This window comes from Macaca fascicularis, chromosome 1 (genome assembly GCF_037993035.2).
Source record: "Macaca fascicularis isolate 582-1 chromosome 1, T2T-MFA8v1.1".
NCBI lineage: Eukaryota > Metazoa > Chordata > Mammalia > Primates > Cercopithecidae > Macaca > Macaca fascicularis.
Genome location: NC_088375.1, coordinates 212,202,261 through 212,487,821, shown reverse-complemented (window position 1 = coordinate 212,487,821; position 285,561 = coordinate 212,202,261). Strand labels below are relative to the sequence as shown.

The 285,561-nt window shown below is 51.6% G+C and overlaps 3 protein-coding genes and 1 long non-coding RNA gene across 13 annotated transcripts; 3 read left to right on the top strand and 1 right to left on the bottom strand.

Moving 5' to 3' along the window:
* Positions 1–743: 743 nt before the first annotated feature.
* Positions 744–5,190, top strand: C1QC (complement C1q C chain). Of its 4 annotated transcripts, none has more exons than XM_015441083.4 (3): positions 744–825; positions 1,110–1,303; positions 4,304–5,190. In XM_015441083.4, exons 2-3 carry the CDS (start codon positions 1,123–1,125, stop codon positions 4,858–4,860), a joined length of 738 nt encoding a protein of 245 aa, XP_015296569.1. In that variant the 5' UTR covers positions 744–825; positions 1,110–1,122; the 3' UTR covers positions 4,861–5,190. The 4 variants fall into 4 exon arrangements, with proteins under 4 accessions (XP_015296569.1, XP_015296576.1, XP_015296579.1 ...); XM_015441090.4 differs by having other exon boundaries at positions 744–848; XM_015441093.4 differs by having other exon boundaries at positions 744–985.
* Positions 5,191–10,599: 5,409 nt separating this feature from the next.
* Positions 10,600–18,571, top strand: C1QB (complement C1q B chain). Its single transcript, XM_005544500.4, has 3 exons — positions 10,600–10,683; positions 16,479–16,682; positions 17,851–18,571. Exons 2-3 carry the CDS (start codon positions 16,496–16,498, stop codon positions 18,423–18,425), a joined length of 762 nt encoding a protein of 253 aa, XP_005544557.2. The 5' UTR covers positions 10,600–10,683; positions 16,479–16,495; the 3' UTR covers positions 18,426–18,571.
* Positions 18,572–46,870: 28,299 nt separating this feature from the next.
* LOC123572786 (uncharacterized) lies at positions 46,871–64,107 on the bottom strand. The gene is made up of 4 exons (XR_006697309.2): positions 63,878–64,107; positions 49,480–49,593; positions 47,416–47,492; positions 46,871–47,311 (listed from the first exon to the last, which is right to left on the bottom strand). It is a non-coding gene; the product is annotated as an uncharacterized lncRNA (long non-coding RNA).
* Positions 64,108–67,094: 2,987 nt separating this feature from the next.
* EPHB2 (EPH receptor B2) lies at positions 67,095–272,643 on the top strand. 7 transcript variants are annotated; one of them, XM_045378461.3, is made up of 17 exons: positions 67,095–67,299; positions 138,158–138,222; positions 141,152–141,836; positions 219,806–219,961; positions 221,679–222,014; positions 240,472–240,596; positions 251,150–251,219; positions 253,194–253,217; positions 253,657–253,765; positions 254,585–254,652; positions 263,891–264,013; positions 264,420–264,667; positions 265,653–265,868; positions 266,735–266,884; positions 268,107–268,300; positions 270,415–270,570; positions 271,439–272,643. In XM_045378461.3, exons 1-17 carry the CDS (start codon positions 67,239–67,241, stop codon positions 271,545–271,547), a joined length of 2,895 nt encoding a protein of 964 aa, XP_045234396.1. In that variant the 5' UTR covers positions 67,095–67,238; the 3' UTR covers positions 271,548–272,643. The 7 variants fall into 7 exon arrangements, with proteins under 7 accessions (XP_045234396.1, XP_045234375.1, XP_045234372.1 ...); XM_045378440.3 differs by having other exon boundaries at positions 251,057–251,219; positions 254,588–254,652; XM_045378437.3 differs by having other exon boundaries at positions 251,057–251,219.
* Positions 272,644–285,561: the final 12,918 nt, after the last annotated feature.

Below are 285,561 nucleotides of genomic sequence, written 5' to 3'. Positions count from 1 at the left end.
AGGGAGGCCAGAGGGACCTGTGATCTGCTGAAGGCATCTGGTCCATGGAGTGACAGGGCTGGAAGGAGAAGCCAGGGCCCTGACTCTGTCGCTGGGGCAGCCCGTGCACCATAACAGCTGCCTGCCGCCAAAGCATCCATCCTGGGGGTCCACCTCCAAGTGTGGCCACTGGGATGGGGCACATGGAAGTTTCTAGAACAAGGCTTGCAACTTGACAAGTGCATGTGAGGCTTGTTTCTGGAGGCAGCTGAGCAGAGGGGTCAGAGCAAGGCTTTGGGCCCCAAGAGACCACTGAGTGTGTGACTTTGGGCAATGGTGTATGTCCTCCTGAGCCTCAGTTTCCTCATCTGTAAAGGGGGATAATAACTTCCTCCTAGGGATTCTGGGAAAACTGAGTCTCAGGCACAGCAAATGCTAACATTGGTCATTAGATGGGATGAACCTGACGCTAGGGGACGTCTGTGCCCTGGCGGCTTGTGTTTACACACACACACACACACACACACACACACACACACACGCCCTCAGCCAGATGCTGGGGCAGGGGACAGTTCCTCATTTCGGACACTGACTGCCGGTAGGGGATGTGGGCAGGGGTATTGCTGTGGTCAGTCTGGCTCAGCACCCAAAAGAAAGTGTCAAGTCAGGGAAAATTCTGGGAAAGGGGATGTGGGATTGGGGGAGGGCACGAGAAGGGGAGGGGGCCCAGCCCTGCTTTGGGCAATCCTTGCTCTGACCACTCTGACACCGTGTCCTCTTGTCTGGGAGAGGGGAAGCAGATCTGAGGACAGCTCTGTGACCAGGCCAGAAACCGCTCACCCACAGGTGAGGCCCGGACCCCTGCCCAGGTATGGGCAGATGGCCATTTCCCCCACCTTCTGCCACCTTCCTGAAACGTGGTGCCAGGGGCAACTTGGTGTGTGAGGGGAAGGAAGCCTGGGCCCCGGGGCCTGGGCTGAAGAAGAGGCCCCACCATCCATCCATGGTGAGGCTCCTGGGGGAGGCAGGAAAGCGAGCTCCTGAGGGTTGAGGAGGACGGGTCCTGGGGAATGAGAGGGTTGGGGGCAGGTGAGGGGCTGGCGGGGACAGCTCAGCTCTCTCCCTCCCAGTTCCTTCTCCAGGATGGACGTGGGGCCCAGCTCCCTGCCCCACCTTGGGCTGAAGCTGCTGCTGCTCCTGCTGCTGCTGCCCCTCAGGGGCCAAGCCAACACAGGCTGCTACGGGATCCCAGGGATGCCCGGCCTGCCCGGGGCACCAGGGAAGGATGGGCACGATGGACTTCCAGGGCCTAAGGGGGAGCCAGGTGAGTCTGCTGGCCTGGTTTAGGGGTTTGGGTCTGGGGCAGGGATCAGAGTGTCTGTCTGGGGCTGACCAGGGGGCAGGGGACAGCAGGAAGTGCATTCCCTTGCTGCTACGTCTGCCCCAGGGCAGAGTCGGACTCTCACGGTGGGTCTGGCTCCTCTATCCTCAGAGCCCAGGCTTCAGGCCTCCCCAGAGGTGACCTTGGGCCCGGCGCACCTCCGTGCTCCTCCTCCTCCTCACCCAATTATAGGGAGGGATTAAGTGCCTGCCCCAAAGGTGGCCAGGAGGCTCACAGGACACGGTGCAGGGAAAGTTTTCTTGCCCTGCAACATGGGCACCTGGGGAAGCTGGGGCCCACACAGTGAACATATCCAATGCCAGGGTTCAAATCCCAGCCCCACTGATTCCGTCTATGTGAACCCGCACAAGTTACTTAACCTCGCAGTGCCTCAGTTTCCTCATCTGTAAAACGAGGAGATGGTAGCACCTGCTTCACAGGGTTGCTGTGAGGATTAAGTTAACTTAAATATAAAACAGCCCTGAGCACCGGGGAGGTCTATACAGGTGTAGGCTATTGTATCATTGGTTTTATCAGAGATCTGTGCTCACTTCCCTCCTTAGGATTCTGGAGAGTTGGAGGGGTGGGGAGCGAGAGGTCGGAATTGCAGCCAGAGAAACCTCTGTTGGAGGTCCACAGTCAATCCTTGGCATAAGAGAAGGGGGCTGAGGCTATGAATGGGTGACTGGGGCTGGGGCTGGGGCTGGAGCCCTGGGGAGTGTGAGTGCCTTGTCTGTGAGTGAGCTGGGCACGTCTGGGATGCTGGGCATGCCTGGAGCTGGCCTGGAGTGACACCGAGCAGAGGTGATGGGGTGACAGACACGGTGGAAGGGAGGGAGGCCAGCTGAGAGGAATGTCCTTCGGAGTGGTCCCACCATCATCTTCCCTCCTGGATAGATGGAATGACACCAACTTTCCAGAAGGAATTTTCCAATTTAGGGTGAACTTAGGGTGAGCTCAATGAGGTCTCCAGGTCTGCCATCTTCCAGGAGCTTGTACTTCACAGCTGCCTCTGGCCATCTCCCTGCCCAGGGTAGCTGATGGCCACCAATGATTGAGCCCCCAAGTCCCAGGTGTGGTCTCAGTTTTAGGAATGATAAAACCGAGGCCACAATCCCTTGAAGAAGTGATTGACCCTCATTTTGCGAATGTCAAAGCTGGGGTTCAGAGAGATTGAGCAACTTGTCCAAAGTCACACAGTGGGATCCCGTCCAGCTCCCAAGTCCACATTCTCCACCACTGCCCTCGGCTGCCTCTCAAGCCCCCTCTCTATTGCTGTTTCCTGGCCTCCTCTCAATTGGTGGTTTGAAGACATCACGAAGGATGAGACGCTGCTCTGCTCAGCATCCCTGGAGCCATCATGAGGACCAGACACTCCAGGGCACGCCTCCTGCAGTGTGCCTGGCACTGTGCCTTCTTCCACTCCACCCTTTCAGGGACTCCCTCTTCTATTAGGCCTGTATCTCAACTGAGCAAACACAGGCTCAGGGAGGGAGGTCACCCTCCCAGGGTCACAGGTGGGAAGGCCAGGTCGGCTGGGTCCTGACCCCAATGCTGAGGCCTAACAAGTTCATAAGTCATAGAGGATCTGTCATAAATGGGTCTGCACAGACTCCCAGCCCGATGGAAGTCAGAGGAGGGAAGGAAACATGAGGGCTGATGGGGGTGGTCAAGGAGGGCTTCCTGGAAGAGGAAACTGGAGTCAGACCTTTAAAGATGGGTATGATTTAGATAAGGGGAGAAAAATCTCACAGAGGCTCAGATCATCGGGGCTGGAACAGAGTGAGACCCTGGGATTCTCTACACTTGAGTTAGAGACCTGACTGCACCTCAAACTGGCTGCATGGCCTTGGGCAAGTCTCTGACTCGGCTTCCTCATCGGTAACATGAGGGAAATTGAACCAGGCCAGCTGTCATGGGGGCTGACGTGGGCTGAATGGGGCTGGGGTGAGCTGGAGAGAGCAGGCCCTGTAGTGGGGCGGCTTCAATTTGGCTCCATCCAGGGGTTCCCATGTGCTAACCTGGGGAGTCCATCTCAGGAGTGGATATAGGTTTTGTGGGACTCTGAAGCTTATAAAATGTTGAGAGTCCTCTTTGTGAAAAATAATACAAACTGACAGATACACTTGATTGCAGAGGTGAGAGTGGTCACAAAAATTTACACGTGACAAAATTATATTGGAACCACACACACACACAAAGTGTATATAAAACTGGTGAGGTCTAGATAAGCTCTGTCAACTTCCTGGTTTTGACATTATACTTTAGTTATGCAAGTTGTGGCATTGGGGAAAACTGGGTGAAGAGTCCCTGTTCTTTTGTTTGTTTGTTTTTTTTCAACTTTCTTTGTCTCTATAAATATTTCAAAATAAAAAAGTTGAAAAAAATTAGAAATACAAAATCAGGCAAAAGGTCTTGAAGGGGCTGATGCAAGTGGACAGAAGCTGAAACTTAAGCTGCCTCTGACCAACCTTCTGATTTTTTGTCAAGGAGCTCTGAGAATTTCAATTTCAAATGAGTTCTGAATTTGTACATGTTGGGCTCCAATTAAAAATTGTAAAAAACATTGTGCAGGCCCAGCAAGATACGTGTGGCCACATGCCATCTGTCCGTGGGCTGACGTTCATGGCATCTGAGATCCCGCCCAGCTCTGAGCTCCCTACTTGCTCCATCACAAATGTGGAAACTGAGGCCAAGAGACAGGGAAGTGCCTTAGACAAGGTCAGAGGGCGGGTTGGTGGAGAAGCAGGACTTGAACCAGACTCTCTCTCTCCCTCCAGCCAAAGCCTGACTCCCTGCACCCGGCTCCTAGGGAGACAGCCCATCTATGGGAATGAGATTCTAGAGACCAAACGCCAGCGCTGTGTTCCCTGGAAGACACCCTCAGGGTCCCTCCTCCCTGTCCCCCACCCTACCCTTTCTCTCTGCCTTCTCCATCTCCAGGAATCCCAGCCATTCCCGGGACCCGAGGACCCAAAGGGCAGAAGGGAGAACCCGGCACACCTGGCCATCCTGGGAAAAATGGCCCCATGGGACCCCCTGGGATGCCAGGGGTGCCCGGCCCCATGGGCATCCCTGGAGAGCCAGGCGAGGAGGGCAGATACAAGCAGAAGTACCAGTCAGTGTTCACGGTCGCTCGGCAGACCCACCAGCCCCCTGCACCCAACAGCCTGATCAGATTCAATGCGGTCCTCACCAACCCGCAGGGAGATTATGACACTAGCACTGGCAAGTTCACCTGCAAAGTCCCCGGCCTCTACTACTTTGTCTACCACGCGTCGCATACAGCCAACCTGTGCGTGCTGCTGTACCGCGGCGGCGTCAAGGTGGTCACTTTCTGTGGCCACACGTCCCAAGCCAATCAGGTCAACTCGGGCGGTGTGCTGCTGAGGTTGCAGGTGGGCGAGGAGGTGTGGCTGGGTGTCAATGACTACTACGACATGGTGGGCATCCAGGGCTCCGACAGCGTCTTCTCCGGCTTCCTGCTCTTCCCCGACTAGGGCGGGCAGAGGGGCTCGAGCCATCCACCTCCCTCAGCTTCCTGCATGGACCCACCTTACCGGCCAGTCTGCATCCTTGCCTAGACCATTCTCCCCGCCGGATGGACTCCTCCTCCAGGGAGCCCACCCTGGCTCACCCACCCCCAACCCACTCCACCCCACCACATGGGTTCTTTCCTTCCTCTGAACTTCTTTAGGAGTCACTGCTTGTGTGGTTCCTGTGACACGTAACCAATGCCTTCTGGTACTGCCATTCTTTTTTTGTTTTGTTTTGTTTTCAAGTATTGGAAGGGGTGGGAAGATATATAAATAAATCATGAAATCAATACATATGCCTGGCCCAGATTCCTCATTGCTGATTCTTTGAACTTCAGATCTTCGACTTTGCATCAGCCATAGCGGTCCATGGGCTCTGGGCTCAAGGTATCTGGTTGGTGCTCAGGAAAGCTTGGCTGCCAGTGTTGGGACTCAGCGCCATTTGGCCTGGTGGGAGAGAGATGTTCTAAGTGTGGTTACACGCTGCCAGAGGTCCCCAAGGGGTCATCCACTCTCACTTTTTTTTTGGTGGGAGAGGCACTGCCATTATTAAAGGTATCCAAGGTCACAGGTAAATGGGAATCAGTTTGACTTCCCGGGCCTGTGCTAAACTTCAGGAGCATTTACCATGGGAGGGAACTGGGCTTGGGTAAGCCCAGTACAGACAAAGACAAGATGTGTGCAATGAATTTGTGCTGAATGAATAAGAAATTGGTGTGAATGAATGAATGCATAAGTGGGTAAGTGAACAACTAAAAGCAGAGTAAATGAATGAACGAATAAAATCATAATAACTAACATTTACTGAGCACCTAGTATATGCCAGTCATTACTCTAAGCACTTTACACATATTAACTCATTTAATATTCATAATCATGCTCTGAGATGGGCATGGGGGGGGAGAGAGAGAGAGAGAATTGGCCCCCCAGATGTTTGAATTACCCCAAATAACTCACAGACTCTGGGACTCCCGGGAGATCTCAAGCCACTGCTGCCCACCAGCCATCAAGTTTGGACTGTGAGGTTGTTGGTGGTTGGACCCAGCCACCATGGTCCTTCTTGGAGGATGATGGAAGCCCACAATTTGATGTTTCAGGTACAAAAAGATCAAAAGTCTAACTTTCCTATGCAGACTGCTGGTCCAATTCTCAGCACCCAGTCAGACTCGAGGCTCACTCTAGCCTGGGAGAACCTGGCCTGTCCTGGCTGTGATCACAGCTTGGTTCCACAAAGCCCCACGGAGTCATGGAAGCACCAGCCAACTGAGGCATGGGCTGTGAAGAGCAGTGGCTCAAGCTGAGTTCTACAACCACCTCCATTCACTTTGGCTCCTCTGTTTGGGAAAGGGGCTGTGTCACAACTCCCTGCCTTTGCCCATGAAGTCCCTCCCACTCCTGCAAATCATCCATCCACCTGGATAATATTCACTCAACTGTCAGGAGTCAACACAAACATCACCTCCTCCACGAAGCCTTCTCCGATTTACCCCTTGGGTCCCCACAGTGCCCTCCACAAATTTGGGCACAAATTCATGACTCCTTAGAGCCCAGGTTCCCAAATCAGGTGGTGAATAAAATTAACCTAAAGACTTACTTAAAACAAAATAAAACAAGCAAAACCAGATTTCTCAACTCCGGGCTGTGTTATAAAGGTCTGGGGAAGACCAGGCTGTAAATGAGTTGGCGGTTTGCAGGGGAATCTGATGCACACAGCCAACCAACTGGCTTTTGTGCACTTAGTCCCTTACAGGTCTGCCTCCCCTCTAGACTGTAAGAATCATGGGGGATGGCCCCTTCCATACACACCTGGCACATGACAGGAGCATGAAAAGTGTGTAAGATGGGAAGCAGGGAGAGAAAGACACACACACACATGCACACACACATATATGCATATATACACATGCATATAAAGACACATGTACAGACATACACACATATGCATACACACAAACCATACAAACACATACATACATACACATATATGCATACAAACACATACACACAAACACATATATACACATACAAATTACACACATATGCAAACATACACACATATGTACATACATACACACATATATAGGCACATGCACAGACATACACACATATATGCATACACATACACATATTTATACACATATATACACAGACACATGCACAGACATCCACACATATACACATATAAAAATACACCTATATACACAGATATACACATACATACATGTATACACATACACACACACATACACATATATACACATACACACACATATACATGCATACACTATCCACGCAACACATAGATATATGCATACACACAGAAACACACATACACATATACGCATATACATGCACATACATACACACATGCATATACATGCACACACACTGACACACACACATAGACATCCACACATAGACATCCACACATCCACACACATTCACAGACACACACAGAGACACACATACACACATAGACACTCATGCACATGTACACACAGATATACACACAGATGCATACACACATACATACACACATATACATGCACACATATACACACACATACACATACAGAAATACACAGAGGGAGAGCAGCAGGCAGGCACGGAGGAACCCGGGCGGTTCACTGAGTCCAGTGCCCCTGGCGGGGATGGCGTAAAGGCCACGGCCACGGCATCCACTGTTCTCCTCCACCAACCTCTGAGCCATCCGCCGGGCGAAGCCGTAAGTGATACATCTTTCTTCTCATTTCTCTTTTGTTTAAAAAATCAATACACCGTTTATGTAGGTCACAGTGTCAGATCAGAAACCTGTACTTTGGAAATGACAATTTTTGTGCCATTTTTATTTTCCATAATTGTTTCCTTGTTGTTCTCTCTTCGTCAGGGGAGGCAAGCCTTTGAAAATGCCAGCTTGTCTGCTTTGCCAAGAGGAGGCGGGGGAGAGTTTTCAGTGGGGCAGGCAAGGAGGGGTGGACATGGGGCAGGAGCCAGGACAAGACACCCCAAGCTGCAAGGAACCCCTTTCCAACCACAGGCAGGTGAGGGGTATAGGTTTCTTTTTCTAGTCTTTGCAGAGATCAGGGATTTTCCACTCTCAATCAGAGAGGCAAGTCCAAAATTTTGTGGGTACAGAGACCAGCTGACTCCCATCAGTGGGCCCCTCAGCTCCTGATCCCCAAGTCCAGGCCTCCTCTTAATCCAGGCCTGGCTTCTTTGCTCCTGGGTTCCAAGAATTCCATCTTCTCTTCATATAAGTAATACCGTTCCCACGTTTGCAGTGGGTGCCCACCAAGGGCTGGGCACTCAGCTGGCCCTGGACATGGCAGGGTGACCTCGCTGGCCCCCAAAACAGCCCCAGGAGATAGGCGTTCATGCCTCCCATTTCTACACGAGGAAACCGAGGCCAGCAAACATTCCTGAGGCCACATAGTTAGCAAGACACAGAGCTGGGATTCAAACTGCCCAAGTCCATGCTCCTAACCCACCTCTGCTGCTTCCTGTTCTTAGCCTCACTGCTTCTACCCGAAATTCACATCCATCTTTTCCCATTGCCATTAGCCACCTAAGAATTAGACGCCCAGAGGCCGGGCACAGTGGCTCAGGCCTATAATCTCAACACTTTGGGAGGCCGAGGCAGGCAGATCACTTGAGGTCAGGAGTTTGAGACCAGCCTGACCAACATGGTGAAACCCTGTCTCTACTTTAAAAAATACAAAAATTAGCTGCGCGTGGTGGCATGCACCTGTAGTCCCAGCTACTTGGGAGGCTGAGGCAGGAGAATTGCTTGAATTCGGGAGGCAGGGGCTCCAGTGAGCCGAGATCACACCACTGCACTCCAGTCTGAGCAACAGACTGAGACTCCATCTCAAGGAAAAAAAAAAAAGAGAGAGAGAGAGAATTAGAGGCCCAGGGCCACTCGGCTTTGGGAATGCTCAGAACTCCTCAACTTGCAACCTACTAACTCGTTTCTCCCTTTGTGGAGAAGCTGCTTCTTCTCTTCACCCTAGCCTGGGTCCTTTTGGGACTATAGTTGACTGAGCTCAGAGACCTTTTGGTTTTGTCAAACTTACCTTTCCCTCCTGTTCACCCACCGCAGTTAACACTTAATTTCCACCAAGCCACACCCACGAGCCCAGTGAATTTCCGTCTCCAAGCACAGTTGTCAAGAGGGCCCTCCAGCTCCTGGTGCTTGCTGGTCATCACGGCGTCTGAGAGGCAGCCACAGGGAGAGACTGATAACCTAGTGCCAGGGATGCGGCTTCCAGGCCTGTATCTGCCACTTCCATGAGGTGTCGGCCCCAGCAGTCACTCTTTCTGTGACATTTATCACAGAAGCAATGAAGCCTCATGTCATTCCATGTTTAATACCGGTCTCCCCCCCGTAGAAGGGAAGCCCCATGGGGACAGGGACCATGGCTGATTTGCTAAGCGCTCTCTCTTCAGTGCCTAGCACATGGAGGCGAACACTAAATATTCATTAAATGATGGCTCTCCCTTCTGAGCCTCAGTTTCCCCGCATATAAAATGAGGAGGACGAGCCGAGTGACCTCAGCCCCTCTCCGGCCCTAACTTGGTGTGACTCCAGGACTGAGAAGAAGCGACAGGCTCCTGCCTGGGCCTATTATTGTCATCAGCTTCAAGCCCTGCTGGAAGCAGAGGGAGGGGTATCAATAAATAATGAACACATTGAAAATTCATTATGAGGCCGGGCGCGGTGGCTCAAGCCTGTAATTCCAGCACTTTGGGAGGCCGAGGTGGGCGGATCACAAGGTCAGGAGATCGAGACCACAGTGAAACCCCGTCTCTACTAAAAATACAAAAAATTAGCCGGGCGCGGTGGCGGGCGCCTATAGTCCCAGCTACTCAGGAGGCTGAGGCAGGAGAATGGCGGGAACCCGGGAGGCGGAGCTTGCAGTGAGCCGAGATCGCGCCACTGCACTCCAGCCTGGGCAAGAGCGTGAGACTCCGTCTCAAAAAAAAAAAAAAATTAAAAAAAAATAATAAAATAAAATAAAATTCATTATGAGATTATTTTCTGAGAACAGGGAAAGAGCAGGGGCACAGAATGGGAAGGAAGCAGAAGAGATGAGCCCAGAAAGGGGAAGCCTGGGACATGAAGTGATATTAACAATGAACATGTGCACAGCCCTTTACAGTTTACCCCCGGACAGTTCCTTCCCCATCATTTCCTTCATTATCCTCCCAGCAGCCTGTGAGATCTGTATCTGTAGAGCAGGTATGATTATGGTCCCATCCTATAGCAGAGAAAATTGGGGCTCCCTTGGGGCTCCCTTGACTGAGAACACGTAAGCTGGCAAGTGGCAGAGCCGAGATGGGAATCAAAGTCTCTGATTCTAAGCCAGCGCTCAGGCACCGGGCCAGCCACATGATGGTCACTGAGGAACACCCCTGCCCAGTGAAGAAGAAGATCACGAGGTCAGAGAGCCTGGTAGGGTGAGCTTCGGACGTTCCCCCAGGACGGCGTGTTCTCCCCACAGATGCTGAGTCGGCAAAGCCAAACTTGCCACCCACCCATCTCATTTACAGTAAATCCGGTGGGTTGCAGAAATGGGACCTGAAACTGCCTGAGGGCAGCAGGGTGGGGGGACAGTGGGGGGATGGGAAAGGGGCCAGCCTGCTGGGCCGTGGGAGGGGACCGTCAGGGGAAAGCCCTTCCCTCATCTGGGGAAGGGAACTTCCGCTTCGGACCGAGGGCAGCAGGCTCCCGGCTCCTGGTCCCACTGCTGCTCAGCCCAGCGGCATCACAGGACGCCGGCTTCCCAGGTGAGGACGGGGCTTGGCACCTGGGGGAGGCTGGCAGGGCCAATATGGCGGAAAGTGGTGATTCCGTAAGTGTGAACTTTGCGTTGCCTGCCTTGGAGCCAGCTGGGCTGTTTAACAGTGCAGGTCACTGGGCCCAATCCCAGACCTATGGGATCCAGCTCTCTGGGGTGAGCTGGGGAGTCTGCTGCTACCCAGGGCCCAGCGGATGGGCAGGCCGTCTAAAGTGGGAGCCTGGCACATAAGGGCTTTGGCATCACAGAGACTGGCTCTGCATCTTATGCGTTGGTCATCTTGGGCAAGTCACCTAACCTCTGTCAGCCCGCCCCTCTGTGGAGAACACAACCTCTCAGGGCTGCTGTGCCCTATAGGAGATCAAGCTTGCAAAAGCTTAGTGCATGCCCTGGCTCAAAATGTATCAGTAAACCGGAGGCAGGAGTGGGATTAGAACCCAGTCGCTCCTGCCCAGCCCAACATTTCCCCAACACCTTGCTTATCTCCTTATACTCTGCCGAGAAAACTCAGCTTGACTCTTGCAAATAAATAAGGGGACGTGCACGTAGAGTTACGATGAGTTCTCAGCTAGTACTGAGTGAGCGCAATGTTTGTGCAGTGGGGGAGTGGGATGTGGCACTGCACGGGGCGGGGGCACCTTATTTCTTCTAAGCGCCTTCTCCTGTCATCCTTCCGGCAGCCCTGTCAGGTTGAAATCAGCGTTGCCAAGAGACTCAGAGAGGTTAAGGCACTTGCCTGAGGTTATGCAGCCGGTAGCAGATGGGGCTTTAAAGTCAAGTGGGCCTGACTCCACGTTGGGGAAAGGGACTGCGGGGACCGAAGGAGATGGAAAGGTCAGAGCCTGGGGGGAAGACAGGAGAAACCAGGCTGGTAATGATCATGGGCTGGCACAGGCAGGAGGCAGTTAAACCAGGTGAGTTGTAAGCCCTAACCCAAGCCTGAAACTCGGTGGCATTTGAAATGGACTAGAACCAGCACTTTCCCACTTCCCCTGCCCCTGGCTTCCCCAAGAAGCCCAAGTCCCGTCAGTACCCTGCTCTCCACCCTTCCCCCCACCAGCTGGTCACAGCTCTCCACCCCTGGCTGCCTCCAACTGACAGAGCCCCTCCCTCTAAGCCCAGTCTCTCAAAGGGATTGTCTTTTTTTACTTCTCCAACCATCTTCCCTTTTGTTCAACCACTCAGGAATTCTTGGATGACAGTGATAATAATAAAATAGCTAATATTCATTAAGCATTTCCAACATGCCAGGATCTGTCGGAAGCTGTAACTCATGTCCTCTCACATACCCTATGAGGGATAGAGTAGCATTATCCCCACTTTATAGGAGGGTAAACTGTGACCAGAGAGGAGTGATTTCCCAAGTCCCTTAGCTAAGAAGCAGTAGAGACCTTACGTGAATGCTGAGTGTTGCTTTCCTTATGACACTCTAGGCTCCCACCACCAGGTGAATGTGTACTGCCTAACAAGAGCCGCAAGCATCGTGGTGGTAAAAAGCCACTTTCACCGAATACTGACCGTGTGCCTACCACTACTCTTAGCGTGCCCCATGCGTTAGTCCTTTTATCAGGCTGTCTGGCCTCAAAGTTTATGTTTTAACCACCAGGTACAGTGACCTCTTAACATAACATTGAGTTTTAAGATCCAGTGGATGTGGGTTTGACTCCCAGCCACACAGGAGCTGTGTGACTTTTATCAAGGTGCTTGCCCTCTCTGATCCCGTTTCCTTATCTGTAAAATGAGAAAGCAAGAGTGCATTCTCAGGGGCTGAGCATCAAATTACATGAGATAATGGCATGTAAACCAGCTGGCTCACAGCCTGGCCCATAAGTACCCAACTTATTAAAGTTATCAAATTGTAAAACCTTTAGAAGAGCAAGAGTGAGAGCTGATGCTTGTTCGGGGACAAGCAGGACCATGCCCCTGAGCCACCCTCTCTTCAGAGCATAGAGCCTGACAGAACCTAAAGCTGTCACCAGCAGACCCTGGCCATGCTCATCTTTACAGCTTCCTTTCCTTGGTGCACAGAGTCCGCCATAACTCAGGGCTTTGAGCAAGAAATTGATCAGGACCTGGCTGAGGGGCTGAGGCTGATTTGCCGAGCATAGGAGCCAAATATCAGCTGGCTTTTTCTGGTCCCAGGGGGCCCTCCACATGCCAGACTCTGAGGTTGGTACAGCCAGCATGAGGCAGAGAGGGCAGGGGTTTGGCGACAACCCTACTGTTAAATAATTTGCTGGGTGATTTGGGGTAGGTTGTTTTCTGAGTTCTGATCCTCAGTTTCTTCATCTGCAAGATGGGAAATTCACCACAACCCACTTCCCCAGGGTGTTGTGAGGATCAGAGAACAGCAGCAGCAGTAGCAGCCACAAGTCCCAATAAGAGCTTGGGGCTCAGGGCTTTGTGACTCTTTCCCATCCGGGGTCTCGCCTGGGTCCCTTTGGCCGCTCTGGGAGGTGGGCAGAGACCACTTTGCTCCCCCATTTTAAGAAAGGATACAGTTCAGCCTCTGAGGAAAGGTTTCCCAGAGGAAGAAGGCTTTGACCCAAGCCTTGAATGATGAAAAATATTTGGATCTGGGCAAAGGTGGAATGGGCTGCCTCAAGAGGTAACGAGCTGCCCATCACTGAAATGGTGCAAACCGTGGATGGAAGAGCCCTTGGCAGAGAGGTCATTTCCTCACACTCTGCTGAGAAAGTTCAGCTTGACTCTTCCAAGGAAATAATGTGATGTGCAGCTACAGTTGTGATTAATTCTTAGGACTGAGTGAACACAACGTGTGTGCAGCAGGGGAGTGTGATGAGGCACCACACGGGGACCTTGGCAGAGGTGTCATTGAGGAAACTTAAGAATAGGCTGACGGGTCCTCAGGAACGTAAACATGGAATTGCCATAAGCGGTAATTCCTCTTCTAGTTATAAACTCCAAAGAATTACAAACAGATACTCAAGTCCTGGTTCACAAATGTTCATAGCAGCACTCTTCACAGTAGCCAAAAGGTGGAAACTTCCCAAATGTCCACCAATGATGAGTGGATAAACAAATAGTCAAGCGAGATGGTGCATGCCTGTAATCCCAGCTACTCAGGAGGCTGAGGCAGGAGGATCGCTTGAGTTCCAGAGTTCGAGACCAGCCTGGTCAACACAGTGAGACCCCAACTCAAAAAAAACCAAAAATCCAAAAACCAAATTGTAGTCTAGTCGATAAGTGGAAAGACACAGACTGTATTTTCCTCTGCTCTCACACCATGACAGTCAACCCAGAAGACTTCTGAGACCAAGTGTGGGGGGTTTCTCCCCATACACCAGCAAGCAATCAAATCTGCTGGCTGTCTTTCCGCTCAGTTCTGATACTGTCTAGAAATAGCATCAGTCCCCACAGGCTGAGAGCTCGGTCCCACAAGACTGCTCCCCCTCAGACACCAGTTGCAAGTCCAGGATCCCAGAACTTCTGACCAATCAGCTTCAAGTTGGGGTTCTCACAACCCCCTCCTTGGGTTTGGTTTCTTTGCTAGAGTGCCCCACAGAACTCAGGGAAACACGGTTAGCAGTTTATCATAAAGAATGCTATAAAGGATGCAGATGAGGAGATGCCCAGGGTGAGGTATGAGGGAAGGGGCGTGCCACTGTCATGCCCAGGTCCCTGGGCACGCCGCCCCCAAGGAACCTTCTCATGTTCAGCTATTTGGAAGTTCTCTAAACCTAGTTCTTTGGGATTTTTATGGAGGCTTTATTATGTAGGCATGATTGATCAAACCACTGACCATTGGTAATCAACTTAACCTTCAGCCCCACTCCCCTCCCCAGAGGTTGGGGGGTGGGGCTGAGAGCAGACCCTCTAAGCCTGCCTTGGTCTTCCTGGTGACCAGCCCCATCCTGAAGCTACCTAGGGCCTGCCAGCCATCAATCAATCATTAGCATACAGAAAGACATCACTTTGGAAATTTTACGGATTTTAGGAGTTCTCTGCCAGGAAAGAGGTAGAAGACCAAATATATACTTTGCAATATCACATGTATCCACACAATGGAGTATTATTCAGCTATAAAAAGGAATGAAGTACTGATACATGCCACAACATGGATGAACCTTGAAAACATTACACTAAATGAAATAAGTCAGACACAAAAGGTCACATGTTGTATAATTCCATTTATATGAAATAATAGGAATAGGTAAATCCATAGGGACAGAAAGCAGATTCGTGGTTGTCAGGGGCTGGGGGAAAGAGGATTGAGAAGAAACTGCTTAACGGGCATAGAGTTTTATTTTGGGGTGATGAAAAGTCTTGGAACTAGGTGGAAGTGAGGATTACACAAGACTGTGAATATATTCAACACTACTAAAATGCTTGCTTTAAACTGGTTAATTTTATGTTGTAGGAATGTTGCCTCAATTAAAAATATATAGGCTAAGGGTTAAACTAGATGAACTTTAAGGCCACTCTGTCCTGAGATTTAATGGCATGGAACACAGGCCATGCTGACCTGTTTGAGACAGCCCACCAGCTTCTTCCTAGTTCTTTGGGATTAAAAAGGAGCTATCACTGCCCTCTTGCCAGAGTCACAGCTCTGAGAATATTCCACCAGCAGAAACAGCCTGGTATGCTGGCAGGGACATCGGCTTCATTCCTTCCTGTATGACTTTGAACAAGTGACTTGGCCTCCCTGAGCCTCAGTGTCCTGTTTGGTGTAGGAATCACAGTAGATGCAGGGATGCTCTAAGCATGCAAGGTGGCCTCTCCATAAGCAGCATCATACCCTGAATTCAGAAGCTCTACTGAATAAGAGCTTTGGGGGAATAAAACCCTCAAACTCACAGTAGCCTAGTTGCCTCTCCAGTCTTGCTTCCTGTCACTTGAACCCTCGCTCCCCTCTGCCATACTGGCCTCCTGATGATCCTCAACATCCCAACCTCTGTCCTACTTCTGGGCCATCTCCATACTTTTCTGTCCTCCTGGAACATTCTTGCCCCCACTTTTCTGGACCTTCAGGTCTCAGCCTAACCATCAGTTCCAAGAGTGGCTTCCCCTTGGAGAAGACTTTCCTGGTGGGAGGACTTTCCTCACAAAATCCATCACCTCCCACCTCCAGCCCAGTTACTCCGCCTCCCAGCATCCTTCCCTTTCTTTCAGAGCACCAATCACAGTCTATCGCTATTTCTATTTACTTGTATGCTGACCTGTTTATATCTACCTGTTTGTATCTGTCCCCACTAGGGGCACAAGACCATGAGGGCAGGGACCGTATCTGTCTTGTTCTTCACTGAATCCCCACCACCTTCACAGGGTCTGGTAGATAGGGGACAATCAGTGAACATGTGGATGGAGGAATGGATGGATGGAAGGACAGATAGAGGAATAGAGGGATGGATGGATGAATGAATAGATGGATAGATGGACAGAGGGATGGAGGGATGCAGGGGCAGAAGGATGGATGGATGGATGGACAGAGGGATGCAGGGATGGAAGGATGGAGGGATGGATGGATGGACAGCGGGATGGAGGGAGGGACGGATGGGTGGTTGGATGGATGAATGGACAGATGGATGCAGGGATGGAGGGATAGAGAGATGGATGGATGGATGGATGGATGGATGATGGATGGGTGGATGCAGGGATGGGCAGAGGGATAGATGGATGGATGGATGGATGCAGGGATGGAGGGATAGAGAGATGGATGGATGGATGGATGGATGGATGGATGGATGGATGGATGGATGGATAGAAGGATGGATGATAGGATCACCATGGTGGTAGCCTCTCACATTGTGTTCTCCTCCACAGGAGACATCTGACATAGTATGATGATGAAGATCCTGTGGGGCAGCATCCCAGTACTGATGTTGCTCCTGCTCCTGGGTCTGCTTGATGTCTCCTGGGCCCAGGGCAGCTGCACCGGGCCCCCAGCCATCCCTGGCACTCCGGGTATCCCTGGGACACCTGGCTCCGATGGCCAACCTGGGACCCCAGGGATAAAAGGAGAGAAAGGTACCATGGGATTTAGAGGCACATTGGTAATACTGACCAAGTTTCCCGTCTTCTGCCTCCCAAGTCACAGTTGCCTGCCTTTGAGACTGCAGAAGCACTGGCAAATCCAACAGCTTGCTTAACCCTTGCAGTAACTTTGTAAGGAGGGAATTCTGATTCCCATTTTACAGACAGGAAAGCAAGCATTTAGAAAGGCTACTGACTTACTCAAGGTAGCCCAGTAAATGTTGAGGCTAAGACCAGACCACAGGTCTCTTGCATTAAATTCAGGTGGAGAGAGAGTGCCGCTGTGGCCACAGAGTTCTGTGTTTAAACTTACCTCCTGGGCAAGTGACTTCTCCTCTCTGAATTGCTACTTCCTCACCTGTAAGATGGGGGCAATGATACTTTTGTGGGGTTGTCATGGGGTTCAGATGAGACTCCCCACTGTGAAAACCCCTCTGTAAAATGTGGCTTATTCATTCATTTAACTTATGGTTATAGAGCAACCCTCTGTGCCAGTCACTCTCCTCACTTAATCTCATGTAATCCTCACAATCCCACAAAATACCTTCATCCCCATTTGACAGGTGAGGAGGCTGAGCCTCAGGAAATGTGACTCAGTCAAGGTGACACCACTACTAATGGCAGATGTGACACATGAAGCACATCTCTCTGTCCCCAGATCCCATCTTCTCAGGCCCTATTCTCTGCCACCCTACAGGAAAATCAGTTTTATCTTGTGTTGTGCCAAACCAAGGGGTAGTGGCTGCTTGGGGGTGGAGTGAGAAGGAGTCTAAAGTCCATTTCCAGGAGCAGCAAGAGTGAAAGTCATGGTTGGTTAGGGATGTCTGCCAGGGGTGAGGGATAGAGGGGGACAGCACTCATTATCCCTGCTCTAGCCTGAACAAGGACCCCCACACAAGCTGAGGAGGAGGGCCGGCCTAGCACCTTCCTTAGCAAGGAGCCGTTCTCTTCCCCACGGGCAGCAGCTCCCATGAAAGTCAAGCATATCATAGGCTCAGGAAGCTGGGCTGGAGGGAGACCCAGAGCCCCTGTCTGACACTGCCTCCTTTGTTTTACAGATGGGAGGCTGAGGCTGAGAGAGAGGCGGGGTCCTGCCCAACGTCCCAGCACAGGCCTCCTTTTGGTCTCAATGATCTCATTTCTTTGGTCTCTGCTTTTCCAGGGCTTCCAGGGCTGGCTGGAGACCATGGTGAGTTCGGAGAGAAGGGAGACCCAGGGATTCCTGGGAATCCAGGAAAAGTCGGCCCCAAGGGCCCCATGGGCCCTAAAGGCGGCCCAGGAGCCCCTGGAGCCCCAGGCCCCAAAGGTGAATCGGGAGACTACAAGGCCACCCAGAAAATCGCCTTCTCTGCCACAAGAACCATCAACACCCCCCTGCGCCGGGACCAGACCATCCGCTTCGACCACGTGATCACCAACATGAACAACAACTACGAGCCCCGCAGTGGCAAGTTCACCTGCAGGGTGCCTGGCCTCTACTACTTCACCTACCACGCCAGCTCTCGAGGGAACCTGTGTGTGAAGCTCATGCGTGGCCGGGAGCGCCCACAGAAGGTGGTCACCTTCTGCGACTACGCCTACAACACCTTCCAGGTCACCACCGGCGGCATGGTCCTCAAGCTGGAGCAGGGGGAGAACGTCTTCCTGCAGGCCACTGACAAGAACTCACTACTGGGCATGGAGGGTGCCAACAGCATCTTCTCCGGATTCCTGCTCTTTCCAGATGTGGAGGCCTGACCTGTGGGCTGCTTCACACCCACCCTGGCTCCCCCTTCCAGCAACGCTCACTCTACCCCCAACACTACCCCTTGCCCAGCCAATGCACACAGTGGGGCTTGGTGAATGTTGCTGAGTGAATGAGTAAATAAACTCTTCAAGGCCAAGGGACAGTGGTGTAATTCAACTCTGTGTCCAAGCACCTGGCACACCAGAAATGCCATGCTCAGAAGTGTTGGTTACATGAATGAATGAACCATGAATGAATGAAGTCTCTGTCCGTGTGCTGCTCTGTGCCAGCCACACAGTGGGAGGCGGGGATCCAACACCAACTATGCTCCCAGCAGTAGCCTATACCTTTTCCTGATTCTCTCATTAATCCTCACACTCCTCCTGGGGGAGACGGCGCATCATGCCCAGCTTACAGAAGAGCAAACTGAGGATCAGAAGGGATGAAGGGATTGTCCACAATCTCACAGCAGGGCTGGGATTCAAGGGCAGGCTTGCCCACTGATGGCCTGAGACCTTTTTTAAAGGCAACATGTCTAGGCCAGCCCCTAGAGGGGCTCTGTGCTTGTCCCTTCCCCTTACCCCCACCAACGATCAAGAGGTCCTCCTCCAAGGCTTTAACTGACCTTGGAGTAGGAACCTTTCCCTTTTTATTCTCCCCACATGCCCTTCCTCCCAGTGTCTTCCCAGCCTAGGACAAGCTCAGTCATCCAGTTAGAGCAAATGTCACTCCCCTGCTCAAAAACCTTCAGTGGCTCCCCACTGCCCACCAGATACAGTCCCAGCCCATGAACCTGGCCTTCCAGCCTCACTCTACTGGGCCTTTCTGTCTTCTAAACAAGCCCCCCTCAGTGCTTTTCCTCGCCCTGTTCCCCTGCCTAGAAGCCTTCCAATCTGCCCATCTACCCATCCTCATTCAAGCCACACCTCCTCCCTGAAGCAGGAACACCCTAGCTCTCGCACGCTCACTCTTATGGCCTCCTCTAACCCAGGAGCATGCACAGCCAGCATCTGGCTCCTCACCCTGTCTCCCCAGCTAGGCTGTAGCTCCACACCCTGCTCATCTCTGAGCCAGCACAGAGCCCATGATAGACAGCAGCCACTCAGTAAAGATTCACTGCCTGATTGACTGAGACCACAGGACTAGGACTCCAGAGTCCCGCCCAGCTCTGCACCTGCTCTCCTCAGCCTCTCCTACTAGCCCCACCATCAAGACCCTCAACCAATCCTGACCTAAGATGGGAGGGATTTAAGATATTCCCACCTGTGTCACCAATCCAGCCTCCTATTTGGCTGGCCCGTCTCTCAGGACTCCATTCATTGGGTGCAGCTTCTGCTCTATCTCCTGGACCTGGGGCCTGGCCTTGATGACCTGCCCTAACCCCAGGCTGTCCAACCGAGACCTAGAATCTTTTCTCCGGGAGCCGGCCCTTCTTTCTACTGCTCAACCCTTTCAGTGCAAACTGCCTGGCCTTTGACTCTAATACTAATAGTTACGATAGTAATGGTCACACCACAATTGAATTACTGTGTATCTAGTGTTTTGTGCACATCAGCTCATTTAATCCCCAACCACAACCCCTAGGAGGAACACAGTATCATCCTCATGTGGCTACATGACAAAAAATATAAAACTCAGAGAGGACAAGCAATTTGCCCAGGGTCACACAGCTGACAGCTACACAGCCAGTTTTGGAGCCTGCTTCTGTTTGCCTCAAAGCTCATCACCTCCTTGCCACCCACATCTGTTGAAACCCCTTCTGCAGCAACTCCCCTCTGCAGCCCCATGACCTCTCACCTGAACCCATCTGACCTCAGGAGTTCACATTCTCCAACCTCTGCAGTTGGGTCCATCCATGCTAGACTACACCGCACCCAGAGGCAGAGCTGGCTGCTGGTGTTGAGCATGCGCAGAGCACGCCATCCTGCTGCACAGACCCAGGCAGAGCCAGGCTTGTCTGAGAAGTCAGAGCTTCATGCTCCTGCCTGCTTGTCTCAGGAGCTGCCGTCAGGCCGCCTGGCTCTTTTGCAGGACCAACCCTCCTCTGACCCCTGACCTGTAAATGCTGACCCTGCCCCCTGTCCTCCACCAGACCCCCCAGTCAGGACACTCACAACAGTGCCCTTGTTGGGCCCTCCCAGGAGCTTCCAAACCTGCCAGAAATCCAGGCTCTGACTGTGTGTCTAGCCATGACCATCACAATCCAAGAGCCCTTGCTCTACACAGACGTGCATGCATCTCGACTCTTCACATTTATTTATTTATATTTATTTTTGAGACAGGGTCTTGCTCTATTGCCCAGGATGCAGTGCAGTGGCGTGATCATGGCTCACTGCAGCCTCGATCTCCACAGCCCAAGCAATCCTCCCACTTCAGCCTCTCAAGTAGCTAGGACTACAGGTGTGCACCACCACACCCAGCTAATTTTTGCATTTTTTTTTTGTAGAGATGGGGTTTCGCCATCTTGCCCAGGTTGGCCTCGAACTCCTGGGCTCGAGCAATCTACCCGCCTCAGCCTCCCAAGGTGCTGGGATTATGGATGTGAGCCACTGCGCTCAGCGTTCACCTTTATCGTGGCTCTTTTCCAACCGGTCGGGATAGGGTTGCCCCTACAGCTCTCTGGAGAGATGGGTGAGGTTTCATTACAAGAACCTGGACCAAGAACAGTGTGGGAACCCAGAGGTGATCTGAGATGAGTCCTGGTAGCTCATCCATTTTATCACTGCCCAGACACCTTCCTTTTCCCCTTGGTCCCCTTCTCAGAGGGAGTGGGACTCAAATCTTCTGCCTGGACTAGCAGTTGGGCGCGGAAAGGAAGGGAAGTGGTTCTCCTCAAGCTTATGACCCTTGACCCTCATGCACCCCCTTGATCCTGACCCCCATCCCTCAACACGCCAGAGCCCTTTTACTTGCGAGTAACAGAAATCCCTTCAAACCAACTTAGGAGAAAAAAGGGAGTAATCAGCAGAACCCAGGAGCAGGCGGTTGCTCAGTATCAGTGGACACAGGGTTGAGACCTGGGTGCCCCCAGACCCGGACTGTAATCTTGCTCTGAGATCTCTATTCTCTGCATCTCTTACTACAGAACTGCCCTCTCAACTGTGAAGGCAAGTGGATGCCCCCAAATGACTTCTGGACCCCCAAGTTAGCCCGTCTTTCATGGAAGTGACACACAGTCTAACATCTCCACTCCCCAGTTCCCAGGAGAGGAGATGCAATTGCCCCTGTTTAGAATCAGGATACTCCTAGCCCAATCAGCTGAGAAGTAGATAATTCTAATCCGGTACTTCTCAAACTTCAGCAAGCATCACAGTCACAAGAAGGGCTTACTAGAATTTGCATTTTCTAACAGTTCCCATAGGGCGCTGTTGCTTCTGGATTTGTTTGTTTGTTTGTTTTTAATAGAGATGGGGTCTTGCCATATTGCCCAAGCTGGTCTCAAACTCCTGGGCTCAAGTATTCCTCCTGCCTCGGTCTCCCAGAGTGCTGAGATTACAGGCATGAACCACCTCGCCCGGCTTGTTGCTTCTGTTTTGGAGACAACCTGTTGAGAACCACTGCCCTCATTATATTGCTCCCATTCTGTAGATAAGAACATTGAGACTCAGGGAGAGATGTTATTTGCCCATGTCACGCAGAGGATCTGGGATTTCGATCCAGGTCTATTTAATTCATGTGTTGAAGGCCTGTGCACTGTGGCCAGACTATAGGCAACCCCTCCTTTGTTTCAGGCTTTGTTCTTTATAAGTCTTACCTCGTTTAATCCGCCGTGGGCAGGTACTATTGCTATGCCCATTTCACAGATATGGAAACTGAGGTACAGGGAGCCCAATGGGTGGAGGCAGGTCTCAGAACAGCGTCGGCAGGCCCTGTTAAATATGTCACCTTCTGACTATAGTGCTGAGTCTTGGCTTCTTCACCTGCTGTTGATCCTGACAAACACGCCCCTCCCAGTGACACACAATGCTTTGAGTCAGTTAAGAGAGGAAAGGAGCGGAAAGGGCAAAGAAGCAGGAAGGTGGGGGCTTAATAAGCAGTGGTAACCACAGCTCACACCATGGACGGCTCTATGTACTTCAGGTTAACCTGTGTAACCTTTACAATCATGTTTCCCTTTTACAGATGAGAACACGGAGGCAGAGCGGTTCAATGACTTTCCCAGAATTCTGCAATCAGTTAAGTAACAGAATCAGGTTCAACGCCCAGCAAGTTCTGGAGCTGCTGCTCTATCACTGCAGACAGGAGGATCCCCAAAGGGTGGTGCAGGTGGCAGTTGAACTGAGGGCACTGGCTCTTGACTTAGACCTGAGTTCAAACCCTGCCTGGGTTTCTTACTAGCTGTGTGGCTTCCGTCAAGTGACTGCCCTGGTCTCCTGTTTAACCCCCATACAAATAAACAATGCACCTGTGATGTCCTGGCATGGATCCTTGATTCTTTTCTTGGATTAAACCCCTAGAAGTGGACTCCCCGGGTGAAAGGATATGCACCATTGAAGGCTTTGAAATGTGTTTCCAAATGGAGGGATGGGCTGTCAAGGCTGAACATGCCAGGCCTGTTCCAGGCTTGCTGCCACCAGAGGGGAGCAGACACCAAGACAAGGACTGCCTGGAAAAGGAATGGGTGGTTACGCAGGACCGTGGAAACTCCTCCCTCCCTGCTCTTTTCTCCCCCAGGCCTTCCCACTCTCCGGGTGGGCTATGAACTTCCAGGGTGGTGCTGAGGTCAGCTTTGAAGACGCAGGTTCCTTCTAAACTGGTGTCCTCAAAGTGGTCCACCATCAGCATTGTCTGGAAACTTGTCAGAAATGCAAATTCTCTGGCCCCATCTCAGTCTGGCTGAATCAGAAAATTGGAGGGAGGAGCCCAGCAGTCACCTGCCCAGGTAATTTTGATGCAGCCAAGCTTGAGAATCACTGCTCTAGACCAGGGGTTGCCTCCTTTTTCTGTAAGCAACCAGGAAATATTTTAGGCCTTGCAGGCCATATGGCGTCTATTGCAAGTACTCAGCCCTCTTTTTGTAACATGAAAACAGCCATGAGCAATATATAAATAAGTGAGCATGGCTACGTTCCAATAAATCTTTATGAACAGTAAAATTTGAATTTTACATAATATTCACGTGTCACAAAATATTTTCCTTTTGTTTTTTTTCAACCATTTAAAAATGTAAAAACCGTTCTTAGCTAGCAGGCTGCACACAACAGGCTGTGGGCCGGATTTAGCCTGTGGGTTATAGTTTGCCAACCTGCTCTAGACCCAAATATGGCTCTAACCTTGGAAAAGAGGAGCAGGAAGTTGAGCCCAGCACTGCCTGACTCCCAAGCCAGTGCTCCTTCCTGTAAGTTCGTCTGCCAGATCCCAACCTTGGGACATTGGCAGAAAAACTCTCTGGGTCTCACTGCCTTTTACAGTAAAATGAGCATTGCAATTCTGTGCAATCGGAGGCACTGGGTCTCCAATTTTACTGGGCAATGAGATCCCCTGGAAACTTGCTAGCATGCAGTCACCATCCCAGAGGTGCTGATGGTTCTGATTCCATCAGATTAGACAAGATCTGGAGGGGCCTGGAAATCTGCACTTCTCTCAAATACGCTGCATTGATTTCAAGGTGGCCCTCCACCTCCAGCCAGGGGCTGGGCTAATGAACACGAAAGCTTGAATAGCAGTAGATGCAGCTTCTTCCCCCAGGAATCTGGTGGCTATATGGGGAGAGAAAATGGGAAGAAGACTTTTTGTCTGTCAGCACCTACACAAGATGAGAAATGCAGTGAAGAAGAAAAGCCCAGGGGGCTCTGAGAGGCTGGGTTCAAATCTCACCTCTACCACTTACAAGCTGTGTGTTCTCAAGCTAATTACTTAACCTCTCTGGGTCACAGTTTCTTCACATGGGAGCAATAATCAGACCTACTCCAGAAAGCTGACGAGGATTAAATGGGATCCTGTGTGCAAAGCCCCTGGCACACAGCAAGTTCCCCACAAGTAGTAGCTGTCGTTATGGTGATGGGTGCTATGGTGGTGCAAGGGTTCCCCAAATTTTCATGTACACAGAAATCACCTGGGGTCTTGTCAAAATGCAGATTCGAATTCAGTAGATCTGGGATAGAGGCCTGAGAATTTGCTTTTCTAATAAGTTGCTGGGAGACATTGATGCTGCTGAGCTGGAACCGCAGTTTAGGTAGCCAGGGTTAGGACTGGTGGTTCAGCATTTTGATTTGCTATGAAGGTGAATTCTGTCATCCACAGGCACTGGTTAGCCTAGGGGCTGGCAGACAGCAAGTGCTCTGTAATTAACATGTTACCAGTATTGTTGCTATTGTGCTCATTGTGATGATGTTCTGACGGTGAGGATGCGGGAGTTCAAGGTCAGGCAGAGGAAAGGACAAAGGGTGGATCATCCATTTCCCCAACGCTGAGCATTGTGGTCTCCCTCCTGTTTCTCCTCCATGCCCTCGACTTTCTAGTCTCCTGCTGACAATGGGGCACCAGGTGCCCTGCCTTAAACCACCCCCCTACCCAACACACACACACACAAACATGCCATCCTTTCAGAGCAAGCTGCAAGCTGCATTGATTTTTGTGCATAGCCAGGAGGCATTCTCATAGACAACCCTGTTGACCAGATGCAGGAGAAAAGGGGTGTTTGTTCGAGAAAACCGGCAGCCCACCCAGGGAGGGACACCCGCAGCAAGGGGACCTGGCAGAGCAGGAGGCACCCTGGATGGGAAGTAAAGAGCTCCCAGCTTTAGGCTGGTCTTGGGACCTGACTTACTGTGCAACTTCAGACAAGTTGCCACCCCTCTCTAAGCCTCGGACTATCCCACAGAAAGAAGGGTTTGCATCAGACTCACCAGGGGAGCTTGTGATAATCTCGAGCCCACCCCAAGCCTATTGATTAGGAACTGGGGAAGCTTGGTGATGCCCTCAAGAAAAGGGCAGTGAATGATGACAAGGTCACCGACCAGTGAGAAAGCAGTAACCCAGTCTCTCGATTACACCCCACTTACCCAGAATCCTCAGCTACGCAGAACAAAGGAGGCCGAAACTGACATCTCACAGCCCACAGAGCCTGGAAGATTCATGTTTATCAAATGAATGCATGAAAGCATGGCTATATTAGTTAATTAATTAATTGACAGATCGACTCCAGAGAGTATAGGGCCTGGAGACAGATATACATAATATATGCTCAGTGAATAGCTGCCAAACAGAATGAAGAAAGGCAAGATGGAAGGACTGTCAAAATTATGTCCTGCCTGGAAAGATAGGGCCTATAATAATAATGTTTCCTAAGCCCTTGGGATAATTTTCAGGGGAAGGCTTGGCATCTGGAAGGAAAGGAAAGCAGGCAGGGAGAAGCCAAACTGACCCTCATGTGTGCCCGTTGTACAAACATTAGCCCATGTCACCCTCACAGCAGCCCCTGAGGTGGGCGTCACTACCACTGTTCAGAGGCAAGGACCCAATGGACGACTGAGGCCCGAGAACCTCCAGAGAGACCCACCAGGGCTCAGAGAGTATGCAGGGCTTTAGGGACCATACGTTCTCTCTCTCTCTCTCTCTCTCTCTCTCTCTCTCTCTCTCTCTCCCTCTCTCTCTATCTCTCTCTCTTTTTTGAAACAGAGTCTTGCTGTGACTCCCAGGCTGGAGTGCAGTGGTGCGATCTTGGCTCACTGCAACCTCCACCTCCCAGGCTCAAGCAATTCACCTGCCTCAGCCTTCCAAGTCGCTGGGATTACAGGCACGCACCATCACACCTGGCTAATTTTTGTATTTTTAGTAGAGACAGGGTTTCACCATGTTGGCCAGGCTGGTCTCGAACTCCTGAGCTCAAGTGATCTGCCCACGGCATTCTCCCAAAGTGCTGGGATTATAGGCATGAGGCACCATGCCTGGCCCATAATTTCTTTGTAGCCTCCACCCTCATTTCTGCCTATGTCTTCCTGCCTTACGCACCACATTTTCCTATTGCTTTTGCAGATTCTTCTCATTTATGTCTTTTTTTTTTTTTGAGACAGGGTCTTGCTCTTTTGCCCAGGATGGGGTGCAGTGATGTGATCATGACTCACTGCAGCCTCAACCTCCCAGGCTCAAGTGATCTTCCCACCTCAGCCTCCCAAGTAGCTAGGACCACAGGTGCACACTACCATGCTCGGCTAATTTTTGCATTTTTCGTAGAGACGAGATTTGGCCATGTTGCCCAGGCTGGTCTCAAACTCCTGGGCTCAAGCAATCTGCCCTCCTCAGCTTCCCAAAGTGCTGAGACTACAGGTGTGAGGCACGGCACCCCGCCTCATCACATATTTCTCCCTATAATCTGCCTTACAGCATCTGTGGAGCAAGAGAGGACGTAAACAAGCCAACCAGCAAAAAGAAGGCAAAGGAAGCAAAGCATGATGCACCAAGCAACTCCGACGTGACAGGCGCTGTGCCAGATGCATTGTGCAGGTTCCCTCATTGGCTTCTTGCTTGTGCCCCACCAGGTTCATTCCTGCTTTGCCACTTTGTAGCTGGATGACCTTGACAAGCAAGTCGCCTCGACTCTGAGCTTTTATATCCTTGGCTGCAAAATGGAACCCTATTGGCTACTATTATTATGAGCATTCCATGAGCTAGTGCATGTAAAGCACCTGCCTGGCACATAGTAGGCACAAAATAAAATCTGGCTGTTATAAAGAAACACAAGGCTGGGCACGGTGGCTCACGCCTGTAATTCCAGCACTTCGGGAGGCTGAGGCAAGTGCATCACTTGAGCCCAGCAATTTGAGACCGGCCTGGGCAACATAATGGGACTCTGTATTTACAAAACGTAAGAAAATTAGCTGGGTGTGATGGCGCACACCTGTAGTCCCAGCTACTCGGGAGGCTGAGTTGAGAAACTCTGCTGAGCCCAGGAAGTAGAGGCTACAGTGAGCCATGATCACACCACTGCACTCCAGCCTGGGCAACAGACCAAGACCCTGTCTTAAAACAAAACAAAAGAACCACACCCCACCCCCACCCCAGATACATACTAGGCCCTCAACAACTGTTAGCATCCGCACCTGTGAAATGTGACTATCGGTTGTTGTGAGGTTCAGGTGAGCCACAAGAGGCAAAAATCCTGTGCCCACCTCAGGACACATTTTTCCTTCTCCCTCCAGCCCGGATTTCAGCCACTCCAACAAGCCCCCACCTCTGCAGGGCTTGCGGAAGCGGCACGTGAGCCACGCCACAGGGTGGGCCTGTCTGCAGGCTCCAGGCCTGAGTTAGCACATCTCGGGGCGGGCTCCCCATGCCAGCACAGGTATCCGCAGGAGAGACAGCTGGGCCCTCGTTAACAAGGTGTCTCCAGACCTTGTTTGGAATACGTCAGCTACTGTGATTAAAGACAGTACATAAATGTCAGCCTTGCCGGGCTCCAGCCCCAGCTGGTTTCCGGGGAAGGAGACCTGAAAAATATGTCTTCATTCCTTCTGTTTTACAGCTTAGGCCATGATGGCTTTGTACAGAGTGAGTTCACCATGGTGGAAGCCCGCACAGGTCCTGCCAGGCGTGGGGAGTGGGAGAACAGTTTCCCAGTGAGCCCCTAGCCAGGCCAGGCCTGATTATCGTGTGACCTGCAGTCACTTCTCCCCTTCAGAGCCTCGGTTCCCTCATCTATAAAATGGGGAGAATAATAGATGTGCCCATGGGTTCTTAAGAAATAAAGATCACCTTTGTAAGCTGCCCAGGGTAGTCCCTCTCCCAGAGAAGGCCCTCACTGCAACCAGGAAAACACAAAAAGAGCACACTAGGGAATGGAGCTGCCCACTTTGCAGACACAGGTGCTCAATGAATGGCCCTTTCCTTGGACCCAAGTGGGGAGAGATTTTGACATTCTCAGTGAAACGACATTGAAAGTAGGTATTTGGGGGCAAAGTGAGGTGCAGGAGCACTGCTCCCAGAGCCACTGACTCACTGTGTGACCTCGGATAACTGAATCCAGTCTCTGGGACTGGCTTTCCTCATCCGTAAAATCCCTGGCCTGGCCGGGCTCTTCCTTTTGGAGCACTGTGATGAGGCCAACCCCTGCCCTCAGTTTCGCAGTCTGTAAAATGAGGGGACTGGACCAGATGATCTCTGGCTCATCTCAGCTCAGGCACATGGAATTTCTCCCAGGAAGTGAAACAATGGTCAGGACTAGGCTGTGTGCAAAAGGGAGGTTTCATGATTAATGAAGGGGCAGAATCCCATAGTAGGAGAAGCCATTCTGGAGACTGGGGTTTTGTACCTGAGGTCACACAGTGCATAGATGACTCTGAGACCACTGCTCTTGCCATTCCTATGGCAGGAGAAGCCCTTGATGCTGTTGGAGTCCCTCAGGGAGGCAGAAAGACAAACCCAGGGCAGGGAGAGAGCTCACCATGCTGCAACCCTAGCCCCAGACAAAGATGAGGGCATGGGAGGGGACTGGAGATGCCTTTTCACAAATTGCTTCTGAACCTCAGAAGAAGAGAATAGCCTGGCACCAACTGTGCTCCTCTTTGTTCCAGGTTTTGTTCCAAACCCTTTATATACATCTTCACTCATTTAATCCCCATGAGGCAGGCGTGATTGTTATGCCCATTTCACAGATATGGAAACTGAGGTACAGGGAGGTAATTTGGCCAAGTCCTCACAGCTAGTCCACAGCAGAGCTGGGGTATAGACTAAGACAGTCTGGCACTGAAGCCACTCTCTTGAAGTATCAATGATGAAGAGCACCATTTCATGAACACCTACTATGTAACAGGCACTGTGCTGGCTTCCTTACAGAATTATCTTCATTAACTGGGACTGCATTCTTACAAGGACGGCACTTTGTTACTCACATTTCACAGAGGAAGAAATGGAGGCCCAGAGAAGTGAAGCACCCGGCATTGGTCACAGAGCCGGAATGTGGCTGAGCTGGGATTCCGACCCGGGGCCCAGGCTCCTTCCATGCCACCAGGCTGGACAGGACCCCCTCTGCAGAAACTCTGAGTAGAGGCTAAAGCAAATGTAAGGAGACGCGACATAGCTATGGCTTGTGTAGAATGGCATGAAAGTCCATCAGGTGGTCCAGGGACAAGAAAAGGCATCCAGGAAACATAGCTGGGTGGTGGGGAGATCCCTATGAAGGATGTCTGGGGGCTTTGAGGGGCTCTGGGGGGCTTCAAGGAGTTCTGGCAAGCTTCACACAGCATCAGAGTCAAGAGGCAGGTCCTCTGATCGAGGGCCTGCTGTGTCCTGGACACTGTATTAAGTGCTTTGTATTCATTATTGCTCAATTCTTACCGTGGTAGGAACGGCATAGATATCATTATTGTCATCCCCACCTCATGCATAAGGAACTGAGGCTCACACAGGTGGAGTCCCTAGTCCAGGGTCACATAGCTAGCAAGAGCCGAACTCAGGTCCCCCCATTTCAAAGCCAGTGCCTTTCCAACGGGGCCACTCCTTCCTTCCCGGGTTCAAAGTGCTCAAGCCATCCAAACCGCATGGCTCAGGATCTGGCGCACGGCAGGTCCACGGCCTCGCCCCTTCCTAGCTCCATCCCAGGACCCTGAAAGGGTTAACTCCCCTGTGGCCCCAGGTCCGTCCCTGTCAGCCCACCACCCCTGCCCCTGCATTATGAGGACCAGATCAGCTCTCGCTCTGGGCAGCTGACCAGTTCTCTGCTCAGTGGTTCGCGCTCCAGATATTAAATTACTCATAAAATATTTGGCCTGTCCCCAAAGTGGCTGCTACCTCCTCCCTGTGCCCACTGCTCACTTCACAACAGAAGGTCACACTCTTCCATGGGGGAGGGGCCCTTGGAAAATGAACCCAACTTCATCTTGGGGGATCTAGAAGCCCAGGAAGGGGTAGGCTCTGGTGAGGCTGGGATGTTCCAAGGGCGAGGATTCTGTCCCCCATTCTGGGGCCCCCCGGCCTGGCCTGAGCAGAGGACTATGCCCCCAAATCTCCATGCTGCAGGGTACAAAGGGCCCAGAACTGCTGACTGCCCTGAGTCCCTCAGGATAAGGCCAAGGGTGACCTGGAATAGGTTCCCATTGTCTGAGGGATGAGTGGTCTCTCCTCTCCTCCTCCCTCCCTTCCTCAGTTGCCATGGCAACCACAGTGGGGGGTGGGAGGCTGGACCGCTCAGCTCCTGGCCGGGCTACCCAGCATGCTCTGCTTTCACCCAGTTTTCTCCCTCACTGCCCCTTGGCAGGCAGGGGGTGGGGCAGACCCAGCCCTTTCACCACTCAGCAGAGGGTTTGCAGCCAACGAGCGTCACCTATGGTCCCCTGTCTTCAGGCAGGAGGTTTTCCGGCATGGCTCCCAGGAATGGGACTTTTCTGAGTATGGTTTATCAGAGAATGATTTTGGGGAGGGGTCTCTCTCAAGCCCCCTGGAGTTAATGAAGTCAGTTAAGCCCTGGGATTAGAAGGTCGGGGTCATGGGTACAGCCCATGTTTGCAGAGTAACACCCCACCCCACCCCTAGCTCCCACCAGCTGTTTCAGAAATGCCTAGTGCTGGTCGTCTAGGGAACTAGTGAGAGGGTCTGGACAGGACATGGCAACCTCATCCTGAGTCCCCACAATCACAGTCCCTCAGAGTATATACCCCGCAGCCTCCTCTCTTTCTTCCTGCCCCCTCGTAGAGGACACCTTTTTCATAATAGTAGTGTATATATTACTAGTAAGTTCTTATCACCCTGGCCTGGAGTTTCATAAATGTAATACTGAAAGAAACTGGGTTTAGCCTTTGTCGTGGCGCTACTTGGGGTACACTGCCACCAGGTGGCAGTAGTCACTTTCCAACTATTCCCTGAGATTCCAGAAGATGATATTCCACTTTTACATTCCACCACCACAACCTACAAAATGCCATTGCTTTTTTACTTTTATATTAAGATTACAGGACTTTATAAATAGCCAAAATTAAGCAGACTTTAAACAAACTCTGCGTTTTGGTAGTACAGCACAGCAGACAGCACAAACTGTAAGCCAAACTGCCTGAGTTCAAATCCTGGCTCAGCCACTTGCTAGCTGTTTAACCTTGGACAAGTTGCTTCTCTGTGCTTCAGCTTCTTTATCTGCAAAATGGAGATGATGGAAAGCACCTCCCTCAAGGCATCGTTTTAAAGACTCAATGAGTGAATGTACATGAAGCATTAGGAACAGTGCCTGGCACAGAGCATTAAGCTCTTTAGAAATGTTGGTTATCAATATTTAAAGATGAGCATAAGGGCAAAGTTTCAAAAACAATTCGTATTGAGACCCACAGACATCTTTCTCTGCTCGGTCTTTTATCTGGTGTTTCTAATCTGGTGATTCACTTCAGGGATCCCCTGCTAGACACCCATCATCTGCCCAGATGCCTCCTCCAGCTCCCTCAACCCCACATTCAAGCCCATATCCTAACGCCTTCATCTCCCGGGTGTCTGTGGGATCGTCCCCTGCACGCCCTGTGCACGGCCACCCTGATCTCATTCTTGAACCACTGCAAATGTCCCCCTGCCTCTTGCCTGCTCCCCTCCAACCATCTTCTCACCGCAGCCACAGTGATTTTTCTAAAACAAAAATATGCTTCCACTCAAATGCTCTCCATAGCTCCCCAGTGACTCAGTATCCAGTCCAGGCTCTTCAGCTAGGTCCCTCTTCCCATCTCCCACTCCAGCCTCATGTCCCCATCTCCACTGTCAGAATGTTATGCCCCGGTTCCAGCTGCCTCCTTGCAGTTCCCCCAAAGCCTTGGGCTCCCAGGCTCTGCCGCCTGGGCAGGGGCTGCCTCCTCTGCCTGCATCTCTTCCTTCCTTCTCCTGCCTGCCCATCTCCTGCCTGCTCAGGCTCAAGATGTAGCCCCCGTCTCCCCTTCCCTGGGAAGCACTTCATGATCCCTCCACGGCCTCCGGACTGGGTGCAGACCTTTCTCGGCATGCCCTGAGCCTCTGCATGCTGGAAAAGGGCTATCTCGGTTCGTTGGTATCACCAGAGATGCCCGGCACACAGCAGGCCCTCAGAGTATCTCCAGAAAATGAATTCAGAATGTCCATTTTGCTCATTCGGCCTACAATGTCCTCTTTCCCATCTTCTCTGTCCCAGCATCTCCTTCTAGGCCTGGCTCAAATGTCACCTCTTCAGGAGCCTCCCGGTAACCCTCACCCCTATGTCATCCCTGCATTAATTATTTCACTTTCTCCTCAAAGAGGCAAATGCAACAGGCATGAACTTGACATGTGCTGAATGAATGAACAAATGACCAGGATTATGGTCTAGACCAATGTTTCTCAACCGGGGTTGGCCTCCCCCAGGGGACATTTGACAATGTCTGGAGACCTTTTGGGGGTCACAGGGGTGCTGCTGAGATCTGGTGGTGGGGGCCAAGGATGCTGTAACACCTCCTGCAATGCACAGGACAGTCCCCAACCAGGAGTTATCTGCCCCAAATGTCACTTTCTCAAGGCTGAGAAACTGGGCTAGAGCCTGTTGCCTACAAATCTGTCTTCCTAGTGCACAGAGGGCCCCAAGCACTGAGCCGGATCTGATTTCTCTGATTTTCTCAGTTCCCACCACAGAGCAGGCACGCAACAATTTTTTTTTTACACGGAGTCTCGCTCTGTCACCCAGGTTGGAGTGCAGTGGCGTGATCTCCACTCACTGCAACCTCTGCCTCCCGGGTTCAAGCAATTCCCCTGCCTCAGCCTCCTGAGTAGCTGGGATTACAGGTGCAGGCCGCCACATCCGGCTAATTTGTCTGCATTTTTAGTAGAGACGGGGTTTCACCATGTTGGCCAGACTGGTCACAAACTCCTGACCTCAGGCGATCCACCTGCCTCAGTCTCCCAAAGTGCTAGAATTACAGGCATGAACCACCGCGCCCAGCCAACAGTTTTTTAAAATAAGCTCATGGGTGACATATTTCTTGCCCTTTTCCTCTCCCCCGCTTCCATCTCTCGCTAGGAGCTTGGCCTCAAACTACTGTCAGATGCCCCTTCGGGGGCTATTCTTGGGTCCTCAGGCTTCAGCTTGCTAAGTCCCTCCAGTTTCTGCTGCCCCCAGCCTTCCCTTTCTCAGATTTGCCTGGTCCCCACAGCCAGGTGGAGTAAACAGGCAGGAAAGGGAGACCATATTTCCAAGATGGCGGGGAGCTTTGCTGGGTGCTGGGGACCCTAGGAGTGAGTCCTGGTTAGTGACTAACTTGCTGTGTGACTTGGCTGAGTCACAGACCTGTCTGGGCCTGGAGCTCTCAGTGAGGTGATGGGGGCGTGTAGACAGACCCTCTCTGGGCCTGCCCCCTCTAAAGGACAGGGCAGTCCCCCACCATTCCCAGCACCTCTCCCCTGCATGCAAGAGTGCTCCCTGGGAAATCCTGGGAGGTGCAGAGGAGACAAGGATTCCTCCGTCTTTCCCCAGCCTGGGTGCTCCAGGTGCTCCGGGCTCTGCCACTCACTGGGGTGCCACCGTCTCCAAGGGCGCCGCTGTCAGCTGTGACCCCTGCGCCCCCAGAGGCGACCAAACAAGCGGCCTTTGTGGTCTGTGCGTCGGCGGCCCTCGGGGAGCGTCACAAAGGGAGGGAAGAAAGGCCGCCAATCCTCTTAGGGCCAGCCGCCGGCTTTCCCACTGTGGCCCATCTGCTCCTGGGGAGCGGGCATAACCGCCGCCCGGCCCCACGGCGCGCAAAGCAAGCAAAAGCTGCTCGGGAATGAAAGGCAGGGGCCCGGGCCAGCCCAGATCCCCACGGCAAACACAGGCCTGGCCAGGGGCCTGGGAGGGGGCAGGGCTGATCCCCGGGGGAGACCATGGTTAAAAGCGCCGCCCCAGGAGGGGGACCCAGGGCTAATCCCCTCCTGCCCCACGCCTTCCCTTCCCACACCCCTACAAGGAGAAGGGGAGAGGCAGGGAGGGGCTGGGATCAAAGGTCCTTCCTCCTGTGCCAGGCGCTCAGTGGGGTCCTTTCTACACACCCCTGTCCTTTCCTTGAAGCACCCTATTTTATAAAGGGACTCAGTAAGGCTAAGTCAGTTGCCCAGGGTCACCCAGCTGCGATGTGGCAGAGCTGGGATCTCAGCTGGAGGCTGAATCTGAATTCTTTCATCCACGTAGCTGAAGTTTGCTGAGCCACTCCGTGCCAGGGGCTCTACAACCATCTCCATTTCTTACTGCAACTCTTTTAACAGATGGGGAAACTGAAGTCTATAGGCTGGTGGTGACTGCCCAAGAGCACAGACCAGATCAAGTCCTGGCTCTACCACTCCCCTGCATTCTGGTCCCAACCCCTATCACTCATGTGCAACCTTGGGCCCTGCCAGCCCCTAGCATGGGCCCTCAGGCCGGTCACTTCACCCCCCGGAGCCTCGATTTCCTCCTATGGAAAGTGGGGATCTGTGAAGGGCGTAGTTCTGAGGGTTTGATGAGATGATCTGCTAAAGACTTTAGCTCAGGCCCGGCACACAGTAGGCACCCAATAATGGCTGCTACTATTGGTATTACTTGGCCCAGAGCAGGATGGATCCCAGACCAGGAAGAGAAGGAAACAAAGAATTTCCGCCCACTAATGGCTGGCCCCAAACACTTCTTTTTTCCATGGTTGGGATTGGTTTGGCAGAGTAAGGAAGGAGCTGGAGAAAGGGGGAGGGAGGCAATGGATGCGTGGGAGGCCGCAGCTGGGGCCCAGGCTGAATCCACCCAGGGAGGGAGCTATCAACCAGCTGCCCCACCTCCCACCCACGAGCGGCCCACTGCCCAGGCGTGGTGGCATCCAGAACATCAGAGCCCAAATGCTGCCTCCTACACACACACACACACACACACACGTACACACACACATATATTTGCACATGCGCACACTCACACATGTGTGCACACACAAATATACACATACATATGCACACATACACACATAACCACACACATGCACGCACACATATACTCCCCACATACACACACGTGCACATAACCACACATGCACACACACACCCCACCCAGACACACATGCACATACATACACAGATGTCACTGTCACACACATTCACACACATCTCACTTACCACAAATACACACATGCACACATACACATACACACATGGACATACATATGCACACATACACTCACACGCACACTCATACACACATACACTCTCACACACACAACCACATGCACACACACATATCCCCCCACAGAGACACACATACACACATGCACACACACATACAGACATACACACTCTCACATACACATAGACACACCACAAATACAAACACACATGCACACACACATGCACATACATATACACACACACACACATACACACACGCTCACACACATACACACATAACCACATACACATCCCTCCAGAGACACATATACACATGCACACACATACACACACACAAACCACACACACCACACACAAATACATACACACATACATATACACACTCACACACACACAGACATATACTCACACACAGATACACATAACCACATACACACATATCTCCCCAGAGACACACACATACACACATGCACACACACATATATACACACAGATATACACACCCTCAAACACACACATAACCACAACACACTCACACGCACCACACAAATACATACACACATGCACACACACATGCACATATATACACACACATGCACACATACACTCTCTCTCACATAACCACACACACCACACATAAATACACACATGCACACATGCACTTACATATACACACATATATCCACACACACACGCCCCCACAGAGACACACACATACACACATGCGCACACCCATACACACACACACACGCAACCCCAGCTCTGACTGTTTTGCAGATTTGGAACCTGAGGCTCGGGAGAGTGGCTGTGGCTCACTGAAGATCACTCAGCTCTTGAGCATGGCCCAGGCCCCCCAGTCACCCTCTCCCATCCCTCAGTGGGATCTGGCCCTGAATCCCACCAGCCTTGCTCCATGCCTTGTCCACCAAGGAGCCATGCAGGGGACAAGGGGACAAGAAGGCGATGGTCCCTATGCTGCCATCGAGCCGGCTGAGTTAGCCACTCTGCCCTTGGCATTCCCCTAGATCTGGAAATGGGTTCTGCTCAGAAAATGGAAATGAATCCATTATTCATTCTCTCTCTCTTTTCTCTTCCCTTCCTCCCTCTCCACCCCTCCTCCCTCCTTCCTTCCATCTTTTCCCCCTGCTTGCCCTCTCTTTGTCTCTTTTTTTCTCTTCATGTCTCTTTTAATCTCTCTCACATCACCGTCTTTCCGCTTCCAGCTGCTCCTCCCTCCCCCAACTCTTGCCCATGACACTGTTCCCAGGGAACCTGACTGTGTGGCTTTGAGCCTGTTTCTGCTCCCTTCTATGTACCAGGGGGTTGCTGGGAGCGTCCCCCACTGACAGGCCCCCTCTGGGGTATGGGGGTGCAGTTAGTGCAAGACAGGCCATGGTTTGGGGTCAGTTCCAGCCCTGTCACCAACCTTATGCAACTCCTTTTCTCCTCCAAGTCTCGTCTCTTCCTCTGTGTGTGGAGTGGGCACCCATGAAGAACATGGCCTCCACAAATGCCCTGCCCCTCAGAACCAGAGCCACGGAACCCTTTGAGGGATGCATAAGAACTGTATTCACCTTTGAAAATGGTCCCCCCTCCAAATCCTACTGCCTGACCTCCTGCCCAAAGCTCTCAGACTGTCCCCCTCCCAGAATAGAGCAGAGCAGAGCAGGCCTAGGGATGTCCTGACTTGGACTGACTCCAAAATGTCACCAGTGGACCAAAGCATTCCCAGTTAACCTTGGCCTTGTAGGGTGAGAGGTCACAGAAATAAGCGAGACCAGGAGTCAGACAACCTAGGTCCTAATCCCCGCTCTACTTCATGCCTCACTGAGGGTGTTGGAGAAGTCCCTTTACCTCTCCTGGCCTCATTATCCCTCATCAGGGAACTGGAGCTAATTGCTGATTTGTGCTTGAAATTAAAGAAAGGGAGGTTACCACAGAAACTGGCGCTAAGGTGGTATTTTGCTGAATTCATGGATCGGCTAATTTATGGACCACAGACTGTCTGCCCCACCCAGGCCCTTTCTACTTAGGGGGAAACTGAGGCTGGGAGAAGGGAGGCAACCTGCCCAGGGTTGGCGGCGAGTGGCAGCAATGCCCAGACTTGAATTCCAGCCCGACGTTTAAGTTCCTCAATGCAGGCTATCAAAGACAGCCGATTCCAGAAGGGAGATCAAAGGCCTGCTTCCTTATTTACAAAGAGAAGTCCTCATTAAAACATGGCCAACGGCTGAGGCGGCTATGGAGATAGGCCACGTGTGCGCCAACAGAGAATTCACCGTCCCAGACTGTGCTGAGCAGCAGGGGAGCTGTTCAGTGAGTCTGTGCTAGGGAGAGCCGGCCCGAGGGTGGGGTTAGTCAGGGAGGGCTTCCTGCAGGAGGACTGGGTTCGGGTCAGCCTCACAGGGAAGATGGGACATCCAAGGAGAGTTGACCACAGCTACCTTTTTTGTTGTTGTTTTTTTAAGTTGGAGTCTTGCTGTGTTGCCCAAGCTGCAGTGCAGTAGTGCTATCCTGGCTCACTGCAACCTCTGCGTCCCAGGTTCAAGTGATTCTCCAGCCTCAGCCTCTTGAGTAACTTGGAGTACAGCATGTACCACTATGCCCGGCTAATTTTTGTATTTTTAGTAGAGACGGGTTTTCTCCATGTAGGCCAGGCTGGTCTTGAACTCCTGGCCTCAAGTGATCTACCTGCCTCGGGCTCCCAAAGTGCTGGGATTCCAGGAATGAGCCACTACACTGGGCCCACAGCTACCATGATTGAGCACCTACTGGCAGGCACTGACAGTAACTCTGAGAGGCTGGGATCCTGTCCCTGTTTTCCAGGGGAGGAAAGAGAGGCACAGGGACCTGCTGGGGGATCGCCACAGGGCAAGCCAGACACCACTGAACCTGGCTCTGGGGTCCCCGTACCTCCAAGCTTGTCGCTACTGGGCTGCGCTGCCTCTTCAAGGATAACATGAGCCATTGTGTGTATCTGGGTGGTGGGAACATGGTCTGTCACCAGAGTCATTTGTCAAAAGCAAAATGTGTGGGAAGTGGGATGGAGGGGCCCGAGGAGGGCCTGGCTGGAAAGCAGGTTGGGGCTGGACTAGACAGATCCTTCCAGCATGCAGAGTCCAGGGTTCTTTGATTCAACGGAATCCTTCATGAGCATCTCCTATGCAACAGGTACTGTTCCAGACATGAGGGACACAGCAGCGACAAAACCAGATGGCATCTGGCCTTACGGAGCAGATCCCTTGAGAAGGATGAAGAATAAATCCATAAATAAATACGATCATGTCTCATTTCAGATGGTTATCAGTCTTCCAGAGCTGCCGCAATAAGATAACACAAACCAGGTGCTCAAAACAACACGCATGGATTGTCTCGCAGTTGCGGAGGCTGAACGTCTGGAATCGAGGCATGGGGAGGCCTGCTTCCTCTGAAGACTTGGGGAAGAATCCTTCCTTGTCTTTTCCAGCTTCCGGTGGCCCTGGCGTTCCTTGGCTGGTGGTGGAATCGTTCATATCTCTGCCTCTGTCTTCACATGGCCTCTTCCCTGTGTCTGATGACATCACTTGAGAACCTGGATCCAGCCACACCTGAAGTTCACTTCTGGTCATTTCAATGATGTGCATCCATAAACTCCATTTATTCACTCTAGCCAACTTGGTGTCCTGACTTACACTATTTTCTTATCTGGAAAACTCCAAGGAAGGCAGTGTGAGCCACCCTCAGATGACAAGTACACAACTTCTTGCCCTCCCCACCTTCCCTGCTGGACCAATAACCTTCATGCCCATCCCAGGCATCATTAGCCAATAATAATGGTAAGGAAGACTGTGCTCTTCAGGCCGGGCACGGTGGCTCACGCCTGTAATCCCAGCATTCTGGGAGACCAAGGTGGGCAGATCACCTGAGGTCAGGAGTTTGAGACCAGCCTGGCCAGCGTGGTGAAACCCTGTCTTTACTAAAAGTGCAAAAATTAGTTGGGCATAGTGGCATGCGCCTGTAATCCCAGCTACTCGGAAGGCTGAGGTAGGAGACAGAGGTGGCAGTGAGCCGAGATCACGCCACTGCACTCCAGCCTGGGCGACAAAGTGAGACTCCATCTCAAAAAAAAAAAAAAAAAGAAAAAGAAAAAACGCTCTTCTTTCCCTGATTCTCTGCCTAGTAAACTCCTATTCATCCTTCAAGATACAGCAGAGAATGTCACCTGTATTGTAAAGAAATTCCCTGAAAGTTTGCTGCTCCCTCCTCTGCCTTCTTCTAGCTCCCCCTGCCATGCTGTTCTCCCTGGTGGCAGGGAGTGGGGAACCTCATAGCAGTCTGTATTGTAAGGTCTGTCTTGGAGCTTCTGAGCTCCTTTGGATCAGGCATCATGCCTCATTCATTCATTCACTCATTCACTCATTCATTCATTCACTCATTCACTCATTCACTCATTCATTCATTCAACAAGCATTACTCAGAGCTCTGAGTCTCTGCTAAGCACACGGCTCAGTGCTGCGTGCTGGGGGAGAGACAGACTTTCCTTTCATGCAGCTTTCCATTGATCTAGAGAAACTGATGAGAAAATAGTTAACATCATGTGTGACATGATGATGGGGAAGTCAGTAGAGGGACTATTGAAATGCAGGAGCCAAAGGGTGGGGCTGTACACGGGCTGCTGGGGAGAGAGGGGCCAGGGGACTTCCAGGCAGAGTGTGCAAAGGCTGAGAGCCAACAAGTGCACAGCACGTCCATGAAACCAAAAAAAAATTCAGATGGCCTGGATTAGAGAGGGTGGGTGAGGCAGGAAGGGCCAGACCGGGCCAAGGAGCTCAGATTCATCCTGCGAGCCTTGGACAGCCGCTGAAGGTTGTGAATAGCAGAGAGATGTGGTGGAGACCACGTTAGTCCCCATGTGGAGATGGGCAGCCCAAACCTGAGCAAAATGCAGCTGGAGCCGCAGCAGGGCCCAGGCAGCTTGGACTTCCGGGTGGCAGAGGGTGGAAAGAGTGGAGTGGCAGGAGCTGGCAACTGGTTGAAAAGAGTAGCGTAGGGAAGGGGAAGGCGCCAGGGTGATATCTGGGTTTCCATCTTTTGCAAGCAGGAGGTTGGTGGGACATCCCTGAGAGGGAGGACACGGGGTATAAGCAGGGCGGGGGCCAGGGAAGGGGATGGCTTCGGTTTGGGGATGTGGGGTTTGAGGAGCCTGCAGCACCTCCAGATGCAGATGTGGATCCATCTCTGTGTTCATACCTTTCCAAGCCTGGATGCCTGACCCTTCGTGCCGGTACAGTCCCACCCACTCAGCAGCGTCCTTGCTCTCCCTTGGCCCCTCGCCTTTCCATGCCACAGGGCACCCCTCTGCAGCTCTTTGAAGAAGCCACGTTCTCCCCAACCTTCTCATGGCCTTTGCATATGCTGTTTCCTCTATGCTTCCTGCTTCGACCCCCTTTGCCTGGCTAATTATTTGTTATATGGCATCCCCTCCAGGAAGCCTTCCTGACGTCCCCCAGTTGGGAGAATGCACTCCTCAGATCTCCCCCAGCCCTTTCTGTGGCTGCCACCATAGGGCTTCCTAGTGCGGTATGGCACTCCTGAGTCACACTGGCAGTGGACAGTGGGTAAGTGTCATGCTCTGGGGACAGGCTGTCTGCGTTCAAACCCTGAGAAAGCCAGTTGACCTCTCTGTCTCTCAGTTCCTTACCCTTAGAATGGGGATAACAATAGTTCTTACCACTCAGGATTTGCTGTGAGAACTAATTGAATTAGTCCTCTTAAGGAACAGTAAGGTGCGTAGTAAGTATTCACTATTAGCTACTGTCATGGGTCCCTGCTTATCTCACCCAAGTGTCTTGGGGGTCCTTGTGGGCCAGTTCTTCCCCAGCAAACAGCGTGGGGCTAGCACACGGGCAGAACCCGCCCAATTGCCTGGGGAAGGATCAGGGCATTCTGGGATTGGCTTTCTTCCACTCAAATCCAACAAAAGAGACTGCATAGAACAGTATCGGCACAGAGGGCCAGGCCCATGTCTTGATGCTGGGAGGACACACATTGCGATCGTCTGACCTAGCACCTGCCTCTGGGGAGGCGCTGGCAAGGCGTCTGAATTCTCAAAACACACCAGCGACTCAAAGATGGAGAGAACCCCTCCGGTTGCTTTCTCGCTGAGACCCTGGATGCTTCTCCCATGAGTATTTCCCACCCCGTCTGGGTCCGTCGCACACCTCCAGCATCATCTCCTAGCCCCGGGGCCTCCAGCCCGTTCCTCCTTCCCTGTCCCCAGTTCCCCTTCAGGCTGAGCCCTGGCAGGGCCCCTCCTTGGCTGCTCCTCCTGGAAACTGGCTTGGATTATGCAGCATTTTTGCTCAGCAAGGCTGGGAGGAGACAGACCCTCCCATTCTCCCACAGCAGCCCCTGCCTGGCTGGCGCACAGCCCCCAGGCCACACTCTCCTTCCCATCCCCCTTGAAGCCCTTTCATTCCTGGTCCTGACAGCTCTGTCCTCAGCGACACTCTCCCTCCTACACAAACTCATTCCCTCCTCGGCCAGGCCTGTCTCTGGGCACTGTATGTGGGAGTCCACAGACACTTCAAACCCAGTGCATTCCCGTTTATCATCTCCTCCCCAGACCTGCTCCCCGACTGCGACTGCGGCCCTGTCTTGGCAGCCAGCAACAGGCACCCAGGCCCTGCCTCCCAGCCCACTGCCTTCTCTCAAACCTGCCCCTGCTCTCCTGTGCCCTAGCTCCCATCCCATCCCTAAAAGCTGCCCCTTCACCAGTCTCACCGTCTCCCAGATTTCCCCTCATCCAATTCATCTTCCTCAGAGTGTGACCCGGGATCCCCAAGACCTTTACGGGGAATTTTCAAGGTCAAACTTTTTTCAAAATCATAAGCCAGACATAAAAGAGATGTGGAAAAATGTGAAACAGTGGTATTATGTCCACTAAATACTTTTATTTGGGAAAATAGTTATTTTTCATAAAATATATTATTCACTTAAACATGGAATGGGTTTGTTATTATTATTTGGAAATGAATTTATAGATAAAAATGTTCACATTTCCTCAGTCTTAATTTTCTTTTTTCTTTTCCTTTTTTTTTTTTTTTTTTGAGATGGAGTCTTGCTCTGTTGTCCAGGCTGGAGTGCAGTGGCGCAATCTTGGCTCACTACAATCTCCATCTCCTGGGTTCAAGCGATTCTACTGTCTCGGTCTCCCGAGTGGCTGGGACTACAGGCGCCCACCACAATGCCTGGCTAATTTTTGTATTTTTAGTAGAGACAAGGTTTCACCATGTTGGCCAAGATGGTCTCGAACTCCTGACCTTGTGATCCGCCTGCCTTGGCCTCCCAAAGTGCTGGGATTACAGGCGTGAGCCACAGTACATGGCCCGTCTTAATTTTCAATACACGTAAATATCATGTCCATGGATTGTATCAATAAACCATATAAGTGACGGCTCTTCCTCAAAAAGTTTTGAAGAGTATAGAAGGATACTGACAGCAAAAAGTTTGAGAATCACGGTTCTAGAATTGATTGTCAGAGGCGTAGGTTGTGAGGACAAGGGTCTTATCTGTCTTACTCTCAATCAGGGCCTGGCGCTGTGCCTGGCATTCAGCGTAGTAGGCTCTGGCACTCAACATATGCTTACTGAACAAATAAATGAAGATGTCCCCCTCCCCACCCAGACCCTTCCTTGACTCCTCACTGCCCACTGGATTTAGTCCAAGCCCCATGGCTTTTTTAAAGTTGCCCGAAGGTGCTGTTCCCTCTTTGTCTCCAATTCTCTGCCCACTCTGTCCCTCTGCCCCAAATACCTTCCTTGTCCTTCTTCACCTGACTATTGCCTAATTCCCTCTTCAAGATGAGAGTCAGGCATCACCTCTTCCAGGAAGCCTGCCCAGATGCCTCTCATCTGAGCTGGATGCCCCTCTCTGCTCCTATCATTCTCACACTGCCCTCTGTCAAAGCATTTCAGAGCACCCGTCACCCTCTGTTGAAATGGTCTGTTTTGGTGTGTCTTCCCCAGAAGACTGAAGCCCCATGCTGGTCTCTGCATCCCCATCCCTGGCATAGAGCCTAGCATAGAGTAGTTGCTCAGTGAATCCTGGAGCTGAATGAGTAGCCTGTGACAGGTGGACAAATAGTGGTGGGTCCAGAATTTCTATATATAGGAGCTTCAAGGCAGCTATCTTGCTAGAAGGCCTGTTGCGGGATGGCTGAGGAATTCACTGAAGTCGTAGTGACTCAGATAGGTTAAGCCATTTGAACTCTCTGAGCCTCAGTTTGCTTACTTGTGAGATGGGGTTAACGACAATACCTCTCCTCCCTGCTTCACAGAAATGTTTTGCAAACTGTAAAGTACTGTACACATGCAAGATGTTCATTGTAACTATTAGAGCTCGGAAGGGACCTGGAGATGGCATCATAGCCTTAATCTCAGCGCTGAATAAGACCTGAACAATCAGCCGGGTGTGGTGGCTCATGCCTGTAATCCTGCCATTTTGGGAGGCCAAGGCAGGTGGATCACGAGGTCAGGAGTTCAAGACCAGCCTGGCCAACATGGTGAAACCCTGTCTCTACTAAAAATACAAAAAATTAGCCATGCGTGGTGGCATGCGCCTGTAATCCCAGCTACTCGGGAGGCTGAGGCAGGAGAATTGCTCGAATCTGGGAGGCACAGGTTGCAGTGAGCTGAGATGGTGCCACTGCACTCCAGCCTGGGTAACAGAGCAAGACTCTGTCTTAAAAAAAAAAAAAAAAAAAAAAAGACCTGAGCAATCGATTTCATCCAGCCTTCTCATTTTACAGGTGAGAAGTCTGAGGCTCAGAGAGAAGGAGTCTGAAGTCACTTGTCTAATGTCACACAACGACAGGGAACACTGAAGGGGTGTTTTCCATTCTCAGTTTATAATCTTATCTCCCTCTATCAACTTGGGGGGCCCCAGAATCATGGAGAAACATCCCCCTCACCTGGACATCAGAAAACCTGGTTTCCATTCTGATCTATCCCTAACCTGCTTGAAGAAGCAGCTCCTCACCTCTGTGCCTGTTTTCACATTTGTCAAAATAAAAAGCTGGATGATAAGTTCCAAAATCTGTTTCAGTATAATTGACCAATAAGCATAAGGAAAACACGTCCGTGACATCCCCAAAGGAAATACAAATTAAAACAACAATTAAATAAAAAGTGATAATACCCAATGTTGGCAGGCATGAGCTGAAATGGACACTCCTGATGTTTTTGATGGCAGTGTTAATCAATACTGTCAAATCCTGTAGCCAAAGTCTTTTAAATATGGTATGCATATCCCTTGGCTTAGAGACTTCACCTCTAGGATTTTATCCTATGGAAATAATGAAGAAATTGAATACAGGAATGTTATTTATTATTCAAAATAGTGAGAAAGAGAAAGAGAGAGAGAGAGGACACTGGTCCTGCCAAACATATACACAAGGGAATACTCTGCAGCCACTCATACTGATGATGTAGCAGCACATTTATAGATGTAGAAAAATATTCATGGTTGGATGGAAAAAGCAGGTTAGAAACAGTAGAAGCAACACATTCTTGTTAACGTTGTCTTAAAAGTGTATGGAAGAAAACAAGCAAGATACAGGTTGAACATCCCTTGTCTGAAATACTTAGGACCAGAAGTATTTTGGATTTTGGATTTTCAGCTTTGAGATCTGGGATGCTCAACCAGTATTTACTAAAATATTAAAGGTAGTTATGGCTCACGCCTGTAATCCCAGCACTTTGGGAGGCCAAGGCCAGCAGGTTGCTTGAGGTCAGGAGTTGGAGACCAGCTGGACAACGTGGTAAAACCCAGTCTCTACTAAAAACACAAAAATCAGCTGGGCATGGCAGCAGGCACCTGCAGTCTGAGCTACTCAGGAGGCTGAGTAGAGAATCACTTGAACCCAGGAGGCGGAGGTGGCAGTCAGCTGAGATAGAACCACTGCACTCCAGCCTGGGCAACAGAATGAGACTCTGTCTCAAAAAACAAACCGCAAATAAATAAATAAAGGTAGTTATCATTAGATGCTTGGATTGTAGGAGACAGAGAGATCTTTTGGAGTTGTTTGGCAGTAAATGTGCATCACTGTGAAATAAGAGAAAAAATAGAATCAAGCCCTCAGCTCTGAAATTCTGGAATGTGGGACCCTCGCTTGGTTGCATCCTCGTCAACATCAACTCATCTCTTTCAGCCCCGTGTGACTCATGGAAAACAGGAGTGACGGTCAAGCAGAGAGGAATGTGAACCTAGTGGGTAATGCCATAAACCTTTGGCCAGGACGTAAGCAGTGGAAGCAGCCTGCGTGTGTCATCCATGAGAAGGCCCCGCTGTGACTGCAGAGGCAGGAAACCAGGTGTCAGTGGAGACAATGGAGTCCTCGGCGCGTGAAATGGGACTTGGAGCAGGGCCCACCGGGAGGGGACAGAGGGTGGCTGCCCAGCCAGACAGTCCTAACTCGGTGAATTCAGTGACCAGAGCATCCCCGGGTGACATGGCTGTGAGGCCTTCAGAGGGCCACCATTTGGTCACCCCTTTTTACACTGGGGAAAACTGAGGCTCAGGGAAGTAAAGCAGAAATGCCTTTAGACCTGGGCAAGAGGGGTCCTGTCCTAGGCCCTGCATTTTGGGAGCAGTGCTTCTCAAACTACCTAAGGCAAAGGACCATTTTGGTTTTTAAACCTCTAATCTGTCTCAGACTGATACTTTAATAAGAGACAATAAAAATGAATCTGCTCGGCACGGTGGCTCACGCCTGTAATCCCAACACTTTGGGAGGCTGATGTGGGCGGATCACCTGAAGTCGGGAGCTCGAGACCAGCCTGATCAACATAGAGAAACCCCATCTCTACTAAAAATACAAAATTAGCTGGGTGTGGTGGCGCATGCCTGTAATGCCAGCTACTCGGGAGGCTGAGGCAGGAGAATCGCTTGAACCCGGGAGGCAGGGGTTGCAGTGAGCTGAGATTGCACCACTGCACTCTAGCCTGGGCAACAAGAGTGAAACTCCATCTCAAAAAAAAAAAAAAGAATCCATAATGAGGTATCTGAAGTCAGTCCAATTTATAGAAACAGATAGTAGAATGATGGTTACCAGGGGCGGGGAGGAGGGGGAGAGGGGAGTTGTTTAAAGGGTACTGAGTTTTCATCTTTTTGTAAAGATGACAAAGTCTTAGAGATCTATTTCACAATATCGTGAATAGACTTAGCACCACGGAACTGTACACTTAAACAGTGCTAAGATGGTAAATTTTATGTGATGTGTTTTTTTTCACCACAACGAAAAAAAAATAGCTTTATAACTTGCAACGATAGAGATGCCAATATACAATGTGTGCTATTTTGAAACGACAGTCAATACATCCTAAAGCAATGGTAATAAAATTTCAGGAAATGAGAGAAACATGTTCTGACTGTCTTTGAACATTTTATAAAATAATTACTTAAAAATGAACTACTAGAAAAGTGAACATGAGCTTGGATGTAGCAATAATGCTACGAGTGTTTTAAAATACTTATTCTTGGTTTCTGAGTAGTTCATGCACCAGCCACAGTCCTCAGGCCTAGACCACACATGAGTAGCACAGGGACCCCCAGATCACAAACACACACAATTTATTAAAGGATACATGGAGTCTTGGTCACTTGGCCCAGCACACCCCATGTAACTCTCAACATCCACTTTCGTGACTGACACTGCTCAGGCCCCAGGAGGCAGAAGGGATTCACTTCTCTTTTCTTGCTCTATGTCCTTGACACAAAGGATGACTGCATCCAAATGCCACAAAGGCTGTGTGTTGTGCGGCTGCTGACAGTGCAGATGGACGCTGCTTTGGGGCACAGGGAGGCTCTGAGCAGTGTAAGAAAAGCTTTCGCTCTTAGGTAAGAAAAAAGACAAATTAATTAACTTGCTAAATCCTTCCTCTAAGAGAGCACAAATGCAGTAAATTCCCACTAGAACCAAACATCTATTTTCCTTACTTCTTGTTATGTTCCAGGTCCTGGTTCTGGAGGTGCTCAAAAAAGAGCATGGCATCTGCAAGACCTGCACAGGGAAGCTGAAGAACACTTTGCAATATTAAATCTTTGATATTACTCTTAAATTTGTGTATACGTAGGTCCAGCTGTAACATGCTTAAAATGTGACGTCAATTACTTACATGGCTGTTAGATCTCGATATTGCCTTGAGAGACAGTAAAAAATCATGATATATATGATATGATTTACACGAAGAACTTACAGCTTGTAACATTTTCCATAATAATCATAATTTATCATATGCAACCCCATTATAATGTTTGAGCTTACTACATAAAATTCATGGCTCATTTCCTAATCTAAATATTGCTTTAAGAATTTTATTGACAATTTGTTGCTACATCCTCAACAGAGCAAGTGTTTCCAACTTGAAATTAATTAAAAACTAGCTAAGAAATACAATGACTTGCGAAAGGTTGTCTAATTTCACATTGCCATCAACAGAACAGAAATTACATGAGAATCTTGATTATGACCACACAATTACTATTTTGTTGAAAGAAAGGCAAGAAAGACAAAACTGATGGAACAAATAATAATTTATGAATCATGTAGGTTTTTGTTTTATTGCTTATTCAAATATGATCAGCCTATCAAGAGACTACCCAGACATATGCAATATTATATTCAGTCACCTTTGATACCTTGCTGACTTTTAGCCATATAAAAACTGCAGCTTTACGCATATTTTCTATTTTGTTATAATAAAGGTATAGTTGCCATATTTTATTTAACTGTTTATTAAATTTGATTTATAACTTTTATTTTATTTCATTTTTTGAGACAAGGTCTTAGTCTCTTCACCCAGGCTGGAATGCAGTGACATGATCAGGGCTCACTGCAGCCTTGACTTCCTGAGCTCAGGTGATCCTCCCACTTCAGCCTCCTAAATTGCTGGGACTACGAGTATGTGCCACCATGCCCAGCTATATGTATGTGTGTGTGTGTGTATATATATGTGTATATATGTGTATATATGTATATATGTGTGTATATATACACACACACACATATATATGTACATACACACACATATAAGTTACATATGTTTAACTCCTGGCCTCAAGTGATCTACCTGCCTCAGCTTCCCAAGGTGCTGAGATTACAGGCATGAGCCACTGCACCCGGCCTGATTTATAACTTTTAAATATTAGATACAAACTCCATTTGTATCTTGTCCTAAACCCCACAAATGTTTGGATGGACTTGGCCCGGGAACCAGCCCAGGACCACACAGGATTCAAACATCTCTCATTCAAACCTGCATTTAATGAGCCCCTACTAGTTGCTAGGCATTGGGAATTGGGTCAAGATGTGTGGTTTACAGCCCCTGTTCTTGGGAGGGCACCAGCTCATAGTGGAGCCCAGACAAATCTAGATTCAGCCATCAGGACCCCTCTAGGAGGCTCATGCCTATAATCCTAGCACTTTGGGAGGCAAAGGCGAGCAGATCAGTTGAGGCCAGGAGTTCAAGACATGTGACTTAGTGGCTATCCTACTGGACTGTGCAGAATGGGACAGTTTCATCATCGTGGAAAGCTCTATCAGACATTGCTGGTCCAGAGCCGCACTATGCAACCAAAATAGAAGGCAGCCACATGTGGAATTTTAAATTAGAAAATTTAGCGATGTTCATAAAAGTAAAACAAAACAGGTGGAATTAATTTTAATAACATATTTTACTTAATCCAGTATCTTCCATATATTATTTCAACAGTATCTGTTGATGGGCTGAGTCTGGCCAACATGACCAAACCCTGTCTCTACTAAAAATACAAAAAAATTAGCCGGGCATGGTGGTGCACACCTGTAGTTCCAGCTACTCAGGAGGCTGAGGCACGAGAATCACATGAACTTGGGACGCAGAGGTTGCAGTGAGCCAAAATCATGGCACTGCCCTCCAGCCTGGGTCCTGGGTGACAGAGAGAGACTCTGTCTCAAAAACAAAAAAAACAGGAAAAAAAAAAAAAGAATCCCGCTAGGAGGTGATATGTCAGAGCACTTACATACATATCATCAGGTTTTCATTCAGATGGGCCTGGACTGAGGTCTTGAGTCCATCACATCTTTACTGAGTGGACTTAGGCAAGTGTCTTCTCTTTGAGCCTTGGTTTTTCCCTCTGTAAAATGGGGGTAACAACAGTATCTACATCAGATTATGAGAATTCAATGAGATCATGCATGTGTTTTTACTATTACTGTATAACAAATTCTCCCCAAAATGTAGTGGTTTAAAAACAACAAACATTTAGTAAACCACAGTTTCTGTGGGTCAGGAATTCAGGAGTGGCTTTGGCCCTGGGTGAAGGTCTTTCATGAGGTTACAGTCAGAATGTCAGCAGGGCCTGTGGTCATCTGAAGTTCTGCCTGAGGCTGAAGGGCCCGCGTAGCCGGTGGCTCACTCCCAGGGCTCTTGGCAAGAGGCCTCAGTTTCTTGCTAGACACTTGCAGGAGGCCTTGTTTCTCACCACCTGGGCCTCCCAATATGTGTCCAAGGGTCCACAAGATGTGGCAGCTAACATCCCCCAACACGAGACAGCAAGAGGAGCAAGCCACGGTGCCTTTTTATGACTTAGTCTCCAAAGTCACACGCCATCATCCCTTCTACTTTGTTCCATTAGTTACAAGCAAACCACGAAGTCCAGGCCACCCTCAAGGGGAGGGAATTAGACTCCACCTTCCGAAAGGAGGAGGATTTAAGAATTTGGGGACACAATTCAAAGTCACTACAGTATGAGGTTAGCATGAGGGTAACACCAAGGAGGGTGTCTGGCCCACAGTAAGTACCATAATGATTTCCCATGCTTGCATTTCATTTGACAGTTAACAGGGTACATTACATCCTTAGCTGCATTTAATGTTCATCAGAGCCCTACGCTATCATTATGTCCATTTTACAGATGAGGAAACTGAGAGTTGGAGAGAAGTGACTTGCCCATAGTCACACAAACAGTTGTTGGCAGCTCTGGGGTTGGAGCCCTGGCCATCCTCAGCCTAGTAGGGGAGCAGTGAGCCAGGCTGCTCCTGATATTGCTTCCACACGAGATGGGAGTTCAAGTTCTGCATTTTAAAGTACGTGGGGCCAGGCGTGGTGGCTCACGCCTGTAATCCTAGTATACTGGGAGGCTGAGGTGGGTGGATCACGTGGTCAGAAGTTCGAGACCAGCCTAATCAACATGACGAGACCCTGTCTCTCCTAAAAATACAAAATTTAGCCGAGCATGGTAGTGCATTCCTGTAATCCCAGCTACTTGGGAGGCTGAGGCAGGAGAATTCTTGAACCTGGGAGGTGGAGGTTGCAGTGAGCCAAGATCGTGCCACCACACTCCAGCCTGGGCAACAGAGTAAGACTTCATCTCAGAAAAATAAAAATATTATTAATAATAAAGTACCTGGGAAGCCCGGAAGCCATGGAAAAGTAGCAGACCACAGGCAGGAGCCGTCACTCTTCCCAGAGCAGAGGATGGGACAGGATGCGAGGGGCCTGGAGAGCACGTAGGAGGGGTGGGTTGAGACAGGGTGTAGCCAGTGCAGAGAGGCCCATTCAGGCATGAAGTGCTGAGGGATGAGGGCGGGGAGGGTGGCAGTATCTGAGCACAGACTGAGGCAAGTCGGCAGGTCACCTCAGCCTGGAAAGGGGTTCCAGCAGGGTGCCCAGGAGGCGGGGTGCTCTGGGGTGGAGTGGTACAGGCCAGTGGTAGACTTGGAGGGGTTCTTTGGAGACGCCCTCCCACCCCACAGAGGAGGCAGCAAACCTTGAGAACAAGCCCAGGGCTTGGAGGGAGGCTCACCTGGGGCCAACCCCTGACTCTGCCACCTCCCAGCTGTGTGCCCTTGAGTAATCCTTAACCTCTCTGAGTCCTGTTCACAGACCTCCTCTTTGTGTCCCCCACACCCTGTACAAACACATCTATCGGGACACCCAGAACACACTGTGGCACTTGTTTGTCTTCACAAGGCAGAAAAGCCCGCCCCTCTGGAGCTGTGCTGTATGATACAGTAGCCACGAGGCATGTTTGGTCACTTCAACTCCAATTTAAATTAATTACGGTGAATTAGAATTAAAACTGCACTTGCTCAGTCGCCCTAGTCATATTTCAAGTTCTTAATAGCCACATGTGACTCACTGACTACCCTGCTGGACCCTGCAGAATGGAACAGTTTCATCATCACAGAAAGTTCTCAGACAGCGCTGGTCCAGAGCCACACTGTGCAACCAAAATATAAGGCAGCCGCATGTGGAATTTCAAATTAGGAAATTTAGCGATGTTAATAAAAGTAAAACGAGGCCAGACGCGGTGGCTCACACCTGTAATCCCAGCACTTTGGGAGGCCAAGGCGGGTGGATTGACTGAGGTCAAGATTTCAAAACCAGCCTGGCCAACATGGTGAAACCCCGTCTCTACGAAAAATACAAAAATTAGCCGGGTGTGGTGGCGGGCGCCTGTACTACCAGCTACTCGGGAGGCTGAGGCAGGAGAGTCACTTGGACCTGGGAGGCGGAGGTTTTATTGAGCCGAGATGGTGCCACTGCACTCCAGCCTGGGTAACACAGCAAGACTCTGTCTCAAAAAAAAAAAAGTAAAACGAAACAGGTGAAATTAATTTTAATACATTTTATGTAATCCAGTATCTTCCAAATATTATTTCAACATTTCACCAATATTAAGAAAAAAACACTTCAGCCAGGCATAGTGGCTCATGCTTGTAATCCCAGCACTTTGGGAGGCTGAGGCAGGAGGACTGTTTGAGGCCAGGAATCTGAGACCAGCCTGGGCAACCTACAAGATCCCCATCTCTAGTTTCTGAAAACAAAAACAAAAACAAAACTCTCTTAATGAGATATTTTACATTCTTTTTTTTTCCTTAGCCTTTGAAATCCCATGTATATTTTACATTTACTGCATATCTCAATTTAGACTAGCCACATTTCAGGTGCTTGATAGCCACATGTGGCCAGTGGCCACTCTGTTAGACAGAGGAGTGCTCAGGTCCCTGAGCACAGGCCCAGGTAGGTACCTGCAGAACTGGGTGTGAATTCTGCCTCCCTCATGTGCTGCAGTGCTGTGTGATCCTGGACAAGTTATTTAGTCTCTCTCAGTCTCAATGTCCTTATCTGTAAAAGGGCAGTGATATTCTACATGCGACATTATTATATATGTGATACTGTTAAATTCTATATGTGATATTATATTATTATTTATTATATCACTAACTAACTGATACATTATTATAATATCACCAGCCAGTGATGATTATGAAGATCAATGAAGAGTATGAGTATAAAGCCTGTTGCACAATGTATGCTACAAGGTCACCCTTCTTTTGAGACAGGATCTTGCTCTGTTGTCCAGGCTGTTGTGCAGTGCCTCCATCACAGCTCACTGCAGCCTCGGCTTCCTGGGCTCAAGTGATCCTCCTACTTCAGCCTCCTGAGTAGCTGGGAGTACAGAGGTACACCACCACTCCTGGCTACTTCTTGTGTTTTGTTTTATTTTAGTTTAGTTTAGTCTTTATTTATCTATTTTTTTGAGACGGAATTTTGCTCTTGTTGCCCAGGCTGGAGTACAATGGCACGATCTCAGATCACTGCAGCCTCTGCCTCCCGGGTTCAAGCGATTCTCCTGCCTCATCCTCCTGAGTAGCTGGAATTACAAGCATGCGCCACCACGCCCGGCTAATGTTGTATTTTTAGTAGAGACAGAATTTCACCATGTTGGTCAGTCTGGTCTCAAACTCCTGACCTCAGGTGACCCACCCGCCTTGGCCTCCACCACCGCGCCTGGCCTATTTTTTTACTTTTGAGACGGAGTCTCATTCTGTCACCCAGGCTGGAGTGCAGTGGTATGATCTCAGCTCACTGCAACCTCGCCTCCCGGGCTCAAGTGATTCTCCTGCCTCCGCCTCCTGGGTAGCTGGAATTACAGGCATGCATCACCGCTCCAAGCTAATTTTTGTATTTTTAGTAGAGACAGGGTTTCACCATGTTGACCAGGCTGGCCTTGAACTCCTGACCTCAAGTGATCCGCCCACCTCAGCCTCCCAAAGTGCTGGGATTATAGGAGTGAATCACTGCACCTAGCCTAATTCTTGTTTCTTTCTCTCTCTCTCTCTCTCTTTTTTTTTTTTTAAAGAGACGGGGTCCCACTGTGTTGCCCAGGCTGGTCTCAAACTCCTGGGTTCAAGTGATCCATCTGCCTCAGCCTCCCAAAGTGTTGGGATTTCAGGTGTGAACCACCGTGCCCGGCCACAAGACCACTCTTGATAAATGCTACTTGTGGTGGTCTACTTATGCTACCAATTAGAGGTCTGACTACCCACCAGACTGTGAGTTCTCAAAGGGCAGGGACCAGGGTCTCTTCATCATCTCTGCCCCTTCTTGTCCATACCCTTTCCCCACTCCCCTTCCGCAGCACCTCATCAAGAGCTCCGCTCTTTGGCTTCCGTCTGAGGTCAGACGGGTGCAAAGTTGTTCAGCTTTGGTGCCGCCCACCCCCAGGGCCTAGCTCAGGCTAGGCCAACTCAGGCTTAGCAAACATTTTCAGCCCATGAGGCAGTTGGTGGTTCAGCAATCAATCGCCCCAGGGTGGGTGGGAGTGGGAAGAGAACCAAGTTCTGGGCTGGGAGACAGGAGACCTGCTGCTAACTCCATCTGCTATGGTGACTGGGTTACTTTCCCTCTCTAGGCCTCAGTATCCCAACTGTAAAATAGGCAGGTCAAACCTGATAAACATCAGGGCCCTTCTATAGTGTCTATACCGCTGGGGAGATGAGGGCCCCTGACCAGCCAGGATCTGCTCAGAGGTGGGAGGACAACAGACACACCCCTCCTGTACACACACACTCAGGCATGAAATGGGTGCATTCGTATTTGCCTCTATCGTGGGGTTGTTGTAAGCCCTCAGTGAGCTAATAAAAGGCTCGGAACAGTTCCCAGCTGCTGCTGTAGGTCCTCTCTAAGAATTCGCTGTCATATTACTTTTTGCTGTTATCGTGTGTGTATATATATAATTTGCTGCTATATTGTGCATACAAAAAATATTATTACATTACATGAATTATTGTTGTATTTATTCCATATGGAGCAAGTGGATGAAGAGGCAAGCATTGGTATGACTGAGCTGAGTCCCAGGCCCTTAACAGACTTTACGTCATTCAATCCTCTCATCAACACTATGAGGGTACAATCATTGTCCCCCAAGCCACAGATGAGGAGATTGAGGCTCAGAGGGGTAAAATGACTCACCCAAGGTCACACAGCCACCAAGTGGCAGAGCAGGGATTTGAACCCAGTTCTGACTCCAAAACCCTCGCCCTTTCTCCTATGCCTCACTGTCTTCTTGGAGAAGAATTGAGCTCTGCCTCCCGTGCTGGATTCTCTTCAGGGTGACCAGTCTAATCTCCCCTCTGTTGGTAAAACCTACCCCTAGACTCCCTCTAGAAGTTCTAGTCCCAGGCACACAACAGATGCTGGGGAGGATGTGGAGAAATAGGAACGCTTTTACACTGTTGGTGGGAGTGTAGATTAGTTCAACCATTGTGGAAGACAGTGTGGCAATTCCTCAAGGACATAAAACCAGAAATATCATTTGACCTAGCAATCCCATTACTGGGTATATACCCAAAGGATTATAAATCATTCTACTATAAGGACACATGCACACGTATGTTTACTGCAGCACTATTTACAATAGCAAAGACTTGGAACCAACCCAAATGCCCATCAATGATAGACTGGATAAAGAAAATGTGGCACATATACACCATGGAATACTATGCAGCCATAAAAAAGAATGAGTTCATGTCCTTTGCAAGGATGTGGATGAAGCTGGAAACCATCATTCTCAGCAAACTAACACAGGAAGAGAAAACCAAACACCACATCTTCTCGCTCATAAATGGGAGCTGAACAATGAGAACACATGGACACAGGGAGGGGAACATCACACACCAGGGCCTGTCGGGGGGTGCGGGGAAAGGGGAGGGAGAGCATTAGGACAAATACATAATGCATGAGGAGCTTAAAACCTAGATGACGTTTTGATAGGTGCAGGAAACCACCACAGCCCATGTATACCTATGAAGCAAACCTGTATGTTCAGCACATGTATCCCAGACCTTAAAATAAAATAATAAATTAATAAATAAGAAGTTCTAGTCCCAGGCTGCACCCTGTTAAGTCAGGATTCTTCCAACTGCCACACCCTGGCCCTAGACTCAAGAAAGGACACAGTCCCAGCTGTGGCCTTGGTCGAGGTTTTCTGGAAAAGGACAGGTTTTTAAAACGACTAGAACAGCCAGGAGCTCAGAAATCTCCCCGCTCCCCTCCGCCCCCCTCCCGGCCCCCCGCCACCGTCCACAGCCTCATTTGCATAATCCCCACAATCCAATGCAGACCCAGCTTCCCTTTGTGATATTAATTAAGTGGAGGAAAATGTCGTGGACAAGAACTGGCTCCCGTTTTTCAACCATTGTCCCTTCATGCCACCCCCCACTGCTTCATCCCTCCCAAATGTGTCATGGGCATGGTGCAGAATCGGAATTCAGGAACAAAAGGTTTGACCCTCTACCCATATGCCCCCCCGTTCCTGTGTTCCCCAGGGGCTGCCTGGGCCCCTGAAGCCAATGGAAGAAGGCCTGCCCCTGCTCAGAGGCCATGGACCGATGGGTGCTGAATGCTCAAATGTGTGATAAAACAGGCCATTTGCATTTAAATATTAATCCTAGAGGAAAATAATAGACTATTAGTTAATAGATGGAATTGACAAGCTGGCTGCATTCCAATTCCATCTCAGACAGTTGCAGTGCTGAGCTTGGCCCCAGCCGTTGAGATGGTCCTAGAAAAACGGAAACCACCCACCTTATCTCCTTGGACTCTGCTTGGGCTCCTTGTCCCAGACTTCCAGTTGGAAATCTTAAGCCAACTGCCAATTCCACTCCATGAGCTGGAGAACATCTCACCACCGTTGCCTACTAACTTGCTGTGTGACCTTGAGTTAGTTACTTTCCTTCTATGAGAACCAGTTTCTTCATTCATAAAATGAGAGGGATGGAGAAGCTGATTCCAGATTGGCTCTTCCAAATCGAAAGATTCTAGGGTTCTGGCCATACACAGTGGCTCACGCCTGTAATCCCAGCACTTTGGGAGGACGAGGTGGGTGGATCATCTGGGGTCAGGAGTTCAAGACCAGCCTGGCCAACATGGTCAAACCCTGTCTCTACTAAAAATACCAAAGTTAGCTGGGCATGGTGGCAGGCACCTGTAATCTCAGCTACTTGGGAGGCTGAGGCAGGAGAATTGCTTAAACCCGGGAGGCAGAGGTCGCAGTGAGCCAAGATCGTGCCACTGCACTACAGCCTGGATGACAAGACTAAAACTCCTTTAAAAAAAAAAATAGATGATAGCATTCTGTCATCATCAATATCAAGGACATGGGTTGAAAACTGGCTATAGGCACAGTTCACCTCAACATCTTGAGGCCTATTTCCTGGGAACAGAGTCTATCCAAGGAACACCTGTGAAGGCTAAGAAGTTTAGGCTCACTACCCTCAAAGCTCCTTCTCCTTCTTTTATCTCAGCTCCTCTCCTGGACCCCAAATGCCTGTTCCCATCTGAATGCAGAGATATAAAAGCCCTGGGACATTGAGTTCTACTCCTGACACTGCTCCAACCCACCATGAGACCCTGGGCAGGACTGTTCTCTCTCTTAGGAGACCGAAAGTCAATAGGGCTTTGGACTGGCCAGGGGCCCAGGTGGTACTCCACCCACACTGGGCTGACGTGCTGACTGGGCCGATCCCAGTCTCTCCTGAATGGCACAGAAAGAGTCAGGCAGACAAGGTGGGTACTAAGAGGGAGCAACCTGCCAAGAGAAGGAAGGTACAGAGTCTTTGTCAAGCATCCTAAGAGAATTTGGGACAGTGAATAAGACGATGTTTGTAAAATGCTCAGCACTGCCCCTGGCACCAACTTTTTGTTTGTTTGTTTTGTTTTGTTTTTTGTTTTTGTTTCAAGACAGGGTCTTGCTCTGTTGCCCAGGCTGGAGTGTAGTGGTGCAAACATAACTCACTGCAGCCTCAACCTCCTGGGCTCAAGGGATTCTCTCACCTCAGCCTCCCAAGTAGCTAGAACTACAGGTGTGCACCACCATGCCCCACTAATTTTTTTATTTTTATTTTTGTAGAGACAGGATCTTGCTATGTTGCCCAGACTCGTTTTGAACTCCTGAGCTCAAGTGATCCTCCCACCTTGGCCTCCCAAAGTGTTGGGATTACAGGTGTGAGCTACCACACCCAGCCAGTCATTGTTATTATCATTATCTCAGTGGTTACAGATGCCTTTGGTTCTCAATAACTACAAGTCCTGTTCAGGCCCCCTAAGGCTTTTGCTGGGTTCCAATAAGTCCTGATCACAAAGTAGACATTCCTGGTTTTTGATTGCCATATGTGTCCTTTCAAAAACTCCTTAGTCAATTTCTTGCAATCCAGAGAATCATCATGGCTCACATGTCACTACCTCCTAGAAGCCTGCCTGCTTATCGTCATGTCCTCTGCTCTCCATCCATTCAGCCAACCAACCATCCATCCATCCATCCACTAGTCCATTTGGCAAACACTTCCAGAACATCTTCTTTGCCTGGTCCTGTTGAAATGTGAATCAGCCAAAACTTTCCTGGAGAGCTTAGCTACACCCATACCCAGTTCTATGACTTTTCTTTTTCACGTCCAGGGTCCTTAAAAAATGGGACCTGTGCCTCACCCTTCTGTATGTGTCCCCAACCCCAATGCCCAGCCTAGTCTGGATCTTTTCTGTGATTATACCTGGATAGGGGACAGCTGTCCTGGCCTTCAGAGCCTCCACACCCAGCTCACTCCCCCACCCTGCTGCACCTCTGTTACCAGGAACCCATCAAAACAGCATTATCAAACTCCGGGAGAGAGGCAGATTGGGAAACGGTCGGCCAGGGGAATAGCCATAAAATTCTGTGTACTCCTGTGGGGCGCAAAGATCAAAGTATCCCATATCAGGCTCAGTATATAACCGTAACAACCTTTAACCTGGATACGGCACTCCACAGTTGACAGAGGTGTTCCCCATCTCCTGTCTTCTTTTAGCTTCCAACAGGGCCCCTGGCTACAAGGAAACCGAGGTTCAAGAAGTTACACAACCACCCAAAGCCACGCAGAAATTAAAGGGCTGAGTTGGGATTGCAACTCGTTTCTCCTGACATTAAATCCAGTGCCTTTGCAACCACATCACAGCCACAAACTTCGAAAGGGCCTTAATCTGGGGAATCGGGAGACCTGGCTCCCAGCCCAGCATTCAGGAGTCTGTTGGGCAACCTTGGCTAAGTCACTTCCTCTCCTGACTGCAGTTTCCTCCACTGTAAGGTGACAGGGCTGTCAGGCTCACAAGGTGGTTGCAAGGATCAAAGCAGACGATGGGTGGGAACAGACTGTGGAGACAGGCTACCCACTACAAGCTAGACGCCCACCCACCCACCAGGAGCCTCACCTACAAGCTGGACAAGCCAGGCCCTCCCAGCTCCCAGGAGGAAGTGAGTCTTTGGCTCCACATGGTAATGGAGCGACTGGGAGCTACATGGCTCATAGCTACTGGGTAGCATTTTACCACTTGTTTCCTACACCAACACAGTTCTTTCTACTGGTGGGAGAGAAGTTTCCATTCATTCTCTCAAGCAATGAGTCAGTGCGCATGTGTCAGGCCCTTTGTTGGACTTGGATTCAGGGGTGAACAGAATGTAGACTTCCCCAGGGCAGCTTCCTGTATGGATGAGGCATGAACTCGCAGGGAAAGGAAACTGACATTTCACAGGTATTCTCTAATGCCAGGTGTTTTCTGTGTGTCGTCCCATGCTACGCTTATCATGAACCTATAAGGATCTGGTCCATTTGACAAATAAAGAAATCTAAGGGCTGGGTGCAGTGGCTCATGCCTGTAATTCCAGCATTTTGGAAGGCTGAGGTGGGAGGATCGTTTGAGCCCTGAAGTTTGAGGCTGCAATGAGCTATGGTCACGCCTCTGTACTCCAGCCTGTGCAACAGAGCGAGACCTATCTCTAAAATAAAAAAAGAAAGAAAAATACTGAGGCTTAGACGAGGTTGAGTATTCTCCCTGCTCAAGATCACACATGATTCCAACACATTCCCTCCCCTAACTCCAAAGGCCACACTGTTTCTGCTCCACAAGGCTACTTTGCAAGAATATAGGATGAAGGAAATTGAGGTGTGTGTCATCAGCAGGCTGGGGAAGTTGCCAGAAGAGGTGTGGGTCTGTGGAAGGATTCCTGAGGAGCTGGTCTGTGATGAGGTCTTTGGAGGATAAGCAGAATTCTAGAAGACAGGATGGGGAGAAATATGGTCTAGCGTGAAGCTGAGCATGAGGACAGCATGGAGGTGAGATAGTGGAGGAGTTCCTGGAGAGCTGAGGACAACAGTTTGGCTGGGGCAGAGGGTACCTGGAGGTGAACAGTGAGACAAGACTGGGAAGGTGGCTGGGTCCCGTCCTTGAGGGTCCTTGAATGCCAGGCTAGGGAGTTTATATTTATTGCAGGGGGGAATAAGGGGCATTCAAGACTTGTGAGCAGGAAAGTGGCTCCATCAAAGGGGTTTAAGGGTTAAGAGCAGAGAACCAGAGAAAGAGGATGAGATTTAATAAGATTCATCCTTGTACTTTGCATTTAATTTCCCTCTGACATTAAATAATTTAAAACACTGAACATGTACCGTGGACAAGGCCCCGTGCTTGTCCACATGGATTATCTCACTTCAGCCTCACAGCTCTAGGGGATAGGCACTATTATTAGTCCATGTTACAGATCAGGAGACTGAGACAGAAACGTAGACTGGCCTGAGGACACCGCGCTCGTAAGAGGTGGTGCTGGATTTGCACCCAGGCAGTCCTCTCCCCAGGCTATGACCCTTTAAAATGACAGCAGGAGGGAACCCCTTCTCCAGAATGAAAACTCAGATGACCCCTTCCACAGAAGGCTGGTCATGAAGTGGGGTGCGGGGCCAGGGGTCAAAAGTGGAAACCCAGGATCCCAGCACCTTCTGCCTCTGGCCACCTCCCTGATGGTTCTCCTAGAGGATGCATTCACTTCCAGGGCCACCAGGTGGCAGTCAAGAGACTGGCTAATTGGCGCTGCAGCCCAGCCCAGCCTCCTCCAGCCCTAAGTCACAAAGACTCAGGACTGACAGTGAGGAGTCAGGCAGAGCGTGGCTTTCAGGGAACTCTCCCCTCCTGGTTGCTTCTCTCCACTCTCCCTGCAGCCTCAGAGGGGCGTCCAAAGTGGAGCTAGGTTCTCAGGTACCTCCAGGAGAAGTGGGAAAGCAGGAGAGTTTCTGGCTTCATGGCCCATCACCTCCCTGGAATAGTACGCAGTGGTTAGCAATGACGTTTCCAGAGGGTTTTTTTTTAACAACCCAAGGGAATGCTCACTCCACAGTGCTAGGTGGGAAAAAACAGGACACAGCACTGTACAAAGAGCAAGATTAGTTACATGCAAAATACTTGTGCCTTAAAAAAAAAAATACCTGGATGGAAACAGATCAAAATAGTAGTAGTGGCTCTCAGGCTGGGGAGATTAGAGGTGGGTTTTGTTTTCTTTCTTATCTCTTCTATATCTTCTTCATTTTTAACACTAAGTGTGTATTTCTTTTATCATAAGGTAGAAAGAAAAGTTTTCTTGAAAGTGGGAAGAGGATTAGCTATCAAGGTAATTTTTTATCTTTTAAATGTAACCTCCTCCAGGAAGCCTTCTCCCCTTCTCTAAGCAGAAGTAGTGACTCCCTCCTCTGTGCCCACAGAAGGCTTGGACAACCTCTATTAAAGAGCACTTTGAGTTCCTTAGGATAACTATTGCTGTCAGTGTCTGCATCTATGCTATCAAATACGGTAGTCACTAGCCACCAGCCACACGTGTCTATTGAATACTTGAAATGTGGCTAGTGCAAATTGAGCTATGCTGAAATACAAAATGCATGCTACATGGTAAAGGCTTCATATGAAAAAAGCATGTAAAATGGTTTATTCATTACGTGCTGAAATGATAATATTTTGGATATATTGGGTTAATAAATATATTAAAATTAACTCCACCTATTTCTTTTTTTTAATATGGCTACTAGAAATGTTTTAATTATATATGGGGCTTAAATCATAAATTTATTGGACAGTACTGGTTCATGAGCTTCATGAGGGTAGATCTGGGGCTCTCAGCTCAGGCCCAGAAAGGGGAAGAGCCCTGTCTGAGGTCACACAGCCAACTGGTGGCAGAACTAGAACTTGAGCCATGTCTCTATACATTTATGCAGCCAACAGACACATGAAAGAATGCTCATCATCACTGGCCATCAGAGAAATGCAAATCAAAACTACAGTGAGATACCATCTCACACCAGTTAGAATGGTGATCATTAAAAAGTCAGGAAACAACAGGTGCTGGAGAGGACGTGGAGAAATAGGAACACTTTTACACTGTTGGTGGGACTGTAAACTACTTCAACCATTGTGGAAGACAGTGTGACGATTCCTCAAGGATCTAGAACTAGAAATACCATTTGACCCAGCAATCCCATTACTAGGTATATACCCAAAGGATTATAAATCATGCTGCTATAAAGACACATGCATACGTATGTTTACTGAAGCACTATTCACAATAGCAAAGACTTGGAACCAACCCAAATATCCATCAATGATAGAGTGGATTAAGAAAATGTGGCACATATACACCATGGAATACTATGCAGCCTTAAAAAAGGATGAGTTCGGCCGGGTGCGGTGGCTCAAGCCTGTAATCCCAGCACTTTGGGAGGCCGAGACGGGCGGGTCACGAGGTCAGGAGATCGAGACCATCCTGGCTAGTGAAACCCCGTCTCTCCTAAAAAATGCAAAAAACTAGCCGGGTGAGGTGGCGGACGCCTGTAGTCCCAGCTACTCAGGAGGCTGAGGCAGGAGAATGGCGTGAACCCGGGAGGCGGAGCTTGCAGTGAGCTGAGATCCAGCCACTGCACTCCAGCCTGGGGACAGAGCGAGACCCCGTCTCAAAAAAAAAAAAAAAAAAAGGATGAGTTCATGTCCTTTGTAGGGACATGGATGCAGCTGGAAACCATCATTCTGAGCAAACTATTGCAAGGACAGAAAACCAAACACCGCATGTTCTCACTCACAGGTGGGAATTGAACAATGAGAACACTTGGACACAGGGTGGGGAACATTCCACACCGGGGACTGTTGTGGGGTGGGGGGAGTGGGGAGGGATAGCATTAGGAGATATACCTAACGTAAATGACGAGTTAATAGGTGCAGTACACCAGCATGGCACATGTATACATATGTAACAAACCTGCAGGTTGTGCACATGTACCCTAGAACTTAAAAGTATAGTAAAATATATATATATTTTAAAAAAAAAGAAATTTCCTGTGGCCTGGCACTGGCTATAGGGATAGTTTGACCCACAAATGGCCATGCGACCCCATCAATCCCGCATCAGTCAGCAAAGCCACTGGGATGGGAGTCAGAGACTTGGTTACACCGAGAGGGGATGTCTATTCTATGTTTTCTCTGGGCTCTGCCACTCAGTGTAACACGTTGCCCCCCTTCAGGAGCCCCACTACCTTTCCCTTCAGGAAGAAGGAGTCTCAGGGAAAGCAAAGGGAGCCTATAGAGCTCGTTGGCATCCTCTGGTATGGCTGAGATCCTCACCAAGGTCCTGTTGCCCCCACTGAATCCACGACAACGAGAGGGCTGAAAGTGGCCTCAGAGAAACCACCTTGGCCAATGCCCTCATTTGGCATTTGTGGCAAGTGGGGCCCAGAGACGATGAGTGCCCTGCCCAAGGTCACACAGTAAGTGAAGGGAGGGCTGGGGAGTGGAGTTAAGGGAGTCAAGTTAAGAGAAGCAAGTCAAGAGAACCCCTGGTGTCTCCATCTAGGAGCTCTAGAGGCCAGCCCAGCTCCATAGACCAGGAGGATGGTGGCATGGGTTAACACATGGGGTCCACCAGGCCCTGCTCGGCCGAGTTCATGATATTTCCTCCACCTCCAATCTATCCAGTCTCAACTTACAATCCTCCATGACCCCCCATTGCACTTAAGCTACAATCCATATTTTCCCTTCCCGACATAACCTCCTCCACGCCCCAGTTGATTGCCGTACTTCAGCTCCTATTCCCAGAGGGTACCCAGTGTGTTCCCACCTCAGGGCCTTTGCCTCCGCAGTTTCTTCCACCTGGAGCTCTCTTCCCACATGTTGGCATGGTGGACTCCTCGCTGTCCAGCTTTCAGCTGTCATGTTGCCTAAGAGGCCTTCCCTGATTCCCCTGCCCTCCGTCAATGCTGCCCCATTACCCTGATCATTATCTTTCTTGCACTTACCGTTATCGTTATGAGCTTGTCCATATATGGGTCTCTCTGCAGCAGAATGGAGGCTCCCAGAGAGCAGGGCCTTGTCTGGCAGATCCACAGCTGCGTCCTTGCCTCCCCAGTGCCTGGTATTCAGGAGGTGCCCAACTAATGTTTGTCAATCAACTCTGATGGAAAGAGACATAGACAAGATGGGTCACTGAAGCCTCACTCCAGCTGCACCAAAAACAAACAAACAAAAAACCCCAAACCTTCCACGTGTCTTTGGGCAAGTGGCCCCTCTTTGGGTCCCAATTTCCCCTTCTGAAAAATGGCGTTCCCTGGCTGCCAGGCTGGCTCGCAGGATAGGCTGGTTGAATTAGCATGAGTCGAGTTGATGGGTGTGAACGCTGCTTTGTAAACTGTTAAAGCGTGATTGCAAATTCGAGTAGCTGTTGTCATTAGACAAATGAAGCTTAAACCGCCTCCTCCTCTGCTGAGGAGGGGATTGGGTCAGATGCTCCCTGGGGGCCTCCTGCCCTGGCAGTGTACAGTATAGTTTTGCATCCAGGCACTGCCCTCATGGAGCTCACAGTCGGCTGGAGTTGTAGAGATAACATGCAAATCAGAAACAATCCATCAGAGAAACCAGCAATGGACCATGTGGAGCTGATTATCTTTCAGGGAACAGATAATAGGCAAATAGGTTGGTCAGAGAGGGGCGAGGCAATGTCAGTTAAGCTCTTGATGGCGGCCGGAGTGAGGCTAAATCCAAGTCTTTAAAGCCAAGAAGGCAACCAGGTGGAGTGCACAGCTAGGACAAAAGCACAGCTAAAGGCGGTTGCCAAGAAATCAGGGAGGAAGAGCCTGGCCGGACTGCAGAACCCAGCCACCCCATAGGATCCCAAATGGGGAATAAAATACTGTTTAGAGAGAAAAGGATGGGAGAGAAGGGGAACTTAATTATGATCACTAATTTTCTATTTTTGCCAGGTAAAGGTCCTGGATAGATGTCTATTTCATCAGATAACATTGGGTGAGTCACTTTCCTCTTTAGGCCTCAGTTTCCTTATCTGTGAAATAGGTTGTGGGAAGAGCCCTGAGCTCTGTGCTTCTGTGAAAGGTACAAGGAGATCAGCACTGGGGTTGGACAGACCTGGGGTTGGATCCTAGCTCTGATTTGCCGTGTAACTTTGAACGAATTACTTATCTGGTCCTCAGTTTCATCATATGAAAAGATCAGCACCTGCTGCACAGAGTAGGAAAGATTAAGGGGGACAAGAAATTAAGCTCAGCCTAGCGCCTGGTACCAGGTCCTCAATAGAGCAGAGTCACTGGTATGCCTATTTTGAAGCAAAAAGGGAAGTAACCACTGGCCGTGGGTAGGTGGAGTCAAGGGCCCCAGGAAATAGAAACAGCAAAAAATCTGAACCTGTGCAGTACATAATAGGTGCTCAATAATGACTTCTTGAATTTGGAAGTGTCTAGCACCTGGATGCACTGGACGGGGGCAGAGCTTAAAGCTGCTCTGTCCAGAAGAGGGAGGATTGCCTCAAGATGGGCCAAGCTTGGGGTCCCTCAAACCCTGGGTCTCCTGGAAGGCCTGACAGGCAGGAACTGAAAATAAAGGCCTGCCCCACGCCAGTGAATCTTGACCCTGGTGAGTGGTCTGTAGGCTTAAAAGGGGAAATCTTTTGTTTCTCCTCTCCCCCTGCTCACTCAAATAGGAACAGTAGTGGCTCTGCCAGCCCCATCCCACTGGCTCTTGACCCTGGTGAGGGGTCTGTAGGATTAATAGGGGGAAATCTGTTTCTCCTCTCTCCCTGCTCACTCCTATTCTGTCTCCCTCCCAGGCTGCCTCCTCCTGGTGGCCTTCCAGGATGAGACCCATTTCAACTGAACTCTTGAAGCTTCAAGAGACGACCCAATTTTCCAAACCTTAGATGGATTCCCAAAGCCTGTGATACCTCATTTTCTTGGTATGGACTGAAGGAAAGGGATTGCTGGGACATTTTGATAGTATGTGGGACAAAGAGACACAGGAGATGTGGGTAGCATAGACTTAAACTGCCTTCGACTTAAACCACCTGCTCCTCCACTCACTCCACAGAGTTCCAAGCTCCTGATGAAGCCTCCTTAGTCAGGAGTGGGCTCCCAACCGCCAGGGGTTCAGCCTGGGTGATTGCCGCAGGCCCCCTGCAGCCGCCCACCATCCAGACCTCAGTAAAGTCTGTTAATGATGATGGTGATGAAGGCTGTCAGAGCAGGGCAGGGCCCACAGGGTTGGGACTCGGGTTGTGTTCTCCCTGAAGGGACGGCCATGCACAAAACCACGGCTGCACAGACAGGTCCATTCCACAGCGTGGGGGTGGCTGGGGCTTTCCCCAGCTTCACCCATGGACTTCCTTCTCCCCATCCCCAAACTGCATTGGAAGCAAGATCAACAGAGAAGGAGAAATCTAATGTATAGACGAGTATGCAGGGAGGGGCTCGCGGGCCCGCTCAGAACAACGGGGCAGGGAGGGGTGGCCTGGGGTCTGCCTGCCAGGACCCAGCCCACCAGTGCCGAGTGACCACCCGCCCCCCCGCGCAACCCTACCCCGGGCCCTCGGGTAGCACCAAGGCCCAATCTCCCACTCGGAGGCCCCAGCCCAGCCCCAGTGCCTGGGAAAGCCGCCTGTTTTGTTCCCAGATGCCCCCCCACCCCCCCTTTTTTTTTTTTCCATTCATAGCAGTTCGGTCCCTTTCGAAGCCGCAGGGACCCGGGTGGCAGGGCTGAGGCGAGGGGGTGGGACTCCCTGCCCTGACAGGTAGTGCCGGCCCCGCTTTGGGAAGCCCCTTCCCCCGCCCTCCCCCGCCCCCCCGTCCGCTCTCCCTGCCCCTGTCAGCCGCGCCAGACGCTCTCCGGCTTTGCAGCATTCAATAAAAATTGAGAAACATTTGGGCTGAAATCGCTGCTTTATCTGGAGGAGCCACAGCGCCGGGAGAGACCACTGCTGCGCGGGGGGAGCCCGGGGTCTCAGTGGCTCGGGCGAGAGGGGTCGCCGCGCTCCAGCGCCCGCGCTGCCCCCGGGTGACCCTGAGATCGTGGTGTGGGGACCGGGGCTCGCGGCGGCGCGCGGCCGCCGGGGGCTGGGGCGCGCGCGGGGGACGGCGGCCCGGCCAGGCTCCCCCCGCGCCAGCGGCTCAGGTGGGCCGTGCCCAGCGCTGGCGGAGCCCGGGTCCCCGTTCTGCCCGGGCTGGATGGCTCATTCTGCTGGCTGCGCGGTGGCGGCGGTTGTGTGTGCGCCGCGCCTTGCCGCCCCCCCCGGCCCCCCGAGCCTGGGGCGCGCGCTCCCGCCCGGGCCGTACGGGCCCCGCGGCGCCGCGGCCCGAGGCCCCGGGAAGCGCAGCCATGGCCCTGCGGAGGCTGGGGGCCGCGCTGCTGCTGCTGCCGCTGCTCGCCGCCGTGGAAGGTGAGCGGGCGGGCGGGCGATGGGGGCGGGGAGCGGCCGGGCACGGGCGGCCGCCGGCGCCCACCTCCGCTCTGCGGCCCGCAAAGTTTGCCCGGGGGCCGGCGCCGGGCGCAGGTGGCCGCGGGGAGGTGTGTCCGGCCGCGCCGGGAGGAGCGGGCCCCGCGGGCGCCCGGGGAGCGGCGGGTGCTGATTGACTGTGCCAGGAGGAGGCGAAGGGACCATCTTGCCGAGGCTTTGTAGCCAGCCCAGCGAGCGCCGCCCAGGGCTGGGGGCTGCCCACGCGCGCTCGCCGCCCCCGGCCCGGGCAGCCGCCTCGCGCCGGCCTGGTCTTGCTCGGCACGGGGTGGAGGGGCGCAGGTCCGGCCTTAGGGTGGCGGGGGCGGGGGGGAGGCCGGCGCGCGGTCGGGGCTGGAAAGTTTGGCAGGGAGCAGAGGGTGGGAGGCACCGCGGTTGGCCGGGGTGGGGGGCTCCCGGCCCGCGCCCCCGAGATGGGGCCCGGCGCCCCGGAGAGCGGGGACTGGCAGAGTGGAAGGGAGCGCGCCAGCCCCCGCGTCGGTGCCTGCCCATCGCCTGCGGCGTACAATGGGGTCCCCTCCCCGAGAGGACTGCGCGGGGGATGGGTCTGTGGGCATCTCTCCGCCGCGCGGGGTCTCCGGGCACCCCCGCCGGCCACCGCCCCGCGGCCGCAGCGCTCAGCGTGGCGGCTGGAGCCCCGGGAACTCTCCAGCTGCCGCCAGGGCCGGACCAGATGCTCTTGCCATGTGTTGGCCTTGGCCAGGGTCGCCGGGCCCTCTCCCCGTGGCTTCGTGTATTGGTACCACCCGACCCCCAGGGGGGCAGGGGTAACTGCTAGGTCTCCCGAGCCAGCTTGCTCTGGAGGGAAAGTTAGTGCGGTCTGGGTGTGTCCACCAGGAATGGCCGAGCTTGCAGGGTAAGAAGCGAACATGAATAATGGTTCTCACGTGTACTGCACTTTACAGTTTTCAAACCACTTTACAGTTTATGAAGTACTTCGCACTATACGCAGCTCTCTGTGGTTTACAACGTGCTGCACAGTTGACAAGGTACTTTAAGCTTTACGAAGTGCTTTCCCGCCCACAATTGTGTTGGATACCTCAAAATACACCTTCTAGGGAAGCCAGGTAGGTATGATTCCTACTTCTCTTTAACAGATACGGAAACTGAGGCCCTGGAAAGTCCAATGTCTCACCCAGGGCCGTTGGGTGACAAAAATAGAACCCAGGTCTGTGGTCTTTCTTTGAAACCAGCACTCACTTAGCTGAGTTTTGTTGCCCCTAAACTGCGTGAGCCCTTCCAGGGTTCTGCTCCCGTGGGCTGAGGGATGATGTCTGTGTGCACTTCTCAGGCCACTTTGGGGTTGTGGGAAGCCCCTTCCCTTCTTGCAGCCTAAGAAAACATATCAGACCAGGCGTGGGGGCTGCAGCCTCTGGGAAAGGCGTTGTGGGGGACCCTGTGCTACAACTTCAGTTTCTCTTTCGGTAATGAGCACTTTAGTGACCGCAGTCAGGGAGTTGGGGGGGTGGTGTCCCTGGATGGCAGCCACAGTTTCTGGCACTGAGGCAGCTGTCCTCCGGCTCCTGGGGGATTTGGCGGCTGCCTGCGGTTTCCCGGAGTGGGGCCACTGGGGCACCGAGGGTGCCACGGGCCCTGGGTGTGGAGGGCAGCCCTGGGGCCCGGCTGCTGGCGGGAGCTCTGTGGAATATGACTGAGGTACCACTTATTAACTCTGGCTTTGGGGAAATGACTCATGTGTTGGCCCGCTATACATTGGGATGTTTACAGTATTATGGGGAGCTTGGCATAAATATTGCTATTTAGGTTGCAGTCAGCAGTGCTGGAGGGGAAGAAAATTGGCCCCTCTTTCGTTGGAAGAGGCCTGGGTGTGTTTTTAATTACTCCGGGGTAGATGGAAGGGCCACGTCTGTCCAGCCATTGCCCTGGCAGGGACTGGTTGGAATCTGGTGAGCTGTGGCCAGTCTGGACCCTGGCCCTGGACACAGGGCTGGTGGGCGCTGATGTCACAGAAGGGTATGGCTACTTGGACTGCCACTTGGGGGCAGGGTGGGGAAAGGAAGCCACAGCAGGGTGGGAGGAGGGCTGCAGCAGGCACCCCAATGCTTGCCTCAGGCTCTTCTTCCCTTTGCCCCCTGGACGCTAGGAAGTTAGTCCATCAGCGGTTAATAAGGAGCTGGCCGAATGGATGGGGAGATGGTGCGAGGTGGAGGTCAGAGGGCCTGCTTCTCATTTACTATGGGACCCTGGACCAGGTCCTTTCCCTATAGGGACCTCAGTTTCTTTGGGTGTAAAATGGCCTGGCTAAATCTCTTGTAGAGTCCATCGTCTACACCCTACTTCCGCTCTTTGAGCCTCATTTTCCTCCTCCGTCCAATGAGGGTGATGACAGCACCTGTCCTGCCTGTCTCCTGGGGTGTTTGTGAGAATCAGAACAGATGACGGATGGGAGAAGTCCCCCCTTCGAAGCCAGGGATGGACGGTGCTGCCTGTGCACATTTGGGAGACACCAGGGTCCTCCTGAGAGTAACACAGTCTGTAGAGACAGGACTGGGCCATGGAGCAGTAGGAGGGGGGCCCCTCTGGCTCCCAGAACCCAGAGCCACATGGTCACCACTTCCTTCCCTTCCTCCTTCCTTGTCTCCTCAGCCCGTAAAGGGCTGTCCTGCCGGTTAAGGCCCCAGGAAATCCCCATCTCCAACCTTCGGAATGGGAGAGAGGAGAGAGTGTGTGTGTATACGGGGGGCTTCTAGGTTAGGATGGTAAGCTTAGCATCTCCCCTAAACTGTGAGACTGCCCCTGCCACCAAGGGAAAGAAAGCATGGAGCATGTGAAGTGGGGGCTTAGAGCAGGATGGAAGAGCACTGGGGAAGCATCCAACAGGACAGGAGGCCAGTGGCAGACCCGCCACTAGATGGAATCCAAAGGTCGAGGTCTCGAGAAAATCAGCCTCCTTACATCTGCTCATTTGCTCTCCAAATATCGATGGACTTTCTTCTCTGGCTGGCAGGGTGGTGGACTCCAGGACAGGCAAGGAGATAGGATAAGCTGACAGGGAAAAGAGTGGGCGAGACAGAGTGTGATATGGGGTCCAACGTGCTTCCCAGAGGAGGCTGTGAACTCCCCGGGGCGGCAGGGGCAGTTGAGGACAGAACAGGGTTATTTCATCTTTTATGCCGTTATGCTTTGCCTCATTTTCTCACCACCCATTTTCCCTGCTATGAAACTTTCTTAGCCACCTGTCATGCTAACGAACTGTGTTCTCAAGAGTTAAAGAGGTTGACTTTGGAACTTAGAGGATGTGGAGAATTTTACCTAAAAAAGGAAATAGCATGTCTCTATGTCCATAGAAAGACATGGAGGCAGGATGATCAGGTGCTTGCTTTGATGTGTCTGAAGAGGGTGGGGTGTTGAGGGCAGCAGTGCGGGTTGAGACTGAGAATGGGAGTGGGGCGGTCAGGTCCTGAAGGGCTATAGAATGGAAGGCTGGGGAGTTTGGATCAGATGCTGAGGGCAGCAAGGAGTCCTTGAAGGTTCTTGAGCTATCAAGGGACCTGGCCAGATTCATGCTTGGAAAGATCACTGACTTGCAATGTGTGATGACGTTCAGATGAGCCAGATCTGGTCCTGGACAGTCCCAGTAAAGCCAGCTTGTCGATTCCCCGCTAGACTGTGAGCTCCCTGAAGGCAGAGACCCATCTGCCTCATTTTTGTGTCCACAGTTCTGGTCTGAAGAGCTGTGTTCAAATTCCACCTCCCCAGAGGCCTTCCCTGATTCTCTCTTCTAAAACAGACCCAGTTCTGTTGCTTTCCATCCCACCTGCTTTGTTTTGCTCCATAAAACCCATCGCCACCTGAAGAAGCATCAAAGACTTGTTTGGCATCTGCCTTGCCCACTACACTATAAACTCCAGGACTTCATGTGCCATGTTGGCTATGACATCTCCGGTGCCTAGAACTGTGCCCAGCCATGCAGGTGCTCAGTAATGGAATGACATTGTCAGCTGAGGAACGTGGAATGAATTGAATGTTGAGTGAACAGACAGATGAATATATGATACTGTGTTATGTGATAAGTATTGGGAGAATGATGTGGAGATGGAGGAAGGTCCATCTGGCAGAGGAAATCAAGGAGGTCTTCCTGGAGGGAGATACCAAGGGAATGGCTTGAGTAGAGATGCAAGAAGGGGCTTGGGTATAATGAATAGACCAGTTCAGCTGGAGCAGAGCATTCAGATGGGCCAGCAGCCACTGTGTGCTAGGTAGACAAGTCTACTTCTGATGGGGGGTGGGGGAAACGTGCCTCCTTCCCTCCCCTAACTCGACTCTCCCACCCCCATCCCCACCTCCACCCTACTGGGCCCACCTCTGGGGCATTACCTGTCTAAGACCCAGCGACCTTCCATGGGATTAATTTGGAATTGGTTTTCCTTTTACATCTGTTTCTTTTGCTTCTCATTTTTAAAGGAGGCTGCTTTCATGTATTTGTCTTAGCCAGGAAATCAGGGCTTAGATTTAAAACCTAAATGTTGTAGAATTTGAAAGCCAGTTAACTTATTCACTCATTCATTTCTCCATCCATCCATATATTTTTAAAGAGTCACCAGGCACCTAGTTCATGTCAGGGGCTGGTCGGGAGAAGGGATTCTGCCTGCGGTGGGGAACAGGGCCAGCTGACTTCACAGGCAGTGTGTGGTAGAGAAAAGGCATAGCCTTCAGGGGCAAACCGACGTGAGTTCAAATCCCAGCTGTGTGCTCTGGGGCGAGGAGCGCAGACTCCCTGCACTTCAGTTGCCTCCTGGGTTCCTGTGTCAGACACTCATTGAGTGCTGTGGACATTAAATGCTGGTCTCAACCCCTCTGAAGTTCTTCCCTCAGTGATGGCGATGTGGCCCCCTTTTTGGCATTTAGTTTGTCCAGGCACCAGATCAACCTTCAGTGTCTCCCCCTAACCCACCCCACAAGCTCCCAACTTCCCCCAGACTTGGGATGGCAACCCCCCAAGTGTGGACAGACTCAGACTCCATCCCTGCCTCTTTCTCCAGAGCCCCGTCGGGGGAAAATACTCATATTCCTAGTCCAGGGGGGCTCTCGTCTGGGGTCCCTAAGCCTCCTAAGTCCTGGGGATCTGTAATCACCCTGAAATTGTCATAGAACATTGGATGGGCCCCCTCCCTCCTGTGGGATTGTCCTAGGCACCCTTGGCCCTACTTCCTCAAGGTTCTGCATCAGTGCCAAAGTGAAGACAGGTTTTTTGTTTTTTTGGGTTTTTTTTAGATAGTCTCACTTTGTCACCCAGGCTGGAGTGCAGTGGTGCGATCTCGGTTCACTGCAACCTCCGCCTCCTGGGTTCAAGTCATCTTCCCACCTCAGCCTCCCAAGTAGCTGGTACTACAGGCATGTGCCACTACACCCGGCTAATTTTTTTACATTTTTAGTAGAGACGGGAATTCACCATGTTGGCCAGGCTGGTCTCAAACTTCTGACCTCAAGTGACCCACCCACCTCGACCTCCCAAAGTGCTGGGATTACAGGCATGAGCCACTGCACCCTGCCTGGGACAGATTCTATGGGCCAGTTTGCTGGGCATTCAGCCTGTGGTAGCCTCTGGTCAACTCTGGCTGCCCAGAACTCACCAGTGAGTTTAGACTGGAGACTGGATCTCTGCACACAGAAAGGCCTCTAACAGGAAGGGGCAGATGGAGCCCGCTGGGTGACAGGATGCCTGGGCTGGGCAAGGCGGGGGACCCCTGCTCCCACTGAGGGTGGAGGAGATGCAGAGCAGGGTGGGCCTCCTGGCAGAGGAGGATCTGCCACACCTCTGACAAGGACCCGTCTCCTGACCTGGCACCTGCATGCCTGACTTAGCTGGAGATTTGGGAGATGGGGAACAAGGTTGGGGAGTCTGTATTTTTAACACACTCTCCAGGTCTTTCCATTAGGCAGGTAAATTTGCCCCCCAGCGGCCTATGATAAAGCACAGGACTCCTGGGAAAGAGGAAGAGAAACCTCAGCAGGAAACTGGAAAAGACTGAAATGAAGTGAAATCAATCAGAGTTAGCACCCACCAGCCCTGGCTGCCACTGGCTCGTGCATAAAAAGAGGGTTAGCTGGGGGAAGGCAGGGAAGGAAAGAATGTTTGCACAGCTCCCAGGGGTGGGGCAGCGGGCGGGCAGTTGTTGATTGTGGCAGCACCTGGAGGCTCCCTGATTGGGATCAGCTCAGGCCCTCTGATAAGGCTGCCTTGAAAGCATTTTAGGGCCTTTTAAAGCAGCTGCCTTCCGGAGGGTGCAGGAGGGGGACACCTGTCTCCCCAGTACCCCCGTGTCATTTGGGGGCTTTCCTAGGACACCCTCACTAGGTGAGCTTCCTGGAGCCATCTGCTGCCCTGCTGTAGCCCCTGCGGGGAGGGGGGGAGTGTCCTCAGAAGAGGGGACCTTGCCTGCTGTGTGGCCTTGACCAAGTGATCCACTCTCTGAGCCTCAGCTTCCTCATCTGGAAACTGGAGGTACCGCGCATGTGTCAGAGGCTCATGGCAAGGATTAAATGAGATGCTGTGTACTGTGACTGGCAGAACCGCCTGGCACTCAGCTGTGCCCATTCTTTATTAGTTTCCATAACCATTAAATGTCAGCAGCACCCTCGTGCCCCCGGCCAGAATGACTTGCCCCTTTCTCTGAAGTCCCACAGAGCCTTTGCTTAGCCGTGATCACTTTCTCTCTTGTTCTATAAACAGCAGAGCCTGGGGGGTTACAGGAAGAGTGTGTGGAGTCAGACTGCTCCGTACTGTGTGTCCTCTGGCTTGTGTCTTCACATCTCTGAGCCTTGGTTTCCTCATCTTTAAAATGGGGGTAATCGTTGTTCCTAGCTCTTGAGATGCTTGTGAGCGATGGATGTGTTAATCTGAGGAAGACTAAGCTGAGTGTGTGCCTCAGATGTGCTAAGCTTGCAATAAATGTTAATGGTTGCCATCCTTGCTTTCTACCAATGGGAAGCTCAATTCACATTAGGGGAATAAGGGGCCAGTGTACCAGGTTTTCCATCTCCAGCTCTCCCCCACCCACTCTGTTCTGAGCCTTAGAGGGCAAGGGTCTGACTGGCTTGCTAAGTGGCTGAGAGGCCCCTCTAGCCTGCCCACTCAGAGTTCCATCCAGGTTTTCTCAAAGGCCCCCTCCTCACTCCAGTTCAGCCTCCCTAATCTGGGAAAGGCGTAGACTCCTTCATGGCCGTGCCCTCCTTCTTGGCTCAGTGCCTGCCCGGCACCACCTTCCCTGCCATGATCATGGGAATGGCTGTCAATTCTTTTTTTTTTTTTTTTTTTTGAGACAGAGTTTCGCTCTTGTTGCCCAGGCTGGAGTGCAATGGCGCAATCTCGGCTCACTGCAACCTCCGCCTCCCATGTTCAAGAGATTCTTCTGCCTCAGTCTCCCTGAGTAGCTGGGGTTACAGGTGCCTACCACCACGCCCAGCTAATTTTTTGTATATTTTAGTACAGATGGGGTTTCACTATGTTGGCCAGGCTGGTCTTGAACTCTGACCTCAGGCAATCCACCTGCCTTGGCCTCCCAAAGTGCTGGAATTACAGGTGTGAGCCACCACGTCCAGCAGCTGTCAATTCTTGTGTCAGTCATTGTACTAACAGCATTATGTGTGTTGCCTTGTGCAGTTGCCCCAAGAGCCCCACAGGTCATTTGTATTATTATGCTCATTTTACGGATGAGAAAACCAAAGCTCTGAGAGGAGTGACTGGCCCAAGGACACCTAGGGAGTGGTGAGGCAGGGATTCAAACCCAAGTCTGGTGACTCCAGAGCTCATGCTCTTTTCCACTTCTGGAATGTGCCTCCCTGCTCAGAGGAAAGGCTTGGCTCTGATGAGGGTCTCTAAGGCAGCTGTCCAGCCTCCAACTCCATCAACATCCTGAGATAATGCAAGTGGGAGGGTCCTGGAACTCACAAACCTGCCATAAAAATGCAATCTCTGTCATAATGGTCAGAATAATGTTGTTCTAACTTAGACAAATCGGGTGTTAACTCATTATGTTGTAAGGGGCGCTTCCACAGAGAACGGAGACTATGGAACCGTCACAGGGCCATTTGCAGCTTGTACTTCCAAATACAATAGCTCATCAGGACTTCACAGCCATCCTGAAAGGGGCAGGAGCCACGGGGCCCACTTTAGAGATGAGAAAACTGAGGTCTGGGAGACAATGTGACTTGCCCAAAGCCAGCAGCTGGACCAAGCTTGAAGCCCAGGGCCAATCTTAATAGCTCATCCATCCAGTTCGAATTCTTAGCCAACGTTCGAAAATCAAGAGATTTTACAGAAAAGTCCTGTTTCTGGCATCTCTGAAAAGTCAGACAATGTGATTTTGCTGGGCCCACATTCCCACATGGCCACAGTTGGCTGCAGCTGAATAGTGACTGCCTCTTAAGACAGAATGTATGAGCACCAGGGGTACCTCTCTACTGACTTGCAACATACATTTGTATTGGTGTGTTGCAAGTCAGTGGAGAGGTACCCTTGGTGTTCAGTCCTGTAAGACTTGAGTTTGCCTCCTGGATCTACCTCTGTTACCCTGTGTGACCTGGAGTTAATTGTGTGACCTCCTGAGCCTCAGCTATCTCTTCTATAAAATGACAGGGGTGAGACTCCGTGGTTTTGGAGGCCTCTTCCAGCTCCAGGATTCAGTGGCCAGTGCCAGGGTTCAGGCAAGGGAAGGGAGAGCTACAAAAAGTACAAGACTCCACTCCTGAAAAGCATATCACTAATCTTTAGCAAGCCACCACAAAATCTACTGGCTTAAAACAATAATGATTTCTTAGTTGTCCTGATTCAGTGGATTGGCTGGGCTCAGCTGGGCGCTTATTCTGTTCACCAGGTTGTCAGCCGGGATCACTCAGGAGGCTGCACTCAGCTAGGTTGGGCTGGAAGTTCCATCATGGCTTCACATACATCTTTGAGGCCCTCATAGAGAAGGCTGGAAGACTGGTCCGCTCATGCTCCTCTCTATCTCCCATCCTTTGCTAGTCTAGACTGCGCCTCTATCCATGCTAAGTAGCTCGCAAGATGGTGAAATGGAAACTGCAAGACTTCTTAAGGACTGGGCTCTAATGTCACAAAGTGTCCCCCCCTGCAGCCTTCTGTTGGTCAAAGCCAGTCACAGCGCCAGCTCAGATTCATCCTAGGCTTCCTCATCAGATTCAAGGAAAAGGAAATTATACTGGGCTTGATTTTTTTGTTTTATCCTTGAAGAGAAGTCCCATTTCTTGCTCAACTGTTTAGCACAGAAAATTTAATGGTGGGTTGTTGTCCAGCATCCCACTCAACATGTCCTGATCCACTCCACCCTGTTCTTTTCCATGTTTCTTGGGCCAACCCGTGGTCCAAACTTGAATCTAGACCCCCCTTACTGGGAGGAGTGGCTTCGTGTTTAGGAGTGGGAGGAATTGTTGGCAGCCATATTTGTAGACAGCCTCTCACAGGTAGTTTATTGTCCAGTCCAGGGATGGGGGTGGGGAGGTAACAGGAAGCCAGAAACCTCATTCCCTCCCACCCCACCCCCAGCACTTACCCCCTGAATTGTCTTCAGTGTTATCTGCCTCTTCTGAGAAGGCAGGGACTTTCCACTTCACCATGTACAGCACAAAGCTTGGCTCCTGACAGATATTAGATAGATGTTTACACAATAAATGCACCTAAAATTCATGAAAAATGGTAGCCTGGAGTTGTAGATATTCAAGACCTAGTGTGAGGTGTAAGGCCAGAGAAAGAGGCCTTGGGCTGGTGGGATTTAACTGAAAGGATGGGTCCCAGGTGCTCCTGTGGCCTGGGGCAAGTCACTTCACCCCTCTAGGCCTCATTTTCCTTGTCAGTGAAAGGGGCATCGTAATTTCAGGCACCACAGAAGGCTGTGCCGAGGAGCAACTGTGTTCTTCATTCTACTATGAAAGACCCGGTAAAGGGGTGACTGTGGTTGTCACTCCCACCTTGGCCAGAGGTCATCTCAGGAGTGGGGAAGCATTAGAGGAAAAGAAAAATTTCTAAAGGCATGGGCCAGTTGTCAAATTAAGTTTGGACCACAGGTTGGCCCAGAGCACATGAAAATGTGGACAGACAGTGAAGTGAGTGGGTCAGATCACTGAGCTCTGAGCGTCACTTCCAAAGATAGTTGAGGGGGACCTGAGCAACACATAGTCAAAGTTGATACATTAAACCATGGAGCAAGAAATTGGGCTTCTGTTTGCTGACTGACCGGGAAATCTGGCCTAACGTAATACAGGGAATAAATCACAAGAGTCTTGCTCAGAGACCCCAGACTTGTGAGCTGGCCCGCGTTGTGACTTGACTGTTGAAAGTATAACAGTGCCCCAGGAAGAGCACACGTCCAGTCTAAAGGAGGCAGGTGCTACCCACTCCTGACCATGTTGTCACACAGGAATCTGTGTTCGGTTTTGCCAGATCTTCCGATTTGCAAAGTTCTTTTTTTTTCCTCTCTCTTTTTTCTTAGACAGGGTCTCACTCTGTCTCATAGGCTGGAGTGCAATGACGCAATCGCAGCTCACTTGCAGCCTTGACCTCCCGGGCTCAAGCAGTTCTCCCACCTCAGCCTCCCAAGTAGCTGGATCCATAGGTACCTGCCACTGCATCCAGCATTTTTTTTTTTTTTTTTGGTAGAGACAGAGTATTTCACCATGTTTCCCAGGCTGGTCTCGAGCTTGTGAACTCAAGCGATTCTCCTTCTTCAGCCTCCCAAAAAATCCCATGTCTGGGAATACAGACATGAGCCATTGCACCCACCCTGATTTGCAAAGTTCTGATGCTTATGGGAAAACTGGTTTTTGTTTTGTTTTGTTTTGAGTCTCGCTCTGTTGCCTAAGCTGGAGTGCAGTGATGCTATCTTGGCTCACTGCAACCTCTGCCTCCCAGGTTCAAGCAATTCTTGGGCCTTTGCCTCCTGAGTAGCTAGGACTACAGTGCCACCATGCCTGGCTAATTTTTGTATTTTTAGTAAAGACAGGCACCTGCCACCATTCCCAGCATTTTTTTTTTTTTCTTTTTGGTAGAGATGGAGTCTTGCCATGTTGGCCAGGTTGGTCTCAAACTCCTGGCCTCAAGTGATCCACCCGCCTCAGCCTCCCAAATTGTTGGGATTACAGACATGAGCCACCATGCCTGGTCTGAAAACTGGTTTTTGAATGTTTACTCATTTTATTCTAAAATACAGTTCTGGCCAAACCAAGCCATGTTTGCTGGCTGGATTTGACTCCCTGTCTGGCAGTTTACAACCTCTGGTTTAGGTATTTGGGGTAAAGAAATAGCAAGGGTATTGTTGGCACCGTTGTACAAATGGGGAAGTTGAGGTTCAAGGACTTACTTAAGGTCACATAGCTGGTAGGCACTGGGAGGTGTTCAAACATGCCTCCTCACCTTGAAATGGGGAGTCTCTTTCCCTGTAACTTCCCTGCATGGCCCCTGTTTTCCACCCTCCAGAACAATCCGGGAACATAAGATCCATCTTGCAGGCATCTGCTGTGTTCGAAGGCAGAAAGCATGTCTTCCCTTGGTTTCTTCTTGAGGGAGGTAGAGTTGGCAGAATGAATGAAAAGCAGCTGGTCTTAGAATAGAACCATGCTAGATTGGACCTCTGGCTCTGACAGTTAACAGTGTGACCTTGGCCCTCTTCGGTCTTTGAGCCTCAGCTTCTTGAACTATACAATGAGGTTAGACAAGGCATCCTAGAAGAGGCGACTTCTAAGATGATTCTTAAGGAAGAGCCAGGTGAAGAAGCAGCGAGGCAGCCATTCCAGGCAACAGGAACAGCATCTGCAAAGATCCGGATAGGAGGCCCGTGAGTGTGTGATGTATTTGGGGAGCTGGAAGGAGTCCTGTATGACTGAAAACAGGGCATGCCAAGCACTGGGGCGGGGTGCAAGCTGCCTGGCCCCAGCAGGGAGAGAGCGTGGGGTCAACATTCCCATTATGGCGACGACATATGTCCACGGCACCAACTTGTCACTTGGCCTGAGTCCATGGGAAGCCGGAAGGACAAAAAGCATCTGAAACGTGTAAGTGGGGAGAAAGCGGCTTAGCGCACAGTGGGATGCGTCCCGCCTGAATGGGGCTTCTCCGCCTCTCACGGGGAGGCAGAGCCTGGGAACAGCCTCATCCAGAGCCCGCAGGGCCTTTTTGGAACCCACGAAAGGCCATGGCCCAGGGAGTCTGTTCGAGTCAGGGCCCTGGCCGGTACATCCTCTTGCCTGTCTCCATCAGCGTCAGCTGTCACTCCCCACGGCCTTGGATGGCAGCTCCCGCAGCTCTCGGGAGAACAGTGGAAAAGGGCTCCTGAGCTGCCAAGGAGCCCCTGACACTGGGTGCCCCTGGCTGGCCCGGAAGCACAGCCATGCCAGCAAAGCTCAAGACTCCCTCTGACCAGCCCCTTTTGGAGTTGAAAGGGTGATGAGGCTGGGCCTCTTGGCCTGAGTCCAGGAGAGGGAGGACATATTGGGGGAAAGAGCCTGAACTTTGGAGACAGACAGAGCTGTGTTCAAATCCTAGTCTTTCCACTCACCGGCGGTCTTAGTTTCTCATCTGTAAAGTGAGGATACTGTCACCTACCCCATGGTGTTGTTTGAGGAATTAAAAGAGCTCATGTATTTAAAAAAAAAAAAAAAAACCAGGTGTTTTACCAAGCCTCTCTCATCCTCAGTGTCTCAGCCACTCAAAGACAATAATAATAGTAGTAATAATAACAACAGCAACTAGCATGTATTAAGGACTTGCTAAGGACCAGGCACTGGGCTTAGGTATTATTGTTAGCTGAATCCTACAGATGAAAAAATTAAGGCTTAGAGAAGGCATTCATGTACCCATGGCCATTCTGCCAGTAATGGTGGAGCTAGGATCCAAGCTTAGGCAGTCTTGCTCCAAGGTAGATGGAGAAAGAGCTGATTTCTTATCTTTTTCACATTTCAAACATACAGAGAGGTTGAAAGCAGAGTAAAACACCTGTCTAGCCTTCACCTAGATTCAACAATTATCAACATGTTTGCCACATTTGCTCTCCTGTATGTTCTCACTCTCTCTGGCCCTCTTTCCCCCTTGCACATGTGTGTGGGTGTGTGTGTGTATAATGTAGATGTATTTTTTCCTGAACCATTTGTACATAATTTGCATACATGGACAGAGAACTAATATTTACTGAGAATTGACTCCTGTTGTCTAAGGCCGGCTGTCTAACCCCTGTTTTAGATCACTTTGCCTGGCACACAGTAGGACTTGAGTATTGGCAGCAACCAGGAAAAGTAACTAGTATTTCCCACAGCTTACCAGGTACTCCCTCTGTATTAGCTGGTTCCGTCCTCACAATGGCCTAGCATAGAGCTCTCGGTGTTTTCTTCATTTTCAGAAGAGGGCGAAGAAAAACTCAGAAGTTAAATAACTTGTCACAAAATAAGAAGTTGGGATTTATACCTGGGTTCGCTTGGTAGCAAAGCCTGTTTCACAAAATCTTAGGGCACCCACTTTTCCCTCCCTCCTGGGTTTAACCCTGTTGTAGCCATCAGAGCACAGCCCAGGGCAGCAGATGGCAGCTTCCCACCCAGCTGCCACAGGACGTGGCCCTTTCTCTCTAGGAATCAAGAGGGAATTATAGAGTCTGGTGGACTTGGAAAAACTGGGGACCGGCCCAGGGCCCACAGCTAACCAAGTAGTTTTGAGGACTCAAGGCTTTGGGCTCCTAGAATCTACCATGCTGTTTTATGTTGCTCTTCCCTCTCCTCCTCACCTGGGTACCCTTTTCACTCTCTCTCCCTGGTCAATTCTTGCTGTCTGTTAAGATGAAGCTTGAGCATCTCTTCCTGTGTGAAGCCTGCTCTGATCTCTCTTACTGGCCCCTCCCCCTTCTGCTCTTTGTGGCCTCTGTGTCCTTGGTGGCACCTTATATGCACCCCTTTTATATTGCCTAGGTTATGCCATACCATGTATATAGGTTTCTCCCCAATCATACTGGGAGATTCTCATCCATGCTGGTTGGGTAGTGTACAGTTAGTTGGGTGAGCAGCTCAGCAGTTGGATGAGTAGATGAGTGATTGATGGTTAGATGGATAAGTGGCTGGATAGATAGAAGATAAGTGCATGGATTGGATGGTTGGGTTGATGGTGAGGTAGATTGTTGGGTGGTTGATGGCTGGCTAGTTGGCTGGATAGATGGAGAGGTAGATAGATAGATAACAGGATGGTTTCATGAGTGAAGGGACAATGGCAGGATAAGGTTGCCTGTTTTGGATAGTCGGATGGATAAATCAATGAAATTGATGGATAAATAAACAAACACCAAAAACCAGAGTGCATTTCTCCCCGAGACTCCCTTTTGTATCTGGACTGTGACATTTCCTCATTTTCCAGTTTCTGGCCCTGGAAAGAGCTAGCAAACAGCACACTCCCCAGGTTTGGAGAAACCTTCTGAGCCATTGACTATGGATTTGCCAAGGTTTTTGCACTGCAGAGTTCTGGAGAAGTTGGCCCCCAAAGTGAATTTCTGTAAAGTAAATCCTATTTTCCCATTGACTTGGCCCACACTTTTGGAGATATGTTCCTGCTGTCAGAGGCTGGTGACAGGTGGGGGAAGAGCTGGAACTCCCCTGGGTGTCAGCTGCCCTGAGCTTCTACTCACTCCACCTTGAGAGCAGACCGATGCTGGCCAGGAGCACAGGAGCTTAGAGCCAGGAGGAGATGCAACAGCAGGGGAGCAGATTTGGCATCTGGTCCCAGAAGCCTCTGCTGCCAGTGGGATGCTCTGCTGCTAGGCTTCTGGGATAGCACACTCCATCTCCTCCAGACTGATCTGTTTCTGCTCATCTGTCCGTACATCCTTCCTTCTCACAATCCCACCCTCCCTCCTTCATCCATCCATCTGTCCATCCATTCAACAATCATTTTTGAAAGACTCTAGGATGCTAGGGGACATAGAGGGAAATTAAAGAGAATCAACGTTCCGATGGCAAAGAATTATATCCCAGTAGAGGTGATAGGCAAGGCCTCCTTCCTCCTCTTTCTCCTTCTCCTACTCCATCGCTTTTTCCTCTTCCTCTTCCTCTACCTCTTCTTTCTTTTCTCCTCTTTTTCTTCTTCTTTTCTTTTTCCCTCGTTGATGATCACAGCAGCCTCTACCGTTGAGTCCCCACTAAGTGCCAGGCACCATCATAGGTGAGGTTCTGACATGCTGTAATGTATTCCCCCAACAATCCTGCATAAGAGTTTTTTTTTTCTTTTTTTTTTTTTTTTTGAAATGGAGTCTTACTCTGTTGCCCAGGCTGGAGTGCAGTGGCATGATCTTGGCTCACTGCAACCTCTGCCTCCCGGGTTCAAGCGATTCTCCTGCCTCAGCCTCCCGAATAGCTGGGATTATAGGCACGCACCACCACACCCAGCTAATTTTTTGTATTTTTAGTAGAGACGGGGTTTCACCACGTTGGGCAGGCTGGTCTCGAACTCCTGATCTCAAGTGATCTGCCTGCCTTGGCCTCCCAAAGTGCTGGGATTACAGGCGTGAGCCACCACACCTGGCCCATAATAGTTAATAACACTCATTTTGCAGGTAAAAAAGCAGGCTCTGAGATGTTCAGTGATATACCCAAGGTCACACTTTTTAGTACATACTTGTGTATGAGATGGCATATGTTGAGTGCAGAGGGGAAAGTCCTTCAACCTTTGCTGTCAGGATGGCATTATTTGATAGGTAGGATTTTGATACATAGTGGATGGAAAGAAGGGCATTCTTAGCAGGGGGAACAGCCTAGGCAAAGGCCTGGAGGCTGGAAAGGGGCAGGTTTGTAGGAGCCATGGTGAAGCAAAGTGTGAGAAAGAAATGGCAGGAGAGGTTTGAGTCTGTTAAGAGAAGCCTTGAGTGATGAGCTCTGGCTGACACTGGAAGCAGTAGGGAGCCACTGAAAGAAATCAAAAGGAGGGAAAGGTTCAGGAAGATGGTCATGAAGCCTGGCATGGGAGGAGGATCCAGAGCAGGGAGAGGCAAGCTGGAGGCCAGGAGGGGCTATAGGGGCCTAGACTCCATTAAGCCAGACCCCGGATGTGGCTACTGCTGCCCAGCCAGCTACTCCAGCAGTGGGAGAGGCCAGGATGTAGCTCACATCCTTGGGGGATGGGCCACAATGGCAGGGAAGAGGGCAGAGTGAATGAGTTAGGGCAGAGCAGCTGCCAGCCTGCCTTCTCCCCTCACTGAAGCCCCACAGCTCCCAGGGAGCTCCTCTGCATCCTGTCCCACCCTGCCCACTTCACTCCTTGAGCCAGGGAAGGGTTACCAGCACCTTGCTGGGCCTCAGCTCTTCCATCGAGCCTGGACAATCCAGGCAGCACCCTGAGAACCATCCCAGAATGCAGAATGTCAGAGCTGGACATATGGGAAGCTGAGGCCCAGAAAGGGACAGCTAGTTGCCTGAGGACACACAGAGACAGTGGCGGGGCTGGAACTTGGGGCTAGATCTATAGCCTAAAACTCGTTCCAAGGGAGATAAGTTGGTGGCTCCCTTTTCTAGCGGTGGAGGCTTGGACATACTTTTCTTTTCTTTTTTCCTCTCCTGTCTTTGCCTACTTTTTCTTTTCTTTTTTTAAAAAACTTAAAAAAAAAAAAAACAAACAGAGACGAGGTCTGCTCTATATTGCCCAGGCTGGTCTCGAACTCCTGGGCTCAAGCAATTCTCCTGCCCCAGCCTCCCAAAATGCTGGGATTACAGGTATGAGCCACTGCGCCTGGCTGAGACTCAGACATATTATTTAACATCTGCCTCTAGCCCTCTTGAGAGTAAGGTGGAATAAAAATAAATAGTGAGCCTTTTAAAAAAGTCTTAATCACTCTGAACTTCAGTTTACCCTGCTGTAAAATGGGGATAATAATAATAAAACATTATTTAGTCATCATTTTTCCTATTACCTCCCTGTAAGAATGCGAACTTCACAAAGGTAGGGATTTTTTTTTTTATCTCTTTTGTTTACAAATGCTCAGCATGGCACCTAGGACTTAGCAGATGCTCGGTAAAAAATTACTGAATGAATGAATGAATAAGGAATCCATACGATTTATGGGTTCCTCACAGTGTGCCTGGTGCTGCAGGAAATGCTTTCCATGTGGAATCCTGTTTAATCCTCAAAACAATCCTGAGGTGTGGAATTGGTTTGATTATCTCCACTTTGCAGAGGAGGAAACTGAGCCTCAGAGAGATTACACGTGACTTACTCGTGCTCATACCGTTCCTGGGTGATGGAACTGGGATAGAAGCCCTGTTCTGTGGGGCCTCACAGGCTGCAGGGCTGCACGGCTGGCGCAGAGCTGGGAGAGTGCTTCTGGGAACAATTGTGGGGCCTGGCACAAAGTAGGTGCTGGATAGACCCTGTCTCTTGTCCTAATCCCTGCATTCCCCTTTTCTGGACTTCAGCTTTCCCCCCTGGAAAGCTCCAGGGCTGGACTCTGACCTTTTCACCGTCCTCCCACATGGACTGATCACGCTAGGGATGATCTTCCCACGCCTGACAACTCTAAGGCCAGTTGTACTGCCTGATGATGAGCCTCAATCCCGAAGGGAAAAGGCGTCTGGAGGTGTCTCAATGCTCACTTCCCCTCTGGGACCCCAGCACCTCTGTGGTCTCGTCACTTGCTTCCTTAGGGGCCTTGAATTGGCCTCCATGCAGATCCGCCTGCATGACAGCTCCCAGTGGCCTGCGGGAGTTGTGTTTTCTCGGCTCCCTGACGGCATCCGTCCCAAGGTGCGAGGCTCCAGCTGCACGCGGCGGGCCAGGCTGCCGTTCTGTCTGGAGCGCTGCGTGGAGAAACAAACACAGCTGTGTTTATTCCAGAAATTACACATCCTGATAATCTGCTCACTCGGGGTAATGCCTCCCAGTTAGGATCACAGGGGGAGCTGCACCAAGGTTCCTGAACTTCTGGGTGGGTTTTAATTCTCTGCGACATCTGTGCTGTTGGGCAGACCTTGGGCAGCAAGTAGACCTCGGCCAGCGGGTACCCAGACAGCTTTGGAATGCCCCGTCCTGAGGGGGGTGGACATTCTCACCTGGGCATGAGATGCTGCAAGGCGATGACCTTTTGTCTTGAAATCTCCAGATTAGGATTTCAGGCCTGACACCCTGGCCCATAGCCACACTGGGAGACAGAAACCCACAGACCTATATTAGGAGAACGTGACCCAGGATTGGATCGTGAATCTAGTCATGTTGTTGCTCTAGAGCATTTCCACGACTCCCTGTTGCTTCTGGGTCACTCTTCCTTGGCCCATAGGCCCTGTGCAGTCTGCTTCCTGCCCACTCTGCCTAATTTCCATCACCCACCTCGGTCTAGGGGTTCTACCCACTCTGGCCTTTCAGTTCCTTGCAACTCCTAGACTTCCCACCACAGGGCCTTTGCACTGCTTGGTCCCTCTAGCTGGAATGCTGTTCCCTTATCACCGGGATAACTCTCACCCATCCTCCACGTTTTCAAGGAAGTCTTCCCAGAGCCCTGCATGGCTCCATGGGCCAATCTTTTGCTGCATTTATCAACATCATAGTTTTAAAATAATTAGTGTGTTTCTTTGAACATCTCTACCTCTCCTACCAGACCGCCAACTTTACAAGGGCAGGGACCATGATCCAATAGCTTCATCACTTAGATTCCCTGGGCCTAGCATAGCGCCTGGCCCCTAGTAAGTGCTCAACTGATATATATTGATGGGGAGAATGAATGAATGAATGCACGGCCCTCAGATGAGTGAAAGGAGGATATGCTTCTGTTTGTTCTTTTGGGTGACAGTTGGCAGAGTGCTGTGACATCCGTCATCTCCCTTTAATTGAACGGAGTGGGATTGAAGTCTGCAGGGGCTTGGCACAGGGCCAGGCCCCAGGGTGGGGGTGTGGGATCCGAGGTGAATTAGGCATCGTGGGCCTGGCCTTGGGGAGCTCACACGCTGGCTGTGCAGAGCCCCGTGGGAGGAAGGTCCCACTGGTATTGTTCTCCTGTGTGGACAGATGAGGCTCCTAATACTCAGAGCCAGGGACGGAGGTGGGGGTGGCTTGATGAGGCCACACAGCTAGTGAGCAGGACAGACATGCACTCAGATCCGATGGATATCAAGCCAGGTGGCCCTTCCCCCACTTCTTGCGGGCACTTGGGTGGGAGGTGTCAGGGCTCCCTGGCCTTTGGGGGTCTTGACATCCCAAACTCTTGCCAGCCATGTGGCTGTGGACAATTTACAGGGGGCAGCATGGATTGTCCTGCCCTATGGAGGTTTTATTCTAATGGACAGGACTGATGCCAGATGTCTAGTGAGTAGCTTAAGTAGGGATGGTGCTAAGAAGAAAACTGCAGCAGAGATGGGAGGGCCGGCAGGAGGAGGGATCAGGAAGGCCTTTCTGAGGAGGTGATGTTTGAGCAAAGGCCAGACGGAAGCAAGAGAGGGGGCTCGGGGATACCTGGAGGAGGGTGTTTCAGGCAGTGGGGAGAGCTGGGCAAAGACCCTGTGACAAGGATGTGCAAGGCAGCCAGTGTGGCTGCAGCGGGAGGGCCAGGGGAGAATTGGAGTGGGTGACACAGAGGGACCGGCCATGGCAGGACTTTGGCTTCTACCTGGAGTGAGATGGGAGCGGTGCAGGGTTTTGAGGAGGAGACAGGATCTAACCTGGGTTCAGAAAGCACCACTCTGACTGTCATAAGAGGTCAGAGAGTGGGGGACAGGGGCAAAGCAGGGGACAGGAAGAACCATCACAGAGTCCAGGCGGGAGACGGTGGTGGCTGGACCAAGGGGGCAGTGGTGGAGAGTTGTCAGTAAGTGGCCCTTGTTTTGCTCCCCAGGCTGCCTCACATGGTTTGGGGGATCCACAGGGGGCAGAGAGAAAATGAACCTTAAATGTCTTCTCCCTCTGGCCTGCCCCCACTCACCCCAGGAGGCTCTGTTGGCATTTTTGGCGTGGAAGCATATGTCACTTTCTTTCTAATGTAAATTGATAATGTATTGACAATGTGATCTCCTGGCAGCCAGGTTGGTGACTCTGGCATGTGCTAGATCATTCTGGGGGGAATGGAGGGCAGAGGGGCAGACAAGAGCCTGGTCTGGGCCCAAATCCACCCCTGTCAGGACTTGCTGAGCGACTGTGTACAAGGCCCTTTCCCTCTTTTGAGCTGGGGGCTGCACTGGGGGATTAGCGGACCACCAAGGGGCTCTGCAGTCACACCAGCTGGGTTCATGTCCTGGTGCCAGCTCTTATTAGGTGTGACTATGGACAAGTTGCCTTACTTCTTGGAACCTCCGTTTCCTTATCTGTCAAATGGAGATGGTAATAGTCCTTACCTTAGTAGGTGGCTGAGACATAGTAAGTGCTCAATAAATAACCATCGTTGGCTAGGTGCAGTGGCTCACGCCTGTAATCCCAGCACTTTGGGAGGCCGAGGTGGGCGGATCACGAGGTCAGGAGTTCAAGACCAGCCTGGCCAACTTGGTCAAACCCCATCTCTACTTAAAATATAAAAATTAGCCAGGCGTGGTGGCGTGCGTCTGTAATCCCAGCTACTCTGGAGGCTGAGGCAGGAGAATCGCTTGAACCCGGGAGGTGGAGGTTGCAGTGAGCCAAGATCACGCCACTGCACCCCAGGCTGGGCAGCAGAGCAAGATTCCATCTCAAAAACAAAAACAAAACAAAACAACAAAAAAAATCACTGTGTAGAAGCCAGAGCAGAAAAGCCAGGGCCGGAATGCTTTTGTCCGGCCTGTGCCCCAGTCTTTGTCCCACCTGAGAGGAATTTGCTTGGTCCTTGGTTTGAGCAGTCCTAAGGATCTCTTGGGTCTCAGGACTTGCAGAACTTCAGCAGCAGCTGCCCTGGAAGGCGGCCCCCTCTAGCGGAGGAGATTCGGCTCCAGGCTGTACAGACCATTTACAGGCTGTGTGACCTCAGCCTGGGAGCACAACCTTCCTGAGCTCCAGAGGTGATGAGCTCCCCTTATCTGTGCAATGGGAAGTAGAGGGCCTGCCTCCCAGAGTGAGGATGACATACGAACCCACTTGGAAAGGGCTTAGAGGGTGGGGCTCTGTGAATTCTGGCTCCCTTCTGCCCAGATGTGTGGGCCAACTGGCTCCCAGGAGTGGGAGCCGAGAGCTGCAGGGGCCTGGGAAAGGTGAGGGGGCCAGAGAAGACGGGGGTGGAAGCCTGGAGGCGGAGGCAGCAGGGTTTGGGGAAGCGCGTGGGGGGCCGGAGGGCGGCTCTAACTCTTCTCTCTAATTTTTGAGAAAATCTTTTCCCCATCTTCATATAATTAAGAGTATTTTTAAAATGCCTTGTTGAAATAAAAATAGTCCATTTCCATATGACCTCATTTCATTCCACACCCTCAGTGCGCGTGTGCACACAGATACACACACGCACACAAATGTCTCGATTTTTAAAGCTGCCTTTTGTGCCTCTACTGAAGGGGTTCTTATTTTTGCCTAGCAGGTAAATATTTAGGGACCACCCCCAAACCCGCTTTATTTTCTGATTTGCAATTGGAGGCCCTCTAGGGTCCATTAGCAGCAGGTGACACTGTGCGGCTCTGCAGCTTACAAGGTGCATTCACATTGCTATCTCCATTGCTCCTGGGAGGGGCTGTCCCCATGACCCATCACTTAGAGGTAGGACCATCTTTTTACCAGCAGCATCTAGTCCAGATCTGGCCCATCACACACAAAAAATCAGCTATTGTCTTGAATACAGATGAAGAATGAGACGCATAACACAGATGAAGTAACTGAGGCTCAAAGAGATTAAAGGATTTGCCCAAGTGGATTTTTCCTGAGTTTTAATCCAGGACTGTCCAGACTCTCTGTATGTTATGTTCCCCCTCCTAGGCTGCCTTTTTTTTTTTTTTTTTTTTTTTTTTGAGTTTTATTCTTGTTGCCCAGACTGGAGTGCAATGGTGTAATCTTGGCTCACTACAACCTTTGCCTCCCAGGTTCAAGCGATTCTCCTGCCTCAGCCTCCCGAGTAGCTGGGATTACAGGTGCCTAGCCACCATGCTTGGCTGATTTTTGAATTTTTAGTAGAGACAGAGTTTCATCCTGTTGGCCAGGCTGGTCTCAAACTCCTGACCTCAGGTGATTCGCCCACCTCAGCCTCCCAAAGTGCTGGGATTGTAGGTGTGAACCACCACCCCTGGCCCAGGCTGCCTTTCTAACCAGCCTCTTTATTTTCAGATGGGGAAACCAAGACCGAAAGAGGATAAGGACCTGTGCAAAGTCACAGAGTGATGAGTGATGATATGAATGATGAAAATATTAGCGTTATACAATTTTAACATTCATGATAACAGTCATTTGAAAGGATTGGTTTTACAGAGCAGTTTTGCACGGTGGAAATCAGCATATATCATGGCCTTATTATGTGCCATGTTGCCATGCTGAATCCACCACTGTGAGGCAGGACTATTATTATTTTTGTTTTAGAGAGAAGAAAACTGAATCTGTGAGAGGTTCAGTAAATTGCCCAAGGCCACATAGCCTGTAAGTGGCGTAACTGGGATTTGAACCCACAGTTCTCTAAGTCCAAAGCCCATGCTCATGACACGCTACTACATCAGGCTGGTATGATTTGGTGGGGACAGAGCTAGAAGTTGAACCTGGGACTGGATTCTTGGCCTCTTGATCCCCCAAAACAAAACCCCAGCCCAGAGGCCACAGGGGTGGCCCTGTCAGGAGCTTCTCAGTCAAGAAAGACAGAGCTCTGCCCTGGGCCTCCCACCCAGGGCCAGCCTGGGCTGGGGCAGGGGCCCGTGTCTCTATCAGGCCTCTCTGTGAGGGGGCTTTGGAGCAGCTGCCTCTGTGGCCCAGCCTGCAGACAGCTGGCCCTGGCTGCCTCTTTAGCAGAAGCAGGATAAATCTGCCGCCCCCCTGGATAGCCCACTGTAGTTCACAGCATCCTTTCCCCTCCACAGTCTCACCTGAGCCTCGCAACGTCCTTGTGAGACAGTTAGGGTAGGGCTCCCCAGTCTTCAAGTGGAGAAACCGAAGCCCAGAGGTATATACACTCAATAAAGTACCACCAGAACTTCAATATTCTTTTTTTTTTTTTGAGACTGAGTTTCGCTCTATTGCCCAGGCTGAAGTGCAGTGGCGCAATCTCTGCTCACTGCCACCTCTGCCTCCTGGGTTCAAGCGATTCTTGTGCCTCAGCCTATTGAATAGCTGGGATTACAGGTGTGCACCACCACGCCTGACTAATTTTTGTATTTTTATTAGAGATGGGGTTTCACCATATTGGCCAGGCTGACTGGTCTCTAACTCCTGATCTCAGGGGATCCGCCTGCCTCGGCCTTCCAAAGTGCTGGGATTCACAGGCATGAGCTACTGCTCCCGGCCTGAACGTCAATATTATTTTGCTGTGATTCTTAACTTCTTTGGGGTCATGAAGAGCCTTGAGAAGCTGCCACAGGCTATGAACTGCCCCCCTCCTAGAAAGTTGGAGACACACAGATACTTTTATGCACAAATTCGGGGGACTGACAGATTATAAGCCTCTGTTGTGTTGCTCTGCGGTGCTGCTGATGATGATAATGAATACAACTTTGTTTTATTGAGCCTCTGCTTTCTGCTGGGCAGGGTATTTGATGCTTTACATACATTATCTCAGAATACCCCTGCAGGGTAGGGAAACTGAGGCTCAAGAGAGGGTGACACTAAGGCGGCACAGCAGGGATATGAACCTGCTCTACCGACTCCTGTGGCCTGCGGGGCGTGGTGTGGGAGCATCTCCCTGAGGCTGTGTTAAGAACCAGGACCTTTGCTGAGTACAGTGGCTCACACCTATAATCCCAGCACACTTTGGGAGGGTGAGGCAGGAGGATTGCTTGAGGCCAGGAGTTCGAGACCAGCTTGGGCAACATAGAAGAATCCATCTGTACTAATTTTTTGTTGTTGTTGTTGTTGTTGTTTTAAATTAGCCAGCCATGATGGCGTGTGCCTATAGTCCCAGCTACTTGGGAGGCTGAGGTGTGACGATCGCTTGAGCCCAGGAGGTCAAGGCTATAGTGAGTCATGGTCATGCCACTGCACTCCAGCCTAAGCAACAGAGTGAAACCCTGTATCAAAAGAAAAAGAAGAAGAAGAAGAAAAAGGACCAGGGCCTCTTAAGGAAGTTTAGAGTCCATATTTTCTGCCTTTGGAAAAGACTGCTGGCTTACCCCAGCCCTGAGAGCAGGAAGAGCTACTGAGGACAGGGTTTCTAGCAACCTCTGAACTCCCAGCAGGGAGCCTCCTTCTCCCACTTCCCAGGGGTCTGATTTGACGGCCCTGGGTAGAGCCTGTCTCTCAGCTCTATATGATGGGAAAGTCTGCAATTCAAGCTGGACTCATTTGGCTTAACTCATGGGAATTTGCCTTCCTTGAAATCGTCTTCCCACCACAGGACAGCCTAATGATTCCTGTAGGGCACTCGGGACTCCCTTGGCAATGAGTCTGCCCGAGAGCAGGACTGAGGGAGAGGGCTGGGAGGTCGGTAGGGCTGGGAGGTCACTAGACTTAGGGCAGAGCCCCTGCCTATGTACCCCTCAGGACTGGAGCAGCCTCAGGTATCTTGTATGGTGGATAAGAGTGTGGGCTCTGAGGGACCTGGGTTCAAATCCTGGCTTACACCTACACACTCTGTGGCTTTCAATAGGCTGCTTTCCCTCTCTGAGCCTCAGTTCCTCATTAGTAAAATGAGGATGATAAACAGCACTAAGAGACCTGGCCCTGGCCCTGGCCCTGGCCCAAACGAAGTGCTCGGTAAAGATAATCATAGTGGTCACCATTGTTGCTGTCGTAAGCAGAGTGGGGGGGCTGTGGAAGAGAGCACATCGCACACACGGGGGTCTACAGGAGGATGCTCAGGAGGAGACCTCCCTTTCCTCTTTGGCAAGACTGTACCTGGAAGAGGATTGGGCGAGGAGTGATCAGGCTGGCATGGGGGAACGTTGGGGGACAAGGAGGCCCCTCTTGCCTGGTTGGTGTAGGGAATGAGGCCTGGTGCTGGGCCCAGAGGCACAAAAGCCTCTCCCCTTCAACTTTCCTCCCAAATAATTCTGGAGGCCGGACAAAGAGTTCCATGGGGCCCCCCTTCCCAATGCATGAGCCGAGGCTCTGTTTAGCAGCCCCCACCCCACAGACCTGCCTCAGTCACTGTGTTGGCCAAAGCGTGGTTCCCTGGGGGGTGGGAAGGAGCCTGGGAGCCTCGGTGGGGCCTGCAGGCCGCGGTCTGGTTCCCAGAGGCCCTGGAGGGGGCCCCTTCACAGCTTCAGCACGAGGCCCTTTGGGGGTGGGGGCAGTCTCCGCGGCGCGGCATGTTTGCGCCGCTGACACTCTGGCAGGGTCACTGTGGATAAAGGCACTGCCCAGACCCCGGGCACAGCCTGCAATGGGGCTTTCTTGTCAGAGAGGAGCCTTTCTTCCCAGCGCACTGTGGGGCGGCGGCAGGGGGTCACCCTGCCTAGGAGGATAATGGAGCTTTGGGCCAATGGAGACGCAGGACTCAGCTGGCCCCCTCCCTGTCGGAGCTGGGGAGGAGGGGAGACGGGGAGACTGATTGGCTTGGATCAGCCGCTACCTTGGCCATGGCACTCTGGGTGGATTCAGAAGGGAAGACACAGGGGAGAACCTGGGACTCCCCCAGGCCTCCAGGTGTCTGCGAATCCAGCCATCAGCCTGACGAGGAATCTTGAAGGGCCAGTCGTCCACTGCTTCCGTTTCCTAATCTGGCTGCCTTGTGGTTCTCAGGAGAGACCACCAGGGCCAGAGCTAGCATGGCCCTTTTCAGCTGTGCCTCGCTCTCACCCTGGCCCTTCAGCTACTGCCTGCTTCTCTGTTCCTACAGCTACCACCTGACCTCAAGTCTTCCCCCGCCCCACCTGGACCATCTGACGTCTGAACCCCAAAGCATCACCACTGAGTCTTCGAAACTGCAGTTGAGACCACATTACCCTCCTGCTCTGACCTTGGGCTCCTTATCTTAAAAAATCAAGGTCAAACAGCTGCTCATTGACCTGGTCCCTGAGGCCTTCTCTGCCTGTCCTTATCATCCCACAAACTCTAGTTGGATGTCATTCTCATCCACAAACTCTAGGTTTCATACATACATGTTATAAACTCCCGTGCCCCCAGATCTTTGTTCAGGCCCCAGCTGCTGCCTAGAAGGAATGCCCTTCTCACTTCTGTCTAGTGAACTCCTACTCATCCTTCAAGGCCCAACTCAAATGTCCCCTCCTTGGTATATCCTTCTTTGTACTTACCCTCAGCCCTTGATTAACAATTCTTATAACACCAAAGTATGGCTAATTTTGTCTACATCACCCTCCCCCATTAAACGAGTGTAGAGACTTTCTTGTGTTATTCATCGGTGGGCCTCCAGTGCCTAGCACAGAGTCTGTTACCAACAGGCTCTTGGGTTGATGTTTTATGAATGAGGGAATGAATGAATACATTGTCTGCCCATGAAAATAACTTCCTCCTCTATCCTAGAGGCTTTTACAACTCAGCATGCCACTCCCACAAGACCTTGGAAGTAGGAGGAAATAATCATGATGCACAGGCTGTTCAGATGCCTCTGAAACTAGTAGAACCTGGAATGAGACTGGATCTGGGTCTCAGGCCAGAACAAGGTAGCTCTTATATCAACCTAGCCTTGCAGAGGTCTTGGAGTTCATGCTCTACCTTGAGGCAAGACCTGGTCAAACCGTTTAAAGATTAAAAAAAAAAAAAATACTAACTCATCGCAGAGTTGAGAATTCTCTACTTAGGGGCTGGATGGATTCTTAGGGGCTACCTGTCCCAACCCCCTCTTTGGGGATGATTTATACAGAAGCACAGATGCCTTTGTTCGCTTGGGATCCTCGTCTTAGTTTCTCTTCCTCTTTTTCCTTTGGCATGTTCTTGTTCCTTAGTATTCCTGGCTCTGTGCTTACCTGTGTTGATGATCTTTCCAAAGCCAGGAGTGCCCAAATGTTCTAGCTCCCCAAACCCTTAAGCATGTAGTGATGATGGTCATGAGAATAACAGTTGCTATCTCTGAGCACGCCTGCGTGTCAGGTCCTATGCCAAGCTCTGCTGGTACCGTAACCATAGGAGCTTCCTAACGACCCCCCGTGGTAGGTACTACCATTAAACCCCACGTTGCAGATGAGAAAACCAAGCCTCACAGAAGCAAAGTAATTTCCCAGAAGTCATCCAGGTAGTAAACGGCAGAGCCAGGATTCAGATCTACACAGGAGTTCCGTGTGCTTTCCTGTTCTAGGGCCATACTGCAATTCAATCATTCATTATCGAGCCATTCGTTCAGTAGCCACTCACGCGAAGCTCACGTGCTGTCATTAGTCATTGTAGCCATTTACTCCTCCCTTGCATTCAGCAGTTGTTTACTGAGGACCAACTATGTGCCAGGACTCTGCTGCAGAAACTGCTAGGGGAGGTGAGACCTTGAGGTTGGCATTGGCAGAGAGAAGGAATAGAGGCATTCTCAAGCCGTGATGCAGGAACCTCTAGACCAAGGTGCCCCCACAGTCCTTGAACGGTTTGGACCTGCGGCCCTGGGTCCTGTAGAGTAGCAGGCTGGGGAGGACACCAGTAGTGAGTAAGTGTTCTCAGTCCCAAGTCTCCCCTGGCACAGTAAAGCATGCTCAGGGTTGCTTTTTTAAATCTATTTTTTATTTTATTTTTTTAAAAAAATTGTATTGTGTACTTTTTTTAGCTACAGGGTTTTGCTTTGTCACCCAGGCTGGAATCCAGTGGCACAATCATAGCTCACTGCAGCCTCAAACTCCTGGGCTCAAGCAATCCTCCTACCTTGGCCTCCCCGAGTAGATGGGATTACAGGCATGTGCCACCATGTCCAGCTAATTTTTTTTTTTTTTTTTTTTGAGACGAAGTCTCACTCTGTCACCTAGGCTGGAGTGCAGTGGCATGATCTCGGCTCACTGCGACCCCCGCCTCCCAGGTTCAAGCGATTCTCGTGCCTCAGCCTCCCAAGTAATAGGGACCGCAGGCGCACGCTAGCACGCCTGGCTAAAGTAGAGATGGGGCCAGTCTTGTCTCAAATTCCTGACCTCAAGTGATCCACCCGCCTTGGCCTCCCAAAGTGTTGGGATTATAGGCATGAGCCATTGTGCTCAGCCTGTTTAGGGTTTTGGCTTCTAGACTTAGCTCTGCCGCCTTTTCCATTTCACCACATCACCCCATCTCGGAGCACATTTCTGAAGTGAGCTACCCAGACCTTAGCTCACCTGGGCAATCCACAGCCTCAAGGAATTCATCTGTGTAAAGGATCTGGCACGGATGATCAGACCCAACCCAGTCTGGGCATTTCTGGGGTCCCAGGCAGGTGCCCCTTGGGGAGTCAGGGTCAGGAGAAGCTGGTCCGAGCCTGCGCAGCAGCCCAGAAACTGGGAGTAGAAGGAAGCTGCCCTCCCCCACGTGCCCGGCCTGGCCTGGAATCGTTCTCAGATTTGATGAGTGATTCATAACCTGACGCTGCAGAAAGTTGTGCCGGGACGTAGAAGGGCTGCCCGGGGTTTGTGGTTTTGAACACAGAGAATTCCCTCGTCGGCTCAGACTAGGATAACTTACTTGTTGAGAGAGACATTTTCACAAAATAAATCCTTAGAGAAACCAGGCGCTGAGGCAGGGAGGCCTGGTGAGGGATTATCCAAATAAACCGGTTTTGAAGCTTCGGGTCCAAACGATTTCCCTGAGCCCTTTGTTGCTTCCTTGTACTCAACCCAAGGTCCCCAGTGACCCTGAGACCTTTTTCAGTGGTACCAACGCAGCCAGGCCCTCTCCACCTGGGTGATGTCCCCATCACGTGGCATCACTGAAACGCTCTTCAACGGCGGTCGCTGGGATAGATTGTTCTTTTGGGAAGTGTGTCATGATCAGTCTAATCTACTATTTTTTTCTAAACAAGGTTACTATTCACATTTTGGGTAGGACAGTTCTTCCTTTTGTGGGACTGTCCTACCCAGTCAAGGTATTTTCCACCCCTGGCTCCAGCCCATGAAATGCCAGTGGTACCCAGTATGGTCATTGTGCCCTCACAGTCCTTAAAAGGTGGGACTCGTGGCCCTGAGGTCCTGCGGTCTGGTGGGCTTGGGATGGTACCTCTGTGGCATCAGCGTTGAGCAAGCGTGCCCTCAAGCCTCACTCGTCACTACAACAACCACAGCTGCATTTCTGAGTGCCACCTGGGGGACACCATGCATAGCAAGACCCACTGGTCTCACCAGAGCCTCGTGTCCCACCACCCTGAGTGTCTTGCCATGCCTGGAACTCACCTGACCCTTTCAAACCTCGCTGCCTTTACTCCCACTGTTCCCTCTGCCTGGCAGGCCCTGCCCCGCCCCTCTCATCTCTCCCAGAGCCCCGCCCTCCTTCGGCCCCAGACCCCTCACCATCATACCGGCCCCTCCCTGCTTCCTGATGTGGGTGGCCTTGTACTCATTTCTTCAGCTTTCGGAGTGTCATTTTCCTTACCGGTAAAATAGGGAGCAGAATAGAACCTTCCTCCCCTGGCTGAGGGGTGGTCCGTGTAAAGTTCTTAACTTGGTGTCCAGTGGTGAGCGTGAGCCGTCCCTGCGAGGCCAAGCCTTTCCTTGCTGACGGCAGGGATTGGCGCCCCAGCTCATGTGCCCTGCTCCCCTCTGCTTCCCCTTCTCCCTGTCCCCAGGTCTCCCCTGTGGTGGGGGATGCAGGTCCCATTTTCCTAGGGGGCACTGGCTTTGGAGACCACCCCTCCGACCCCATCCTCTGATTCTATCTAAGTGCCTAATCTCTCCCAGCAGCAGCCCTGGGAGACATCTCCTGTCTCGCTGTGGGGCCGCTGGGACCTGTCTTCCCAACCCGACACTTCACAAGTCTATTCCCTGTACTTTATCCTCCCCCTAAGTAAAACTCCTTCAAACCGCGTTCCTGGAGCCGTCTGTTTTCCCTCCCCTGACGACACCTGGCTGCCTCCCTCCAGCCTGCGCCCCCTAGTCTCCCTCTTATCTAAATCCCAAGCCCTTCTGTCTCTCTTTGGGAGATAAGGGGTTCCCTGCAGATTACTGTACTTACATCCTAGGTGCTCACTGCCTGATGCATAGAATCACTCCTGGCGCATAGTAGGCACTTAAATATCTGTTGAATGAGTGAAAGGACCTTGTAGCCCATCTGTTCTTCCTGTTTGGAGGTTTGGAATGAGGTCTAAACGCTCAGGGAAGGCAGGATATATTTGCTTTGACAGCCTGGTTTTCTTCCCAGCAAAAAAAACAAAAAAACAAACAAAAAAACCCCTCAGTTTCTCATGTTGGCTCTGACTCTGTGCAATAACAAAAACAAGGGCAATAATAGTTCACCTGCGTGGAAGCCCCAAATCTCCACACACTGGGCTTGTTGTCTTACATGCCTGTCTCGGGGATGGGCTTTATTTTCCTCGCTGTTTCAGAGATGAGAAGGCTGGGGTTCAGTGTAGTTAAGGCACCTGCCCCCAGTGGGGAAGTGGTAGAGTCGGGACTTGAACTAGTTCTGTGTCTCCAATGCCCATGTACTTCATTGGTACCCCACACCTCCTCTGCACCGTTTTATTTTACTCACAAACTCATCCTGCTACAGATGGGAAATCTGAGGCTCAGAGAGAACAGCTTGCCCGAGGTCCCCTGGGTGAGTGGGTGGGTGGGTGGGCAGGGTCCAAGCCGGCGTCTGACCCAGGCCCCTGCTCTTAGGGTCCATCCACATCACCCTCCTGGCCCATATGAGCCCATAGGCTGTGTTGCTGTGCAAAGCTCCGGGCTCGTGGTATGGACAAGCCATAGGGTTATTGACATGAGGACCGCCCCGCCCCGGCTAATGTAGAAGGATGCCCAGAATGAGACAGGTTTGAGATAGAGAACCCTCTCTTCTGCATTCAGGGTGGGCCTGGGAACAGTCAGGAATGATGGAGCAATATTGGTAGAAAGGGTGGGGACAGGGGCAAAGCTGAGAGCCGGAGGTCTGTCCAGGTTCCCAGCTCCTGGACCTCACTCAGATCAAAAGGAAAATGGGGTGAATCGACTAACTGACTTTCCAGCCTCCCTCCCTCCCTCCCTTCCTCCCTTCCTTTTCCTTTCTCTCTTTCTTCTGAGAGAGGGTCTCACTGTGCTGCTTAGGCTGGAGTGGAGTGCAATGGCTATTCACAGAAGCAATCATAGTTCACTGCTGCAGCGTTGACCTCCTGGGCTCAAGCGATCCTCCCACCTCAGCCTCCTGAGTAGTTGGGACTACAGGCTTGCACCACCATGCCCAGCTAATTTTTAAATTTTTAGTAGAGATGGAGTCTCACTATGTTGCCCAGGCTGGTCTTGAACTCCTGGGCTCAAACAATCCTTCCACCTCAGCCTCCTGAATTTCTGGAGTTACAAGCATAAGCTCCTACACCCGGCCTAAACAAGCCTTTTTGAGCGCCAACTCTGTACTAGGCATCATGCTCTCTGGAATGTATTGGCTATTAATGGTCACAGCAACCCAGGGCTTGGTGATGCCACCCCTACACCTGAAGGGCTGCTGACCTCCAGCGCCAGCTTACCAGGATCAGCTTACTTCTTTGAGACTCAGGCTGAGGCACTTCACCTCTCTGAGCTTCAGTTTCCTCCTCTGTAAAATGGGATGGTCATCACTGCTTCATAATACATTTGGGAGGATTTCTTTAAATTTAATTTTATTTTTTAGTATTATTTTTTTGAGACAGGGTCTCACTCTCTTGCCTAGGCTGGAGTGCAACGGGGTGATCTTGGCTCACTGCAACCTCCACCTCCCGGGTTCAAGTGATTCTCGTGCCTCAGCCTCCCCAAGTAGCTGGGATTATAGACACACACCACCACACCCAGCTAATTTTTGTATTCTTTTGCAGAGATGGGGTTTCGCCATGTTGGCCAGGCTGGTCTCAAACTCCTGGCCTCAAGTGATCTGCTCACTTTGGCCTCCCTAAGTGCTGGGATTATAGGCGTGAACCACTGTGCCCGGCCCGGGAGGATTAAAGTAGATCATAGCCCCAAAGCTCTGAGTACGGTGCCTGGCACATAGTAGGCCTCCTCGGCCACCTCTACAAATGGTAATGTCATCTGCTTCTAGACTGGGCCCCCAAGCTCTGCGTCAGGAAGCTTGACATGGCATCCGGGGCATGTTCTTGTCTGAACCCCCAAATTACAACATAGGAGTTCTGACAAAGAGTTTATAATTGATGTGCCGATTTGTTTCTAATGGAACTCACTCAGTAGCACTAAAAAGAATCAGATCACATTTCATTGTTAACACAATGAATCACCTTACTCAAAATAACAAAATCACCCCAAATCATGATTTCCCTAAGAAACAGACTGGGGCAAGGATATGAATAAAATCAGGCACATAACCCCCTTGGAAAACAGTTGAGCTGTTTCTAATAAAATAGAGCACACGCCCACCTCATAGCCCGGTAATTCCCCTCCTTATTTAGTACATTTGATCCTTGAACAATGTGGGGTAGGGTGCTGACCCCCCACACTGTTGAAAATCCACATATAACATTTGACTCACCAAAAACTTAACTACTAATAGCCTACTGTTGACCAGTAGCCTTATTGATAACAGAGTCAACTAACACATATTTTGTATGTTATGTATATAAAATATGTTATATATTTTGTATGTTATATGTTATATATAATATATAATATAATGTATATAATATACTGTATTCTTACAATAAAGTAAACTAGAGAAAAAAGATTAAGAAAATTATAAGCTGGGCATGGTGGTGTGTGCCTGTACTCCAAATACTTGAGAGGCTCAGGCAGGAGGATCACTTGAGCCCAGGAGTTTGAGGCTACAGTGAGTTATGATCGCCCAGTGAGCCTGGGCGACAGAGTGAGACTTTGTCTCAAAAAAAAAAGAAAAAGAAAAAGAAAATCATAGGCCAGGCATGGTGGCATACACCTATAGTCTCAGCTATTTGGGAGGCAGAGACAGGAGGATCGCTTGAGGCCAGTTCAAGGCTGCAGTGAGCTATGATCATGCCACAGCCCTCCAGACTGGTTGACAGAGTGAGACCATGTCTCAAAAAAAAAAAAAAAAAAAAAAAAAAAAAAAAGGAAAATCACAAGGAAGAGAAAATATATTCACTGTTCATTCAGTGGAAGTAGATTGTCATAAAGGTCATCCTCATCGTCTTCACGTTGAGCAGGCTGAGGAGGAGGGGTTGGTCTTGCTGTCTCGAGGGTGGCAGAGGCAGAAGAAAGTCCAAGCATAAGTGGACCTGCTGCGTTCAAACTGGTGTTACCCAAGGGTCAGCTGTATATACCTAAATGAGATGAATGCACATGTTCGCTGAAAGACAGGGACTAGAGCACAGTGTTCATAGCAGCTTTGCCTGTCACAGTTCCAGACTGGAAACAACCCAAATATCCATCAACAAAGAACGGGCAAATACATTATGGGGTATTCATTCACACGATGGAATATGACGCAAGAATAAAAAAGAACAACAAACTGCCGATAACACACAGATCATGGATAAATCTCAAGATCATTACACCTCACAAAAGAAGCCAGACACCAAACAATACATACCCGACTGGTTTCACTCATAGGAACTTCAAAACCGGCAAAACGAATCAATGGCAATTAAATCAGGATCGCAATTGCCTATGGTGAGGGAAGGATATTGATGAGGAAGGGACACGAGGAACTTTTTGAGTGGTAGTTACACGGGCATATGCATTTGAGACATTCATCAAGCTGTACACTTAAGATCTGCGTGCTTTATTGTATATGAGCTATACCTCGATTAAAAAAAACTGCAAACATCCCTCTCCACTTTCTAATGGCTTGGCTTTGGGCAAGTGACCTGTCTGAGCCTCAGTTTCCTTTATCTCTGAAAGGGGGTGGTCACAGGGGTTGAGAGGACATACTGAGATAATTATAATCCATGCAGCAGTCTAGCTCACGGTGGGTGCTTGGCAATGGGGGGCTTTGTTGATGTCATTCAGCAAGGCTCAGGCTGGGCCTCAGATGATTGGCAGCTGTGAGTGCAGGGGGGGCCTGACGTCTGCCCACAGATGTGGCTGGTGTGTCTAGCTGACGCTGCCCTGGATTCTGTGACAATCTGCAGCTTATCTTCCAAAGCCTATCTCCCCACCCGTTTCCATACCTCAGCAGTCAGCCTGCACAGTGGGGATGCAGCAGGATCAGGATGTTTAGCTTCTCTATATGCCAGCACGGTTTGGTGAGAAAGACGTCCAAACACATAGTGATCAACTCTGCTCTGATCGAAATCCAGTAATGACTGAGTCCGTGCCCTGGGCCAGGCATTTTGCCAGGGAAGGAGGTGAGTGCAGCCGTGGAAAGATAGCACCAGACACCTGCCCTGTGGACCTTACAACCTCTGGCAACAGATCAGACAGTTTTCGAAGAATGAGCCCACAGACATGGGGCAACTGCATCTTTCACAACTGCCAAAAAAGGCTGTAATGATTGGGTCTGGTAGGGAGGCCAGGGAAGACTTCCTGGAGGAAGTGACACAGAAGTATGGCCTGAAAGATGAGCGGGAGTTGACCTGGCTAAAAGGGAAGGGAGGGTGCACCAAGCTGGGGAAACATCTTGGGCAAAGGCCCAGCAGGAGTGTGAGTTATTGGTGGCCAGAAGGATCCAGAGTGGCTGGAACTGAGAGCTCGATGGGGAGAGGGGCAGGGTGAGGCCAGGGAGGCCTCTGGGCTCCTCGAGCCACACCCTGTGTGTCTTCACACTTGGAGCAACAGGAAGTCATTGCAGTGTTTCCTGCACGGGGGAGAGGAGATGGTGAAATTAGCCTTTTACAAAGAATAACTAAACTTCCATGATCGACCACCTACTGTGGACCGTGGACCATGGACCGTGTTAGGCCCTCCAGTACACACCTCTAAATACTGACCTCCTCCTGCATGGGAGGCCTCACCCCCACCTTTCAGGGTGCAGAAGTCAGGTCACGAGGGTATGAAGTGTGTTTTCTTCATGACCTTCCCACGAGGGTGTGGGAGAGCTGGGATTCAGACCCCGCTCTGTCTGAAGCCACATCCACACGCTTCCCTCTGCACCCTCCTGACCTGTGACCCCCTCGGGGTGCAAATCTCTTAGGTTAACCTTGCTTTCCTCATTCCTGGAAGGGGGTTAGGAGCAGCCCTGCCTCCCTCCTAGGGAGTGTTTTAAAGTCAGATGAAATAAAGGAAGAAGTGACAGGTGGTCAGAGCAGGAGAGTCCCTCAGTCCAAGCCTTTTCTTTTACAGAGGGAGAAACTAAGGCCCAGAGAGGGAGATTGGCTGGCCCCAGATCACACAGCCAAACTCGGGTTCTGCATCAGCTGCTGCTTACCAGAAACCCAGGCAAACAGGGAGAACTGCCTTCTGCTCAGGCTTCAGTCACCGGGCTGAGGGCCTGAGCGAGGCAGACTCACGTCCTCTGTTCACTGTGGTCAGAGCCGCTGTGGGCCACAGATAGCCCAGGCAAGGTTACTTGTATTAATAATGGCTGAAATTTATTAAGCACTTTCTCTGTGCCAAAGCACTGATAAGCGCTTTTACTGAATTATATTTTTCTAATTATATTACTTAATCCTTGACATTGCCCCCAGGTGGTGAAGTAGCTTGCCCAAGGTCCGACTCAAAATCAAGGTCTGTGGATGCCAGACCGACCAGGCTGTTCCAGAGATTCTTTGTCATCCTAGTAGAGCAAATCGAGAGGGGCTTGAGATTCTTCAAATCCCAGCTGCCAAAGCCCTTGCACAGTCACAGGCAAGGGAGGGGGGCTCTGAGATGACTCACCCACCCAGCTGAGCAAAGCAAACACCTTGGGGTGGCATGTGGTCTGTGAGCTGGCATTGCCAGACCCCCAGTCATCAGGGACCTCTGCCAGCAGGGGCGGCCTGCAGGAGAGCAGGCAAGCTAGCTGTCGGGATTCCTCTGCCGTTCGGGGACTCAGGTGTGACCTGTCTCTTCACCTGGAATGAACCTATTTGCTTCCTTTGGTTGGTGGCTTGAACTCTAGAACCCATCGTGCTGTGGAGTGGAGCCGGTCTGCTTGGGGAAAAGGACAAGGAAGTTGGGCGGCCCCACTCAGCCACTGATGAGCTGTGTGACTTTGGGCAAGTTACTTCACCTCTCTGTGCCTCAGTAACTTCATTCAGCACTGGAAGATAATAACACCCACCTGGTAGAGCTGTATGAAGCCAGTAAAAAATCGCATGTAAGGGCCTGGCAGAATAGCATGGTAGCTGAGAACAAGTATGGCTCTAGAACCGAATTTCCTAGTTCACTTCCTGGCTCAACTACTTGCTAGCCACTTGTGCAAGTTATTTAATCCTCTCTGGCCTTAGTTTCCCCATCTGAAAAATGGAGCAAATAATCTTCCCAATTTTACTGGGTTACTGTGAACATTCAATGTGTTTCCACAAGTGAAGCTCTTAATGCCTGGCACAGAGTAAGCACTCAGTAAGTTTGGCTGTTGTTCTTAATATTCCTTCATTGTACCCTCCCAGCTTGCTTTCTTTCTCACTTTGGCTGCTGGGAAGCTCAGAGCAAACATTGTTTCCTAATTAGGTTCATGGAAGAATTATCTTTCCCTTACCTCAAGGGGCTTTCTGGGTCCTCTTTTTTGTTTGTTTTGTTTTGTTTTGTTTTGTTTTTGAGATGGAGTCTTGCTCTGTCACCCAGGCTGAAGTGCAGTGGCGTGATCTCAGCTCACTGCAAGCTCCGCCTCCCGGGTTCACGCCATTTTCCTGCCTCAGCCTCCTGAGTAGCTGGGATTACAGGTGCGCACCACCATGCCCAGCAAATTTTTTTATTTTTAGTAGAGACAGGGTTTCACCATGTTGGTCAGGCTGGTCTCAAACTCCTGACCTTGTGATCTGCCCACCTCGGCCTCCCAAAGTGCTGAGATTACAGGCATGAGCCACTGTACCCGGCTCTGGGTCCTCTTTTTACATAAATTTGATTCTAATGTCCTGAGATACATATACATACATAAACACACACACACATATATATAGTATTAAAGTAAAATAAATTACATAATTTATCTTAAAGTTTTCCTCCAATTCTTTCTAGAAATAGTATTAGGTTGGTGCAAAAGTAATTGTGGTTTTTGCCTTTGAAAGTAATGGCAAAAACCAGAATTACTTTTGCACCAATCTAGTAGAATGTATCGCGTTTTATGAAAACCAACAAGGTAGGCGACACATGTCATGGGGCTTCTTGTCTGTGAGCTGCTGGTCATCAGGGCCTGTCCCATTCTTTCCTTTTTACTTTGTGGCTTTTTTTTTTTTTTTCCTTTTGAGATGGAGTTTCACTCTGTTGCCCAGGCTGGAGTGCAGTGGTGGGATCTCGCCTCACTGCAACCTCCGCCTCCTGGGTTCGAGTGATTCTCATGCCTCACCCTCCCTAGTAGCTGGGACTACAGGCAGGTGCCACCACGCCCAGCTAATTTTTATATTTTTAGTAGAGGCAGCGTTTCGCCATGTTGGCCAGGCTGGTCTCAAACTCCTGACCTCGAGCGATCTGCCCACCTTGGCCTCCTGAAGTACTGGGATTAGGGTGTGAGCCACCACGCCCAGCCTCATTTTTACTTTGTGGCTTTGCTTGTTGCCAGCATGTTGGTGCCCTGGAAAAAAGAGGAATGCAGGGCAGGGACTGGGATGTACATTTCTTCTAGAACTCTCTACCCCCCACACTGCCTCGCCCAGGTCCAGGCACATGATAAAGATCAAACAGAAACCTGGAGGTGAATTGAAGGATTCAGACTAAGGTGTTTGGTTCTGTGAGTGACAACAGGTGTTTCTTGGTTGTCTTGTGTCACAGATCCTATGTGACATCAGCTCCCATTGCCAAGGGAGCGGTCCCTCCTGGCTCCTCTTTGAGGGAAGGGGAAAGGAAGGTGAAGGTTTCGGGCCCAGGATGGAGAGGGGAAGGGTGCTATCTCCTCCCCATCCACAGGGTGGCTTGGGTCTACCGGAGCCACTCATTCATTCATTCATTCATTCATTCATTCATTTACTCAGCTGGACCTCCACTGGGTACCAGACCCTATACTGGGGGCTGAGGATACTGAGATGAGTCAGCTGGCCCCTGCCCTCATGGAACACCTAGAAAGACATACGGACAAAAGGATGGAGATGAGGAAGGGATGCATGAAGATACCCCAATCAAGACACGTGGTTTGACAAAGGACTTTCTTCTCAAATTTTGAATTTATTTATAACAACAACTGACATTCATTGAGTGCCAACTGTGCACTCAGAGCTGTGCAAAGACCTTAACCTGCATTATCTTATTAATAAGCCCCCAAGGCCCCCTGAAGAAGGCTGTTATATTCTTATTTGGCAGATAAGGAAACAGACCAGAGCAGGGATGTGACTTGCCCAAGGTCACATGGCAAGCAAGTGTCAGATGTGGAATTTAAAGTTCAGAATCCTTATCTCAACTTCTCCCATGTCCCACCTCTCCAGGAAAAGAAAGGCAGTGGGGTAGTTTACATTGGGGCAACCCGAGAATCCAGGGAAGGTAGTAGCCAGGGCAGTAGAAGGATTTTCAGCAGGCAAGGGGCAGGGAAGCAGGGGAGATGGGCTGGGCTGGGTGCTGAGGCCCGGACCTTTCTGTGGCATCAGAGCTTTGCTCTCTTCTCTTTCTGGAGTTGTGGGTCACCAGAGCCAGACTTCTGATGTGCTGTAGTCCTGTGTTTACATGACAGTCAGACGGAGCAGGCTCCAGGGGAACACGGAAATGGCATTAAATAACGCTGAATCACACGGTAAGAAAGTTCCCCTTCCCTTCTCCTCTGTGCCTGCTGATTACTCACGGAGAAAGTCTCTGTTTCCTGCCAGCACGTCTCTAACACCTCTCTGACAGCCCCTAATCTCCGTTTTCAATTGGGAAAAGCAGACTTCAAGCTCAGACCCTGCTAGGGAGCCGGAACGCCAGGACATCATCTTGTTTTCATCGTGAATAGTTTAACTTATACATACATGGCACTTTCTAAGTACTTTGCACATATTACAAATATTTCATCCCATTATGACTTTATGAGATAGGTGCTATTATCCACCTTCCAGATGAGTAAGCTGATACACAGAGAGATTGAGTAACCTGCCCAGGTACACCTCCAGAATGTCAGAGCAAGGACTAGGAATCCAGGCAGCGGGCCCCAGAACCCATGCTCTTAAGCATCTCCCCAAACTGCCTCTGATTCTCAGAATTGGTGCTGCCTTTCTTCTAGTTCCAGCAGTAGCCTGATTTTTCCTTTACTGATGAATTCATTTCCGTGAAAATATTAAAAGTAAAGTGGAGTTCAAGTGGTTGTGTGGAAATAGCCAAAGCCCTAACAGTAGTTGAAGGGCTACTGAAGTTTGAAGAACACTCGTCAGTCCAAGCCCTTCATTTGCTGGGGAGGATGCTCCAAAGAACAGAGGGGGTATGGGACCTAACAGAGGTCACACAGTGAGTGAGCCTGGAGGCTGCCAGGACAGATGGGAGCTCTCACCTGCCACCCACACCCGTCTGCTTCCTGCACGCAGGACTGATGGGGCGCCAGGTGGCAGGAGCGCAGAGGTGTGCTCACCTGCCCAGAAGTGTCCCGGTGCTGTAACAGGACCCCTGTTATCTCTGCTGTTCCGGGAACAGGCAGATCTGAGCCTCGAGGCCCAAGCCCAAGTCAGCATTTTGGCCACCGCTGAGCTGACTTTTGTTGTATGTCTTTACCTTGTCTTCCAAGTCTCAACAGAACCTGAGTGGGGAGCTCTGTCCTCAGCCTGCTGGTCAGGGCTCACTTTCTCTACCTTTACGCCTTTCCAGAAGCTTCCATAGCCTCCGCCTTGGGAGATGTGAGCTGACCCTGGATTCAAATCCTGGTTCTGCCACATACCCACCATGTGGCTTTCTTTCAGATGCTTAGCCCCTGTAAGCTGTGCCGTCCTCATGTAGGAAGTGGGGATGCACAAGATCAAAGACAGTGGGCCGGGAGGATCACCGCCACACAGAAAGGCAGGAATGATGTCAGCTCCTTCTGGAGTCACCTTGCTGCAGGGCCACCTCCTTTGTCATGAAGGCCACCGGCTTTCTCCATGAGGGTCCTGGGAAGTGGAGAATGAATTAGGGCCATTGTTCCCATCATAGAGATGAGAATACCCCAAGTTGGGGTCTGGCTTCTTTAAAAATCGGGCTTTGGTCTGGAGTTCCACCCTGTGCACAGTGACACCAGTCACAGGCTTTGGATTTGGGCGTTCACTGGTTCCCTGTGGCCTTGGGTGGGTCATTTCTCCGCTCCCAGCCTCAGTTTCTTCATCTGTCCAGTGAAACCATGCAGGGTTATTGTGAAACTTAAACATGATGAATGTTCTTGGAAATGTCTGATGTACTTCACAGGTGTTATTTATGATGGTTTTTATTCCTTGTATAGGCAGAAGAATAAGTGTGCAACACTCTAAAATTACTAGGTGGGGTGTGGTAGCTCACACCCCTAATCCCAGCACTTTGGGGGCCAAGGCAAGCAGATCTCTTGAGCCCAGGAGTTCAAGACCAATCTGGGAAACACCGCGAAAACCTGTCTCTGCAAAGACACAAAAATTAGCTGGGCGTAGTGGTGTGCACCTGTTATCCCAGCTACTTGGGAAGCTGAGGTGGGAGGATGGCTTAAGCCCAGGAGGTCGAGGTTGCAGTGAACCCTGATTGCGCCACTACACTCCAGCCTGGGTTACAGAGTGAGACCCTGTCTCAAAGAAAGAATAATAATAAAATTACCATGTAGTCAGGACATACAAGGGAATTAAAACCCACTTTTTAGTAAGAGCCTCTGAAGAAGGCCTGAGCAGAGTTGGATCCAGGCTGATCTATATATTTGCATATAAAAATATATTTATATGCACGTAAATACATTTTTAATATTTTAATATTTTCATGTAGCTTAATATTTATAAAGTAAATATATATGTATATTTACACACATGTACACACACACACACGCACACACACACACACATGTATTTTGAGTTGGGGTCTTGCTCTGTCGCCCAGGCTGGAGTGCAATGGTGTAGTCATTGTAGTCATGACTCACTTCTGCATCAGATTACTGGGCCCAAGCAATCCTCCTGCCTCAGCCTCCTGATTAGCTAGGACTACAGGTGCATGCCATCATGCTGGGCTATATATATATATATATATATTTTTTTTTTTTTTTGAGACAGGATCTCACTATGTTGCCCAGGCTGCTCTTGAACTTCTGGGCTCAATCGATCCTCCTGTCTTGGCCTACCAAAGTGCTGGGACTACAGGAATGAGCCAGTACACCTGGCCCCAGGCTGATATTTTGTTTCCCATCTGTTCTTCCAGTCAACAGTCTTTTTCACCCACTGCCGGGTTAGACATCGTGGTATGGAAGAAAGAGCGTGAGCCCTCGAGTTGGGCAACCCTGGATCTATAGCCCAGTCTCCCAAATCCTGGCTGTGTGACCTTGGGCAAGTTGCTTTAACTCTCTGACCTTCAGGTTCTTCATCTGTAAAATGGGGGTCCCTCGCCAGATTGTCGTGTGGATTAAATGAGTCACTGCACATAAAATACTCGGCACACATCCTGGCCTGTGGTGGACACTTAAATGATGGCTCCTCTTGTTGTCACATGATCACGAGGCACTGGGTCCTGCACTGGGCTGTCATGGTCCAGTCAGGTGGCTTTGGTGGACATCCAAAGTCAGTCAGTTCCCTGCCCTGATGGAGGAAATGCAGGCATCAAGCCCAGTCTGAGTGGTCAGGGAAGGCTCCCGTGAGCCAAGTCGGAGGGGAAGGCAAGGGCTGGCTAGGTGCAGAGACCAGCACAGGCCCGAGCGTGGAGGCCGGAGTGGGAGGGGCCCTCTCCTTTGGCTGCGCCCAGGCTTCGTGTGGGGGAGAGGCAGGAGATGAGGCTGCTGAGTGGACGGGCCTCCTGGGGACAGTTTGTCGGGGAGCTTGACAAGGTTAAGGATCTTCCTTGGACATCCTTTCACTTTCCCTCAATAACCTGGTGCGGATCTATCATCCCAGTATTTATCTAAACCCTTGCTGGACCCATTTATATCCTCCGCCTCTCCAGCTTCTCGGCATAATGAGCTCCAGATGTGGTGAAGGGGCCTTCCCCAAATCTCTACCTCAAGCCGGGAGGGTGCTGGGATTGCGGGGATGAGTCCTCGTTCACCAAGAGATAGGAAGGCCTTAGAGCCTGCAACTCAGCCTTGGCTTCACCCTTACATGGGCCCAAGACACTCCGATTCGTGATCCCCTGGGGTTCCAGGCCGCTGTAGGGACCCCAAATCCTGGGCCTGAGTGCTCTGTGGGCTCCTTAAGGGGCACCCCAGAGACGTTGGACCCCCTGTGGCCACCCCAGGAGTGAGTCAGGCAGCCAGTAAGCTTTCAACCCATGGAGATAGCAGAAATGTCCCCAGAGCAAACCAAAATGGTGGCTCGAAGGTGCTCAGAAACCTCCCGTCCTGTGGCTCCCAGCGGTCAGTCTCAACTTCTACTATCTCAAGCCATGTTCTCACTGTTGTTCTACAAATGACTCACTTTTCTATTTAATGTATGAAGATGGAAAGTCCATATCCTGCCATAAATAAAACACCAGCATCTCTTGACACACACAGAAGTTAACTGTAACCATAAATACAGCAGAGGCAGGACAGGGTGACCATGTCCGGCTCCAGCCTTGTGCTCACTCCTTGGCTGGGCTTCTGCAGAAGGGAGGGCGCCTGAGACCAGGGCTCAGGGGGCCAGAGAGGGACCCAGGGAGGCAAGCAAAGGTGGCGCAAGGTGTGTAGTGGAGCTGACCACTGCTGTGGGCAGCTGGGGCTCGATCCCCCAGGCCTGGCACGAGGCCATGGAGAGCATACCTCAGAACTGCCGCCTGCCCTCTCTTGTCAAGGCTGTTCATGGGGAGTTGCCTCCCCTACATGTTCCTGTGTGCCGTGTGTCAGGAGGCAGAGGCTCTTGAAGACACTGGGCATCTTTGTGGCCCCAGAGCAGAAAAGAGAGGTCGATAGGGGAGGTGAGGGGCAGGGGAGGGGAGGTGAGGGGCAGGGGAGGGGAGGGGAGGGGAGGTGAGGGGCAGGGGAGGTGAATGAGGGGCAGGGGAGGTGAGGTGAGGGGCAGGGGAGGTGAGGTGCGGGGCAGGGGAGGTGAGGGGCAGGAGAGGTTAGGTGAGATGAGGGGCAGGGGAGGGGAGGTGAGGGGCAGGGGAGGTGAGGGGCAGGGGAGGTGAGGTGAGGGGCAGGGGAGGTGAGGGGCAGGAGAGGTGAGGTGAGATGAGGAGCAGGGGAGGTAAGGTGAGGGGCAGGGGAGGTGAGGTGAGGGGCAGGGGAGGTGAGGTGAGGGGCAGGAGAGGTGAGGTGAGATGAGGGGCAGGGGAGGTGAGGGGCAGGGGAGGTGAGGTGAGCAGGTGAGATGAGGCGAGGGGCAGGGGAGGTGAGGTGAGGGGCAGGTGAGGTGAGATGAGGGGCAGGGGAGGGGAGGAGAAGGGCAGGTGAGGTGAGATGAGGGGCAGGGGAAGTGAGGTGAGGGGCAGGTGAGGTGAGGAGCAGGGGAAGTGAGGTGAGGGGCAGGTGAGGTGAGGGGCAGGGGAGGTGAGGTGAGGAGCAGGTGAGGTGAGATGGGCAGGGGAGGTGAGGGGCAGGGGAGGTGAGATGAGGGGCAGGGGAGGTAAGGTGAGGGGCAGGGGAGGTGAGATGAGGGGCAGGGAAAGTGAGGTGAGGGGCAGGTGAGGTGAGGTGAGGGGCAGGGGAAGTGAGGTGAGGGGCAGGTGAGGTGAGGGGCAGGGGAGGTGAGATGGGCAGGGGAGGTGAGGGGCAGAGGAGGTGAAATGAGGGGCAGGGGAGGTGAGGTGAGGAGCAGGGGAAGTGAGGTAAGGAGCAGGTGAGGTGAGATGAGGGGCAGGGGAGGTGAGGTGAGGGGCAGGAGAGGTGAACCGAGGGGCCTGTGCACTAGAGACAGCTCCGTACGAGACCCTGAGCCCAAGGCCCCCCCTCCTGCTCTTTGTTGCAAAAGGCCAGTGTGTTTCAGAGAGGTGGAGAGGTGTTAACGTCTCAGCAGCCCCAGTGGAGACTTTCTCTTTGAGGGATCAGGGGATTGAAGAGAATTGAAAAAGGGAAAATGTTCCCAGTTTATGGCATCCTAGAATGCAGTGTCAGGTGCCACTAAATCCTCTTGCAGATGGCCCCGGTGAGAAAACTGAGGTCCAGAGCCAGGAAGGGACTTGGCCAGGGCATGGACACGCCAGAAAGATGGCCTCTCCTGTCAATGCACCGACTTGCTGTCCCTGAATCTGTTTATGCTCACTGTTACTATTTTTAAAAACAAAGACCAAAACAAACAAACAAAAAAAACATTTTTAGATGGATGCAGGGGAGAGGATGCCCCAAATCAAATGGGCAGGAGGCCAACTTCAGCCACGCTTAGGTCTAGAGAAAGAAGCCTCAGAGAGGCCCATCCATCCCACTGGCCTACCCACCTCCTCCCTGCCCTTCTGGCCCATGCGCCCAGGGTGAGCTCAGAACTCTTGATAGTAGACGGATGGTAAGGACAGAGAGGGGAGCCATCTCACTAGGAGGGGCTTCTGGGGGAGCTAGATGCACTGGGTTTGAATCCTTGCTTTGCCCTAAAATGGCCACGTGACCTTGGGCAATTACTTCACTGCAAAGTGCCTCGGTTTCCTCATCTGTAAAATGGGAATAATACAGTACCTATGTCAAAGGAACATTTAGGATATTAAATATTCATAAATTACTACATGTAAATGCTTCCAACTGTGCCTGGCGTAAACACTGTGTTTGCCAGTGGTACTATTATTATTATTATTAGGCACAGGGAAGAAAGGAAGGAAACTAACCTGTATTTAGTCTTTATGAATGGCCAAGCACTGTGCCTGCAATTTAAGCAGCTCATCTTATATAATTTCACAACTCTAGAAAGGTAGTTCTTTGTCTGAGACCGTCATTGACGAACCCAGGGTCCCGTCATTGTGGGGATGCAGCCACATTCTGACTCTGGGCATACAGATGTTCACTACATGGACTCAGAACAAGTGGGGAGGTGGAAACGCAGGGAGAGGGGCCGACAGCTGAGCTGAGGGCTTCTGAGGCGGGGATGGGCTGGGGGTCCATCAGGCTGGAAGGGATGGCTGGGGCTAGCTCAGGAATTCCGTGGGAAGAAGCTTGCACTTTCTCCCACAGGCCCTGGGGAGCCACGGGCAGGCCACGAGTAGGGAGTGACATGATAAAGGGGGTGTTCGGGAAAGGTCTGTGTGGCTGTGGTTTCAGGATGGATGGGGGCGGCGGAAGGGTCCGGAGGGGAGGCAGGAAGCTCCGCTGGGCGGCTGGCCTGGGACAGTCCCCTGGGAGAGGCACAGGGAGCCTTCAATCAGACTGACCGCCAGGACCTCATGGTCCTGGGCCCTGACCCGGCCCTGACCCTGAGTCCCGCCTGAGATGCGGACTGGGCCCCAGTCCTTCCCTTCGCCCGTGGGCGGCTTTATCTGGGAGTCTCCGGAGGGCGTCGCGTCTGGGTTGAGCCCGCCTGGCCGCCTGCAGATTTATGAGGTGTAGGGGAAGTGGCGGGGGCAGCGGGCGTGTGAGGCAGCCCTGGTGGGAGAGGGGAGAGCTGGAGGACGCTCTCCAGCCCACGGACCTGTGCTGACCCCACTTCCACCCCGAACTAACCCCGCCCCATGTCACTGGGCCAGCCCCAGAACAAGGCGGCACCTGCTGCCTCAGTTTCTCCTCACAGACACCTCGAGGGGTGAGTAGAGAGAGGCTACATGCAAGAACCTTAGACATGAGGGGGCTGTAGACAGAACGTGCTAGAAGCTTCTGTACCCGGGTCGGAAGATGTCTATGATACGAAAGCAGGTTACTAACAGTATGCTGGGTACAATTCCATTTGCAACTTTGAAAGGAATAAATATGCATCTGTGCCTCTATAAATACATTTTATGTGCAGTAAAATGCCTAAATGGTGTTTAATTGTGACTTCTTCTAGGGAAAGAGCTTCGACTTTCAGTTTATACCCATCTATATTGTTTCAATATCTTGTAAGCATATACTTTTTTCACTTACAAACTTTTTTAAAAACAGAGTAATGGTAGGAGGTGATGTTGGGTGGTGGAGGGCCTTTGTGTTTATGGGTGATAGGGGGTTGCTGTCGTGGGGGCCTGAGGGTGCTCAGGGTTGGGTGGTTCTGGAATACTTGGGTCATTCTCTGCTGAGAGTCCCACCCTCTGAGAGACCCCAGCCTCACTGGGTAGACCCCACATGGATGAGCTCCCAGGATAAGGCAGGCCCAGACCGGTTCCAGGGAGGGGGCTAGAGACAGTCAGGGAGGTTTCGAAAAGGTGGTGGCCATTGAAAGGTAAGACAATTAGATTAGATGGGAAGGACAGCCTCGGGCATTCTGGAAGGGAAGCTAAGAGCAGACTCTGGAGTCAGAGAGGTGTGAATCCACGTCCTTGCTCTTTTCCTTACCAGTCATGGGACTCTGAGCAAATTTTGTCATCCCTGAACCTCAGTTTTCTCATCTGTGTAACGTTTACCCTAATGATGTTAAAAATTGACCAGGCGTGGTGCCTCATGCCTGTAATCCCAACACTTTGGGAGGCTGAGACAGATGGATCGCTTGAAGCCGGGAGTTTGTTTTATTTTATTATTATACTTTATGTTCTAGGGTACATGTGCACAACGTGCAGGTTTGTTACATATGTATACATGTGCCATGTTGCTTTGCTGCACCCATTAACTCGTCATTTACATTAGGTATATCTCCTAATGCTATCCCTCCCCTCTCCCCCCACTCTATGACAAGCCCCGGTGTGTGATGTTCCCCTTCCCATGTCCAAGTGTTCTCGTTGTTCAATTCCCACCTATGAGTGAGAACATGCGGTGTTTGGTTTTTTATCCTTGCAATAGTTTGCTGAGAATGATGGTTTCCAGCTTCATCCATGTCCCTACAAAGGACATGAACTCATCCTTTTTTATGGCTGCATAGTATTCCATGGTATGTATGTGCCACATTTTCTTAATCCAGTCTATCATTGATGGACATTTAGGTTGGTTCCAAGTCTTTGCTATTGTGAATAGTGCCGCAATAAACATACGTGTGCATGTGTCTTTATAGCAGCATGATTTATAATCCTTTGGGTATATACCCAGTAATGGGATGGCTGGGTCATATGATACTTCTAGTTCTAGATCCTTGAGGAATTGCCACACTGTTTTCCACAATGGTTGAACTAGTTTACAGTCCCACCAACAGTGTAAAAGTGTTCCTGTTTCTCCACATCCTCTCCAGCACCTGTTGTTTCCTGACTTTTTAATGATTGCCATTCTAACTGGTGTGAGATGGTATCTCATTGTGGTTTTGATTTGCATTTCTCTGATGGCCAGTGATGATGAGCATTTTTTCATGTGTCTGTTGGCTGCATGAATGTCTTCTTTTGAGAAGTGTCTGTTCATATCCTTCGCCCACTTTTTGATGGGGTTGTTTGTTTGTTTCTTGTAAATTTGTTTGAGTTCTTTGTAGATTCTGGATATTAGCCCTTTGTCAGATGAGTAGATTGCAAAATTTGTCTCCCATTCTGTAGGTTGCCTGTTCACTCTGATGGTAGTTTCTTTTGCTGTGCAGAAGCTCTTTAGTTTAATTAGATCCCATTTGTCAATTTTGGAAGCCGGGAGTTTAAGACCAGCCTGGGCAACATGGCAAGACCCTGTCTCTACAAAAAATAAAAATAAATTAGCCAGGCATGTTGGTGCACACCTGTAGTCCCAGCTACTTGGGAGCTGAAGTGGGAGGATCACTTATGCCTGGGGGGTTGACGCTGCAGCAAACCATGATTGTGCCACTGCACTCCAGCCTGGGTGACACGGTGAGACCCTTTCCCCCCCCAAAAAAACCACACCATGCTCACTATGTGTAAGCTATGTTTTTAGGTGTAGGGATCCCAAAAGCTGGGGGATAGCCCCTGATAATTTGAAGGTACCCTGCCAGATGTCCAGGACCCCAGCCTGAAAAGGCCTAGGGTCAGGAAGGGTCATATAGAGGGAGAGGGACCCTCCTAGGAAAGAACAGCTTCTCCTAGGAGAGGGCTTCCTAGGCAGTTGGATGATACTAGCAGCACGTCATAAGGGCACCAGGCAATGCTTAGGTCAAGGTCCATCCTGGTCCGGGTATCCAGTGGCAGCTGGCATTCATTTGCATGAGCACTGCCTCCCTGGGGCTCCCAGGGCAGCCTCAAAGCAGAACACCATGCTGTCCTTGTGCCACACCTGAGCTGTGATCCAAAGCCAGGGCGGGATTCTGGCTGCCCTCCAGAGACTGAGACTCAAGTCCCAGTGCCACCTCTCACTCATGGTCTTTCCCTGCATGATCAGGTCACCTTTCTAAGCCTCAGTTTCCCTCTCTGCGAGATAGTGGTATAAGGGGGCAAGCTGGACCTCTTTCTGAGGGCCACTCAAGATTTTATAGTCTGTGAGGTTGCAGCTAGTTGTCAGAACCAGTTCATATCCTCATCTCCTAGCACAGAGCCTGGTACCTATTGGGGGCCCAGCCAGGTCCTGGTGGATGGACAATGGATGGATGGATGGATGGATGGATGGATGGATGGAGCATGGAGCGTGAACGGATGAATGGATAGATGTGTGGATGGATGATGGGTGATGGGTGGGTGGGTGGATGAATGGATGGATGGATGATGGATGAATGGATGGATGGATGGATGGATGGGTAGATGAATGATGAATGGATGGTGGATGGATGGATGGATGGATGGATGGATGGATGGAGCATGGAGCATGGATGGATGAATGGATAGATGTGTGGATGGATGATGGGTGATGGGTGGGTGGGTGGATGAATGGATGGATGGATGATGGATGAATGGATGGATGGTTGGGTAGATGAATGATGAATGGATGGTGGATGGATGGATGGATGGATGGGTGGGTAGATGAATGATGGATGGATGGATGATGGGTGATGGGTGGGTGGATGGATGGTTATCTAGTTAACTCATGAACACACCAGAAAATGACAGAATTGGATAATGAATGCTCCCTCCTCAGGCCTTTGCACTTGGTCCTTCCTCTCGGAACATTATTCCCAGCTATTTTCCTGTCTAGCTTCCTCACCTGCCATGAAGCATCCTGAAAGGAAACTTAATCACCATGGGCTTTGAGCAAAACCCTTGGCCTCACCGAACCCTAGTTACCTCATCTGTAAAATGGGGACACGGAGGCTTACCTGTTTCCTTTATACTGCTCGGGTGCTCCCTGTGTACTTCTCAATTGCAGTACCTGTTACCCTTTATTGCACTTAATGGTGGTCCATTTGCCCCAGGCCATTCCTGCCACCTGGCCCCCATTATCTGCCTTGCCCTGAGGGATGGTGGGATCTCATTCCTTTTGGAGTCGGCTGAGCTCAGCACAACCCTGCAGTATGCCCTCAGGGAGGCTCTGATGAGTGTCTGAGTGTCTGAGTTTCCCTGACAGTGATGGGAAGGGGCCTTGCAAACTGTTTAGCACTGTGCTGTTGCCTTTCAGGAAGCTCAGCTGTGCCTCGGTCTATACCAACACCTCTGCCCAGTCACCTCCCTCACCAGGTGGCTCCGAGCCTTTGGGCAGAGAATTCAAAGCCCTTTCTACCACCCCACCCCCATCCCCTTGAGTTCTGTGACACACTTTAGAGGAGGTGTCATCCTCACAAGGGGGACAATTAGCAGCTCACCTTCCTTGATGACTGTAGCACCCTCTGGAGGGATTCTCTCACCACAGCCACACCCACTGCTTCAAAGCCAAATTTTGGGCCTAACAGCAGGCCTGCGTGTGTGTCAGGGGAGGGGTAGAGAGGCTCAAGAACCTGCCCCAGATCCCACCAATGCAACATTCTCACTGCCTATCAACCTGAGGCTTGTGCACGCTATGGGTTCAAGAGGCACCTGCATCCTCTAATTTGCTATAGATGCCAAACCTCTGAGGCATGGCAGATGGATAACACAAGTCACCCATTTTACAGCTGAGAAAACTTAGACTTAAAGAAGTTCATGCTTGACTTATTCAGACAGAGCATAACCTGACTCAGTCTTGCCCTCCAAGACCCCACAGTTGGGTGGAGGTGGAGCATTCAGAAACAATGATCTCCCAGCGTAGAGGACGGGGTGGAGGCTCACAGAAAGTGGGGCCGAGGGAACCCAAAAATGACCTTGTAGCCAGGTCCTGAAAGCTGAGCAGAATTTTGGCAAACAGGGTGGGCTGGGGAAGACTGTGGGCTCAGGTCAATTCCATGCTTGGTAGTGGGGGCCTGGGTTTTTTAAGACAGGGACAATTCTGTCCCCTGTCTGCAGAGGCAGTCTTGATGACATCTATTTTGGTTTTGCTTCTAAAAGCACCTCCTGCCCCACCTGTGCCCTCTTCCCCAGCTTCAGGTGTTGTTGATTCTGTCCTCAAGGAGCAGCTCTCCAGCCTTCGCAAAGCTGAGCCCCTCAGAGTCTCGGGTGGATATAAGAGCCTGTTTGGCCTTTTTCTCTCATCCTCCCCACAAGCCTGCAAAGGAGGGTCCCATGAGTCCAGATAAGGAAACTGTAGCTCAGAGAGGTGAATGCATGCGACCAAGGCCACACAGCCCAGCCCCAGGTTGACCCAGGTGATGCCAGCTGTCTCCAGAGCCAGTGGTCTTGCCAAGTACACGTCTGTAGGCTTCCTAGGCTAGCAGCATCAGCATCACCTGGGAGGCTTGTGGAAAATACAGATTCCCAGCTACCAATTACGAGCCTGCCCCCATGATTCTCTTCTGGTTTTATGGGCATCAGGGAATGCCAGGACTGATGTTTTTAAAACTTGCCCAAGTCCGTTGTGATGCACAGCCAGCCACTACCCTGTGCCACCACCAAATGATGTTCAAAGTGTAACAGATTATGAGAAGCAAAAAAACAAAGAGTAGCACGAACACACCAAAATGTTGGCAGTGGTCATGGAGAGGGGGAGGGATAGTGGGGGGAGATAATTATTATTTTGTACTTTATACTTCCATCTGACTTTTCTGTGTTTTCCAAATTGTCTCTAATGAGCATGTATTGCTTTTATAGTGAAAAAATAAGTAACAGAGCATCTGGCTGGGAACCATTTGGAGAGGGGTGAGAATGAGCATTGGAGCCATGTCCACACAGACCCAGGTCAGCCACCCGCTCTTGGGCAGGGCACTTGACACTGAGCACTGAGCCTCCATTCCCTCCTCTGTAAAATGGGGATGGAAATTCTCAAAGTACAGCTAGGAAATAATTCCCTAGAGCTAACAATTCTCCTTCTTTCTTCCCTCTCCTGGACCTCTCTCTCCCTGGCAACCCTTCCCTGGACGCCCTTCCCTGCCAATGCCCAGTTGAAGCAGTTGAAGCCTCCTCCCCAGCTCACCCAGACCCTCATGGAGTGTGCAGTCTGCCAGGGGCTTTCAGGGCTGCCTCAGCAAAGCCCATTTTGCAGATGGGGAAACCAAGGCCCCGGGCAGCTGAGGGACTTGGTTGCCAGCTCTGGCTCCCCAGCAGAGGGAGGGGGGCGTACACGTGTCTGCTGCGCATCTCTGCCTGTCGTTGCCTTGCTCAGTGTGTGTGAGGGGGCAGCAAGTCACCATCTGTGTTTTCCAATAAAAGAAAATGAAAATTGAAGCACATTAAAAATAGCTCAATTGGGATTCCGAGCGGGGCTCTGAGGCCTGCTGTGGCAGACGCCCAGCCTGCCTCCCCCTCCTCCCAGCCTGGCACCGACATCACCCGGAGTCATCTGAGGCAAACGTCTCCTGGTGGCGTATGGGAAGGGACCAGGGTGCAAGCAGTGTCCCTGATGGCACCAGGGGCCACTGGGGACCCCTGATTCCAGTTTCCCAGCTCCCAGCAGCTGGTGTCCCACCAGAGACAGGAGAAAATGGAATCGGGGCCATATGCTGGGCAGACTTCAGACACCCTCCACTCCTCCCAGGGCTGCAGGACCCTCAGCTGGAACCTCTACCCCCCAAGAGAGGCTCAGGGACACCCTGTGGCAGAAAGGAAGGCAGCCTCTTCTGGGGGCCTGGAAACCAGGTTCCCAGGCCACCTTTTCACTGAACCCCTGTGCTTTGAGCAAGCCAGGAACCCCTGGGGGCCTACTTCCTCCTCTGTCCAATGAGGGTCTTGGTAGGGGCCAAGGGGTGGTGTGTGAGTGGGCTTCTGAGGCTCCTGTCTCCAGCAAGGCTCCTTCCTGGCTTCATGACCTGGGGAAGCCCCTTCCCCTCACTGAATCCCAGTGACCTAGTTGGAAATGAGGATGATTTAGGAGTTTCCTGTAGGGGATGTGTCAGAGGACAAAAGGAGACATCAGTAAGCACTTAGCTTGGTGCCTGGCATGGACAGGGACTTGACCAATGGCCACTATTGTAATCCTTCTCATTATCCTGATTTTCTGTGAAATGGGAGCGTGGTGACCCCACACCATAGAAAGCCTGGGTGAGCTCTGCGCTGGCTGCAGTGGCTTATCACGAGGAAGGCTGGCATTCACCCAGGAGTGCTGGTGCCCAGTGATTCCCAGCATCTCTTCCTCCCCCGTGGGTCCTGCTCTCTGCAGCAGCATCCGGTGCCTATGGCCAGCCACTGTGCAGACCCTCAGTGAGGCAGACAAGGGGGCACGATTCCTACCTCGAGGCCTAGAGAGTGCTGGGCAGAGAGCAGCCCTGGACCCACATAGCTAGGCCCACGCAGGGGTTAGCTGCCAGGATCTGAGTGATCTGGGAGTGGACAGGGCATCCATGGAGGACCTGAGCTGCCTGAGTCTGGGCCTGTGCAAGCAGAACCCAGGCTACATCCTGCAGGATGGCCTTGGGCAGGTTGCTTCACTTCTCTGGGCCTCAATTTCTTCATCTCTAAAATGGGGTTGATAATAGTTCCTGCCTCATAGGGCTTTGGGAAGACGAGTCCTGGGCAGGGTTTGGCAGGTGGAAAACACTACATCCATGGCACCCCTGAGAGCACCAGCACACCCCCACCTGCAATCCCATCCCTCCAGGACGGAAACTGTTGCTGGGCCCACCAGGGACCAATCACACAGGACCAGCACCTGCCCCGCCTCAGCTCCAAGCCTCTCCTGGACGGGCACACAGTGGAGGTGGGGTGGCTCCCCTCAACCATAGATGTCAACTAAAGTGGCCAGACCGCTCCCCCCACCACTTCAAATGCCCTTCAGCGGAGGGTCTGGGTGGTTTCTCAACGGCAAGGAGTGAGTGTGTGGGGTTCACGGATCCCGCCATCACGGAGTGTGAGAGATGACCACTTTCTTGACTGAGGATGGTCTGTTAGTTTCTTGTTGCTGCTATGACAAATTACCAAAGTCTTCATGGTTTAAAACAAGATGCATTTATTGTTTTACAGCCCTGGAGGTTAGACGTCTGAAAAGGATTTCACTGGGCTGAAATGGCCGGGGGCGGTGGAGGGCACACTACCTCCAGAAGCTCAGGAGGAGGATCCTTGCCCTTTCTAGAGCGTTCTAGAGGCTGCCTGCATCCCAGAGCTTGTGGCTCCTTCATCCCCAAAGTGTGTCACTCCCACCTGGCTTCTGACATCACATCTCCTCTCTAATGCTAACCCTCCCACCCCCTCTTACAAGGACACTTATGATTATATTAGACCGACTTGGTTAATCCAGGATAATCCCCCCATCTCATGATTCCTAATCTCATCTCATTTGCAAAGTCACTGTTGCTACATAAGGCAACATTCCCAGATTCTGGGGATTAGGAACATGGGCATCTCCTCAGGGACATTATTCTGTCTCTCATAAAAGAGAAAGCAAGTCTGCTCAGCCTTGCCCAGAGGGTGCTGGCTGATGTTGATAATAACAATATCATAACATCCGCTTATTGAGTGATTGCTTTGTGTTATAATTTGAGTGATAATGACCACGGTCAACATTTTACTGAGCACTTACTATAGCCAGGTTCTGGGCTAAGAACTTAACATGCATGATCTTGTCACAGCCACCTGCGAGGCAGGTACCAATCTTGTTCCTATCCCACAGCTCAGAAAGGGAAGCTCGAGACTTACCCTGGGGTAGTGGGTTAGAAAGTGGGGTTCAAATGTAAATGACTCTGCCGGGCTTAGTGGCTCACTCTTGTAATCCCAGCACTTTGGGAGGCCGAGCCGGGTGGATCATTTGAGGCCAGGAGTTTGAAACCAGCCTGGCCAACATGGTGAAACCCCATCTGTACTAAAAATACAAAAGTTACACGGGTGTGGTGGCACACACCTGTAATCCCAGCTGTTCAGGAGGCTGAGGCAGGAGAATCTCTTGAACCAGGGAGGGAGGCGGAGGTTACAGTAAGCCAAGATTGTGCCACTGCACTCCAGCCTGGGCGACTCTCAAAAAAAAAAAAAAGTCTAAATGACTGCTGAGGCCACTGCCTCAGACCCTGGGATGTGCCGCTGGATAGGCCATTTCCGTGCTGTTTGGACCTAACACCTGGGTTCCACTGCCAGGTTCCCGCTCCCCTGCCCCTTGCTCCAGTGGCAGATACAAGAACTGCTTGATGGGGTGTCACCCTCGCCAGTTTGGGTTCCTCCAAGCAGGGACTGCGGTTGGGGTAGATGCACAGGAGGCGCTCAGAGGGGATGTTAAAACGGGAGGAGGGCGGAGCCTGGGAGGATAGGCAGGGGTGCCGAGGGCTGCTTGTGGGAGAGCGGAGTGGGTGTCTGTCTGAGTCTAATTCTGTATCTGGGTGAGGGTGAGGAGCCGGACATTCTGGGAACCAATTCTGGCCACACCACTGAGTGTTTCATAGGGAGCCTTGGCCCAGAACCTCTGAGGCTGTCTGTAGCATAGGATCCCCACTGCACTTTGCTCCTTGCAAAGCCTTTAGGAAGCACCAGTGTGTTGAAAACCCTGAGTCTAGCCAGGTACAGTGGTTGACGCCTGTAATCCCAACACTTTAGGGGACCGAGACGGAAGGATCACTTGAGGTCAGGAGTTCGAGACCAGCCTGGCCAACATGGCAAAACCCCATCTGTACTAAAAATACAAAAATTAGCCAGGCGTGGTGGCAGGCCCCTGTAATCCCAGCTACTCGGGAGGCTGAGGCAGGGAATCGCTTGAACCCTGGAGGCAGAGGTTGCAGGGAGCCGAGATGGCGCCACTGCACTCCAGCCTGGGTGACAGAGAGAGACCCTGTCTCAAAAAAAAAAAAAAAAGGAAACCCTGAGTCCATCCCTTGAGCACCAGCATTCTCCTTTGCTGGAGCCCTGGGGCCCTTCCCCAGTTCTGTCTTTCCACCTCTCCACGGGCTTTCTGTCACTCTGCGTCTTAGGCCCCACACATTGCTACCTCACCATGGGATCTTGGACCAACCCCCAGGCTGCTTCAGTCTTTCCGTGTCTGCATTGGGTGCTGCCTTCATGCTGCATGCCAGCAATCCCTAAGGCCTCAGCTCATGATGTGACCCCTTCACAACCTTTGCGGGACTGACAAGGAACCTCCCCACCCTGGGAACCCACTGCTGGCCTGGTCTGCTCCCTGGGGCGGGGGCAGAGGGGACAGAGGCCAGGTACAGGAAGAGGGCCTCCCGCAGGAGTACATGTCTTCCCTGCTCCTTCAGCTGGAGGCTCAGGGAAGATTCCTTAGACATTCCCTGTTCGCAGCATCCTCCTCCATCAGGGTCTTCCTGCCTCCCTGGAGAGCTCAGCTGTAGCCAGTGGGAAATGGGACAGATAATTGCAACTTTAAATAAGGCCAAGTGAACGCTCCCTCCCAGGCACAGCACAGGGGACTCTCTGAGCTTTGAAGGGAGGCAGCCGGGAGGAAGCCTCAAATGGCACTCAGAGTCCCAGCACTACCACTGCCTCCTTGGTGACCCCAGGCAAGTCACAGCCCCTCTCTGAGCCTCAGTTTCCTCATCTTTGAAATGGGGACCACATGGCATCATCTATGGAAAGTCGCTAGCACAGTGCCTGGTACATTGAGCACCTAGTAGGTACTCAATAGCTGGAAATAAGGATTATGATTATTATCCCTGTTCAGATTCACCTGTCCCACTCATCCCACCCCACCCCAGAGGTTTCTTTGGGAGCTGTTCTCAGCCATGTCAGCCTCTAGGTGAAGGAGGGGCGACGATGATTGTGGTACTAGCCTCCTCTGAGCTAGGCTGACTGTGCCAGGCCTTGTGCAAAGGGTGTTGTGTCCATACCTATGAGTAGGTGCTGTTTACTATTCCCATTTCCCAGATGAGGTCACTGAGGCCGCATCCTGTGGTGGGTGGGGGAAGGAGAGGGCTAGCAGGGAAGGGGTTGGGAGCCCATCAGCCTGAGGGGACCACCCATCACCTACCCCATCAGAGAAGTATCCTGTCCCAGTGGGATGCGAGCCAGCGTGGTGAGATGCTTGAGGTTCCGGGTCCAATTTGCCCTTTATAGGAAAACATTTCTGAGCCTGCTCCCAGCATCAGTAGGTCTGACTGTGCTGCCCCAGGCTGCCGCCACCACCACCAATACAGAATTCCTGGTGAGAAGGAACCCCAGTGTGGGGCTGGGTTGCTGATGGGCTGACCGGGCAGGGCACTGGGCCCAGCTGTGGTCTGTGGTCCTGTGGCGTCCGGCTCTCATGTGGACCAGCGGAGTGGCACAGCCAGCAGCTTGGGAGGCTTCTGTTTGGCTCAGAGACAAGGCCGGGTCTGCCATGTTTGTGGGCTTAGCACAAGGCCATCTGACATAGCCTCTCCTTGTGTCTCAGGGGAAGCTGTCTCCAGGTCACGCTGGGCACCAATGGCCTTCATCCTCCACTTAGCAGCCCAGCTTGCAGGGCCCCGGGCCCAGTCCAAAACCAGACTAGGAAAGGGCCTCAGACACACTCTGGAGGGCGAATTGGAGCCCAGAGAAGGGGCGTCTAGCTCAAGCTGGGGAAGTGGAGGTGCTCTGATCCCATGCTGCCACCTGAGGCCTGGAAGCGCACCCTTCGCGACCCTGCTGCCTGCATCAGCTGTCACCGGAGACTTTCAACTCCCAAAAGGCTCCTTGGGATCAGGAAAGGAGTTTGGGTCACACAGCCCAGAAATCAAAGCCTGCCTCCCTCACCAACTGGCAGCCAACTTGCAGGGATCTTGCCGGCTTACTTGTTCCCCCTGCCCCTTGGTTTACTTATCTGCAAAATGGGGGCAATGACCCATCCCTTGAAGGGTTTTGGAAAGCTTAGAGGAGCTCAGGTGCTGTGCTGGATGTCCATTGCATGGGATAGTGCCTAGCAGGTAGTAGGTGCTCAGTAGACAGTAGCTATGATGATAGAGATCCTAGTGGTGGAAGCAGTATTCCTTCACCTCCTGGCCCATGTCCTCCTTCCCACCACTGGCTCAGGGTGCCCCTCATCCCCCTGTGTCTTCTGCACCCCAAAAGCTCTCTTAATTTCAAGCCCTGCTCCACGTCAAGGGCCCCACCAGCCCCTGCCAGAAGCTGGCTCTTTGGCTGGCATTGCCTCTCAGGGTGTCAGTGGGAAATGGTGGGAAAGAAATGGTCACTAATGCTGAAGACACAGAGGCTCTGGTGAAGATGGTCATGGGAAATTGCTGAGCAGCTCTCCTGAGAAACATCGACATGCGAGAAAATGCCCCAGCAGAGCCGTGACTGCTTAACTGCCTGAGATGCCAGGTGCGGTTGGCAAGAGAGCCCAGGGAGTCATGCTGAGCAGAGATGGCACCCTGGGGTGTTCTGTCACTGCACCCACACTCCCGAGGGCTGCGGAGGTGGTCCTGGAGCCAAGCGTTGATGTGGGAGGGATGCAGGCATTCTGGAAACGTCTCCTCCGAGGCAGCAGCCTCTCTCAGAAAGAGCGAGGGCTTTGGAGCCACCAGACCTAAAGTGGAATCTCTTCTCTGGTCCTGACCAGCTGTGTGGCCTGGAGAAGCCCTCCGTACCTCTCTGATCCTACAATGTCCTCATCTATAACATGGATCCATTACACAAGAGAGCACAGCAACAGCTGTCAGGCCACTTCTTCTATGGTCCCCTGCTATCTTAGGGGTGAAGTCTTAGTCCTTCAACCTGGCATTCAAGACCCTTTGTGAGGCCAGGTACAGTGACTCACACCTGTAATCCCAGCACTTTGGGAGGCCGAGGTGGGAGGATCACATGAGACCAAGAGTTCAAGACCAGCACGGGCAACATAGCTAGACCCCAGTCTCTACTAAATAGATAAATAAATAAATAAATAAATAAATAAATAAATAAATAAATAAGCAAGCAAGCAAACAAGCCAGCAGGGTGTGGTGATCGCGCATGTAGTCCCAGCTACTCAGGAGGCCGAGGTGGGAGGATCACTTGAGCCCTGGAGGTTGAGGCTGCAGTGAGTCATGCTGCCACTGCACTCTGGCCTGGGTGACAGAGAGAGACCCTGTCTCCATTAAAAAAAAAAAAAAAAAAAAAAAAGACTGGTGTCTGGAGTTCTCTTTCTCCTAGGCCTTCCTTCTCCCTCCTGCAGGTTCTTGAAGGGGCCCTGATCATTCTCTCCTCCTGGCCTTTGTACAAGCTGTTCTCTCTGCCCGAGACACCCTTTCCCCTTCTGCTGGTGCTTTCTCTTTCCCTCCTTCCTTTTGCCTTGCTGTCTTCTACTCAGTTTGGGGTTCAAGCCAGTTGCCACTCACTTGGGAAGTCTCCTTTAACCTCCAGGCAGGGTTAGGATTCTTCCTTTGCTGTGGGATCCCCCTTATAGACTGGGACCCCTTATGTCTGGGATCTCCCTTACAGACTGTAGGACAGGAGACTGTGGCAGGGGTGGGGCTGAACCTGGTTTAAGTTACCATTCACTGGCCCCTCTTGGGGTGGGACGGGCCCCAGCCATGTGCATGTTCATAATGTGATGTGGACAACAGATTCTCAGGCCACATGGGGCCCTGGTGAAGCAGGCTATCTGAAGGCAAAGGGAAGCCAAGTTCCAAGGCCACAGAACAGAGCCCAGGATGCCAGACTCAGCAAGGGCCCAATCCGCAGGTAGATACTCCTGGAGCTTGGAAAGTACTTGGGAACTAGTGGCAGGAGCCATACAGGGTTTGCTTCAAATCAGTAAATTTCTCTAAGTCAGTGATAGTATCTATTTTTGATTCTCCAATACTACTACTTTTTCTTTTTTGAGACAAGAGTCTCACTCACTCTGTCACCCAGGTTGGAGTGCAGTGGTGAGATCTCAGCTCACTGCAACCTCTGCCTCCTGGGTTCAAGTTGATTCTCGTGCCTCAGTCTCCCAAGTAGCTGGGATTACAGGCATGCACCACCACACCCAGCTAATTTTTGTATTTTTAGTAGAGACAGGGTTTTGCCATGTTACCCAGGGTAGTCTGGAACTCCTGAGCTACAGTGATTCACCCGCCTCGGCCTCCCAAAGTGCTGGGATTACAGGCGTGAGCCACCACATACAGCCTGATTCTCTAGTACTCAGCATGGGCTTGGCACATAGTAGCTGTTCAACAAATGCAGGCTGGCTGGATGGGAGGAGTGGGTAGCAGATGTATAGATGTATAAATAAATGATGCGAATGGATGGACAGGTAAATGAATGGTCGAGTGGATAGATGAATGGAAAGAGGAGAGGTAGGGAGGGAGATTACTTCAGGGGAAGGGAGAAAACCTAAGTGGGATGCTGGGCATGGGGTGAGTGGATGAATTGGTGGTGTAAGGATAGACAGATGAATGCGGTAAATGAGAGAATGAGTAGATGAATAAATAGATGGGTGAGTGGAAGACAAGATGGCAGAATGACTTCCTAAATAGCTGCTTGAATTGGGTGATTAGATGGATGGATGGATAGGTGAGCGTGTGGGTGGGTGGACTGCTGGATCAGTGAATGGGTGGCTACATGGGCGGGCAGATGGATCAGCGTATAGATGTGTGCGGGTGGGTAAATAGGTAGGTGGGTGAGTGAGCAGATGTCAAGATGGTTTATGGATGATTGCAAGGATTGGATGGTTGGAAAGATAGATGGATGAGTGGGCGTATGGGTCAATGGGTGAATGAATAAACAGTAAATTTCATGTAGCTCAATGCCTGACACCCTGCCCAGAAGCAGAGGGGTGGTCTGGGTTCTGGGATTTGAGTTAATTGTCCTTCACTGGGGGAAACCAGTGCCAATTAGGCAAATCCATCAAGTCCCAGCAGGTCCTGCAGCAGGCTTGCTAATTGACTCCAACCCGACAGACCCCATCTTGGACTTACAGTGGCCTGTGTCTTATTGATTTGTAATTTACACTCCATTCACATGCAGAAGGATTTGAGGTGACTTGTAAGATTAAACCTGCATGCAACAGGACAGTTAGAAATAAAGTGAGACAGCTAAGAGGCCACATAGCAGAGTGATTAAAAGAGTACCTGGTTCTGCTCCTGGATCTGCCATGTACTCGCTGTGTGATGTTGGGCAGATTACTTAACCTCTCTGAAGGTTATTTTCCCCCATCTGCAGGAAGGAAGGGATGAAGGGAGGTTGGTTCAGTAGGAAGATGAATGGATACATATGCGAGATGCTAGTGGATGAACAGGTGGTAGAATACTAGGTGAGTGGAGTGGGACAGATGGATAGGGTGACAGGGTGGGTGGCTGGATGAATAGATGGGTGGGTGGGTAAATGGGGACAATAATCATTATCACGTGGGGCATTGTGAGCATCAAAACAGATAATATGTGTGACAGCTCAGCACAGTAAGTACTTTGGATTATCTACTATATGGAGTCATCTTGATACCAGTGACCGCGTTTCCTGGAGGAAAAACTCAGACACCCAGACTGATGATGTCAGCAAGAAAGAGCATTTAAGGTCTGGGTGGGCCTGGGTGATCAGGAGTAAGGTGGTTTTAGAGGCTGGTGGCTACCACAGTGAACCAGCCTTGGTCTTGCCTACAAGGCACTTACAGTCCAGTTGAGGGGCAGATGAGTAAAAGAAAGTTGCAGGACAAGGTGACAAGTACAATGATGGGAGACACATATAGGACTCCGGGAGCCCCAGCGCCAGGGTCATCAGGGAAGGCTTCTCAGAGAAGACATTTGAGATGGGTCTTAATGAACATGTCTGAGTGTCCTAGGCAGGCCAGGAGGGCGAGGGACATGGCAGGGAGAAGGAACAGCACCTCGAGTGCCAACAGTGGAGTGAGGCTGTGTCCAGTGGGCAGAGGGGAGATGCACACAATTTAGAACCACTCAGAAGGGATGCAGCTATAAGCAACTGGGGTGCCCAGGGCCCCTGCCTTCATTAGCTAGCCTGAGCGTATCTCAGCTCTGCCGTGTCTTGCAAGTGACTGCCTCTCTGAGCTTTCCTCCCCTCTTCTGTAAAATGGCCCTGACGATTGGTCCTCCCTCAATATGTCCCGTTAGGATCTCAGGAGATGAGTATTAATGTGGTAGGCATTGTTCCGTGCACACGGTAGCTGCCCAGTAATGCCAGCTGCCATGATGATACTTCTTTACCTACTGAATAGATGTGAAAACTGTGTGGGTTCATTTAAGTAAAAGGCTTTAAAAATTTTAAAATCACTCGTCAAATGCTGGCTGTGAGATGCAGCCTGGTGTATCGGGAAGACTTGAGGGCAATTGGCGTGGGTTCAGTTTCTGATTCACTATGTGGCCTTGGTCAAGTCACCTAAAATGGGACCAGTCGCAGGCATCCCTCAGGGTTGTTGTGGGAACTAAAGGAGCGCTTAATGTGTCCAGGGCTGTTCCCGTCCCTGCCTCCCTTCTTTCCCTTCCCCAGCAAGCCCTGGTGTTCATTTACCACCCACCCCACCCCCAGCAACCCCGTCCCAGACCCCCATCCATCATCCTGTCCTTTGCCGAGGTTAAGTGGGTCCCCAAGCAGCGAATCCAAACTCTCCCGAAGCCCCGGCTGCACAATGTGGCCCGCTGTTAGTGAGCAGCCGGGCTGGCCCAGAGGATTGGGTTTCAGCCGGGGCGGCCGGCGCTGGCGGATGCCCAGGCCAGCGGCAGGCAGGCAGGGGACAGAGCAGAGGAGCTGGCGTCACAGGGATTCCTCCGCCTGGGCCTGAGAAAACAAGAGCAGGCTCCAAGCAGGCAACCGAGGCAGAGAAGGGCCTCTGAGCGGTGGGAGGACAAGAAGGGGTGTGTGCTACGAGAGTCCTTGGGCAGAAGGATTTTACATTAGCCAGGTTCTCTTTCCTTGAGACTGAGGGCTGAGCAGGGGGCCGAGGTAGAAAAACAACGTGCTGCTTGTTGGTAGATTTCACTTTAGAAAATCTGCATTCTTCTAGGAGCTAGTCGGGGTCTTCTCTGGCGTCTCCACCTCTTGCCTTGCTTTGGGCCAGGGAACCCAAGGCCATCTTGGGCTCCCATTCTCATGATGTTTATAGAGGAGAGGGCTCAGGAAACTCAGTCAGGCTGGCCTGGGTTCAAATCTCAGCTTTGCTTCTTTCTGGCTGTAGGACTTGGGGCAGATCTCTGAGCCTCTGCAGGCTCAGTTTCCTCATCTGTACAATGGGATAAAGGTATTGGCCTTACAGGGCATGTAGAGGGTTTAGCTCAGGGCCTGGCAACGAGGGCACAGGGAGATGAAAGCAGTGATTCTTCCTTCCGTTTCCTGAGGCAGCATGATCTAGTGGCTTCTGGGATCCGACCAAAGCGATCAAATTTTACACTGCCCCTTACTGGCCATGTGGCCTTTTGGAAGTCCTTGATCCCTCTGAGCCTTGGTTTCCCCCTAAGTTTGCTCTGGGATGTAAATGAGACAATATCAATGAAGTGCCTGCCCCTAGGAGGCCGCCATCAATGTCAGTGACTTTCCCTATGGCTCTGTATGGTCCAGCCTTCGCATGCTGTAAAAACCTTTGGCTGCCAATGCCTCCTTCAATGCATTAGAACAATGCAGTGAAGTATACAGAGCAAGGATTTTGTCATCGCCATTTTACAGATGAGGAAACTAAGGCTCGGAGAGGTGAAGTGACTCTTCCAAGCTTGTCAGTGTCCTTGCCTCCTCCTGGAATTTCTAACTTGGACCATGGAAAGAGTGCTGTGACCATGGACAGTCTGGGTCAGGCCTCCAGGCTGGCCTTACCAGGCCTTGAGATCCCAGCCAGGCCTAGCTTCAGGCCACTTCAGCCCCGCCAGCCCCAGACAGGGTGCAGCAGGAGCCGCTGGGAAGAGCCCGGGCTTGCAACTGCTGCATGGGTCTCACGCCAGGCTGGTTTGCTGCCTGGGCTGCAGGCTGCTAGTCAATTTGTAGGTGAAGACCCGTGGGTGCGGTTACCAGGTGTCTGTTCATCTTCAGCTTCAACCCTTCCCCCAGCTGTCCCCCAAATCTAGCCTAATTTCCTCTGCCAAGGCCACTCTGTAACTCAGCGGTTCTCAGGGCAGATCACATCACTACCCTCTTCAAGAATCTTCCATAGCTCCCCGCTGCTTGTGGGATAAGACCCAACTTCCTCAGCCCCACGTTTGAGAGGCCCTCCACATTCTGATGCCCTGTCCTGTGCTACCATCTCCTTCCATGAAGCATTTTGCTCCCACTACATGGGACGGATACTCCAGCGTGGCGCAGTGGCTAAGGACATGGGCTTTGGTGCGAGGCAGACCCAGTTCCACTGCTTCCTGGCCATGGAGACCTTGAACAACCTCTCCAAACTTTGATTTCTCCAACTGTAAAGGGAGATCCTAAAGTACTTACTTCACAAATAGTTAACGATGAAATGGGATAATGAGTGCTAAGCGCTTGGCCTGGAGCCCACCACTGAGAGCCAGTCATCAGTTTTATGATTGCCCAGCCTTCCCCGATGTCTTACATTTCTGTGCCTTTGATTCTGCTGGGCCCTGTATGTGGTGTGCCCTTCCCTCTCCTTCCAGCTCACACGCCACCTCCTCTGAGATGCCTTTCCAAATTTCCTGCTCAAAGCTACTCCCTTCTTCCTCTGGGTTTCCTGGCTCCTGGCCGGGACCAGCCGTCTCACTCCGCCCCTCCCTGCAGTAAGTTCACACGTCGGGCACTAGTCTGGGAGCTTTTTGAGGGAAGGGCCTGCTGATCTGCCTCTGTGTCTCCAGTGCCTGGCTCAGGGCCTGGCACACATCGGGTGGAGGAGATGTTCATTGAATGACCATGACTTTGTTACTTAACCCAGCCAGAGCAGGAGGAGTCAGGACAGCTGCCAGGAAGAAGGAAGAAGGAGGCTTTGAGCTCAGTTTTGGAAGAGAAGTTAGCCAGGCCAACAAAGCAAGAAGGGCCAGGCGTTCCAGGCAGAAAAATCTAGAAGGGTCAAGCCACCAGTGTTCGGGGAGGTAAAGTGCTTTCTGCAAGCAGGAGGAAATTTTGGATGGCTGGATATGAGAGATGCGGAAGACTGGCTGGAAGGTAATTAGCTGGCCTGCTTGGCAGGGGCCTCGAGTAGCTTGTTGAGAGCTAGGACTTGATCTTTCAGGCAGCAGGAGCTCTGAAGGGTGATCACACGTGGACTTTAGGAACATCACCCAGCTGCCGTGTGGAAGATGGATGCGTGTGCTAGTGCCAGGCCTCGTTCTTAGTGTTGAGGGTACAGTGGTGAACAAGGTGGATGCAGACCTCCCCTATATGTGGGCCCTGGGAGACATCAGATGAACAGGACTCACCTACATGGTGTCATTTAATTCTCACCATGACCCATTTTTCAGATGTGGAAACTGAGGCCCAGAGAGAAGAACTGGCGTGCTTGCAATCACACACTGGAGAGTGCCACAGCCAAGATTCTGGCCTGGGCAGTCTATGCCCCACTCCCCTGCTGCCCTTCTCCCGCCCCCTGCTATTCTCACACAGGCCCATGCAGAGAGAGAAGATAAACACACACAAGCCCTGAAGACTTTGTTGCTTTGTGTTGTCTGTTTTTTAAGGCTATGGCCATGGCATCTTAAAAATAACACAGTTGTGAAAATAGATGGATGTGGGTTCCAGTCCTAGCCCTTCCTGTGTGCACTTGTGCAGGTTGCTTCTCCTCTCTGATCTCAGTTTCCTCATCTGTGAAATGGGGTTAATACTAGTATATACTTCTGGAGGTTGAGCCTGCAATGGCATTTAGAGGGCCCTGGACAGTGCTTGGCATGCAATAGGTGCTTAATGAAAGTTCTTTCTTCATGACTTTGGAACATTCACATACTGTCATTAGTGCAGACAAGCGGCATCTGTGGTCCTAGAGAATTATAGCCTACGAGGGGATCAGACAGAGCTGACTAGGAGTGGATTGGAGACTAGGGGGCAACCACCCGCTCCAGCCTGAGAGCAAGGGGCCCCCCTGCAGCCACCTCCTTTCAGCCCAACGCTAACGACTTCAGTGTGTCTCCCCTTTAAGTTCAAATATTTCTGAAATGTACACTGCTCGTTCACACATAGCCAGAGGGGCCATCGGGCCTCCCCAGCCCGGCAGTCAGGGCCTCCTGATTGCTTTCTTCTGTGCAGCCTCCAGGAAGGAGAGGGGGTGTGGGGACAGTAGGGGTAGCGCCAAAGTCACTCCCATGGCCGGGCCCGTGTTTTCACACTGAGGAAGACGCTCTGGGCTGGTGGCCCCAGGTCCAGCTTTTGCCTGGATGCTAAGAATCTGTGAGTCTCTTTCTTCATCTATCCATTGGGATTTTTTAAAATGGGCATTAAGAGCAGCCCAGGTCTGGGAACCAGACATTTCAATAGGGTGGGAGGGCCTAAGAGCAGGTGAAACAGCACAGTGGGCAGAGTGGGAAGCAGGTAATAACAGCGAGGCTGGCAAGGATGTGGAGAGACAGGGATGATCCAGCAGAGGGGCCTCGGAGAGCTGCTGACCCTTCATGGCCCTGTCCTGTGCTACCTGGGCAGCCCCTGCTTAACCTCTCCAGGCTCAGCTGTCAGCTCCCACTGCTTCCAGCCCCATCCTTCAGCCAGCGCTTGATTCCCACAAACCCCACTGTGGCCCAGCTCACCTCCTGGCCTTTGCCTCTGCTTCCCCTCTGCCTAGCGTGCCCTTCCCACTCCACATCAGTCACTCCCCATTCACCCAGTCTTTAAGCCTCCGTGCAGGCGTCACATTCTCCTGGAAGCCATCCCTAAATTTGGCATTTTCTTCCCCTGCTTCCATATTCATTTCCTATAACCTGCAGTACACCACGCACGTCCTCATTGTGGTCTCAGCCACATAGTGTGGTGATTAATTATCTGTGTACAGTGACAACAGCTTCCCCTGCATGAGAGATTGTCACCGTCACAGTGGGGATAGAGATAGAAACATTTCCAGAGCTTCAGAGGCAGCTCAAGGGAGCCCAGCAGCTCCCAAAGTATGGGAAGTGAAATGATGTTCGGTACTTTGCAGACAAACATTTTTAATTGTAGTAGTCTGTGTTTATTTTCCTTCCTGTTATGGCAAGAGATATTGGTTTTCCATTTATAATCATGATTACGTTTTTTTCCTCTTTAAGATGCATTTAAGAAAGTAAAGGAGTCAAGTGGAAGAAAAAGTAGTAACTAAATAATTGTACAGGTTGTAGGTGGAAATGGCTAAAGTCATTAACGTTGTCTATGTGAAAGGCTCAAGCCTGGGCAACCGTAGTGGAGCAGAACACTGGCATATGCTCAAGCCTTGCAGATGGGGAGAGGAGGCCTGTGTGCCAAGCCCTGTGCTAGGTCTTAGGGATCCCAGGACCGGGACCCAGCACCCACCTCTCAGGGGACCACAGAGCTTTGGGAGAAGATAGCAAATAGGGGTAGTTACCACCCAGAATATCTTCAAGTGCCGGGATACCTTGAAACACCCTTGGCTGCAGAGCATTGGGGCAGAATGGATTTAAGAGAACTTGCTAGAGGAGGTGACCTGAGTTGAGACTTCACAGACGAACAGTAGGGCAGGCAGAGAAGATGTAGAGGTGAGAAGGTCAGAAGGAACAGTATGTGTGAGGTCCAAGGGTGAGAAAAGACCACATTGTCTGTGCAGAGTGAGACGGCCAGTCTCTTCACCTACTCATAGCTGACTGGAGGGCAGCTTGTGGGTGGAATAGATGTGTGATCTTGGGCAAGTTCCCGAGGCTTTGGAAGCCTCAGCTTTCTCATCTGTGAAATGGGTCATCTGTGAAATGGGACAGTATCAAGTACCTCTTGGCATTATTGTGAGAATGTTGGTGAGAGATTCTGGCTCCTAATAGGATCTCAGCAGACATGAGTTCTCTCCCTCTTTAGGTTTTTGGGATTGGAGGGGAGGCATCTGGTGTGTTACAGGGTGGAAAAAGGACATGATGGTGGTGGAAACAAAGCTTGGTTTCCTGAACCCACTAAGTTCTTGAGGCAATAACTATTAACTCCAGATTCCCCAGAGAACAGAGTTTGACTTTTGTGCTTGGTTTGAGAGGAACAAAGAGAAAACTCAGGGCACCCCAGGGAAAGCAGCATCAGATGGACTGGGATGGGCTCCATGGAGGCTTTGGCCGTGGAGCAAGAGACTGATGCTTGTCAGATGTTGGCAGGCGTATCTGGGAGGTGGGGGAAGGCAGGCAGACTAAGCTGGAGCCTCTTGGGACTGCCTTCACTTTCAGGGGCCACCTAATAAGCCCAAAGGAGGAAGCAGTGTGTGCAGGCACTGGGTGTGCCAAAAAGCATTGCACACCATCTAAAGACAGCAGCTGTTACTAAGTGAGGATCTACTTTGTGCTGGGATCCAAGCTGCTATACTTCCAGACTCGGAAGGTATTTTGGCCGTTTTCCAGGTGAGGAAACTGAGACTTAACAAGAGATAGAACAAATAAAGGTCCATTTGTTTTTTGTTTGTTTGTTTATTTGTTTTGTTTTTTGAGACAGAGTCTTGCTGTATCACCCAGGCTGGCGTGCAATAGTGCAATCTCAGTTCACTGCAACCTCTGCCTCCCAGGTTCAAGCAATTTTCGTGCTTTAGCCTCCCAGGTAGCTGGGATTACAGGCATGCGTCACCATGCCTGACTAATTTTTGCATTTTTAGTAGAGACGGGGTTTGACCATGTTGGCCAGGCTGGTCTCAAACTCCTGACCTCAAGTGATCTGCCTGCCTCAAAAGGTTCATTTGTAAGAGTCTGTGTTTATTTTCCTTCCTTTTATGGCAAGTGATATTGGTTACCAAGCAAGGAAGGGACAGAACTGCTGTTAGAATCCAGATCTCTGTGACCTCCAGAGCCCAGGTCTGTGTGCTCTGCTCATTTGCCTTTCGTGCAGAGGTAGAGGGAGGTGTTAAAATTGAAAAGCAAAAGACCAGGTTGGGGAGAGAGCATGCTTGTGCTGCCTCCTGCCACAACCCAGAGGGGTGACAGATTTCCCAGAGCCAGGCTTCCAGGCAAAGCCAGGAGTGGCACTGGAGAAGGGAGCAGAGGAGATGCCGGCCCTCTACCTCCTCCCAAGGGGATCTGCAAACTTCATGTTCCTTCGTATTTCCTTTGTGTCTGCAAACCAGCCAGTCCATTTACTTCCAGTCCTTCTGAGATCCTCCCAATGCTTTGGGCCACTGCTTTGGGCCAGGAGAGGTAGAAGGCACAGGCGGACAGTGGGTCCCCCCACCCTAAGCTTCTTGGGAGCCCAGAGTTTGAGCACCAACTTTTAGTGTGTGACTTTGGCAAGCCATTTGCCCTCCTTGAGCCCAAGTTTCCACCCGTACGATGAAGATGTCAGTTCCCGGCCCCTCCTTCTCTGGGCCATGGAATCCTCTAGTGTTTGGCCTCTGGGTCAGCCCAGGAATCTAGCCAAGGGATGGGGCCACCTGCTTGGTGGGGTTGCCTCCCCCGCCCGACCCTCTTCTTGTCCCAAGCAGAGTCTCTCCTCTGCCTTGTTCGACACAGCTCCCAGCAGCTGTTCCCTGGGCCCAGGCAGAGAGCCCGGCTTGGCGTGTCTCTGGCTGAGGCCGATGAGAGAAAACAGGTTAAAAGTTCAGCCCTTGTTCTCTCCAGGAAGAAAAATCTGTAGCATTCGGAGTGTGAAAAGGAACCCTTTTTTCAGCTCCAAAGCTGCATAATAGAACTTCCCTCCAATTTGCCATCAAAAAGATGCCCTTGGCACTGGCTCCACCGTCCCTGGCACCCTTACCCCACACCCCCTCCCTGTGCCAGCCCCCAGTGGAAAGGGACACAGTGACCACAGGCGGTCACGGGGATGCCAGTGCACAGGGACACAAGCCACAGGCGGTCGTGGGGACACTTCTGCATCCTCTCTTGTCAGCTCAGGGGTCTGACTGGGGTCACCTCTGGCCAAATGCTTCCTCCTGTCCCCACCCTTTATCCCCTCCACCCCTGCCATAGTTCAAGCCCTAATTATCTGCCATTTGGAACTTCTGAGCTGCCTGGACACTGGGCACACAGCCCCAATCTCCTGGTCCTTGTCATTTAGCCCAGACCATTAAACTAATTGTTTGAAGTGCCTAAAGGTTTATAGGCTAGGAGGCAAGACACCTGCACTTCCCACTGTGCCGCCAACTCCCGTGCAATCTTTGGAAGCCCCTTCTCACCCCTGTGCTTCAGTTGCCCTGTCTCCGAAAGGAGGCAGTTGGGCTGGGCCAGGGACAGCATCTCTGGTTTATATTTGTTTCCTGGAATACTGTGGCAAGAAGTATCATGTGGCCATAGTATAGGAATTGATGAGTGATGCCTGCCCTGGGCACAGAATTGGAGCATGGCAGCAAGCATACCTCTTACCCACTCTCACCGAGCGAGGTGGTGTCACTGTGACCTTCTAGGTCTCTCCCCCTACTGTCTCATAGCTATTTATATTCATACCTCATCTCCATTGCCAGACCAGGAACTGCTCCATGGTAGGGTCTCGCTAGCCACGGTTTTCTCTCTCAGGGTGCCCAGTGCAGTGCCTGGTACATAATGGGCATCAGGATATTTTGTCGAATGAATGCTTGAAAGGGGTTCATTTAAATTCATTCGGTGTATTGCAATTCCATTCAGAAAGTGTTTGGAAGTCAAAGAGGCCAGGAAGGGGTAGAAGAGAGGGGTCCTGAACCTGACCTGGGGAGAATGGGGGTCTCCAGGGCCATGTGGCTCCCTGCAGCTGCTGGAATTGGGGGAGGCAAGTGGGGCTCAGGATGGTCCCAGACGCTGATGTGTCTCCTGAACCCCCACAGGCCATGTGACAGTTGGCCCCTACTGGGTGCAGTGCTTGCTCTCAACACTTCTCCACTCCCGGGACCCTGTCCTGGGGGCAGAGTTACCTGAGCCCCGGGGGAGGGACCTCAGCCACAGGAACATGATGGAAGACTCCAGGTTTCTAGAGAAAGGGAGAGTGTCTTGACAAGATGTGTGCGCCAGAGGGGCAAGGAAGGGAAACTGGGGGGTCTCAGCTGGGACACAAGAACAGCCCGTCTAAGGCGCAAGTTCCCGTTTTTGAGAGTTTCATGCACGCTGAAAAGCAAACAGATCCCCAGAGTTTGATGTTTAGTGGCAAGACCCAAGAGTTTAGTGGCAGACCCTCTGAAACCCATCCAGTAGACCCCAGGTTTAGTGGATGTAAGACCCTCCCCGTCCAGAAAAGGAAGGGAAGGACAGTACCTAGGTTAGTGGGATTAGACTGGCTGAGAGGTAGAGCCTGACCACGATGTAAGGGTGGACTTGGTCTGGAGGGGCGGGGCCTAGAGGAGTGGCATTAGATGATTGGCTAGGCTGTGGGGGTAGGCGGGATAATGGAGTAGAGAGGCGGAGTCTAAACCAAGAGCAGTCTGGAGAATTAGAGCCAGATGACTGGGGCAGTGGAAGTAGGCGGGGCTCTCTGTAAAGAAGGATGAGGGCCCAACAGAGAGATTGACAGCACCTGGTAGGTGGGGCGGAGCGGTGACTCTTTGCTCTCCCCACAGAAACGCTAATGGACTCCACTACAGCGACGGCTGAGCTGGGCTGGATGGTGCATCCTCCATCAGGGGTGAGTCAGTGGTCCCCAAACCTTGCATTGGTCCCCAGGATCCCTCAAACCCTGCTGCAGGACCTGAATGCCCCCTCATATTCTAACCCCTTTCTCCCTCTTCAGGGCCCAGAGCCAGGCCTCTCTCAGCCCCACCCTCCCAATCTCCTACCATTGATGGAGCCATGATCCCCTACCATTGATGGAGCCAGTTACCATGACAACAGGCTGGATGCTTTCAGCCTTTATCCCGTGGAATCCATAGGGCGAGGCTGAGAAGTAGGTGCTCGCACTACCCCTGTTTTACAGATGAAGAAAGTGAACTGTCATTTCCTGAGTACCCACTCTGTGTCAGATACTGTATTAAGCACCTTTGTACACATCATCTCTAATCCCATAGAGAGGAATTATCTCCATTTTACAGATGAGAAAACTGAGGCTCAACAAGGTGTAGCCACCTGCCCAGGGCCCTATAGATAATAAGTGAGGGGCTAAGGTTTGTATTCAGGACTATGACTGAGCCCTCTCTGCCCGCTTTCTGGGTCCCCATAACACAAAGCTCCCCATCCTTTGGCTCTTATCATCCTAGGGTCTATGCTGTGAGCTCTCCAAGAGCAAAATCGGGCATAAATTACAGGCTGTGGGGTCAAACAGTCCTGAAAATCTGTCTTAGCTCTGCCACTCACCAGCTGTGTGATCTGGGGCCAGTTCCTTAATCTCTCTGAGCTTTAGTTTCTTCCTCTATAAAATGGTGATGATGTCTTAGACCTCACAAGACTGTTGTGAGGTTTTCCTGCAAAGTGTCTAATACAATGCCTGGCATAGATTGGGCTCCCAGTCAAGAGAGCTATAATCATCATCATCATTGTCATTGTCATGAAGTTGAATATTCATCCCTCATCCCCGTGGTCTCTGGGGAGGGCTCTGGACTGGACTCTACAACCCAGCCCTTCCCTTCCCCCCACCCCGGTTGCTCCGCTGGGACTCAGCTGCTGCCCCAGGGAACTGCGTTCCTCCCACCCCCCAGGCCTGTGTTCTCAATAGGCAGGGCCCCAGGGTCAGGCCGCTTTCTGTGGCTCTTTCTTGTCACCAATTTTCCATCTGCGAAGGCGGCTGGGCCCACAGCCCCACCCTGCCAGTAATGAGGCCAGGCTGGGCTGCAGGGCCCCCGGACGCAATTATTTGGGGTGTTTAGGCTGCAGGGCCTCCGCATGTTAATTAGAGAGAGGGGAGAAAGGCAGAGTGCTCTAATTAAGTGTTCTAATTAAGTTCTGAAGAAGAGCAGCGGTTGTAACAAGGGGCTGACTTTGTCACATGGTGCCACCAAAAAAAAAAAAAAAAAAATTAATGCAATGTAGGGAGCTTCAGAGTTGCCATTGAAGAAGAGGCTGAGCCAGTCAGCTCCAGACCTGCCCTCCCTGTGTGCACTCACCCTTCATCGCACCTGACCCTCCCCAGGCTGCCAGCCCCTGCTCCACACGCACAGACTTGGCCCAGGGAATCTGAGTGGCACAGGATAAAGGACACCCACTTGAGGGGGACACCTCTTCCATCAGCTGCCACTCCCACAGGCACATTTGGCAATTGGAGGCCCAGGAGGGAGAAATGGCTTGCTCAAGGCCACTCATCAAGTTAGTAGAGCTGGGACTAGAACCCGGGACTCCTGGGGCACACGTGGGGTCCTTGTGTTTCCAGGCAGCACGGGCAAGCACACGAACAGCTCTGGGTCTGTGTGGCCTGGGCCAAGTGACCTCACTTCTGGTCTCTACGCCCTATCCCTCTGTAAAAGGGGTCTAACCATATAGACCATGTGTGATAATCACGCCAAAGAAATGAGATTCTGTTAGGGTGCCCAGCCCCGGATGTGGATGGGAGAGGGGACTCTGCTGTTGGGGCTCCTTTGGGTCTACCCCAGGTGAAGCCAGCCAACACCAAGGGGGACACAGGAGAAGGACAGGAGGGGTGGCTGCCCTCAGCAAGCTCTCAGTCCCACTGACACTGGCCCAAGAGGGCTGAGTGTACTGGGCCCTCACGCAGGGAGATTGTTCCCGAAGGCCCTTGGGAAAGTTGGTGAATGCAAACAGCAGCAGCCAGAGAGCCTGGTGCAGAGGAGACCAGAGACGGTGCTCCAGGAGGGCACAGAAGTGTGCAAAAGGCTCAGCAGTGGGAACGAGCCTGGTCCATGAGTGTGAGGAGATAACCCGGGTCCGCCCTAGGCCCTTCCCGCCCCAACTTTCCACCACTGGGCCCAGCCCCCTGCAGCAGTGAGGCTTGGCACCTCTCTGCTGGGTTTGTGAGATCCCAGGCTGCCCCAGAGAGGGTACGGGAGTACCTTCCCCAGGCAGGGAGGGTGGGCGGCCTCCCTCCAGGTACCCGAGAGCAAATTCTAGCAGCCGAAAGCCCCAGAGCAGAGCTGTTCTCATGGGGAAGGACCCTGTCTTCCCCATCATCCTAGGCATTCACTGAGGATGAGGACTGTCTTCCTCCATCGGACTGAGAGTTCCCAAGAGCAAGGGCTCTCTCTCCCTGATCAGACAGGGGGCTCTCCGAGGGCAGAGGTTCTGTCTCCTCCATCAGACTGGTAGCCCCCCCAACCACAAAGCTGTGTCTACTTTCATCAGAAAGAATTCTGTAAGCGGGGAAGGGTTCTCCCTATTTTCCCCTTCCAGGTGGGAACTTCCTGGCCAGAGTCCCTGTCTCCTTTATCAGATTAGTGTACCGCTGACAATAAGGGCCACGTCTGCCCTGTCAGCTAGCAGAATACCAAGAGAAGGATGTGTGCCTTTCCCACCTGATTGGCATGTCTCCGCCATCAGATTGGGAATTCTCTGATGTCTTCACCATTAGACTGGAGGATTCCCTAAGGCAGAGTCTGTGTCTTCCACCTTAGACTGAGTGTGTGCTGGGGCTGAGCCCTTACCTCCCCACCTGACGAGCATTTTACCCACAGTGGGAAGAGGTGAGTGGCTACGATGAGAACATGAACACGATCCGCACGTACCAGGTGTGCAACGTGTTTGAGTCAAGCCAGAACAACTGGCTACGGACCAAGTTTATCCGGCGCCGTGGCGCCCACCGCATCCACGTGGAGATGAAGTTTTCGGTGCGTGACTGCAGCAGCATCCCCAGCGTGCCTGGCTCCTGCAAGGAGACCTTCAACCTCTATTACTATGAGGCTGACTTTGACTCGGCCACCAAGACCTTCCCCAACTGGATGGAGAATCCATGGGTAAAGGTGGATACCATTGCAGCCGACGAGAGCTTCTCCCAGGTGGACCTGGGTGGCCGCGTCATGAAAATCAACACGGAGGTGCGGAGTTTTGGACCTGTGTCCCGCAGCGGCTTCTACCTGGCCTTCCAGGACTATGGCGGCTGCATGTCCCTCATTGCCGTGCGTGTCTTCTACCGCAAGTGCCCCCGCATCATCCAGAATGGCGCCATCTTCCAGGAAACCCTGTCGGGAGCTGAGAGCACATCGCTGGTGGCTGCCCGGGGCAGCTGCATCGCCAATGCGGAAGAGGTGGATGTGCCCATCAAGCTCTACTGTAACGGGGACGGCGAGTGGCTGGTGCCCATCGGGCGCTGCATGTGCAAAGCAGGCTTCGAGGCCGTTGAGAATGGCACCGTCTGCCGAGGTAAGGGCCAGGGCGGGGCACGTGCCCCTGCAAATGCATAGAACTGGTCTTGGCTGCAGACTCGGGCTGCAGACTTGGGCCTGGCCTCTAAAGCTCAGAGCTGACCATGAGGCACTCTAGGGCCAGGCTTTCCAAACTGGCAGCCATCGCTCGGCTTCTTAGAGGGAGGCACTTGAATATCGCACTTCCTGAAAACGATCCGTGCACATCCTGCAGGTGGTATTCCAGATGATCTGGGTTGGCGTAGGATAAAGGTTTTTTGTTTACGTCATCATACGAGTATGTCAAGTGGTGTCTTTTTCTTCATTTGCAAAGGTGATATGGTTCCCCTTTTAAGAAAACGTATGTTATAATAAGTAACATTTATGTATTAATAAGGTAACATTTTTTGAGCTTTTACTCTGTCAGTATAGACCGGACAATGCTGAAGTGACGAAACAATACAAGTTTATTTCTCCCCTTAATGCTCCATATCCATTGTGGATCAGCTTGGGACTCCTCCCTCTGAGAGTCAAATGGATGGAGCGCCACCATTCGGGATGTTGCCATCCGCAGGGCAGATGGATGGAAGGAGTGTGGCAGATGGATTACTGGCTTTAAAACTTCCACCTGGGATGCACCCCCGCCGTAACCTCTGTGTGCATTTCACTGGCCAAAGCAAGTCACAAGGTTACTTCCTATTCAAAGAGATGGAGAAGTGCGATTTTACCGTGAGCCAGGCCCACGACTCCCCCTTGTACTATATGCTGAGCACTTCTGTGACTTAATTCGTTTAATCCTCACTAGGACCCTGTGACAGAGAGTACTGTTGTATATGAAGAAACTGAGGTTCAGAGAGCTGAAGCAGAGACTAAGTAGAGGATCTGGGATTCCAAAACCCACCCTCTTAACCACCATGCCACACAGTTAGCTTAAGGAGAACTATTAAGTAAGTGTAAGTGATGTTTGAGTACGGCAGAGAACCATGAAGGTGGTCTGCAAACACGAGAAGTTTGTGAGAGGTACAGCCTGGTGCTAAGAAGGCTGTGAAGGTTGAAGGACCTGGGTTAAATCACCCCTGCCAGTCACTAGCAGTATCACCTTGGCCAAGTGTAAAACCCTCCTTCCTAGGTTGGTGTGAGGAGTCAGGTACTTGATGCATGCAAAGTACTTGCGATGGTTTCCAGTACACAGGAAGTGCTTAATAGATGTTAACTAAATGACAGGATGTGTACAAAGCCCAGGTGCTCAGCCTGTGAACTGCAGTGGTGGTGCTGGGGGTGTAGGGGACTTGAAGCTGCCTGTGTCATGTCCTCTTGCATTCCCCATTGGATTCAGAGGTTGGGGCCAGATCCTAGGGTGCCTCAGATGCCAGGCTAAAGGTTTGGACCCTAATCCAGTGTCCTTGGAGAGCCAGGGAAAGTTTAGCCGGGGGGTGGTTGCAGTGATCCTCAATCTGATAAAATGCTTGTTAAATCTACCAGCTCTGTGGTTCCTCCCTCTAGCCCTCTGAGATAAGCAAGGCAGCTTTTCAAGATACCTAGAAGGACAGATGGGGGTGCCAGAGACAGGAGGAGGGGGCCTATAGGGGAACCATTGTTGTCATCTCAAGAGACAGTGGCATCCTGGAGTGGGGCGTGCACCAGTGCTGGGGAAGAGGAGAGGTAAGATCAAAGGATGTTTTGCCAATGAAAGGGATGGGATGGGAAGACAGGATGGAAAGGGAGGAGAGGGAAGAATCACAGAGAACAGGGCATTACAGCTTGCAGGAAGGTGATGGTTCTAGGAAAGAAATGGGCAAGTTAGGAGAAAGGGCTGGTTTCTTGGGGAAGATAACAAATTTGGTTTTACGTCCTTGGGTGTAAAAGTGCACAACCTTGGGGGACGGCAGTGGTGAGACAGGGTGTGGGTGGCAGAACAAGTGAATGGGAAACCAGCCACTCATTTTTGATGGTCCGTTCATTCATCAAACTTTTACTGAGCCTGCTCTGTCAGACCTTATGCTGAGCATCAGGCAGTACAGAGAAGAATCAGACTGTGGCTCTGCCTTCTGGAGCTCAGAGTCTAGCAGGGGAGACAGACATATAAATGTACAAAGGTGGTGATGTGTTAGACTTGTTTTAATAGGAACTGCTCAGGCTACAGTGGGCACAGAAAATGACAGAAGGCTTCACAGAGGAGGTGACATTGGAGCTGAGTCTTGGGTGGGTGGCCCAGGAATGCTGGAGGATGCAGCTGCATGAATAAAGGCCTGGGAACGTGAATCAACTTGGCCCATTAGGGAGGCAGGTTTGGTATGGCCATAGCTAAGGGCTGGTGGAGGGGTGTAGGAAGAACTGCAACAGGCAGGGTGTTCAGATGAGAAGGTATGTTTGTTACCTGTTGCTGCATAAAAATTATTCCAAGACTTAGCAGTTTAAAACAACCAACAGGTCAGGTGTGGTGGCTCATGCCTGTAATCCTAGCACTTTGGGAAGCTGAAGCAGGAAGATTGCTTGAGCCCAAGAGTTTCAGACCAGCCTGAGCAACATAGTGAGACCCTGTCTCTACAAAGAAAGAAAAAGAAAAAATTTAGCCAGGTGTAGTGGTGTGCATCTGTAGTTCCAGCTACTCAGGAGGCTGAGGTGAGAGGATCACTTGAGGCTATAGTGAGCTATGATCATGCCACTGCACTCTAGCCTGGGTGACAGAGCAAGACCTTGTGTCTAAACAACAACAAACGTTCATTATCTCATAGCTTCTGAGGGTCAGGAATCCAGGTGTGGCTTAGCTGGGTACTTCTGGCTCAGATTTTCCTGTGAGGTTGCACTCAAGGTGTGGCCTGGGGCTGCGGTTTCATCTGAAGGCCCGACCAGGGAGGAGTCTGCTTCTAAGGTCACTCACGGGGTTCTTGGCAGGACTCTGTCCCTCACCACATGGGCCTCTTGCATGTGCAGTGACATTCCCCAGAGTGAGAGAGCCAAGAGAGAATACCAGCAAACACCCAAGACAGAAGCCACAATCTTTTATAACCTAATCCAGAAGTGACATCTCACCACTTCTGCCATATTCTCTGCATTAAAAGCAAGTCACCCAACTCAGAGTCAGAGCTGCTCCTTGCAGATGGTGAGGGTGCAAGGTGGGGCAGGGGTAAGGTGTGCCCAGCCCTGGCTCCCTTCCAGGTTCCCTTCCACACCCATCTTCCCCTGTACCTGACAGCCTCCCCAAGGCCCCAGCCAGCTCAGCCATCCACTGAGTGTGAGTGGGGGCCAGTCAGGGTGTGATTAATGAGCTCAGGGAACCCAGAAGGACACCAGCTGTTGCTGTGGCCTATGCTGCTGTCACCCAGATGTGAGGCTGCTGCAGGCCAAGCCCCATAGGCACTGGCCCCACTGGAGCAGGACGTGTAGGAATGGTGATTCCAGCTCACATTCAAGTAACATTGGTCAAGTGCTTTCTCGTCCTCTAGCTTAGGGCTTCTCAATCTTTATTGTGGATCAGAGTCACCTGGTTAGTTGGTTAAAGTGTAGGTTTCTGGGTCTGACTCAAACCTCTCCCCCAGGTCTGGGAATGTGGCTCTGAGATGGGGGGCTGAGAATCAGCAGGGTTTGTTTTTTGTTTTTTGTTTTGAGACAGGGTCTCACTTTATCACCCAGGCTGGAGTGCAGTGGCGCAGTCTCAACTCACTGCAAGCTCCGCCTCCTGGGTTCAAGCAATTCTTCTGCCTCGGCCTCCTGAGTAGCTGGGATTACAGGCGTGTACCACCATGCCCAGCTAATTTTTGTATTTTTAGTAGAGATGGGGTTTCACCATGTTGACCAGGCTGGTCTCAAAATCCTGGCCTCAAGTGATCCACCTGCCATAGCCTCCCAAAAGCTGGAATTACAGGCATGAGCCACCATGCCCAGCTGGAATCAGCATTTTTAAACAAGCAGCCCTGCCTGATGATTTGGTGCCAGGACCATGAGCTGAGACACACGATGTGATAACACATGTTTGGACCAAGCTGGGACCTAAGGCCAAAGAGAGGACACAAGCCCAGCCCCAACACCACCTCAGGGATCGTCCCCACTGGGGCAGCGGAACATTAGCAGAATCTCTAAGAGGATGTGGTTTGAAAAGATGCGTTTATTATTGAGATATAATTTAATAGGAAAACATCCATTGCTTTGTTAATATAAATGAGAGAAAATAAGGCTGGATTAAGTCTTCTTGGCAGATGGAGAATGGGGGAGTCTTCATAGGGAGTGGCCACCATCCCTGGTGTGGGCGGTGATGGCGTTCAAAGGCTTACTAGTTCCCAATATAGTGATGGGGGCTAAACTGATTCAATCTCACCAACTTCCTCTGGTGCCTACTGTGTACAGGGCACAGTGGGAGAGGGGAGGGGCCTGGGGAAGCCAACCATTCAACACACGTTTTGAGTAACCTCTGTGGGCCATTTAGCCCTGTAACAAATATGTATTGCGTACCCACTATGAGCCAGACACGTTCCGGGTGCAGTCGGATACGGAAATGAACAAGACAGGCACATTCAGTGCCCTCCCAGAGTTTTTAGTCTGAGTGGGTGGATAGGAGAAGACAGAAGAAAAAGTCAATGAGCAAATCAACAAACTAGTTGCAGACTGTGATGAGTGAAGGGGGTAAGAACTGTGCAACAATAGAGATGAGAAAGCGGCCGTGCTTCAGGAAGGGCTTCCCGGAAGAGACATCATTGAACTGACGGGCCTGAGAAGGCTTGGGGGAAAGCATTCCAGGCAGAGGGTCCCTGAGAAACCCTGACACTCAGGGTTTGGTCTGAAGTGGCTCCTGGGTGAGCAGGGGACTCAGACACCCAGGGAACGAGGCAGAGTATGGTCCTGCCACAAATGAGGTCCATGCAGGCAAAGTGCTTTGAGGACACGAAGAAGAAGGCATCTTGTATGACTGGGCATCTTGGAAGGCTTTAGAAGAGCCGTGTTCCCTCCCCAACCCCAGTCCCCACTGGGGCTTCCCGCCAGCAGGTCTGCTGGGAGTGGCAGAAGGTGTCCCTGGAATGCCTTCTTTGCAGCAGCCGCCTGCACCCAAGTCTGTTTCTCTGACTCTTTCCAGAGTATGATAGGTGTGACTGTGAATGTGCCCCTGCCTCAGTTTCTCCAAGTCTGCCTGTCTCCAGATCCCTGTTCTCCTTGGTTCTCCTTACCCACCTCAGTCCCGACTTCCGCTAGCCCAGCAGGAGCCCCCAACCTAGCCTTCTTTGGGGACCTTGCTGTGTTCTCTCGCAGTGGCCAACCCGCATCTGTGAGGGATCTAGAGGCAGTTCCGCAGTGAGCATGATTGCTGCGATGCTATCGGGCGTCATGGGATTTTTAATATTTAGCTTGGATGGGGAGAGGGGCTGCTAGCCAGGGTGGTTGCACGCACATGTTGATTCGCTGGCTCCAGCTCAGACTCCCCAGTTCCCAGCTGCTGGGTTTCTCCTCCCAGCCTCTCCCTCTTTTCTGCCCTGCCCTGCTGTGCAGCTCCTGCTCTCTCCCCAGCTCATGGCCTCTCCTTGACCTTGGCTTCAGGGACCTGCTTTCAAACCCCAGCCCTGCCTCTTGCTAGCTGTGTGACCCTGGGTGAGCAGCTGACCCTCTCCCAACCTTTGTTTTCTCATCTGCAAAACAGAATAAACAGAGGCCTGTTATACAGAGTAAATCAGAAAATACCCAGAAGAGTGTTATAAAAATAAGATTAAGGACTTGTATGAACACTGTCTTTGCCTGTGGACTTTTTTTTTTTTCCTGGTTAGCTTTTTATTTTGAGGAAAAAATAACTTTTCTTTATCACAAAAGCAATGCAGGTTATTTGTAGAATCTTTAGAAATTACTGATAAGCAAAAAGGAAGAAACTAAAATCACCCATAATCCTATCATCTAGAAATAAGCACCGTGAAACCAACTGGTATAGGTTCTTCCAGGTGGATTTATGTGTATTTACACATATTGATTTTTTGTTTTAAGAAAAAATGGACTCCTGCTTAAACTACATGAGTTTTTTTTCTTTTTTCTTTTTTTTCTTTTTTCTTTCAGAGAGACAGTATCTCACTATATTGTCCAGGCTGGTCTTGAACTCCTGGCCACAAATGATCCTCCCACCTCAGCCTCTCAAAGTATTGGAATTACAGGCATGAACCACCATGGCCAGGAGGAGAATTTTTGATAATAATATTTTGTGGACATCTTTGCATATCATGTTAGAGCTATAACATCATTGTGGGGAAGCTCTTGGGATCCCATAGAATAAATGTACCGTAACTTATTTACTACTGCTCTGTTGATTGACAGATAGATTGCTTGCAGTATTTCACTATCTTAAACAAATGCTGGGGTGAGCCTCATTGTTTCTCTGTCTTTTTGCATGGCTGCTGCTATTTGCGTAGGATACATTTCTAGGCGTGGAATTGTAGGGTCAAAGGGCATGCACTTTTTTTTTTACAGCTTTTGACTAACATTGCCAAATTACCCTCCAGAAAGGCTGGACCGAGTTACCCTCCTAGCAGCTGCCTTTGAGAGTGCCTGTTTGCTGGCATGCTCTCCAGCATGAGATGTTATGCCTGTGGCTTTATTTTCTCTTTTACTCCAGAATCTTGTGCTTCCCAGCCAAGGGAGGGAGGGGCCAGGGGTCCTTTCTGGGCCTTCAGAGTTGGATCCTCCTTCCCACCCTGCTTTCAGCTCGAGCCCTTCTTACAGAGGCTGGACCAGTGGCTCAGATGTGTTTGGGGGAGTCTGCAGGGGTGGGGTGCGGTCAATAGGGTGGGCTCCGGGAGGGAGGCCGCCAGCTGGCAGCCTGTGCTGTGCTGACTGGGGAAGGGTGTGAGGGTTGGAGTGCTGGGTGGGAGGGGAGGCCTAGACCCCCACACAGAAAATTCTGCTGCTTTTCTTCAAGGACAGGGTGGAGACACCCAGTTGAGGGAAAAGGAGGGGGTACAGAAAACTCGGGCAGACCCCCAGGCTCAGGCCAGGGCTGAGACCACACAGGCCAGCCTTTTGTGAAGGGAATTGGATAGGGACCATGGCCAGTGTACTCAAGCAATTCAAGCCTTTGCTCTTAAAAATGGGAAAAATTCTACACCCTCCCCCGCTTCCCCTTTCCTATCCATCCATTGGTCCATCCATCCATCCATCCATCCATCCGTCTGTCTATGATACATCCATCCATCAGACATCCACTGAAATCATTCAGCTCTTGATTTTTCTGCTTCTTGGAGGGCTCAATGATGTCTTCATAGAGGACGAGGAAGCTAACACTTGTTGAGTGTCATGTGCCAGGCATTAGGGGGCCTTGGAAATGGCCATGATGACCCCTGTCCCCAAGGCCCACCCAGCCTAGAGATGGTGACAGATACCTCTACAGACAGTGAAGGTGCAGGGGGACTGGGGTCATGCTGAAGAAAGCACAGCAGGCGGGGAGGGTCTGTGGAAGCAGACAGAGGCACCCAGCCCATCCAGGGGAACGTTAGCCAGGAACAGGCGATCAGAGGACGGCCTCCAGGAAGATGGGCCACTCCGGTGGAAGCTGAGTGAGGAGCAAGAGTTAGGCAGGCGAGGAGGACGTGGAAAGGCCCGGAGGCAGCCAGAGTACGTGCTTCTGGGAAGGGGGTCAGTCACCTCAATCCTCTCTCCTCTCTGATTCAGCTAAATGGAAGGTTCTGGATCTCAGGACATGAGATGATTCTTTCTCTCTGGTCTTCAAGTTCCCAGTGGTCTGGGTAGGAAGTATGGGACAATTTGGGCTTCAGAACAGCTCATTCATTTTTCACTCAAATACCACTTCCGGGACACCTGCTGTGTACCAGTTCCTAGGCCAGGTGTGGGAGCTGCCCAGATGCTGAAGGCCCTCCGTACCCTCCCTGGGGCTGCCAGTCTAGGGCGCAGGAGAGAGCTCCATCCATGACTACAGACTCGGGGTGCTTCGGAGGGAATGGGGAGAGAGCCAAGAAGGTTTCCTGGAGGAGGAGCCATTTTCCCAGGGCTTGGGAGGATGAGAAGAACCAAGGGTTAAAAGGGCAATTAGTCCAGGAACAAAAATGATTGGAAATGATGGTGATTTTTTTTCTTTTTAAACCCTGGCCTCTTGCTTATCCCCAGACAAGGTTCAGCCATCCAGGGAAGAGCAGAAGAAAAGTGTTCTTGGCCAAGGGAGGATGGTGGAAGGGCTGCCAGGGTTTCAGTTCTACTGCCCTCAGAGGCTGAGGGGAGTCCTGAGAGGCCTGGAGGAGGCCCGAGACAGGGAGGTGAAAAGTGCCACCTGTGTGTCCCGCACTGTGGTATATGCTATGCTTCCATTATCTTATTGAAAATTCTGTTGGTATTATTAGCTCTATTTTACCAATGATGAGACTGAGGCCCAGAGAGGGTCATCAAGCTGCCCAAGGCCGCACAGCCACTAAGTAGCCAAGCTAGAATTTGCACCTGGCTTTCTGTAGCTTGCTGGGACAACTTATTAACCTGAAGAGGACGGATGCCAGAATGTACTCACCTTTTATACCTGAGGCCCATGTCTTGTCCACCTGGTCATTGAGTCCCGATCCTGTAGACCCTATGCAGAGCGGCCAGCAGGGTGTGATAGAAAGAACCTCAGTTTGCTTACCTGGGAAATAGAAACACTACGCCCCGGCCTGCCTACCTCCAGATGACGGAGGACCCCCCAAGATGGTGGAAGTGAAGAGCTTGGCAGATAACCGGCTAAGGGGCTCATGGTTAGGACTGTGGGACCTCAAAGGAAGGAGGGGGCTGACCCTACTGGGGCAACGAGGAGGGCTTCTCAGGAGAGGAGGAGACCCGGAGCTGGGCCTTGAATGACGAGGTGCTTTCCTATCAAGAGATGCGAGGCAGGATGGAACACCGTCCCAGGACGAAGGCTCGGGAGTAAGGAAGCCTCAGGGAAGGAGGCTCCCCAACCCTGGCTAACCTCTGGCCAGAGAGAAGAGCCCCCAGTCTGTCCCACACCGCACATACCAAATGCTCACCTTGGGTGGGCCGCTCCTGCCCAGTCACCTCCTTGTGTCCTCTCATCAGACTAGGAAACTGAGACTTGGTCAATATCACAGCCCTCTTAGGTGGCAGAGACAGGTCTATGCTTTTGTGCCTTCCACTCCTGATTTCTTCCGATACAAGCAGTATCCACTGGCCCTTGGTCACCCTACAGGGTTAGGTAAGGTCATCCCTATTTCACAGAAGAGGAAATTGAGGGGAAAAGTCCCAGATGACCCAGCTAGGAAGAAGTAGGGTTAGAACCCAGGCCATCTGACCCCAGAGCCCTGCACTGTCCGCTCTTGGCCCCAGACTGGCTCATCTGGACCCTGAAAGCACACGGGCTGCCTCCAGATCACTCCAGCAGGACCATAAACAGCTGGGGAAGTTCCCCGCCCTCCGACCACTGCCTTTTCATCTGGCTGGGCTTCAGAATCTGGCAAGAGAGGCCCGTTTATTGAGGAAGTTTATGCATTTAACAGTTTAAGCCTTTCTAAGCCTGTGGTACAACAGGATTTGGGAGCTGTTAACAATTCTGTGTGGTTAAGAGCTTTTCATTGCTCTGCGGCAGCTGGCTCAGGCCCCACTGGTCTGCTCTGGCCTCACCCACCCTGTTTGGGCACCCCCCTCCCTGGGGCCCGTTATCCTCACTCCCCCCACCGTAAGCCTCTACACCTCACACCTCACAAGAGGAACTGAGGCCCAGAGAGGGGAAGAGAGTTACCCAAGGCTGCATGGCAGGTGAGACTCTTAAACCAAGACCTGCCTGAGTCCCTTCTCCCATCCCAGACCCCCTGCCTTGGAGAGGAGGGAACATTCTATTGTTAATTCTTCATTGGCAGAACTTGCAAAGCCTCTCTAAAACCAACATCTGTTTGATTCCCTACCAGGGCTGCAAGGCAGGGAGTTGGAGGTGGCTCGCTCAGGCTCACTCACCTTATCAGGTGCCTACGGAGCTGGAATCAGAACTCAGGCCTCCTGAAATCCTAATGAGAATCCTTCGCGCCATACTGAACTGGTTTCTGTTTTGTTTTCCTTTTTTTTCCCCATAGCTTGGTGGGAAAAATGCCATTTGTAATGATAATGTCTTACATATGTACAGTATTTCTTTACTTACACCCTGCTTTGTTCCAGAAAAGATTGGAGGCTGCTTTTGTGTAACATTCGGACTCACTCCATGAGATATTTTGATCTAAATGATACCCACATGCGAGAAGCACGGCAAAGGTTGTTAGCACCGTTTTAGAGACAAGGAAAACTGAGGCCACGAGGAGGCATGATTTTCTCAGGGTCCCAGGTACTTGTCAGGCAGAAGCCGGGACTAGAACCCAGCGCGGCAGGCTCCTAGGCCTGGCTCTTTCTGGAGCCCCTTGTCATCTCTAAGATGTCCAATCACACAGCTCCCGCGACCAGGGGAGGTTTTCCAGGACCTGTTACCATCCCGCCAAACCCCCCCACCCCACACTCCTCTTCACAGGAGCTGTGTGTTCTCAGGTCCGTGAGGAGCTCCCACTGAGGCTGGCCTGCCTCTTCCCACCCGGGGCAGAGACCAAGGTCTTCTCTGGAGTTTCACGGGAGCCCGGGGGTCTCACCAATGCTGAGGTGGAAGTGGGTGCAACAAGTATTTATTGAGCACCTTCTGTGAGCTCAGTACCATCCTAGAACCTGGAAATACAGCGGCAAACAAAACAGACGAAATAGCTGCTCTTGTGGAGTCCACCCTTCACCTGGGAAAGACAGGCTGCTGGAGAACACAGTGGGAAATGCACAGTATGTCAGACAGCGATTAGGACGACAGGGAGAAATCAATCGGGGAAGAGGATGGGCTGCGTAGCCCCCATGGCTGGGGGGCCAGGGGTCACCCTGTGGGGTGGGCTGGCCTGGGACTCCTGCTCTTGCTGGTATGCTGGGCTTTCTGCTCCTTCCTCCGGCCTTCCCAGTCTCTTCCCATGGGACCTGGTGGAGGCTGGTTTAAGTTGCTGTTTTCATAACCGGAGTGTGTTTTCTGGTCACAGTAACCTGCCTGCCCAATGAGATGACAGGCCAAGGAGAGGGCCATGCGTGCACAGCCATTTCCATTTCACTTGCAACTCGTGAGCTTTGTCTCCTGTCCTCTCTGTCCCCCCATCCCCCAAACAAAGGGGGCCAAGGCCACAGCTTGCCAATTTCACAGCTGTAAAAACTGAGGCCCAAGAAGTTAGATGAAATGACTTGTCTGGGGACTGGCACTCAAACTCAGGGTCCGACTCCTGACTCTGTACCTCTTGCTGGAACCTTCTTGTAAGTAACAGAAATAAGAATCCCCAGAGGAGGCAGGCTCAGGCACTATCAATTGGGTGCTCACCCTGTGCCAGGCTGCTACCTTGGGCTTGGTGAACACTCTGCTGAATCCTTACAATCCCCAGAAGCTGGGTACAACTATTAGAGAAAAGGAAGCAGAAGCTCAGAGAGGTTAAATAACCAAGCCAAGGTCACACAGCTAATGGACAGAGGAGCCAGAAGTGAAATCCAAAGCCTGTACTTGTCCTGCTGGAATAGTTCCTGTATTTCATCATTAGTAAATTTTCTCCATGACTGTTACCTCATTGGATTCTCAAGGACTCTAGGAAAGTAAAAGGGCTATTGTCCCCATTCTTCAGATGAGGAAATCTTAGCACGGTGAAGTGACCTGCCCAAGGCTCACTGCTAGAAAGGGTCAGAGCTGGGACTGGAACGGGGTCACTGGGTTGGTTTGATTCTGAAGCCCCCCTCGCTGCTGACTCCCGTTCCTAGGGCTCATGAACACATTCATATCAGACATTCGTCCCCTTCATTCCACTAAAACAGCTCATCATCGAGGCCTCCAGTGATGTCCATGTCGCCAGGCCAGTGGGAGACATGGACACAATGTCCCAGACCTGGTCTTCTTCAACCTGCCAGCAGCATCTGACAAAGTGACTGCTCTCTCTTCTGGGAACGCACTGGCTCCCGGGGTGCCACCCGCCTCCACCTCTCGCTCTGAGCACTTTGTGGCCAGTTCCTGTTCATCTCCCGACCTCTCCACCTTGGAAGGCCCCAGTGCTGTGTCCTTGGCCCCCTATTCTCTCTCCCTGGGTGACTCCACCCAGTCCCACAGCTTCAAATGCCTTCTCTGGGCTAACTCCAGCCCAGACCTCTATTCTGAAGTCCAGACTCACTCCACTGCCTCCTGACCGCCTCTACCCGGCTCCCACCCTGCCTCCTCCAGTCTGGGGTCCCTAGGATGCTTGGTCTAGCCAGAATCTTTAAGACTCCCGATCTTGCACAGTGCAAACGCCAAGTTCCTGGAAATGGCTCACAAGTCCCTCCATCATCTTTCCCTCCTCTCACCTCTCTGACTGGTCTCCTCCCATTTCCTCCTTCCCTCTCGCTCTCCAGGCACTCTGACCTCCTTCTGCCAGGCATGTTCTTTCCCTAGATACCCACAGTAGTTGCTCCATCATCTTCTTCAGGTCTCTGCCCAAATGTCACCTCACTGAGGTCCCCCGTCACCCAATTTGTATACAGGCACGCAGCCTGTCCCCTTCCGTGATTGATTTCTCCCTGTCGTCCTAATCGCCAGCTGACATACCACGTATTTCCCCACTGTGTTCTCCCTGTTGTCCTAATCGCCAGCTGACATACCACGTATTCCCCACTGTGTTCCCCAGCTGCCAGTCTTTCCCGGGTGGAGTGTGGGCTCCACGAGAGCAGCCATTTCGTCTGTTTTGTTCACCGCTGTATTTCCAGGTTCTAGGATGGTGCTGAGCTCACAGAAGGTGCTCAATAAATACTTGTTGCAGAGTCTCAGTCACCCCAGTCTCAGACATGGACCCTTTCAACCCTGCTGGGAGTGACGCTACTAACCAAGGCCCATGGAGAGAATGGGGTTCTTCCTGCCGCCTCTGGAGGGCTCCTGAGGGACTGACATGGCCACGGCGCCCCACAGGTCTGTCTGTGGTTGGAATAGATGTTTCTAAGCATGGATGGAGACTCCTTATTCTTGATACTGAGATTTCCCTCAGATCTCAACTCCGTCTTGGAACTAGAGCATTTTTCAGTCTTACCCTTTTTTTTCTTTTTCTTTTTTTTTTTTTTTTAAACATAAACCACTGTAGTTTCAGCTCCTGCTCCCTTCCCTTCCCTGCCCTGGCCTGACCATGTTCTGAATTTCTGCAGTGTGATCCTAGACCAGAAGCTGCTGTGGGACCCAATTCTCTCATAAGGAGCTGGTGGGAGCCCACCGTGTGTCTGGGTCTGTGCAGACCCAGAATTGGAAGTTGCCGGGGGAGTCCTGCACAGAGAGAGCTCCCTGCTCTGCCACTAGCCACCCATGAGACTGACTGACTTGGTTACATCCTTTTCCTGAGCCTCAGTTTCCCTGTTGTTAAATGAGAGCAGTAGTCCCAGTTACCCAGGCTTTGAAGGAGGCTCCGAGGAGTCAAAGGAGCTCAGGAGACAGGAGCAGGATGAGAAGGGAGGCATTGTCCGGCCACAGGAAGGATGGTTTCTCAGGGTGGGCACCAGCCCAGTGCTGGCAGAGTTTCTAGAAAGCAAGGCAGTGCCTACATGTCTAAAGTTGGGGGGGCATGGTAATGGACGAGCCCTCAGTTTTAAGCAGGTCCGAGCACACAGCAGGTACCTAATATGTGCGTGTGTCACGGCACTGTTTTAACCAGCCAGGGTGCGTGAATTGCATAGTGCAGGAGCAGCTCACAAAGTCAGGGTCCCTGGGTACAAATGTGGGTTCTGGGACCTCGGCAGAGCACTTCCCCCTGCTCCTCCCACCCTGGAGCTCAGTGTTACCATCTGTAGAATGTACCTAACAGTCCGTGATTCTGTTCTACCTGGTCCTTGTGGCGCTCCTCGAGAAGCCATCAGGACAGCCGTGACCTTCCGCGGCATGAGGATAAGGACCTGTGTTGCCTCCCACCACTCCAGACCCCCACAAGCAGGAAGGTTTAGCAAAGTAGGTGGGAGCCAGCCACCTGGGTTCAAATACTGGCTCTGACATCTGCTACCTGTGTGGCCCTGGACAGGTGACGCACCTACCCGAGCCTTGATTGCCTCATCTCTAAAATGGGTTCAATAATAAATGGAGTATTACAGGGCAAGTTGTGAAGACTCAAGGAGATAATGAAAAGAAAATGTCTGCACAGCACCTGGCACGAGGCACATGGTCAGAAAATGTTAGCTCTGTTTGTCACAGCCTGGCCCTGCGATCTAAATGCTCGAAGTTGCGACCATCCCCTTTTGTAGACGAGGGAACTGGGGTTCAGAGAAGCCAAGTGACTTGCTCCAGGCCACACAGCAAGTAAATAGTTGTCACTGAACACAGGTCATTTGGTGGAGCAGGAGATATGGCCTGGATGAGGCTTAGGGGCCATGCAGAGCTGTCTGTTGCTGTGTCCCCAGCAAATTCTGGGCCCAGAGCCTCATGTCAGCCTTAGAGAGAAAAGATTCTGCCCTGGGGGCTTTGCAGGCTTGACCTGGGACCTGTCAGGGTTATACTGGCTCATTCTAGGAAACCACCCTCAAGTTCCCGGTTCCCTCCCTGAAAGGCATTGCCATCTGATTAGCAACATTTGAAGACCTAAGAGTGGTCACTGGCCTGTCTGTGCTGCCTGGGCAGGCCATGCAGCTTTGAGAGCCCCACATCCGTATCCCTGGCAACCCTGGTCCTGAGCTGCCCTCCCCCACACCCTGCTGTCAGAGCTGTCTTGTCTGTGGGAGCTCCCTGGAGACCCGGGAGGGATGTGCATGCACGTGCTGGGTCAGCACAGAGCGTCCCTGGTACGCATGCGTGTGTGCTGGGCCTGCTGGGAGTCGTTTGTGTACCCATATGTGCACTAGTGTACCCACTGAGCCAGCCTCTGCCCGTGCAGTTGGGACGTCTCTGGAGCTATGGGCATGTACGTACATTTCATGGGCGGGCCGCGCGCAGCGCTTGCCTGTGCAGGTGACGCTGGAGCCTGCTGGGAGCCATTCCTCTCCCTGTATTGGTGGGTTCCTGTGTCTGCCTGACCTGCCCCAGCATATGTGTGCAGGGAGGAGCACACTCCTGAGTGTGGTGGATCAAAGTGCACACCTAAGAATGTGTGGGTGCAGCCGTGGAGGGAGGTCCCCGTCTGTACACGCCACTGCTGTTGAGTATGCTCACTGGGTCATGCAGGTATGTGTTTGCATGGGTGCCCACCCACCCGCAGGGAAATCAGCCAGAGTATTCAGATTCATGTGTACATCTGTATATTTTATCAAGCCAGATGTACATGAAAATGGGTACTTGTCAGCATATGTGAGCCCTATCTGTGTGTGTATATGTGTGTGTGTGTGCGCGCGCGCACGCATATGACTGGATCAATTTGTGGAGTGTGACACACACACACACACACACACACTCTCTCTCTCTCTCTCTCTTTCTGGGGGCCAAGATGTCAGGGCCATTGATTTTCTGTCTCTTAGAAATTCCCTTTGAGGTCCTATTCATGCCTCTTTCATGAAGCAAAATCAGTGGTTCCAATGTTCTTAAAACAAACGGGCCTGTTCTGCAGCAAGGCTCCATCCCTGGCCTGCCTGCCTCCTCCACTGGTTGTGCCTGCACACACACATGTACCCACAGGACCTGCTTGTTGTGCTCAGGTGGGCACAGCAGCCCTGCAGGGGTACAGGGGCCAGGCTCCCTGGCCAGACTCTGCTGCTTTCTAGCTGTATGGCCTTGGCCATTTCCCGTCATTTCCTGAGCCTTGGGTTCCTCCTCTGCCTGATAGGCACAGGGTGTTGGTGAAGATGTGAGTGGTGAAGCCCCTGCCCAGGCTGGGGGTCACCATTCCCCTCTCGTCTGTCCTGGCTGTTATGTTTATGAATCACTTTCGCCTGGGAGAGAGGCTTGTGTCTGTCCTCGCCAGGCCAGCAGAGGAGCTTTGGGAAGGGACACCCACGAATGCCCCTCTTACTGTGGGCCCTCTGCTCCAAACATTTTGCTCACATCCCTTCATTTTATTCCAGCCCCCGCCCTGGGTGGCAGCTGGTGTTGTCCACCTTCCACAGAAGAGGAACTGAGCCCCAGAGAACTGCAAGGGCTTTGCCAAACTTCACTGAACGCAGGTGGCAAGCCAGGATTGGGACCCAGGTCCAGTGGATTCCGGAACCTTCCCACCGCATTCCAAGAAAGCTTCCTCCAGCAGGCAGGAGTGAGAGGCTAGGCCTTGGAGGATGCCTAGACCCCACACGAGGGGATGGCCTACAGGCCCGAGGCACCATGTGGGCAGAGGTGCAGCGTAGGGAAATACTGGCCTAGAGGAAATAGGCCCTCAGCCTCTGTCGCCTGCCTTGGGCTCTCCCATCCCATCCCCTTCCCCCTCCAGATGGGCAGCCCCTCGTGGGGTCCCCTCCCACCCCCTCGTGCTGCGGTCTTTGTGGCCCAGGAAGAATGCCTCTCTTTATCTCCCAGACGCCCCTTCCCTTTGATTCTCCTCTCCCCAGCGTTTCTGCTGACCTCTGCGTGTTGGGAATCCAATTAGAGGAGCGGACGGGGAGAGTGACAGCCGCGCCGAATCCCGCCTCAGCCCCTCCGAGCACGCTCAGCCAAGCTGCAAGCAGCGCAGGGCCTGCTTGTCATGCTGGGCCCCGCGCAGGGCTTTGTGGGGATTAGCTGCTGGGGGGTGGGGTGCTCGCAGATGGGACCAGAAGTGATGCTGGTGAATGTCACGTCCAGGCAGAGAGTGGAGGAGGGGGCCCGCCCAATGTTGAATCCAGCTTGGGGAAGAGAAGAGAAGGGGCGGGGGGGCAGACTACCCTGGCCTATAGGAGGTGCATGGGGGAAATGATGGCCCACTTGGGTCATTTGGTTCCCCATTTGAGGCTTGGAGGATAGAGCTGGCAGCCAAGCTCAGCTGTGTCTACTGTGGAGTGGGCACCAGAAGGATTTCCACCTGGGAGGGGCTTTGGGGGATTGATTGGATTGCAGGAGTGGGTATTGAAGTTTCATTTGCAAAACATTTTATATATGATGGAGGTGGGGACCCTAGGAATGGGGAAGCGGCAGCCTTTGAGAGATGTGTCTAGAGAATCTCCCACCACCAGCCACCCCTTGGCAGGGCCACCAGTCTAAGGCCGAAGACTATGCCCTTCCCCACCCAGCACCATGAAAGTTACCCTCCTGGTTTACAGCTGCGGAAACTGAGGCTCCGAGAGGAGAAAGGTCTGGCTCAAGGACACAAAGGTAGTCCATAGCAGAGATGTCTCATCCCCCTGTCCACCCTCATCACCCAGGCCCCACCCCGAATTCCCTGGACCTCCTGAGTAGGGAGAGTCCCTGATGCCCTTCCCCACAAAGGGATGTGGCATCTAAGGAAGTAGATTTCAGGCCCTCAGGGGAAGCAACACCAGGTAGAATATGGTCTGACTCTCAGCCCGTGGACCAGCAAATGCCCCCGCCCCTCTAGAAATGTGCCAGGCATTGTGCTGGGCCAGAACACAGTGGGATCTGCCATGGCCTCTGCCCCCGGGAGCCCACAGTGGAGAGAGACAAGGAGCCCCTGGTGCACAGAGAGGATGGAGTGTGTGCATGGAGCAATAAGGACTATGGGGACCCACTGGGGAGACTCGGACTAGGATATGGGGATGGGTCCACCCTGAACCTGGGAGGCCCAGAGGCCTTTCTAGAGGAAGGGCCATCAGAACAGAGATCTAGAGGACAAACAAGAAATAGCCTGAAGAGACTCTGGCTATTCTAGGCCTGAGAGGCAGGGTAGTTGTGGGGCTTCTAAGGGGAGGGCATCTCCTGTCCCTCAAATCTTTGTACTCATTCCACAGCTGCCTGGGCCGGGCAGGGCTGACCCACCTCCCACCTGGTACCCTAGTGAGGCTGCACAGCTGCAGCTGCTGTGGAGTTGGCAGCCACCAGATGCTCAGGATCTTCTGTAAGAATCATGGTTAGGCCGGGCACAGTGGCTCACACCTGTAATCTCAGCATTTTGGGAGGCTGAAGCTGGAGGATCACTCGAGCCCAGGGGTTCAAGACCAGCCTGGGCAACATGGTGAAACCCCATCTTTACAAAGAAATTAAAAACTAGCCAGGTGTGGGGGTATGCACTTGTAGTCCCTGCTACTAGGGAGGCTGAGGTGGGAGGATCACTTGGGCCAGGAGGTTCAGGCTACAATGAGCCGTGATCTCACCACTACACTCCAGCCTGGGCAACAGAGTGAGACCCTGTCTCAAAAAATAATAATAATAATATATATGTGTATGTGTGTGTGTGTGTGTACACATATATAAAAATTAAAAATTAGCTGGGTGTGGTGATGCATGCTTGTAGTTCCAGCTACTAGGGAGGCTGAGGTGGGAGGATCGCTTGAGCCTGGAGTTTCTAGGCTGCAGTGAGCTGTGATTGCACCAGCGCACTCCAGCCTGGGCAACAGAGTGAGACCGTGTCTCAAGAGAGAAAAAAATAGTATTTAGAGATAGTGGTTAGGAGGCTACAGTGCCACAAGCCAGGCTTAGAGGTCTGGAATTTCTGTGGTGGTGCTAGGCACCTTCTATACACATCTTCAACCCCCGGGAGCAGGAGTTGCCCACCCTGTCTTACAAGTGAGAAAACAGGTTCTAAGAAGCAGAAGGGCTTGTGCAGCCTCACAGAGCACATTAATGGAACTGTCCTTTACACTCAGGACCGCATTAGACCTTTCCCACCGTCCTAGGCTGCCGCGGCCAGTGTGGGAATGAGCTTATTGAGTTGGTTGGTTTGGTCCTCCTGCCCCAGCACCGTGCCTGCCACATAGGAGGTACTTAGTGGGTGGGGGATGGATGGATGGATGGATGGATGGATGGATGGATGGATGGATGGATGGAGAAAATCAATCAATCAACCAATCAATCAATTCTTCCTTACCTAGTACCTTTAAAAAAATTTGCACCACTCCCCATCCTGCCAGTGAAGGCTGTATTAAATACGAATTAATCTTTCAGCTCAGTTCTCATGAATACAAAATGCAGAGGGTGTGTGAAGCCAAGAGATCAAGACAAAACACCCCAGTCTGCCTGGGCCTGAAAGTGCACGCTCACACCCACTCACACTCGGAAGTGTATTCTCACAGTCACACAGACCCACTCACAGTCCTCAGCCACCCTCCCTAGCCCTTCTAGGAACCTCCCCGCCGCACCCTGCCCTGCTCAGTTGGGCCCCTTCCAGGTCAGGCTTCTCTGGGCCACCACTGGCCCTGCTCTTTCCCATCCCACACCCTTCCTGCCCCTCTCAGCTCTCTGTAGTTGACTCCTCCCTCACACCTGCCTCTTCTCTCCTTCCTCCTCTTGTCTCTTGCCCCCTCGTCCATCCCCTCCTCCTTCAGCGTCCTCTTGTCTTCCTTCTCCTTGTCTTAGTCTCTCCATCTCCCCCGCTCTCTGTTTCTCTCTCTCCCTCCCCTGCCTCCCCACTTCTCTCTCTCCCCATCTCTCTAGCTCCCTCCCCATCTCCTTCTCTAAGAGGCCACTTGCCTGTGCCTGGACATGCCAGGGACCCTGGGCAAATTGTGGGATGGAGAGAGAAGCCTCCCTCCTCAACCCAGACACATTGGGGTCAGAACACGCCCCCCAACTTTCCCCCCTAGCAAGGGGCACAGGTACCTACACACCAGGGCCATACCTTGCCCCCTCTCCTTGCCCCCACCACCTCCCAGGGCTGGCATCCTGCAGGTATGGCATGAGCCATGCACCTGGAGTCCACACCAGACACCTGTCAAATCCATGCCCCCCCAGGGGGCCTGGCCTGTTGATTCTGAAGGACTTCAGAAAATGTGTTCTAAAGGGATAGAAGTGTGTCCTGGTTTGGTGTGACCCCATTTGTGTGTCTCTGAGTCATACTCAGTCTCTCTGAGCCTCAGTTTCCCCACCACGTCCTTGAATAAATTAAACGAGGGGCTGCTGGCCCAGAGTAGGCTGGGATAAATGTCTCCTGACCTCCCGTGATGCTCCCCAAGGTGAACATTCCAGACCTGCCCCTCCCCTGTGGCCTGACTCAGGCCCTCCCTTTCAGGAGCTGACCTCCCTCCCACTGCCTGAGGACTCTGGCCCAGGATGCTCTCACCCTCTGCCCCTCTCTCCACCTCTCTGCGACCACCCAGTCCAGACAGCTGGGCTGGAGGGGATCAGAGACTGTGAGCAGCCTCCTCCCACCCACCCTGGACCCAGGGTCAGCAAGGAGGGGGTGGGGATGCAAAGGCTATGATTCTTTTGGGTGGGAATGGGGGTGAGGGTGAGAATCAGGCAGGTGCGTGTGCATGTGTGTGTGTGTGTGAGAGAGAGAGAGAGAGAGAGGGAGAGGGAGCTCACTAGCGCATATGTGCCTGCCGGGGGCTGCAGATGTGTCTGAGGGGGAGCCTGGTGAAAGAGAAGACAAAAGAATAGAATGAGCTAAAGCAGCCGCCTGGGGTGGGAGACCGAGCCCATTTGTATGCAGCAGGGGGCAGGAGCCCAGCAAGGCTGGCTCTTCCTAGGAGCCTCCATTCCCAGGACTCTGGAGGGAGCTGAGACCATCCACGCCCGCAGAGCCCTCCCTCACACTCCATCCTGTCCAGCCCTAACTGTACAGGTGGGAAAACTGAGGCTGGGAAGCCACATAGCAAGTGACTGGCAGAGCTGGGACTGGAACCCAGCCAGCCTCCTAGACCAGGGTTCTTCCCATCAATGGAGTGCTAGAGACTCCAGCCAGGTATGAAGTTAGATAAATGAAATAATGAATAATGGCCCTTGATGTTTGTAAAGTGCACAGTGCAAATGCAGTAATCATCCCCCTTTTACAGGTGGAAAAAACTGAGGTGCACAGAAGTCATGTAACTTGCCCACGGTTATACAGCTAATAAGTGGCAGAGCCGGGATTCAAGCCAGCAGGTTCCAGAGTCTGTGCTTGGTGTACCTCTTAGAATGGCAAGTCCTTGAACCGCAGGGATCGTCACATTTCTGTGCCCCCAGCTCTGAGCACTGTCTAGGCACATAGCAAATGCTTAACAGTGCTTGCTGAGTCAATGAGTGGACGGATGGATGGATGGATGGATGGATGGATGGATGGATGGATGGATGGATGGATGAGAAAGGAGTTCACCATGAGGATGGCTTCCCAGGCCCCAGGAGCCCAGCTTCGCAGCACAGTAAGGTCCTACTGTGTGTGCTTGGCTCCTGCCGCCCCCATTCCCACCCCCACCAGGCAGGTGTTAGCTGTGCCCTCCACAGGGCCAGGCCCCACAGGGACAAAGCCGAGGGCGCGCCTGGGCGGCCCAGCCCCTGCACAGGCTGAAGCTGCTAACAGGCTGGAAATCTCTTTTGTCAAAGCCTGCACTGCCTCCAACCTCCTTTAATTAAAGACAATTAGTGCTTTCAGCCCCTCTGCACAGCTCAGCTCCCCTGTTTGCAAACACACAGCTGCGGGAGCTTTGTGGGCCCCCCCTCGTCACCACCCCCCAGCCCTACTTCCCCAGAGACACACAGAGGTGCCTTTATTATCAGCGCTCCGGCTGCAGCACCAAGAGGCAAGTGCCTCTGCTTAAAGGAAGGATGGGAACGCTTCCCAGCTAGGCGGGAGAGCAGGAAGAGCTGAGGACCCTGGGGTGGCCTGGCACATGTGGGCCATGGGTCCCACGCTTCAAGGAACAGCCACCTGGGGCACCTCTGAGGGACCTGCCACCTCCCCTTCTCCCCTTCTGTCTCCTCTGCTCCTCTGGGCCTGCTTCCTGGTATTTGGGCTGTCCACATGTTTTCTCCCAGAATCTTGTCTCTGACCTGGGCACTGTGGGGTGTAGATGCTGGCCCTAAGTACTACCTTAGGAAAGAAGGAAAAGGGAGGAATGGCTTTTATTGAACACCTGCTGTATGTTAGGGCCCTTGCTAGACTCTGGCTCAGCACAACATCATTCTGAAATATCCCCATTTTATAGATGGAGCTGCCAAGGCGCTCAGAATGGCTTGGTGACTTGGCCAGGCATGACAAGGACATAGCAGAACTAGCATTTAAGGTCAAGCCTTCTGACCTGAGCATACTGGTTGGATCTACGCATATGAGGAGCCCAGCCTCCTAGAAGTCAAAAGGTCAGCTGGTCCAGCTCCCTGCCAGCCTCTACCCCCATGGTCTGAGCCTGTTCCATGTGCCAGGTAGTGGGTACTGGGGAAGTCACAGCCACAACCATGCCCTCCAGATGGTCCCAGTAAAGGGAAGATGCCACCAACAGACCTTTACACAGTGGCAGTGCTCTGCAATGGTGGAGGGTTCTACAGAATTCCCGGGTAGCACAGAGGAGGGAGTGACTTTGCAGGGAGTGGTGGAACATTTGAGCTGGTTCTCAAAGAGGACAGTGGGGCAAAAGTATTCTAGCCAAAGGCCAGGGGCATAAAAGAAAAGCAAATTCCGGCCAGGCGCAGTGGCTTACTCCTGTAATCCCAGCACTTTGGGAGGCCGAGGCAGGCAGATTAGCTGAGGTCAGGAGTTTGAGACCAGCCTGACCAACATGGTGAAACTCTGTCTCTACTAAAAATACAAAAATTAACCGGGCATGGTGGTGCGTGCCTGTAGTGCCAGGCACTTGGGAGACTGAGGCAGGAGAATTGCTTGAGCCCAGGAGACGGAGGTTGCAGTGAGCCGAGATGGTACCACTGTACTCCAGCCTGGCCGGCAGAGCGAGACTCTGTCTCAAAAAAAAAAAAAGAAAAAGAAAAGCAAATTCCGGGAAAGGTGAGCAGTTCAGGCAGGAAGGATGTCACTGGGCCCATTGTGGATGAGGGGACTGAGGTTCCCCAAACCTGAATGCAGTGCTGCACCCACCCCATTTCTCAGCTCCATGACTGTGCTCGCTAACCTTTGAATCCAGGACCTCAGCCAGTGCCTGGCACAGAGCAAGGGCTGGGGATATATCTGCTGAGTAAGTAAAATGTTCCAATGATGGCAAGTGAGAGGCCCACAGGCTACCTGTCTCCCTTCCTGGGCACACTGCAGACATCCCAGATTAACCATGGCCCTCTTCCACCCAGTCCAGAAGGGGCCCAAGGCCAGCTCCTGGGAGCTGGTGAGTGTGGTGAAACTGACGTGTCACCGCAGAGTCAAGTCCAATGCTCACATTTTGCAGATGAGAACATCCAAATAGTATGCTTCCGAATGAGGAGGAAGAGATAATAAGATTAATAGCTTAACATTTACTGAATGATATTTATATACCAGGCACAGTTCTAAGCTCTTAATGTATATTTAATTCCCGTAACACCCTTACGACACGGGTATTAATCTTCATCTTCTCATTTTACAATGAGAAAAGCTGAGGCACAAAGCAGTTAAGTAACTTACCCAACACCACACATCAGTACATTGCAGGGCCAGGATTCAAACCCAGGGAACCTCACTCCGGAGTCATGCTGTCAACCACTAGGCCATATGGCCTGTCCTCCATCGGCGTGGGACCTCGTGGCCCCCAGAGCTGGCTACCCTGCGGGCTGCTGGGCGTCCTGCCTTGCTATAAGACCTTGGCTTCTCCCACTCCAGTGGAGAACAGACAGCTGAGTCAGAGCTGGCAGGGCCGGGCCAGGCCTGGGATCCATCTGCCTTTCAGCAGCCTCTGGGCCCATTTCCTCCAGCCCAGACAGCTTCCCGGCGGTGCCTCTGCAGGCCCTTTTAAGTCCCCTGGCACCCTCAGTCCCACTTCCTGTGACCCCTGGCCCTGACCTGACCCACTCCACTCCATTTCCCAAGATGAGTTGCAGAAGCTGCAGGGTCTGTGCAGAGAAGGGAAAATTAACGAGCTGCTCCCCAGCAATTGGCAGTTTCCAGGCACCAGCTGGCCTGGAGTATTTACTCGGCACCCTCAGAGCAAGACAATTAAGTGGAGCTTAGGTTGGGGAGCAGAGATGTCCACAGATCAGACAGAAACCTCCCTAAGATGTTTTTCCAAGGGATCAGTGCCTACGAACAAGTTTCCAGGGAACTATAGTCTTCCTTCATCCTTATTAGTATCTGATATATTAATATATATAACATATGTTATATACATACTCATTTAATTATTTAGCACTCACTGTGTGCCAGGATCCTTGTTGAATCCTCACCATCTCTCTGCAAGGTAGACACAATTATCCCCATTTTACAGATGAGGAAACTGACTCCCAGCAAGGTTAGGAGACATCTGCCAAGTCACACAGGAGAGTCAGGATTTGAACCCAGGACTGTCTAACTCTAAGCTTCTGCTTTTTGCACAGAACAGACCTCCTTCTTGGTCTCTGATTGATTGTATGTAGTACTGTATGAGGCACCAAGACTGAGCCAGGGGCAAGAGAAGACCCAGTGTGTGCTGTGGACCTATGTGGCGCTCCACAGCAGGCACAGAGAAGAATAAGAGCACGAGACCCCTTCCCTGCTCTGAGAAGTATCATTTTAAAGACATATGCTGCCCAATATGTGAGCCCAAGGTCTGGCCAGCTTGATTGGTTCTGAAGGTAGGGTAGGGCTTCACTTAGGAAACAAACTTTGTGCTGGGTTTTGAAGGTTGAATAGGAGTCTGCCTGGTGGAGATGAGTCAAAGGGCATTCCAGGTGGAGAATTCAGCATGGACATTACAGTGCTTTGCGTGCTAGGGAAGTGACCGGAGTTCAGTCTGATGGGATGTTTGATAAGATCGTTGGGGTTGTGGGGCTTAGAGGGTTGGACTAGGCAGCTCTTGTGCGGGAGACCCGGGCACCAGCCAAGAAGAGACACAGGAAATGGGAGCGGGACCCTGCCACTGCCAACATGATCCTACAGCAGGAAGGGCCTGCTCAACACCACGCAGCCAGGGCGCTGAGCCTGGCCAGGTATCCCCCAGCCCTCCACTGTTCTCCTGTTTCCTGTGCCCCACGGTGGTGGGGTGGAGGGAGCTGGTGGATTGCTTGGCCATTGAGCCTCCTCTTCGTGCTGCCCTCCAGGAGCTTCACATCCACCTGTCCAGCACCACCCCACACTGGGCCATTACTGACTCACTCTGTGACCCGAGGCAAGTCACTTCTCTCTGAGCCTGGGTTCCCCAAAAGTCAAAGAAGGCATTAAACCAGTGGTCGTCCTTATACCTCTGCGTCCTAGAGTTCCCTGAGAGAATGAGTGGTAAATCTCCACCTCTTGGGAGTTTCCCAGTGGGTGGGGATCAGGGCAGGGGTGCAGGGACTTCCCATGACAAGGGGCACATTCAGGGATACAACCGACCCCAGCAGAGCTGCCAGGGCAGGAAGTTTATCTTCCAGTCTCTGCTTTCCCATCCTACTCCCATCCAGGCCCCATCTGATTCCTTGTCACTTAATTTCCCCTGAAATGTCACCCGGTCCCTGTCATCCCACCCCAAGGCCAGGAAAGAAATACAGTTCAAATGAGGGACTTTCAGGCACCCTAACACATCCAAGAGGCCCTGGCAGCCCCAAGTCCCCCTCCTCAATGCCACCCAGCCCACTGGCAGCTCCCAAACAGGCTCTTATTAAAACACCCTGTTCCCTGCCCCTTGGAGTGAGGTATCAAGGACCTAAACTAGGGAGTCAGAAGGAAGGGTCCTGGCTCAGCTTGACAAGCTATGTGCTGTGTGACCTGGGTAAGTCCCTTGCCCTCTCTGAGCCTCTTTTTCTTCATCTGTTAAATGAGATATGGGTTGGAAAGATGAATGATTCATAGCCCATGTGTGTATGAGAATCTCCGGGGCCCCCAATCCCATGTCTGATGCTGTTGGTCTGAGAATGGGACCAGCCATCCTGTGCTTTGGGTACCACTGGTGTAGGAGATCTCTGAGGGCCAAGTTCAGGTCCAACATTTGTGAACTCTGCATTAGATTCAGATTTTCTGTGCTTCTCCATTTAACCCCTCGGACCCTAATGACCAGGACCTCAGAGCAAGACAGCGTCCACTCCATCAGTCCCCACCATACTTAGGATGTCCAGGCCAGGTTTAGGCAGAAAGCCATCTTTTCCCTTCTCTTTCACTCTCAGGATGGCTGTCCCCAAGCTTGTCTGTCCTTGTGGGTGGTGAGATAAAGGGCTAAAGATAACTGCCTGGGCACTGGGGATGGAGGACAAGGACCATGTACAGGAGGCAGAGGGGAGGGAGCCTGCAGAGTCAGGCCTGGGCTTAAAATCCCAGCCCCTTGGCTGGGCACAGTGGCTCACACCTGTAATCCCAAATCTTTGGGAGGCCAAGGCAGGAGGATTTCATGAGTCCCAGAGTTCCAGACCAGCCTGGGCAACATAGTGAGACCCCATCTCTACACAAAATTTAAAAACTAGACAGGCGTGATGGCATGCACCTATAATCCCACCTACTCGGGAGGCTGAGGTAGGAGGATCACTTGAGCCTAGGAGGTCGAGGCTGCAGTAAGCTATGATCACACTGCAAAACTCCACCCTAGGCAACAGAGCAAGACCTTGTCTCAAAAAAATGAAATAAAAACCCCAGCCACAACCCTGCTTAGCTGTGTGGCCCGGGGCAAGTCAGTTCACTTCTCTGAGCCCCCAGACATTTGTTGTGAAATGAAGGTGCCACACCTCTCTCTCCAGATACTAGGAGGATGAAACTGTAGTGAATTTAGGTACCACCAGTCATACCCTACTTGTCCTGCCTGATCAGGGAGGGAAGGGGAGCTTCAAGGAGGGCAGTGAAGCTGCGGCCCTGCCCACAGGGCCTGAACTGCTGGAGGCTGGCACACCTTGGGCCCACCTGGGGATTTTCCACAAGGCTTCCACTCCGAGTGGACAGCAATGATGTCAGTGAAATCATGGAACACATTTTGTAAGAAAATTAATAAGGAACGGATGAAGATGGAAATTATGAGCCCTTGGAAGCCACAGCAGGAGGGGTGTGGTACTCGGAGGTGCCAGAACCACCCGGTTGAGTTGGGGGTACCCTCAGAAGGAAGGAAATTGAGGGTGGGGGCTGTGGAGAGTGAGATGTTCGTTGCCTGTGAAGGCAGGAGGGAGGGGACTTCAGGGCAACCAGAGGGAGAGGAACATGGCCCCACAGCCAGAAGGGCCATTCATGTCGAACTGGGTCCTGGCCTCAGCCTGTCTGAGCCTCAGCATCCTCATCTGTAAAATGGGCGTAGTAACAGCTATGGGGATGGAAGAAGTTGGAGCAAGCCTGGTTAGACGGGCCTCCATAAACAGCAGCTGGCATCGCTCTTCATCGTGGGTGGGAGTTGAGCATTGCCATCTTCAAACCATCTGAGGCTGTGCAAGCACCCGGTACCTGGCAGGAGTTTGATGAGTGTTGGTAGAACGGCCAGACTGACAGCTTGGTGGATGGACTGACGGACAGGTAAAGGGACAAGTGAATGACTAGAAACCACCCTCACTGGCCACAGGAGCCTAAATCTGTGTCATGTATTTTTCTTCTCTCACCCACAAGCCCCCAGCTGGCTGCTGACATCTAGTACCCTTTTAATTGATGATCCGTAATTTATTATAATTTGGCATATTATATACTTGTGTTATACTTCAATATCGTACTCTGTTATCATTCTGTAAAGTCTAGCACCTACCTAGTACTTTTCTGTTTACAACGCATATCTAGACCCTTCAACTTGCCAGTCTGGCAGGTTCTCTTGTTTTCAGGTGAGGAAACCCAAGCTCAGAGAGGTTCAGTAACTTGTTACAGATCACACAGCTCCTGAGTGGCAGGACCAGAATTCACACCCTGGGTGTTTTGTCTTCCTGAGGCACTGCCAGCAGGGCTGGGGCGTTTCTGGTGGTCTGGAGCCTGACTTGAAAGTGTAGAGTAGGGTGAGGGGGCCACTAGGGGTGGGATCAAGAAGAATGGGGTGAAGTTGGGCATCTGAGATCAGAGGCTGAGGGTCGGGAAAGCTCAAGGCCTTATCTGGGGTACAGTCCAGCTCCTTGTGGGAGCACAAAGGGCCTGTGCCACAGGAGGTTGACCTCGAGATGGGCAGCTGAGGTGGGTGCTGGCAGAGGCTGTGGAGGGGCCATCTGGGAGGTAGGGTCAGCAGTAGGCACCACGAGGCATTGGAAGATGGGTGGGCATGCCCAGATTTTCCTGAATGAAGTGTCCCGAATGAAGCATCACTGTCCACCAGCCGTATGACCACAGCAAGTGACTTCACTCTCTGAACCCTGGTTTCCTCCTCTGCAAAATGGGGGCTACAATGAGAGAAGTGAGGGAGACTTCACAGTCCTTTGCCCAGAGCACTGGGCACCCCGGCTGGCCTTCCTCTCAGTTCCCAGTATTCTATTTCATCCCCCCTGAAATATGCCCTTTGGCCCTCCAAAGACCACACCCCTGTATCTGAGGCTCAGAAATGATAGTCACGTGGCTGGGCATGGTGACTCATGCCTGTAATCCCAGCGCTTTGGGAGGCTGAGGTGAGCAGATCACTTGAGGTCAGGAGTTCAAGACCAGCCTGGCCAACATGGTGAAACCCTCTCTACTGAAAATACAAAAATTAGTAGGGCATGGTGGCAGGCACCTGTAATCCCAGCTACTCAGGAGGCTGAGGTGGGAGAATCACTTGAACCTGGGAGGCAGAGGTTGCAGTGAGCCAAGATTGCGCCATTGCACTCCAGTCTGGTCAACAAGAGTGAAACTCCATCTCAAAAAAAAATAAATAAATAAAGGAGAAAGAAATGATACTCACCACATGGATTTGTTGGCTCATCTTTATGTATTTACCAAGGACCCACTGAGTGCTGAACATGAACATTGCTCAGTGAGGCTAGTAGGGCACTGGGGCCAGGTGCTCAAGCTTATCTGAGAAACAACAGAGAGGCCATTGCAGCTCAGGGTGATGACTGCCCTAATGCAAGTCGACATTCAAGGTGCAGCGGGAGCAGGAGGCGGCATCCCCTACACTGCCTGGAGGAGGTGGGCTTATGTACCTATGCAGGGTGATGCTGGAAAGGAGCGGGGGGCACAAATGGAAGGAAACAGACACCACTAAGCACCTGCTCTGTACCATGCTCTGCCTTTTCCATCCATTTCCCTGTCAAGCCTTCTTGCACTGCATCATGGTAGCCTCCTCGTGTGCACTTTACAGATGAGGCCACTGAGGCTCAGAAAACTGAATGCGCTTGCTTAAGGTCACACAGCCAAGAAGCCAACCGCAGCTGAGGTGCATCTACCCTCAAAGCCACCAAGGTTGGGTGAGTGGGCCTGAGGTAGGGCCCAGGGAGGCTGGGAAGAAGCAGGGGCTCCAAGCCCAGCGGCCCAGGAGCTATGTTCTCACCAGGCCAGCTGAGGCCACTGGCAGCGTGGTTTACAAGGCACGGGGCTGGCCCGACTGCTTTGCTTCACAAATGCACGCCGGCTCATCTGGGGTACATTTACGCCTTTATGAGCGTTCTTCAAAAGCCCAGCTCGGCTCTGTGCCTGTAACCATGGAGACAGCTCTGGGTGGCTGGAACCAGTCGCCCTCTATGGCCACGCGTGAAGGCTGCCAGGTGCTGGGGCCGTCACCATGCTGGGTAGGGCACCCATAGAGGCCTTTCCTGAGAGGTGCTTGTGGATGCCAAGGGGTGAGGGTTTAAATCCAGTTCGCATGAAAAGTGAAAAGGTCAAGTCTGCTTCATTGACAGCAGAGCCGTGTGGGCCAGGGCCGCCTCTCTGTCCCACCACATGCCCGCTCTTCCTGGGTAAAGCTGGGCTTTCCCTTAGTCCGCCACCCTTGGAATCAGGACAGGCTAGAGATGGAAGGTGGGGGGTGGTTGTGGGGGTGGGTACAGGGGACTGGGTTTGAGTCCCAAAGTGCAGCCTCACAAAGCCTAACACCCTCACACCGAGATTCCATTTTCCAAATAGGGAAACCAAGGCCCATAAAAAAGAAATGAGTTGCCCAAGGCCACCCATCAAGGTAGAGGCCAGAGGAAGCCTGGCTGGACCCTGACTCTGAGTTCAGTGCTCCTTCCAGGCCACCATGAAGCTTCTCAGTGAAACCTGAGGTGGGGCTGGGCCCAGGATCTGGCCATGACGGGTGCAGCCAGCCCCCGCTGGAGGCTGGCCTGAGCCTCGCATTGGCCCCAGGCCCTTCTTGGCTCTCAATTTTGGTCCAAGTCTCAGGGGCTGTTCAAAGATTCCGAAGGCATGTGAACATTTTGGAAGCAATTTGTCAGTCCTGGAAGCTGCTAGGAGGCTCCAAAGACTGTTTCAAGATTCCAGAATCTGTTATATTTGTAAGGGCTGTTGTTCATAGTTTCCAGAGTGGTTTGCAGGCCCTGGGCGAAGGTCCGGAGGCAGTGTGGGGGTCTGGGGCTGGAAGCATGGCTGGGAGCCCGGGGTAGTGCTGGAAGTGGAACTGATGGCTGTCTAAGCTCCCAGTTTTCTCTCCAAGGGCTCAGTCTGTGAAGCTGCCATGTCCATCGGGCATCTGCTCTTCTGAGAGGCAGAAGGTGTGTGGGTGTTGGCAGCAGCAGGACAGGATTTAAAATCCGACTTTACCGTTCACATGCTGTGTCACCTGGGGCCAATTACTTAACCTCTCTGGGCCTTCTTTTCCCCCATCTATACAGTGGGACTTAGTCCACCTGTGCTGCAGGCCTGACTGTCCACCACCCATCTCATCTCAGGCATCTGTGGGATTAGTCAGAGAACACCCCCATCCAGAACTAGTTAACACTGTTCCTGGGTGTGGACTTGGGGTCTCTATCCAGGGTGGAAGCCTGGCTTTCTATCATAGCCCTGCCGGCCCTCCTAAAACCAGACCTCTCTGAGCCCCAGCCTTGTTGTGTCTGTCACTGGGGAGGAGCCATGCACTGTGCCAAAGGCCCTGGTTGACCAGGATGTCCATTCCTATCTATGCCCCATGGAAGTTTCTGGCTGGTCACAATCCCAGTCCTGCCTCCCGGCTTCTTCATACCCCATTGCCTTCTCCAGCACTCTTCCCTCCAAGCCCGTTGACCCAACTCCCCCATCCCCACCCGCCAGTACCTTAAGTCTCAAACTTGCCCTTGCCATCCTCTGGGCCTTGGCTCGCACTGTTCCCTCTGCCTGGAATGCCTGTCCCATCTCTGCCGTTCCCCCTGCAACCCTCCCACCTGGACCCCTGCGGTTCCCTCTCCTCCAACCTCCACCCTGTCTCACGTTGCTGATTAGAGTGGCACAGTCTACCCTCCAGGTCTGCGTTGCCTCCTTGCCACCAGGTAGCCCCTCATAGCAACTGTAGGTTGTAAGCCTGGGGTGTGGAGTTAGACTGGCTAGGCCTGTTACCTGTAGTGTGACCTCAGGCAGGCTGGTGGCTGGGTCCTCCTGAGCCTCAGTTTCCTCCTCTGCAGAGTGGGAATGGTAACTCAAGCTCTGCCAACTCCCGGAGTGGTCATGAAGGTCAGATGAGATGATGGATAGGCAGGAGATGTATGAAGTCTGAAGTGATGAGGCTAATGATGGCTGAGTGATTTGCCTAAGGTCACCTTGGGGGGGATGGGGGCCAAGCCAGGACCTCAGTCCAGGTCTGCTGGCCAGGACGTTGACCACTAGAGCCCCAGACCATCATGGGTGCCCCTCTGAGAAGTTTTACTTTTCTCCAACTCCCTGACCCACTTGCAGAGCCGCAAGCAGGCAGGCCAGCTCCCAGCTGGGTAATCACTGGCCGCTGGCTGATGTGTGAAATGCATCGTGCCTTCCGGTAGACAGGAAGATCAATACCAAGGTGGATGGGCAGCCTCGCTCGATGCCACAGCCAGCCCCCAAGGGTGAGAACGGGCCAAGAATAAATATAACCAGGCCTGCTCCCTCCACAGGGTCAGAGCAGGCCAAACGAGAATGCTGCAGCTTTGATGGGACCACCTGTGGCATTATCCCATCATCATCCCGAGCAGCCTGATTAGACATAAACTCTCGTCAACTTGTTTGTTCCTAACGTGTTAACTCACCGAATCCTCATAACCACGCTCTGAAGCAGGTCCTGACATTATTCCCATTTTACAGATGAAATGTGGCACAGAGAGGCTTATGACTCACCGAAGGTCGCACAGTTAGCTTAGAACCCGCAGTTGCCTGGCTCAAAGCCCATGCTTGCTGCTGGGATAGTCTGCTGCCTTTTTAGTCATCTGGACCGTCCTGTGGCCACACCTGCCCACAGGCTCCTTCCTGTTCAGAAATGGCAAATCAGGGGCCTTGTCTCCAGCCCCCGGTGTGCTTTGGGCACAGGGGTCTTCCGTGCCTGAGCTTCTTGGAGTTTTCAGAGCTTGGACTCTGCTTTAGCCAAGAGCTCCTTGACAGGTACAGACACCTACCTAGCAGATGCCCATGCTCAACCTCATTCTTCCAGAGCTCAGAGCAGGCAGGTTAAGGCGAGCCTGGCCCCTGTAGACACTCTGGGCATGAGGGACCCCCTGCCTGGCATGAACTCTCAGGGATCCGAGCCCTGGGACTGCAGTGGTCTCAGCCTCACTGCCCGTCAGCTAGGGGCCTGCATACCCGTAGCCAAGGATGGGCCTACCTGACGGGCAGGACGGGAAGAGGACTCCATCGCCGAGCTTCCTGGGGTTAGACTGGGAGGTGAGACAGAGGTCAGCGCATAAGCTGTGGAACTGCTGAATAAGAAGGGCCCAGCCCATTTGTCTTTTCCCTGAAGGGCAGCCCGAGTGATAGGAAATGTCTGGGCTTTGGGATTCAAGCCAGCGAAGCCCCTGCCTTCTGTGTCATCTGGGCTTAGACACTTAACCTCTCTGATCCTTAGTCTGTTACCTCCCTTACTACAGCTGGCCCTTTCGCCCTCTGTCAGACCACGTGATCCACCTGCCTTCAGGTCCTTGTGCTCGATCCATCTGTCTCAAGCTCAGTGTACCTGGCCAGCCCCCCACGACCTCTTCCTCCAGTCCCACCCGGAGTCATCCTCCAGCCCTCCCTCACCTCAGGCTGGCTATGGGGACAGACACCAAGTCCTGCCCATTTTCTCTCCTGAATATCCCTGAGTAGTCACCTTCCCTCTAGGCCCCATGAATCCCTGCCCTGGCTCAGCAGACCTTGTCGTAATTCTGGATTTGGGCAGCGGTCTCCCTGCGGCCCCTGCCTGCCCTCTTCCCCATCCAGCCATTTCCCTCTGGCAGCTCCAGAATCATCTTTCTAAAATGGAAATCTGGTCATGGTGTGTATCTACCTAAAACATGTCCTGATTACACACAGTATAAAGATCAAACTCCTTCCCTTCCCACAAGGAAAACCTCACACCCTCCGGCCCAGCCTTCCCACTCACCCCTGCCCTGGGCACTGCCACTCTGCCTTCAGCCATGCTGTGCAGCTGGGATGTGCTGAGTCCTACCTCTGAGCCTTGGCACGTGCTGTGCTCTAGGCATAGAATTCCCTTATTTCTCTTCCCTCCTCTGCACCATTCATCTTAGCACCGTCAGGTCTCAGTTGTGACGTCACCTCCGAGAATCCTCCCTTAACCACTCCCTCCCCCAAGACTGGGGTAGTTGGCCATCCCCTGAGCTCCCACGCTTCATGCCTCCCCTGTCACTCTGAGTTGTCACCATCTGTTTATGTGTCTTTCTCTCCACTACACAGAGTCCCCACCCCCAGGCTCAAAGATGGCCCCCATAGGTTAGAGTGAATGCCCCCCACCCCCAACCTAGGCTCCCCTATCCCAGGGGAATTCTTACTTCCTGGCTCACTGGGGGCAGCTAATGAAGTTCTAGTCCCAGCTCCCCTGGAGTCATGCTGTGAAACTTCAGGATAGTGTCTTCCCCTCTCTGTGCCTTCACTGCCGAGGAGCTATAAAAAGACAAGCCTGAATTAGATGACTTCTCGGGGCCTTGCCAGCTCTGCAGTTCCACAGCCTGGTCGCCCAGCAGATGTCTGTATCTCTCTCTCTCTCTCTGCTGGTCTTTGTGCCTTTTCATTCTGCCTCAAAACTCCGTCTCCGGCCACCGCCTCTCACAACCTCTGTTCCAGCCTCTCTGGCAGCCACTCCTTTCCCTTTCTGCCCTAAGACTTCTCATGAAGCCTGAGGCCTTCTTTATGGAGTTCCAGATCCAGGTCTAAGGGCAGGCCTGGAAGCCTCTTGGTACCCCCACCCATCCTCCTGTCTTGGGACCTGCCATCTGCATAGCCCCAGTAGGGCCATTAAGTCACCATGAGTCAAACCAACTTATAAATAAGTAAAGGGGTGAGGGTCCCCAAGGGGACTCAACCCCAGCTGGCTGCCCCATCTCTGCCCAGATCTGGGGTCCCGACCACCCCGGGACAGACCCAGCCTGACAGATCTTGACATGTCATCACTGTCCCCGGAGAGTGATGGGGAAATCACCAGGCCTCCCCAGCTCCCATTAGTGTCAGTAATTGCCAATCAATTTCCTGGGAGCCTGGTGAGGAAGAGGCTCCTGGGTACCTCCAGTGAGGAAGCCACATCTAATGGCTTTTATTTGGATTGCTACAAATTGATTGGTTTTTTTTTTTTTTTTTTTTAATGGAGCTTTGGTTTTCCTCCCCGTGTCTTAACCACCCCCTCAGGGCCAGTTAGACCAAAAGATGAGTGATGGGGTGACTTTCTTCTCTGGAAGAGCCGAGACCAGCCTGGTCATACCCACACCACTCACGTATCCTCCATGCTAAAGACAGGCACTTCCTGGAGCCATAGCCACAGCTCCCATTTCTCCAGCAGTAACCCCGCCCCAGGCCCTCCCCAAGGCTATCAGGTTGAAACCCACAAAACAACCCTGTTGAGATATATCTCACCATCCCCAGGAAAAGGGGAGGCAGGCTCAGAAAGGCGGTGAGACCTAGCTAAGATCACACAGTTAATAAATGGTGAAGTTGAGATTTGAACCCAGGTCTTTCTGGCATTAAGCCTCGGTGTTCCCATTCTAATATGTGTCATCCCAAGTATAACACAGAGTGAAGATGGTTCCCCTGAAAGCCAGAGAGTGACAGGAGTTACAGCTTTCATGGAGCTCCTAGGGCAGAGATTAGCTGATGAGAATAATCATGATAGCTACAACGATAGCAGCTATTGCTGAGCGCGGTGGCTCACGCCTGTAATCCCAGTACTTTGGGAGGCTGAGGCAGCAGGATTACTTGAGCCCAGGAGTTTGAGACCAGCCTGGGCAACATAGTGAGACCCCATCTCTACATAAAATACAAAAAAAATTAGCTTGGTGAGGTGGTGTGTGCCTATGGTTCCAACTACTCAGGAGGCTGAGGTGGCAAGATCACTTGAGCCCAGGAAGTTGAGGCTGCAGTGAGTCATGATTGCACCACTGCACTCCATGCACTCCAGCCTGGGTGACAGAGTGAGAGCTTGTCTCAAAAAAAAAAAAAAAAAAAAAAAAATTAGCAACTATTATTTACTGAGCCCTTAATTTTGAAACACAGACTATGCCAGTGGGTTTACATGCGTGTTTTTTTTTCTCCTTGGAACTACACCAAGAAGTATTTGTTATTATAACCATTTCACAGATAGAGAAACCAAGACTTAGAGGTTAAGTGACTTGCATAAGATTGCTCAGATTATTGGCGCTAGTAGAACTAGGACTTTATGTTTGAATCCACGGCACGCACTTTTAACCATTTGCATCAGTTTGGATTGTGAGTAACGGAAAATAAAAATAACTGTGGCTTAAACAAGATTGGAGTTTATTCTTCCCTCAAGTAAATGAAATCCAGAAGTAGGCAGCTGGTACGGCTCCATAATCGTGAAGGACTCAGGTTCCTGTCTTGGTCCCAAGATCTAAGCTGGCTGCCAACCCTCCAACCATCACATCCACATTCCAGCCAGGAGGAAAGAGGAAGCGGTAAAGATAGACACACATGCTTCTTTTGAGGACACTTCCGAGAAATTGCAGCTACCATTTCTGCTAACACCTTATCAGCCAGAACCAAATCACATCACTATGCTACCCAGATGCAAGACAGATGGGAAGCATAAGCTTGATTCTGGAATGCCATGTACCCAGCTAAAAAGTAGAGCCTATTGTTAAGGAATAAGGAGAGGTCAGATACTGGGACAATCATCAGTGACTTCCATCAGCATTATTCTAATGCTGATGTTTAGATGGAAATTTACAGTGCAGTCTGATAAGTCATCAAATCCAGCTTTCTGGTATCCCAGAAAAGGAACCTGAAGCCCAGAGAGGGGAAGGCACTCACCCAGGATTGAACAAAAAATGGGAGCAGAATCATGTTCAGAAGCCTGTCTTAGTAATCACAAAACCTGAATTATTGTCACAAGAAATACCCTTTGTCCCTCCTATATGCTGGGACATTTCTTCTGGTTCTTGGATTGTTTCTCTCACTTTCCCATTTTCCTCTCTCCCTTGCCTGGGCCTTAGGGTATTTGCCCTTTGGGGCTTCTACTAACCTTTGGATTGAGTAACAGAGCATCTGATTCTGTTCCCAACATGGACACAAAAGATGTCTGACCTTGGCCTTTAGCATTCTGGTCTGAGGATCTTAAAAATCTTTCCTGCTCTGACAGTCAGTTTACGACATACTCTGAAGCTAGGGGTGGCTTTTGCTTAGTGAATGTGGTTACTGGTACCAGCAGATCCATATATTCCTCAGCATATCAGGCTTCAGAGGTGGAAGGAGCAATGGATAAGGGAGAAAAAAAACTAAGGTCGTTGGATGATGCCAGGAGGAAAGAATGATCTTTGTTAGACATCTCCTGTGTACTAATTACAGTGCTACAATAAATGTAAGTAAGTATCTCCTTATTGCTAGACAGTGACTCTTAGATAGGGTTAAAAAATAGAATAAGTCCAGCTACATGATCTTTTGAACGGATGCATCTAAAGCAAAATGGAGAAGGACCAAAGGTAAAGGGATGAGCCGGGCTCAGTGGCTTATATCTGTAATCCCAACACTTTGGGAGGCCAAGGCAGGAGGATCACTTGAGGCCAGGAGTTTGAGACCAGCCTGGGTAACATGGTGAAACCCCATCTCTATTTTTTAATTTAAAAAAAAAAAAAAAAAGAAAAAGAAAATGATGGAAAAGACCTACCAAACAATGCTAAAATTAAATTTAAAATGAAGATGAGAAAAGAAAGCAAGAGCAGCAATGTTAATATCATGCCTATTTCACAGTTGAGGCTCAGAATGATAAAGTAATTCCCCTGAGGTCATCTAGCCCCTCACTGGCAGAGGTGTGATTTGAAGCCAGGTCTTTCTGTCTCTTAAATTCCTGCTTCCTTGGGAACGTCTGGTTGCCTCCAATGAAGTCGGCCAGCATTGTGACCTTGCCCTGATGGGATACTGATCTGGATCCAGGTGCCCACCATCACAGACCAGACTGGAGCAGGCAAAAGTGAAAGGAAGTCCCTGTTGGCCAAAGGGACCAGTCCTGGGTCAGGGCACGCACTGGCATCTGGACCAGAGCCTGGACCGACTCCCAGAGAGCCAGCCATGTGCTACTGTGGCCTGCCGTCCAGCTTCAGGCCCAGTGCCCACAGGGGTCTCCACTCCCCACCTTCCAATCCCTAGTCTCAGGCAGAGGCTGGGATGATAGAGGACCCGTCCCACAGAGCCACATGGCTAAGGTTCGTGCCTGGAATGTAGTTCCCTCTGCCTGGCAGAGAACAGCAGGCCTGAGGCCTCCAGGAGACAGTCTGGCCATGGTTCGGCCGAGCCCTAAGCTAGGAGCCACTGAGACCTACATTTACCCTATCCATTCCCAGAGTGAGGGCAACAGTGGGGCCATCGGCAGGTCCTTATTGTTTCTTAGGAAGAGCCAGACAGGAGACCTGGGTCCAAGTTAGCTCTGCCACATCACCTGCACACATCAGGCTCCAGTCATCCCAGGTGGGCCTACCAGGGCTCCCAGAAAGCATCCTCGAATGCCTCGCTCCTCTAAGTTTTACACACAAAACACAATGTGCAAATGGCGGTTAGCTAGCCTATTTAGCTAACCTTGCCCATCCTTCATAACTCAACTGGGGTATCACCTCCTCCAGGAAGCCTTCACTGACTCCTCTTCACGTCTGTATTATAATGTATAGAACACTGGGTTTGGCTTTCTCTTTACTTGTATGTCTCTCCAGCTAGCCCCATGGGTCTTGACCTAACCTGTGTGGATGGCCTTTAAGGAGGTTTGTGAACTTACTGAAATTGTTCACAAAATGCTTCCTGTGTGGATATATGTGCATTTGAGTGGGCAGCAGTAATAACTTTCATCAGAGTGTCTTGAGAATTACCACTCTAGACTGTGACGCTCATACAGTTAGGAACTGTGTCTGTCACTGTATCCTCAAGTGATATATAACAATACAAGTAGGTGATATAATAAATATTAATTAAGTGAACATTGGATGAATATTTGTCAATTTGCTCGGTGACCTTAGGCAAGTAACTTCACCTCTTTCAATCTTGATTTTCTCATCTACAAAATAGGAACAAAAGTGAGGATTCCACTGTCTAAGCTTTTCCTCATCTCTGTTTTCCTCCTCTACCCCAGCACCTAGCATAGTGCCTGGCACGTAGTAGGTGTTCATAGATGTGTATGAGAGGAATGGAAAGATGAGCGATTGGTAGGCAGGTGGAAGAATCCGTGTTTAGACGAATGAATGACAGTGAGCAAGTGAGTGGCTGCTGTATGTGGGTAGAAGACCCAGCAGATGTATTGGTAGGTTCACTGGCTGGACAGGTAAAACAGTGCCTAGGAAGATAGGTTGATGGATGGGTGGAGAGAGTGAGTGGACATATTCATGCTAAATGAATGGCTATATGAATGGCTCAGCAAAGGGAAACTTCAATATTTGGGAGGGGCTGGATAGGTAGGTAGATTTTTTATAAAATCGTCAGTGGATGGGAGAAAATGATGAATACGTGGATCATAGATGGATTTGTGAATGGATGTGTAGATACATGATTGGATGGATGGATGGAAGGAAAGAAGGAAGGTTGGTCTAATCGATGGATGGGGGAAGGGAGAGAGGGAGGGAGGGAAGAAGGAAGGAAGGAAAGAAAGAAAGAAGGAAAGAAAGAAGAAAAGAAGAAGAAAGGCCTCCATCCGACTCAGGCCATGAGTAGGAAGGCAGAGACAGAGGGTTTCCTGGGTACAAGGCTGGCTTACAGAGCAGGTACGCCACCTTCCAGAGCTGCTGTGTGTTGGGCCCCAGCTGAGCTCTTCCTTTCCATGGGTCCAAGGTCTCTCTGGCGGTGCCAATGTTCAGAAACTGGTGTAGGAGGGAGACAAAGGGAGTAGGCAGATACCAGGGCCAGAAAGAGGGAGGGAAGACAAGTGGAGGCTGGGTCTGCCATTGGACAGCCGCCCCTGTTTACTCAGCTCCGGAATGAAGCCCCGGAGAAGGGCTGTTCATATTTCTCCCTTGAACAGGGAGCTGACATTAATGAACAGCTAATTAACATCTTAGAGTGCGATGGTTCCAGTGTCAGTGTCCCTAATTAGTCTCGCGCTAATCTGCTTTAATTAACTGTCCCTGTCGTGGTTTTAATTTAATTTTCAGCTCCAGCCTGGGATGGCAGCCCCGTGAGCATTCTGTCCCAGGGCACCTGTGGCCAGGGCAGGGTGGGTTGTCCAGTGCCAGGTTCCCAGGGGCATTGCCAGACAGCCCAGAGATGGGCAGAGCTGGTAACAGAGCCTGGCTCCTCTGCAGCCTTTGGGGGAAGGGAACTTGGGAATGGGACACTTTCCTCTCTTCTCAAGGAAGTGTTCTCAGGTCACCAGGAGCTCCCAGAACATTCGTAGGTCAGGAGCGTAGTCTGTGACTGCACCCTGATCTCAAGCAGACCTCATAAACTGACCACACTTTCTGGACACAAGCTCTAATTCAGGTAAACCTGGATTTCTGTGCGACCTCAGGTTAGGAAAACCACTTGACCTCTTTGAGCCGTTCTAGGTTATCAGCCCCATTCATTAGTTACACAGTTGGATAGATGGTCCGAAGGAAAGAAGATCTAATCAATAGATGGGGCCAATGAGGTGGGGCTGGTAACCTGGATGCTGGCATCCCGCTTTCACCAAAGATGCAGTTTTTCAGGGGTGATTTGCATGCACACCTAACTCCTTGGATGATCCAGGCAGAACACACACTATGACAGCCACCCTTGGGTCAAGAGTGGAGAGGGCTGGGAAGGAGCCTAGATCAGGGGCGAGCAGAGCACTGGTCCAGGACTCAGGATACTCAGGTCTCAGGCCTAGCTTTGTTGCTACCTTCAAGTCTCTCGCCCTCTCTGGGCTTACTTACACCTCACTCCCATCCATAAGTTGGAAGGGGCAGGAAGAGGGAGAACAAGATGCTCTCTGAACCCTCTCATGCATTGGCCAGGGTTAGAGAATAGATGTACAACTGGCTCAGAAAACCTGACATCTGGAGCAGGAGGACCAAGTCGGAGCCGGGGGCTAGGGCCCCCCGGGGGCCAGGTGCGGCCTCTGCCTTTTGCAAGGCAAAGCAGGAACTAGCCGAGGAGGCAGTGGCCGCCCTGGTTACCAGGACCCTGCTGCAGGTGGGAAACCAAATCAACGTGTCTGCCCCTGGCAGGAGCCAGAGAAGCATCTGCCAAGAGAGTTAGACAAATGAGGATCGTCTGGGGGAATGCTGGCTGCTGGCTGAGGTGGGGAGGGGAGAGTCCAGGATCTGAGTCAGACTCTTGTCCCAGAGTGGCTGGGAGCTAAGACTGCAGGGTGGGTTGAAGGCTGAGGCCCGAGGAGTGAGGAGGCCCCTGCTGAGGCCTGGATGCCAGCTCAGGGATTTAAGCTGTACCCCTGAGGGCACTGGGGAGCCATGGCCAGATTTTGAGCAGGAGAGGAGCAGGGGAGTGAACTGGAGTGAGGAAGCAGGAGGCAGGAAGGGTGCCTTGCTGCAGGCAGTGAGTCTGTTAAGCGCGTTCAGCATGACTTCCAGAAGTATAGATAGTGCACTCTTGAGGAAAAGGTGAGCGCACCTGCCTCTCTCCCCACAGCCTTGGGCTTACGGCGTATGTTTGGAGTTTCCTTATGGTACCAGCTCCCAGAATATAGCTCACACTTTCTGCAACTGGGGTCTGCAAACCCCAGAATGGGGAGAGGGTCCCAAATATATTCTCAGGGGCCCAGGAATTCTAGGAGAATTTAAACTTTTGATGTTTAGATTTGGATGCTGATTCAAACAGACAATTTGGTTTTGACCGGTTCTAAAGCAACACTTCTCTCCCAGTGATCTCTCAAGGGGGAGGGCGTCCTTGCTCCTGGCATCGGAGGACTGGAGAGGTAGTCTCCAAGGGCCACAAAAGACCATTTCCGTTTCTAAAGAGCCTGTTCTTGTCCAGCCCTGAGAAATGCTGTCATGCCTGCCTCCCCCAGGACGGTGAGCTCTTCCAGCCATGCTGGAGCCGGTCTGGTTCACTGTGTCTCCGCGGCCTGACACAGGTCCGAACCCAGGGAGGGTTTATGAATTGAGGCAGGTTCTTTCTGGATGTCCCACAGCCCTCTCCTTGTCTGGCCCTGAGAAATGCTGTCACGCCTGCCTCCCCCAGGACGGCAAGCTCTTTCAGCAATGCTGGAGCCGGTCTGGCTCACCGTGTCCCCATGGCCTGACAGAGGTCCGAACCTAGAGAGGGTTTATGAATTGAGCCAGGTTCTTTCTGGATGTCCCACAGCCCCCTCCCCCCTGCCTTTGACCTCCAGTTGATCTTTGCTTTCAGTCCAGTCTGAGCCAAACCAGTTTTTCCTGAAATTCTTAGTACATGAGTATGGAATCCAGAGCTCCTGCCCCGCTTCCTCCCCACCAGAGCGCAAGATTTCTATGAAAGGAGAAGAAACCCTCACCTTTCTTGATTCCCCTCCCTTGCTCATGGAAGCTCCACACATTTCTTCAGATCCAGCTCAGACCAGGCCACCTGCCGAGAGCCCTCCCTGGCTTCCCCAGATGAATGTGTCAGTCCGTCCTTGGAGCCCCTGGAACATGTGCCACCCCCAGGCCCAGGTCCTCTCTTGCCTTGCGTTGACCATATTCATGGCAGGAACTGGATTGCTCCCATCTCTGTGTCCTCTGCTCCCAACCTGGCTCACAGCAGAGGCCCGCAGGAACAGGTGGAAGAGAGGTACCCCTCGTCCCCAGGGCATTCTCCACAAGGGTCCAGTGGCCGCCAGCCTGGCCTTTAGCATGGTGGTGTTATACATAGTAGTGGCTTTGCTGTCCATCAAGCCTGGATGCAGCCTGACCGCTAACCAGCTGGTGATTTTGGGCTGCATCTCTTGAAATCTCAATTTTCTCATCTAGAAAATGGGTAATGATGGCACTTACCTCGTGAGGTCACTGTGAAGACTTAATTTAGGGGACTCATGTAAAGCACCTGGGGCATAGTAAGTCCTCAATAAAACCATGCCAGTGATGATGGTGATGAAGCGCTAGAGCCCCCAAGCCACAGCCCTGGGGGCAGAGTGCTTTCCACAGAGCCAGCAGAGTTAAAAGAAGCCTAATTCTGAGTGAGACCTGCTAACCCTCCTGTTCCCTGTCTCACTCACGCCTGGAAATGGCTCCGCCAGGGCTCAGGTGACTGCAGAGATAACAAGCCAAAAGGTGACAGACCCTTGGCCTTGCTCCGGGGGGCTTTACCATCCACGTGCATTTAGATACCTACACGCGGGGGACATGCACAGTGATACTCACAGAGACACAGCCAGGGCTGTAAACATGAGCACTCACAGTCATGTGTGTGTCCACACAGCCGCACGCTCAGAATAAGGAGAAAGAGGCCACTTTTGATGCCCAGGCAAAGACAAACATTTCAAAGCAGAGGTGGCCGGGGGGATCTCTGTTCTGCCTTCCCAGCCCTGGGCCACTGATGGGCTATAGCCATCCCCACTGAGTTCTCTCTGGGTTGAGCCAGCTGCCCGGGCTGATGGCTGTTTTAGATCTTGTGTCAGTGACTAGAGCAGGGACACCACCAGGGGCTGAGCTCCTCAGGGACTGCAGTGTGGGGTTCATGAGTGGGTGCTTATGCCTCTCCATGGACCCTGGCAGAAGTGTCAGCAGCAGGGCCTACACTGCTCCACGACTCACCCAACACTGTGGCTCAGGATGCAGTCGAGGCATCTGGGCCCCTCCAGCTCCCCAGCCCAGCCCTGCCCACCCCACCTAGCAGCTCCTGGAGCCTCTTGTAAACATCTGCATGGATGAACATTGAGTTGACCCAATCCTTGTTCTGGCGGGAAGAGGCCAGAGGGTCCAGACTGTAGAAGAAAGCTGGAGACCTTTCAGAGAGAACTGTGAACACTGATAGAACTGCCAAGCAGCCAGGGGCTAGCAGTAGGGGAAGGTGACGAGGTCAGGCAACCCAAGGTCACAGGCTCACGTGACATCACAGTCACCACCTGTTAACGGCCACAGAATTGCACAGTGTTAAAATCACAGTCAAGCAAGAATTTTAGAATGTTACAGGCCTAGAAAGGTTGTAATCATGGAATTATAGAATGTTACAATCATTTAATCATTGAAGCACTAAGACGACGAGGCACGGAGGCAGGAGCTTTAGAATGTTGCAGGCATAAAAGGGTCAGAATCGTAGAATTATAGAATTGTACCACCATAGAATATTAAAATTGTAGGCTTACAAGCAGGAATTTTAGAAGGGTGCAGTCACAGAACTGTAGACCGTTACAGTAAACACACACACGTAGAATATTCAGTTGTAGACTTACAGGCAGGAATTACAGAATGCTACAGTCATAGAATGTCATAGTCAAGAACTGTAGAATAGTCAATATTCAGGTGCCGTAGTGTCACATCAAGAATTAGAGATTGTGACTGCTGCAAGAACATTTTACGTGTCTTGTGCCAGATCTTGTGCAAAGCACGTGACACTGACTGACTCATTACTCCTCAGAGCGCTGGTGAAGTGGGCGGATCCACTACGGGGCTGGGAGGCGGGAGCCACATGCAGCCCCCAGGCCCTGGAGCCTTGGCAGGGAAGGTGGGAGCAGTTGCCTGGGCCTGCAGTCAGCCCCTCCCCACCCCCAGCACACACCCAGCGGGGAGGCTCAGGTCAGCGGCTCTCCCTTTGTTAATGTGTTTCTTAGGGGCCCACCAGATCAGCTTCCAGCGTATGGGCAGGACGCTGCAGCCTGATGGGCTGGGCTCTACAGGCCCCACCCAGATTCCAAGCCAGGGTGTGAGACCATGGGCGCGTGGTCCCCAGAGGCCTCCCCACAACTGGCCTTGACCCTCACCTGCCTGTCTAGTGCGCAAATAACCATACTGATTTTCATCAAACACCCTTCCCCCATCCATCATTCATCCATTCTGTCAGTTGTCATTTTCAGATCACCTTCTGAGGTCACTGGGGAGGTGGACGTGAATCAAGACAGCCCCCTGCTCTAAAGAATAGAATGGTAGGGCCATCTGGGGACACAGAGGAAGTGCTGTGAGGGTTGGGGTTGGTGGGGATGGCCAGGGCATCACGGAGGGCTTCCTGGAGGTGAGGCTGGGTCTCAGACTAGGCAGAATTTGGCTCCATAGGGATGACGGATGGCAGGGGCATTCCAGGCAGAGGCAGTGACAGGAGGAAAGGCCCGGGAGACAGCCTGTGATGTGTTGAGGAATCATTAGGAACTTCTGTTTGGGCAGCAATGAAGGCTCCGAGTGATGGCGATGGGGCAGGAGAGGTAAGTCGAGGCACCAAGTAGAGGCTTTTGAGTGCCAGGCTAAGGAGGTCGGGATTTGTAAACAATAAATGGCTGTGCAAGTTCATGATCATGCTCCAGTTTGACTGGTGGGAAGGGGGGACTAGGGCTGACAATTTGCTTTTCCTTCCTTTAGAAACAAGAAACTGCAAATTCCTTCCCAGGACTGGTGGGCCAACCCTGGGCTGGGCTCCAAAAATACAGAGAAAGGGCTTCGGCGGGAATTCCAGGGCTGCACTGAGGGGTGCTGGCTGCCTAGCCTTTGTCCCCAGAGGCTGGCATGAGGCGCCATGCTCTGAGGGGAGGGGCGGTTCGCAGACACTGAAGGGGACCCGTGTGATTCCTTCAGGTTCTTTGCAGCCTCTGTAGAAGCCTGCTCAGAGGAGGAGGCCATGCGCACCAAGGAAAGAGCCAGACAGGCCTGTGCTTGAATCCCTGACTGTCCTCATATTGCTGAGTTCACTGGCCAAGTGACGTTACCTCCCCAGGCCTTGGTTTCTCCATCTGTAATGTGAGAACTAACAGCAGAACCTCCCTCACAGGGCCACCAGGAGGCAAGGGATACCTGGCCCTTAATATGTTCAAAATTCATATTCATTTATTTTTTGTTTGTTTGTTTGTTTTGGTGTTATGTTTGTTTTTTCTGAGATGGAGTCTTGCCCAGACTAGATTGCAGTGGTGCAGTCTCAGCTCACTGCAACCTCCACTTCCCAGGTGCAAGTGATTCTCTTGCCTCAGCCTCTCGAGTAGCTGGGATTACAGGTGCCCGCCACCACGCCTGGCTCATTTTGTATTTTTAGTAGAGATGGGGTTTCGCCTTCTTGGCCAGGCCGGTCTTGAACTCCTGATGTCGTGATCCACCCGCCTCGGCCTCCCAAAGTGCTGGAATTACAGGCATGAGCCACTACGCCCGGCCTCATATTCATTTCTTTATGCCAGCAGTCTTAGATCAACAAGAAGCATTTAGTCCAATCACCCCATTTTACAGGTAGGAAAACAGAGGCTCCAAGAACGACAGCAGACATTTCAAAGGTAGAATGGCCAAGTGTGTGGGTGTCAGGAAGAGGAAGCTAGATGAAGGAAGAGGGGTAATGCTCCGTGTTGACTACCAGAGTCTGAAAGTCTGAACCTGGGATGCCAGGCAGGCAGTAAACCCAGGGGCTCTCCAGATCAACCCAGCAGTGCTAACTGCATCTTTGCAGGTCCACACTGGCAGCCTGTGCACTTTGAAGACCAGCAGGTCCACTGGGGATGAAGGGCGGCTGCAGGGACGGTGATGGGCATTGCATGAGGCAATTTATATAGAACAACTTACAGAGTGTCTTGCACATAGAAGGTGTTCAGGTCCTGGGAGGTAAGTGACCATCAGATACAAACCCAGAACTGGGATGGCGAGTGGCTGCCCCTTGCTACCTCCCCACTTAGTAAAAAGTGAAAGCATTTTGCACAAAAGCTCAGCTGTAGGCATTGTGTAATAGCGTTCATCTATCCAAAAATATTGAGTGCCTACTGTGTGCCAGGCAGCCTGTGAAGCCTTTTGCGTGAATCCTCTCATTTCAACCCAGCAACCCTTACCAAGTGAGTCTACTAGTATTACCATTTTATGGATGAAGAAACTGAGGCTCAAGGAGCCTGAATGGTTTGCCTAAGGTCAGGCAGAGCAGGGCAAGAATCCAGGGCTTTCCAAATTCAGAGCCTTAACACCATGCCACACTGTGCTGGCAGAGACAGCAAGAGTTGTTGGAGATGATTATAAGGGGAGGGCCAAAATGATCGTGGGAATCCAGTCCCCATGGCAGTAGATGGGAGATGCTGACCTGGGCTTCCTCAGAAAGGTGTGAAATGTTGACACCCTCCCCTCAGGCTCTTCAAGGGCTCAAGAGGGGCTGTGTTAGGCTGGGCTGGAAACAGAGGGTTGACCCTTGTGTGGGTTCCAGAGGGGGCTATCCACCCCCCTACCTAGCCAGAGGCAGCCAGGATTCCATTAACCTGATTCTCTGCCCCACATAAACCTGCAAAGGGAGCCCCTGGAGGGAGGGGTACTGGGGAGGGGGAGAATTGGGCTTCCCCAGGCACCAAATGGAGCAGCCAGTGGTACTAGTTTCCTCTCTTGCAGTCCAGGAGGACCTTCGAGGCCCCTGGCTCTTTGAATAGGGAATAGGGAGAGTGATGGAGAGCCAGAAAGTAGGGACAAGACACTCCAGGCTGGGGTGCAGCAGCAGGAATAGCAGGAACAGGGTGCACGTCATCAGAACAATGGGCCCTGGGGCCCCCTGCGCCTGCCCGGCCCTGCATGGCCTTGGGTGAGTCATGTCACCTCTCTGAGCTGTGGGTTCTTTCTCAATAGTAAGGGCAAAGCAATGCCACCTCTCAGTGTTGCTGGGCAGATTCGCAATACTGGGCCTCAAGAAATGGTGGCTGTTGCTAGTGCTATAATTTTACAATCTTGACCCCATGTATCCCTTCTCAGCTTGCTAGCCACATTTGTCCTTTTTCTCCTTGGAGCCTCACAACACTTCTGCAAGGTGTCCAGGATTCTTACCAGAGAGGTTAAGGGACTTGTTCAGAATCACACAGCTTCTAACCCTTGGGCTGGGATGCACCCCTAGTGATTGTCATGGAGTGGGCCACCCCAGCCAGGCTATACCACTCTTCTGCAGTCTGGGTGGTTGCTATTCCTCTGCCATGATTCAGGTCAGATGCCTCTTCCTCCAGGAAGCCCTCCCTGACCACACAAGAGCCTCGTTAGTACAACTCTTCTGCTCTCCCACAGCCTTTGAGACATTTATCAGAGCATTTATCAGCAGTCGTCACAACCGTTAGGTGCTCCCACCTAAGACTCTGAGGGTTCAGCCAGTACTTTCTGTATAATAGAAGAAGAGGGGGCATAATAAATATTTTGTTAATGACTATAGCACCTGCACAAAGGGACAGATAGGTGTCCACGGACTCACATGTATAAGTAACAGAGTCATGCATGCACAGCCATGCACATGTGGCTTAGTGAGTACACATGTTTACAGACAGGGAGAATTTTCTGGAGCATGAATTGTGCTGATGTGGATGCCCCATCCCCCCACCCCCATATAAACACATACAAATACTAGAGATGATATTGATACAACCTTGTAAGAAAAAAAAGAAAATCCTTGGGTGACTTGTTTTTTTCATTTAAGGGATTTTTTTTTTCTTTTTCTTTTTCTTTTTTTGAGACAGAGTCTCGCTCTTTTGCCCAGGCTGGAGTTCAGTGGCACAATCTCAGCTCGCTGCAACCTCTGCCTCCCGGGTTCCAGCAGTTCTCCTGCCTTCAGCCTCCTGAGTAACTAGGACTACAGGTGCATGCCACCATGCCTGCCTAATTTTTGTATTTTTTAGTAGAGACGGAGTTTCACCATATTGCCCAGGCTCGTCTCAAACTCCTGACCTCATGATCTACCCTCCTCGGCCTCCCAAAGTGCTGGGATTAGAGGCATGAGCCACCACGCGCAGCCTCATTTAAGGGATTTTTAAAATAGTAGATGGAACAAAAATACAGCCATAAAATAGAAGCTGGGAGGAATAGGATTGGAATTACAACATACTAAAATTGTTTGGGAGGTAGATAGGGACAGCAATTAACTTTTGGCTTGGTTGAGGCCAATGTGAGTGTTAAAAATGTCAGGGTACCCATGAAAGACGGAGTGTATAACTTCTGAACCAGCAGAGGGAATAAAAAGGCATACAGCAAATACAATCAATTCCACAGAATTAAGAAAGGAGAAAAAAGTTTTAAATGGATTACAAATAAAACATACAGCATAAGAGTATAAAGTCAAATACATGTTAGTGTTCACAATAAATGAAAATGGGTTCAAAACTGTTAAAAACCAGAAATTCATAGTTTGGAGGAGGAAAAACAGTACAGCTCTATCTGTTTACTGCAGACAGGCCTAAGATAGTGAGGGTAAAAAAAGAGATAGTGAGGCACAAAGGGTAAAAGTAAAAGAAGAGAAAATTATGTATCAGCAAATATTCTCTAGAATAAAACAGGTAGCAAGATACATTTCAGAGGATAAAGAGACTTTAAGACAAAACAACATTATTAGGGACAAAGAAGGTCATTATATCTTGTAATGACAAGATATAATAATCCTGAACTTAGTCTCAAAACACTTAAAAAAAAAAAAAAAGCAGGCCGGGCGCGGTGGCTCAAGCCTGTAATCCCAGCACTTTGGGAGGCCGAGACGGGCGGATCACGAGGTCAGGAGATCGAGACCATCCTGGCTAACACGGTGAAACCCCGTCTCTACTAAAAAATACAAAAAACTAGCCGGGCGAGGTGGCGGGCGCCTGTAGTCCCGGCTACTCGGGAGGCTGAGGCAGGAGAATGGCGTAAAAACCCGGGAGGCAGAGCTTGCAGTGAGCTGAGATCCGGCCACTGCACTCCAGCCTGGGCGACACAGCGAGACTCCGTCTCAAAAAAAAAAAAAAAAAAAGCAGATACACGTGCAAGAAGAAAGTGTCAAATCAGATCCACTTGGTGGGATATTTTAGCATAGCTTTCTCAAAAATCAAGGGAGTAAGCAGACACAAACTATTAGACTCAAATGAGCTGACTAATAAGAGCCCTGCTCCCAACAAAGAAAAACTACACTTTTTTCCCCCCAGATTTACCACACAGAAAGTCTCATACAGGCCCACAAACCTTCCCCAGGTGTGTAAGTACATGGGGACAGAGAGACAAGAGTGTAGGAACAGTTAACTCTCCCAAAGACATCCAGATGTGAGAGGGGGTCTTGCATGGTGGCCAAGGTGTTTGGCTAACTAAACAATTCCATGACCTTGGGCGATTAAAATACCTTGTCTGAATCTTAGTTTCCTTATGTAAAACATGTCAATTTGGGGACAGCAAATTATAAAGGGTCAGAAAGTTTATATTTTAGCCTTTGTGGGTTTTACAGTCTCTGTCGCAACCACTCAACTCTGCCATTGTGACCTGAAATCGGCCACAGACAACACATAAACAAATGAGCCTGGCTGTGTGCCAATAAAACTTTATTTTCAAAAACAGATGGCAATGCCAGGCACGGTGGCTCATGCCTGTAATCCCAGCACTTTGGAAGGCTGAGGCGGGCGGATTACTTGAGGTCAAGAGTTTGAGACCAGCCTGGCCAACATGGTGAAAGCCTGTCTCTACCAAAAAATATTAAAAGTGGCTGGGTGTAGTGGCATGCACCTGTAATCTAGCTACTTGGGAGGCTGAGGTGGGAGAATCGTTTGAACCTGGGAGGCGGAGGTTGCAGTGAGCTGAGATCACACCACTGCGCTCCAGCCTGGACGACAGAGACTCTGACTCAAAAAAAAAAAAAGAAGGCAAGCCCAATTTGGCCTGTGGGGGCATAGTTTGCCAACCTGTGATGTAGATAATACTATTTGCTTTGCCCAGATTGATGATGATATAAAGAATGGTAAGTAAAGTAAAACATTGTATGCGGCACAGGAGTTCAATAAAGGGTATCTATGGGCCAGACACAGTGGCTCACACCTGTAGTCCCAGCACTTTGGGAGGCCAAGGCGGGCAGATCGCTTGAGTCCAGGAGTCTGAGACCAGCCTGGGTGACATGGTGAAACCTCATCTCTACAAAACATACAAAAATTAGCTGGGCATGTTGGCATGTGCCTGTAGTGCCAGCTACTCAGGAGGCTTAGGCCAGAGGATTGTTTGATCCTGGGAGATCAGTGCTGCAGTGAGCCATGATCACGCCACTACACTCCAGCCTGGGTGACAAAGCAAGACCCCATCTCACAAAAAAAGGAGGGTACCCATTTTGAAAGAGGACATAACAGGAAAATGTGTACACACATACACACATATGTGTACAGAGACACACAGAATATGTACATATGTTTGCATGTGGATATGTAAAGACTGGGTTGCACACGTAAGCACATTTTGTGCACATGAGTAGATATGCACGCATGTGGGCATGCTTTCATACATGTAGGCAAATCGTCTAGGAAGTGGGATAAGAACATGGACCTCATGGGGTTGTGAGCAAACGAGTCCATGGTGATCCGTGCGATGCCTAGCACATTGTAAGTACTCGGAAGTCGACTTTATTCCATATGGAAATGGGTCTGGAGCATGGTAAGGGGTACCTGATACCCCACACGTTCACACAGGCACCCACAATGCAGTCTGTGTGAGCTCGTTTTCAGAGGAAAGCCAGGCTAATGAGGAGGTTGTCTTCGTAGCCAGCGGGTGCCCAGGACAGCCCTGACGGGGACTTCACTTGGCTTTCTCCTGAGATGTTGGGCAAATGAGGAGAAAAGGCGTTTTAATCCCTCATCACGTCTCTGAGGGCTGGAGGACATGTGCTGGGTTGGAATTTTCAACTTCAGCCTTTTTTTTTTTTTTCCTTGACACATCCATCCCAGAAACATCTGTGAGATGAAACAGAGAAGGTCTTATGAATTCAGCTCGTACTCGGCCTGTGCTCCCACCCCGAGCAAGCGAGACATGAATCACCGGCCTGGGGGCCCAGTGGCCCCACAGAGCAGCCTCACCAGCAGGGCCCCGGCCTTTCCAGCGTAGCCGCTTTTGATTTCCCCGAAGCCTTCTGATTGTCTCCACTCCACGGAGTGTGTGTGTCCAAGAGAGAGCTCGGCTTGCACCAGGGTGTGGGGGAGAGCCACTCATTCCTCAGACTCTGCCGAGTCCAACTCTACAGCAGGCTCTCGGAGGCACAAAGATGAACCAGACAAGGAGTGCGGCGAGGCCCCTTCGCTTGTCCCCATTTTCCCATTGTTTGAAAACACTGGAGGAAGACAGCTATTGTGGTTTTGTGAGCAGTTGCTTCAATGGGCATGTACTTTGGTACATTAATCCGTAGAATCCGTAGAATGTTGTCGTACGTTGGACATTTTTATCCTGCATGAGGGAGGGAGTGCATAATGGCTGCTGCTAGGCCAGGGATCGACCAGGTAAGCCCTTACAGCCAGCCGGTAATTGAACTTGACCTTCCGGGGACCTGTGCGTGACCTGCAGCTTCAGATCCCGCCAGATGGCTGAAAACCGCAGCCCTCTCCCACCATTTGTCTCACCTTTTCTGTGTGTTTCAAGAAAAGGAGTAGATTTCAGAGCCGCGGTGACCCCTGGCCTTTTGTAGCATGCGCCAGGGCCAGGAAGGGGCAGAAATGAGGCCAGCCCTCTTGTTCATTTCTTCTGTCCAATGGACAAAGCTGTGGTGGGCACCTGCTGTGCTCTGGGCCCTGTGCTGGGCACTGGGGAAACTGAGGAGAAGACAGAGCCTTCTTTTAAGAGCCCACAGGCCCAGGAGGTAAACGGCCCAGGGGCCCTGGTAGAAAGCTTTTTGTTTCCTCAAAGATGCAGATAAAGTCCTGTGAGGTACAAGAGGTGGGAAGAGGGCCCTTGTGGTTCCAAGTGGCTGGAGCAAGATCAGGAGAGGCCTTACACGGCGGGGGAGGGGGACTTGAACTGGATTTGAGTGTGCAGAGACGGAGAAGTCTGCAGACGGCCGTAGGCACTGGATCAGCAAAGTCAGGGATGGGAGAGCCGTCAGTCTTTCAAAAGACGTCCCAACCAGAGGGTCCTAATTATTTCAGCTCTCAGTGTTATAAAGAAAGCAGCCCAGGCCTGAAGAGGGGAAGCCATTCTCCCACTGTCACGAGGGCCCCTGGGACCCCCAGTCCCCTTTCTAGGGCCATTTCCACAGTCGAGGAGAGAGACTTACTAGTATGACTCCCTGCACACACATAGATGCCTGCTTTCCTTATTCTGGCCAGCTGCTGTGTGGGGTGGGGAGGATGTGATGTTCACAGAGTCACAAGTTGATGAGAGGAATGGTGGTTCTGTAACATGAGAGGAGGGGGGAGAAATAAGAGTTTCTCAAGTCACGAAGAATTTGGGCCCATTTTACAGATGAGAAAGTTGAGTCACAGGAGACCAAGTCACATACCCAGAGTTGCACATTGTTTAGCAGGTTAAACTAGGCGTGTATGGAGCAAGGAGAGGGAGAAGGCGAACACCAAGTTTCAGCCATTTTCCCATCTGTTTCCAGATCATCCCTGTCTTCCTCAGGACAGTCCCAGACCCATCCTTCCTGTTCAGCTTCTCACCTTGGCCTTCCCTACTCCTTCCCAGAATCCTTAGCAACAGACTGACAGCCTGAGAGGGGCTGGAATCCCCCAGCCCACCCCCAGCCCTTGGAAGGACTGGCTGTTGTTTACCCAGCTGGTGTGAACCCAGACTGGGGTCGCCAGGAAGACTGAGGAGGCCTGTCGTCCAGCTGGTGCCCCACTGCTTGGGTCTAATGACCCCTTCTCTCCCTTTCTAGGCCTCCCCCAAAGAGGTGACCCAAGGTGGGGCTTGGCCTCAAGGAAGAGGGGAGCTTGGCTCCTATTTCATCCCTTTATGTCTCTGTTCTTTCATCTTTCCTGAAAAAGCAGAGGTGGCCACGAGGAAAGAAGTGGAGTCAAACATAAGCGCTGGTTAGTAAGGGGCAGATAAACAGAGCCTGGGGTTTGGCTGGAACACCTGGGTTTGAGTCCCAGATCTGTGTGACCCTTGCAGATCCCATGCTCTCTCTGGACATCATGTTCCACTCTGCCATCTCAGGGCAATGGTCACCCCCATCCCAGTGAAGCTCAAGTGCAATAACCAATGTAAAAATGCTTTGTAGAGTCAAAATGCAATATGGTTGGTGATTACAGTCATTATTAGATTGGCATAAGGGAACATATCTGTTCAGAAAGGCACATTAAACTAATCAGGAGAAGGGGCATAGGCCAGGAGTCAGAAGACCCAGGGGATAGTATAGGCGTTACCGTGTGGCTCTGGGCATGCGCTTTTGCTTCATTATCCCTTTTAGCTCCACTTACGTTAAAATGGAATCGTAAGCCCTGTTCTCTCTACAGGGTCTTATGGTGACCAAGTAAGTTTATTCATCCAACCAGCATTTACCCAGGACCTTCCATGCACCAGGCCCTGGGATAGGCTAGCATGTAGCTCCTGTCCCCGAAAATCTAGTATGATTTTCTAGTAGAAAAATCATACTAGAGGCCGGGCGTGGTGGCTCACACCTGTAATCCCAGCACTTTGGGAGGCCGAGGCGGGAAGATCACGAGGTCAGGAGATCGAGACCATCCTGGCTAACACGGTGAAACCCCATCTCTACTAGAAAAAATACGAAAAAATTAGCCGGGCTTGGTGGCGGATGACTGTAGTCCCAGCTACCTGGGAGGCTGAGGCAGGAGAACGGCGTGAACCCGGGAGGCAGAGCTTGCAGTGAGCCGAGATCATGCCACTGCTCTCCGGCCTGGGCGACAGAGTGAGACTGTCTCAAAAAACAAAACAAAACAAAACAAAAAAAAGAAAAATCATACTAGAGAAGAGTATGGGGTTCAGAATCCTAGAGGGTCAGATATAATTGAGTCCAGTCTGCTCATTTTGCAGATGGGAAAAACAAAGCCCAAAAAAGCAAAACAGCTTTCCCAGGATATCAGAAATGAAGAATACCTGTTGCCACTTCTCTGCTGAATCCAAGGCAGACAGTGCCAATCAATCACGATGCTCTTCCTGCCAACCCACATGCTGCTTCAGGATCTTCTCAACACCACACTCTGGGCATCCACCGGTCAATTGGTCAGAGCTGGAGGGCAAGATGGAACTATGCATACCAACCCTAAATCCTAACCCTGTACTTGCCCAAGGCCATTTGGCCAGAACGATCTGTTCTGACACTCAGACCTAGGGTCTTTCACCCACTCTGCATCTCCATTTATTCCTGAAACCAATTCTCATGGAGTATCCACCAAAGATGAATAAAGCCTGGTGACCATCAGCAAGAGGCTCAAAATCTGGGGGAGAAGAAAGTCAAAGAGGAAGTAATTGTGATATGGGGAGGAAGTCGGGGATATACACAAATCCCTGTGGGAATTTGGAGAAGAGAACAACCTGTATATTCAAAGACAGGGTTAGGGAGCAGAGTGGTGGTTAAAGAAGGCTTCCCAAAGGAAAGGACATTGAAATCAGCACTCAGCCTGCAAATATATGGCAAACTTGGGATCCTGGATAGGGTCCAGATGCCTCAGGTGTCTCTGAGGATGAAAGACATCTACGAACTGACATTAGAAGGCATCATAGCAAGGCCACCAACCCTGGTGAATGGGCAAAGTCGGGACTTGGGAGGAGCAACTCAGGAGGTAGGAAGGGAAGTTTTCTAGGCTGTTTTGAGCTGAAGCCCAGTGAACTATACCATCAAGCCCCTACTGAACTCACCTATCGTACCCTACACTCCTTCACTTGTAGCCCTCATCATACTGCTAATTATTTAACATAGATCTAGGCTGGGAGCCCTGATGGGGCAGGGACTTAATCGCATTTGTTACTAGCTGGGACTTGAATGTAGCCATGGCACAGTGCCTGGCTGCTTCATCATAAGTACTCAGTAAATCTTGGATGGATGGGTGGGTGGGTGGATGGATGGATGGATGGATGGATGGATGGATGGATGGATGGATGGGTGGATGGACAGATAGATGTCATGCAGCCTCTCTCTGAGCCTGTTTTCTCCTTTGCAAAATGGGAGAAATAGTGCCAAACTCATAGGGATGTTATAAGGATTAAAGGAGATGATGTCACGAAAGCCTCTAGCATGCTGTATGGCATTCAAAAAAGAATATTTATTGAAGGAATAACGATGGCTACTTGAGCGCAAGTGTAAAGATACTCTTGATAGATAAACTCCTGATGAATAAATTTTGCATATATTCTAACAGGATGATTAAAAGAGGAGGAAGCCTGGGACACGATTGTTAGAAATCAAGCCTAGTGGTGACCATCAGGGTGGTAAAACCTTGGATGGAAAATGCCCCAAGTCATTTTATTTTATTTTATTTTATTTTATTTATTTATTTGACAGAGTCTGCTCTGTCGCCCAGGCTGGAGTACAATGACACGACCTTGGCTCACTGCAACCTCTGCCTCCTGGGCTCAAGCAATTCTTGTGCCTCAGCCTCCCAAGTAGCTGTGATTACAGGCACACACCACCACACCCGGCTAATTTTTGTATTTTTAGCAGAGATGGGGTCTTGCCATGTTGCCCAGGCTGGTCTGGAACTCCTGGCCTCAAGCAATCCACCCACCTTCGCCTCCCAAAGTGCTGGGATTACACACATGAGCCACCATGCCCGACCACCCAAGTCATTTTAGAACATGAAAGAATGGAGCTAACCACCTATTCTGTGCAGACACATTATCCTAGCACTTTACACATGTTAATTTATTTAATCCCCACAACACCCCCCTGTGTTAAGTACTGTTATTACCCTCATTTATCATATAGGGAAACTGAGGCACAGAAAGATACCCAAAGTCACACAGCCAGGAAGTGGTCTGACTCCCAAGGCCACTCTTTTAGCCTCCTGAGGAGCTCACTCTCTGACAGAGGACACTGAGTAGCAATTACTAGGAGCAGAGATTGCATCTCTGACCCCGGCAAGGTGCCCACCATGTAACAGGTTCTCAATCAGTGTCTGCGGAATGAATGGATGAATAAACAAATGAATCTGCGTACCACCAACCCTAGAGCAGTGTGACGGGCTCTAATCATGGTATTAGTAGACAAAGGGCAGTGGGTTAGTGCCTGAATGATCCAAGATGACTGTCTTATCTAAGTAGTTGTCATGGTCAGTTTTAAAGCTTGTGGAGGACACAAGCTTTGCTGTCCATTCCTGCTGTCACTACCCATGAATGGCCTCTTGTTTTTCCTTTGATCTTAACCAGAGCGTCTTGCTGTCATTTAAGTCCTTGTAGAGCAGGAGGGAGTCTGGACTGCAGGGAGGGCTTGGTGCAAAGGAGGCCATGCTCAACTCCAAGCCAGTGGGGACCTTGGCCCACTTCTGCCACCAACACCCCGTATATCCCTGGACAGCGACTTCCCTCTCTGAGCCTCACTGTCCTCATCAGGACAGGGAAATAGAGATGGCATCCCCCTCAAGGCTGTGGGGGTGGAAGGCACACACGTGGCCACGTTTAGGAAACACAGAGGTAGAAGGTAGGGTTGTTCTAGAAAGAGGTGATTGGCAGGCTGGCTTCAGGGGTGACTCAGTCTTGAAGGTGGGAGTAGGGGGAGGCCATGGTGAGATGTGAGTGGCAGCCCCATGCCCTGTCGGCCCCACGGTCACTCCTGCTCTATGTGTCACAATGCCGGAAGTGTCCATCATTTGATGAACATCTGGGATGAAGGCCTGGTGTTTCCAGGAGGGATCCTGTTTTCATGCATGCAGGGTACAGACAGTGTGACATTTTGATTCCCTGGCAAAGACACATCCCTGGCCCCTCTCAGCATGAGCTGACATCAGAGAGAATGAGGCAGGGCTGGAGACAGAGGGCCGATGCCAGGAGCTGGGCAAGATCTGAGGCTTCCAGCAGGGGTCCCATGGGGCCTCGGGACAGCTGGAGGAGCCACATGCCTGGGGTTGGGTGAGGGGCAACAGGAGAACCCTAAAAATGGAGCAAAGAGCTGCCAGGAGTAACTTTCTTCTCTTTCAACTTTTTGCCAAGGAGCAGCGTGGCTACAGGCTCTGCATAGCCTGGAGAGGAGGCTCTGCCAGCCCCCCGGGCACCTGTCCCAGAAGCCTAATTACTGGCTCTCGATGGGCAGCCAGCTTACTGATTGCAAGTCCTTGGGGAGAGGCAGTGCTGAAATTGTGAAATATTCCAAAGGAAATACGTTTATTCCTTCGCAGAAGGATAACACAGCATCTCACTCGTCACTACCTCGCATTCGCGTAGGGTGTTCTCGAAGGCTGGAGAACTTGGTCACGGGTCCTTGGTAGATCTGACCGCCCCTCCACCCTCGCTGTCACCACCCTGTCCATCCATAGCCATCCGTGCCTGGACCTCGGGGCAGCCTCCTCCCTGGCCTCCTTGTGCCCCCGTAGCCCATTCTTCGCTCAGCAGACAGAGGAAACTGTTCACATCACAAGCCACTTCCCAGCCCCTCCAAAACCCTCCCATGGTTTGCCATCACACCTAGAGCCACCCTCAGCCTCCTTTCTGTGGCCATGGGGCCCACGGTTTTGGCTCCTCCTCCTGCTCTGCCCCGTCTCCCACTGAGTTCCCCCTTATTCACCTGCTTCAGCGGCCAGACCTCTGTACAGCCTGAAACTGAGCCCCAGGCTTATTTATTCCCTCTGGGGAAGAGGCTTTGCACATTCTGTTCCCTCTGTCTGGAATACCCTTCCCTGCGCACTCCCCCTAACTCCTCCTAACTGGCACCTTCTTGTCCTTCAGGTCTCAGCTCAGATGCCACATCCTCAGAGAAGCCTCCTCTGACCACGAGCCAAACAGCCCCCCAGCACTCTCTAGCACATCCCCCTGTGTTTATCTAATACCTGTTTATTTGCCGTCTTCCCCATTTGATTATAAACTCTCAAGTAGGAACCTAGCTCTTTTGCTTGTGGCTGTATCTGAGCGATTAGAACACATGGTTGGGCATCGTATCTGTTGAATGAAGGATCCCTACAAGGAGAAATAGGTAATACTAGTGGCCACTTACCGAGCCCCTGCGAGTACATGGCACCGTCCATCTGTAACCTCATTTTGTCCTCACAGTATAAAGCCCTGCAAGGGAGTGTCCCCATTTTACACCTGAGGAAACTGAGACTCTGGGGGTTCCAGCAACTTTCCCAAGACCATGCAGAGAGCAAGAAGCAGAGACCCAGGTCTGTCTAATTCTGAGTCCTTGCTCTTGTCACTGTGTTTTTTTTTTTGTTGTTTGTTTTTTTTTCCTAACTTTTATTTTAGGTTCAGGGGTAACATGAAGGTTTGTTATATAGATAAATTGCATGTCATAGGGATTTGATGTACAGATTATTTTGTCACCCCAGTGATAAGTGTAGTACCCAATAGGTAGTTTTTTGATCCTCTCCCTCCTCCCATCCTCCACCCTCAAGTAGGCCCCAGTGTCTCTTGTTCCCTTCTTCTTTTTTTTTTTTTTCTTTTTAGTCTCACTCAGTTGCCCAGGCCGGAGTGCAGGGATGCGATCTCAGCTCACTGTAATCTCTGCCTCGCAGATTCAAGTGACTCTCCTGCCTCAGCCTCCCGAGTAGCTGGGATTACAGGCACCTGCCACTATGCCTGGCTAATTTTTGTATTTTTAGTAGAGACAGGGTTTTGCCATGTTGGACAGGCTGGTCTCGAACTCCTGGCCTCAAGTGATCTGCCTGCCTCAGCTTCCCAAAGTGCTGAGATTACAAGCGTGAGTCACCATACTCGGCCTCTTGTTCTCTTCTTTGTGTCCATGTGTGTTCAGTGTTTAGCTTCCACTTATAAGTGAGAACACGTGGTATTTGGTTTTGTGTTCCTACGTTAGTTCACTTAGGATAATGGCCTCCAGCTCCATCCATGCTGCTGCAAAGGCTTTGTGATGGCTGTGTAGTATTCCATGGTGTATATGTACCACCTTTTCTTTATTCATTCTACTGTTCATGGGCATTTAGGTTGATCCCTTGGCTTTGCTATTGTGACTAGTACTGCAGTGAACATACATGTGCATGTATCTTTATGGTAGAACAATTTCTATTCCTTTGAGCATCTACCTAATATTGGGATTGTTGGATTGTTGGGTCAAATGGTACTTCTGTGTTAAGCTCTTTGAGAAATCATCACACTGCTTTCCACAATGACTGGGCTAACGTACATTGCCACACTGTTATTAAAACAGGCTTATTGCCCTTGTTTAACACGTAAGAGGACAGAGACTCAGAGAGGTATATGCTTATGTGCCCAAAGCCTCACCCGGGAGGAGCAGGGCTGGGATTGGAACCCAGAGTGCTGCTGTCTCTGCAGAGGCAGGGGCTGGCAGGAGACCCAGGCAGCTGAGAGGCTGGCCCAGCCAGGCAGCTGTCTATAGCGAGAGGGGCCTTAGGGTTAGGCAGGAGGCTGTCCAGTTTGACAGCAGGGTCTAAGTGCTTCACGAGGATTAGCCGTCTTCTCGACAACCTTAGGAGGGAGAGTGTTATTATCTCCATTTTGCAGGTGGAAAAACTGAGGCACAGAAAAGTTATATGATTTACCCAAGGTCACTCAGCTGGGAAGTGGTGATGCTGGCTCCAGAGCACACACTGCTAACCACAGCACAGCACTGTTTCTCTGAGGAGATGAAGCTGGGCCAGGCACCAAGCCTCCAGGAAGCCCCCAAGAAGGAAGCCTATAGCCCAGGGCCAGCATCCTTGGGACCTTCACTGATCCCAGCCAGTCCTTTGGGGTCCTTGGTCATCAAGAGGGCACTAGGTCCTGCCTGCAGCTAAAGGCCTTTGGCAGCTCAGTACCCTGCAAGGTACTCGGGCCCTGGAACCAGGCAGCAGGGGTAGACCCTGGCCCAGCCCACACCCAGATTTGTGTGTTCCTGGCCAGGCTGCTTGAATACTCAGAGCCTCAGTTTCGTCGGCCATAAAACAGGACCAGGAGTTCATCAGGATGTTGGGATGACAGCAGGGGAGGTGACGATGCTGAGTTAGGCTCCATCCAGCGTGGAGTCCCACTCCTTGAGTGGTGAGCGAGCAGGGTCTGAAAGCACGTGGTGTCCAGCTCAATTTAAATCCCTCCTCTACCACTCACTGCATCAGTGACATTGGACAAGCGACTTACCTCTCTCTGCCTGTATCCCTTGTAAGTGGGGATAATTATAGTATAATTTGAGATTACATGATTAATCCATATAATGCACTTAAAACAGCTTCTGCTCCACAGTAAGCACTAAGTGTGAACCGTCATTTAATAGAAGATAAATGTTAAAACATTAGTTCTGGCCTCTTTTGTGACTGAAGAGACCCTTCTAAGCAGGGTTGCCATGAGGTCAGAGAAAATAAGCTAGGAAATTGTGGTCTCAAGCCCTCACTTGGTGACAGGGTGGGCTATCTTTGCAGGCTGCCCTTCACCGCAAGTTGCCTCCCGACTCCTCATCTCCAGTTTTCTCAAGGATTAGTCCTTCTCTGTGGGTGCTAGAGCTAAGTGCTTGTCAAGTTTATGAACTTTCAGAGCCATTTTTAGAAACAGCCAGGCCTCCTCATTTCTATAAGGGCTGAGATGAGAATGGTCTGTACCATTCGAGGTTTGTCATTTTCCTCTGCTTTGATTCTCTCTCTCTTTATACACACACACACCCACACACACACATACACAGACAGCACGGCAGCCCCAGGCCCTGTAAACACATTGTTCAAATAAAGGAGACGTTTAGGGGAAGTCTGAAGCACCATTTAAAGGTGATTGCTCTAAATGGCCATGTCTAGGCAATTTGTCATGAAGTCTCCCGGCTGTTGGCCAGAGATCACTTGTGCTGCAAATCTCGCTGTTGGCTTATAATTTTCAACTTTTGACCCTTTAAAACTGAGAAGCTGTGGGATCTTGGTAAGTTTTGGGGATGGGAGTATTTTAAAGTAACTTGTTAAGAAGCCATTTGGTCCTGGGAACGTTTGGGATCAGTTAGACCCTAAGGATCCCTGCAGAGGAGCCTAGATTTCCCTGGTACCTGCTCTGCTGCAAAGTACTTAATGATTCAAGAATGTCCCAGGGCGTGGCCAGGTGCGGTGGCTCACGCCTGTAATCCTAGCACTTTGGGAGGCTGAGGCAGGCAGATCTCTTGGGTCAGGAGTTCGAGACCAGCCTGGCCAACATGGTGAAACCCCATCTCTACTAAAAATACAAAATAGCCGGGCGTGGTGACACGTGCCTGTAATCCCAGCTACTCAGGAGACTGAGGCAGGAGAATCACTTGAACCCAGGAGGCGGAGGTTGCAGTGAGCCAAGATCATGCCACTGCACTCCAGCCTGGGCAACTTCTCTCTCTCAAAAAAAAAAAAGAAAGTCCCAGGTCAGGGACTGGGCAGACTTCCTCCTGATTTCTCCAGAGGCTCACAGACCGCCCTGCCAAAGACAGAACTGCCCGATCTGCAGGCACGGGGCACAGACGGGTCGGCACACACCTGTTGCTGGGTAGGCCTGCCCAGCCTCCTGTCCTGCATCCCTGCACTCACAGACCCTGGGTTCCAACTGCCACAAACAAGCAGCAGGTCCTCAGCCTTGCCATGCAGTTTCCCATCTCCACCCCTCCGCCCAGGCTGCTCCCTCGGCCTCGCATGCTTCTCCGTTTTTGCTTTTGTCTTGTCATTCTTAGTCTTTCAACACAGCTCAAGTGTTTGCACCTCCAGGGAGCCACAGTGGTAAAGACCCCTCCTCTGGGCTCCCAGGCCCAGCGCCTCCTCCCCACCCGCTTCCGCAGACATTGTTTGGAAATTGCTTACTGACCCGGGCATCTTCCCCACCAGGCTGGGAGCCCCTTGAGCTGTGGATCCCTAAGCCTAGCCCAGGCCCCAGCCTTGAGGAGGTGAGGCCATGTGATACAGTAGTTAAGACCCTGCCTTTGGCCTCAGAGGTAATGCTCCCGCACTCCCCTCCCAGTTCCAACACTAGCTGGGGGTGGGTTCCTCAGCCCCAAAGAACCTCCATCACCTCCTCTAGATGTGGGAATATCAATAGTACTCATGGGGTTGCTGTAGGAATTGATGATGCAAGCACACACTCTATGCTTATTAACTCCAAGTCTTCACTGCGGGGTAAGTCCTATGCATGAATCGATTTTCCAGATGAGGAAACTGAGATGCAAAGAGAGTTTGAGGAGCTCGCCCAAGGTCAGTGGCAGAGTCACTGCTGCAGAGCCTGTGCCCCTAACCACTGGGAAGCACAGCTCCCTGATAACTTATATAAAGCCTGGAACAGAGCAAGTGCTCAATAAATGGTGGCTGCTGCTGTTAATAGGTGCTCGGTTCATTTTTAATGATAAAGAGGTGGGACTGGGCACAACAGGGGAGGAAGGCTCAAGACCTATGGGAGGGAGAGAACAGGAGGAAACAAAAAGGAAACAGGAAAGCTCTGAAACTGGGGAGAGGGCCCTCCAGGGCCAGAGCAGGTGGGCTGGAGTGTGAGTGGGCCGGGGCCCAGGCAGGCTACTGGAGGAAAGGGCTGAGGGCACCAGGGCTATGTGGCCATTTGGGCACTGGAATAGGATCACCCCTGGCTTCCCTGCTCTTGGGAAATAAAACTCCAAACTCCATTGCCAAGCACACAAAACCCTTTGTGACATAATCCCAGATCAACTGTCTCACCTCGTGTCTGAACCCTGCCCCCATACACCCTGTGCTTCGTCCCTCCATGCCTCCAGCACACGCTGTTCTGCCTGTCTGAAATGTCCTTGATCTCTTCTGACCCTGACAGACTCCTACTCATCCTTTAATACCCTATTCAAATGTCTTCTCCTCTAGAGAGCCTTCCTTGGTACCCCTAGCTAATCATACTCTCTCTCCCCTGCTAGACAGTGAGTCTCAAGGCCAGGGACTGTGTCTTACTCAACTCTGTGCCCAGTGTCTGACACAGAGCTGGGCACAAAGTGATCGTTGAGAAACAGCTTGTTGAGTTTTTTATGGAGTAAATCTATCCTCAAATCAAGGGCAGGCCCTCATGGAACCACACACACGATCTCAAATCCCCGGTGTCCAGGAGGGCTTAGATTTGGAGGTAGAACCAAGTGAGATTAAGAAGAGAACTCATACTTCTCAGGGATCCAGACTAGGAAATGTTCCCGCACAAGTAGGGCTCCAGAACTCTGCTGTGTGCCCGCAACTGCTGCGGAGAGAATTCATACCTGGGACCTCAACCCCGATCCACTCCAGCACCACTCAGAGATAGCGGAAAATGAGCTAGAGGCCTGAGATAGCCTGTCCACTATCACTCAGTGGAACTCCTTAAAATGTGGAGCCCAAAACTAGCCCTGCCTGAGCTACCAGGAGGATGCTGGCTGTCACTCTACTTCTACTCTTACAGTCTACAATCACATTGGCTTTTTCAGCAGCTTTTGGCTTGTGGTCAACTCAAACCCCCAGATCTTTTTCACTGGGATGGCTGCCAAGCCACATCTTGTGCATTTGATTTATGACTTGGGTTAGCTGAGGCCTTCTCCTGCTCCCCAGAAGCCAACAGGAGGAAGGCGACGGGTTCTGTACCCCTAGGAGGGAGAGCGATTCCAGGCCTCCCAATCAAGATCCTTGTTGTTTGTATTTCCTAATCCCTTCTCCCAGAGGTGCCAAACGCTGGGACCTCTTGAGTGGGATTTTCATTAGCATTCAAGTCACAGGCCAGCGGGGCTCAAGCAGACCAACCTTCCGGGTTTCCGGGGCATGCAGTGATCCTGGAAGGCACCTAGACGAGGCAGGGAGAGAGAGACAGGTGGTGGAGGCCCAGTCTTCTGAGCTTGATGTCCATGTGCGCTGGGGATGGTACTTCATTGCTTGGAGCTTCCGTTTCTCATCTGTACAATGGGGGTGGCAAGTCTCCAACATCATGGCACTGTTAGGACAAAGCTACCCAGGCAGGAAGTCCCTCCCAGGGCTTGGTACCTCTTTCTGTCTGGGATCATGGGCAGCTGGGGCTAAGAGCAAATGGGTATTAAGTCTCTGTGAATACCCCGCTCCCATTGCTACTGCACTGATGAGGATCTGCGGCGCTGAGATTTTCCCACCTTTGTAAATATCACTCCTGCTGAGCTGAATGCTCTTCTCCTCAGGTGTCGCCTCTTCCAGGTCACCTTTTCAGAAAGGCCTTTTCTGCCCATGGTCCATGAAGCGATCCCTCTGAGGTCTGATCTCAGCTCTTGTCTGTCTCCTTCGTGGCCCATCACGAGGTGTGCACGTCATTTCCGTCTGTCTATTGCTTCTTTCCCTCCTTCTCTCACCCACTAGACTGTCAGCTCCATGAGGTCAGGAACTGTGTCTCCTCAGTCCCCGCTGTTCCCCAGCCCCAGCACATAACCAGAACCCAGCAGCGTATGTGGAACAACCATTGCAGATTTCAGAATGTTCTCTCAGACTTTGGCAACAAATTCTAACTGTGGGATCCAGGGGACCAGGGGATCTATAGAACCAAAGACAGAAGCATGCTTAGTCCTCTCTGCCCTGAGCAAGGCCTCAGTTTCCTTAGCTGTAAAATGAAATGATAAAGAGACTAACTTTTTCTCTAAAGTCCTTTGAGCCCTAAAAGACTCTAAGTCGGCCCAGGAAGCGGGAGAAAATTGTATTGAATGGTATCGCCTCTTGGATTGAAAAAAAAAAAAAAAAAAAAACTTCTGCTAGGAATCTCTCTTGCTCTGTCACTTTCTCCACTGGCCTGGAAAAAAACTGCCCTGCGCAGGCCCAGGCCTGCAGAACCCACACTGAAAAAGCTCACAGGTGCCCTGCTGCCCTGGGTCCGGGTAAAGGGGCCCTGAAAGGTGTGTGGCAGCTGTGTCCCCGGGGGCTCCGGGGGTTTGTTGCCTTAACCGAGCTCACCAAGCAGGTAAAAAATTCCAGACATGTTCTCTGCTGACAGCTAATTGTGTCCTTTATTAATGACCATGGCTTTCTTGGGGCAGGTGGGAGGAGGGAGGAGGCCAGTCTCAGCCCGGAGCGGCTCCCCCAGGTGCAGCTGATGACCACATTTCTGGATCCCGCAGAAGGGGAAGTGCTACGTGAGGTGACCCTGAAAAAGCGCCCCCCTCTTCTGGAGGGGGAGGGGGCTTTCCCAGCCTCCCCAAATCCCAGCAGGGGTGGCCAGTACCAGACACCGACAGAATGATGCAGGGATTTAGGAATCTGAGGGCAGGGTTCTGGGTCCTAAGTTCTTCTCTCAGAACACAGCCAGCAAGGTACAGTGGATGGCCTGAACAGGGGCCCCGCATGTAGGGCGGCTTGGGAGATGCTCCCCAGCTTCGCCAGGTCCATCTCACCCTCACGGTACCAGGACTGGGCCTACCAAGCCTTACCTCAGTGGCCCACTACACCACCTGTCAATACAGCAGCCAGATGTGCGGGAGGGGCCTGGGCCTGGCCCTGCCAGATGTGTCAAGCTTTGCAAACACATCCGGCTTCCCCTCGGGCACATCGTGATTATTGTTTAACACTTGCTATTCCTGCATCTGTGAGTCCCAGGGATTACAGGCTGGGAGGCTGCAGCCTTATGAGCCCTGTGGCAGTGATAGTCTCCAGCTGGGAGGAAGGGGATACTCGATCGGTCCCCATTTTCTCAGGACGGGGAGGGATGTGGCATGAACCCCAAATATAGATGAGGAGGTGAGGCCCAGAGAGGGGCTCAGGGAAGAAGTGACCGAACCAGGACTTGAACCAGGCAGGAGCACAGGCCCTGAGGCTAGCAGAAGCCTGGTGTTCTGCGGGCAGCCAGGAGGTCAGTGTGGCTCAGGTGGAGTGGGCAAGAGGCCAGGCGGGTGGAGGGGAGTTCAGAGAGGAAAAGGAAGCTTTGTAGGCTCTTGTTTTGGGGGTTTTTGTTTCTTTTTGGAAATTCGGCTTTGTTTAGATATAGGGTCTTGCTCTGTTGCCCAGGTTGGAGTGCAGTGGTGGGCTCTCAGCTCACTGCAACTTCAACCTCCCAGGCTCAAGAGATCCTCCCACTTCAGCCTCCCAAGTAACTGGGACCACAGGGTCACGCCACCACGCCCGGCTCATTTTTAAAAAATTTTTTTGTAGAGTCATGGTCTCACTATGTTGCTCAGACTGGTCTCAAACTCCTCAGCTCAAGCAATCCTCCCCCTTGGCCTCCCAAAGGGCTAGGATTACAGGTGTGAGCCACCGTGCCCAGGCTATTGGCCTTTACTCCAAGTGAGAGGGAAACTGTTGGAGGCCTTTGGGCAACATGAGCTGATCGCTGTTCTGCAGAATCCTGGCTGCTGTGGAAGGCTGAATGCAGCTGGAGGAGAGCGAGGACATGGGAGCAAGGGAGAAAGCCAGGCAGCCAGTTAGGCTTCTGCCTGATGTGATGATGCTTCCACTCCACTGCCCCCCTCTCTTCCCTCCAATGTGGGCATCAGCACAGCTGGGCTGCAACCCCAGCTCTGCCGGCCACTCACTTGCTGTGTGACCCTAGGCAAGTCCCTATCCCTGTCCCTGTCCCTGTCTGGGTCATGTATTTTGTAGTCATAAAGTAAGGAGCTTAACCCAGAAGATCGTGAAGGTTCTGCTGACTTCCAAGGCCTGAGACCCTGCCTTACTCTCCACCCTCATCTCCTTCCTCTCCTGGCCTTGAACCTCACGTGCTAGCAACCCTGAACTATTTGTAGCTCTCCGCACACACACCACGCCGTTTCACGCCTCTGTGCCTTTGCACACTGCCTCTCCCTGCAATACCCTCTCCCAGCAGCAGCCCTGCACACAGACGGCCTGTGTTCTTCAGCAGGTCTCCAGCTTGGGGGCATCTCCTCCAGAGGCTGACCCACTCCCCTTTCTCAGTGCCCTGAGCACTTTGACAGACCACACACTGATTTTCAGAAGACAATAGAATGAGGAAGCCGTGGAGTCAGAGCTGGCCTCAGATTCCAGCTACTACATATCTGGAGTCGTTCATGTTTTTGAGCCTCTGTGTCCTCATCTGTAAAACAGAGATCATCATATTCTTACTCCCAGAGTCAAGGTGAAGATGCAGCAACATTGTTAAGCACCTACCCAGTGCCTAGCACGTGGTAGCTAGGATTTTTGAAGTCAGATTCTAGCTGCAGAGAAAGAGCCATTGAATCAATGGGAGGGGGTTACCCTGTACAGTGTGGCCCCAGATTCCCAGAAGGGTTCCAGCTCGGACCCCGGGACAACCTCCCAGCAGCCCATTTTGGGGAGGGGGTTCCTGCCCACCCCTCCTGTCACCAGCTCCTCCATCAGGGCTTGGTCAACGCTGCCTGCTGGCAGCCACACAACACTTGGAAATGTCCTTCCTTAATTGCTTCACCAGAGTGGGGAGTCACCCTGCAGGCAGATAATTAAAAAGTTCAGAGCTTGATTAATTGGGAGGAAATTGGAGGAATGGGGCTGCCTGCTGGGAGGGCGGGAGCTCTCAGCCCCCACTGTGGGGGAGCTGGGATATCGCGAAGGGAGGCAGGCCAGACCTGGGGCTGGGGGCAACGCGGGGGTCCAGAGGCTGGGAAGACCAGGCCATGAAACACCCTCACTGGCTCACCAGCCTTTACAGACTGTGGGGTTCAGTGTCTGGCTCCCCTGGGAGACTGTGAGCTCCCCCTACTACTGGGGAACACACAGCAGTCATAAAAGTCCTGGTTGCTCCGGCCTTGGGGCCAGGGGACCTACAGGCCTTGCAGCCTGTCACTCAGAGAGCTGTTACGGAGCGTCTGCTCTGTGCCAGCTCTGTGCCAGGCAGTCAGCAGGGCAGGTGCGGTGGTTGCCCTCATGGAGCTCACAGCTGGCGGGAGGAGGGGAGATGGAGGTGGAGAGACAGATGTTAATCAAATGCCAAGGACAAAGGTAGGAGGCCTTGAGAGCCTGTCACCAGGGGATCCAGGAGGAGCTCAGAGGACTCCAGAGGCCTCGAGCAAAATCTGCAGTCCACACACAAGTTGAATGAGCTTAAGCACAAGATTCCATCTTTTGACCGGGCCTGGTGGCTCACGCATGTTATCCCAGCACTTTGGGAGGCCGAGGCAGGCGGATCATGAAGTCAGGAGATTGAAACCATCTTGGCTAACATGGTGAAACCCCGTCTCTACTAAAAATACAAAAAAATTAGCCAGGCATGGTGGCGGGCGCCTGTAGTCCCAGCTATTTAGGAGGCTGAGCCAGGAGAATGGCCTGAACTTGGGAGGTGGAGCTTGCAGTGAGCCAAGATCGTGGCACTGCACTCCAGCCTGGGCGACAAACAATTCCTGAAGCCTCTATCGATCACCTCTCAGGCAGACACTGGGGCTGGTGCCAGACCTTGGGGTTACCCACCATCACTATCACTGTGCTCACAGACTGGTAGGAGAGGTAGACAGTCACCATCCTGTATACTCATGCAGTGGCAGAGGTGCAGTGCCAGGCACTCCTGGAGCACAGGAGAGTGCCCCCAGACCCAGCCCTGGCAGGGGACATCTTAGAAAAGGACCAACAGCTGATTCGGGCTGGAGTGAGATTGGATGAAGGACAAGAAGGAGCTGAGTGGGAGCTGGGATAGCATGTGAGGCAGAGAGAGCTGCCTGAGCAAAGGCCCAGAGGTGAGACCAAGCACAGCTTGTTCTGGGAACTGGCAGTGCCTGCAGTGGCTGGAGCCCAAGGTGTGATTGGGAGCATGAGGGAGCTGAAGCTGGCCAGGTGGACTGTGGAACGGGAGGCCAAAGCAGGCTGGACTATCCCTGGGCATGAGGGAGCCACCAAAGGGTCTTGAGCAGAGGAGTGACTCGACAGATGGCAGGGGTGGCGGCCTGGCTGGCAAGGCCCGGGTGCCCCCTCAGGCAAAGGGGAGGCATGTTCGTGCAGCTCCCTGCCTCAACTTTGTCCTGTCAGCTGCTGGCTGGGTTCCACGAAGCCAGGTCTCAGCAGGGGCAGACAGGGGGAACCTGGGCATTGGGGCAGGATGACTGACAGCCCCTGGGTGGTCCTCGTGGGAACCACCCCAGCAAGGGCATGGCCCTGAGGCACTCGCTGGACTTAAGCTGTCTTGTCTAGGAAGGGGGAAGAGGGAGGAAAGGAAGGAGTAAACAGGCAAGAAGGGAAACCCTTCATCAAGTGGGAAGGAGCTCCAGGGACCTTGAGGACGGGGGTTTTAGAAAGAACATGGACTAAAGCTGGGCACAGTGGCTCACACCTGTAATCCCAGCACTTAGGGAGGTCAGGGTAGGAGGATCACTTGAGCCCAAGAGTTCAAGACCAGCCTGGATGACATGATGAAACCCCATCTCTACAAAATATAACAAAAATTAGCCAGGCATGGTGGTGTGCACCTGTAGCTCCAGCTACTCAGAAGGCTGAAGTGAGAGGATCACATGAGCCCAGGAAGTCAAGGCTGCAGTGAGCTGTGATTGTGCCACTACACTGCAGCCTGGGTGATAGAGTGAGACCCTGTCTCAAAAGAAAGAAAAAAAATTAAGAACCTGGACTGTGGAGGCACATGCTCTAAGCCTAAGTCTCTATGTGATTTGGACAGGGCGCTTCCTTTCTGTTAGCCTCAGTTTCCTCATCTCTAAATTGGGAATAACACCTCCCATTGCACAGGGTGGTCCAAGGAGGGCATGGACCAGGGAGGCTCCTGGCCCAGCACTGGGCACATCCTAGGCACGCAGTGCTTAGACGCACCTCCTCTCCATCTCAGGAGGTAGCTGCCTGCTTTCAGCTCAGCTTTGCCCACAGTACGGAGGAGGATCAGGCATCATGCCCAGCCCAGCCCAGCCCAGAGGGACTGACTCTGCTGGCTTAACCTTGCAGCCAAAGCAGGAAGCGTGCAAAATGTAAAAGCCACTTTGCATGAGGCAGACCCCAAAACCCCACCCACTCAACCCAGCAAGCCCAGCCCTGCCCTACACACAGCACAAACCCCTGAAAATATGCAAATCAGTCTTTCCACAGTTCAAAGAGAATGCAAGGCCCAGCACTGGGTGTCTGAGCCACCCACAGCTGGAGTCCCAAGCTGGAAGAAGCCCTAGAGGGGGTGCCAGGCAGCACCTCCCTTGGATTGTGGATTGAATGATTGGATTGAATTGTGTATATCAATCCATTCAAATCTAGTAGAGCTGAGGCCCAGAGTGGGCAGGAAGTCACCTAGGCTCACGGAGCAAACGGCAGTTTGCTGGGGCCGCCAGCCCCCCTACCCTGGGGCCAAGACTCTTTTCTCCATCCAGTCAAACTCCTCTCCCCAACTGAAACCCAGAACTGACTTCCTAGAGAGTCCAAGGTGGGAAAGCGAGCTGGCTGCACTTCAAACCTGCCACCGCTGACCCCAGAACCCGCTCCCTGGCCCCTCTGCCCACAGCAGCCAGCAGGTAAGCCTGGTTCAAGGAAGGCATCTCAGCCCCCTGCTTAGTCATGGTCTCTTATGTTCCAGGGCCGAGGCCTTTTGTCTCAAAGTCCCAGTACCTGGCACCTACTAGGGGACTCAGTAAATGCCTGTAGAATAAATTTACAACTCACTATCTCCCCAACTGGGCCTGAACTTCTGAGGACAGGGACTATGTCTTCTTTATCTCTATTATCTCCAGTGCTTAGCACATAGCAAATGGAGGCCAAGAATGAATGAATATAATAATAGCCAACACTTACGTAGCACTTAACATGAGCCAGGCAGACACTGCTAGGGTGCTTTACTTTCATTAACTTGTTTAATCTGCCCAGCAAATATAATCAATATTATTATTCCCATTGTACAGACAAGAAACTTAGGCACAGAGAGGTTAGGTAACTTGTTTGTGGTCACAGAGTTAATGAGAGGTAGAACTGGGATTAAGCCCTGGCCGTAGCTCCACAGTCCATGCCCAGGTTCAGTTTCATCAGACGTCCTGCTCAGGTCTGGGGAATAGGAACTTGACCCCAGGGTGCAGACCTTTTCAGATGTCACCTCTACCCAGAACCACAGACAGCGCCCTCTGGTCTACAGGACCCCAAGGAAGACAGAGATGCTCCTTCCAAGCCTTGGCAGCCTGACACACTGGGCCTGACCCAGCGATTGACTCCGAGGTGGCATCAGTTGTCTTTGGGATTAAGCCGGAGTCCCTGGGAGGAGAGGGGGGAGCAGAGGCAGCAGGCCAGCCATTGAGGCTTTGAGGATCACCCGATGCCAATTAACAGCCCCACCGTGCCAGGCCCAGATGGAGTCCTGCCTCGGCCTGACTCAGGGCTCACTCGGTCAATTATCACCTATCCCCAGAGCCCAGGGGGCAGGCGGGGAGAAAATCTGTTTCCCTGTAACCCTCCCTCCTTTCCCCGGCCCGCTGCCATCCTGCCCTGGGTTGCCTGGCCAAGGGCTCTGGGTGATTGCAGAAGGCTGGCGCTGACTGGCTGCTTTGAGCCCTGAGTCCTGGGTTTGAGGTCCAGGCGCTACTTCTGCCGTTCTGAGAGGCTCCAGCAAATCCCGTCCCCTCGGCAGACCTGACAAGATGGTGTCCAGCCGTGACACTCACCACTCACTAATTTCTGGGACCAGTAGCATTTAGACACAAGCTGTTCTGGATCACGAAGATCTAAGGTCAACCCCAGCTGTGCCATTGACTTGTTATGTGACCTTAGGGCGGTCACTTCATTCTCCCTGAGCCTCAGTTTCCTTATCTGTAAAATGGGAATGATAATGGTACCTAGTTGGGTGGGCGGTTTATGGAATAAGTTAGAGAATCCATGTAAGACACAGCACTGGGCCTGCCACCTGGAAAGTACATAATAAATGGGAATTATTTTTGTCATTCCATGCTGGATGAGTAATAATAGCCATTTACATGGCACTTACTGTGTGTTCTGAGTGCCTTGTGTATATCAATCCATTCAAATCCACAGCCCCTCCTCCTCACTGTCCAACCAGGGAGACAGACCTGCCTTCATTCAGCAAAACTAAATTGGCTGAACACCTACCATGTGCCAGATCCTGGGATAGGCACTGGGGATGCAGAAGTGAAAGACCCAGCCCCTGCCCCAACCAAGGTTCACCAACCAGTGGGCAGAACAAAGTCATGTGCCATGTAAGTCCAGTGGTGGTCTGGAGCTTGACTTGCAAGAGCCGACTGTGCACATGTTTTCCCAAGTCAGCGTTCAGTGATCTCAAGTTGGTAGCTCGGCATTTGCTCTGGTGGGAGTATTTATACCACACAAATTGGCAAACACAACCAATCAGGGCTTCTTTTCCCCTCCCCTGCCAGTTTAACAGCACACCACTGCACACGGAGCATGTCTTGTGTGCTACAGTGGAGGTGTGAGGTGGCACTGTAGGAAAATGGAGGGCAGGCCGCCTAGAAGTGGGCACACACATCAGACTCACCAATCCAAGGGGCCAGGGAGATGGGGGAGAAGGGCATTCGGGCAAAGGGACCAGCATATGTGGCCCGACGTCCAGGGAACTGCAAGCAGATGAGAGAGGTGACAGATGGGGCCAGAGAGGTTACAGTAAAATGGTCAATCCTCCCGGTCAATCCCAGGGAGTTTCTGGGATACAGGAGTTGCAGTTTGAAAACTGAGATGCTTTGGTCAACGCCCTGGTCAACAGGTCCCTGGGAAGACCATGGGGAGAACAAATGGGAGGCAGAGAGGACCGTGAGCCTGATGATGGGCTGGTAAGATCGAGATGACTCTGGTGGTACCCAGACAGGCACGGACTCAGCTAAGCATTTTCTCACCCACTTTCTCCTCTGACTCTGATGGCACCCTGTAAGAGGCACATTGATTCCATCAACCTGTATACATCAAGTGCCTACTACGGGCCTGCTGCTCTGCTAGGGCCTGGGGAAACCACAAGAGCCAGACAACCCCGGCTCCTCCTCCCTTTCTCCAGGTACTTTCAGTGCAGGGAAAAAGACAACACATAAGTTGACAAACCATTTTCTAATATAATTATGAATTGTGATGAGGGTCAGTAAGGAAACTGAGATTGAGACGGAACACAGCAAGAGACAGTTGCTTTAGCCAGGGTGGTCAGGGTGGGCCTCTCAGAGGAGGTGACATTTAAGCTGGGGCCTGAAGGAGAAAAAGAGCTAGCCATGGGAAGAGCAGGGAAAGCATTCCAGGCAGAGGGAACAGCTTGGCCAAAGGCCTGGAGGTGAGAACGGGTTTGATGACCACAGGCGGGAGCACAGTGAGTGAGGGGAGGAGGGGGAAGCAGCCAGGAGACCATCAGGACCAACGTCACAGGCCTTGTAGCCAGGCTAGGCGTGTGGATCTATTCTGAGTGCAGTGGGGATAAATTGCACATGAGGGAGTTTTTAGACAAGGTGCCGCAGGTCTGATTCATTTTAAACAGATCACTCCAGAGACTGTGGAGGATTGGCAGAGAGGCCACAGTGGAGCAGAGACCCATTCAGTGGCTGTCTCTGTCATTATTCCATGCAGGCATCATTAGCCCCCTTTCCAGATGAGGAGACTGAGTTTCAGAGGGGAGAAGGCCTTCCCAAGCCCACACACCTGTCAGAGGTACAGCTGCCTTCCTGTGTTTCAGGTCTCATTATCTTCTTTCCACTACTGCACATGACATGCAGATGCCAGCAGGACAGGTTCCCTTCCCACCCAGAAGTTGGGAGCAGTGTGGCCCCCTGGGTGCTGTGGACAGTGGCCACCCAGACCTCTCAGAGGTAGCTGATGGGAGCTTGAGGCCCCAGCGCACCCCACGGTCACACAGTAGACTTGGGATGAGAATTGGCCTGTGCTACTGAAGAGCTATGCCTGTCTGTTCCTCTCTGGGCCTCAGTTTTCTCAAATGTCAACTAAGGGGGTAGGGCTCGATCACCTTCCAGCTCCTCATTCATCCACCCATCACCCGCTGGGAACCCAACATTATACTGGGAGTTTACAGTCCAGCCAGGTAGACACATTCATAAGAAATTAAAATAGATACCGTATACAAAAAAATTAGCCCGGCGTGGTAGTGCATGCCTGTAATCCCAGCTACTTGGGAGGTTGAGGCAGGAGAATCACTTGAACCTGAGAGGCAAAGGTTGCAATGAGCCAAGATCATGCCGATGCACTCCAGCCTGGTCGACAGAGCGAGACTCCATCTCAATAAATAAATAAAATAGATGCTGCCAGGGGGCTCAGAGAAGACTTCCTAGAGGAAATGATGTCTTAAAAGAGTCTAGGAGTTTGCCTGATGGCGAAGGGGAGGCATTCTAAGCAACAACAGCAGATGGACAAAAGCCAGGGGCGTGAGGTGGGCCTGGGGTGGACATTGTACCTAGTTGAGTGTGGGAGAGCACCAGACACTGAGGTAGGAGTGGTAGGCAAGTACCAGCCCCCTGGGGCCCAGGGGCCCTGCAGAGTTTGGGCTTCCCATGTCTGCTGGGGAGTTGGTGTGGACGTTTTCAAATAGTGGCTTCATTGAAATAAAATTCACATACCATACAATTTGCCTATTTAAATTGTACAAATCAGGCCAGGTGTGGTGGCTCACGCCTGTAATCCCAGCACTTTGGGAGCCGAGGTGGGTGGATCACTTGAGGTCAGGAGTTCGTGACCAGCCTGGCCAACATGGTGAAACCCTGTCTCTACTAAAAATACAAAATTAGCCAGGCGTGGTGGCGGGCGCCTGTAGTCCCAGCTACTCGGGAAGCTGAGGCAGGAGAATCGCTTGAACCCAGGAGGCAGAGGCTGCAGTGAGCCGAGATTGCGCCACTGCACTCCAGCCTGGGTGACAGAGTGAGACTCCATCTCAAAAAAAATAAAATAAATTGTACAAATCAATGGTTTTTAGTGTATTCAAAGAATTGTGCAACCATCACCACCATCAATTTTAGAACATATTCATCACCCCAAAAAGAAGCCCTGTTCCCCATTAGCAGCTCCTCCCCCTGCTCCTCTATGCCCAGCCGTTGGCAGCCATGCATCGACTTTCTGTCTCTTTCGATGTGCCTGTGCTGGGCCTGTTTCATATAAATGGAATCCTGCTTTCATGGCTGGCTTCTTTCACTGAGCACGATGTGTCCGGGGGTCGCCTGGGCCGTAGCATGTGTCAATGCTTTGTTCCTTTTTATGGCCGAATAGTATTCCAGTGTATGTCCCTTTGTGGATTTTTAAGTGACTTGGAGAGGTCTGCACTCCAGAGAGCTAGTTTGGAGAGTGGGTGGGCGGGAGGAGGCCAGATGGCATGAGAGGCTGAGGCATGGGTGGAAAGAGCTTTCTAGATGCTGGCAGCGGGGGGAGCGGCCAAGACAAGACCAGAGACTGCTGAGGAGGGAAGACCTAGTAATTGATCGGCTACAGGGGGACAGGGTAGAGAGTGACGCCACTTCCCAGGACAGAGAAGAGTGAGTTTCATGAAGCACAGTGCCATAGGTACAGAAATGATACAGTGCCTGGTGGTGGGGGTCGAACCTGGCCAGGCAACACAGCAAATGAAGGGCAGCTTAGGGCAGGGGTGGTCTGGGAATCTGAGAGGGAGCCAGGACACTGCCAGGGGGAGAGGGTAGCCAGGAAGGCAGTCCAGATGGAAGGGCTGGCACCACACAGAGGGGAGAGGGAGCAGCTACCCACTGGCAGCCCCCCGGGAATGCCCCACAGATGGAGGAGGGATGCTGAATCGGGTAGGCTGTCTGCAGAGGGAGCAGGAGGAGCCTGATCTTGGGGCCAAAACCCTTTGGCATCTCTAAGGATGGTTCTAGACCTTCCTGGGAACCTTGTGCCCCCATTCTGTGGAGGAGGAAAGCCGTTCAGAGAGGCCGACTGCTTGACCAGAGCTGGGGCTGCAGCCTGCGTGTCCTGACTGCCCAGAAGCTCTGGGCAGTGCCAAGATGGTGAGACTGCCCCTTCATCCAGCCATCAGGGAAAGGTCGGTGCCCAAGAGGAAGACGAGAGGGAGGGCAGGAGGACTCAGGGGACCCAGAGCCAGTGCAGTAAACCTCATGGCCCCTTTGTGTGGTAGATGGTCTTTCCAGTGAGAATAGTGTAGCTCAGGGAGGTCAAACAGCTTGTCAAAGGTCACTCAGCAAATTGCTTTTGAACCAGATGGCTTAATACTGCCAGGAATTGTTACAAGTGTTTTTACATAAGTTAAGCAATATAAACTGACAACAACCCTAGGAGATAGATACCATTGTCCCATTTTACAGATAAGGAAACAGTTTAAGTGACTTCCCCGAGGCCACACTGCTCACACAGGGGGCTCTGGGTTTGCCAGCAGCCTGCACACTAACCACTGTGTTCACTGCCCTCCGGCTTGCATGGCCTCCAAAGCCCATGCTCATTCCACTTAAGCAGGCAACTCCAAGAAGTATTTATGGGCCAGGTGTGGTGGCTTATGCTTGTAATCCCAGCACTCTGGGAGGCCGAGGCAGAAGGACTGCTTGAGCCCAGGAGTTCAAGACTAACCTGAGGAACATAGTGACACCCCCATCTCTACAAAACAAAACCAAAAAAATTTAATAACAACAACAAAAGAAGTATTTATAGAGCACTTGCTGAGTGCAGATTCCAAGCTAGGCACAGGACAAGCAGCTGTGAGTCAGACATGGCTCTGATCCTGGGGGAGTTGAGAGCATGGCCAGGAGACCCCCAGAAAAATAATTATGGTGGGTAAGTAGAGCACTCTGAACCCAAGCAATGTTCTGGGCACCAAGAAAGGCAGAGTCTCTGAGGCCAGAGCTGGTTGAGGGTTGAGGGAGAGTGGTTTGCTAATACTTGGACTGGGAAGATAAGCCTTGAAGACTAGAGGTGGAAAAAAATGAACTAGGGAAATTTATGTTAATTGTTTATATACACAGAAACTAATGTTCAGAGAGGCTGAGTCACTTGCTGAAGAACCCACAGCACCCAGGCATGAAATGTACTCCCGGTGAGGGCCTGGGGGCCTGTGGATGGTTTAGCTGCATTTCATCCCAAGGAGACGAAATGTTTGTTGCAAAGCTCTTTCGTGTCCACCCACTTACCCATTGCACAATCCCTTCAAGGTATGATAGCAGAGCTGGGTTCATGAACCCAGCAGGCTGAAGCTGGGAGAGGGGCAGGGTCTAGACCCTCAGCCTCCTAATTCTCAGCCCAGGGCCAGCAAGAAGAAGAAGGTGGATCTGAATATGTGTGCACACAAGGCGGCTGCCTCTTATAGGCCCTAACCTCATACTCAGAGCTGCATGGGGGGTGGACTCCGTATCAAGGATGATGGCCACAGCCCATGGGAGAAGCCAAATGCAGGCCGAGTGCAAATGTGGGCCGAGTGCAAGCAGTGCCCTCCTTAGGCTGGCCCTGGTACTGCAGGCCCCTTTTATTAATATTTTAATAAATTGATCACATACCAACTATAACAGCTACTATTCATTGGGCACCTATACTGTGCAAGGCCTTGTGCCATGTGCCTTACGCTTAAGCAGAATACTCACAATGACCCTACAGGGATGGGCCTTAGAATCCTAATTTTACAAATAAGAAAACTGAGTCTGAGTAGTTAAGCAGATTGTCTGGGGCTGCACAGCTAGTAAAAGGCCTAGCCAGTACTCAAAGCCAGGTCGGTCTGATTCCAAAAGTAGTGTTCTCTTCTGTTCTGCCACATCGCCTCTCTATGCTGCCCTAGGACTTTTCTTCTGCTGTGTAGTCATCTCAATTGTCTGCAACCCAGGAATCTAGTTCTAAGAATCAGCGCCCAGCCAGACATTAGTAAGCAAGACCGGAACCCATGCACACTGCCCCAGATGTCTTCAGATGTGCCTCGTAACTAGGTCAGGATTGATTCTAGAGACCGTGACACAGCCAGGCTGGGATAGGTGAGGGAAGATTGCTGGGAGCCCTAGACAGCTCAGGGACAAGAAACTAGGGAGCCCTGGCAGAATAAGAACTCCCACGTTGGGGTCTGGAGACTTCAAACGCTTCAAGAGATGAGATTTTCCAGCAATGGTGCTGCAGGGCCCCTCTGCGAGGCTGTGTGACCCCTGCGTGAGGCTGCGTGGCTCATGACCTCTCTGAGTCTTCATCTGGTTTCCTGGTGACTCTCCTTGTCTTCTCTCTCAGGTTGTCCATCTGGAACTTTCAAGGCCAACCAAGGAGACAAGGCCTGTACCCACTGTCCCATCAACAGCCGGACCACTTCTGAAGGGGCCACCAACTGTGTCTGCCGCAATGGCTACTACAGAGCAGACCTGGATCCCCTGGACATGCCCTGCACAAGTAAGTCCCGGGGCCCCTCAAGGGCGATGCCTGACCGAGTCCCAGGTCTACCTGCAGAAAGGCTCAGAGCGAGGGCTGGGTGCCATCCGGTCAGAGCGAGGGCTGGGTGCCATCCGGTTACAGCCAGTCTTTCCCTGGTGGGAAGAGAAATGGAAAAGTAAGGGGCATCAAGAAAGGGGCATCCTGGGGTGGCCGTGCTCCCACCATGCAGACACCATGGTGCTGGCGTCTGGCTCCTTACCCCCTTCTGCTGAGTCACATGAAAGATCAAGTCAAGGTCTGGATTCACAAAGGGACAAGGGAAGGGAGGCTTGGCAGGAGATGAAGCGACACAGGTAGTGTCTGTGGCAGAAGAGGCTGCCCAGTGTTCTAACCTGGCAGCGGCTGCCTGAATCACAGCCCAAGGTCCTCTAGGAAGGGGCTGACTAAGAGCACGGCGTCACAACCCCTGTATCTGTCAGGGATGACGTTCAGCTGTAAGTAACAGAGCTGACCCTGGTGGCTGAAACTGTACAGATTTATTCTCTCACCCAAAAGGAGCCCAAGGCAGACAGTCCTGGAACAGTATGGTCAATCCACGATGGCCTCTGGGGCCTGACTTTCTGCCATTCAGGGTGGCATAATCTTAGCTCACTGTAGCCTCAACCTCCTGGGCTCAAGTGCCCTCAGCCTTCTGCCCTCAGCCTCCTGAATACCTGGGATTACAGGCGTGCACCACCACACCCAGCTAATTTTTCATACAGACAGGGTATCACTATGTTCTATCTAGCCAAGGCTAGATTTGAACTCCTGGGCTCAAGGAATCTTCCCACATCCCCCCAAAGTGCTGGTGCTGGATGACAGGCATGAGCCACCACACCCAACCTAGTTTTGGTTCTTTTTTTTCTTTTCTTTTCTTTTTTTGAGATGGAGTCTCGCTTTGTCACCCAGGCTCTGGAATGCAATGGCGTGATCTCAGCTCATGACAACCTCCACCTCCCGGGTTCAAGTAATTCTCCCACCTCAGCCTCCCGAGTAGCTGGGATTACAGGCACCCGCTATCATACCCGGCTAATTTTTTGTACTTTTAGTAGAGACAGGGTTTCCTGTGTTGGCCAGGCTGGTCTTGCACTCCTGACCTCAGGTGATCCGCCCGCCTCGGCCTCCCAAAGTGCTGGGATTACAGTGTGAGCCACTGTTGTTTCTGTTCTTAAGGTCACTTCATAGTCCAACATAGCTGCTGAAGTCCCAGCCATCACACACATTTTAGGCGGCAGAAGGGGGGAAGGACAAAGGGACATGCCATAGTTGTCTGTCTCTTTTTAAAGAAACAGTCCTAGTCAACAACTTCTGCTCTATATCAGTGGCAAGCACTTAAACACAGGAGGCTGGGAAATGCCATCTTTTAGCTGGACATGTTGCCACTGTGAATAAAGCTGAGCTGTTCTAAGGAAGAAGGCGAAAATACATACTGGGCAGGTATAATTCCAAATGCGAAAATACGATCCTCAGTAACAAACACTGAGCAGGTTGGAACCTGGAGGGAAAGGTTTGAGCAGGTGTACGGCAGGCTAAGTTATACTCCAGAAACACCTCTCTGGTGGGGAGACAGGAGAAAGAATTTAAGGAGGTCCTTTCGGAGGCCTGGGCTGGAGCCAGAGCAGTGGGCACAGAGTGATCAGTGGGGGATAGTACCCCCTGAGCCCCCCCACTGACCAACACCTCTCCCCCGCCCCAGCCATCCCCTCTGCACCCCAGGCTGTGATTTCCAGTGTCAATGAGACCTCCCTCATGCTGGAGTGGACCCCTCCCCGCGACTCTGGAGGCCGAGAGGACCTCGTCTACAACATCATCTGCAAGAGCTGTGGCTCGGGCCGGGGCGCCTGCACCCGCTGCGGGGACAACGTGCAGTACGCACCGCGCCAGCTGGGCCTGACCGAGCCACGCATTTACATCAGTGACCTGCTGGCCCACACCCAGTACACCTTCGAGATCCAGGCCGTGAATGGCGTTACTGACCAGAGCCCCTTCTCGCCTCAGTTCGCCTCTGTGAACATCACCACCAACCAGGCAGGTAAGCGCTTCCGACGTGGGCCAGGGTAGTGCCCCATCGTGCTGTGCCAGGGAGGGCACACGCAAGACTCACAAAAGACTCCTTCACATCTGTGGAGTGATTTCTTCTTTTCAAAGGTTTTTCATGTGATCCGTCCACCTGGGAGAGTAAGCACTACCTCTTCATTGTGGTGGTATTGGTAATAATTGCTCCCACTTGTTGAGTGCATATTATTGAAGGTAAAAGTTAAGCTGCTGTAACGAAAAGATCCAACATTAGGTGCCTTAAAGAACGTGGACGTATTTCATGGGAGAATCCAGAGGTGAGCAGTCCACGTTAGCGGGGTGGCTCTGATCCACTCAGAGACTCAGGGACCCAGGTGATTTCCTCGTTTCCCCATGCCCCCTGCTCCTTATCTGTATGATCCAAACTGAGTCTCAGGCATGTCTGTGGGAAGAGAGGGAAGACAGGGCAGCATGATGTTTGAAGCAAGGTAGGTAGAGGCAGCATCTTTCTCTTCTGCATGCATTCCACGGGCAGGGCCTCAGTCACATGGCCTCACTGAGACCCAGGAGAGCCCGGAGGTGTCATCTCTTGCAGCCTAACTTGAACCTCGATCACAAGTGCTTTCTGTGAAGCTCAGCCCACTCCAGTCTAACTCCAGCGAAACTCTCCTGAAGCTCACCTTTACTAACCCTTTCTGTGGCCTCGCGTCATCCTCCACCCACCACCCTTCTTTCCCTCACAGCGAAAAAGGAAGTTGCCGAACACCGCAGTCTCCCCTCCACCCTGTTCTCTCTCTAGTCCCCACTCACTTGGGCTCCTAGCCTCCCCTCTCCACCAGGACCGCTGTCCTCAGTGTCACGTGAGGCTGAGTCCCAGAGATGCTTCCCAGCCTCATCCCCACCTGAGGGCCACATGTGATTATCGAGGACATTATGCTACCTGTGGGTAGAAGATCTCACGGTTGGCACTGTGAGCGTGCCCCTCAGTTATTCACTCAGCAACCTTTGCCAAACCCCTGCAGTGAGCATGGTCAGGGCCGTGTCCATGGAAGAGCTGAGGGAGGCCAGGCCGCAGGAGGGAAAGTGAGTGGGCCTCCAAGCTGATCTTTCTGATGTAGGGTAGGGCCCACACGGTAAGCATGCAGGGATCCAGATGTGGAAGTCCAGACCCAGGAAGTCTTCCTGGAGGAGGTGGAATTTGACTTGCAGTTTGAAGGACCAGTCAAAAAATTTTTTTTTAGAGATGGAGTCTTATATGTTGCCCAGGCTCCTCTTGAACTCCTGGCCTCAAATGATCCTCTTGCCTCAGCCTCCCAAAGTGCTGGGATTACAAACAAGAGCCATTGCACCCAGCCAGTAGAATGTTGAAAGGAACAATAGAAAAAAATGGCATTGAAGGGAGGAAGGGCATGCCAAGGACATAGAAAGAAAGAGGGCAACTGGCTGGGCACAGTGGCTCACGTCTGTAATCCCAGAACTTTGGGAGGCCAAGGCAGGAGGATCACCTGAGGTCAGGAGTTCGAGACCAACCTGGCCAACATGGTGAAGCCCCATCTCTACTAAAAATACAAAAATTAGCCAGGTATGGTGGCACATGCCTGTAATCCCGGCTACTCAGGAGGCTGAGGCAGGAGAATCACTTGAACCCAGGAGGCGAAGGTTGCAGTGGGCCGAGATCACGCCATTGCACTCCAGCCTGGGCGACAAGAGCGAAACTCTAAGAAAAAAAGAGAGAGAGAGGGCAACTGACTCCACCTGGTTGAGGGGTGTTTTCCGTGCATGACCTCACTGCATCGTTGTGGCCTCTCTGAGAAGGAGGCATCCGTGTCCCCATTTCACAGATGATGCTCAGACAAGTTGAGTCGCAAAGCCAGGAAGAGTGAGAGGCAAGAATTGACTAGCTCTGACAGACTCCAGTCCTTGGGCGAAGTCCTTGATGTATCCACAGCACCTTGAGCTTGTGGGTCTGATTGTGCATTTGAGTCTGTGTATGTGTGAGTGTGCTGTCATATGTGTTTGGTGACCATGTGTTTACAACGCATATGACTGTGGCCATGTGGGTTCTGTATACATGCATTTGTGAGCATGGATGTGTCAACCTGTGGGGCCTTGGGGACAGGCGTAGGGGGTATTGTGTATCTGAGCATGAGTTTGTACATCTAACTGTGCCTCTGCCTGTCTGTGTGTTTGGGTCTGAGGAGTGTGGTTTTATTTGGGAATGTTGGTGGTGTTGCTGTGGCTGAGAGGGCATGTTTGTGACTGACTGAACTGTAGTTCTTTTGAGGCCCTGGGTGCCTTTAAGCCGCACTCAGATTGGGGTCCAGAGGGAGCTGACTCAAAGGAGGCAATCTGAGAAGACCCTCAAAAACCAGCGGGGCATAGTGGCGCTTGCCTGTAATCCCAGCACTTTGAGAGGCCAAGGTGAATGGATCACATGAGGTCAGGAGTTCGAGACCAGTCTGGCCAACATGGTGAAATCCTGTCTCTACTAAAAATACAAAATTTAGACAGGCGTGGTGGTGAGTGCCTGTCATCCCAGCTATTCGGGAGGCTAAGGCAAGAGAATCACTTGAACCCGGGAGGCAGGGCTTTCAATGAGCCAAGATTGTGCTACTGCACTCCAGCCTGAGCAACAAAGCGAGATTCCATCTCAAAGAAGAAAAAAAGCCAGCAAGTGATAGAAAAGACCTCTAACAGTTTAGAAAGCCTCAGCTGTGCGTCTCTCTGGCTTGACAAAGCTCTGAACTGGAGAAACCCAGGACCCCAATGGGGGTGGTGGAGAGAGAACTCTTTCTAACTGGTAGAAGCCAGAAGGAAGCTCCTGGAGCCCTTTCCCTGGTTGCAGGGAACTCTCCTACATCCATTTGGGAGCTCTGCAGGTGGAACTGCCTACTCAAGACGCCTCAGCTTATTAGCAGCTAGAAGTGGTTCTGGGCTGCTGGGATGGACCCTGCTGTCTGGAGCTGGATGTACCCAGGAGTAGACATGGGGCAGACTATGGAAGTGAGGGGTTTCCAGGGAATAGACATACAGGGAGAGCCCTCAGGATTTAAAGACAGAGAAGCAATGAGAAACAAGCAGTGGATTAGGAGCAGAGACCTAGGCTTGGCTTTGCCATTCATTTGCTGCATGACATTAGCAAATGAACAGCATTCATTTAGTCAGTGTATGAGTGAGTTACTCCTGCAATAATGCTGCATAACAAAATCACCCCACAACTCAGTAGTTTAAACAATAAACATTTATTTCCTCACTCACCAGTGTGTGGGTCAGCTGGGGTTTGACTAATCTTGGCCGTGCTCTCTGTGCTGGGCAGGAGTCCAGAATGTGAGTTGGGTTCAGCCTGTTTCATGTTTCTCCTCATTCTCCTTGGACTGGCAGCCACCCCAGACTTGTTTCTCTCAAGGTAAAGGGTAGGAGCATGGAGGGAGCCAACCATACCTCATTGGCCAAAACAAGTCCCACGGCCAAGCCCAGCATCAGTGGGATGGGGAAGTATACTCTATGCGCAGTGAGTGAGCCCTGCAGAGTTACTTGGCAAAGGATGTGGGTACCTAATCCTATCACAGAAAAGATCAATGACTGGGGTCATTGATCTAATCTACCATGCACATGAAAATCACTTCCTTCCTCTGAGGCCTCAGTTTCCCCACCAAATTTTACATAAGAACTATATATGAGCACAAGTTCCAGAACACAGATATCAGTCTACCCCAGTCCTGCTGAATCAGAACCCCAGGCATAGACCCTGGGAATACACATTGTTAACAAGTGACTCACGTGTTTCTTACCATCGGACAAATTTGGGAAACTCAGGTCTAACCCCCTTGAAGCCCTCAAAGCCCTGAGGCTTTGGGAATTATAACAAGTCTTTCCCCCTCTTCTTTATTCCAAGCCCCTTGGCAAGCCCCTTCTCTTACAGCTGCTCAGAGCCCAGCTGGGGGCTGTATAACCACACCACACCCCCACCCCATTATCCCCCTTTGCCAGATGAGGAAACTGAGGTCCAAAGAGGTATAGAGTCATTTATGCAAGGTCCTACTACTTAAGTGACCTCTACTAACATTTAAACCCAGGACCACGTGACTTCATGTCTACACTGTTCTCCAGTGTAGTGTAGACACAGTATCTGCCCTTGAGGATGTATGTCCTAGTTGGAAAAATAAGACACAGACACAGAGCCTACATACAAGATGGCATGGATGAGGGCCCAAGAGGTGCTGGGGGAGATGAGGGAGATCACAGGCAGGAAAATCATCCTCCTAGGGAATGAGCAAAGGGTATGTCCTGGAAGGCTTCCTGGAAGAGGAGGCATTTGAACTTGACTTTGAAGAATGGAGAGGCTTCTAGCAAGCAGAGATGGAATCATACAGGAAGGAAGATGGCCTGGGGGAGGGAAGTGCAGGAGGCAACTGGAGGGAGGATTCTTCTTTCTGTTCCTCCTAAGTATCAGGTTTCCCTGACACAGAGTCTTGGCACATGCTGTTCCCTCTGCCTGGAAAGGCTTTCTTATCCCATTCTTCCTTCAGGCCTCAGCTCATTTCGCTGACCTTCCTGACTTGGTGGGACACCTCCCTCCCCAGCCCCAGCACCAGGGCCTTCTAGTTCCCGTGGTAGAAATATTACCTTGTGTCATTGATCATTGAGTTCTTGTTCGTCTCCCCCATCATCAGCACTTGGCGCACACGATGGGTCTGCTTTTCCTCACCATGGTTTTGCCAGCACCTAGAGGGGGCTGCACCACAGTGAACATTCAGCGAACATTTTCAGAAGGGTTCGCAGAAGCGTGGGGTGAGGTGGGGTGTGGAGAAGTGCAGTCGGGCTGGGAAATGAGGCTGGGGACTCGATTTCCAGACAAATGCATTCAGTGGTTGGTTTTAAACAGACCCTAAAATTCAATATATAAATATCTAGCTCATTGCCTTAAAAGGGAAAAGTGTTTCTTTTTTTTTTTTTTTTTTTTTTTTTTTTTTTTTTGAGATGGAGTCTCGCTCTGTCGCCCAGGCTGGAGTGCAGGGGCGGTATTTTGGCTCACTGCAAGCTCCACCTCCCGGGTTCAAGCCATTCTCCTGCCTCAGCCTCCTGAGTAGCTGGAACTATAGGCACCTGCCACCACGCCCGGCTAATTTTTTGCATTTTTAGTAGAGACAGGGTTTCACCGTGGTCTCCATCTCCTGACCTTGTGATCTGCCCGCCTTGGCCTCCCAAAATGCTGGGATTACATATGTGAGCCACTGCGCCCGGCCAAAAAAGTGTTTCTTTTGGGCAGGTGACTGGGCCTCGCTCACAATCCCTTGGCATTCACCGGCGCCAGAACTGTCTTCTGACTTCGTATAGGCATCATGCCGCCTTCAAACCACGCTCTGCCTTTCCAGAACACCTTTCTGCCTCATATTCATGAGTCGTGCTCATGGCCCCCAAGGAAAGAGGCTGGGCTGGTCTTGAGGGGTAAGGAAACAGGGGTTGGGAGAGGTCATGCCATGTACCCAGGTGCACTCTGCTGGACAGTGGCAGACCCAAGAGTCAGTCCAGCTATTCAGAGTGAGCCACACTACCCTCCTGCCTGTCCACACCCACAAACAAGACCACGGCAGAGAGGGGCAGGAGGGAGGGACGGAGGCTGAGCCTTAGAGTGGGCAGTCAGAGGAGAGCTTCTCTCAGGAGGTGGCATGTAAGCTGAGGTCCGAATGACAAGCAGACAGCCCTGCAGACCTGGGGGCTGGGAGGTGTAGCATTTCACTGATACAGGGCTTCTATCCAGTACCCTTGGCCGTTCTCCAGGGCTGCCCTGGACACAGCCTTCGCCCTTTAAGGATCTCACCCTGAGCAAGCCCAGAACACCCCCACCTCTGCCAGGTTCCGGAGGTAGTGGGAAGGGTCTGTGCTTTGGAATCAGGCAGCCGAACCTGGCTTTGAGTCAAGCCTGGCTGCTCACCAGCATGCAACCTTGGACAAGTCACTCAGCTTATGTCTGATTGCATCTTCCTCATGGACACCTTCGCCCTCTCCTTACAGGAGGATTTAGCTGTGAGGATTTCAGCTAAGCTATGCCAGGTGCCTCCCAGGTTGCTGGCACAGGTAGGCACCTAAAACACAGAGATCATTCTCTATTCACTCTAATCCCCCAAACAGCTCACATTTGTCAAGTGCTAACTGTGTGCCAGGCACAGTGCTAAGCCCTTCACACTGAATCCTCACAACGATACGAGGTAGGTCCCGTTGTCATCCTGTTTTATAGATGAAAGGAAAGCAAGGCATTGAGAGGTAAGTAACTTACTCCGCTCTCCCAGGCCAGGAAGTAACAGAGCCTGAATAATTGTGTCTCTGCATCCTCAGGGCCCAATGTTGAGCAGACCCATGCCTTCTACAGAGATGGGGCAGGCAGTCCATATGCCCCATCCATACCACAGCCTGGCTGGGTATCCCCAGCCTTTGAGGCCCCCTGTAATGAACACGGTCAACCACTTAGGAAGCTCTACCATCCGCATATCCTAGGAGCTCGTGTTGGAGAAAGGACATCGGAGCTGGGCCTGACAAACTCAGCCCCCATCCCACATGGCCCATTCCAAGCTGTGTAGCCAGGATGTAAGAAGACCTCATTTCTCTGAGCCTCAGTTCCATCACCTACAAAATGGTCATTTATCTATCACTGCAGCTTTGCTAGATGGTTGTGGACATTAACAAGAATGTGGACAGCGCCTGGCACATAGAGGGACAGTACATGGCAGCTTGGCTTAGTTCTCTATTGCTGCCAGAACAAAATACCTCAAACCTAGCAACTTAACACAACACACATTTATTATCTTATCGTTCTGCAGGTTCAGAAGCCTAGCGTGGGCCGGGCGCAGTGGCTCACGCCTGTGATCCCAGCACTTTGGGAGGCCGAGGTGGGTGGGTCACAAGGTCAGGAGTTTGAGACCAGCCTGACCAACATGGTGAAAACCTGTCTCTACTAAAATTGCAAAAATTAGCCGGGCATGATGGCGCATGCCTGTAATCCCAGCTACTCAGGAGGCTGAGGCAGGAGAGTTGCTTGAACCCAGGAGGCGGAGGTTGCAGTGAACAGAGATCGTGCCATTGCACTCCAGCCTGGGTGACAGAGCAAGACTCCATCTCAAAAAAAAAAAAAAAAGAAGTCTAGCTCTAGCATGGATCTCATCAGGCTAAAAGCAGTGTTGGCAGGGATGTGTCCTTTCTGATGGTGCTAAGGGACAATCTGTTTTCTTACTTAGAGGGGTTGTTAGCAGAATTCAGTTCCACGTGGCTGTAGGAGTGAGGCCTCTCTCCCCTTGCTGACCATCAGCTGGGGGCTGCCTGAGCTCCTCAAGGCCTCTCTTGGGTCCTTCCACAGAACGCCGACATCTCAGAGGCAGCAGCAGGACATTGAGCTCTTCTCACTCTCCAACTCATTGGTTCTTTAACTCTCTGCTGGGAAAGGTTCTCTTCATGTAAGCACTCAAGAGATGCAGTTCAGGCTACCTGGATAATCTAGGAAAATCTCTCCATCTCCAGGGTCATAACCTTCATCACACCTGCAAAGTCCCTTTTGTCATGTAAGGTAACATATTCACAGATCCAGGGGATTAAGACGTGAACATCTTTGGGGGGTCATTATTCTGCCTATCACAGAAGTTAAACCTACATCAAATTAAAACTCAGCAGCATTGGCAGAGGCCTTGGAGTTCACCTAGGGCAAACACCTCCTTTTAGAAGAAAACTGAGGCCCACAGAGGTTCCTTAGTGGCTACCCAAGATCCCACAGCAGGTCCCCAACACCCTGACTGGGTCTCCGTGACATCACTCCACATGGCTTTCTTGTGGAAAGACTTTCAACTCTCCAAAGCCTTTTCTGCCACTTGTGTTCTCTGATCCTCCCGTCCTGCTGTGGGGCGGGCACACAATGGCTCAGCCTCTGGAACTGGCATGAACATGTACTCACCTACTTCTCTCCCTGGGGGACCAAGGGGATCAGAGAGAAATGGGCCAAGAGAGCCCCCTGTGCACTCATGCCTGGGACCACGAGGTTCAAGAGGGAGATAGAGGGAGAGGGTACTTCCCTCCCTGGACTGAGCCCTCTGCGCGCATCTCTCTCTCTGATCCTCCCAAGCATTCTGCAGGGAAGGCATTGCTGACCTAGAGTATCATTTAAGATTGGTTTTGGCTGCATATTCCAAGAAGAAAAATAACAGACAGCCACTGCCACAGTAGTGCTGGTTAAAAATCAACCATTAACCACAAAGCCGACCGCATGGAACAAGAAGCACTTAGCTAGCTCGGGAGTCTCGGGGCTGACTGGACAGTGACGCTGGTCTTGGCTTGGTGCATTCTCAGGTTTGTCGTTCATCTGCTCCGGGTTACTCGGCAGCTCTTTGGGTTTTGTCATGGCTTTATTGCATGTTTGGGGGTTGACTGCTGTCCACTGGTCTGGAGTGGCCCTGGAGGGGACAACTGGAGCAACGACTCTGCTCCGACATGTCTCAGCCTCCAGCAAGTCCGCCTGTGCGTGTTTTCTCATGGCAATCACGGGGAACCAAGGCAGCAGGCAGACACTTGCAAGGGCTTTTGCAAGCCTCTGCTTATATTGTGTTGGCTTATATCCCATTGGCCACCACAAGTCACATGGCCAAGCGAGAGTCAGAGAGAGAGGACTACATAAGTTACAGGGCAAAGGGCATAGATACAGGGGGGTGATTAATAGAGCCAGTCTAACAGAGTGGCTTAGACCAAAGGGAAGTTTCTTTTTCTCATGTGTGAAGCATGTTAGAAGATAGGAGTACAGCATCTCCATGGAGCCATCAGAGATCCACACTCCTCAGCACACAGCTTCGTGTCCTCGTGGACCAAAATGGCTGCAAGATCTCTGGCTATCACATCCATGTCTCAGGTTGCAGTGGAAGGAGAGCGAGAAGGGTAGGGCCCTCCCTTTTAAGGAAACTTCCTGGAAGTCCCACACATGCTTCAGTTTATATCTCATGGCCACATCTCATGGCCACTTCTAGCTGCCAGAGAGGTTCAGAAAATGTCTTCTATTTGGGCACAATGTACCTAGCTAAGAACCAGGATTTTGTTAAGTTGAGAAAGAGAGAATGGATAGTTGATAGGCAATGAGTAGCGTCTGCCACATCCCATTTTACAGGTAAGGAACCTAGGTTCAGAGAGCGGTAACTTGCCTGTGGTCACACATTGGCCTAGGAGTAGAACAGCGGGCATCTGAACCCTGAACGCCACCTTTTCTCACCTTCACCGCCACCGCTATTCCAGAGCACTCGGCTACTCATGGTGCTGCTTGAGAATCTGAGCAACCCAGACAGCTGCATGTGGCTCACATCATCCCCTGACCCCGTAATCTGGGCCAAGTCCTGTGCTAATCACTTTGCAAACAGGTCTTCATTTAACCTTCCTTGCCCATTCTACAGAGGAGAAACTGAGGCACAGGAGGTGGAGGTAGGCTGCCCAGACCACCTGGGCTAAGAGCCCAGGCTCTTAGCATCTTGCTAGTCCAGGTGCTGGGGTAGGACTGTCCCACCAGGAGTCCAAACGTGAGGTCAAGACGATTCCACAACCCACTAGGAGGTGGGTGATTTGATGTTTCTCCAGCACAAAGCCCAGGACCTCGCCTCAGCCCACTCATAGGCTACTTATGGGCAGGGCCAGGTAACCATGAGTAGAAGAAACCAACCTGGGCTTTAGAGTCAGACAGACCTGGGTCCCCAGCCCAGCCCTGCTGCCTGGGGTGTGGGGCCATCCTGTCGGTCTCTTCCTTTCCTCATTGGTGAAAAGGGAGGGATTAACCCCTACTCCATCTGATTGTGAGGAAGGGGGCTGGCGCCGGGCGGGCTCTGCTGCATATATGCTAGATCCAGGGGAGAGCGAATGAGTACATGAACAGCCAGCTGCCACCCTAGAGAGGGGCTCTTCTCAAATTCAAGGAAAAAGTACTAATAATGTCTCCTGGACCCAGTTTTTTGTTTTATTTTTTTCATGTGTTCCACAGATTGCTAGTTCCAAAGAACATTAATAACTATTACGTGAGAAAAGGTTTCTGAGGCCAAATGAACCTGGGACCACAGGATTAAACCGAGTTAACTGGGTTTCTCCCCTGCGGGACTTCTCAGAGCCTTGAATTAAACACATGTGCAGTGTGAATCTCCACAAGCAGAGGGGCTACGACTCTGTGTTCCTCAAACTTCCTCAGCCACAGAATACGCAGAGCACCAACCAATATGCCACTCTAGTACCAGCTGTCAGCTCTCCTTTTTTCTGTCCCATACCACTCTCTAAGAGGCCCATCGGAAAGAATCAGAGGCCCACTTTCTGGAAGGTTTATTCGCAGAAATTCGGTTGTGAGAATTATCGTCAGGTCATCCAGAACTGCAGACAGATCACCGGGGGTTAACTGCGTTGCTACGGGTTTAAGGGACAAACACTCGAAAAGCAGCTGTCCCATGATTAGCTGGGAATTCTAAGAGTCCTGTCCCAAGTAAACTGTCCCTGCTACAGACCCTGGAGAGGACGAGCACAGTGACAAGCAATTGTCATGGAACTGTTGGCTGGCTGGTGGCAAGAGGCCCCACGTCACTGCAGCAGTTCCCAACTGTGGGTGGGCACAGGGCCTGGGGGAGAGGGAACCTGCCTTCCACTGGCTGCTTGGGAAATATTGCCTGGGGCCTTTGTTTTAGTGTCCAGCCCACAAGGTCGGTAGACTCAGGTTCCTGAGGGGGCCAGAAAAGGGGAGAATCTGCCTAGTCCTCGCTTTTCCCTTTCTCCCTCCCTTCCTTCCTCCTTCCTTCCTCACCTTCTCCCTTCCTTCCTCCTTCCTGTCTTCCTTTCTTTCTCCAGTAAATATTGGTCATGCACCCACTCTAAGCCACACACTGTTTCAGGCTCTGGGGATAAAGGATTGAATGAGAGACAAAGTCCCTTATCTCAGATAGTGTTGGTGCTATGACAAAAATAAAATGGGTATGAGAAGGCTACTGGAGGGGAGAGGTAGTCCAGGAGGGCATCTTGGAGGAAGTGACATTTGAGCTCAGACTTCAGTGAAGTGGAGGATTTGGCCATGGAAGATAGGGGGGAAGAGGTTTCCAAGCAGAAACACCATGGGGCCAAGGCCCTGAGGCAGAACAGAAAGGCAGCCAGTATGGACGGCTTGGGAGAGAGGGAGCAGGCAGAGGGAGGTGACAGACGCCAGGCAGCGGGGCCTTGTGGGCCACCATAGTGTATCTGTGTCTTATTCTGGGTGCAGTGGGAAGCCGCTAAGGGTCGTCAATGGGGAGTGAAGACATCAGGGATACACTGGGATCTGCAGGTCTGGGGCTTGGGATGGGGTCTCTGTCCTATGCCCAGCGACCTCTCCCCCACTCCCTTGGAGCTCAGGGATCTTCAGACCAGTGAAAGGGTCGTAGGTCAGGGCTGTGAGGGGAAGCTGAGCCAATCCCCAAGCCCCCCCACCTCTTGCAGCAACCAGGGGCACAGGCTGCTGGCTTCCTGTCCTGTCCTGGGATCCTAGTCCCAGAAGACCCTGAGAGACCACCCCATACAACCCCTTCATGCCCTGAGAAGGAAACGGAGGCACACAGAGGGAAGGCTCCTTCCCCAAGTCTCAGCCAAGGAAGGGGCTAAACTCCCCACTGGGGTTCGCTGAGGGCAACAGGGCCCCTGACCACCTGCTCCAGACAAGCAGGCCCCGCCTGGCCGGCCTCCCCCTGCCCCTCTCCGCCACAAGCCTCTTTTGTGCTTACTCCCTGGGGCTCCATCTCCTTGCAGGGGTCACAGGGCACCGCTGACCCCATTCCCCTGTCGGCGTGCCCGGCTGGTAATTGAAAATACCAGAATTCCCTGATGACCAACTTACAGGGAAACCTGACACCCCAGGGTGGGCGGTGGGCAGCAGGAGGGGTGGGAGAGCATCCAGCTGTTCCCTTTTCTCCACTGTTAATCCCCCTGGATTCCAAGAGAAAGGCCAGCCCTGCTGGCCCCCATGGCCTGCCTTGATCATCTTCCCGGCAAATGCCGCCTCCTTGCCACGCCCGGGGTTACAGGCTTATGGGATCAGAGCCCGGGTAAGCTGCCTGTAACCCAAGCCTGCCAGCTACACCCGCCAGGCCCAGACCCCCAAGGCCGTGTGGGACCGGCCTCCACCAGCAGCTGAGCTCCCAGACCTGGGGCGGGCTGGGTGGGTGGTAGGTGAGTCAGCGGGAAGCAGGCAGGGTTAGCTCTGCAGCAGTCGGAAGGGGGCTGGACCAGGGTGTCCTCAGGGGCCCTCGGAGGTCCACTGGTTTCCAGATCTCCCTGGTCAGCCGGCATCAGCCACAGCCAGTGGAGGGGAAAGGATGTGTGGGACCTGGGTGAGCCTGGGTTCAAATCCCAGCTCCACTGCTTGCTGTGTGGCCTTGGGCAAGTTACTTCACACTTCCATGCCTCCATGTCCTCATCTGTAAAATGGGTATAACAGTAATGCCAGCCTTGTAGGGTTGACAGGAGCATGAAGTAAGTTAACGGATGTGAACCATGTGGTTTGCTGTTAGCTGCACGGCCTTTCCCTTTTTCTGGGCACCATGGGGCATACAGGGGCTGTCAGAATGGCAAGCTGAATGACAAGCTTTTTTTAGTTGAGGAGCAGGTTACCACCCCTACTAGTCCTTCTGTGGCTCCCCAGTGCCTCAGGACTGAAAGTTTGACCCACACTTTCCTCAGCAGCCTCGCCTCTTCCCCTCTCATGGAGCTCTTTGTTTGGCTGCCCCAAGACCCTCTGAGCTCCAGGGCCCTATATGAAGAGTGTAGCCCAGGCAGGTGAGGGGGGCAGGCTCAGCAGAAGCCAAGCTACAAGCAGCCGCGTGGCAGGTGGATCATATACTAGACCAGGACTCAGCTGCTCCTGGCTCTAGTCCAGGTCTACCACTACCAGCTGCGTATCCTTGGAAAAGTCACTTTCTTTCTCTGGCCCTGAATCCACTAGTCCTCAAAGTGTGGTCCACAGACCAGCAGTATCAACATCACCTGGGAGTTTGCTAGAAATGCACATTATCAGGCCCCACCCCAGACCTGCTGAAGTAGCATCTCGGTGGGGGTTGTTGTGGGGAGGCCAGCAGTGCGAATTTTAATAAAGTCTCCTGGTTATCATTATGCCCATTCAAGTTTTAAAAGTGCTGTAATCTAGGATACATTCTACAATTGTCCTTTGTTGGGAGGTGAAACTCCAGAGAGAGGTGCGAACAGAGCAGCCCCTGCTGAAATCCCAGAAGGTGATGTGAACAGAGCAGCTCTGCTGAATTCCCTGAAGGTGGTGTGAGTGGAGCAGATCCTGATGAATTCCCAGGAAGAGGTGTGAATGGAGCAGCTTCTGCTGAAATCCCACACAGTGGTGTGAATGGAGCAGCCCCTGCTGAAATCCCCAAAGGTGGTGTGAACGGAGCAGCCCCTGCTGAAATCCCTGAAGGTGGTGTGAACAGAGCACCCTCTGCTGAAATCCCTGACAGTGGTGTGAACAGAGCAGCCCCTGCTGAAATCCCCAAAGGTGGTGTGAATGGAGCAGCCCCTGCTGAAATCCCTGAAGGTGGTGTGAACAGAGCAGCCCCTGCTGAAATCCCCAAAGGTGGTGTGAATGGAGCAGCCCCTGATGAAATCCCTGAAGGTGGTGTGAACGGAGCAGCCTCTGCTGAAATTCCTGAAGGTGGTGTGAACAGAGCAGCCCCTGCTGAATTCCCAGGGAGAGGTGTGAACAGAGCAGCTCCTGCTGAAATCCCAGGGAGAAGTGTGAACAGAGCAGCTCCTGCTGAAATCCCAGGGAGAGGTGTGAACAGAGCAGCTCCTGCTAAAATCCCAGACAGTGGTGTGAATGGAGCAGCCTCTGCTGAAATCCCAGACAGTGGTGTGAATGAATCAGCCCCTGCTGAAATCCCTGAAGGTGGTGTGAACGGAGCAGCCCCTGCTGAAACCCCTGAAGGTGGTGTGAATGGAGCAGCCTCTGCTGAAATCCCTGAAGGTTTTGTGAACAGAGCAGCTCCTGCTGAAATCCCAGGGAGAGGTGTGAATGGAGCAGCCTCTGCTGAAATCCCAGGGACAGGTGTGAACAGATCAGTTCCTGCTGAAATCCCTGAAGGTGGTGTGAACAGAGCATCCCCTGCTGAAATCCCTGAAGGTGGTGTGAACAGAGCATCCCCTGCTGAAATCCCGAAGGTGGTGTGAATGGAGCAGCCTCTGCTGAAATCCCTGAAGGTGGTGTGAATGGAGCAGCCTCTGCTGAAATTCCTGAAGGTGGTGTGAATGGAGCAGCCTCTGCTGAAATCCCTGAAGGTGATGTGAATGGAGCAGCCTCTGCTGAACTCCCAAGGAGAAGTGTGAATGGAGCAGCCCCTGTTCTTGTTCAAGGCTGAATCACTTTGATCAAGTCCTGAAATGGGAGCTTGGATCCCACAGCTCCATGCCGCTTCTGAATCTTACAGCTTCCCCAGTGCCTAGCATGGTGCCCATCCTGGGACAGGCACTCATTTAGTTGAAACACAGTGTGCTTCCTCCCATTAAGCCGTGAGTCCCTGGAAGGCTGGGATGCTGTGAGGTTCCTCTCCAGAGTCCCGGCACCCAGCATCATGTTAGCATCATAGCAACTCCATGAACTGAAAAATTCTTCACAATATCTCCCTCCTGAGGGGTGCCCAGCACCCCACTCAGACCTTCACATGCATTTCCACTGCCTTCTCACAGCGTCCTGACCAGGTGAGGGTTCCTGCTTGATAGGTATGAAAACTGAGGCTCAGGAAGGCTAAAAGTACCTGCTCAAGGCCACGAGTGAGTGAGTGGAGGAGCAGGGAGCTACATACAGGTCTGTCGGACTCCACCCTCAGGGCTCCCCACCGCTAGGCTAGATGGCCTTGCCAGGGACTGGATGGGAGCGTCCTGACCTGGGCACTGTGCGGGTCTAGGCATGAAGCAGTAGGTGAGTGAGCACACCTGGAAGCAGCGCAATCCAAATACTCCTCACCCATCCTTGCCCTTGCAGCTCTGAGTCTGATGCTCTGTTGATGCAACACACATCGACGTGCTGTGAGACAGCAGCACGCCTCCGACTCCACCCTTCACACATCCCTCCCCACCTGCTTGGCCGGCCCTCTGGGAGACAGACCCAGTATTTCAAGGAGCCCTGGAGGCTGCCTCACCCAGCCCCTCACCCGAGAACTGTCCTCAGGCCCCTGGAGGCAGGGGTGGGGGCATCACTCCCAGAATCTCTGGCAGCTGAGTTTCAAGCATCCTCCTTAGCTTCTCAGGGCACCCCCTGTCACACCCCCACCTCCACCACACACAGACCCAGTGGTCAGCCCCTGTGGGTTGGATGAGAGGCGCTGAGAAGCTGGGGGGAAGCATGGGGATTGGGGTGCTTCCCGGGCCAGCACAGGGGATGAGCCCTCAGATTGGCCCTGCTCTGTGACACTCCAGAAGGGCCTGATTTTGTTGTTTCACTGGGACACCGACCACTGACAAGCCCATGACAGGGGCAGACAGCTGGACTTCATAAAGAAGCTGGACCCTCGGCACTCCGGACAGCAGAACACTCAACTCCTCACAAAGGCAGCTCCGCGGGGAGGGGTGGCGCTGGGGCTGGAGGCAGGTGGGAAGTAGGAACTGCTTTGAGACCCAGAGGGGGTAATAGCTAGGGCAGGATGACTCAGCTCCAAGCCCACCTCAGCTCCTCGCCAGCTGTGTGATCTTGGGAAAGTCACTGTGCCTCTCTGAGCCGCTGATACCTCTTCTGCAAAGTGCAGATATTGACCCCCATCCTACATGATTGTTGAGGGGGTTAAATGAGATGCCACAGGTCCATGCTCAGTGCACTGTGACAGGTGACACCCACGAACACCGACGGCGCTGACCACATGCCAGGCACTACACTGAGCACACAACCAGACCCCTGATCCCTCTTGGGAGAGGCCAATGCCCCTGGCAGGGCAAGGAGCCAAGCTGAGAGTCAGGCAGCCTCCCCTGGGTGTAAAACGAACAGAGGCTCAATCAGGGCCATGTGGACCAGGGTCTAAGTCCTTCGTGCGTGTGCTGCCACCTCATCTGGAGTGTCTCGGGACAATTTTCCACGGCTCCTTGGGGTGCTGGGGGGAGTCTGGACCTGCCCAGACCCACGCTGGCCCCCAGGCTCATCCTCGGCGTCAAGGGCTGCAGGGGGAGGACTGGCAGGGAACATCGGAGCCTCAAGGCCTCAGAGATCTTCTAGCCTGGCCTAGGGTGCGCAGGAGGAAGCCAGGTCCAGAGGAGAGGCAGCTCGCCTAGGTCACACAGCCAGTTAGCAGCAAGGCAGAGAGGCAGTCTAGGGGCAGACGCAGAGCAGGAAATGGGTGCATCAGCTCCAGCCTTCAAACCCCACAGCCGATGTTCAGGTCCCCCTGAGCTCCTACCAGGCCTGCTCCACACTCACATCCCATATGGTCAGAGCCCCTACAGAGCAGGACTTGGGGCTGGGAGAAGCATCAGCCTCCACTTTCCAGCGTCCCTGTATCAGCTGATACAGGACATCTACTTGTGAAAGACCTGCCCAGGAACGAGGAAAGAATGCAGGAGGTGCTCCCTTCACCCTGGTGAGTCCTCAGCCCCTCCTGGGACCACAAACATCTCGGGCCCAGAGAAGCAAGGAGGCTTGCCAGAGTCACACCACAGGTGTGGGGACCACGTTGAGAGTCCCTCTCTGGCCAGTCCCACTCTGGAACAAACACTGTTCTGGCAAGATGCAGACCTGGGTCCAAATCCCGGCTTCCCCACTGACTGTGCGATCTCAGAAAGCCACATGCAGCTCGGAACTTCAATGTCTTCACCTGTCAGCAGGAGTGATACACTCTCTTATCAACAGTCAACTCAGGAAGTGAGTGTAAAGGGCCCAGGGCCATGTCTACACAGAGTTGATGCTTCCTGGAGGTTTGCTTCGTGTGAGAAGGAGGCAAAAGACAGCAGGCCGGATGCATTATGAAATAAGGACTCAAGTATGGGCTGTGTGCCATAGACCTACCTCGGCAGCTCACACCTCCTCTCTTGACCTCAGTTTCCACAACTGCAAAATAAGGGAATTGGGCCAGGCATGGTGGCTCACGCCTATAATCCCAGCACTTTGAGAGGCTGATGCAGGAGGGGATCACTTGAGCCCAGGAGTTCGAGACCAACCTGGGCAACGTGGCAAAACCCTGTCTCTACAAAAAATACAAAAATTACGCCAGGCTCTGTGTCTCACGCCTGCAACCCCAGCACTCTGGGAGACCAAGGCAGGCAGATCACCTGAGGTCAGGAGTTTGAGACCAGCCTGGCCAACATGGTGAAACTGTGTCTCTACTAAAAATACAAAAATTAACCAGGTGTGGTGGTGCACACTGTAATTCCAGCTACTTAGGAGGCTGAGGTAGGAGAATCGCTTGAACCCAGGAGGCAGAGGTTGCAGTGAGCCAAGATCACGAAACTGCACTCTAGCCAGGGTGACAGAGCAAGACTCCATCTCAAAAAAAAAAAAAAAAAAAAAAAATTAGCCAGGTATGGTGGCACACACCTGTGGTCCCAGCTACCTGGGAAGCTGAGGTAGGAGGATCACTTGAGCCCAGGAAGTTGAGGCTACAATGAGCTGTGTTCATGCCACTGCACTCCAGCCTGGGTAACAGAGTCTCAAAAAATAACGATCATAAAATCAAATGAGGGAATTATACTAAGGTATTTCTTCTTGCCACTCTTTGAGACAGAGTTTCGCTCTTGTCGCCCAGGCTAGAGTGCAATGGTGCAATCTCAGCTCAGCAACCTCTGAGGCTCAAGTGATTCTCCTGCCTCAGCCTCCGAAGTAGCTGGGATTACAAGCATGCACCACCATGCCTGCCTAATTTTGTATTTTTGGTAGAAACAGGGTTTCACCATGTTGGCAAGGCTGGTCTTGAACTCCTGACCTCAGGTGATCTGCCTGCCTCAGCCTCCCAAAGTGCTGGGATTACAGGCGTGAGCCACTGCACCCGGCCGTGTACTAAGCATTTCTAAGTACATGTATTTCTAAGCATCCTTCTAGCACTGCACACAGCCTCCCTGACTACTTGTCTCTTCATCTGACCACCTCTGTGAGTGCACTTGCAGCACTGATGGGAGGAATGGGGAGGGGGGGAAGTGACTGATAGATTTGTTGAGATGAAATTCACATGACATACAATTAACTGTTTCTATCTCTACTGTCTCTCGACTTGATGTGGCCGGAGCTTCCCCAGGGCTGGTGAAGTCTTCAGTGTCTATGACCTGAAGGTGCCCGATGAGAGCTCAGCAGCGGCACCCATAGCCCTGCATGAGCCCCTCTGCACCCTGTTGGCTCCCCCAGACTGGCTGTGTGGCCTCAGCCAGATGCCCTTCCCTCTCTGATCCCACAGTTCCCCCCATGTCTGAGCACCTCTGAGGGTGGGCCAGAAGCTGCACCTTCTCATGCCTCCCTGACCCCTGACCTCTGGCCTCTCTTCCAGCTCCGTCGGCCGTGTCCATCATGCATCAGGTGAGCCGCACCGTGGACAGCATTACCCTGTCGTGGTCCCAGCCAGACCAGCCCAATGGCGTGATTCTGGACTATGAGCTGCAGTACTATGAGAAGGTACCTATGGGCGGGCTTGGTGCTCTCCCCATCACCCACCTCCCTGAGGGCCCCTGTCCCAGGCTGAGGCCTGGGGGTTCTGCCCCTCCGCAAGATGAGATGCGTTGGTGCAGGAGAAAGAGCACTGGCCTTGGAGACAGGCTGCCTGGCTCCCAACCCGGCTGCACTCCTCCCCACTGAGACCTCGGGCAGGTGCCTTGACCTCTCTGGGTCTCACTTTTCTAGTCTGGAGGATCCGCCCAGCAATCTCAATAAAATGCAACAGTCACATCCCTTTCCCCACCACGACCCTTTCATCTTGACCTCAGTGGCTTGATGTTGTGAAAAACTGGGTTTCCAAAAAGCTGCACTTATGAAGTGACAATTAGTCACTCACCTCTTCTTCGACAGAGATTTGAAACTGCTCGAGGGCGCTTCGGCCTGCCCTGCTCTGATTCCTGCTAAAACACCCACTTTCACTCGCCTGTATGCCCTTTGCATGGGGAGAGGTGATTTCACTTCGAGCTTTTCAATCAGACCTTAATTACTCCCTTCGGGGACCCAAGGTGGAAGCTCCTGGGATGGTAGAAGGAGCACTGGACTAGGAGTGAGAAGCCATAGGTTCAAATCCCAGCTCCATCCTTCACCAGCTGTGTGACCTTGGGCAGGTGTCTTTCTCCCTCTGAACCTCAGTTTCCACCTGTGTCGAGTGTGGGTGAGACCCCTTGTGGGGAGCTATGCAGGTTATGGAGAAAGGGCAGCATGGTACCTGGCCCTCAGCACAGGCCACGCATGTCCCTGGCCTTCCTCCTCTGCCCTGCCTGCTGCACAGTGGATGATGGTGACAGGATAGGAGGCCAGGTGGATGTGGGGCCTGCACAGTATGGGGGCCGGGAAGTAGACAGCACGATTGCCCGCCCACATGGCTGGATATCAGAGGCCCCCAGAAGCCTCTCCTATGAATGATGATTTCTCTTACCTGCTCCAGGAGGCAACAAGCAGCCACAGAGGCTGCAAGGGCCCCTGGGAAAGGCATCGCAGGGCTTCCATTCAGACTAAGACATCAATGACTGATAGGGAGGCCTCTCATTGAGGGCAAGTCCAAGGGTAACTGCAAATGGATAGAAGGGCTCTCCCTGAAGGCTGACAGGAAGAGTACAGACAGTTGCAGCCAGTTCTGCTGGAGCCCGGCTTTCTAGGGCCCAGCCTGGCCTTTGCACTGTCTTAACTGCTGGATCAGCTAACCAGGGTGGTCTCCGGGGCCTTTCAAACACTTACCCTGCCTTCACCGGCCGCCTTACCATTGCTTGAGCGTGTGTTCATCCTGTCCCCTAGGCAGTGCATTCCAAGAGGTCAGGGGTTACATCTCCATTCACCACCTTCTCCCCGGCACCCAGGCCCCAGGCCTGGCACCAGGGAGACACTTGATCAATATCAGTTGAATGAACAAGTGAATGAATCCCTTCCCTTGTGCCCTGGCCCCCAAACACCTCCTGGGACTTCATGCCTGCCATCCCCTCACCCACCTACCTCGCTGCCCACCCTTTTCCCTCATCCTCCCTTCATCTCTTGGAATCTTCAGGGTCCCTCCCAAATGTCACCTCTGCCACAAGCGAACATGGACTCTGCCCCTCTCTTACAGCACCGCATGTGGGTGGAGGGTGCTCCTGTCTCCCGCAGGGGGCTGTGGACACTGAAGGAATGAATCGTGTGAATGAATGAGAGACGTGAGTGATGGAGCCTGTGAATCAAAGAGGGAACTGGCTGGGCACCGTGGCTCATGCCTGTAATCCCAGCACTTTGGGAGGCCGAGGCGGACGGATCACCTGAGGTCAGGAGTTCGAGACCAGCCTGGCCAACATAGTAAAAGCCCATCTCTACTAAAAATACAAAAATTATCTGGGCGTGGTGTCGCACGCCTGTAATCCCAGCACTTTGGGAGGCTGAGGTGGCTGGATCACGGGATCAGGAGTTCGAGACCAGCCTGACCAACATGGTGAAACCCCATCTCTACTGAAAATACAAAAATTAGCTGGGCATGGTGGCGCATGCCTGTAATCCCAGCTACTCAGGAGGCTGAGGCAGGAGAATCACTTGAACCCAGGAGATGGAGGTTGCAGTGAGCTGAGATCATGCCACTGCACTCCAGCCTGGGTGACACAGTGAGATACTGTCTCAAAAAAAAAAAAAAAAGAGGGACCCAGTGGGTGGCTGGATATGGATGAGTAGATATATGGATGAATTTTTTTTGTCTAAACTGCTCCTATCCCTCAACCTTCTAGATCTTAGCCTAACATCACCTCCACAGAGAAGCCCTCCATCACTGCCCAGATGCCATCCAATGCCCCATTTCATCTTCTCCTTGTACCTTGCCCTTCTGCATAGCGTTTATCACAATTACCATTTTTAAGTGTTATTGAGTAATTAGGTATTTACTACTTCTACATTGAGTTAGATAGTAAGTTCCTTGAGGGTGGAGATCTTGCCATGATCTCTGCTGTGTCCCCAGCGCCTGGCACACAGTAGGTACTCAAGAGCTGTTTTTTGGATGATTCAGGAAGTGGCCACACGAGGGTCTGAGCTGTGGGTGGTGTGAGGAAGCAGCCCCACCCCTCGCTGGGCCCTGGAGGGCCTCTAGGCAGGAGCCAGCGTCTCTGCTCCCCGCAGCAGGAGTAGCTTAGCAACTCAGAACCCAAAAAGGCCAAAAAAAAAAAAAACCTAATTAAGAAGCTTTGTGATTAAATGAAACTGAAAGTGTTTGCCCCCAAAGACAGCAACGGAAATGAGGAATCCCAGCGCGGGTCCTGCCTACGACCCATTTCCTACCACAGCGGGCAGGCCTGGGGAGGCTGCTGGAGGTGTGAACCGGGAGGCAGCTCTGCCCTACTTTCTGCCGCTGCCCGAGCATCCCCAGGTCCCTGCTGAGGGTGGCAGGACCTGCAGGCTCTGCAGCAGCCAAGGTTACCACCTGCTCACATTTCATGAGCACTTGCTATGTGCTAAGCGCGTCACCTCTAGCGTCTCATTTATCCTCACCACAGGGCTCTTCACCCCATTGGATGGAAGGGGAAACTGAGGCACGGAGTTCCATAACTTACCCAAGAGGATCCAGCAAGGATTTTGACCTATGGTCTCACTCTTTACTTGGCTGTCCTGCCTCCCAGATTTTTTTCCCCAGGGATGCTTCTGGGATGACCTTTAAGAGGTAGACAGGACCAGCCCCTGCCACGGAGACTGTTAGGCATAAATGGTGAGGCGGGCCAAGCAGTGAGAGGCTGAAGGCACAACAGCCTGAAGTACACCTGTGATGAGACGTGGCCCTACTTCTTTCAGTCCCTCCCCCAGGGCCTGGGGTACAGAGAGGGACAGCTTGGCATCTGCCAGTGAGGAGATGGACACTGGTTCACTCAACTTTCAGTCTCACCAGTTTTGGGTCAGGCACTAAGCTGGGTACCAGGAATTCTGAGGGTGACCAGGTGACTCGGAGGCCTCAGGGACTTCACAGTCCAGGGAAAAAGAGTCAGACACTGAGAGCCATGAGACAAGGTGTGACACTAGCCACAGAAGGGTCAGCAAAGGTCCCAGGGGGGCACCAATAGGGGCCCACAGTCCTGGCATGAGTGAGGGAAAGCCTTCATTCAGTGACACTTGGGCTGAGTCTTGAAAGATGCTAGGAGTTCACCAGACAAACTCGCAGGTGGGAACACAGTCATTCTAGGCATTGGGAATCGCAGGTGCAAAGGCCCTGGGGCAGGGATGTGAGGGCTGTGTTCAGGAAACAGACAAGGCAAGTGTGGCAGAAGCGGGAGCATCAGGCGAGGAGGTTGGGAGGGAGGCTAGGCTAAATGTCATGGGCCTTCCAGCCTTGGGAGTCTGGATTCAATTTAAAGTATGATGGGATGGCTCTGGAATGATGCAGTCTGACTCAGATTCCTTTAAAGATCCCTGTAGCTTGCTGTGTGGAGAATGGATTCCAGGGAGACAGAGAGACCCAGGGAGCACCTGTACAGGGCTCCCAGGGGACGCCAAGTGAGAAATGATGGTAGGTAGCTGGGGGAGTTGGCAGCAGAGATGGCAAATGCCAGCAAAGTCTATACACACACACACACACACACACATATATACACACACACACATATATATACATATATATATATATATTTTGTTTTGTTTTGTTTTGTTTTTTAGATGGAGTTTTATACTTGTCACCCAGGCTGGAGTGCAATGGTGCGATCTCAGCTCACCACAACCTCCGCCTCCCAGGTTCAAGCGATTCTCCTGCCTCAGCTTCCCAAGTAGCTGCGATTATAGGCATAAGCCACCATGCCCGGCTTATTTTGTATTTTAAGTAGAGACGAGGTTTCTCCATGTTGGTCAGGCTGGTCTCAAACTCCCAACCTCAAGTGATCCGCCCGCCTTGGCCACCCAAAGTGCTTAGATTACAGGCGTGAGCCACTGCGCCCAACCAGCAAAGTCTGTATTTTAAAGCCTGGAGGACCCGGGAAATGTGAAGGGTGACTCCTAAGAGATGGAGGTGCCTTTTCCTGGGGCAGATGCGGGTTTGTGATTTTTAGGTGTGGTGCTTACTGGGGCAAAGGGGTTGGAGTTTAGGGAGGGTAGAGAACAGCAGCCAGGAGAGTGTGCAGAGGAAGAACCAGAAGATAGGATCCGGGAGAATGCCAGGGTTTAGGGAGGGGAAGAAAGCAGAGTTGATGAAAATATTAGAAGAGGTGCTGGCAGAGGGGTAGGAGCAGAACCAGGAGCCATATCTATCCCTGACCTCTCAGACAAGGCTGTGATATGCCAGCCATCACCACCAGGGAGGGACAGCTAGGCTGCAGGTGGTGAGATTTATTCCAGCAAGTCCGCAGCCGGCTTACCTAACACGGGAATCCTCCTTGTGTCTGCTATTAGATTCTTTCCTGAATACTCCAATCTTCCTAGGAAGGGAAGTCAGATACTAAGCCCTGCAGGCCCGTGCCGCCCCCACCTCCACCTCTTCCCCACTCTTTTCCTTCTTCAGAAATGGCTTTCTTAGAGCGGATTCTCCATTTGGCCTTTCCCCAGCCCCACTGGAATTTCCCAGCCTGCCCGGAGCCCAGAGCTGACAACTGCGTTGCTAGATGGCTTGTGGAGGCCACTGATGAATGGCGGTGGCCTTGTGCAGACCCAGGCCTGGCTGCTTCCATCAGTTCCAGCGCCCCAGGGGAGGTGGCCTCATTTGGCAGCTACGCCAAAACACACAGGTTCAGGATCCCCCTAGTCCCTCAAGAACTCAAGGAGAAGAGCCGTTCATGAGGCCACCTGTGGTCAATGGACCTTGTAGCCCACATTGATTTTAGGATTTATTTAACAGAAAGTGAAGAGGAAGGACATTCCAGGCAGAAGGAGCAAAGGTTGGGGGATGGGGGGCGAACTATGAAAGTTCAGGCCATATTCAAGTTGTTGCCCAGTACCTGGAGTAGGATCTACCTGGAGAGGTTCGTCCACTCATTCATTCACTTTTGCCTTCATCCATCCATTTAACAAACATGGGTAAGGGCTTACTCTATAATGGTTTTTTTTTGTTTGCTTGTTTTTGGGGTTTTGTTTGTTTGTTTGTTTTGCTTGTTTGTTTTTGTTTTTTTGAGACAACAGAGTTTCATTCTTGTTGCCCAGCCTGGAATGCCATGACGCGATCTCAGCTCACTGCAACCTCCGCCTCCTGGGTTCAAGTGATACTCCTGCCTCAGTCTCCCAAGTAGCTGGGGTTACAGGCATGTGTCACCACGCTCAGCTAATTTTTTGTATTTTTAGTAGAGACGGTGTTTCACCATGTTGGTCAGGCTGGTCTCAAACTCTTGACCTCAGGTGATCCAGCCGCCTCAGCCTCCCAAAGTGCTGGGATTACAGGTGTGAACCACTGCGCCCGGCCTCTGTAATGGTTTTGATGATAACAGTGATGATGGGAGCCAACATTTATTAAGTCTTTTTATGTGCTAGAGACTGTGCTAAGAAGCTTTACCTATATTTTCCTTTTAAATCTCCACAACCACCTCTTGTGGTAACTACTGGCATTAACCCACTTTAGAAATTAGAAAACCGAGGCCTGGAAGGCTTAAGACATGCACTCAATGCCTCAGTGGCCCTAAGCTTCCAGGTAAGTGCTCAGACTAAGGAGTAGCGGATTTCATACTGAATTTCTTCCCATCACCCCTTGGTGCTTAATCACTGTTCAGATAAAGGTACCCCAGGGAGAGGAGAGACTGAAGGGAATTAGCATCTCTAGGGCATCTCCAATGTGCCAGGCACTACCTGATCAAATTTTATCTTCACAACAGCCCTGAAAGGTTGGCATTTATTTTTCCTTTTATTTGGCATAGAAAACAGGGACTCAGGGAAGTGAAGGGTCTTTCCTAAGGTCACGGTGCAATTAAGTGAAAAAACAAGGATATGAAGCAGCTTCCAGCTGGGTACAGTGACTGACGCCTATAATCCCAGCACTTTGGGAGGCTGAGACGGGTGGGTCACTTGAGTCCAGGAGCTCCAGACCAGCCTGGGTAACATGATGAAACCCTGTCTCTACCAAAATTACAAAACTTAGCCGGATATGATGGTGTGTGCCTGTAGTCCTAGCTACTAGGGAGGCTGAGGTGGGAGGATCGCTTGTGTATGGGAAGTCCAGGCTGCAATGAGCCATAATCGCGCCACTGCACTCCAGCCTGAGTCACAGAGCAAGACCCTGTCTCAAAAAAAAAAAAAAAAAAAAATATATATATATATATAGAGAGAGAGAGAGAGAGAGAAATTTAAAAAGGAACAGCTTCTAATCCCTTGCCCAGCTTTAAAGAAGGGAGCTGCTCAGGATGGTTCCTCGCTCTCCTGAGGCACCTATGGAACCCACAGCCATCTCCCATCTCCCTCACATAATCAGGACTTAAAACCTCCAGCGTCTCTAAGTGGGCACCCACCCAGTTTACAGAATCTAACCCGTTTTCATGTCTGAGCAACGCCCATGTCGTACAGTGGCACTTAGTGTTCATGTCTGGTACTGCATCCCAGGTTTTGTAGATTTTTGAATACCAATTTAATGTTCATTCATTATGTCAATAATTAGTGAACACTTGCTGTGTGGCAAGCCTGGGGAGTCCAGAGATGAGCAAGACATGGTCCCTGGCCTCAGGAAATCCACATCCTTAAAGAAGATGGAGAAGTATATTAGGACAATAGGTGGGAGAGGAGACAATTGAGACCTGCAACCCCTGGCTGGGACATCTGGGAAGTCTCCCCAGCAGAGGTGGCACTTGCGTTGAGTCTAGACCAATGAGTAGGGCACTGCAAGACAAGTGAGGAAAGGGTATTTCAGACAGGAGCAACAGTGCTTGCAAAAACTCAGCGTGTCCGTGGAAGATAGACTTGCTAGATAAAATACAAGACACATGATTACATTTGAATTTTTTAAAAATAAATGTTTTAGTACAAATGTGTCCCAAATATTGCATGGGGCATACTTACACGAAAACGTATTTGTTGTTCATCTGAAATTTAAATTTGACTGAGCAGCATCCTATATTTGTGTTTGCTAAATCTGGCAGCTCTACCAAGGAAGGGAGAAAGAGTTAGGGGTAGCAGGAACCTAGGAAACATTAGGGATGTCACAGGAGAGACTGGAAAATGGCGGGTCATGAAGGGTCTGGAATGCCAGGCTAAGGAGTCAGCCTTCACCCTGTGGGCACTGGAGAAGGACTTTGTGTGAGGGACCCTGGGCTTGGTACAGGGGAACAAAAACAAGCCCTCCCTCGTGGGCTCATAGTCAAGGGGGCGAGAGGAGCCTCAGCCCAAAGTTGAGGGGGCGTAGCAGAAACCCCCTCCTGTGGCACCCACAGAAAGTGCTCTGGGACTCAGAGAAGGAAGAGGTACATGTGGCTGGGACGTCAAGGAGGCTTCCTGGAGGAGGAGGCAGATGATCTGGCTCAGCAAAAGAAACCCTCTCTGCTTCTGCCCCACCAAGCTATCCCTGCCATCCCCTGTTATGGGGGTGGTAGAGACACATCTTCAGGTCCGCCCCCTTCATATCCCCTATATCCCAAGCTTTTTCTCACCTCCTTTCCTCTGAACCTGCTGCCCCTTCTGCCAGGCATGCACATCTTCGCCTGGGTGGTTCCTGTTTGTTCTTTGAGATCCCATTCCAGTGCCCCCCACTCATGAAGGAGCTTTCCTGACTTCACCTGGTAGCCCCTGATATGGTTTGGCTGTATCCCCACCCACATCTCATCTTGAATTGTAGTTCCCATAATCCCCACCTGTTGTGGGAGGGACCTGGTAGGAGGTAATTGAATCATGGGGGCAGTTACCCCCATGCTGTTCTCATGATAGTGAGTGAGTTCTCACAAAATTGGATGGTTTTATAAGGGGCGTTTCCCCCTTTGCTTGGCACTCCTCTCTCCTGCCACCATGTGAAGAAGTACATGTTTGCTTCTTCTTCTGCCATGGTTGTAAGTTTCCTGAGGCCTCCCCAGACATAAGGAACTGTGGGTCAATTAAACCTCTTTCCTTTATAAATTACCTAGTTTTGGGTATGTCCTTATAGCAGCATGAGAAGGGACTAACGCAGCCCCCATCCTAGACCAGGTCACATGCCCCACAGCATGTGCTTACCCTATCAGTGTGAGCCTGTTATGCCTATTGATTCATTTTGTCCTCTGAACAAACTCTGAGGTAGCTACTGTTACTATCCCCCTTTTACAGATGAAGATACAGAGAAGTTAAGGAACTTGCCCAAGGTCACAGAGGTAATATAGAGTGGAGCCAGGATTTGAACCCAAGAAGTCTGGCTCCAGCTTGTGATCTTAACCTCCATCCTATAAAGCCTGTAATAACGTTGCACACACTGAATCTCCATTGTTTTGGGAAGGTTTTCAAGGGCTCCATGCACTCCATGATGTGTATGTGACTGGCATGTACAACTAGGTGTGCCTTCTTCTGGATAAGGGTTCACAGATTTTCATCACAAAAAAAATTTCTCAGAGAGCTTCATGATCTTCAAAGGGTTGGGATTCTCACACTGCTCGCTTTTCCAGACTGAGCTCTCCAAGGCCAGGACCTGTGCCTTAGCCCCCTTTAGAAACCCAGTACCAGCCTAGTGCAAAGAGGATATTTGGGGAAGTTTTGCCAGGTGGCTGGCAGATGCCTAAACGAGCATCATCTGTATCCGACCCAACCACATCTCCACTCCCACTGCAGTAACTGGATCTTTGTCCTGTGCTAGACTCCTTGGATCACCCTGGGTAGCACTCAGGAAGCCAGAATTGATGTTTTTCATCTCTCAAAGGAGAAGACACTAGGTTTGGGGTATCCAAAGGCATGGACATTAGAGGTGGCTCCATGCAAGACTCTGGTTTCATTTGTTGTTGTTGTTGTTGTTGTTGTATTTTTTTTTTTTTAGATAGGATTTTGCTGTGTTGCCCAGGCTGGAGTGCAGTGGCACAATCATGGCTCACTGTGGCCTTGACCTCCCAAGCTCAAGTGATCCTTTAACCTCAGCCTCCCAAGTAGCTGGGTCCACAAGCATGTATCTCCACGCCCAGCTAATTTTTTTTTTTAGAGAAAGGGTCTTGGTATATTGCCCAGACTGGTCTCAAACCACTGGGCTCAAGTGATCCTCCCACAACGGTCTCCAGAGTTTTGGATTACAGGTGTGAGCCACCGATCCAGCCTGGTTTTGAATCTCAAAGCAACTATGAACTGATAGTGACCCTGAACATCATTTTCCCTTCTGGACCTTAGTTCTTGACTCACCCAAGTGTGCTGAGGCTGAACAAGGGCCCTTACACTTAACTCATCAAGGCATAGGACAGGGAAGGGGATGCAGAAGTGAATGAGGTGGGCCCTCTCCCTTCGATCTCCAATAACTCACAGTATAGTCCTCAGGGTCTGCACATAGGAACCACTCAATACGTGTGTATTAGTCAGCTTTTCCTGAGATAACACTGCAAAACAAACCATCCCAAAAACTAACACCTTACACCAAGTGGCTATTTTTCTTGGCCATGGGTTTATGTCTGTGGGTCAATAGGGGTGACCCTGTTTCATCCTAAGAGCTGGGTCATGGTCTTCTCCTGTTTCTCATTCTGCAGCCAGTGGTTGCCCAGTGCAAGCTCCTCTCATGGCAGAAACACAAGAGACCAAGACAAATCAGCAGGGATCTGTAAAGCCTCTGTTTGTATCATGTCCACTAGAATGTTCCAGTGGCCAACACAAGTCATGTGGACAAATTCAACATCCATAAGACAGAGACATGTACTCTGCCTACTTTTGTGAGCAGTGTTGAAAAGTAACATGGCAAAAGGCATAATTCTATTACAGGGAGGGGATGAAGAATTGGAAACCATAGATGTTTATCCAATGGCCAGAACTGCCCCCAGTGTGGCAGGAGCAGGCAGTGGGCTCTGGGCCCACTGTGAGCCACAACCTCACTAATTTTCTTCTCTGTTCCTCGGCAGGAGCTCAGTGAGTACAACGCCACAGCCATAAAAAGCCCCACCAACACGGTCACCGTGCAGGGCCTCAAAGCCGGCGCCATCTATGTCTTCCAGGTGCGGGCACGCACCGTGGCAGGCTACGGGCGCTACAGCGGCAAGATGTACTTCCAGACCATGACAGAAGGTGAGCAGAGTCCAGTGGGCAAGAGGAGGGCACAGACTCCACAAACAGAACAAACTCAAGGGTCACCATTCCCATGAAGCACCTTAGTGCAAATTAGAAAAGGCACTCCCTTCCAGATGTCAGCCCTCCTCCCTCCTTCCTAATTTCGAACCTTTGTGCACAACCATATATAAAAGCCCTGTTTGTGTTCCCATTGTGTCAGCCAGGCCACTTGCTTTCCCAGGACTCTGAGGAGCTCAGCCCTAACTTCCAGAGCCACTCTGAGCAAGTCACGCATTCCTTGGTCCAATTTTTTCTCATCTATAAAATGAAAGCATCACATTCAATCTGAGAGAGTAAGCATATTTTATCCATACACAACTCCAGTGACTTGCAATTGGACGGAGAAGGATTCTGAAGCTGCATCTGAGTTCAGCAGGAAGAAGTTCTGGGATAGATTAGTACTGTCTGCCCCAGGCAAGGGAGTGAGAGATCTAGCCTGTGTGCTACGTTTCCCACTCTGGAACTACGTGGTTTCTAAGCACCATTCCTGCTCTAATAATCTTTAGAAGCAGCACAGTTTAAAGACTGTCGCCTCTGAAACCAAAGAAATGAGGATTCCATTTCTGATTTAGCCCTAACTGTATGTGCCTAAACAAGTCACCTTACCTCTCCAACCCTCAGCTTTCTCATTCATAAGTGGGGGTGATAACAATGATCTCATTATCACCATCATTATCAAACTAGTGTAAGAATGAGAGACCTAGCACAGGATTGGCACTAGGTCTCAGGCATATCATCACTCACCAGATGGTATAGGTAAGTCATAGTTTGTCATTGCTATGAGTCTGGGATCCGTTTCACCAGTCAGCTAAACTCCAGGGTGGCTCTATCTGACCAGATTCCACCATCCTTTCTTAGTATCTGCTCTAACCACTAGGCGTGCCTTGGCCTTTGCCTGGTTGAACATTTCAGAGGCTCCTGGACTCTTAAATTCTTGCCTTATCACAAAAATCCTCCCTATGGCTCTACCATCTCTTCCAGCACTCACCTCCTCTGTAATCTTTCTGTTCCTCGTGGCAGCTTTTTTCACTTCTTTAAGCCCTTTTCCATGTTGGGTGAGTGTCACTGACTGGGAACTGAGAGACTGTCCCAAGATTCTTTTATTAATTCAACAAATGTGGCTGGGGCCCTGCCACTTACCAGGCCAAGTGTGGGCACTAAGGTCCCAGAGCGTGTCCCTGATCTCAACAAGTTCCTGTTCTGGTCAGTGAGACAGATGAGAAGTAAAAATAGCTAGGTGTGATGGCTCACATCTGTAATCTCAGCATTATGGGAGGCCGAGGCAGGCGGATCACCTGAGGTCAGGAGGTTCGAGACCAGCCTGGCCAATATGGTGAAACGTTATCTCTACTACAACTACAAAATCAGCCATGAGTGATGGCAGGCACCTGTAGTCCCAGCTACTCGGGAGACTGAGACAGGAGAATGGCTTGAACCTGGGAAGCAGAGGTTGCAGTGAGCCGAGATCGTGCCATTACACTCCAGCCTAGTGACAAGAGTGAAACTCACACTCCAAAAAAAAAAAAAGAGAGAAGTAAAAATAATAAAATGTAAATCAATGATAGTGTTAATGGCATTGAATGGTTTCCAAGAGCCAGGCTAATGCCAAGTGTATCTTCTGCGTTCTCCCATTTCAACTCCCACCCTTGGGTCAAGCAGACCTGGGTTCAAATGCCTGGCCGGAGTGCTACTTTCTTTGTGACCTCAGGCACATCATGACCTCACTAAGCCCAGTTTCCTCCTCTGTAAAATGGGGTACTCATAAGACTGTTCTGAGATACGTAACATACTTAGCACAGTGAGTGACACATAAAACACTCAGGGATAAGAATAGTTAATATTGATTGAATGCTTGCTTGTGTGCCAAGTGTTGTTCTAAGTGCTTTACCCAACAATCCTGAGATGGGAACTATTATTCTCCCCATTTTACAGATAAGGCAACTGAGGCACAAAGAGGTAAGTCACTTTGCCTTATCACACAGTCACTTTGCCTTATCACACAGTCACTTTGCCTTACTATCACATAGTTAGTAAGTGGCACCATTGGGATTCAAACCCAGGGAGTCTGGCTCCAGAGTCTGTGCTTTTAACTGCCTGTGTGTGTGTGTGTCAGCTGTTATTATTGTTGATTTTCACATCAACATTGAGATGTAGGAATTATGCCCATTTTATGGATGAGAAGTTGAGGATTGGAGCAGTTCATGGACTTGTCCAGGGTTACCTGTGAGTCAGTGACAGCCCCTTTTCTGCATGGGCATGTGACAGGTGCTCTGTCAGGGGCAGGAACAGAGCCTAGGGATCCCAGGAGACCCAACAGCATGGCAGGGGTTAGGGGACAGGGGTATTAAGACTCCCACAGCCAGGCTGAGAATGCCCTACCATGCTTTCTCCCCAGCCGAGTACCAGACAAGCATCCAGGAGAAGTTACCCCTCATCATCGGCTCCTCAGCTGCTGGCCTGGTCTTCCTCATCGCTGTGGTTGTCATCGCCATCGTGTGTAACAGGTGGGTGGGGTCTCCAGGCTTGGCTGGGCCTGGCTGTCCCAGATGGCTTCTCTCCGTCTATTCAGTCATTCCTCTACAGTGCTGGTGAACTGAGGAGGCCTTCTTACAATTGCAGGGAGAGACGTGGGTAGGAAGTGGAAGTCTTCAAGTGGCCTCCTGCTACCTAAGCAGCCACCATGTGCAATCCATCCCTTTGGGATAGGCATCGTCCCTGACAAGCCCACTATTGAAGGGGGTGGCACATTGAGACACTAATGCAATGGGCAAGAAAGACTGCAGGCTGCTAGGAGTTTAGTGGTTGGTGGAAGGGGTGTACAGATTGTCCTGCTTTCTGCATGAGTTCAGGCCCTCTGGCTGAGGTGCTGGAAAGATGGGGAGGACTTAGGAGGAGGAGCGGGGAGGGACCTCCCAAGTGGCTAGGACGGCACAAGCAAAGGCAAGAGGGTGGGGCCAGTTCCTTGACTTCTGCTGGGTATAATGCAAAGAAAGAGTCTCTTTAAAGAGTTCCCCATTTCAGAATAGACTGGACCATAAGTTCAGGTGGACAGAAGCCCCTGGGGTTTCTGGGGCCAGATGCCGTGGCTGGAAGATGACTTCTTTCTGAAGGGGGCTTGGCTGGAGGGGGAGCTGGGGAAAACGTGAACCTGGACTTGAGGTGGGAGGAGTGGGAAGGGACAAGTGGGGCCAGAAGGGACAGGCAGGGAGCCCTCTGGCAGGGGTGTGGCTTCTAGGGTCTGCCCACCCTCTCCCTATCACCTACTGTGGCTCCCAGCTCCCTGGGCGCCTCCAGGTGGCTCCAGCCCTTTGCTCTTGTTCCAGAAGACGGGGGTTTGAGCGTGCCGACTCGGAGTACACGGACAAGCTGCAGCACTACACCAGTGGCCACAGTATGTACACACCCCAGCAGGCTGGAACCCTTGGGCCCTTTACTGTCGGTTCCCCAGTGACCTCTTAAGCCATCTTGGACCTCCTACTGCCGTGCTGCATGGTTGCACTAAGCTCACTCTCACCTCTAGGCCTTTGCAAGTGCGGTTCCCTCTGCCTCAAACGCTGTTCCCTCTGCCTCAAGCGCTCTCCCCATCTCCCTTTACCCACGTAGCTCTTACTCATCCCTCAGGCCTCACCATACACAGACTCCTCCGAGCAGCCTTCCCTGACCCCACTCCATCCTGGGTTCAGGAGCCGCATCTGTGCTTGCAGGCTGCATTGAGCTGGCTGTTTCTTATCTCACGACCATGATAGTGGGGGCCGCTGGAGACCTGGAATTGTGTCTGACATTTACCAGACACCAGTGCGGTGCCCAGCACATAGTAGACACTAGACATATTTGCAGAATAAATAAATGAATCAAATTGAATGAATGAGTTGATGAGGACTCCGGGCTCTGACCCAGGAGGTGAGAAAAGCAGCAGGAGCCCCTTCCTTCTTCTCTTCCTCTCAGTCTGTGGCTCTAGACCCCTGTTCTTCCCCAGTGGCTCCTCCGGTGGCCTCTTCCCCTTACCCAGTGCCCTCATTTCTCCCACCATCCCATCCTCCATTGGGCCAGGGCTGGGGATGTATGTGCCACACACACACAGGTGTCCCCTCCTGAAGGGCCAGAGAGAAAAGTAGATCAAAGATTCCTCTCTCCGCTTGACCTGGGCAAAACCAGTTATCAGAGAGTTGGGGGGTGTGAGAAGCTTAGTCCTTACTTCAGATCATTCAGCAAAAAGGAGTTCTAAATGGGTCCAACATTCATTCTCAAACTGTACTCAGTGGGATGCCCTGGGGTTCCTCAGGTGGCTGCCTCTGGGTACAGAGGCCCATCATCATATCCCTGCCCTTGTCACACATCTGTCGTGGGCCTACTACATATGCCAGGCACTGTTCTAGGTGCTGGGGATCCCCGAGTAACCAAACCGAATATCCTGGCCTTTGAAAAACTTATATTCTAGTGGGAAGGATGGGGAATAAAAAAATACATGTCATAAGGTCAGGCACAGTAGCTCACTCCTGTAATCCCAGCACTTTGGGAGGCTGAGGCAGGCAGATGACTTGAGGCCGGGAGTTTGAGACCAGCCTGGCCAACATGGAGAAACCCTGTCTCTACTAAAAATGCTAAATTTAGCCAGGCATGGTGGTGTGTGCCTGTAATCCCAGCTACTCAGGAGGCTGAGGCAGGTAAATTGATTGAACCCGGGAGGCAGAGACTGCAGTGAGCAGAGATTGTGCCACTGCACTCCAGCCTGGGTGACAAAGCAAAACTCTGTCTCAAAATAAATAAATAAATAAATAAATAAATAAATAAAAACATGTTATAAGGCTAGGCACAGTGGCTCACACCTGTAATCCCACCACTTTGGGATGCCAAGGCAGGTGGATCGCTTGAACACAGGAGTTCAAGACCAGCCTGGGAAACATGATGAAAGCCTGTCTCTACCAAAAATGTACAAAAATTAGTTGGGTGTGGTTGTGTGTGCCTGTAGTCCCAGCTACTTGGGAGGTTGAGGTGGGAGAATAGCATAAGCCCAGGAGGCGGAGGTTGCAGTGAGCCGAGGTTGCAGTGAGCTGAGGTCTGACCACTACAGTCCAGCCTGGGTGACAGAATGAGACACTGTCTCAAAAAAAAAAAAAAAGAAAGAAAGAAGAAAAGAAAAATACATGTCATGAATGCAAAGCGTATGGTATATTTGAAGATGCAGGTGCTATAGGAAAAAGACAAAGTGGAACAGGTAATGGACCAAAAGTTGTGGGGATCAGGGTGGCATTTTTAAATAGGACAGCTTGGGTTGGCCTCACTGACAGGGTTTTATTTGCACAAAGATACAAAGGAGCTGGGGGAGTGAGCTACTCAGAGGTATCTGAGGGAAAAGCATTCCAGGAAGAGAGAACAGCCAATGCAGAGGTCCTGAGGCTGGAGCTTCCTGGCAGGTTTCAGAAACAGCAGAGGCCGGTGTGACTGGAGCAGAGCAAAGAGAGGAATGGAAGCTTTGAGGGAGTCCAACATGCAGATTCTCATCAGGCTCAGCAAAGCCTTGGCTTTTCCTTGAGTGAAATGGGGAGCTGCTGGAAGGTTCTGAGCAGAGGGCTGACATTCTCCAAGTTACGGCCTTGGTGGGACTTCTCTGGCTGCTCTCTGGAGAATGGACCAAAGGCGCTGATGCAGGGAGACCAGTGTGGTGGCTGTTGGAAGAATCCAGGGAAGATATGATGGTGGCCAGACCAAGTGGCAGGGAGAAGGTAGTGGGAAGTGGTTGGATTCCGACATATTTCAAAAGCAGAGCCACTAGATTTGCTGCAGGATTGGATGTGGGTATGTAAGCATGAGCAGAGTCTAGGAGTTCCAGGTACAAAGCCTCTGGGTAAGACATAATTTGAAGTAAAAGTTCCTGGGCTTAAAAATAGTTTGGGGCTGGCCAGGCATGGTGGCTCACGCTTGTAGTCCCAAGCTACTCAGGAGGCTGAGGTGAGAGGATTGTACAAGGAGGTCAAGGCTGCAGTGAACCGTGATCTTACCACTGCACTCCAGCCTGGGTGACAGAGTGAGACCCTGTCTCAAGAAAAAATTTAAAAATGAAAAATAAGGCTGGGTACAGTAGCTCACGCCTATAATCCCAGCACTTTGGGAGGCCAAGGCGGGTGGATCACCTGAGGTCAGGAATTCAAGACCAGCCTGGCCAACATGGTGAAACCCCGTCTCTACTAAAAATACAAAAATTAGCTGGGTGTGGTGGTGCACACCTATAATCCCAACTACTCAGGAGGCTGAGGCAGGAGAATCGTTTGAACCCAGGAGGCGGAGGTTGCAGTGAGCCGAGATCGCACCACTGCACCCCAGCCTGGGTGACAGAACAAGACCCTGTTTCAAAAAAAAAAAAAAAAAGATTCGATTTCCAAATAAGATTACACAGAAGTACCGGGGCTAGGACTCTAAGGTATCTTTGGCTGGGTGCAGTGGCTCACGCCTGTAATCCCAGCACTTTGGGAGGCCAAGCTGGGTGAATCACCTGAAGTCAAAAGTTCAAGACCAGCCTGGCCAACATGCTGAAACCCATCTCTATTAAAAATACAAAAATTAGGCCGGGCGCAGTGGCTCAAGCCTGTAATCCCAGCACTTTGGGAGGCCGAGACGGGCGGATCACGAGGTCAGGAGATCGAGACCATCCTGGCTAACCTGGTGAAACCCCGTCTCTACTAAAAAAATACAAAAAACTACCCAGGCGAGGTAGCAGGCGCCTGTAGTCCCAGCTACGCGGGAGGCTGAGGCAGGAGAATGGCGTAAACCCGGGAGGTGGAGCTTGCAGTGAGCTGAGATCCGGCCACTGCACTCCAGCCTGGGCAACAGAGCAAGACTCCGTCTCAAAAAAAATAAAAATACAAAAATTAGTGGGGCATGGTGGCGGGTGCCTATAGTCCCAGCTACTCAGGAGGCTGAAGCAGGACAATTACTTGAACCTGGGAGGTGAAGATTGCAGTGAGCCTGGGGAACAGAGCAAGACTCCTTCTCAAACAAAAAAAAAAAAAGAAAAAGATTATAAATTATGTCATCACCTCTTATTGCCCCAAGTAATGAAACCATGATCATAGATGTGGCTAGACGTACTGCGTGCATTCTGTGTGCCAAGAATTGTTTCAAGGCTTTACATGTACTTATTCATTTGATCCTTATAGTGTCTCACTTTGAATATGGGGAAACTGAGGCACAGAGGTTGTACAGCTGCCAGGGAAGGAGCAGGGGTATGAACTCCAGCTGTCTGGCTGCAGAGCTGGCATCCTGTGCTGGCTCCATTCTACTGAGCTGGAATGGGATAGGCTCCCATGCTCTGTCTCCCGGAGCCACTGGGGAGCATTGCTATGTGGTGTGTGAGTCAGTAATAGGGAAACAGGTGAGGTCTATTTTTAAAATAGACCCCAGGGTTTGTTGCTAGATCAGCACATTTAAGGCCTAAGATGCCCCGCCCTCCATCCTAAGCTCTAACGTTAGATCTGAGCAGAACTTTGTTCTGTTCAAAGCACTGCCAGCCCTGTGATCCCATATACATCCAGCCACCCTGCGTGGTCAGGACAGAGGAGGAAGCTGAGGCCCAGAGATCCATGTGACTGGCCTGTAATCACCCACATGGCCACACGGTTTCCATCATCCAGCAGGTGCTGAGTGAGTACCAAGGTCTGTGATGCCTGGATGTGGAGCCGGAGGGACTGATCTGGCTTCTCATCCCTACTCTGCCACTGGCCAGCTGGGTGACCTCGGGAAAGCCATCAAACCTCTCTGAGCCTTGACATCTTTATATGGGAAGTAGCAAGAACGATACTTTTGTCATGGAATTGTGAGGATTCAATGAATTAAGGGACGTTAAAGTGCTTTGGAGTAATATTTAATAATAGCCAGCTCTTCTTTGCAACAGTTTACAATTATTCAGCACTTTCCTTGATGCTCTCGTTTAATCCTTGCAACCCCATTAGGAGGTAGGTATTGTTTGTTATACCCATTGGGTAGGTGAAAAAAGTAAGACGCAGAGATTAAGTAACTTGTTCAAGGACACACAGCTGGATCAACACAGTGGTTGATCCTGGCTTCAGACTCACAAAGCAGCTCATTTGTGACCAGAATTAGCAGCAGTGCCAGAATTCAGACCCAGAACTCGGCACACTGGTTCCTCTTCCCTCATCGTGAATTTCGCATTTGAGGGCAGGGCAACAGGCAGTGGCTGACAGCCGTAAATCATCCAAACAACAGCCCAGGATTTTCTGTAGCCTTTGCCTACAGAGGTCCTCACCCGACCTCGGTTCAGCAAGTGCCCCTCCTGAGAGTCAAGCTTGTTGGAGGCTCTGGCCACCAGACACTCACTCACCTTCTATTCCAAGAGGCAGACTGGGGAAGTACCTGGAAGAAACGCAGCCTGAGGGTTACAAGTGGAGACTCTGTAGCCGGCCCGGGTTCAAACCCCACTTCTGCCATTTATTAGCTGTGTTGATGTCATTTAACCTCCTCTGTGTGTGTGTGTATATAACAGGGTCTCGCTTTGTCACCCAGACTGGAATGCAGTGGCACAAACACGGCTCACTGCAGCCTCTACCTCCTGGGCTCAATCAATCCTCATGCCTCAGCCTCCTAAGTAGCTGGGATCACAAGCCTACACCACCATGCCTGGCTAACTTATTTATTTTTCATAGACATGGGTTCCTGCCATGTTACCCAGGCCAGTCTCGAACTTCTGGGCTCAGGCAATCCTCTTGCCTCAGCCTCCCAAAGGACTGGGATTATGAGCTTGAGCCACCGTGTCCCACTCATTTAACCTTTCTTATGCCAGTTTCCTCATCTGAAAAACAGGCATCATATGGGATTGTACCAAATGAAATTGCTATTTCTGTAGGTCAGAAACAGTTAAATATTGACAGTTTCATAAGGTATCAGCCTAATAATGGCACTTACCTGGTAGGGTTGTTAGGAGGATTCATGGGATCAAAAACTATAAAGTGCCCAGAACAAGGCCTGGCACCCAGTAAATCTACACTGAATGTATATTCAATAAGTGTTTATTAAGCATCTACTGTATATCACCTTCGCATAAGTACTCCAGAGGCAACATTCTAAAGCAAGGGCTTGTAGCTTGGGGTCTAAAGACCCCTAGAGCTTCCAAGGGCCTGTGAATACGCCAAAATTATGCGTGAAATATGGGAGTATGCACACACAGGGATACTTTTCCAAGGAGCAGATTCATTATTTTCATCAAATTCTCAAAGACATTCAAGACACGTAGTAATGCCATTATGTGTTCAGTAAGCACTTATTGGGCACCCACTGTGTGCCAGGCCCTGGGATTCAGCATGAACAAGACAGACACAGACTCGGTCTTCCTGGGGAAGAGGGTAAACTAAGCCCTCGCAGGCAGCAGAGTGTTCCACAGGCAGGGGGCTGTGGGCATGCGTATCTGGGAACCCTGGTACAAGGTAGAAAAGCCAGAACAGACATCAAGGTCATAAGAGTGGGTGTGGACTCAGGACTGTGGGAGCCGGAGGAGAGGGTACAGGTCTCCCCTGGAGCGATCCAGGCGGTCTTCACAGAGGCAATGGCATTTGATCTGGTCACAAAAAGAAAGAGGAGAGGGTACTCCAGGTAGAGAGCACACCACGAACAAAAGCATGGAGGCAGGAAATAATGAAGTGAGTCTGAAACCCCTGGGTCAGTAAGTCCTGTGAGCTGGCATCTAGGGAGCAGGGAGCTGGAAGTGAGGCCAATCCATGGAGAGCTGGGAATGCCAGGCAGGGGCATGCACCTTTGTCCTGCAAGCAGCAGAGGCCCTCCTGACCAGTGCTGCTGGCCACAGCATGGCGATGGTATCCAGTTGCTTGGCAGTGGAGGCGACCAAGGAGGATTTGAGCTACTGTGCTTCCCCTTACCTCCCAGAGTCAACCCATTCCTGTCCTCCATCCCCATCAGAAAGGGCCTCCCCCAGTCCTATTGGGAGGGAGGCTGAAAACCAGTTGTCAAGAACCACAGGGCGTGCATTGAGTCTGAGCAAGCAAGAGAGCATCCCCAGGGAGCCGACGCCCTGGCTCTGAGAAGGCTGATGGGGAAGGAGGTGGTCATGGCAGAATACTCCAGAAGGAGGCATGGACCAGATTCTGGTTGTATGTCATCCAGGAGGCAGTGAACATGGTGATTAAGAGTACTGGCCCCAGGCTCAAGTCTGACAGACCTGGGTTCAAATCCTGGCTGTGCCATTTGCTAGCTGTGTGGCCTTGGCCAGATGACTTAGCCTCTCTGAGCCACAGTTTCCTTATGTGTGAAATGGGAATAATTGTCCTTTCTTCTAAGAGTTTTTGAGTGGAGGAGATAAGGCATATAAAGAGCCTGGCATGGTGTTGAGCACAAAGGGCTCAGTAAGTGACAGCTGCTATTATGATTCTATCTGTGTCATTTGGATTCTGCTCGGCCCTACAGACACTGAGTGTCTGCTGTGTGCAGAGCTTTATGCAGTTTGCCAGGGGAGGGAGAAATCAGGGAAAAAAAAAAAAGTGTCCATTTCCTCCTCCCAAGCACTCAACAGTCTTGGATGGTGGTTCTTAACCTCTTTGGGGGCCTCAGACTCCTGGGAGACTCTGCTGAAAGTTTTGGAGCCTATGGCCAGAAAAACAGATACACGTATAAAATTATTAAAAGTCCAGAGGTCAGGCCAGGCACAGTGGCTCACGCCTATAATCCCAGCACTTTGGGAGGCCGAGGCTGGTGGATCACTTGAGGTCAGGAGTTGGAGACCAGCCTGGCCAACATGGCAAAACCTATTAAAACTCTATTAAAAATACAAAAAATAAGCTAGGTGTTGTGGCACATGGCTGTAATCCCAACTACTTGGGAGGTTAAGGTGGGAGGATGAGGATCACTTGAATCCGGGAGGCGGAGGTTGCAGTGAGCTGAGATCATGCCACTGCACTCCAGCCTGGGTGACAGAGAAAAAAAAATTTTTAATTAAAAAAAATTCAGAGGTCTATACTTGAGGATGGATTTTTTGAGAACTTTTGTTTTTGACAATATTTATTTCCATAACTTTTGGACTTTCGAAGCAGCATGAATTACTTTTTGAATAGAAAAGGACAATCATAATAAATGAATCCCATCTCAGGAGGTTATCAGACCTCCTACTGCCCATAGTTAGGACTGCTAAGTAGCTCACAGACCCAAATTAAGAAACCCTGACCTCAAGAGCTAAACAAATACCCACACAAATAATCCCAAATAAAGCTCACATGTTATAGCAGCGGTTGGCAAATTTTTCGTAAGGAGACAGATAGTAAATATTTTAGACCTTATGGGTCTCCCTTGTAACTACCCAACTCTGCTGTCATAGCTTAATAACAGCCATAGGCAAAGGAATTAGCATGATTGTGTTCCAATAAAACTTTATTTACAAAATAGGCTGTAAGCCAATTCGCCAACGCCTGTGTTACACACTCTAACGCCTAGATTCCTGGAATGCCTAAAATAGAGGCTGAGAGTATCAACTCATATGTCCAAGGTCACACAGCTGAGCAGGGTTGATGGCCTCACGCACCAACCAGCCAAGCCTTATGGTGACCCAAGGATTTCAACTCCCAACTCCTAGAGCTCCTACCTCCAAAGTTGCAGCTCCTGGAGCGGCAGGAGAATGTGAGCAGGATTCTGGAGAAGCCAGAGGAAAGTTTGGGCTCTGGACCGGGAGGTCTGGGTGTTGGAAGACCAGCTGTCTGTCTGGGAGGGGGAAGATGGATGGGTCATCTTTCCCTTCTTTCCAAGCATTTTGCTGACTCAGTGCTGGCTATTCAGAATTGGGTCTTTGACATCCAGGTTACCTTCTTCTCTTAGTGCATAAAAAAATAAGTGTGGGACAGAAGAGAGGGAGAGCAAATAATAACAATAATAATAAAATTAAAATATGCATCAGATCAGGAATCAAATGCCCGATGTCTAGCCTCATGTTGATTACCAGAAAATCAGGGATCCAGAAGGGGTTAAGACTTGGCTAGTGGGGGACCGGGGAGGTGGCCCAGCAGCTGTGGATACTCAGTCCCTGGTGAGTGGGGCAGCCCCAGGCTCTGGGGGCCCGTTTGGGAAGTTGGGGCAGCTAGAAGGGACCCTGGGGGAAGAGGAGGCTTGAATTAGGCCTGGAGTTAGGCCTGGAGAGACAAGGAGGAGCTCTCCGTAGCAGAACTCCAAGGACAACATGGTCTATTGCCTGATCTTTCTGTATTTTAGTTCCAATTTGCTCCCTTCCTTTTTGCCCCCCTCTTCCTTTACTTTGCACCCCTTGATTCTCTATCACCTATCTTTCCATTTATCCTTGTGTGCCCATGCCCGTAACAGACATTGCTTATCAGTTCTGCCAGCCTCAGCTGCTCCAGAAAACCACTGCTGATCAATGAGAGTTGGAACAAGAGCTAAGACCTATCTGCCACCCCTGCTGGTCTCTGTTCTCCTCACCTCCTACTCAGTTCACGCCTATCTGCTCAGTAAGACCCAGAGGGGTCAAGTGACCTGCAGGGAGTTGCCCAGTTCTTATGGGGGCCACATGGGAGTGGATTTCCCTCCACAGAGGGACTGGCTCCTGCTTTTCCTTTTGTGTGCATCTTGAGTCAGTCCATATGACAGAGCCTGGTCTTGTCCCCCAGTGACCCCAGGCATGAAGATCTACATCGACCCTTTCACCTATGAGGACCCCAACGAGGCAGTCCGGGAATTTGCCAAGGAAATTGACATCTCCTGTGTCAAAATTGAGCAGGTGATCGGAGCAGGTAGGTGGCTGGTACCTTCACATGTACTATGGCCTTAGCCATGGGCGGCGAGACCACCCCAATGTGTACCCTTGGGGCAGAAGGTAGGATGTGAGACAGGGGCCTCAAAGGACCACCCCGCCCAAGGCCTGAAGGTTCAGAATGACCATGAAAGAAGGGCCCTCAAAGGTCATCCAGTAAAATCACCTCACTGACAAAAGAGGAAACTGAGGCACAGGGCTGGGAGGTGGCTGGGACTTTTCTGGACCCCTGACATTCTTGAAGGGGTTTGGTGTCTGCAAGGATGAGTGGGCCATTGAGAAGAAAATGTACATGCAGGCCCTGTGAGTGGATGTGACAGGGAACGGGGAGGTGGCCCTTCCACCTGGCAAGTGACATCCTGCCTGTCTTGGTGTTTCTGTCTCAGGGGAGTTTGGAGAGGTCTGCAGTGGCCACCTGAAGCTGCCAGGCAAGAGAGAGATCTTTGTGGCCATCAAGACGCTCAAGTCAGGCTACACGGAGAAGCAGCGCCGGGACTTCCTGAGCGAAGCCTCCATCATGGGCCAGTTCGACCATCCCAATGTCATCCACCTGGAGGGTGTCGTGACCAAGAGCACGCCTGTGATGATCATCACTGAGTTCATGGAGAATGGTTCCCTGGATTCCTTTCTCCGGGTAGGGGAAGCCAAGAGGGCCAGGGGCCCATGAATGGGGCAGGAAAGGAATGATGGACACAGCTTCAGACTCTCAGAGCCTGAAGCGGTCTTGGAAAAGCTCTAGGTCAGGAATGGCTTGTAGGCTGTCACTTTCCATTCCCTTACCCGTGGCAGGCACTGCTAATCAATCCCAGCACTCTCATCCACTAAGCCCAGAAGCAGTCCCAGAATTCTTCTCAGTATGGTTCCCCAGGAAGCCACAATCAGTTGATCAGAGTTGGCACACATCTTAAATCTGTTTCCATTCCTGCTCTTAGCCAGCCTTCTCATTGTGCACCGAAGAAAACGGGCTCAAAGAGAGGTTGGATTTGCCCAGAGTCACCCAGAGGGTCAAGATGAGGCCTGGACTGGAATCAAGTGTCTTGACCTCTCATCCAGGGTTTTCACCAGATTTTGGAGTTCTCCAAAGCTCTATAGGCTGGTGGGAGGAGTTCAAGGCCAACAGAGGAAAATGTCAAGGTCTCCCAGGAGACCACAGTCAACCAACCAGACATAGCACCAGACTGGGCATCAGAAGCAGGCCATTGGATCAGCTGCTATTCAGTAAATATTTGTGAAGCACCTAACATGTGCCAGGCACCTTCCATGTACCTTCTTGTTTAAGCCAGAATAGCCCTGGGAGATGGGTGTGATTTAGGCCCATTTAACACACAGAAGAGGAAACTGAGACTCAAAGATGTTAGGTTACATGTCCAAGGTCACACAGCCAAGAAGGAACAAAGCCAGAGTCAAACCAAGTGTATCTGCTTCAAAGCCTGTGTTCTCACCACCACCCTGAAGTTGGCCTCTGATGGGCTTCTCCGGGGTCCCGAAGCATCTGAGTCCTTCCCCAAGGAACCTAGAGCCAGGCTGGCAGGGCCCTGCTCTGGTTTCCCATTGTGAGGATGATGCAGAGCCCTGATGCCTGTTCTGTTCACTCTATGTTTTCTCCACTTCTCCCACAGCAAAACGATGGGCAGTTCACAGTCATCCAGCTGGTGGGCATGCTTCGGGGCATCGCAGCCGGCATGAAGTACCTGGCAGACATGAACTATGTGCACCGTGACCTGGCTGCCCGCAACATCCTCGTCAACAGCAACCTGGTCTGCAAGGTGTCGGACTTTGGGCTCTCACGCTTTCTAGAGGACGATACCTCAGACCCCACCTACACCAGCGCCCTGGTAAGATGGAGGCAGGGAACACCGGAGTCCCAGAGCCAGAGAAGAGAGGCCTGAGTGGCCATCTCTCTCCCTGCAAGACAATTTCACTAACGCCCAAGTGGGCCAAGCACTGTCCTGGGCCCTGGAGACAGGGAGACAGGAACCACAGCTCCTGCCCTCTTGCAACTCCCACACTGATGGGGAACACATGTGCAGAGCCATGTGGAGTGACAGGGCTGTAAGCCATGACAGGCAGCCTTGGAGGCAGAGGAAGGCTTGCTGGAGAGGTTGATATCTGAGCTGAGAGCGGAAGGGCCCAGAAATGTTTGTCAAATGCCATGTTCTCATGGCAAAGTCCTGCGACTGGAATACAGGCTGTAGGGACAGTGGTAGTGAGCAGTAGTGCTGGAGAGGTAGGCAGGGCTGGACCTTGGAGCTCCTGGAGTGCCCAGGTTCAGGCCTCTCTCCTGAAAGCAGCAGGGGTTGTTGAAGGTTTTAAACTGGAAGGACAAAGAGCCCAGAGACGGGTGCAAGTAGGCAAGTCACTTCAGTACTGTGCTGTGTGAGACGTGCCTCCTTGATGGGGAGGCGTAAGTCACAGCTGTGGGATTGAGGGCAGCTGACAATCCTTTGGGAGCTCAGAAAAGCTTTTGGAGGGACTTGAGGATGAGAAGGAGGTTTCCAGATGGCAGAATGGTAAAAGGCACTTCATGCGGAGGGTGCAGCTGGTGCAAATGCCCAGTGGTCTGAAGCTGCATGGTGAGTTTGGGGCACAATGAGGTGCCTCATGAGATTGGGGTATCACAGGGCACAGAGTGGGAGGATTAAGAGAAGAGGTCAGACAGGCCAGCCTCCCACCCACGAACCCTCCTCATTCTGTCTCCCAGGGCGGAAAGATCCCCATTCGCTGGACAGCCCCGGAAGCCATCCAGTACCGGAAGTTCACCTCGGCCAGTGATGTGTGGAGCTATGGCATCGTCATGTGGGAGGTGATGTCCTACGGGGAGCGGCCCTACTGGGACATGACCAACCAGGATGTAAGTCTCCAAGGGGATGGGCAAGACCTCTCCGGCCCACCAGATGGGAGAGGGAAGATCGGGGCTCCTGGCCTTGTGCCAGTCTCCCAGAGTGTGTGACATAGGCTTCTGAGATCATGGGCCTGGCTCCCAGGGTAGCTGCCAGCCCGATGGTGGCTGATTCGAATGTCCGCACAGGACCCTGGACTCTCCAGGCGGTAGGGAGTAGGAAAGGCCACTCATCCACACATCAGTGTGTCTTCAGAACGCATGCACCTGTGGCCAGCCCCAAATGAGACCACATCTGCCCTTCAGGTGTTTACCACCTAACTGGGGGACAAGACGATTATTCAGGGAACCGGATGTTGTGATCAGGAGCTTTTAAGATCAGGTGCTAAATCGGAGTAGCCCTGGAGGCACTGAGGCACCGGCAGCATGGGCAAGATCAGACAGGAGGTGATCGCAGGATAAGTGGGGTTCGAACAGTCGCAGGACGTGGAGACTTGAGAGCTTCCAGTGGGAAAGAACAGCATGTGCAAAGGCTGAGGTGGGCCAGTGCGGGGTTGAACCCAAACCAGAGGGTTTCCATTAGCAAAAATGCAGACAGGAAGGACTCGAAGAAACTTCTTACACGAGAAGGGTGACCCACAGTCGAGCTGTGGAAGGTGAATCTGGCTGTGGCGGCAGGACAGGCTGAGAGGGGTGTTTGGGAGCATTTCCTTGACAGAGAAGCAGGTGGAGATGGTGGGAGGGGGCCCCAGCCAGGCTTGAGGCCATGGTGTGGGCCTGATGAGGGGGAGGTATCTCATACCTAGAGCTGTAAATGGCACTAAAATCAAGCATGTGGCCACATGGGGTCAAGCAAGGAGGCAGAGAGGGGAGGCCTTGGGGCCATCCAAGCCAAGAGGGGCTCACAGACGGGAAAGAGGGAGGAGCTGGCGGAACCAGGCACAGGAGGGTCATCTTGGTGGACCCTGGGGAGAAGCTATCTCGGGGCTCTGGATTTCCCAAGATTGGCAGAGGGTGGGGCAGGAACCCAGCTGCCATGTCAGATTAAAGGTCTAGATGGTAGAAACCCAGGTCATCCCATCCCTGGGGCTGCCTCCAGGAGGTGAAACTGGTTGGTTGCCACAGCAACTGAGTAGGTCAGACATGCAATGTACTGGGGGCAAGATGGGCCTGGCAGAGGGTAGATGCCCTCAGCCCATCCACCCAACCCCTCTCCACTCCTGCATTGTCCCAGGTAATCAATGCCATTGAGCAGGACTATCGGCTGCCGCCGCCCATGGACTGCCCAAGCGCCCTGCACCAACTCATGCTGGATTGTTGGCAGAAGGACCGCAACCACCGGCCCAAATTCGGCCAAATTGTCAACACGCTAGACAAGATGATCCGCAATCCCAACAGCCTCAAAGCCATGGCGCCCCTCTCCTCTGGGTAAGACCCTGCCCTGGCCCCGCCCCAGCCAGGCCCTGCCCTTCTTCCCCTCTCCCATCGCTTCGGCCCCCCCCCCCCCCCCCGCTTCAGGCGATGCTCTTCCTTACTGCAGCTTGGGATGGGAAAGAACAGGACTAGTGTTTGTTGGGTACCTGCCCTGCCTTAGGGGTGCAGGAGAGCAGAGGACACAGACTGCCCAGAGGAAGAAAAGGACACATACCCTGTGGGTGGCAGAGGAGGCATCTTTTAAAGTGTGGTCAGAGAGACCAGGAAGAAAAATTACCAAAGGAAGGCCGGGCGAGGTGGCTCACGCCTGCAATCCCAGCACTTTGGGAGGCTGAAGTGGGTGGATCACCTGAGGACAGAAGTTCAAGACCAGCCTGGCCAACATGGTGAAACCCCTTCTCTACTAAAAAATACAAAAATTGGCCGGGCGCAGTGGCTCACGCCTGTAATCCCAGCACTTTGGGAGGCCGAGGCGGGTGGATCACGAGGTCAGGAGATCGAGACCATCCCGGCTAACACTGTGAAACCTCATCTCTACTAAAAATACAAAAAAATTAGCCAGTCGTGGTGGCACGCATCTGTAGTCCCGGCTACTCGGGAGGCTGAGGCAGGAGAATGGCGTGAACCCAGGAGGCCGAGCTTGCAGTGAGCCGAGATTGCACCACTGCACTTCAACCTGGGTGACAGAGCAAGACTCCATCTCAAAAAAAAAAAAAAAAAAATTAGCCGGCCCCTAGTGGTGTGCATCTGTAATCCCAGCTACTCAGGAGGCTAAGGCAGGAGAATCGCTTGAACCCAGGAGGCAGAGGTTGCCGTGAGCTGAGATCATGCCATTGCACTCCAGCCTGAGCAGCAAGAGCGAAACTCCATCTAAAAAAAAAAAAAAATTACCAAAGGATCCAGAATCTTAGTTGGTGAATAGATATGCCTGTCACTAAGTTTCCTTCCTAGCTACCCTCATACTCAAACCTGGACCCTCTAACTTCCATTTATATCCTCATCACACACATGCTCACACAGGTCCAGTCCTACATGCGCAGATGAACACACAATTAGGCACAAACACTCATGACTGTTCACACACAGTCTCAGGCTCTCACACCTACACACATCCATAGGCACCTGCACACACACCCATTCAGAAGTTTGTACTCACCATACACCCATCTGTGCCTGTACACTGAGTCAGCATCCCCATGCCTGAGAGACAGGCTCAGCCTGAGGGGTGTTCGCCCAGGGACCTGGTACCTCACTTCTCAAGGCTCAAGCCTCCCAGGGCAGGCTCTGTGGGGCAGCAGCTCTCCTCTGCCTTCCTTGGGTGGCTGTCACAGGTCACACTGCTGCCCCTGCACACACTTACTCCTCAGGACCCACAACCCCACAGGGTTTCAGAGGGGCGTCTGGTCAGGTATCCTTAGGATCTAGGGCTGGCTGTAGCCAGAGAGCACGTTCTTATGAGCGGGAGACCATCGTGCTTCCCTCTGCCTGTCTCTCCTCACCATGACCCTATGTCAGCCACCCCTAACTCTCCAGATCAAATCCCTCTGAGCTTTAAACCTCATGAGAGCCATTTCACTCCTTGCCAGCCAAGAAGTCATTCCCATTAGCGCCACCAGCCTTAGCTGGGCTTTGGAAATACAGTCTCTGGACAGTCCAGAAGGTGAGCTTCCTATAGCACAAACCAGAGTGGGGAAGGATGGAGAATGGCACTGGGAGAGGAAACTGAATAACCAGCATAGTTAGTCTAGCTGAAATCCCTCCTCCTGAAAATAAGCATGGAGCTGCATCTTCCCCTCCTCACTCCCGAGGTCCAGCCTCTCGGCCATCCCTGCAGTGCCTTCCCTAGACTTCCCAGTTGGCCCCAGCTTTGAGTTCTGCACACTCGCTCTCACATGCTCACATATATATGCATGCATGTTTCCACAGGTTCAAACCCATGCCCGCACTCATGCAGAAATACTCACGTACATACCCCTTCGCCTGTGTTCATGTTCACGTAAATGGATGCACACGTGCACATTCATGCATACGCAGCCTACAGGCATGTCCCTGCACGCTCCCTGCAAACAGGTGCCCTGACCATCTCTGTCACCCACCCCCAACCCCAGCATCAACCTGCCGCTGCTGGACCGCACGATCCCCGACTACACCAGCTTTAACACGGTGGACGAGTGGCTGGAGGCCATCAAGATGGGGCAGTACAAGGAGAGCTTCGCCAATGCTGGCTTCACCTCCTTTGACGTCGTGTCTCAGATGATGATGGAGTAAGTGCCCAGCCACCTCTGCTCATCACCTTAGCACCCCCTCTCTACCGGCCCCACCAGCCAAGTGGGGTGATCTGGAGGGTGAGGAATAGATCATGTCCCAATAGGGAAGCAGGGACCAAGGGGCAAGATAGCCAACTTCGGAGTCACCTGTGGACTGATACCCAGGTCTACCTGCCACCTACAAGCTCTGTGACCTTGGTCAAATCATAGCACCTCCCTTAGCCTCCGTTTTCTCACCTACGAACTGGGGGTTGGTAGGAAGGTTGAGGGAGATATAAAGGAAGTGGGTGCTTATAAAATGCAAGCTGGCAGCCGGGCACAGTTGCTCACACCTGTAATCCTAGCACTTTGGGAGTCCAAGGCGGGCAGATCACAAGGTCAGGAGTTCAAGACCAGCCTGACCAACATGGTGAAACCCCATCTCTACTAAAATGCAAAAAATTAGCCGGGCGTGGTGGCATGTGCCTGTAATGCCAGCTACTCAGGAGGCTGAAGCAGGGAAATTGCTTGAACCGGGGAGGTGGAGGTTGCAGTGAGCTGAGATCATGCCACTGCACTGCAGCCTAGGCGACAGAGCGAGACTCTGTTTCAAAAAAGAAAACAAAAGAAAATGTAAGCTGGCTTCCCCTTCACCATAGCAGGGGAGAGAAGGCCCCCTAGGGACCCTGATTCCTACTCACGTGCTCTTCCACCTCACACCATAGTCACTCCCTCCAGCTGTGGCTGCCTGCCCACTCTGCACTCCACACTCCCCAGTACTCCTTGCTTTGCCGTCTTCCTCCCGGGGAAGCCCAGGCAGCTCTCTACCAGGCACAGGGCTCCTTCACCTGCACATTTCCCTAACACACGTGCTTCTCTCCCAAAGGGACATTCTCCGGGTTGGGGTCACTTTGGCTGGCCACCAGAAAAAAATCCTGAACAGTATCCAGGTGATGCGGGCGCAGATGAACCAGATTCAGTCTGTGGAGGTTTGACATTCACCTGCCTCGGCTCACCTCTTCCTCCAAGCCCCGCCCCCTCTGCCCCACGTGCGCCGGCCCTCCTGGTGCTTCATCCACTGCAGGGCCAGCCACCCGCCAGAAGGCCACGGGCCACGGGAAGAACCAAGCGGCACCAGCCACGAGACATCACCATGAAAACATGCAACTCAAGCGACGGAAATAAAAAGGGAATGGGAAAAAAGAAAACAGATCCTGGGAGGGGGCGGGAAATACAAGGAATATTTTTTAAAGAGGATTCTCATAAGGAAAGCAATGACTGTTCTTGCGGGGGGATAAAAAAGGGCTTGGGAGATTCACGCGATGTGTCCAATCGGACACCAAAAGCAGTTTCTCTCCAACTCCCTCTGGGAAGGTGACCTGGCCAGAGCCAAGAAACACTTTCAGAAAAACAAATGTGAAGGGGAGAGACAGGGGCCACCCTTGGCTCCTGTCCCTGATGCTCCTCTAGGCCTCAGTCAACAACCAAGTGCCTGGAGGACAGGACAGATGGACAGGCAGCCACCCCAGGAACCCCTCTGGGAAAATCTATTCCCGCCACCACTGGGCAAACAGAAGAATTTTTCTGTCTTTGGCGAATATTTTAGAAACTCCAATGAAAGACACCGTTTCTCCTGTCGGCTCATGGGGCTGAAAGGGGCTTTTGTCCTTCTGGGTCAGGGAGAACACGGGGACGTCAGAAAGGTCAGCCTTCCTGAGGATGCCGCCCCCGGGTCTGCAGCTCCAGGTACTATCACGCGCACAGCCCGGTGGCCCGACCGGCCTGGTGCCCGCTCCCGCCAGCCCCCGCCTCAAGGACTGATACTGCAGTGACTGCCGTCAGCTCCAACTGCCGCTGAGAAGGGTTGATCCTGCATCTGGGTTTGTTTACAGCAATTTGTGGACTCGGGGGTATTTTGGTCAGGGTGGTTTTGGTTTAGGGGATTTGTTTGTTGGGTTGTTTTGTTTTTTTTTTTTAATGACAATGAAGTGACACTTTGACATTTCCTACCTTTTGAGGACTTGATCCTTCTCCAGGAAGAAGGTGCTTTCTGCTTACTGACTTAGGCAATACACCAAGGGCAAGATTTTATATGCACATTTCTGGATTTTTTATACCGTTTTCATTGACACTCTTCCCTCCTCCTACCTGCCACCAGGCCTCACCAAAGCCAACTGCCACGGGGCCATCTGGGCCATTCAGAGACTGGAGTGAGATTTGGGTGTGGAGGGGGAGGCGCCAAGGTGGAGGAGCCTTCCACTCCAGGACTGTTGACGGAAGTGACAGATTGAGGAGGAAGTGGGCTCTGAGGCTGCAGGACTGGAAGTCCTTGCCCACTTCCCACTCTCCTGCCCCAATCGATCTAGTACTTCCCAGGCAAATAGGCCCCTTTGAGGCTCCTGAGTGCCCTCAGATGGCCAAAACCCAGTTTTGCCTCTGGGAGCCTAAACCAGGCTGCATCGGAGGCCAGGACCCGGATCATTCACTGTGATACCCTGCCCTCCAGAGGGTGCGCTCAGAGACGCGGGCAAGCATGCTCCTTCCCTTCCCTGGAGAGAAAGTGTGTGATTTCTCTCCCACCTCCTTCCCCCCACCAGACCTTTGCTGGGCCTAAAGGTCTTGGCCATGGGGAAGCCCTCAGCCAGGGATCTGGCCACAGACTCCCTCCTGTGAGCCAACGCAGACACCCGAGCAGAGCAATCAGTTAGTGCATTGAATGGAAATAAACACTTTAGTTATAACATGACCCCTGTTCTCTGTAAGTTCTGAGGGAGACCCTGGCACCCTTGGGAAATGTGTGGCCCAGGTTGCTCTTCTAAGCCCTTCCTCCCTCAGGCTTCCAGAAAGCCCAGGGCAGAGAAAACATATGGAGAACGACAGCTCCACGTGGCCTCTCTGGCCCTGGCTCGTCAAAAGCACAGGCAACAAAGGAAGTGAGTTGGAAGTGGCTCAGAACTCTTCGCTGCCCTGGGTATCAGGGTGAGCCCCTGCAGGTACATAAGGAGCAAAGAATTGACGAGGGTGCACTTGGAAGAGGGTCCGGGTGTCAGGTGAACTGTGACAGTGGGAATGTGAGGGTCTTAGAGTGCTCATGGACCCCCAGGCAGAGCCACGGGTATGATCACCTTATCCAGGCCAACTCTGGTTTTCTCTGTGCAGATGAGCTCCTGCTCACATTAAAATCAGAATTCTCCACGTGGCAGGAGGAGGCAGGGAGATGAGGTGCCATGGATATCAGGTCTGGCTGAGAAAGGGGAGCCAGGGAGACTACCTCTCAGGACCTTTCCCAGATCCGAGGAGATGGCCAGTGAGAAAGATTTGGGCCACAGGCAGCCAGCTAGAAGCGCCACGGTCAGAGTGAACATCCAGCACAACCCAGCCCGTCGTCTGTCACTCACCTGTTCTGGGAGCCTGAGCTGCAAAGGGAAGGAAGGGATTAGAGAGAAGAGTGGGCCCCCCATGGGGACAGCAGGGCGAGCCACAGGGATAGCATTGGCAGGTTTCCCACAAACTGGCCGGCAGTGGCCCACTGGCCTTCACTTTGTGCCCCAAAGGTGCCCCGCGCGGGTGGCAGCTGTCTCAGCACACAAGGTCACCTTCTGGCGGGAGCTGTCCTGATGCTCTTTAGATTAGTTCTGTCTCCCCAGCCCACCCCCCAACGGCTCTGGGGCCCCACATGGGGCTGGCAGTCGGTGCTTCCCGTCAGATGGCTTCCTGTCCTAAGCCGCTGGGCTGGTGACCACTAGCCAGCATGTCTGCACCTCCACCCTCCAGGGCCGAGGTCCTCAGTGGCCATGGCCCCCTGCATGCCTGCTTCCCAGAGCACAGGTGCTACCAGACCTCTGTGTCTCCACTTCAGGGTAACAAACAGATGTCACTGTGACTGTCCCAGGGGTACAGACGCTGCTCACATCCTTCCACCCCCACCCACCCACCCCACCCGCTACTGGGGCAGTCACCCCGCCCCAACCTCTTGCTTGCTGCTCAGTGGGGAGTGGCAGGCCATGCTGCCAAGCGCCTTCCACTTAACACCACCCGCTCGCCCAGGCACACAGCTCTGAGCCACCCGCTGCCTGGTTACTAATCCTTTCCTGGCTCAACCTCCCCAAGTGCCAGCCCCCGCCTGCCCAGCAGTGTTAGGGGAGTTTCCGGCTGCTCTGCACACAGTTGGTACTGCAGGAAAGAAAGCTGCCTTGTAAACACAGGCCAGGGCACCGTGGAAATGGGGACCAGCTGCTCTGGGAGGGTACGGCTAGCAGAGCTGTACAGGGCCAGGCTGGGTAGGAGAGAGCCATGCTACCCACCCCCACCCCTACTGCTACGAAGCCCCCAGAATGGGTCATTGTTGGTGCTCAGCAGTCCTCTTCCTGGGGGATGATTTCACAGTATCAACTGGGAAGACTCAGGCAGACCAATCAGAACGGATGATGGCCTGAGTGCTGGACCAGAGGCCTCAGAGCAGGGACCCGGGTGGCGGGGCAGTGGGAGACACTTAAGGGACTCAGGGCTGTGGCTGTTTACTAAACAGCAGTACCTCTTACTCAGATGGCATCAGCTGAACTTCCCCCAGCATTTCTAGTTGGTCCCCACCCTGCCACCATCTAGGGGCTTCTCTGCCACCATCTTGTGAACAGTTGCTAGCCTCACACTCCTCTCCCATCAGGGGCTCATCTCTAGAAGGCTGGGAGCTTCCACCCTGCCCAGTTAATCCTCCTGCCTGGCTGAGGCACAGGAAGGACCCAGGACCCAGACCACCACCCACCCCAGGGCTGGGCCCTGGGCCATACCTGGCTCGCTCCAGGGCCCCTGTTGTTTGAAGATGGTGCCGAAGGCTGGAAGACTGTTGCTGGGGAAGATAACGTAAATGCATTCAAAAGACAGGGTACCACATGATGCTAGGGAAAGTGCAACCCCACCCCAGGCTAGCAGCCTGCTCCTGTCACTAGGGATGTGGATCTGGGGAGACAGTTCCCCTCACTGAGCCATCTGTAAAATGAGAGCATTGGACTGCGTGAGGCAGGCTGTGCAAAACACTTACACACCTTAGTCCCATGAGGAAGGAGTATTCCCCCTGCATATTTGTGGGGGAAACAGGCTCAGAGGGATGAAGTACTTTGCTTAGGATAACACAGCCAGGAATGAGCAGAGCAAGGCCATGAGCTTTGGTTTTTCTGTTTCCAATGCCTCCTCTACCATGCTCAATTAGATGACAAGAAACAGTTGGTGTCTGATGCTGGCCAGTAGGAGAAGAGAAAGGTCACGTGGGCTGGGGCTGTCAGGGAGGGCTTCATGGAGGAGGCTGTCTTGAAAATGACAGAGGTCAAAAGAAAGATTACTCCAAGGTGCAGCTGCCAGAATGATCCAACATAGTGAGGAGTTGTGTCTGGATGGGCCAGTGGAATGGGGGAAGTGAGGGTTGATATAAGTGGAGGTTGCGGTAGTTCCGGCATGATGTACAGTCCAGCCACAGCAGGTTCTTGAGCAGGAGAGTAGCATAGTGAGCATCAGGTTCTAGGAAGAAGCACCAGTTTATCCATCAGATGGGGCAGGATGCCTCCTAGCTACTCCTCTCCCTGAGAAGGAAGAGCTCCCAGAGCGGCCCTCATTTATTCCAGAAGCCAGGCCCTGCGGCTTCAGTTTCCATCCTCACTGACGCAGATAATCCAAAGAGTCACTTCAGCTGCTTGGAGCAGCAGGGTTGGGTCTTGTGCTACCTGATTCTTAATTCGGCTGATGTCTACCCCATTTCCTCCAGGCTTCTCTAGAGGTGGCAGGGGTGAGGTGGGGAGACAGCTGCCAGGCACCGAGGGAGCTGAGCCTGGTGGGGGCGGGGGCGGGTGTGTGGGTGGGCATGAGCAATTGCTCAGGAAACCCATCCCTGCCTGGTCACCCTAGCCCTGGAGAGATCACCCGGATGTGTTGGAATGGGTCTGGGGTCCTGTCTTTTCCAATAATGTTTCCTGGGGAAACCCAGGTTCCAATGGTTTCCTGGGGAAACCCAGAGGGAAGCTCAGGGAGCCCCCACTGTGCTGTGCGATGCTACACACACATGCGAAGGCACCATCAGGCGGCCTTGACCCAGCCTTCTGCAAAATGATTTCTGCCATCAAACTTAGGGTGGAGAATGGTTTTGCAGCCGCGCGTTTTTCCTTCAGAGAAACTAAGGTCAGAGTGTTGGCTGCAGGAAAGGACTTAGCCTTTGTCACATAACAGGAAAGAGAGTCGGCTCAGGGCACACCCCCTCGGAGGCTAATCTCAGGAGCTTGGAGCCACAGGGATTGCAATAATCGCTGAATACTTACCCTATGCCAGGTGCCAAAGCATTATCCTCTCCACTTTACAAATAAGGAAACTGATTCCCAGAGTTGATTCCCAGAAGATTCCAAACAGGCCATCTGTCCGCAGTCCTTCCTTCCCACCTCCTGGGATTTCTCCAAATGTTTGCCATCGCCCACCTGTATCAGAATCTCCTAGGGTATTTATTGTTTAACTTGCAGACTCCTGGGCTCCACCCCAACCCCCTAAATCAGAATCCCTGCGGTTGGGCCCAAGAGTCTCCATTTTTGACAAGCTCCTCCAGGAGATTCCTCCAGACGCTGAAATCCTCACTTGACTTCCCCCACAACAAACTGCCCTGATGTCTGCAGAGAGAGGGTCTGGTGTAGACAGGGATTAAGAAAAAGCAGGACATTGTCAGATAGGATGCCCAAACCCAGACACAGATTAGGACCCATGAAGTAGGGGGTAGAGCTGACCCTCAGGAATGTGCCCAGACTGAGCTAAGCTTTCAGGAAAATTAGAAAGACCCTCAGACCCAGAGTCTGTCTGAGTTTAGCTTCACAGCATGGAGGCTGCCTTGAGAAAGCTGATATAACAAGAAGGAGCAGCAATTTAATACTTTGGACGGGGCCCAGCAGCCCACTCAGGGCCACCCTGGAAGACCCCACAGACCCCAAGGCTATGGTCCAGGCCTGCTCACTCAACACCTGGCCAGGTGGGGCAGGCACAGGCAGAGTGGGGCTTCCAGTTGGACCTAGAGCTACAGATGCCCCCCACCACCACCACCAAGCCCAGCCACCCAGACTAAGACACGGCTTTCTCCGGAGGAGAGAGAGCAAAGGCCCTGTCTGTACCCGAGACCTAATGGCCCCTGTTGAAGGAGAGGGAGCAGGAGAGGGAGGAGGGAGGAGGTCACAGCCAGGACCACATACACTCTTGGGGGCCCTGCTGAGACTGCAAGAGTCAAGAATTCTAAGGTTCCACAGGTGAAAGATTCCAAGATTCTAGGATTGCAAAGCCCCGCCATTCTAAGATTCCAATGGAACGATTCCATGTTTCTAAGATTCCATCACACTATGATTCTATGCTGCTAATTCTTGAAATTTCGAGTCTCGTTCATTGCTGGTCCCCAAACCTGTGGGCCCTAGCATTTTTAAAAAGCACAAAAAAAAAAAAAAAAAAAAAAAAAAAGAGCAAGAAAGAGAGAAAGAGATGGGGAGGGAGACAGCTAAAAACATACTAACAACAGCTCCATCCTTTGGATCTGAGTTAGAGATGCATCTTGGCAGGGGTCAAAGACCCTCCTTTTGAGTGGGGTACAGAACGTCTTTCCCTGGTAGAGTGGCAGAATTGCATGCCTCAGGCCTTCCTGGGGGGAAAAGGGGCTGGTTGTTCCAGGCTACAGCTGAGTAAAGCCCCACACAGGCCACAGTGCCCACTAGCTGGTGGACCTAGGAGCCAAGCAGGTGCCTCACTGGCTCAGTTTGGGGAGGGACTTATCTGGGGTGGAATTTCCCTCCCCGCAGTGAGAAAGCTGCAGGGCCAGGGATTTACCTTGGGAGACCCCCACTGAGGAATAGTCCCCAAGCAGAACCGCTTCCTGTTCAGAGCCAGAGTCTTAACACTGGACAACCACAGGGTCTTGCTGCCAACTCCAGAGCCAGGTGCCTTCCCTCTGACATTTGGGGCATAGCTTCCATGGCCACACAGCCCTTGCCCCCTTCCAAGACCCCCCTTGACCTTTCTAATCTCAGCCACTGCCTTCCAGAGCTGGGAGGCCACTCAGCAGCGGTGCCTGTGCATGGCTCTGTGATCAGCCTGGCCGCCGTCCCCTCTGTGGATACTCTGATGGGCAGGGGGCACCAAGTTGAGCCTCTGAGGCTGAGCCAGCGTAGACCTGGCAGGGACATTCACTCACAACCAGCCTTCTTGGACTCCAGAGAAGAGTCATTATTACTTGGTCATGCCCAGCCCCCAAATCACAATTATAGCTGCTATTTCTTGAGTGTCAGCAATATGCCAGGCATCGTGCCCAACTTTTTATACACAGTGTCTTGCCTCATCCTCACACCTCTGTGAAACAGGTACAATTATTACTCCCATTCCACAGACTAGGAAACTCAGAGATGTGACATGGTGGCTCTCTCAGGTCACACAGCCAGTAAGTGGCCTCTGACCCCAGCACCCCCTTCTTAATCACTATGCTATGCTGCTACCAGTGGTATACACTCAGCCCCTCTTCACTGTCAGATCCTTTGCCAGTCAAATCCCAGATCCCCAGGGGGCACTGTGGCACCCTCTTTGAGCGTGGCCTCCCTGGAGCTGCTGTCAGAGCCACGGGCTGTGGGAGTGAGCGTGCACACTCCTTCTCCGGAATTGTCTGCCCCAGCCTGAGCTATGCAGGCCGGAGCTCTCAACGGGGGTATGGGGCTGTCTGGCAGGGTTTCCCAGAACCCTGTTTCCTGTGGTCATAAACGTGGGTTTTCCTGACAACGTTGGGAGGTCAGGGAGTGATACAGCTGGTGTTCCGACGGCTGTGGGTCAGACCTGGCTCCTCTGGACCCCACTGCTGTGACCAAGGAAATCTCACCAGCTGTGTCCAAGATCAAACCTGACCCTGTTACTCCAATGCCTTTGTAGGAGTATTTTTAGCAGAACCTTTTTTTTTCCCAAAATAAATGTGAATTGTAAAAATTATCACTTGGACTCAGTATTTCTTTTTCCTCTGAGGTTCCCCAGAGAACAAGTAGGAGCTCCCAGAGGCCCTGAGCAGGGTTCTGAAGTATGACTAGGAGTTTTCCAGGGCTAAGAATGGAGCTAGGCTAAGGCTGGGCCTGGAGCTGGGGTTGGAGTGCGGATTTGGCCTGGGTTAGGGTAGAGTGTTGACATAAAGCAACTTTTAAGCTTTCTAAGAACACTCTATTGTGTTTTAACAGTTTCAGCTCTGCTGTCAGGGGTCCTAGGGTTCATATCCCAACTCTGCCATTTGTTAGCTGCCTTGCAGAGGTCACATAACTGTGCTGAGCCTCATTTTCATGTCTGTAAAACACGGGCAATCGTTTCTAACTCCTAGAGTGTGGGTGAGGAGTCAATGAGATAGAGCATGGAAAGCCTTGGCACTCACAGACATTAGCTATTATTATTGTGCTGAGCAGGAGGCCCGCCATGGCAGGGCCAATGTCTATCACACATTCTTGCTGTGTTCTTTGCAACCAAGACGATGCCTGCTGAATTAGTTCGTTCTCACACTGCTCTAAAGAAATACCTGAAACTAGGTAATTTATAAAGAAAAGAGGCTTAATTGGCTCATGGTTCTGCAAGGCTGTACAGGAAGCATGATTCTGGCATCTGCTGGGCTCCTGGGAAGGCCTCAGGAAACTTAAAATCATAATGGAAGGCAAAGGGGTAGCACACACATCACCTGGTGGAAGCAGGGGCAAGAGAGAGAGGGAGGAGGTGCCACACTCTTTTAAACAACCAGCTCTCACCATAACTCACTCACTATCACAAGAACAGCACCGTGGAGATGGTGCTAACCCATTCATGAGAACTCTGCCCCTATGACGCAATCACCTCCCACCAGGCCCCGCCTCCAACAACAGGGATTGTATACAATTCGCCATGAGATTTGGTGGGGACACAGATCCAAACCATATCACTTGCCCCATGCTAGACACTCAATACATGTTTGTCAAGTAGATATCAGAGACATTCAGGGAGGGTTCCATGGTCAAATACATTTGGCAAATTCTGGGGTAAGGCAGGTTAATCAGATTTCTTTGTCCCAGGATTTTGCAGAGCCTTAAATACGGTAAAAGCGCAATGTGAATCTCTAAGAAGGTGTTACCATTTGCAGGCTTTCCCTCTAGGAGAGCATCTCATGGGACCAGTGTCCCTGGGAACACACCTGGGTAATGCTCTGGGAGTTAGAGGTAGATCTGGAGCTGGGGGTTGAAGTTGGGCCTGTAAAACACTATGGCATGGAGCCCAGAGAAGGATGGGAACCAGGAGGCTGTCCTCTGATTCACCATAATTGTAAGTTTCCTGAGGCCTTCCCAGGAGCCAAGCAGATGCCAGAACCATGCTTCCTGTACAGCCTTGCAGAACTGTGAGCTATGAGTGAATCATAACTCATTCATTCATTCATTCATTCATTCATTTTAAAAGTACTTAATGAATTCCTACTCCACAAAAGTACTGCATTAGATGCCATGGGGAAACAGAAATGACTCCTGCTCCCAAGAGCTTATCAGGGCATTTGGGCTACTTCACTGCCCATGAATCAGGCACCCATGGAGAGCCAAGCCCTAGGCTGGTGCTGGGAGCGCTGCAGCGAATGAGACCCATGCCTGCCCTCGTGGAAGTGCTCAGTCAGTAGAGGAGACCAGCAGGTATGTGAGTCACTACAACTCAGGCGATGCGCACGGCATTCAAGGTGTCGACAGCTTCCGGGAAGGGAGCAACTAACCCTAAAGGAGAACCACTTGAGGAACTGAGCAGGGTTCCAAAGCATGACTGGGAGCTCTCCAAGAAGCTGAGGGAGGATGGAGAAGAGTATTCCAGGTCGAGGGAATGGCAGATGCAAAGGTATGAAGTCAAACTCTGACGTAATATATTTTGTGAATTTATATGTGCTGTGGTCTGAATGTCCGCAAAAGTTCCTTTGTTGAGACGTAGTCACAAATGTAACAGGATTTAGTGGGGACCTTTAGGAGGTGATTGAACCACAAGGGCAGAGACCTGGTGAAGGGAATCGAGGCCCTCTGAAAAGAGGCTTCACACCGTGGTCAGCTTGCTTGTTCTGCTTTTCTGCCACATGAGGACACAGAGTTTGTCCCCTTTGGCCTTTCCATCCCTTCCACCAGTGAGGACACAGAGAAGGCATCGTCTAAAAGGAGCAGGCCCTCATCAGACACTGAACCTGCTGGTGCCTTGATCTTGGACTTCCCAGCCTCCAGAACTGTGAGAAATCAATTTCCGCTGTTTACAAGTTACCCAGTCTTGGCTATTTTGTCATAGCAGCAGAAACTGATTAAGACACTGTGTAAGTAACACTGGCACAGAAGTGATTGCTAGATTAAATGTAATACATGACCCCTTATGGCAGTTCATAAAGCAGACTGGCAAGGCCACCAGATCCCTTAAGGAGGACAGTCTGTGGCAACTCGTGGTGAGGTCAGCTGGCTCAGGCACCACACGCAGGCACACAGCACGGGTGGCTCAGCTTGCAAATTTCAGGCCTTCCTTAGGTGTCCTGGGACCTGTGACCCATCACCCAAGATGACTTCGTTCCCCCAGCCTGGTTCCTCTGAGAAGCCTGGATCCCCTTTCTAGTTCCACCTGCCCCTGTTTCCGGACCACACTGGGCTTTCTTTAGACTCTGCTTCCCACTCTGAGATCCAGTACAATCTTACAGGGGACTGCTGCCAGCTCAGGGACTCTGACCCAGGTCCCCAGCTCCCAGGTCTCTCATCAGACCCTTACTGGTTTCTCTCAACCTTCTTCTCACTCTTCTCTCCCATCCCTGGGACAGCTGAGACCAATCTTTGCCCCTCCAGGCTCCAAATGGGCACCCACAAGCTCAGTCATTTCTTTGACACAGGGGCACTGTGGCTGCCACAAGAGATGTCATCAAGGAGAAAAAGAGAAACAGGGGAGGGGCTGTTTCCCATAGTGTCTCACTGGGATTGGAGTCATGGCTATGGAGACCCTACCCCCACCCCCATGGGACTATAGAAACACTCTGGTCCTGGTCCTCCCTCTCCTCCACCGAACCCATCAGACCAAAGTGTATGCCTGGATCAGCCCTGCCCCAGAAACCCTGATGACACAGTGCAGGGGGCCCTGGAGCCACCAGCACCCCCTACCCTCTACCAATCACACCTGCTGTGAGCACCTCCTTCCTTGCTGCCCCCCTGGGTGGCACAAAGGTAAAACCAAGGCTCTATTGCTACAAGCCAGGTGTGGTGGCTCACGCCTCTAATCCCAGCGCTTTGGGAGGCTGAGGCAGGTGGATCACTTGAGGTCAGGAGTTTGAGACCAGCCTGGCCAACAGGGTAAAACGCTGTCTCTACTAAAAATACAAAAAGTAGCCGGGCATGGTGGTGGGTGCCTGTAATCCCAGCTACTTGAGAGGCTGAGGCAGGAGAATCGCTTGAACCCGGGAGGCAGAGGTTGCAGTGAGCCGAGATTGTGCCACAGAACTCCAGTCTGGGCAACAGAGAGACACTCCAGCTCAAAGAAAAAAAAAAGACTCTATTGCTACAGCAGAGTCCCTGGTGATGGTGAGTCCCCAGGCAGCAGAGCGTGTGCTGGAGTTGACCCCATCGCCTTCCCTCAGCTGCCCAGCCCTACACACTCACACACATCCATAAATACCCCCTTTCAGCCAGAGGCACCGCACATTTACACACACACATTTGTAAGCAATTCCCATGGTGCACACAGTCATGTTGTCAACTGCACACTGACACACATTCACACACAAAGCCGTGACATCCCTCCCCACATCCATGCATACACACAGGCACACAGATGCAGGCTCATGCTCAGTCTCAGCCCGCACTCTGCTCGTGTCACATGTACCCGCACTCAGCCTCTGTCATTACAATAGAGAATATTCTCCAACATCACTCCACATCAGGCACTGTTCTGAGTGTTTTGCCTGTATCATCCTGCTTAATCCTCTAAACTTGTGCTTTTCAAATTATCTGCGGTGGAAGACTAGATTTGTTTTTCCTTTTTTATTTAACATTTTTTATTATTTTTAGAGATGGCATCTCACCCTATCGCCCAGGATGGTGTGCAGTGGCATCATCATAGCTCACTGCAGCCTTGAGCTCCAGGCTCAAGTGATCCTCCCCACCTGAGCCTCCCGAGGAGCTGGGACTACAGGTGTGCCCCACCATGCCCAGCTTTTTTTTTCCCCCGGCCTGTTGAGGATCCAGCAGATGGTCTGACTATGAAATCAACACCCAAACGTGTCCAACACCCAAACGCTGTTCCACAAGACCAGTCCACCAGTCACATGTTTGGATGCCCTGAAAATGTCAGGTTGTCACACTAGGTTCTAAAATGTCTGTACCTATCTTGTCATACACTGGTAACAAATAGTGTATGAACTATTGTCATACACTGCCTATATTTTAAGTGGCAAAGTGGCACTGCCCTAAAGCACCCAAGAAAGTAAACAACTGTCATCATCTCCATCTCACAGAAGGGAAAACTGAGGTACAACTTTTTTTTTTTTTTTGGTTTTTGCTTTTGGGGTGTTTTGTTTGTTTGTTTTTTGAGGTGGAGTCTCACTCTGTTGCCCAGGCTATAGTCCAGTGGCACAATCTCGGCTCACCGAAACCTCCGCCTCCCAGATTCAAGCAATTCTCCTGCCTCAGCCTCCCGAGTAGCTGGGACTACAGGCGCGCACCACCACACCCGGCTAATTTTTTGTAATTTTAGTAGAGACGGGGTTTCACCATGTTGGCCAGGATGGTCTCGAACTTCTGACCTCGTGATCCACCTGCCTCGGCCTCCCAAAGTGCTAGGATTACAGGCGTGAGCCACTGTGCCCAGCCGAGGCGCAGCAATTTGAAGAAACCTGCCCACAGTTACACAGCTAGCAAGGGCAGGAGCCAGGATTTGAACCCAGTGGTCTGCTCTAAAACTCCACCATCTCAGGTCCCTCCACACTTGGACACAGAGTTCCACTTACACACACAACAGAAGACACCTGCAAACAGAGAGGGGCAAGCACTCCCAACACAAGCATACACATACGAGCATGTATCCATCCACTGCAGTAAACCCACATGTACACACACAGACATACAGCCATAAGTAAACAGATGTGTCTGTTTTGCTAACCAAGAAGGTCCCCAGTGCCAGCACAGTGACTGACACACAGTAGGCACTTAGAAAATACTTCCAAATAAATCACTACCCTTGTGCTCATTCACCTTCCTACCCACAGTGACACATGAACACCTGTGCACAGACTCTCATTCATGGAGGGACTAAACCAGCAGGTTAAGAGCAGTCTTTGAGTTTGGGTATATGACAGTTCAAATCCTGTCTCCCTCATTAATGCTGTGTGACACAGGGAAGTCACTTCACCTCTCTAAGCCTCAATGTCATCATCTAGAAAATGGAGATTAATTCTTTTTTTTTTTTTATGTTTTAGACAGAGTCTTGCTCTGTCGCCAAGGCTGGAGTGCAGTGGTACAATCTCAGCTCACTGCAACTTCTGCCTCCCAGGTTCAAATGATTCTCTTGCTTCAACCTCCCAAGTAGCTAGGATTACAGGCACTTACCACCACACCCGGCTAATTTTGTTTGTTTGTTTGTTTGTTTGTTTGTTTGTTTGTTTTTTAGTAAAGATGGCGTTTCACCATGTTGGCCAGGCTGGTCTTGAACTCCTGACCTCAAGTGATCTGTCTACCTCAGCCTCCAAAAGTGCTGGGATTACAAGCATGAGGCACCACACCTGGCCTAATTCATTATTTTCTGAGCAAATATTTATTGGCTGCCCACAAGCGATGGTCGGTTTACCAGGTACTGGAAATAGAGCACTGAGCAAAACGACAAAAACGCTTGCACACACAGAGCTCACGTCCTACTTGGGGCAGATAAGCACTTAAACAATCAAACACAATATATTAGGTGGGGAGGAAGCCATGAAAAAATTAGCAGGAAAGGCTCTGGGGAGTTCTTGAGCAGGGCTGCAATTTTAAAATA

Bases quoted from the DNA above. Each gene is read 5' to 3' on its own strand.
- C1QC (XM_015441083.4), top strand. From the start codon at position 1,123: ATGGACGTGGGGCCCAGCTCCCTGCCCCACCTTGGGCTGAAGCTGCTG. The intron at 1,304-4,303 runs GTGAGTCTGCTG...CTCCATCTCCAG, and splicing joins AGGGCCTAAGGGGGAGCCAG to GAATCCCAGCCATTCCCGGG.
- C1QB (XM_005544500.4), top strand. From the start codon at position 16,496: ATGATGATGAAGATCCTGTGGGGCAGCATCCCAGTACTGATGTTGCTC. The intron at 16,683-17,850 runs GTACCATGGGAT...CTGCTTTTCCAG, and splicing joins AGGGATAAAAGGAGAGAAAG to GGCTTCCAGGGCTGGCTGGA.
- EPHB2 (XM_045378437.3), top strand. From the start codon at position 67,239: ATGGCCCTGCGGAGGCTGGGGGCCGCGCTGCTGCTGCTGCCGCTGCTC. The intron at 264,668-265,652 runs GTAGGGGAAGCC...CTTCTCCCACAG, and splicing joins CCCTGGATTCCTTTCTCCGG to CAAAACGATGGGCAGTTCAC. The intron at 266,885-268,106 runs GTAAGTCTCCAA...GCATTGTCCCAG, and splicing joins GGGACATGACCAACCAGGAT to GTAATCAATGCCATTGAGCA.